This window comes from Homo sapiens, chromosome 4, assembly GCF_000001405.40.
Source record: "Homo sapiens chromosome 4, GRCh38.p14 Primary Assembly".
Classification (NCBI taxonomy): Eukaryota; Metazoa; Chordata; class Mammalia; order Primates; family Hominidae; genus Homo; species Homo sapiens.
Genome location: NC_000004.12, coordinates 88,003,833 through 88,291,402, shown reverse-complemented (window position 1 = coordinate 88,291,402; position 287,570 = coordinate 88,003,833). Strand labels below are relative to the sequence as shown.

The window sequence follows — 287,570 nt, the reverse complement described above, 5'->3', positions numbered from 1 at the left end:
TTTGAATTTTTAAACTTTTTCTGGAGTATTTTTGCATATAAAATCTAGATTGCCCAAAGCCACAATAACTTATAAAACTGGCCCTGGTTTAAAGTCTATATCTAACACTGCTAGGGAAAGAAACATAGCTGGTTCCTTTCCCAGAGTATGTCAATTAGCTGGAAAAATAATACTTTCTTTTCTGCCATTGGAAGAGAAACTGACCAATAGAAAAGCAGTTCAGCACCTACACCCACTCGGTACAAAATAAGGCGGTGTGTTTGTACGTGCATTTGGTTGCTTGACAACCAGTGACAAACAGGCTTTTCATCATCTCTTACAATGTTACCTTGATATTCCAAACTCTAATATAAAGGAGACTCAGAAGAGAGCGATGAGTTTAGAAAACTGGACATCATTTCCAATAGGATATAAGCATACACACTTCCAGTGTTACAGATTTCAAAGACAAAGGCAGTTTCTCTTAATACTGCGTGCATTTTTCTGTTGTTCAGCTTGGACAAAACTAATTATTTATACATTCACTTCATTCCACTGACAAGAAAAATATTTATTGAATATTCTTTATAGGGATTACAAGGGAATTTTTGGCCTGTTTCAGCCATATTCTAATAGCGCATTAGCAGATATTACTTGGCAATAAACATTGACTTTTAGATTATCCAAGGTATAATTTTCACTGTGTTATTATGCACCATTTCCCACAGCTAGAAAGATACAACATTAATTTAAATGTGTTTGTATGTTGCTTTATAGGGTTTTCAATTTTTTAAACTACATATTTATAGGCTTCTTCAATGCACTGTAAAAGCTTCAAAGAATAATAACACTGCTTATTTTTATGGGACACTTATGTTCTCTACCTAATTGATTTCTGGAAGTGATTATATAGGTTAGCCAGGGCAGGTTATATTTAGTGCTGTTTTACAGATAATGAAACAGAGGCACAGGAAATTGGGTATTTGCTTGAGGACCCACATGGGTCAAAAGCAATGTTAGCCCTGAAGGGCTTCGGATTCAAATATAAGGAATGTTTTCTATCTTTTCAAGATACTTCTTGAATTAGAAACTTGTTTTCTCTTTCTCCATTGTTTCTTGGTAGCTTTGTATAATATTCAACCACACTGAATAACACTATACTTTTTCACTTGTAGCATTCATCATACATAGTTGCCTACCTTCAAATTTTCCTTCCAATTTTCATGAAAGCAGAGACCAGGTTTATATTGTTCATTTATTGCCATGAGTCCACAGCCTAACATAGTTTCTGATAGATAGTATGATCTTCATGAATATTTATTGAATAAATGTATGAAAATTTCCCTTAGGCTAAAATTACCCCAAGAACAATTCAAGTAAATAATTTTAAGTTAATTTTAAGTTAGGGTTAATATTTCTATCAGTTGAGATAGGATACATGAAGTTAGGTTAAGATCCAGTAACAAACTACATCAAAGGTTTGTTTCTTGTTCATGTTCCATGGCTATCATAGGCTTGCAGTGGAATTCTCTTCCTTGGAGTCATTCAGGGAGCAGCCATTCTCTGGAACATTGCTGGTTGCAATGGCAGAGGTGAGTGAACCTTGGAGGGTCTTGCACAGGGATACGAAATGCTCACTCAAAAATTACCCCATCACCTCCACTCACAATTCATTGACCAGGACAAGTCACAGATGCCTGCCTTCGCCTGGCACTACTGGCTTGGGTGATGAAGAACAGTAAACATTTAGCAAACAATGCTAATAATGACTATCATATTTCGCTTCCTTGATTTTGAGCATTTTGTGATTTAAATAAAACACAATTTTGTATAACCTTTCTTACAAAATACATTTACAAAATATGATTGTTCTCACAACAGCTCTGATGGGAAACATGCAATTAAAGGCTTGAATAAGGGTCAAATAGAATGAATAATAGTCAAATAATCGGAGGTGGAAATGGAAAGACATTTCAAATCTCTGTAGCATTGGTACTGGTCGAAGTTTTTTTTTTTTTTTTTTGAGGCAGAATCTTGCTCTTTTGTTCAGGCTGGAGCGCAGTGGCATGATCTTGGCTCGCTGCAACCTCTGCCTCCCAGGTTCAAGTGATTCTCCTGCCTCATCCTCCCGAGTAGCTGGGATTACAGGTGCACGCCACCACACCCAGCTAATTTTTGTATTTTTAGTAGAGACGGCATTTTGCCATGTTGGTCAGGCTGGTCTCGAACTCCTGACCTCAAATGATCCACCCTTCTCGGCCTCCCAGAGTGCTGGGATTACAGACATGAGCCACTGCGCCTGGCCTGAAGCTTATTTATTCCAAATTTTTAGAGGTAAATTATACAGGGTGGGGGAAGCAACAATCATATTTTAAAATAAAATCATTGCTGCAAGTTTAATTGCATCCAAGGACAAGATTTCAAATTCTCTCTCTCTCTTTTCTTTTCTTTTTTTTTTTTAAAGAGACAAGGTCTTGCTTTGTTGCCCAGGCTGGAGTGCAGTGGCATGTTCATAGCTCACTGCAACCCCAAACGCCTGGGATCAAGTAATCCTTCCACCTCAGCCTCTCAAGTAGTTGGGACTACAGGCATACATCACCATGTCTGGCTAATCTTTTTTTTTTTTTTTGTAGAACAGGGGTCTCACTATCTTGCCCAGGCTGGTCTCGAATTCCTGGCCTCAAGCTGTCTTCCTGCCTTGGCCTCCAAAAGTGGTGGGATTACAGGGATGAGCCACTGCAACAGACCTAAAAATTCTCTATGTCAGTGTTTTGGCAATTATCTTGGTAACACAGAGAAGGGACATCTGGGCTAGCAATTCAGGACAGAGCAGCCTGAACTGTGGAAAAAATACATCCTAGTATCCCAGGCCCATGTTTTAGGCATGAGGCCAAGAGTAGCCTACAGATACTTTTCTAGAAAACTGCTGATTCTGAGTATACAAAAATGTCCATATCTAATTTTAACAACAAATGATTCATTAGTGAATATTAATAATTCTGCAATTATACATACCACCCACCCACCCAAAGCCCTGTGAATTGTTTTGGGTGTAATTTTCTGATAGCCAGTGGTTTTCAGCAGATGGTCCAATTCTTTAAAATATAAACTGAGCTGGGCACAATGGTGCATGCCTGTAGTCCTAGCTACTCCAGTGAGGCGGGAGAATCATTTGAGCCCAGGAATTCAAGGCTATAGTGCACTATTATCACATTTGTGAATAGTCCCTGCAATCCAGCCTGGGAAACACAGGGAGACCCTGTCTCTAAAAAAAAATAAGTAAATAAAATAAAATATAAACTGAATAAAGAAGTAGCTCAACTTAATGAATGTACGGAGTGCCATATCCCCTTGATTATTTTGTACATTGTGCAGTGATCTGTCATGCCAAGTCAGCCTCTGTGGTGAATTCTTTTCCATTTTTTAATTTTTTGTCAAATACCAAATAATGATTTCCTTTACACATTATTCACATTTTAAAAGCTTTTATTTTAGGTTCTGGGGTACATGAACAGGTTTCTTATACAGATAAACTGCATTTCATGGGGGTTTGGTGTACCAATAATTGTGCATTTTATTTTATTTTTTTGAGACGGAGTCTTGCTCTGTCGCCCAGGCTGGAGTGCAGTGGCGCGATCTCGGCTCACTGCAAGCTCCGCCTCCCGGGTTCACGCCATTCTCCTGCCTCAGCCTCCCAAGTAGCTGGGACTACAGGCGCCCGCCACCACGCCGGCTAATTTTTTGTATTTTTAGTGGAGACGGGGTTTCACCGTGTTAGCCAGGATGGTCTTGATCTCCTAACCTTGTGATCCACCCGCCTCGGCCTCCCAAAGTGCTGTCACCTAGGCTAGAGTACAGTGGTGAGATCATGGTTCACTGCAGCCTGGACCTCCTGGGCTCAGGTGATCCTCCCACCTCAGCCTCCCGAGTAGCTGGGATCACAGGTATGCGCCACCATGCCTGGCTCATTTTTGTATTTTTTTGTAGAGACCATGGTTTTGACATGTTGCTCAGGCTAGTCTTGAACTCCCAGCTCAAGTGATTGGCAGCCTTGGCCTCTCAAAGTGCTGGGATTACAGGCATGAACCACTGTGCTGGCCATGAATTATTTTTGTGGTGTATTTAGCTATGCTTCAGAGATTCAAAACCCAGAAGCATATAATTCAAAAGAAGTAAACTGCTGGCTTTAATTTTAATGAGCTGTGGTAGAGTGTGAAATGGTGTGATTTTCAAAGGCAATTTCAAGGACTGTTTTAGTATCAAAGATATTCTTCAGAACAGCCTAAGTGGCTTTGCTTATCATGTGACTCTGGATTCCAGTCTGTTTTGGTACAAGGATTTAGCAAAGTCATGATGTTCTCAGATGCTGGGCATGCAAGTGGTTATAAAAAAGGTCAAAACTCCAGGACAATTCAAAATATTTTACACTTCCAAGCTTAAAATTTCCCACATCTTTCTTGTTACCAAAATTTTTCACATTTGTGAAAGCAAAGTCCTCATTATCTGCACCAAATTTTGATCCAAATGATTGAGATATTGCAACACATGATACTACATTATTGATGAGCAGATTTTTAAAAACTTAATAGTAACTTAGCTACCAAAATACTCCATCAAATGAAAGCCATCACCAACAGATATGTAGTAGAATGCTCATAGTAGCACTATCTATAATGGCTCTAAATGGCAAACTGCCCTAATGTCCATCAGAAGAATGAATTCATAAATTACAGTATATCCACAGAATGGAAAACAAAATGAATGATCTACAACTGCATACAACAATATGGAAGAATCTCACAAGTGTAATGTTGAGTCCAAGTAGCCAGAAACAAAAGAACACATACTTTATGGCTTTATATATAACAAGTATAAAGATAGGCAAAACTACCTATGCTGTTGAAAGTCAGCATAGAAACTCCCCTTGGAAGAAGGCAGTGCCTGGAAGGCAGGTTGATGGGGTTCCCAGGTATTAATAATGTTTTGTTCCTTGATCTGGGTGCTGGATACAAAGGTGTCTGCAGACTGTGAAAATTCATTGAGCTGTCTACACTTAGGATATGTGCACTTTTTAAGACACATGTTTCAATAAAATTATTATTTTTTTAAATTCCACGCCAGGTACAGTGGCTCATGCCTGTAATCCCAGCACTTTGGGAGGCTGAGGTGGGTGGATTGCTTGAGTTCAGGAGTTCAAGACCAGCCTGGGCAACATGGGGAAGCCCCATCTCTACAAAAAATATAAACATTAGCTGTGTATGGTTGAGCGTGCCTGTAGTCACAGCTACTTGGGAGGCTGAAGTGGGAGGATCACTTGAGCCTGGGAAGCAGAGGTTTCAGTGAGCTCAGATAGCGCCACTGCACTCCAGCCTGGGCAGGAGTAAAACCCTGTCTCAAAAAAAAAAAAAAAAAAAAAAAAAAAAGAAAGAAAGACAAAAGAAAAAAAAATCCAGGAAGTCTATGAAAAGACATCAACTCAACATAATATTACTCAAGGTTATTACTATAATTTGTGAGCCGTCAATATGAGAGTCACTCTCTAACCTGGTTATTAAATGCACTGGATTCAAAACAGTTGTCCCTGGCCTAGAATAACTAAAATGCCAAATCAAGTTAATTATTTATCTTTAAAATCTCTAATCTCTCTGCTCTTCTCTCCCTTCAGTGATATTGTCATAGTTTAATCAAAGTCATCTTCCACCTTAAATTTCATCTGTCATCATCTCCTAATCAGTTTCCCAATAGCTTATTTTAACTGTTCTTTGCACACTAACCAAAGTGATGTAAAGTCTAAACCCAGACCCTTTCACTTCTTTTTTTCGAATGCCTCAATAGAAGCCCATTAAATTTAAAATGTAATGCCAACTCCAAGCCCCTGTCTGCCTCATCTCTCTCACATCATGCTGTTCTTTCCCTCCCTCAATATGCTGGAGACACTTTGGCTTTCTTTCTGTTCTTCCAAAACGCCGGGCTGTCTCACCGAGAGACCTTTGTCTGCTGTCCCCTCTGCCCAAAACAATTCATCATTTTATTGGTTCCATGGCTGAATGACTGATGGTTTAAATGCCATCTTATAAAGTTCTCATATAACAATCTTATCTGAAGTTATCCTCCAGTGTCCACACCATGCCTATTTCTTTCCTTGACATGATTAATTACTATTCTATGTGCTTGCTTACTTGTTGGTTTTCTCCCTCTTCTTTGTTAGACTGAAAATTCTATGAGGGCAGCTATCGTGTCTAGCTGTGTTAGGGGCGTATCCCCAGTGCCTAGCAAATGTATAGCATACAAGACGTCCTTCAATAAACACAGAAATACTTGTTTAATGAATTAATAGACATTCCCTAAAGATCACAAGATACCTGTTCAGCCACGAAGAAGACTGCACTGTGCACTGCTGTTCAAAGACATGGCAGTGAAATCAGATGCCTTTCAAACTCTAAGCCTAAGCAGTATTGGCATTCCGTTCTCGGTTTCCTGGCTGTCACAACTACAGTCCCTTAGCCCGAAGCGAAACCCCCTCCGCGCTCCGCCCGCTGGCTAGGTACCAAGTCTCGCGGCCCCACCCACCGCGCAAGCGCGCCCCCTCTTTGGCTGGGGAGCTAACCTCGGGAGGGCGGGGCGCCGCCGCGAGCCACCACTGGCACAGGGTGACGTCGCTCCGCCGCGCAGCTGGAAGCCTGCGAAGTCAAATAGCAGCCGCGGGGAGGCTCGTTCCCATCGGCATCTGTGACTGGCTGCGATCGAGGGCCCGGGCGGCCGGCCAGCCGTCTCGCCGAGTGCGGACTGGCCGGATCTGCTGTCAGTCAGCGGGAACAGACTTCTCCCTCTCCATCTGGTCAACTGCGGGAGAAAAATTTTCGAGAATTTCCAGCAGGCAAGGCAGTGGCCGCTTTGACTGCTTGCTTCGGAGATCCGAGACGACGGAGAAGGCACTCTTATTTACCGACCAAGAAAGCTCCTCCCCCGTCCTCCGTTAGCTAATTAAAACATTTTTCAGGGACGTAGCCATCCAGAGGTAAGAGCCTAGAGAGTGCAATTCATTTATTTCTGCTAACCATGTATGCTGTTCTTTATTGGCGGTCGCGGAATGGAGAGTAAACGGAGAAGGGTTTCCCGGGAGGTCGAAGGGGAGACGTCGGTTTCCGTTCCCCCGCCCCCCGAGTCGGCGCTTGGCCGGCGGCCTCTCGGAGTTCTCAGAGCGTCGCTTTCTTCCCTTTGGAGGTCGTGAGCAGCTCGTCGGGGTGAGGCGGGGCCCAGCTGGGCTGCCTGCGCCCCGGGCGGCGGGTTTCCAGCCCAGACTGCGCTCGGCCTTGAATGTGGCCGCAGGCTGGAGGGCCAGCGCGGCGCGAGGCGGGCAGGGTGGGTGGGCTGGGACTGGAGACCCTTGCCCGAGGCCCCGGAAGCGAGGATGCTGCGGGGTGGGTGCCGCGTTGCCTCCCGGGCGAGGGAAACGTGGCGACAACGGGCTCGGTACGCCCAGAGGGAGGTTGGGAGGCGGAGACCTGGCGGCAGAAGGTGCCGAGGGAGCCCAGCTATTTGCGAGGCTTCGCAGGCAGGCGGGCGTGTGTTCTTCCCACCGTGTGTCACCCTGACCACCCGCCTGTCAGGGCCAGCGAGCCGAGGCCAGGATCCTGAGCTGTACCCAGGTGAGCTTTTCAGGAGGTCCGGCATCGTGAAGGATGCACAGCCCCGGCTGGTTTTGATCCGAAGACTTGGGTTTTACTTTGCGCAGGGAGCGCTGTAGTACTCAAGGCGTTGTAGCTGGTGATGTCTTTTTCAGCAGCCGCTTTCTGTAGATGAGGGAATTCACCGGATGTGACAAAGAGGCTCCAGGTGGAAATAGCCAGGGAATTTGCAGTCTCAAAAGCTCCACGGGCTTTTCTGAGCCTCCCACTGCTAACGTGCAGCAAGGCCTCATCGGTTCTTTCCGTCAGGGCGGAGGAATGAGGCTGTCCTTCGGTTTCAGAATGAGCGACTAAAGTGACAGATTACAATGACGATGAAAAAGAGCAATGAGACCGGTAGCAATGGCTCACGCCTGTGATCACAGCACTTTGGAAGGCCAAAGCGGGCTTGAGCCCAGGAGTTCGAGACCAGCCTGGGCAACACATCGAAACCTCGGCTCTACAAAACATACAAAAATTACCCGGGCGTGGTGGCATGTGCCTGTGGTCCCAGCCCCGGAGGCTGAGGTGGGAGGATCTCTTGATCCTGAGTGGTCGAGGCTGCAGTGAGCCGAGATCGCACCACTGCACTCCAGCCTGGGCGACAGAGCAAGACCCTGTCTCAGAAAGAAAAAGAAAAACAGCCATGGTTTGTGGTGTTCTGGTTAGGCAGCTGTGGCAGGAAGAAGAGCAGCACGTGCGTGTGTGTGTGTCTGATAAAATACCTTAGTTACAATATTTGAGTAGTGAGTTCTCGCTAATAATTTTTTCTTGCAACCTTAGTCATTACTACTGATCACCCAGGCAAATTCCTTGACTGCAATCCTTAGAGACGAGGAAAGAAGAGAGGAGAGTGGCTGGTGACATAATAGACTGTGAAGGAAAGTTCTTAAAGGCATTATAAAGTTACAGGTTTGGGATATAGTCTGTGGCTTGTATGCATATTTACTAACGTGTCTTAAAAGATATCTATGGGAATAGAATACTGAGTACTTTTCACTGCTCACATTTCACACTTTTCTCCAGTCACACATCTGAACATAGACATATTCACATTAAACCTAAGGGGAGTCCTTTGGAGTTTTTATTGTTGTTTTCTTTTTTCCCCTCAGGTAAAGCAGTAAATTTTCTTTCCCTTCCTCCTAGCAGGGTATTGAGAAAGAAGGTATTGGGGTCCCAATTAGCTGAAATACATTCTGGAAATTTCCATACTATTTGAATTTACTGGGATGCCTTAATTGATTTTCTAAAAAGGTCGATAGGTAAATATTTGGTTTAAGAATATTTAAAAGGGCTGTGTTCTCATTGTGGAAGTTGTAGATACCTAAATGCCACTTCATAATGGGCAGATAGGAATGCTTTCTTAAAATATTTTTTCTAGAGGGATAAAATCTAAGCAGGTTTCAGAACTTTAGAACTCCTGAATAATTTTGGCATGTGCTTAAACTGCCCTTTTGACCTGCTTTTAACATACAAGAACAGTTTAACTCAAATCCAGTGCACCTTCCTGCCAGAGAAAGTGCTTTCCTTTTGGATGACTTGACTTCCAAAGATTGAATATAATGTTAAAATGGTTTATAAAAATAAACTAGCCATGTTTTCCGATCAAAAAATTGACCTAAATCTCCCCTGCTTACTTAAAAAGATTCCTTCTCTCTCTTAGTTTGTGGAATAATGAACTCATCCCAATTTTTAATTGCTGAACTGACAAAAGACAATCCTTAGGTGTTTGCTAGTTTGTTCTCCACTCTTTTTGTTTAGAGAACACTGATTGCTTTTTTTTTTTCCTTAAGGTTTTTGTTTTTCACATCACAAGTTCTACTCCCCTTGCCTTGCTGGTCAAAGCATAGTCATTCCCATGGGCATCGGCAGAGCTGTGGGGTCTATGATGGCAGATCCCAATTGTGGAGTTCTGGAGGAGGAAACTTTTCTTAATGTGCAGGTTTAATTCAAAGTTGTTATTTACTTTGGGAACTCCAGCTGCCTTTGAATTGTTTCTTAGGGAATATGGAGGGGATTGATATGATTTAGTTACATTGCAGATGGAAAAGGACATGGAGCCAGTTCGTAACATCTCGTTTACCTAAGCGATGCCGACCTGTTTGTTTGTTTTTTATAAACTAGCTATATATCTGGGTCACATTTCATCTCTGCCAATAATATGCCTTAAAGTAGGTGGTTTCCTATGACTGCCTGCTTTCTGAGATGATTATAGAAACAATACACGAGGAAGGATGCCAGGTTGATGATTGATTTTAAAATACGCAGGTTTTTAGCCTTACAGAAACTGCTCAATTTGCATTTTATCTCATTTCTTAAAAATGTTTCCAGTGGATATTTGTTCTCTGTGAGAATGCAGTTCTATTTTATTATTTAAAAAAAAATTGGGGGGAGGATAAAGAGGAGATAAAACGGCAAGAATATACTAGAACAGTTGCAGAAAAACTTCAATATTTATTTATTTGTAATTCCAGAACTCTGATTTAAAGTAGGTGCATGACTGCAAAGTAGCTCAAGGCTGAATATGGCATATATACTTTCAGACCGAAGCCAAAAGAATAGTATTTTGCTAATCTCAAGTTAACTCTTCAAATACAAATATTTTCTAATAATTGTATTTCTTTAAAGTTCTTTTTTTTTTCTATATGATATAAAGCTGCTTTGGGAATTATCTCCAAATAATTAGTACTTCCATTACCTGGTAGATTGTATTGTAGTTTGAAGTCTCAATTCATCACCTATAATTAACATAATTGGGTTTTTAAATTTTTTTTAACACACCATTGCTGGCTTGAATCCATAATTGTTGCTGAATAAAATCTAACTCTCAATTAGAAGCAAAAGAACAAACATCTCTTGCAATGGAATGTGTTATTTCTCTCTCTCGCTCTCTCTCTCTTTTTTTAAATAGACAATGTCTTGCTCCATTGCTCAGGCTGGAGTGCAGTGGTGTGATCTTAGCTCACTGCAGCCTCTGCCTCCCAGGCTCAAGCAATCTGTCCACCTCATTTTTGTACTTTTTGTAGAGACAGGGTTTCACCATGTTGCCCAGGGTAGTCTCAAACTCCTGGGCTCAAGCAGTCCTCCCACCTCAGCCCCCTTAGTAGCTGGAACTACAGGCATGCGGAACCACGCCTGACTAATTTTTGTATTTTTAGTGGAGACAGGGTTTTGCAAAGTTGCCCACTGGTCTCCAACTCTTGGCCTCAAGTGATTTGCCTACCTCGGCCTCTCAAAGTGCTGGGATTACAAGTGTGAGCCACCGGGTCCGGCCATGTTAATTCTCTTTGATAACCAGAGATGCTGTGTCTCTGCCACTCTCCAACCCCCCAACAATGTTGTCTTACGAAGAAATGAATTTCAGCCTTCTATGCAGGATCTTGGCCAAAAGGCCAAGAAGGGATGACTTCCTAAGTCTTTGATGATACATTACTTGTTTTGGTGGCCATCTTTATTCTAAATTCTGTGACAGCAGAGCTCATATTTTTTTTAATTGCTTAAATATCTAAAGATTGAGGCCAGTCTCTGTGGCGCATGCCTGTAATTCCAATACTTTGGGAGGCTGAGGTGGGAGGATCACTTGAAGCCAGGAGTTCAAGAGCAGACTGGGCAACAAAGTGAGAACCCATATCTACAAGAAATTAAAACAAATAAACACCTAAGGATGTTCTTTGGAACCTCATTCTTTCTTTTGACTGTTTTACCCACCGAAAGAAGTAATGGCCTTCCCTATACATAGCTAGACTGATTTCCAAAAATTCATTGGAAAGTAATTGTTTGAAATCTGTAGTGCATTTTCTCATAACTGCACTCAAGCTGGGTTTCATTTGTGTATGTTTATACCTTTTGGAAAGATACATTTTTTCAAGTTCATTTTTTATTGTGAAATAATTTAAACATAAGATTGAGAATAATATACTATCTGTAGACCATCCACCAACATCATCAAACCTTAGTATTCTGCCATCTTTTCAAGTTGATTTTAAAAGAATAAAGTAATAGAACAAAATCCTATGGAGACAAATTTTTTATTTGTGTGGAAAATTCCCAGAAACAGCTCTACCTGCAGTGGGGTAGGAGTTCCCCTGGGTAACACCCTGTAATGCCAAGAGAGGTTTTAGGATTGAGTTTCAGGGTGGAGTCCAGAAATGGGGGTGTAAAGTAATCGTTTCAAAGAAGTGTAGTCTCAAGTGTCGTTGGGTTGTTAGGGTTGGGGAAAGGAGAGCTGCAGCTGTGAATGTAAATATATAGATCACTCGTTCAGAAATCAGGGCTGCTTGTCACAAATGCAGTGCTGCCAGGTTCCTGAGATCATACCCACATACCCTCCTAGTGAGAGAGTCTGCTAGGATGGGGAGCATCAAAACTGGCTTATCTTTGTGCCTCTGGGGTGTTTGCACACCAATTTATATTTACCATAGTAATATAGTATGTAAAGCTTAGTAGGTTAAGAAATGTTAAAATAAAACTTAGATTTATCCTAGATTATGTTTTTGTTAAAACTTGGCCATTCTTTGGAAACAGAACTATTTTAAGTATTCTATTAGCCTGTTATTTTTTCCTGAAGAGACTTTGTTGCTATTGTTAATATTTATCCCTACCTTTTCTTTAAAGCAATAGAGTTAATGAAGGGAAGTATATTTATTTATACCTGTATTCTGTGTTCTTGCTACTAGAAGTGTAACTTGGGGACCAGCAGCTTCTGTATCACCAGGGTGTTGGTTAGAAATGCAGAGTGACTCCACCCCATAGCCACTGGGTCAGAACATGCATTTTAACAAGTGATTGCAGGTTCAAGTTTAAGAGATACATGTTCTGTGTATGTGCACACTGTTAAATTTTTATAGAATTTAAATGCTGTGAATGCGGTAGGAAAATCGATTCATTTTTGATCCACTGTTCTTAGAAGCAGGCTACTGGATGCCTACCCAATATATAACATAAATATATGTATTTTCTGTCAAATCCTTTATGAGCTTCATTTTTGGTAATATTTGATGACATATCAGTTATATTCAAAATTTCTGATGGTCTCTCTCTCTCTGTCTCTCTCCCTCTCCTCCTCTGCCCCTCTCTCCCTCTGTCCCCTGTGACTTGCATCATTTTTCTTGAAGACATTCCATTATTGTTCCATTGACCTTTCCCTCATCACTGAGTCCTTTGGAGCTGAGTTATGTCAACAGCTGCCTTAATTACTTTGGTCAGAAGTGGTGGGAACCAGGTGAGAAGGAGAGTGCTGCTAAGCTCCCGCCTGCTGCAGGACGACAGGCGGGTGACACCCACGTGCCACAGCTCCACTTCAGAGCCTAGGTGTTCTCGGTTTGACCCAGATGGTAGTGGGAGTCCAGCTACCTGGGACAATTTTGGGATCTGGGATAACCGCATTGATGAGCCAATTCTGCTGCCACCCAGCATTAAGTATGGCAAGCCAATTCCCAAAATCAGCTTGGAAAATGTGGGGTGCGCCTCACAGATTGGCAAACGGAAAGAGAATGAAGATCGGTTTGACTTCGCTCAGCTGACAGATGAGGTCCTGTACTTTGCAGTGTATGATGGACACGGTGGACCTGCAGCAGCTGATTTCTGTCATACCCACATGGAGAAATGTATTATGTATGTACAATGACTTTCACTCCTGACTTTGCAGTTCCTATACTTCCTACTTAAACTTTCACCCTTTGGCTGAGGCTTCCAGCGTAAACATAGTTACTTGAGTGGTTGCATGCTGCTGCTTCACGAATGAGCAGTAGTTTAAGTGTGCCATTTATTACTTATGGTTATCACAATTTCAGAAATGCATGTTTTAACAACTCCCCTGGGGAAAGCATTAACCAAAATCTATAGCACTTAATTTGTGATCATTTTAAGTGAAGTGGCATAATGTACATGAGATAACCTATGAGAAGCATTTACTCCCATCAGTGTAGGACAGATAAGTGCTTCAGTAAATGGTAATTACTCTTTCAAGTGGTGTGAATAGCTTTGAATACCTGACTTGTTGAAAATAGCTTTGGATGATTGGCATTAGTGTGGAAAAATGCATTTAATGCAGGCATTTTGGAGCTCTTCCGTTTATTTACTTCAACTAGTATTAATGCATTTTTGAGGATCACATTACTGCTAAAATTGAAAGAGGGAGAACATGTGATGGAGTTACGACCATGTGACTATTTTTGACTTCCCAGTGACCATTTCTTGACTTCCTGTGTATACCGCATTCCACGAAAGAACTCACAATGGGAAGGAACTCTCGACCTCTCAGGGTTGTGGTAGTGAGGATCAATTCTTCAAGGACAAGGACTTGGACTTTCATTGTTGTGCCCTTAAAAGCTTATCACAGTGCCTGATACTTTGTGGATTCTCAATAGGTATTCCTTAGCCAGTAGGTCTTCAGCATTTGACAGGAAAATCCTGAGGCCCGTTGTGTGGAATGACTGCTAGCTAGAGTAACAGTGAGGAGAAAAACCTATTGTAAAATGATTGTTTAAGGCTCTTTTTTTCCTCCCCACAAAGGGATTTGCTTCCTAAGGAGAAGAACTTGGAAACTCTGTTGACCTTGGCTTTTCTAGAAATAGATAAAGCCTTTTCGAGTCATGCCCGCCTGTCTGCTGATGGTATGTAAAACTATCACATTCCTTGGATCCTAGGGAGTACATGGGGTGGGGGAGGAGTAAAAAGGAAACACTTTAAGTCCTTTGGGGGAGGGGATTTTAATGGACAATTGTTTGTAAGGATTTATGTAGAAATGAGTTTATATGAAGAATCACATTAAATGCTGTTGGGAACTCCAATTAATGTTAATACCTCACTTTTAAATGAAATATATTGGAGAATTTTTCAGAAAGAGAAGCCCCGAAACAGTTCTGATGTTGTACTTTAGTTTTTAAAAGATTTTAAAAATGTTTAATCTGTTTGCTTATTTTATGGACAAAATGTCCATACTATGAGTTTTGTTTTGGGTTTTTGGTTTTTTTTTTAGATGGATCTGGTGACCAAGTGCTGAAATACACTACAGGGTAATCACATCTAGCGAGGACAGTCATTGTCCAACAAGAAAAAAATTGCAAATAGGTCCTAAATAGAAAAAGACAATGGTTAATATGCACTAATTTGTATAACTAGAAGGAAAATATTTTTCTGTCACTTCTTAAAAAGCTCAATCTTGCAGCTTTTCTCTGGTAACTAGTGATATTTTCAGCATAAGGTCATGCTAGCTGAATTTAAAATTTTGTGTACTGTATGTCCTTAAATTTTGAAAGTGAAATGTTTCTGGTTTTGACTAAATTTATCAAAACCATTTCACGAAAATTCAGCAAACGTTTTCTAGTTAGCTAGTCCCAAATCTTTTGCTGTTAAAGTTAACCCTGAAAATTTCTGTACCAGCCAAATGAATGTGTGCATGTAACCTTGTAAATGATTTGAAAATGAATCATGCAATAATCTTGATCTGTATTTGGTTCATCCTTTTCTTAAAAAAAAGAAAGAAACCAAGTGCACCACAGAAATGTCATTTGCACAGTCTTCAGTTGGAATACATAAGGATAGAGATTGTTTGCATTTCACAGCGAAGGAACTGAAGATTAGAGTGGTAAAGGTCAGTTCAGAGTTAGGGCTGGGATTTTCCTGACCACCAGCATTATCTCTCTTCTCTCATGAGGAGAGGAGAAGGTAACTCTGCGATGGCTCTATTTACCATCTTGAGATTTTTTCCTGAGCTTTTTTTGAGAACCTTACTATCACACTCCTCAGGAAAGCATTACAGTCCACTCTCTTCAGGGATATGTTTTCCAGTTTGTAGATCATTTAGGCCCATTTTCTTTTCTTTCATTCCTTTGGAATTTTTCTTTTTCCTTTCAACTGGACCCTTACCTTTAAGAAGACAGAAGCTGAAAGAGGTAAACTTTATGCATAAGACTTAGCTCTTGTTCCAAATAGTTAAAACACATGAAGGAAAAGAGGAAATGAAATATTTTCTTATGGTTTTATTTTTATTACTTCCTGAATTTTGGTATGCTCTTATTTCATAGTAACTGAGTTGGCTGTGCATCTGGCTATGTCTCACACCACAATGTTTGTTGACTGTAGTGTCGGTGGTGTGCCCCAGCTGTTCTGTAAATAGCTGCAGCTTACTGGGCAAGGTTTTTGGATGAGAATGTCCAAATTTATCCCAGGCATGTGACCACCAACCAAAAACATTGGCCTTCTCAATGCCATCAGCCTCTTTTAAAAGTATCTAGTCAATGTAGATGCTTAAACCAATCGGTGATTGACTTGATGTAAAATATGACAGGACTCCTTTTATTATTGAATGAAGTATAACTCAACAGAATTTTGAACTTAAAGAATTTAATTAACTTGCCTATCTTAAAAGAAACTTTCTAAAGATACCTTTGTCACAAAAACATTAAACAGTTGTATAAAGAAATTAATCACAAAAATGTAATTCATATGCTAACTTCAGCAGCACATACACTAAAATTGGAATGATACAGAGATCAGCATGGTCCTTGTGCAAGGATGGCACACAAATGCATGAAGAGTTCCATATTTTTTATTCTTACTAAAATCAATTCATTTGTAATAAAGAAATTAAAATGCATTATTTAATTTAATTCCTCTATCATATGCTTTGAAGTAATGATCCCAGAACATTCTTAAGATATTTTAAAATGTATTTTTCATATAATGGTAATTTGTTTGAAAGTATAATGGAGCAAGACAAGATGATGCTCTTAGTGTGTACTAAAAGAAAAGGTCTATTATAATATTGTTATTAAATCTTATTTTGTTATTAAATTTGTTATTTGTTATTAAAATCTTATTTTGTATATATTCTTATCGGTCTGTGTTTTTTAAAAATTAGTGTTTTGAGAACATTTAAAAATTTTATTCTTGATAAGTTGCCAGAGCCTTCAAAGATGGCAAAAATTGTCTTGATATTTAGGGCCTATTTTATCAAATACATTAAAGCCACTAAAGATAGAATGCCATATGTTGTGTAACTGTTCAGTTTATGGATTTTTTAAAATGTCATTTTAAATTTCAAAGTTATTATTTAAGTTTAAAACTTTAGTTTTTAGCAAGAACTGAAGCAGTATCAGTATTATAAGAGTGGATAATATTCTTTTCGGCCTATGTATATAGATAGGACCAGTGCCAGTGAAACAAAATTTTGTAGTAAGTGCAGTTTACCCTCTCCAGTTTCTTTCATCTTTTCTCTTTTAGTATTAACCCCTTTCCCCTCTTCTTGAACCCTTCCTGTGAGGTGAAGGACTGTGGCTTATTCATTTTTGAATCTCCAGTGTGCAGCACCCTGCATAGAACCTGGCAGGTACTCAATAATTATTTGGATTGAACTGAGATCTCCACGCTGACTCTTTCTCACTGAAGTTACTGTAATTTTTTCTTTGATTATCATATAGCTGATTTAATCAAATTATTATAAAATGTTTGCATTTTAATGAGCTGTCACTCCTGGGTGGATTTGAATTTTAGTTAGCAGACACCTGAAAAAGGCTTAAACCATAGAAGTGAATTACTAATGGTGAGATTTTAGGTATAAAAGAGAGGCGTGCCGCTCAGTCCTACTGAAGCAGCATTGCTCGTCTGGCGTAATACTTGAGTTTCATTGTCTCATACCAAGGAAATCAAGGACGAGGACACACAAGGAGTGAGGTTAGGAGTGGAGACTTAATAGGTGAAAGAAAGAGAAAAGCTCTCTCCTGCAAAAAGAGGGGTCCCAAACAGCTTTCTAGTCCATGGTGAAGTGCAGGAGGCTTTATGGATGAACTTGAGGAGGCAGTGTCTGATTTACATAGGGCATGAAAGATTGGTTGGACCAGATGTGCCATTTGCATAGCACACGAAAAACTGATTAGGCCTAGGTGTGCAATTTGCAGAGCATTCAAGAATCTGGCCACCCCCACCCTAATCTTTTATTATGCAGATGGGTTCTCTACCTGGCCAGCGCCATGTTGCCCATTTCTTTACACATGGTGACAAAGAAAAGGGAAGATGGAACATATTGAACATGCTTGGCCCCAGGTAGCCCTTTTCTTTTTCTTTTTTTTTTTTTTTGAGACAGTTTTGCTCTAGTCTCCCAGGCTAGAGTGCAATGGTGCAATTTCAGCTCACTGCAACCTCCACCTCCCAGGTTCAAGTGATTCCCCTGCCTCAGCCTCCCAAGTACCTGGGATTATAGGCGCCTGCCACCATGCCTACCTAATTTTTGTATTTTTAGTAGAGGCGGGGTTTTGCCATGTTGGTCAGGCTGGTCTCTAACTCCCGACCTTGGGTGATCTGTCCGCCTTGGCCTCCCAAAGTGCTGGGATTACAGGCGTGAGCCATTGTGCCCAGCCCAGGTAGTACTTTTCTATTGGCACAGCTGCTGGCATTCACCTGTGCAAGCTTCCAGCTTGCTTATTTATGTTTGCAGCTCAATTTTTCAGGTTGCTCTTTGTTAGAAAAGAAATGGTTTGGAGGCTGCTTTTTGTTAAAAGGGAAGCCTTGCCACGGACTCCTTTACCCTCACTATGTGCCTACATAATTTATTTCTAGCTCCTGTATCAATACCATATTAACTTTCTTAAGTGAAATTAAAACATTCTTATCTCCTCTCAACTTCAGTTCCAAAGCTGTTACAGCTACATAAAGAACTTCAAATTATCTTACTAACATTTAAAATATTTACTGTTGAATGGCATTGCTGTTGCCTGAGCAAGTTCACACTCAAGTTACACTTAGTGAGAGCTCTTTTCTGCCCGGCATGTGTGAGTTCAGCGTGGGCAAGAGACTTTTATGTGCATTCAGTCCTTTCAGAAATGAGACGATGCCAACCACAGACGCAGCATGTCCTGGATGACTGATCTGTAAAATATAATAAAAGCTTATTGTTTGAGTAGAAAATAAAATAAAATAATTTACTGTTGTAGCTGGGGATATTTTGAAAAGAATAAAATCAAAATGCCACTTATCAAGAAATGGCAAGAACAAGATTCCCTTGCCCTTAAGAAATTGTCAGCTATTTTTATTGCTTTTTTGTTAATGCATTTTCAACCTGTCCTTAGTTATCAGTAGCAAATTTCATCACCATCTTTTAATTTTTTTATTCAATTTATACCAGTAATGTCTACTTTTACAATTAATAAAAGCAGCCAGTAAATCCGGATGATATCCCACCAGTCCGTTGTTTATAAAGAGATAGCCACTTAGAACAAACTAGATGGTAGAAAATTAGGTTATAATTCTATATTTCCTATAAGCTCTTCAGAGTGTTTCCAGATTGCTTAAACTTTGAAAGCAACAAAGCTCCGAAAGGGACAAATGGAACAAAAAGAGAAGACTTGCTCAGACATTCAGAGTGGGGGACATTGATGGCATTATGAGTCTCACCAGAAACTTTTATGTTCTTCATATCCTGTGACCTCTTTATGGAAGAATTAAACTACAAAAGAACCAGGGCTGTAAACACAGCATTTTTGAATCCCCTATGCCGGGACAGCCAAAAGAAAAAAAAAGAGAGCATTGATGAGATGTTCTTACCGTGCTGCTACTGCTTCAGCTCATTACTTTGATTTTGGTGTTCATGAGTCATGAGTCTAGAACACCCATTTTTAATAAATATTGAAACTGTATTGGTTTATACATAGTATTATTTACACAATTGAGTAATTACTAGGGGTCATTATACTTTGAAAAGTATAGCTTTTGCTCTTTATGTTGGCATTCACAATCTTGATCATTTTTCTTTTGATGTGTCGGCCTGCAACACTGGGGGAAAGAGAGAGCTGCAGAAATACCCATTTTGTGAATTATACAAAATTATAAACATGCGTCTCGCTAGCCTTTATTTAAGCAATGAATTTAAATTAATCATTCTACTCAAAAATGCCTTATAGGTACTAAGTCTCTGCATTAAGCACCATTAACAAATGCATTACTCTATGTATCTTGTATAGCGGGTGCTTTGATTCCTTCTTGATATATATTTAAGTCCCAGTAATTTGGTGGTATACTGTAGTTTACATCCTGCTTGTCAGATACAAATTCTTCCATGCTGTAACTGTAGATTTACCTTTCTATTCTTGAGACAATTCTGATATTGCTACCAAACAAATTTACAGTGCATTTTTTGTAACTCAGTAAAGGTAGTGATTTACTGTGTTTAAGACCAATTATTTCAGTGAATGTGTATATGCGTGAGTGTTTTTGTGAGTGTGTTAAATGTAGGTCTGTGTCACCATTTATGTGTCTTGGTACAGATACTTTTTTATATAGTTTTTTCAACCTTAGAAACCACAAAATTAAGAAAGAAGTGTTACCCTGTGATGAAAAAATAGGCTCAACTACAAAATACCATCAACTGGAACAAACTGAGTTTTGGAATAATTGATTTGGCATCTCCTGGAATATTATATAATTTGCTAGTTAAATTTTCACCAAAATAAAAAACCCTTCCCTTATTTTGCAGCTCTTTCTCTGCTCTCCCCTGTGTTGCAGGTTTGTAATGTTTGAGCACAATTCCTGGGTGAAATTCGTATTTGCCTCTGTGCGTGTTATTTGTGGCAGAGAACTGTGCCTGGTCAGCAGCTCTAGACCTGGAGCCCGTGGACACTATATGCGGGGCTTCAGTGGAAAGAGAGATCTGCTTAATTTTGTCCCAGGTGAAGGAGTCCAGCGGTTCCTATCCTGGACTACGGGAAGGTTCCCACATCTCTTTGTCCCATTAGTTGAGATGACTTGCAGTAGAAATTGTCCAGTGAGTGTTAAGAACTTATTGAAAGATGTCTTAGTTTTCTAGTTTTGTTGTTAGGCAAAAAGTGAGAATTTTTACTTCCATGTTAAATGTTAAATGAAAATGAATGCTGATTTAATATTTACATTCTTAAATGCTTAGCAAATCAGAATTGACAGTTAGTTTTGAAGCCTTTCCTATAAATCCTGGGATTTTGGAACTGTGAAGTTGGGTTGGTAAAAACTCAAAGTCTTAAAATTCCTAGGTGACAGAGCCATAAATTACAAGCCTAAATAACTAAACTTCTACTTATGAAATTTTAACTCTTTTACTGTGGCCAATAATAAACCATTTTTAAGAAAACTATTGTAGATGGTTTAAACAAATGGAAGGAATATTAAATTCCCGGGACAGGTAGCATCTGAATAAATGCCGTGTTCCCTTATCTGGCTCTTTAAATCGTTTGAAATATCATAGTTAGTCAAACTGTAAAGATTCCACTGTTTCATAGTCGTTTGGGTAATTTAAAGTTACGAGTTAACATTTGTAATATAAATATCACTGATACTTATGCTAAAACATTTATGTTATATGGTGGACAAATGTATCTTTCAACATTGCAGAAATATTACATTGGCACGACAGTTCCAAAATCAAGAGAAAAATGGAAAGATAGTGCAACTATAAATGTTATTTCTCAAGAAAGTTCAGCATGACTATAAAAGATTAAGTAGAGTTTGTTCATGCTTTTCCATCTTACTTTTCTGATTAAAGCAGGCATTTTAATATACTGATTGGAAAAATCTATTTATGTATATATCTCCTTCCAATGCATTACTGATGAAGTTTTCAAAATTATCTTTTTGGGGAGAAAAAAAAAGCTTGGAAAGATTGAGTCTTAATCAGTCAAATTAGTAGCACTTCGTTTTTCCTAAATGTACCTTTAAAATCGAAGTCATCTTTGGAATGTTTTAAAGAGTTAACAGTGTTACTAAAGACAATACCTGCTTTAAATAAGTTATCTTTTCCGATTTCTTCCACTTTGTTTTATTTTTTAGCCCATAATTTCACAATATTCTCACTTTTGACAAGGCTCAATGCAAATTAACAATTTTTAACAAGTGGTAAAGAACTTAGGGCAGACACTGTTAGAGGAAATCAAAGGAAGATGCAGAAATGCAGTCTGAGTTGGATGGAGGAAACGGTGACCTCAAGCCCAGTAACAATGAATTTTATTTGTTATTAGAGAAAATTCATATTTGTGGGATGCTCTGGGCCCAAACAGGACCCCAGGAGTTGCAGCTGGCAGTACTGCCCTGCGTTTGAAGACTACCTCTTTGTATTACAACCTTCTGGAGTTAGGAGTGTTAACTACACCAAGTTTATGAGAAGCTAGAATGAACTTCATTCTCCACCTCCCCTCCCCCAGATTTTCTGCTCCTGTAATGATGGTTGTAACTTTGTTTCACGTCTAGGGAGGACAAAGATAAACAGAAAAGAATGTGAGCCTGTAACCATTTTAGGATTTTTTTGGTGAACATTTATAAAATTAAAACAGTTTTAGAAGCATACAGGGGTAGAATATGCAAATGGTATACCCTTGGCATGTCTCACTTAGCCTACTAACTGATAATATGTTCACAGCATAGGAGTGAAAAATGGAAGAGAAAACCTTCTAAATCCATAGACTATAGAAAAGTCAGCTTGCCTCCATGGGCTCAAGTAGACCTAAGTCATCCCACCATCATAGCCAACCTAATTAAATTTTAATACTTTCAGTCTGGACACCAGATATCCATGAAGGTGTTGTTATAAGTTCAAGTCAGCTCTACTTGATATGAATAGAGGCCATTTGTAGATAGTGATGCAGTGTTTGCCAAATAAGGTTAGCAACCTTTCCGTTTGCATGGAGACTTGTTACTGAATTAAATACTTGTTTCTCTGCATGCTGTTACTTACATAGTTCATTTGCATTTTATTTGCTTAGCTCTAGTTAAATTAGAATGATATATTCCAGCATTAGTTTATCATGCTTGTGTTTTATTTTGTAATAAAAATTCCATATCCAATCATTTGACTGTCACTAACTTGTACTCTTTTTTTCATAATACTTGTAGCAACTCTTCTGACCTCTGGGACTACTGCAACAGTAGCCCTATTGCGAGATGGTATTGAACTGGTTGTAGCCAGTGTTGGGGACAGCCGGGCTATTTTGTGTAGAAAAGGAAAACCCATGAAGCTGACCATTGACCATACTCCAGAAAGAAAAGATGAAAAAGAAAGGTACTACCACCACTGATCCATCATATCATTCTATGTGGATGATGTTTTTAGTTCATAATAGTTTTTAAACTGATGTCATGGTTAAGTTTAACAGTGACTTGGTTTTCTTTTTGTTTTTTTGAGACAGAGTCTCACTCTGTCGCCCAGGCTGGAGTGCAGTGGCGCAATCTTGGCTCACTGCAAGCTCCACCTCCCGGGTTCACACCATTCTCCTGCTTCAGCCTCCTGAGTAGCTGGGACTACAGGCGCCTGCCAACACGCTCGGCTAATTTTTTGTTTTTTAGTAGAGACGGGGTTTCACCGTGTTAGCCAGGATGGTCTCGATCTCCTGACCTCGTGATCTGCCCTCCTTGGCCTCCCAAAGGGTTTTCTACATATCACACCATTGTCATTTAACTTTTAACAGGATCAAGAAATGTGGTGGTTTTGTAGCTTGGAATAGTTTGGGGCAGCCTCACGTAAATGGCAGGCTTGCAATGACAAGAAGTATTGGAGATTTGGACCTTAAGACCAGTGGTGTCATAGCAGAACCTGAAACTAAGAGGATTAAGGTAAGAAAGGACCTGCAAACACTTGATAAACCTGCGGAGAGTGAATGTAGGATTGTCTCTGCTGCACCTTTCTTGGAAGCCTTAACTGAAGCCAAAATGATTTTTAAAAGGGAGTAATTTATGGAAGGATAAAAAAACTTTTCAGGTAAAATAAGATGCTACTATTCTGGCCTAATTTATTGTAGAGGACAAAACAATTCTCTTTTTCCCCCTTTTTAGGTTCTTAGTTGAGACACTTTCTTGAAAATAAAAGTCAGATTAACTACAACAACAACAAACAAACAAGCAGACATTTGCACGTGCTGAACCCATTGTACGGGAAAGGCCTCAGTTAAAAGTATTTCTCTTCCAAGGCAGTGGCTTAGGGGCTTTGCTTAAATTGTATTTAAATAGCCATAGATCCTGCATAGTGACAAGATAAAGAAGAGAACAGTTTCAGTCTTTTAAAAGTCAGGAAAATGTGGAGAGATAGTAAAACCTGTTCCCAGATTTCTCTGGTGCCTGCTGGTTCCTTCTCTGGGCCAATAAACAAGTGCTGTCTCCAGTAAAGAAGGACTGATGTCCTGCCACCAGGCAAGTAGAGGCTGAGGAAGTGTACCCCTGCCTTTTCAGTGACTTGACTTTAGCAATCCTCAATATTTCGGGGAGAAATATTTTGGCTTCCCTCAGTTTGAAGTGTTAGGTTTTTGTTTCACCCCAGCTATGGAATTCTCCTGGTGAAATGGTCCTGCTGTTCTTCCTCACCTGCACCCAATCAGCCAGCATCACCTGCACTCAATCATGCAGCATCACCTGCACCCAGTCATCCAGCATCACCTGCACACAATCAGCATCACCTGCATCCAATCAGCCAGCATCACCTGCACCCAAGCAATCAGCATCACCTGCACCCAGTCAGCCAGCATCACCTGCACCCAATCAGCCAGCATCACCCACACCCAATCAGCCAGCATCATCTGCACCCAATCAGCCAGCATCACCTGCACCCAATCAATCAGCATCACTTGCACCCAATCAGCCAGCATCATCTGCACCCAATCAGCCAGCATCACCCGCACCCAATCAGCCAGCATCACCTGCACCCAATCAGCATCACCTGCATCCAATCAGCATCACCTGCACCCAATCAGCATCACCTGCATCCAGTCAGCCAGCATCACCTGCACCCAATCAACCAGCATCACCTGCACCCAATCAGCATCACCTGCATCCAATCAGCATCACCTGCACCCAATCAGCAGCACCTGCACCCAGTCAACCAGCACCACCTGCACCCAATCAGCATCACCTGCACACAGCCAGCATCACCTGCACCCAATCAGCCAACATCACCTGCACCCAATCAGCCAACATCGCCTGCACCCAGTCATCTAGCATCACCTGCACCCAGTCATCCAGCATCACCTGCACCCAATCGGCCAGCATCACTTGCATCCAGTCAGCCAGCATCACCTGCACCCAATCAGCATCACCTGCACCCAATCAGCTAACACCTGCACCCAATCAGCCAGCATCACCTGCACCCAATCAGCCAGCATCACCTGCACCCAATCAGCATCACCTGCACCCAATCAGCCAACATCACCTGCACCCAGTCAGCCAGCATCACCTGCACCCAATCAGCTAGCATCACCTGCACGCAGTCAATCAGCATCACCTGCACCCAATCAGCATCACCTGCACCCATTCAGCCAGCATCACCTGCACCCAATCAGCATCACCTGCACCCAATCAGCCAGCAACACCTGCACCCAGCCAGCATCACCTGCACCCAATCAATCAGCATCACCTGCACCCAATCAGCCAGCATCACCTCCACTTGGAAGCTGCCCCAACTTCCCTTTTCCACCAAGCCAAATAATCGCCCACCTCTACTTCTGTGGCATCCTTTGCATGCTACTAATCAGTGTCTTCATTGTCCTGAACTGCCCCCCAACACACACCCAGTCCATGAGCTGACAGTTCTCTAAAACTCCTGAGCCACTATAGTCTCTAGCACAGTATAGTGTAGGCTTCCAAAACTGGCAGCAAACACTTGTTAATTAATTGCATGAAGGGTTTCAAGTCTATAGATATCCCACATCGTGTGTTATAGATATCCCACTTCATTTTATCTAACAGATACTTAGGCAGAGTTTACTATGTGCTGGGCTCTGTTCAAAATAAGTACTACTATCCCCATTTTTCAAGGAAAATCTAAAGCATACAGAGGTCAATGCACCTCTGCTCACCCAGCCAGATAATAGAGGCAGGATTCAAATCCTAGAAGCCTGCTCTTAGAGACAGCACTCATAACCATTACATTGAGCTACCTCTCACCATTGGGCTATCTGGATTCTCCCTTTGTGATGTTAAATTATGGAATTAAATCAAGATATCTTGAAGGGTGTTTGCTAAATTGTTAGGCGTGATTACCTCTGGTGATGGGATTTCAGAGGATTGCAACTTCTTTACTCTTTACTTTTAACTACTATTTATATTTTACTAACTAAATATTAGCTTTATCCTTGCTGGTTAATTCTAAATGTTACTACTTTTGCCCAACAGGTAGGCTTTACATTTTCACTGTTTGCCTATGTATTGGTCTGTTCTCACACTGCTAATAAAGATATACTTGAGACTGGGTAATTTATAAAGGAAAGAGGTTTAATGGGCTCACAGTTCCACATGGCTGGAGAGGCCACACAATCATGGTGGAAGGTGAAAGAGGAGCAAAGTCATGTCTTATATGGTGGCAGGCAAGAGAGCATGTGCAGGGGAACTACCCTTTATAAAACCATCAGATCTTGTGAGACTTCACTATTATGAAAACGGCATGGGAAAGACCCACCGCCATGATTCAGTTACCTCCTACCAGGTCCCTCCCACAACACATGGGAATTATGGTAGCTATAATTCAATATGAGATTTGGGTGGGGACACAGCCAAACCATATCAGCTTACAAGCTGTTACACAGATGACCGCTTAGCAAAACAGGTAAAATCTTTGAATTAGCGAGATTGTGCTAAGGCAGAGTCTAGCTTATAATCATAGGCATTTGGTTCTGATTGCAGTTACATCATGCTGATGACAGCTTCCTGGTCCTCACCACAGATGGAATTAACTTCATGGTGAATAGTCAAGAGATTTGTGACTTTGTCAATCAGTGCCATGATCCCAACGAAGCAGCCCATGCGGTGACTGAACAGGTGACCCAGAGCTTCTGCCTGAAAAGTCCCAAGGAGAAGGAAGGAAAGGACAGTCCAGGCATTGTGTTTTAGCTTTTGAGTGTTGCAGTGAATTTTACACTTGATTCCATAATATTTCCAATTATAAAATTTTTATTTCCCCAAGTTAAAATTTTAATATGCCAAGGAAATGTGCTTTGTTTATTCTTTGGCTTTGTATATACCTTGAAATGATAGTAACAGCAATAGTAAATTATAATAGTAAACTAATATTCACTTGCTATGTGTCAGACAATATTCATATGTATTAGCTCATTACTGTATGTATTGTACAGTATGTACAGTTACATATATTGTAATCATCACAATAACCCTATTAGGTTGGAGCTATTATTGTCCTTTTTCACAGATGAGGAAAACAGGTACAGAGGCTACAGAGTTAATCACTGAAGGTCATAAAACTATTAAATTGCAGAACTGGACTTCAAACCCAGACAACTAGGTTCCCAAGTCCAACCACTTGACCGTTAAACTAGAGTGCTCCAAGCAAATATCCAATTTGAAGATATAGCATAGTCACCTTCTGGTTATTCAGAATGGGTGTGTGGAGAAGATAAACCAAAATACCAAAAGGCATAGGGATGAGGTTGTGTGTCAGTCAGAACTAAAATTAAAAGAAAGCTGGGTAATATCCAGTAAAGAAAACATAAACTATGCTTCGTATTATTTAAAATATTAGAGGCATGTTTTAATTCAACAGCTATTTTTGCATTTCCCAAATTAAGATAATAGACCTTACTTTAAAAGTATTATTTGCTTAGATGGGCAAACATGATTATAATATATGAATTATTCATTTGGTTACTGCCTTCACCCGTGCTAAACAGGGTATTCATGAAATTGAGGAAATAGGCCCAATTTCATGGATGAACACTTCTTTCCTAATTTCAGCTGCCTGTCTTGCAGATATTTGCATTCTAATTCACAAAGGTAATGAAATTTGTAATGAATGCATAGTGTTCCATTTTATTCTTATACATAATTCATTTAACAGTTCCTCTGGTCAAGAAATTTAGTTTATGTTTATTTTTTCCATTCTATAGAGGAAGCCCAGTAATAAACATTCTGATGTCTATTTGTGCATATCTGTTTCCTTCAGGAAATAGGTTTCATTCTTAGGAATAGTATCCAGGTGTGGTGGCATGCATGTATAGTCCCAGCTATGAGGGAGGATGAGGTGGGAGGATTGCTTGAGCCCTTAGAAATACAATCTTTAGGCCAGGTTTGGTGGCTTAGACCTGTAATGCCAGCACTTTGGGAGGCTGAGATGGGAAGATTGCCTGAGCCCAGGAGTTCAAGACCAGCTTGGGCAACATGGCGAGACCCAGTCTGTACAAAAAAAAATATTTTTTTTACTTAGCTGGGCATGGTGGTACATGCCTGTGGTGTCAGCTACTTAGAAGGCTAAGGTAGGAAGATCACCTGGGTCTGGGAGGTCAAGGCTGCAGTGAGCCGAGATCGTGCCACTGCACTCCAGCCTGGGTGACAGAATAAGACCCTGTCTCAATAAATAAATAAAATTTCTAGATGAAAGAATACACAATGTTCTAGAGCTTTTAATAAGTTTGCCAAATTATCCTCCAGAAATACTATACCAATTTACACTAGCATGTTCTACAGTTTGTTTTTCCAAATTCTTACCATATTTTTTTTTCTTACCAATTCGATAGATGGAAAAATCAAATTTTAGTGTAGAAATTTTTATCTTTTTTCTTTGTTGGTGGAGTTAGCTATTTGCATAGGCTTATTAGCCATTTGTATTTCTCTTACGATTATGGCTAGTTTTTTTGTCTTTCAATTTCCAAGGTTTTTATTCCATTAGGGTAAATTTCCCTAAAGGGAATTGAATTCCTGGTAAGAGCTAACAATTATCAAGTCCTCACCGTGTGTTACTCCCTACGCTGAATGCTTTACAGGTATCTTCATTTTCAGGAGCTGCATACCAATGCCCCTTAGTCCACTGGTGTTTCTGTTGCCAAAATTGCTACAGCAGAATATAGTTAATATGGTTGTTTTGGGTCATCTGTTATTCCGTGTGCAATTTAATAATCCTTGTGGGCATTAATACAGGGTGAAAATCACAAACCATTGTGAAATAAGTAGGTTAGTAACTGCACATAAGACCAGTTTGGCTTTCTAGGGGAAGCGTATTTCCAAGGGAAGGAAAGGCTGATTTCTCTTTGTATAGACTGTGATTTCCAATGTTTTTCTCTTTCTTCCTGCCAAACCTTGCAGGCAATACAGTACGGTACTGAGGATAACAGTACTGCAGTAGTAGTGCCTTTTGGTGCCTGGGGAAAATATAAGAACTCTGAAATCAACTTCTCATTCAGCAGAAGCTTTGCCTCCAGTGGACGATGGGCCTGATTACCAGCTGGGACTTAGAGTTTCTGTGCAACAGTTTTTCACTGAGCATGTCAAGAAACTGATAAGATCAAAAAGGTCTCCTAACTCACTAGATCAGCGCACAAGTCAGTGTAAACCACTTAGATAGTAGTTTTTTCATAAATGCTCATCATATTTATGTTCCGCTGTACATGTTCAGTATAAATATATGTGTAGTGAAGCTACTGTGAGTCTTTAAATGGAAAGAGCAAATGAGAAGTGGTTTGGATACACTTGATGAGAGATGAGAGTGTCACATTAATAATTTTTAAGACTCTTAGGCAGCTATGGGTTTCTTTTGATCATTTTTGTTCTTTATTCATTTGAACACGTTTTTGAAGTTCTTCAAAACTAGTCAGTTTGAATTTTGACAGCTATTCAATATGTGATCTCCAAGTTTAAAAAAATTTTTTTCCAGACTTCCCTAATCCTAAAATGCGAGTTTTTATTTTTAATAACTGTACCAAGGAATAAGTATGAAAACAGTTCTCTGTTACCATATTTTGTATTCTGGACCACTTACTGGTGAAAGCAACCATGCAAAAGAAATTAATTTGGCCAGGCACAGTGGCTCATGCCTGTAATCCCAGCACTTTGAGAGGCCAAGGTGGGTAGATCATCTGAGGTCAGGAATTCAAGACCAGCCTGGCCAACATGGTGAAACCCTGTCTCTAGTAAAAATCCAAAAAAAAAAAAAAAAAAAAAAAAAAAATTGGCTGGGCGTGGTGGCAGACACCTGTAATCCCAGCTACTCGGGAGGCTGAGGAAAGAGGAATCACTTGAACCCAGGAGATGGGGGTTGCAGTGAGCTGAGATCATGCCATTGCACTCCAGCCTGGGCAGCAAGAGCGAAAAACTCCATCTCAAAAAAAAAAAAAAAAAGAAAGAAAAGAAATTAATTCAGATGATGTGACATTACTAAATTGTATACATATTTATAAATGTGTATTTCAGCTGTCTCATCAGCCCTCCCCTCCATTTATTCCTATTTTTCTGTAGTTAAGAATACTGTAAAAATGTGACTATTCCTTAATATCAGAAAAGAATGCACAGGCTGAGTCTTCCGGTCAAAAGTTAAATACTGATGGAATCAAGTATTTTGTATGAAGTTCTCATTTGTTATCTCTAACGCTATTTTGTGTTTTGCATATAGTATTATAGTATGTGTATATCACTTTTTGTATAGAGTAAGCAATTGAATAATTTGTTAATAAAAATAATACCACATTGACTGATACTGCTATAGACATAGCTTGAGTTTTATGTCTCCTTTTTGCTCATTTTCTAAGACTTAGGAGAAAGAATAAATCTAAAATGACCATTAAAACATTCTCCATTTCAGCTTGCTGTGTAACTTAGGAAGTATAAAACTATACTTCTCTTTATCTGCATGTAAGTTTGCTGTTAAAATGTGAATTTCTAAATGTGTATTTGGAATTATTTCCGTAGTTTATTTCTGCAAACTATGTAAATTTGTTATATGTGTGAGTATGTGTACATATGTATATTTTAGAGTAATATAAAATTAAAGGGAACAATCTTGCATAGCTCTTTCACCAGTTTTAAATTATTGATACGTTATTTTTAAGGACTCTTGACAAACTAGGGGCAATTTTCTTATAGTGGAGACCCAGTGATTATCAGCAGATGAGGAAATAGGTTAAAAATTGCTATATGGCAATTTGTATATAAAGTAATAGGATGTGAGAAAAATACTGAATCTTAAGAATGACATGGAATTCTGTGGCAGAAACAAAAGAAAAAGTTGATGTAGTATATACCTTCAACTGTGTTTTGAGTTGACTTTTTTTTTTTTCTTTAAGCTTTGGGTAAAAATGTATGAGGAGGGAGAGGGCCCAATATAAATATTTACATCTTCTTACCTTTTTGGAAATGGAAGAAGATAAATCTTGAGTTTTTCTGCCTATATTAATCAGGAATTGCCCTTTGAAAAAAGTGCTAAATAAATATTTTGATTTTTTTTTTCAAGGGAAGTTAGGTGAAAGAAGGAAAAACATCACAGGAAAGACTGTTAACATTCTGTTTGTTGTCTGAGAGGTGAGGAACCAAAGGGAGGCAACTAAAGCGGGAAACCATCTTGCTTTTTCTAATCAGTTCTTGGAACAGAAATGTGGAAGCTACCTTTAGGAACATGGAGAATTTCCAAACCAACAGGCAAAGGAAAACTAACGCACAAAAATGACATTCTGAAGATGCAGGTTTCAGCCAGGCGCGGTGGCTCAAGCCTGTAATCCTAGCACTTTGGGAGGCCAAGGCAGGTGGATCACCTGAGGTCAAGAGTTAGAGACCAGCCTGGCCAACATGGTGAAACCTCATCTTGACCAAAAAATGCAAAAATTAGCCAGGCGTGGTGGTGGGTGCCTGTAATCCCAGCTACTGGGGAGGCTGAGGAAGGAGAATTGCTTGAACCTGGGAGGCGGAGGTTGCAGTGAGTCGAGATCGCGCCATTGCACTCCAGCCTGGACAGCAGAGCAAAAACTCCATCTCAGATAAATAAATAAACAAATATGCAGGTTTCATTTTTGTTTTGAATGCTTTACATTACTATTCCTATCTTTTACTTTAAAAACTAAGATGAGGAGTGATGTTGTCAAGTTCAAAGGCATGAGGGTGATTGATGGATTGAGGTAGATAGCCAAGTTTGTCTGTTTTTGTTTTTTATAGTTACAGAGTCTCACTTTGTTGTCCAGGCTGAAGTGCAGTGGTGCAATCATAGCTCACTGAGATTGCCAGGTTCGACAAAGAGGAATTTATAGGATGGGGATATAGGGTAGACTTGACTCTGCTTTATCCGGGAAAGCTTTTAAAACTCTGAGCCAGTTAACTTTGAGTAAGCATAAAACATACTGTATTGGTGTTTGTATTTTTCATGCCACAATATTAAAATGGAATTTTAAATGTAGATTATTATAATCTATAAAAGATAAGTATGCATGTATTAGGATACTGGAAAATATGCAAATCATAGTAAAAAAAAAGGGACTGCTCTAGTTTTTCAGTTATAACTGAATTTGCCATGTGGGTATAGGCATAGTGTAAATTACATTAATGTAGTAAAACATCAATTGTGGTTCGGTTTGTCTTTCATTTATGTGTAGTATAGAAATCACCTTTCTAATATGTGTTGCCAAACTATTTGCCACCATCTATTTGGTGAAATATTCATTGTCATTGTGATTTTCCACAAGTATAAGTTCTTAAGTACTTTATAGATTCAGAAGTAAATGCTGTCCTGTTCTCCATCAGCTGTTCGTTTGTTACAGATTTTGTATTTCTTTTTTTTTTTTTTTGAGATGGAGTCTCACTCTGTCACACAGGCTGGAGTACAGTGGTGCGGTCTCGGCTCCCTGCAACCTCTGCCTCCCGGGTTCAAACGATTCTTCTGCCTCAGCCTCCTGAGTAGCTGGGACTACAGGCGCGTGCCACCACCCCTGGCTAATTTTTGTATTTTTTTTTCTTTTTTTTTTTTGAGAAGGAGTCTCTCTCTGTCACCCAGGCTGGAGTGCAGTGGCACGATCTCGGCTCACTGCAAGCTGCGCCTCCTGGGTTCACGCCATTCTCCTGCCTCAGCCTCCCGAGTAGCTGGAATTACAGGCGTCCGCCACCGTGCCCGGCTAATTTTTTTGTATTTTTAGTAGAGATGGGGTTTTGCCATATTGGCCAGGCTGGTCTCGAACTCCTGACCTCAAGTGATCCACCCACCTCGGCCTCCCAAAGTGCTGGGATTACAGGCATGAGCCACCGCACCTGGCCAGATCTTTGTATGTCTTAAGTGTTTCAAAGTTATAAGCATTTTTCTGGGGGGATGTCCATTTTGGAGGGATCCATTTTGATCCTTTGTACTCTATAATGTGAACTTTCCCCTGTTCCAACACTTAAAAGAGAATTATTAGCACATAATCTAAAAGATGGAATTTTTTTTTTTTCTTGAGACAGAGTCTCGCTCTGTCGCCAGGCTGGAGTGCAGTGGCGCGATCTTGGCTCACTGCAACCTCTGCCTCCTGGGTTTAAGCGATTCTCCTGCCTCAGCCTCTGGAGTAGCTGGGACTACTCGTGCATGCCACCACGCCCGGCTAATTTTTGTATTTTTAGTAGAGACAGGGTTTCACCATATTGGCCAGGATGGTCTCGATCTCTTGACCTCGTGATCCACCTGCCTCGGCCTCCCAAATTGCTGGGATTACAGCACTGTGCCCTCCTAGGAAATTATTTTTTAAGTGAAATTTTATTTTTATTTTTTTTAGGATTTTGGTAGAGAATGAGTAGGCCTACTCATCAATATCAAACAGGACATTTAGTTTCTTTCCTTAGAACAGACATAAATTTAATTTCATGGTAATATGATAATAAGAAAATGCTTCTATTTTTCTTTAGCACCTCCATGGTTCTCATATACCCATGTCTGTAAAAAGTGACATGAGAATTTTGTTGGGTTACATTTTATTGTATTTATTAGATTCGCTTATATAGATGACTTAGGCAGAAATAAAGTCATGTCTTTAGAAGGTGAACAAGCCAACTTGTGATGGCCTGCCTTTTGCTTTTGGCAGTTGGGATGAGAACAATTGACTCTCCCATTGGTTGTTAGATAGTTGAAATGGTGCGTTGGTGGTCATACTTAGTGTTCTAGGCTGTGAAATCATGGAGTTCTTCCACTTCCAAGAATGACTCATTTGCTGTTGGATTCTAGTACAGAATTTAGCAGCCTGATGTGTCCCCAAACTGATTTAATTTCTACTGAAGTGCCCTTGTGTACATTTGTTTTGTAATTTACCAAAGTACTACCTGAGTGTATAATGACTCCTGCAGTGAGTTAATGTAATTGCTGCTTTGACCATTGTTTTAAATCTGTGTACTAGAGTAACTGTGAGCAGAATGAAATCACATTATCTCAGTGTTCAAAATATCATTCTAATAAAGTACATGCATTAAACAATTTTAAAAATCCAACTGTGTTTATTTGGCATCCAGACTGCAACATTGTGTATGTGATCCTGTGAACTCCATAAAAGAGTGATATAAAAGAGCTAATGGGCCGGGTGCAGTGGCTCATGCCTGTAATCTCAGCACTTTGGGAGGCCAAGGCGGGTGGATCACTTGAGGCCAGGAGTTTGAGACCAGCCTGGCCAACATGGCAAAACCCCGTCTCTACTAAAAATACAAAAATTAGCCGGGTGTGGTGGTGCGCACCTGTTATTCCAGTTACTCGGGAGACTGAGGCCTGAGAATCACTTGAACCTGGGAGGCAGAGGTTGCAGTGAGCCAAGATCATGCCACTGCACTTCAACCTGGGTGACAGAGTGAGACTGTCTCTCAAAAAAAAAAAAAAAAAAAAGATAGTCCAGAAACTCTAACCTAATAGATGAATGAACATTAGAGATGGTAATTGAGAATATGTCACATAAATGTACAAGCCAAATGAATATAACTGGGGAGCAAGTATGAAGGAGTGGATAGAATGACCAAACAGTACAGGACTTAGAAATGACCATGTAGGGAAGCCTAATAAAGTCAGTCTACCAGTGGTAAGTATTGAGAACCTATGACCTATGTACATTTCTGTAAAAGACACCAGGGTGGATGTAGCAGGGCTTGGGGACAATGGTGGTCGATTATCTTCCCAGAGAGATTTTGTCAGGAGATGGAAAAGTGAGGAAAGTGAATTATACCAGAAAGATAGCAGTGTGTATCTGAACAAGTGAAGCGAATGTGGAGGCAACAGAGATCTAATCAGTGAAGTCACTGAGCCTTTGGTAACACACCAAGGGTAGGTTCTAGCCCGGATCAGGAGATCTATCTCACATCTTAGGAGGCAGGGAGCCAAAAGCAAGACTAGTAACATGGCTTTTTTTTTTTTTTTTTTTTGCTGAGCCCAGTGCAAAATAAAAATGCAGAGCCATTATTAAAAAATTATTAAGAATTTAATAAAGAGTCCAGTGTGGTGGCTTATGCCTGTAATCCCAGCACTTTGGTAGGCCGAGATGGGTGGATCGTTTGAGCCCAGGAGTTTGAGACCAGCCTGGACAATGTAGTGAAACCCTGTGTCTATAAAAAATAGAAAAATTAGCCAGATGCGGTGCACGCTTGTAGTCCCAGCTATTAAGGAGGCTGAGATGGGAGGATTGCTGGAGCCCAGAAAGTTGAGGCTGCAGTGAGCTGTGATCCTGACACTGCACTCCAGCCCGGGCAACAGGGAGCAAGACTTCAGACTCCATCTCAAAAAAAGGGAAAAGGAATTTCAAGATTGCAAGAATAGAGCATTAAATCAAGTGTGGGACCCTTCCAAGTGCTGGGCCCTGTGTAGCTACACAGGATTGACACTCATGAAGTTGACCCTAGCCAAAGGGAAATACTATGTGGGAGCAAATCTTAAGTTACTGCAGAGCACACAAAAAAGAAGGGAGCATAATGTAAAGAAGCCAATAGTGCTCTACAACACACATACGTAGAGGCTAGGAGAACAGAAGGCGTCAATAAAAGTAGCAGTAGAAGGCCAGGTGCCGTGGCTCATTCCTGTAATCCCAGCACTTTGGGAGGCTGAGGCGGGCAGATCTTTTGAGGCCAGGAGTTCGAGACCAGCCTGGCTAACATGGTGAAACCCCATCTCTACTAAAAATAAAAACATTAGCCAGGTTTGGTGGTGCAGGCCTGTAGTCCCAGCTACTCTGCAGGCTGAGGCACGAGAATCGCTTGAGCCTGGGCGGTGGAGGTTGCAGTCAGCCAAGATCGCACCAACAGAGTTAGACTCTTTCTCAAAACAAAAAAGAAAAAGAAAAAGTTTAGTAGCAGAACACTTCATGGTAAGAGCTCAGAGAAAGAGCTTTCAATTAAGGTGTCCCAGGAGTTGTCCTATTTCATTTATTTCTTCCCAAAATATTGTAAGATGGAGGTACGGTATTGTCACAGGTTGCGTTCCCTAGGAAGCAGACTCAGACTGAGATTAGTGTGCAGGAAGTTTATTAGGTAATGCTCTTGGAAACAACACATATGACAGGGAAAGGACAGAAGCAGGAATGGGCAGAGGGAGACTTTGGTCTGTCATGTCATGACAGAGGCCCACTGTCCTCTGCAGGGAGCTCTGGAATTGCAATGTCCCCTAGAGTTGTGCCCACTTGATGGGGGTCTGAGGAACAGATTTTTATTACCCTGACATTGAGCATTAATTGGATGCAGACAGTCCTTGGAAAGAGGACGTGACTGAACAAGGAGACTGTCTTCTGCCATCTGCCATCAGGAAATACCTGGAGAGGATGACAGATGAGAGCTGTCCCCTGGCAGTGCTCCTAGCAGCTAGAGAAAGAGTTCTCGCACAACACAGCATCCACTAAGATTTTTATTTTTTTGTTTTTTTAGAGATACAGTCTTGCTCTGTCACCCAGGCTGGAGTGCAGTGGCACTGTCACAGCTCACTGCAGCCTTGAACTCCTGGGCTCAAGGAATCTTCCCACATCAGCCTCCTGAGTAGCTAAGACTATATTATAGGTGTAATTTTTTTGTAGAGATGGGGTCTTGTTATGTTGCCCAGGCTGGTCTCAAATGCCTGGCCTCAAGTGATGCCCCTGCCTGAGTCTCCCAAAGTGCTGGGATTACAGGTGTGCGCTACCGTGCCCTGGCCTGCATCCACTAAGTTTTAACTTCACTCTGCATTTAAGACTGAAAAGACTGAGGGATTTGTCCAAAATCCCACACCAGTTTCTGTGCAGTTCAAACCTTCATTTCTGGGAACTGCCCCTTACTCATAGCTCTTACTTAAATGTTTGGTCTGGGGGCCATGTTTGTACCAACTGACACTTATTGCTATTTTTTTTTTTTTTTTTTTTGAGACAGAGTCTTGCTCTGTCGCCCAGGCTAAAGTGTAGTGGCACAATCTCGGCCCACTGCAACCTCCGCTTCCTAGGCTCAAGCGATTCTCCTGCCTCAGCCTCCCGAGTAGCTGGGATTACTGGTGTGCACCACCACGCCTGGCTAATTTTTGTATTTTTGGTAGCGATGGGGTTTCTCCATGTTGGACAGGCTGATCTCAAACTCCTGACCTCAAGTTATCATCCTGCCTCCACCTCCCAAAGTGCTGGGATTACAGATGTGAGCCACTGCGCCTGGCCACTTCTTGCTATTTGGACTACATGATCCTAAAGTCAATCCTTGGCCAGTCAACAACCATATTCTCTTAAAAATTTATGCTGAGAGAAGGTTGGGCTCCTGAGCTGTGTAATGGAAGGAGCTAAGATTGAAAGATTTGTCAAACTGGCCTACTGGTTTCTAGAAAACGTGCACACTGTTAAGTGCAGAGAAAAGCAGAGATGAGAGCAGACATTTCCCAGAGAGAGACAGAAGTGGAGGAAAGAGCTGCCTCAGGCCCAGCAGTCTCAGCTCCCAGCCCCTGGCTGGTTTGAGAAGATTTCTGTATAGATTCAAACTCCTGTAGATAACAAAAAAAGCAGCCCCTGAGGACTCTAGCAAGGGATTCAAACCCAGCCCTATTTCATCCCAAAGTCAGTTATTTTCCACTGCAAAAGTCAGATAAGGTTAATAAGTACTTATACATTAATAAGTAAATGAAAAAATACCAGAAGGAACATGAGAACGCTGCAGCCATTAATTGGAAACCAGGAGGAAGAGAGTAAGTAGAAAATGTGTCAGGGCAAGAAGGAGAAAACACAGTAAAAGTAAACAAGACCAAGACTAAAGTTAACCAAACTCTTAGATTTTAGACTTCCCTGACCACAATTATGGCTTCACTTTCCCATTTCTCATTCACTTCTCAATTCCCTGCATTCTACCCTCTGACTCCACCACACCAGTGAAACATTGGTCTCAAAGGTCCACACTGACCTCTTATTGGCTAGATACAGTGGTTCTTTTTAGTTTTAACTTACTTGAGCTCTTTAGCATTTAACCCTCTTGGCCACTCCCTTCTCATTAAGCAGTCTTATCTTTCCCATCCCTACTTTTCTGGTTTTCCTTCTAAATATCCAGCAGTTGCTTCTCAGTCCCCTGCCCACTCATTGTCTACCATCAACCATCTTCTCATGGTGTGTACTGTCCTTGTGAAAGGCAATACTGCGTTATGACTGCACCTGTCACCTGTATGCTGGTGACTTGCCACTTTATTCCCAGCCAAGATTTCTCTCCTAAGCTCCCAACTAAAATATCCAGACAGGGACTGAAAATGGCCATTGAGGGCCTCTAGACACCTCAACATATCCAAAATGGAATTCCCACCCAAGCTTATTCCTTCTAATTTGCCTCTCGTGGTGAATGGCAATGCCTCCCACTCAGACTCCCAAAGCAAAACCCAGGAACCAACCTTTGCTGCTTCATGTCTATAATTTGTCTCCTCTGCTCCATCCTCACTACAACACGGGAGTTTTCCAACTGGTTTCCCTTGCCTTTGGGGTCACCCTTTGTCCATTCTTCACACACTAATCAAAGCATGCTTATGTTTACATTCTTCCAATTGCAACTTCTAGGTAAAATTAAAGCTCTTTAGCATTGCATGAAAGACACTTTCTTCGTAATCTATTCCCTGCCACTGCTCCAGCGTCATTTCTTCCACTTACAAGTTTCCTTCTTGATATGGTTTGGCTGTATCCCCACCCAAATCTCATCTTGAATTGTAGCTCCCATAATTCCCACGTGTTGTGGTAGGGACCTGTTGGGAGATAATTGAATCATGGGGGCAGTTTCCCCCATACTGTTCTCATGGTAGTGAATAAGTCTCACAAGATCTGATAGTTTTATAAGGGGAAACCCCTTTCTCTTGGCTCTCATTCTCTCTTGCCTGCTGCCATGTAAAGACATGCCTTTCGCCTTCTGCGATGATTGTGAGGCCTCCTTGGCAACTTGGAACTGTGAGCTCATTCAACCTCTTTTTCTTTATAAATTACCCACTCTCAGGTATGTCTTTTTTTTTTTTTTTTTTTTTTTTTTTTTTGAGACGGAGTCTCATTCTGTCGCCAGGCTGGAGTGCAGTGGCACGATCTCAGCTCACTGCAACCTCTGCCTCCCGGGCTCAAGCAATTCTCCTGCCTCAGCCTCCCGAGTAGCTGGGATTACAGGCACAGGTCATTCCTGGCTAATTTTTGCATTTTTAGTAGAGACGGGGTTTCACCATGTTGGCCAGGATGGTCTCGATCTCTTGACCTCATGATCTGCCCACCTTGGCCTCCTGGAGTGCTGGAATTACAGGCATGAGCCACCACACCTGGCCTCAGGTATGTCTTTATCAACAGCATGAGAATGGACAAATACACTTCTTAAGCTTGATCCCATTCATTGCACTTGTTTCTCTCTCCCTTTAACTCATCTCCCTGCTTCTTTCCTTGGCAAACTTCAAAATTCAGATGTCATTTCCTCCAAAATGTTTGTTCTAAGACTCCCAGTCTAAGTTCCCCTTTTGTGTATGCCTACATCCAATGCTTACTTCTATTCGAACACTCACTACCCTGAATTATGACGCTTTGTTTCCTTCCCTTGCTTCTCCTTTAGACTGTGAATTCCTTAAGGGCAGGGACTAGGTCTTCTTTCTTTTTTTTTTTTTCTGAGATGGAGTCTTGCTCTGTCACCCAGAGCTGGAGTGCAATGGTCCAATCTCAGCTCACTGCAACCTCTGCCTCCCGGGTTCAAGCAATTCTCCAGCCTCAGCCTCCTGAGTAGCTGGGATTACAGGTGCACACCACCACGCCCAGCTAATTTTTGTATTTTTGGTAGAGACGGGGCTTCACCATGTCAGCCGGGCTGGTCTCAAACTCCTGACCTTGTGATCTGCCTGCCTCAGCCTCCCAAAGTGCTGGGATTACAGGCATGATCCACTGCGCCCAGCCTAGGTCTTCTTTCTATATAATCCTAACAATTACCACAGGGTCTGACACATAGTAGGCATTCAATGGATCTGAGTGATAAACTTAGAATAGAGAAGAGTTATGTAATTCCTGAGCCTTTTTTGAAACTTGAGAAGGCAGCCTTCCAAAAAAATGAATCACGGAAAAAGTTAAAATCACTGTGTTGCTAAGAAGAATGAGGTCCTCAGATTTCTCCAATTAGAACTAAATGGAGTAGGTGGGCCCAGCATTGTTTGAAGCTCTCGTTCAATCAGTTCTAGAAAGTTTTGCAGCACAGCTGACAAAATATGACATTGATGCTTGAAGTAAGAAATGATGATAACGTAAGAAGATACAAATCTAAGAGTCTTCTTAGGTCCTGCCAAGAAGATCTTCACACTGTGATATTTCCCTGACACCATGCCTGCTCTTAAGGATCAAAGAAATGTGAGCAGCCTGTCTAACCCAAAGCCCAAACCCAAGCTCATTAGAGAGAATCCCTGTCCCAACATCCACATTTTAAAAGTCAGATAATATTAATGTTGGGTTTTCTAATCTAGCCCCTTGTTTTCAAAATTACACAGTTTATTAGATGCTAAACCAGTGAACATCTTCCAAATTAACCCCTAAAAGTCACTGAGTAAGTTCTTGGAGAATGGGAGCCAGGTGTCCAGGTGTGTTTTATTCTGTCATATACACAGGGTACCGATCACAGTTCTGCACATAGGCACGCAATTTATGAATGAAGAAGTGAACGAATACGCTCTACCATTCTCTTTGGTGTAGGTGAAAGAGCACACTGCCATTTTTCCAAAGATGAAAACCTTTAGAATTTCTTTGGGGAAAAAAAAATTACTTAAAAATTAAAGTCTAGCCTGGGTGTGGTGGCTCATGCCTATAATCCCAGCACTCCGGGAGGCTGAGGCAGATGGATCATTTGAGGCCAGGAGTTAGAGACTAGTTTGGCCAATATAGTGAAACCCAGTCTTTACTAAAAATACAAGGCTGGGCACGGCGGCTCACGCCTGTAATCCCAGCACTTTGGGAGGCTGAGGTGGGTGGATCACGAGGTCAACAGATTGAGACAATCCTGGCTAACACGGTGAAACCCCGTCTCTACTAAAAATACAAAAATTAGCCAGGCATGGTGGCATGCACCTGTAGTCCCAGCTACTTGGGAGGCTGAGGCAGGAGAATCACTTGAACCTGGGAGGCAGAGGTTGCAGTGAGCCGAGATTGCTCCACTACACTCCAGCCTGGGCGACAGAGCGAGACTCCATCTCAAAAAAAATAGCTGGGCATGGTGGCACATGCCTATAATCTTAGTTACTTGGGAGGCTGAGGCATAAGAATCACTTGAACCTGAGAGTGGAGGTTGCCGTGAGCCGAGACTATGCCACTGCACTTCAGCCTGGGCGATGACACAGCAGGACTCTGTCTCAAAAATAAACAAACAAACAAATAAGTGATTATTTTTAAAAAATTAAAGTATATTAGAACAAAGGCAAATAGATTTATGTTAAATTGCTGAATCAGTTGTCACTATTTGAAAGGATGATGGAAACTTATCTTTTGGAATGTTTACATGTTTGCATAAGAGGTGGTGAAAAAAATGCTTTAGAGCATGAAATCAGGCCAGGCACAGTGGCTTATACCTGTAATCCCAGTGCTTTGGGAGGCCAAGGTGGGAGGATCATTTGAGCCCACTAGATTGGGGGTGCAGTGAGCTATGATGGAGCCACTGATTCCAGCCTGGGCAACAAAGCAAGACCCTGTCTCTAAGAACCCAACAACAACAACAACAAAACAACAACAACAACAACAAAGAGTGATGTTGCCTCAATCTCATCTCCCTCCACTGGCCCCTAGAATAACTGAGCAATTTATTTAATCCATGCTGTCACTTGGTTTTGTCATTTTAAAATGAGGATGATTATAATACCATGTAGGGTTGTTGTGAGACATTTGAGATTCATTCAAGTTAATAAACAACCCACACAGTAACATATCCCTCTTTCTGTCATTGCTTCCTGTCTCTCTAGGTTTTGCTTTTTTAGCAAATGTTTCTATGCTTTTCCCTCTTCTCTTATATGCTTTTTTCCTCTTAGTATCTTTCTACTGCTTTCCTTTTTTAAACTATCTCTTTCCCTGACTGATCGAATTTCTTCTAATATTCTTTTGCCTCTTTCTCACTCAAAAATACTGACAGTGATGAAATTTAGAAAACTGATAGAGGACGAAACAGTAATAACTATCAAAACCGTATTTCTGGCCAGGTGAGGTGGCTCACACCTGTAATCCCAGCACTTTGGGAGGCCGAGGCGGGCCGATCACTTGAGGTCAGGAGTTGGAGACCAGCCTGGCCAACACTGTGAAACCCATCTCTACTAAAAATACAAAAATTAGCTGAGCATGGTGGTGCATGCTTGCTAAGCTACTCAGCTACTCAGGTGGCTGAGGCAGGAGAATCGCTTGAACCAGGAGGCAGAGTTTGCAGTGAGCATAGATCACGCCACTGCACTCCAGCCTCGGGCACAGAATAAGACCCCATCTTGAAAACAAAAAAACAACAAAAGAAAACACTATTTCTAAGCCAGGTGTGCTGGCATGTGCCTGCTGTCCCAGCCACTCAGAGGCTTTTTCAGGAGGATCCCTTGAGTCCAGGAGTTGGAGGCCAACCTGGGCAACACAGTAAGACCCTGTCTTTAAAAAAAAAACAAAAAAAACACCCTGGCCGGGCACGGTGGCACATGTCTGTAATCCCAGCGCTTTGGGAGGCCGAGGCAGGTGGATCACCTGAGTTCAGGAGTTTGAGACCAGCCTGACCAACATGGAGAAACCGTGTCTCTACTAAAAATACAAAATTAGCAGGGTGTGGTGGCACATACCTGTAATCCCAGCTACTTGGGAGGCTGAGGCAGGAGAATCGCTTGAACTCGGGGGCAGAGGTTGCAGTGAGCTGAGATTGTACCATTGCACTCCAGCCTGGGCAACAACAGTGAAACTCCGTCTCAAAAAAAAAAAAAAAAAGCACCCTATTTTCTTTCTCTCAAGTTAATTTCTGATAGCTGCCAGTTCATGCATATTTTTTCTTACATTTCAAAATCAGTGAATGTGTTCATATTAAGTTATGATTTTCTTTTTTTTTTTTTTTTTGAGATGGAGTCTTGCTCTGTCTCCCGGGCTGGAGTGTAGTGGCGCGATGTCTCGGCTCACTGCAAGCTCCGCCTCCCGGGTTCACGCCATTCTCCTGCCTCAGCCTCCCAAGTAGCTGGGACTACAGGCGCCCGCCACCACGCCGGCTAATTTTTTATATATTTAGTAGAGACGGGGTTTCACCGTGTTAGCCATGATGGTCTCGATCTCCTGACTTTGTGATCCGCCCACCTCGGCCTCCCAAAGTGCTGGGATTACAGGTGTGAGCCACCGCGCCCAGCCTAAGTTCTGATTTTCTTCACCTAAGATAACCTTATATGTATGCTATGTGTCAAATACTTGTTAATATTTATGATTATGATATTGTATGCCAGTTTATGTCATATTGTCTAATAGTGGGGCACAATGATTGTTCATAATTTTTACTATTTAAAAATCTCTCCTGGGCCAGGCTCGGTGGCTCAAGCCTGTAATCCCAGCACTTTGGGAGGCCGAGACGGGCAGATCACGAGGTCAAGAGATCGAGAGCATCCCAGCCAAAATGGTGAAACTCCGTCTTTACTAAAAATACAAAAATTAGCTGGGCATGGTGGCACGTGCCTGTAGTGCCAGCTACTTGGGAGGCTGATGCAGGAGAATCGTTTGAACCCAGGAGGCGGAGGTTGCAGTGAGCCAAGATCGCGCCACTGCACGCCAGCCTGGTGACAGAGCAAGACTTCGTCTCAAAAAAAAAAAAAACAACAAAAAACCTCTCCTTACTTTATGCCATTTTCTTTGGTCTCCTCTGCCACAAAAGGTATATACAAACATACAAGTGCTTCATTATGTAAATACATAAAGTTTGCTGTATTTGTTGTGTAGATCTTCAGCCTTTTGAAAACGAACCAACCAACCAGGCAGCGCTGTGCTCTTGGAAGTCTTTCTTCTCTGTCAAGCTGATCTAGGTACCAATCATTAACTTTCTTATACCTAGATTCTCAGACCCCAAACATTTATGAACAGCCATACGCATATGCCAGGTAATAACAGAGGTGGGGTTGGTCTGTCTAGTAAAAATATTAGCTTTGATTCGAGCTTCCCTAGATGTTTGTACCACCTTTCAGTACACAAATCTGGAGTTAACAAGGAAAACTTGTCAGTTGCCAATGTTCTGTTCCGGTGCTTCGCTTTTAAAATTCAGAAAAGAATCACTGAAATAGATTTAGTATTTCAAAGTTCAAAGTTCTGTGTGACTTGGGGTAATGTTTATAGGCTCATTTATATTCTCACTTGGTTTACAATGCTGATTACAAAGCCTTGATTAAATACTTACTATGTGGACAGAATCTCACTATTGGACTATAGAAGCATAAGATCTGGCCAGTAACTCTGAGAAATTTATAATATAATTGGCAAAACAAGAAGTCAAATCTACAAGTGCTGAGGAGCTTGTAAATAATAATTATGAATCTTGATAATAAATAAAGAGATAGGTGGGAGGATCGCTTGAGCCCAGGAGTTTGAGACCAGCCTGAGCAACACTGGGAGACTGCCTCTACGAGAGAGAGAGAGAGAGAAGTAGATGAGAGGCTGGGTGTGGTGGCTCACAGCAGTAATCCCAGTGCTTTGGGAGGTTGAGGCAGGAGGATTGCTTGAGGCCAGGTGTTCAAGAACAACCTGGGAAATTCCATCTCTACAAAAATTTTTGTAAAAAATTAGCTGGTTATGGTGACATGTGCCCATAGTCCTAGCTACCCAGGGGGCTGAGGTGGAAGGATTGCTTGAGCTCAGGAGTTCAAGGCTGCAGTGAACTATGATTGCACCACTACACTATAGCCTGGTGAACAGAGCAAGACCCGGTCTCAAACAAAAACAAAACAAAAAGCAATCCCTGGGGATTTCACAGAGACTCCTAGGAATGGTTGGTTTATTCCCAGTGTTTTGAAAAAATAGATGTTCCAGGGTAAAATAGTTTGCATTGCAAGTCGTGTGCCTAAATCAATGTGAGCTCTGTCTGATTTTGCTTTAAGCCAGAGGTCTTCAAACTTTGTTCCACAGAACCCAGGAACTTCTCAAACATTTTATTCTAACTTTTTGTTTGTATGATTGGTGATTATATTTGATTCATAGTCTTTGATTTTTAAAAACATGCAAAACACATGAATATATTCTTGTGAAGATTTGTAAGTTAGCACATGTTATCGAGCACTGACTGGTATACTGGGCACAATTCTAAGAACTAAGGATACACTGATGAACAAAGGAAGTAAAAATCCATGCCCTCATAGAGCTTACATTCCAGTGAAAGGAGAAAAACAAACATAGTAAGTAACAAATTATATAATGTGTTAGAAGGTGAGTAATGCTATAAACAAGCATAAGATGAGGCAGACTGGGAACGCTAGTAGGGGGAATTATAATTAAGTCAGGGTAGGCCTCACAGAGAAGTTACCACTTGAAAAACTTGAAGGAAGTGAATTAATGAGCAACATAGGTAAACAGAGGCAGAGCATTCTTCGCAAAGGGAGCTGCCTTTTCAAAAGCCCTAAGGTGCATCAATGCATGTATATTTGAGGTTTAGCAAGGAGATTACAATTAGTAAAAAGAAAAATGAGATCTGAGAAGTATGGGTAGGGAATCAGTAAAAGGGAAAATAAAATCAATCAGTAAAAGGGAAAATGAGATCAGAGAAGTAGGGGGTAGAGAATACAGATTGTGCAGATCTTTTGATTCTTTTTTTTTTTTTTTTTTTGGAGAACGGTCTGTCAGGCTTGAGTATGGTGGCGTGAACATGGCTTACTGCAGCCTCAACTCCTGGCTCGAGCAATCCTCCTGCCTCAGCCTCCTGAGTAGCTGGGAATACAGGCGACATCCAGCTAATTTTTGTATTTTTGGTAGAGACTGGGTTTTGCCATGTTGTCTCAGGATCCTTAGGGTGTGGCTTCACCAGCCAGAAGCGTCTGTGGCTGGTGGCACTTATGCTTGAGTTTTGCTTATGCTCACTGGGATCGCCCACTTGGCCTGGCAGGCTGATCTTGGCTGGTGCTACCAGCCTGGATCCCATGCATGCCAAGAGCAAGCCAGGCATGAAGTGGCAGGGGTGTGGGTTGTGTCAGCGAGCGAGCGTGGAGTCTGGCCACTGTGCATAGCCAGGCAGGCTGGCTGCTGTGGCAGGGCAGGAAGCTCCAGGCATCAACACAAGCACTGGCTCTGTGCGAGGATGCGGCTAGACCAGATGTATTGCAATGGGCTTCCACTGCAGGCACCAGTGTCTGGACGAGGGGAACAGGTGGCGCCCAAAAGCTCAGAGATGCCAGGAACCGCAGAGTCCCAAAAAGAGTATTACAGCATGTCGAGCTCTGACTCAGGGAGCCCTGAGGTCTGGGCTCCCAGAAGGAGAGCCCTCTCTTCTTTCCTCCTCGTCCCAGTAAGGTGAGGTGGGGTGACGGGGGTTGGGGGCGGGGGAAGGTGGGGAGGGTGTTTCAGCCCGTTTGTGTTGCGGCTCTTTCAGTCCCACTGCCCTGCTTCAGCTCGGGGCTCCTGGGCTGGCCCCACCCCACCACTGCTTCCTGTCACATGGGACAGCTGCCTGGTGCCCATGGAGGGCAGAAGGGCTATAGTGTTACAGCCCCTTTAGCTCCTGCCACAGCTCGGGAGCCAGCTAGGAAAGTGTTACAGCTCCTTTTGCTCCTGCCATTCAGCGGGTCCTGGGTTCTTGTCCTGCTTCCAGGAAAAATGGAGTTATGCAGACAGCTAGAGGGTGAGCAAGGCAGAGGAGCTTTATTGAGCAGCGGTACAGCTCTCAGGAGAGAGGAGACCAGAAGTGGGTAGCTCCTATTCAGAGGCAGGTCGTCCTGAGTGTCTTGAGTCTGGCTGACTCCAGGGATTTTACAGGCTCAGAATGGAGGAAATGCTCAAAATGGAGGAAGTGTGTGCTGATTGGTCCATGGGCATGCCTGGAAAAAGCACCACTTGATTTGCCAAAAGGTATCAAGGAAGTTCTCACTGTGGGTGGGAGACTTTGTCCAGAACTGATAGCCCAGCCCCCAGGCTCCAGGGGACCCGCCCCTTCCCACGGAAGGAACCTGCCTGTCGCCCACCACCAACAACATGCTATCCATGGCACCCAGGCTGTCTGCGCAAGGGGCATCCTTAGGCCCGCCCCAAGCCACCCTCAGCCCCCCAGGCCTCCCTCCCGTACTCGTTGGCACCCAAAGTTTCAGCCTCAGAACCAGTTTCTGGAGGGGGCTGAGGTGGCGGTGGCAGGGCGGTGGTGTGTCAGTGCTGCCCCAAGTGTGTGCACACCTGGCCGGGTCACAACAGCACCTGGGCTCAGTTAACAGGATACGTCCGCAGCTTTGCTCTGCCATGGGGGCGGGTGCTGAGAGCGGGAAGAGGACAGGGAGTGAGAGCCTGCAGGGCTTCCCAGGGCCCTGAGAGTACAGGCATGCCTGGGTCCAGAGCCATGGCTGGGCGGCTGCAGCTGCACCCGGGAGCATGGGCTCCCACCCAACCACCCAACCAACTCCGTAGGGCATGGGGCTTTTGCTGGGATCAGCTGTTCCCGGCCCCGCCGGTTCCGTGGTGCATGCAGCCCTGGCTATGCCTCCCTCCCTGCAGCTGGTATCCTCACAGTGGCTACTCCAGGCAGGCCACCGCCACCATCAGTGTTGCCCAGGCTGGTCTTGAACTCCTGAGCTCAAGTGATCTGCCCACCTTGGCCTCCCAAAGTGCTGGGATTAGTGGCATGAGCCACTGTACCCAGCCCTCTTTGATTTTGACCCTAAGAAAGACAGGGAAATACATGAATATCTATTGGGAAATCTTTTTTGTTATTTATTTGTTATTATTTTTACCTTGCAGCTCCAGCTCAAAGGATGGGAAGTCTTTAAATAATAGAGATGTATATTTGCATCCTGCCTCCCAATGCCATACTTCCCAGAGATTGTTGCCATTTGGGGGCATGTCTTTCAGAGTTTCTTCTAGGTGATTTTGTAAATAAATGAATACTAGATACATACAGAAATATATATTTTTGTTCTGTGAGGTGTGTGTATGTGTGTCTGTCTGTGTGTGTCTTTTAATATCAATGAATTTATATGCCCTGTGTTAATTAGCAGCTTGCTGTTTTCAATTAATATGTATTGGAGGTCTTTGTCAATATAGCACATGTATTTCTATCTCAAACTGTTGCATAACATTCTATTGTATGCATTTGCTGCATTTTATTTACTCGTACCCTTGGAGATAAGCATTTAGGTTCTAGTTTTTCCTTCTTTCCTTTCTTTTCTACCTTTCTATATTGAATTACAATGGTCTTAATAGTATATTTAATAACATAAAATAACGTGTTACATCTGTTGAGGAGGAAACACATTATCCTCTACCTTCTCAGATTCTCTGGTTGGGACTAAGAATTAAACAGACATAAGATGGATAAACAGGAGAAAAGTAGACAAGCTTTATTAAATTTTTACATGTACATGGGCTTTCACATGACGCTCTAAAGAAGTGACTAGAGCAGAAATCTTTCTAAACATTTTTGACAAAGAAATTATACATTTATGAAGAAATAACAAGATAAAGGGGTTTGGACTGGAGGTAATAAATTGTGGGGAAATGACTGGGAGATATATGAATGGGGGTAAAACTAGTAAGATATAAGGATTATTTATTAAGTTTGTTTATGCAGATCCATTTCAATGTCGATTCCCAGTCTCTGGTGATAAGGATTTCTTGTCTTTCTGGTATAAGGAGGGCACCTTCCTCATGGGAAGTTTTATGGCCTATTCTTAAATAGAAAAGGGGAGGTCAGAGAGCCCTTCCTGCGTCAGCTCTTTCTCAAGTGCCTTCAGCTCAAAATAGTTAACATGCCAAAGCAGCATATTTTGGGGCAGCATGACCTTAACTCCTTCACATGAAACATGGGAGGAAATTTGAAAATTAAAGCTTGTGTTATCTTCTGTCAGAAAAAAAAGTATGTGTTTTCTAAATTGGAATCATTTAGATTTGCCCCAAAGGAAAAAAAGTCTTTGGTTACTTCTTAACGAAGGATTTATCTAACATTTATTATTCTGGAATAGATGGAAATCATGAGAGCTGGAGCCCAGTTTCTCTCAGCTTTGCTGAGTTCACTTGGTCATCTTGGCCAAGTTGGCATGAAGTCTACATCAGTAGAAAGTGAGGATCTAATATCACAACTTGCCTCATCCCACACTGCGCTCCCTTCTCCAATTACCTACAGCCTGAACCAATATGGCATTCAGCCAACACTTTTCAGGTCATGTGTGTTAGTCTTGTCAACTCAACCTTGACACCAACCCTGGAGGGCAGAAATCACCCCTTTTTCTCCTGAACAGTGCCTAGCTGATCCTTAGAAACATAGTTATTTACTTTCAATATGTGTTAATTATCTTTAAAACTGTATTTGCAGGTTAGCTTTATTTTGTTTAGAAAAAATCTTAGAATAAAAGTCTTACCACCTCTATAGCTGTATCAGAACTTCTTTTAAGTGTATCACTAGGCCGGGTGCAGTGGCTCACGCCTGTAATCCCAGCACTTTGGGAGACCAAGGCAGGTGGATCACCTGAGGTCAGGAATTCGAGACTAGCCTGGTAAACATGGTGAAACCCCGTCTCGACTAAAAATATAAAAATTAGCTAGGTGTGGTGGTGCATGTCTGTAATCCCAGCTATTTTGGAGGCTAAGGCAGGAGAATCGCTTGAACCCAGGAAGTGGAGGTTGCAGTGACCCAAGATCATGCCACTGCATTCTAGCCTGGGCAACAGAGCTAGACTCTCTCTCAAAAAATGAATAAATAAATAAATAAATAAACAAATAAATAATAAAAGAAGTTTAGATATATCCACAGAAATGGCAGAAATTTCATACCAAGGTTTGTCTAAACTTGGTTTCTACCTGGAATAAAGAATAATCTGCCAGGTATAGTGGGGCATGCCTGTAATCCCAGCTACTAGGGAAGCTGAGGTGGGAGGATTGCTTGAGGCTAGGAGTTTGAGACCAGCCTGAGCAACATAGCAAAACCCCATTTCTGGGGGGAAAAAGAATAATCTCACACATATTTCAAATGTATGTAGATTTATGTTGTGTGATTAAAATATGTTTATTTTAAAGAGTTATCTATGTTGTTATTGGCATTTTGTACTTTCTCTTCCGGGATACTTAAAGTGCAAATACTACCATGAGGAAAGAGGGAGTCTTACCAAATGAAAAAATGATCCTCATATTTACAAAACCCTGGCCAGGTGCATTGGCTCATGCCTGTAATATCAGCACTTTGGGAAGCTGAGGTGGAAAGATTGCTTTAGCCCAGGAGTTTGGGACCAGCCTGGCCAACATGAGACCCCATCTGTATAAAAAATGTCAAACATTTAAAAAACTAGCCAGGCATGGTGGTGCAAACCTGTGGTCCCTGCTACTTGGGAGGCTGAGGTGTGCTTGAGCTCCGGAGGTTGAAGCTGCAGTGAGCTGTGATAATGCCACAGCACTTTAGCATGGACAACAGAGTGAAACCCCATTTTTTAAAAAACAAAAAAAAAAATCAGAGAGAGAGGGCAGAGCAATATGGGTGAATAGAAGGCTCCACTGATTGTCCCCAGAGAGGAACACCAAATTTAATAACTATCTATACATAAAAAGCATCTTTCTTCAGGCAAGGCAGTCATGAAAGAAATAATATAAAATAAAGCACCTTCCTAAGAATGAAAAATCAGGTGAGCACTCACAGTGCCTGGTTTTAACTTCATATTGCTGACAGAGGCACTGAAGAGGGCAAGAAAGACAGTCTTGAATTGCTGATGGCACCCCACCCCTATCCTCTGGCGATGGCCGTAGGTGCAGAGAGAGAATCTGTGCACTTGGGAGAGGGACAGTGCAGTGATTGTGAGAGGCATTGAACTCAAAGCTGCCCTGTCACAACAGAAAGCAAAACTGGGCTGAACTCAAATGATGCCTGCCCATTGAGGGAGCACTGAGACTAGCCCTAGCCAGAGGGGAATGGCCCATCCCAACAGTCAGAACTTGAGTTCCAGCAAGTCTCATCATTATGACCTAAAATGCTCTGGGGCCCTAAATAAACTTGAAAGGCAGTTTAGGCAATAAGGACTGCAACTCCTACACAAGTCTTAGTGCTGAGTTGGGCGTGTAGCCAGTGGACATGAGGGACATGTGACCTACTGAGACACCAGCCAGGGCAACTACAGGAGTGCTTGCACTACCCCTCCCAAAACACCAGGCAGCACAGCCCTCAGCTGCAAAGGAGAAGCCTTACTTCTGCTTGAGGAGAGGAGAGGAAAGAGTAAAGAGGAATTTGTCTTGCAACTTGGATACCAACTCAGCCGCAGTAGGATAGGGCACTAGTCAGGGTCATTAGGCCCCCATTCCAGGCCCTAGTTCCCAGACAGTATTTCTAGACATACCTTAGGCCAGAAGGGAATCCACTGCCTTGAAAGGAAGGACCTATCCTGGGAGGAATCATCACCTGCTGATTAAAGAGACCTTGGGCCCTGAATAATCAGCAGCAGCACCCAGGCAGTACTTGCCATGGGCCTTGGGTAAGACTCAGAGATATGCTGGCTTTAGATGTGAACCAGCACAGTCCCAGCTATGGTGGCTATGGTGAGAGACTCCTTTTGCTTGAAAAAAGCTGAGGGAAAAGTAAAGAGGACTTGATCTTGCACCTTAGGTACCAGCTCAGCAACAGTGGGGTAGAGTAACAAGTGGGCTCTTGGGGCCCCTAATTAGAGGCCTTGGCTCTTAGATGGAATTTCTAAGCCTTCCCTGGGCCAGAAGGTGGACCATTTCCCTGAAGAGTGAGTCCCAGACCTGGCAGCCTTCAGCATAAGCTGACTGAAGAGCCCTTGGGCCTTAGTGAACCTCGGTGGTAGCCCGGCAGCACTCCCCTTGGGCCTGTGGAGGTGATGGCCATGGGTGAGTTTCCTCTGCCTGTAGAAAGGTGAGGAAAGCGTAGAAATAACTGTGTCACATAACTTGTGTGCTAGCTCAGCTGTGGTAGAATAGAGCACCAGGTAGATTACTAAGATTTTTGACTCTAGTCCCTAGTTCATGGATGGCATCTCTGGAAAAGAATAGGGTCTAGGGGAACTTGCTGCCCTGAAGAGAAGGACACAAATCTCGCTGGCTTTACCACCTGCTGATTGCAGAGCCCTAGGGCCTCGAGTGAACATAGGCAGTAGCCAGGTACTGGTTACAACAGGCCTTGGGTGAGACTCAGTGCTGTGCCAGCTTCAGGTCTGTCCCAACTCAGTCCCAGTGGTGGTGGCCACAGGGGTGCTTGTGTCACCCCACCCCCAGCTCCAGACAGCTCATCACAGAAAGACAGACTCCATTTGCTTGGAAGAAAGTAAGGAAAGAAACAAGAATCTGCCTGGTAATCCAGAGAATTATTCCAAATATTATTCAAGATTATCAAGGCAGTACCTCTATGAGTCTGGAAGAACCATAGTGTTACTGGGCTTGAGATGCCCCCTAATGTAGATATGTCTTAGATCTCAACACCCAAGTCTTTTTAAATGCCTGGAAAGAGTGCAGAGACTACCATAGATATCTGACTCTTCAATGCCCAAACGCCAATGAACATCCACAAGCATCAAGACCTTCCAGGAAAACATGACCTCACCAAATGAACTAAATAAGGGAACAGGGAACAATCCTGGAGAAGCAGAGATATATGACCTTTCAGACAGATAATTCAAAATAGCTGTTTGGGGGAATGCAAAGAAATTCAAGATAACACAGAAAAGGAATTTAGAATTCTGTCAGATAAGTTTAACAAAGAAATTGAAATAATTAGAAAGAATCTAGCAGAAATTTTGGAGTTGAAAAATGGAATTGACATGGTGAAGAATGCATCAGTCTTTCACCAGCAGAATAAATCAAAACAGAAGAAAGCATCAGTGAGCTTGAAGACAGGCTACTTGAAAATATACAGTCAGAGGAAACAAAAGAATAAAAAAATATAAAGTATGCCTAGAAGATCTAGAAATTAGCCTTAAAGGGGCAAACCTAAGAGTTATTGGCCTTAAAAAGGAGCTAGAGAAAGAGATAGGGATAGAAAGTTTATCCAAAGGAATAACACAGAACTTCCAAAACCCACAGAAAGTTATTGATAACCAAATATAAGATTATATAACACCAATCAGATTTAACCCAAAGAAGAACATCTCAAGGCATTTAATAATCAAACTCCCAAAGATCAAAAATAAAGGAAAGATTCAAAAAGCAGCAAGAGAAAAGAAACAAGTAACATACAATGAAGTGCCAATAAGTCTGGCAGCAGACTTTTCAGTGGAAACTGTACAGGCCAGGAGAGAGTGGCATAACATATTTGAAGTGCTTATGTAAAAAAACTCTTACACTAGAATAGTATATCTGGCAAAAATGTCCTTCAAGTATGAAAAAGAAATACTTTTCCAGACAAACAAAAGCTGAGGGATTTCATTAACATTAGACCTGTACTACAAGAAATGCTAAAGACAGTACTTCAATCAGAAAGAAAAGAACAGTAATGAGCAAGAAGAAATCATCTGAAGGTACAAAACTTACTGGTAATATTATAGTAACGCCACAGAAAAACACAGAATATTATAACACTGTAAGTGTAGACTTAACTACTCCAATCTTAAGTAGAAATACTAAAAAGATGAACCAATAAAAAAATAACTACAACAAGCTTTCAAGACATAGACGGTAAAATGAGATATAAACAGAAACAACAAAAAGTTTAAAAGTTGGCAGATGAAATTAAGGAGTAGACTATTGGTCTTTATTATTCTCTTTGCTTGTTTGTTTAAACAAGCAGTGTTGTTATCCGCTTAAAATCGTGGGTTATAAGATAGTATTTGCAAGCTGCACAGTAACTTCAAATCAAAAAACATACAACAGATACATAAAAAATAAAAAGCAACAAATTAAATCATACCACCAGAGAAAATTATCTTGGTTGAAAGGAAGACAGGCAGGAATGAAAGGAGGAAAAAGCAACCAGAAAACAAATGACAAAATGGTGGGAGTTAGTCCTTACTCATCAATAATAACACTGAATATAAATGAACTAAACCCTCTAATAAAAACACATGGAGTGGCAGAATGGATGAAAACACAAGATCTCATGATCTGTTGCTTTACAAGAAACACACTTCACTTAAAAAGACACACATAGAATGAAAAGAAAGGGATGGAAAAAGATATTCCATGCCAATGGAAACCAAAAAAGAGTAGACAAAATAGATTTCAAGACAAAAACTCTAAGAAGAGACAAAGAAGTCATTATATAATGATATAGGGGTCAATTCAGCAAGAGTATATAACAATTGAAATATATCTGCACCAACATTAGAGCACCCAGATATATAAAGCAAATATTAGAACTAAAGAGATAGAATCCAATACAATAAGAGCTGGAGACTTCAACCCCCCACTTTCATCATTGAACAGATCTTCCAGACAGAAAATCAACAAAGAAAGATCAGACTTAATCTCCACTATAGACCAAATGAACCTAATAGATATTTACATAACATTTCATCCAGTGGCTGCAGAATACATATTCTTCTCCTCACCACATGGATCTTTCTCAAGGATAGATTATGTTAGGCCTCAAAACAAGTCTTAAAACATTCAAAAAAATGAAATAATATGGACCATCTTCTCTGACCACAATGCAATAAAACTAGAAATCAATAACAAGAGGAATGTTTAGAAACTACACAAAACACAAGAAAATTTAAAAATATGCTCCTGAGTCAATGAAGAAATTAAAAGAAAATTTAAAACTTCCTTGAAACAAATGATAATGGAAACACAACATACCAAAACCTATGGGATACAGCTAAAGCAGTACTAAAAGGAAGGTTTACAGCTGTAAGTGCCTACATCAAAAAAGAAGAAAAACTTCAAATAAACAACCTAAGGATTCATCTTAAAGAACTAGAAAAGCAAGAACAAACCAAACCCAAAAGTAGTAGAAGAAAAGAAATAATAAAGATCAGAGCAGAAATAAATGAAATGAAGAAAACAATACAAAAGATCAAAATAAAATGCCGATTTTTTGAAAATATAAACAAAATTGACAAACCTTTAGCCACACAAATGAAAAAAAAATAGGAGAGAAGACCCAAATAAATAAAATCAGAGATGAAAAAGGAGACATTTCAGCCAATCCTGCAGAAATTCAAAGGATCATTAATGGTTACTATGAACAGCTATATGCCAATAAATTGGAAAAGCTAGAAGAAATGAAAAAATTCCTAGACACATATAACCTACCAAGAATGAACCATGAAGAAATCTAAAACCTGAACAGACCAATAGCAAGTAATGAGATTAAAGCTGTAATGAAAAATCTCCCAGCAAGAAAAACCCTGGGATTCAATGGCTATATTGCTAAATTCTACCAAATACTTGCTAGAAAAACAAATACTATCCTATTCAAACTATTCCAAAAAGGAAAGGAAAAGGGAACATTTCCAAACTCATTCTACAAGGCCAGCATTACCTTGATACCAAAACATGTCAAAACATATCAAAAACACAATGATACCAGCCTGGGAAACATGGTGAAACCCCAACTTTACAAAAAATACAAAAATAAGCCAAGCATGATGGTTCATGCCTATAGTCCCAGCTACTCAGGAGGCTGAGGTGGGAGTATCACTTGAGCCTGGGAAGTCAAGGCTGCAAGGAGCTGTGATCATGCAACCACACTCCAGCCTGGGCATCAGAGTCAGACCCCGTTTCAAAACAAAACAAAACAACACCAAAAACCAAAAAACCCCACAAAGACAAGGACATATTTTTTAAAAAAGGGACAGGCTATTATCAGTGATGAATATTGATGCAAAAATCCTCATCAAAATACTAACAAATTGAATACAAAAACAAATTAAAATATCATTCATCATGACCAATTGAGATTTATCCCAAGGATGCAAGAATGGTTCAACATATGCAAATCAATTAATGTGATAAGTCATATCAACAGAATGAAGGGCAAAAAACATAAGATCATTTCAATTGATGCTGAAAGAGCATTTGATAAAATTTAACATTCCTTCATGATAAACTCCCCCAAAAAAATGGGTATAGAAGAAACATATCTCAACATAATATAAGCCATATATGACAGACCCAGAGCTAGCATCGCACTGAATGGGAAAAATACTGAAAGCTTTTCCTCTAAGATCTGAAACATGACAAGAATGTCCAATTTCACCACTGTTATTCAATGAAGTACTGGAAGTCCTAGCTGGAACAATCAGATGAGAGAAAGAAAGAAAGGGCATCCATATTGGAAAGGAAGGAGTTAAATTATCCTTGTTTGCAGATGATATGATCTTACATTTGGAAAAACTAAAAACTCCAGCAAAAACCTGTTAGAACTGATAAACAAATTCAGTAATGTTGCAGGATACAAAATCAACATACAAAAATCATTAGCATGTCTATATGCCAACAGCAAACAACCTAAAAATGAAATTTAAAAAGTATTACCATTCACAATAGCTACAGATACAATAAAATACCTAGGAATTAACCAAAGAAATCAAAGATCTCTACAGCGAAAACCATAAAATATTGATGCAAGAAATTGAAAAGGATACAAAAAAGGGAAAGATATTCCATGTTCATGGATTCAAAGAATCATTATGGTTAAAATGTCCATACTACCCAAAGCAATCTACAGATTCAATGCAATCCCTATCAAAATACCAAGACATTCTTCATAGAAATAGAAAAAAAAAGAATCCTAAAATTTATATAGACCCACAAAAGACCCAGAATATCCAAAGCTATCCTAAGCAAAAAGAACAAAACTGGAGGAATCACACTGACTTCAAATTATACTACAGAGCTATAGTAACCAAAACATCATGATACTGGCATAAAAACAGAAAAACAGACACATAGACCAGTGGAACAGAATAGAGAACCCAGAAACAAATCCATACACCTATGGTGCACTCATTTTTGATAAAGGTGCCAAGAAGATACAGAGGGTAATGGACAGTCTCTTCAATAAATGGTGTGGGGAAAACTGGATATCTGTATGCAGAAGAATGAAACTAGACCCCTATCTCTTACCATATACAAAAATCAAATCAAAATGGATTAAAGACCTCAAACTATGAATCTATCTAAAGAAAACTTTGAGGAAACTCTCCAGGACATTGGACTGGGCAAAGATTTCTTGAATAATACCCCAGAAGCACAGGCAACCAAAGCAAAAATGGACAGATGGGACCATATCAAATTTAAAAGCTTCTGTACAGCAAAGGAAACAATCCACAAAGTGAAGAGACGACCCACAGAATGGGAGAAAATATCTGTAAACTCTCCATTTGACATGGAATAAATAACCAGAATATACAAGGAGCTCAAACAACTCTATAGGAAAAATATCTAATAGCCTAAGTATAAAATGGGTGAAAGATTTGAATAGACATTTCTCAAAAGAAGATGTACAAATGGCAAACAGGTATATGAAAAGGCTCTCAATATCACTGATCATCAGAGAAATGCAAATCAAAACTACAATGAGATATCATCTCACCCCAGTTAAACTGGCTTTTATCTAAAAGACAGTCAATAATAAATGCTGGTGAGGATAGAGAAAAGAAAGCCCTCATACACTGTTGGTGGGAACATAAATTAGTACATCCACTATGGAGAACAGTTTGGAGGTTTTTCAAAAAACTAAAAGTAGAGATACCATATGATCCAGCAATCCCACTCCTAGGTATAAATCTAAAAGAAAAGAAATCCGTATATTGAAGAGATATCTGCATTGCTATGTTTGTTGCAGCTGTATTCACAATAGCCAATATTTGGAAGCAACCCAAGTATCCATCAACAGACAAATGGATAAAGAAAATGTGGTACATATACACAGTGGAGTGCTATTTAGCCATGAAAAAGAATGGGATCTGGCCAGGTGCAGTGGCTCATGCCTGTAATCCCAGCACTTTGGGGGCCGATGTGGGCAGATCACGAATTCAGGAGATTGAGACCATCCTGGCTAACGCAGTGAAACCCCGTCTCTACTAAAAATACCCACATGGTGGCGGGTGCCTGTAGTCCCAGCTACTTGGGAGGCTGAGGCAGGAGAATGGCATGAACTCGGAAGGTGGAGCTTGCAGTGAGCTGAGCTTGCACCACTGCACTCCAGCCTGGGTGACAGAGCGAGACTGTCTCAAAAAAAAGAAGAATGAGATCCTATCATTTGCAACAATACAGATGGAACTGAAGGTAATTATGTTAAGTGAAACAAGCCAAGCACAGAGACACAAACGTAACATGTTCTTACTTATTTGTGGGAGCTAAAAATTAAAACAATTGAACTCATAGAGATAGAGAGTGGAAGAATGGTTACCAGAGGCTGGGAAAAGTATTGGGGAGGTGGGGGGAAGTGGGATGGTTCATGGGTACAAAAAATAATTAGAAAAAATAATTAAGACCTAGTATTTGCTAGCACGACAATGTGACTGTAGTCAAAAATAATTTAATTGTCCACTTAAAAATAACAAAAACACATTAGTCACATGTGGTGGCACACACCTGTAATCCCAGCTACTTGGGAGGCTGAGGCAGGAGGATTGCTTGAACCCTGGAGGTGGAGGTTGCAGTGAGCTGAGATCATACTGCTGCACTCCAGCCTGGGCATTAGAGTGAGACCCCATCTCAAAAAAAATAAATAAATAAATAAATAAAATGAAAAAAGTATAATTGGATTGCTTATAATACAAAGGATAAATGTTTGAGGTGGTGGATACCCCATTTACCCTGATGAGATTACCACACATTGTGTGCCTGTATGAAAATATCTCATGTACCCCATAAATATATACACCTACTATGTACCTACAAGAAATAAAAATTTAAAATTAAACAGAAAAAAAAAATCCCTGACGGAGTTATTGCTTAATGATTACAGAGTATCTGTTTGGGGTGACAAAAAAGTCTTAGAAACAGTGACGGTGACACAACATTGTGAATGTAATTAATGCTACTGACTTGAACTCTTAAAATGTTTCAAATGGCTAATTTTATGTTATACATATTTTACCATATTAAAATAAATTTATAAAAATAGATAAATGGAATTTCTTAACAACTTCAAGATTTTTTAAACGTTCATTTCATTTCAATAAATATTTACAAAATGCCTAATTTGTCCTAGGTACTGCACAACACAGTGAATAATCAGGATAGTGACTTAAATATAAACAGAACTTAACAGCAAGACAAATTCAGTAATCGGTATTTTGTGAATCTCATGAAATTTATCATGACAACTCTGTAAGGAAGGTATTATTGTTATCACTATTTTATTGTTGGGGAAGGCTTGGCTTAAGAAGCTTTTCAAGGCCAGTAAACAGTGGAATTAGAAGCACTTAGTAAATGTCATATTTTTTCTTTTGACATCTATCATGTTTTCAGAATATGAAATGCCTATTTAACTCCAGCCTGGGTGACAAAGTGAGATCTTGCCTAAGAAAAAAAAAAAAAAAAGCCAGGTTTGGTGGTTCATGCCTGTGATCCCAACACTTTGGGAGGCTGAGGTGGGAGGATTGCTGGAGGCCAGGAGTTCGAGACCACCCTGGCCAATATAACAAGACCCCGTCTCTATTTAAAATACACACACACACACACACACACACACACACACAGAGAGAGAGAGAGAGAGAGAGAAATGCCTATTTAGCACAGTCTTGACTTCCTATTTTACTTTTGGTTTAGGAAAGAATAACATGAAAAGTATAGCATGCTCCAAGTATACAGCTTCTCGGTCCTCTTTAGATTTCTGGTGGGCCTTTGCATTGAAACCTAACTCTTTGTTTTGGTTTAATTCGCTTCCTTTTCAAATTATGTCATAGTCCTGCTTGGTTGTTTTTTTGTGTGTGCTAGAAGGCAGGGCCTGTGAGAGGAGACCCTCAGTTACATCAGGGTTAAAAAAGCACAGGAAGTTTACGCACAGAGCAAAGCCATTTGCTAGAATTGGTTTTTATCCTTCCATTTCGAAAATAAAGTTGCTGTTTGTGTTGGAGATGCTGTCATCAGAATTCCGCGGCACAAAGAGAAAGATACAAAAATATCTCTCTGACATGTAACTTTCCCCCTTCTTCTAGCCCCTTGCTAGGAATGCCAGAAGAGGATCCCACGCTGACTGGAACCATTAGGTCTTTTGTTTGAATCCCAGTGATCGAGAAAGAAATGTGGTTCATAATCAGCTAGTAGTGGAGAAAAAAGGAACCCAAGGAGATAGGAGAGCTGTTAATTTCACTCGGGACATTTCCTCGAGGCTAGTTTACTCGGAAAGCCTCAATGTTCCCTGGTAGCTGCAGGATCTACTTTGGGGGCTGCCAAGTTTCCTCTCTCATTCTTTCTCCTGCCCCAAGAGCAGGCAGGAAGGAAAGTTCCTGGACTGATACTCGTCTGTTTAGTAGGCGTGGGTCCTGGTTGAAGTCTGTCTAGGAAAACTCCTAAGTGTAGAAATCTTCTTCGTATTACCACTGTCTCTGCACTGAGATTTGGGCTGCTTTGCTTCCAGCGTCACACATCATAACTGAGGTGAGTTGTTTGTTTTTGTTTTTTCCAATCTTCATACTTCGTAGAAAATCTTGATTCTTTTTTGATATGTGCTTTAACAAATGTGTCACTTAAATTGGTACTTCTCATACACTAACTTGCATATGTATCACCTGGAGATCTTGCTGAAACGCAGGCTCTGCAGAACTCAGGGGGCCTGGGGTGGGCCTCTGATTCTGCACATCTCAGCTGACCTCTATGGACCACACTTTGAGTAAAAAGGGCTCAAACTCTGTCAGTTTTTTGCATTTTTGGAAGGGGTTGGGCATTGTAGGCAGGATAAGGGTATTTGGCTGAACACATGATTTATGTTGAGCACCTGAGAAGACAATCAGACAACATCCTTTTCCTGGCTGTACCTACTTTGATGGCTATCTCTGTGCTTTGGGGTTTCTGTTAAGCAGATCCTAGGTGTGGTAAGCCAGATTACCCCTAAGTGAGAGAGGATGTTGGGCTTCTCCTTAGATTATATAGGCCACTTGGAGCAGAGCCAGAAATCCTTTTGTAATTTTTGTATTAACTGCCTATATCATGCCTCATCTGGTGTGGCTGGTGGTCACTTTGAACATTTCAGCTTAAATTGAAAATATGGCCGGGTGCGGCGACAGTGCGAGACTCCGTCTCAAAAAATATATATATATATATATATATGTGGCCAAAAAAAAAAATATATATATATATATAACAGGTGCGGTGTAATCATGCCTGTAATCCCAGCATTTTGGGAGACCGAGGCAAGTGGATCATCTGAGGTCAGGAGTTCGAGACAAGCCTGGCCAACATGGTGAAACCCTGTCTTTACTAAAAATACAACAATTAGCTGGGCGTGGTGTCACACGCCTGTAATCCCAGCTACTTGGAAGGCTGAGGCAGGAGAATCGCTTAAACCCAGGAGGCAGCATTTGCAGTGAGCTAAGACCGCGCCATTGTACTCCAGCCTGGGTGACAAGAGCGAAACTCTGTCTCTAATAATAATAATAATAATAATAATAATAATGCATGCCAGAAAAAATAGCTGATTTCTTTCTCCTATCATTCAGAATTGAAGATTATAAGGCATATGAATCTATTACATTGTTGAAAATCAGTTTGCATAGGGAATAGAATGTATTTTATCCTCCTGTAACAGGCCTGGTAGTGTTCTTTAAATGCAGTATGTTCCTTGTCCCAAACAATTTACAGTTATCTGAAAGTTGCATTTAACCCAAAAGAAACAAGCCAAGAGGAAAAAAGAGAATGGCGAGGAAATATACCTATTGTGTCCCCAGTTGAGGGGAGAAGAAAGCAATGGGAAAAAAGTGGGGAGAAAAGGAGAATGGTGGCCAGGAGTTGACAGGAGACACAGCTTCACAAAATGAATAAAAGGAACCCTATCCTGGAAATAGAATCTTTCCCACACATGCATGGGCGTTCTCCTAGAGTAGAAGCTTGTATCTTTCTTAGTTGGAAAAATGTGACAGAGACAGAGTAGGTAGGTTGTAAATTTTGTTCTATTTTTTTATAGAAACGGGATCTCATTATGTTGCCCAGGCTGGTCTCGAATTCCTGGGCTCATGCGATCCTCCCATCTCGGCCTCCTAAAGTGCTGGGATTACAGGTGTGAGCCACTGTGTCCAGCCAATTTTGTTGTTCTAGTGAAGATGCTGAAGCCATTTGTCATAAATCAAGGAAGGGCTATACAAGTGATAGTCAGAGGAGTGTGCAGGCCTGGTGAGGCCTGGTATGAACACATGGAACTGTGTCCAGAGTTGGTTCTTTCCGGTGGGTTCTTGGTCTCGCTGACTTCAAGAATGAAGCTGCAAACCTTCGCAGCAAGTGTTATGGCTCACAAAGGTAGTGCGGACCCAAAGAGTGAGCAGCAGCAAGATTTATTATGAAGAGCGAAAGAACAAAGCTTTCACAGTGTGGAAGGGGACCCAAGCGGTTGCCACTGCTTGCTTGGGTGGCCAGCTTTTATTCCCTTATTTGGCCCTGCCCATGTCCTGCTGATTGGTCCCTTTTACAGAGTGCTGATTGGTCCATTTTTACAGAATGCTGATTGGTGCATTTACAATCCTTTAGCTAGACAGAGTGCTGATTGGTGCATTTTACAGAGTGCTGATTGGTGCATTTACAATCCTTTAGCTAGACACAGAGCGCTGATTGGTGCGTTTACAATCCTTTAGCTAGACACAGAGTGCTGATTGGTGTGTTTTTACAGAGTGCTGATTGGTGCATTTACAATCCTTTAGCTAGACACAGAGTGCTGATTGGTGCGTTTACAATCCTCTAGCTAGACAGAAAAGTTCTCCAAGTCCCCACTTGACCCAGGAAGTCCAGCTGGCTTCACCTTTCAGAACCACTGCCAGACAGACAGGAATCGCTTCTGTTTGAACTAAGTTTCAAATAACATTCCCTTCTACTATGGTCTGTAATCAGAGGTTATGAAAAACCATAACCCTTGTAGCATAAGCACTGACTGATCAGAATACAACACAGTTGTAATCAGCCCACCCAACAGCGGATGGCAGGTAGGCAGTAAGCATGTGTGGGGCTGAGTATCAGCCTAAGCTATCCCGGGTCTGAATTAGACTTTTTGGGGGTAGATTGTAAGGCTGCAGATGACTTTAGAGACATACATTCTGGTTTCTACCATCATCTGCCAACTCTCTGGACCCATTTTCTCGGATGAGGCCATTTCCCTCTCTCTCAAGCCTGGAGTAATCCCTCAGTCCGGCTGTCTACTCCTGCAGCTGATACTGTAGAAAATAGAGTTCCCCTAGGGAACTACAAGACTCAAAATCCCATCTGCTTCCTGAACAGGAGAAGGGAAAGTGCATATATCATTTTGTGAAGTGTTACAGCAGAAAATGAAACCTGATTACCACATTATCCAACTGTACAAAGCACTGTCCCATACATTATCCCCTTGATTTTTCACAACCTTCCTGGAGTATATGGGTCAAGGAGATTGTAATTTCAACCTCTGAATGGAGAAATGAAGGTCCCAGTGAAGCAATTTGCCAAAGGCACACAGCTGGTCTGTGGGTGTGCTGGGATTCAAACTCAACGCTGGTTTGCTCTTAGTTCAGGTGCATCCTGTGCTTTTCTGGCCTCGGCATCTTCTCAAGACTTCTGATGACCTCTTGGTCTGTACAAAGGTTTGTTAACCTTTATGTCATAATTTGCAATCTTTGCATTAAAAATAATCCTATTTCTACTTTGTTTTGGTCAAAATTACTCATGTGTTTGTCTTAAGCTTTGTCTCCATTAAGGTCTTTACGCCCCAGGAAAAAAATATTTGACAGTAATGCTTCTCAAACTTTCTCAGGCTTAGATGTCACCTAGGGAGCTTGCTAAAACGCAAATCCTTGGGCTCCAACTCCAGAGATTCTGCTTCCCTAGGTCAGGCCCCAGGCGTGGGAATTGGCATTCTAATAAGCTCCCAGGTGATTTTAGTGCCACCACTCAGAGATCACACCTTCAAACAAAAGTCACAGCTCCAGTCAATATTTTAAAAGAATACATTTATGGTTTAGCGAGGGGGTATTAGTGTACTTTTGTATATGTATATTATTTATTTATTTTATTTATTTATTTTGAGACAGAGTTTCGCTCTTGTTGGCCAGCTGGAGTACAATGGCGCGATCTCGGCTCACTGCAGCCTCCATCTCCTGGGTTCAAGCAGTTCTCCTGTCTTAGCCTCCCTAGTACTGGAATTACAGGTGCCTGCCACCAGGCCTGGATTATTTTTGTATTTTTAGTAGAGACAGGGTTTCACCATGTTGGTCAGGCAGGCTGGTCTCGAACTGCTGACCTCAGGTGATCCATCTGCCTCATCCTCCCAAAGTGCTGAGATTACAGAAGTGATATTTGTTTTTATTTTTTAGTTTTTTTTAGACAGGGTATTGCTGTATCACCCAGGCGGGAGTGCAGTGGCATGAACAAGGCTCACTACAGCCTCTACCTCAAGGCTTCCATATCAACCTCCCGAGTAGCTGGGACCACAGGCACGCACCACCACACACAGCGAATTTTTAAATTTTTTGTGGAGGCTGGGTCTTGGTACGTTGCCCAAGCTGGCCTCAAACTCCTGGGCTCAAATGATTCTCCCACCTCAGTCTCCCAGAGTGCTGGGATTACAGGCTTGAGCCATGGCTTTTCTTTTTAAATATAAAATGCTTCACGAATTTGCGTGTCATCCTTGCCCAGGGGCCAAGCTAATCTTTGTATCATTCCAATTTTAGTATATTTGCTGCTAAAAGGAACATGTCAGGGTACTGAATAATAGATTATCATGCCAGAATTCCTTGGTTTGAATATTAATGCTATCACATGTGCAAGCTATGAGATCCTGGGAAAGTTAGTCTTCTTATGCCTCAGTTGCCTAATCTATAAAATGAGAATAATAATACTACCTACCTCATAGTGTAGTTGTGAGGATTAAATGAGTTAGCAGTGCAGGACACAGAGTATCTCTGTGAGTTTGCTATGATTATCACTAAGTCTTGCTCAATAATTATACTTTACAATAGAAACACCAACAACAAGATTCACACCAATAGCAAATGTTCTTTTCGGTTGTAGGTGTTGCCCCAGGTTTAGTCATGGTCAAACATGTTCTTGTGTGTGTGAATGTGAGGGACTAATTGTCCTGGGCTGTCAGCTAGCATGGTTATGTAGGGCTTTCCACATCATTATGACAGATTTGGACTTGACTCTGACAGTGATGAAAAGCCATCAACACAGCTTCAAGCTGGGAAGTGCAATCAGAATTGCATTTTAGAAATGTCTCTTGCTGTAGCATAGATGCCAGGTAGGAAGAAAGTGAGGCTGGAGGCAGAAACCTGTTTGAATAGACTGTTGCAATAGTCCCAGAGAGAAATAATAAGACTTAAACTAAGTGATATGGTTTGGCTGTGTCCCCACCCAGATCTCTTTTTGAATTGTAGCTCCCATAATCCCATGTGTTGTGGGAGGGACCCGGTGGGAGATAATTGAATCATGGGGGCAGTTTCCCCTATACTGTTCTCCTGGTAGTGAACAAGTCTCACAAGATCTGATGGTTTTATAAGGGGAAACCCCTTTCACTTGCCTCTCATTTTCTGTCTTCCCTGTCACCATGTAAGATGTGCCTTTTGCCCTCCACCATCATTGTGAAAGGCATGTGGATTCCCCAGCCATGTGGAACTGTGAGTCCATTAAACCTCTTTTTCTTGATAAATTACCCAGTCTTGGGTATGTCTTTATCAGCAGTGTGGGAATGGACTAATACACTAAGGCAGTAGGGAAAAGCACTGAGCAGAGATCCCATCAGGAGCCTGTCATGACTCATATGATACCATATTAAAATGCTCAGCTTATGCTTCCTGTCTACATCAAAGCCCTGTGAGAACTAAGATACAGTCTACCTCCTATGGAGCCCCAGCCCCAGCTCATAGTAGGTCCTTGATAGCTATTTGGTGAATAAATGGGTAAAGAATAGATGAAATCCTGCTGTGGTCTCCAAGGCTCTGTGATCTGGCCCTTGCCCCTTTCTCCAACCTCATCATGCTTCACTCTCACCATTGTTCTTATCACATTGCCTTCCTCCAAGCCTTTGAAAATGCCAAACTGTGACTTCTAGTGTAGGGGTTGGCAAACTACTGCCTTTGTGACAAATCCTTCCTGCTTATTTTTATAAATAAGTTTTATTGGAACACAGCCATACCCTCTTGTTTATGCATTGTCGACAACTGCTTTAGTGCTATAACGGCAGAGTAGAGGAGTCATGACACAGCCCATACAATACAGCCTGTGAAGCCCAAAATATTCACTATCTGGCCCTTTACAAAAAAAAGTTTACCAACCCCTGCTGTAACTCTTTGAACTTGCTGTGACCTCTGATTTAAAACTCTACCCTCAATGAAGTTACAGTAATCAAAACAGTGTGGTCCTAACATAAAGACAGACATCCAGATCAATGGAATAGAATAGAAAGCCCTGAAATAAACCCTCACACACGGCCAAGTGGTTTTTGACAAAGGTGCCAAGACCATTCAATGGGAAAAGGACAGTCTTTTCAATAAATGGTGCTGGGGAAACTGGATAGCCACATGCAAAAGAATAACATTGGACCCTTACCTTACACCCTATACAAAAATTATCAAAGACACAAAGAGCTAAAACTGCAAAACTCTTAGAAGATAACGTAGGGGAACGCTTCATGACGTTGGCTGTGGCAGTGATTTCTTGGGTATGACACCAAAAGCACAGGCAACAAAATAAAAATTAGATAAATTGGACTTCATCAAAATTAAAAAAAATTTAAAACTTTTATGCATCAAAGGAGGACACTTTTGGCCCAGTGTGGTGGTGCGCACCTATAGTCCCAGCTATTCTAGAGGCTGAAGCAGGAGGATTGCTTGAGCCCAGGAAGTCGAGGTTGCAGTGAGTCATGATCACGCCACTGCATTCCAGCCTGGGCAACAGAGAGAGACCCTGTTTCAAAAAAAAACAAACAAAAAAGAGGACACTTTTTACTTGTCTTTTATCTTCTGCTTTTTGTTTTTTGTTTTTGAGACAGGGTCTTACTCCCATTGCCCAGGCTGGGGTGCAGTGACACCATCTCGGCTCATTTCAGCCTCAACTTCCCCAGCTCAGGTGATCCTCCCACTTTAGCCTCCCTAGGAGCTGGGACTACAGGCACCCACCACCACACCCAGATAATTTTTTGTATTTTTTAGTAGAGAAGGGGTTTTGCTCTGTTGCCCAGGCTGAGCTCAAGTGATCCACCTGCCTTGGCTTCCCAAAGTGCTAGGATTACAGGCGTGAGCCACTGTGCCCAGTCTAGACACTTTCAAGAGAGTTAAAAGACAACCCACAGAATGGGAGAAAATTACATATTTGATAATGGCTTCATATCCAGAATATATAAAGAACTCCTACAGCTTAACAACAAAAAAATGATTAAAAAGTAGGCAAATAATTTGAATAGACATTTCTTCAAAGAAAATATATAAATGGCTAATAAGCACATGAAAAGATGCTCACCATCACTAGTCACTAGGGAAATACAGGTCAACCCATAATGAGATACCACTTTACCCCAATAAGGATGGCCATTATTTGAAAAAAAAAAAAAATGCCTTTCTGGTAGTTCTGACCTCCCCATGTGAACATACCTCCTACAAAAAAATCTCCTTCATCCCTCTCCAGATGAGGAAAAGAGGAAATACAAGAAGTGCCTGGTACAGAGCTCCAGTTCCTACTTCAGGGATGTGAAATGCCCAGGATGCTGTAATCATCATGATCATTAATCATGCACACACAGTAGTGGTGTGTGTTCGCTGCTTGTATTAGTCCATTCTCACACTGCTATGAAGAAATACCTGAGACTGGGTAATTTATAAAAGAAAGAGGTTTAATTGACTCACAGTTCCACAGGGCTGGGGAGCCCTCAGTAAACTTACAATCATGGCAGAAGGGGAAGCAAACACATCCTTCTTCACATGGCAGCAGCAAGAAGTGCAGAGTGAGGGGGTGGAAAGGCCCTTATAAAACCATCAGATCTCATGAGAACTCACTGTCACGAGAACAGCATGAAGGTAACTGCCCTCATGATTCAATTACCTCCCACTGGGTCCCTCCTGTGACATGTGGGGATTATGGGAACTATAATTCAAGATAAGATTTAGGTGGGGATACAGCCAAACCATATGATTCCTCACCTGACCCTCCCAAATCTCATGTCCTCACATTTTAAAACACAATCATGCCCTTCCAACAGTCCCCCAAAGTCTTAACTCATTCCAGCATTAACCCAAAAGTCCAAGTCCTAAGTCTTATCTGAGAAAAGGCAAGTCCCTTCCACCTATGAGCCTGTAAAATCAAAAGCAAATTAGCTGCTTCCTATATACAATGGGGGTAATGGCATTGGGCAAATACACCCATTCCAAATGGGACAAATTGGCCACAATGAAGGGGCTATAGGCCCATGCAAGTCTGAAATCCAACTGGGCAGTCATTAAACCTTAACATTCCAAAATGATCTCCTTTGACTTCATGTCTCATATCCAAGTCACCCTGATGGAAGAGGTAGGTTCCCATGGCCTTGGGCAGCTCTTCCTCTGTGGCCTTTCAAGGTATAGCCCCCTCTTCCAGCTGCTTTCGTGGCTGGTGTTGAGTGTCTGCAGCTTTTCCGGGTGCATGGGGCAAGCTGTTGGTGGATCTACCATTCTGGGGTCTGGAGGATGGTGGCCTACTTCTCATAGCTCCACTAGGCGGTGCCCCACTGGGGACTCTGTGTGGGGGCTCCAACCCCACATTTCCCTTCCATGCTGCCTGTATTAGTCCATTTTCACACTGCTGATAAAGACATACCCGAAACTGGGCAATTTACAAAGGCAAGAGGTTCAATGGCAAACTCACAGTTCCACATGGGTGGGGGAGCCTCAATCATGGCAGAAGGCCAGGAGTAGCAAGTCACATCTTATGTGGATGGTGGCAGGCAAAGAGAGAGCTTGTGCAGGGAAACTTCTATTTTTTTTAAACCCTCAAATCTCATGAGACTCATTCACTATCACGAGAACAGCGGCCCACGATTCAGTGACCTCCCACCAGGTCCCTCCCACAACATGTGGGAATTCAAGATGAGATTTGGGTGGGGACACAGCCAAACCATATCACTGCCCTAGCAGAGGTTCTCCATGAAGGCTCTGTCCCAGAAGCAGACTTCTGTCTGGACATCCAGGCATTTCCATACTTCCATACATTTCCTCCAAAATGTAGGCGGAGGTTCCCAGACTCAATTCTTGACTTCTGCACACCTGCAGGCCCAACACCATATGGAAGCTGCCAAGGCTTTGGGGCTTACACCCACTGAGGCAATGGCCTGAGCTATACGTTGGCCCCTTTAGCCACAGATGGAGTGGCTGGGATGCAGGGCACCAAGTCCCAAGGTTGCACATAGCAAGAGGGCCCTGGACCTAGCCCAGGAAACCACTTTTCCCTCCTAGTCTTCAGGGACTGTGATGGGTTGGGCTGCTGTGAAGGTCTCCGACATGTCCTAGAGACATTTTCTCCATTGTCTTGGTGATTAACATTCAGCTCCTTGTTACTTATGCAAATTTCTTCAGTGTGCTTGAATTTCTCCCCAGAATAAGGGTTTTCTTTTCTATTGCATCATCAGGCTGCAAGTTTTCCAAACTTTTATGCTCTGCTTCCTCTTGAATGCTTTGCTGCTTAAAAATTTCTTCCACCAGATACCCTAAATCATCCCTCTCAAGTTCAAAGTTCCACAGATCTCTAGGGCAGGGACAAAATGCCACCAGTCTTGTTGCATAGCAAGAGTGACCTTTACTCCAGTTCCCAAGAAGTTCCTCATCTCCATCTGAGACCACCTCAGCCTGCACTTTATTGTCCATATCACCATCAGCATTTTGGTCAAAACCATTTAAAAAGTCTCCAGGAAGTTCCAAACTTTCCCACATCCTCCTGTCTTCTAAGCCGTCCAAATCTCTAGGAAATTCCAAACTTTCCCACATTTTCCTGTCTTCTTCTGAGCCCTCCAAACTGTTCCAGTCTCTGCCTGTTACCCAGTTCCAAAGTCGTTTCTACATTTTTGGGTATCCTTATAGCAGCAACCCACTCTCTGCGGTACCAATTTACTGTATTAGTCCGTTCTCATGCTGCTATGAAAAAATACCCGAGACTGAGTAGTTTATTTTTATTTTATTTATGTATTTATTTTGAGACACAGTTTCATTCTTGCCTAGGCCGGAGTGCAGTGGCATGATCTCAGCTCACTACAACCTCTGCCTCCCAGGTTCAAGCGATTCTTGTACCTCAGCCTCCCTAGTAGCTGGGATTACAGGTCCACACTAACACACCTGTCTAATTTTTGTATTATTAGTAGAGATGGAGTTTCACCATGTTGGCCAATCTGATCTTGAACTCCTGACCTCAAGTGATCCGCCCACCTTGGCCTCCCAAAGTGCTTGGATTACAGGCTTGAGCCACTGTACCCAGCCAGAGACTGGGTAATTTATAAACGGAAGAGGTTTAATGGACTCACAGTTCTACAGGGCTGGAGAAGCCTCAGGAAGCTTACAATCATGGCAGAAGGGGAAGCAAACATGTCCTTCTTCACATGGTATCAGGAAGGAGAAGTGCTGAGCAAAGAGGGGTGGGAAAGTGCCTTATAAAACCATCAGATCTCATGAGAACTTACCATCACAAGAACAGCATGAGGGTAACCACCCGCATGATTCAATTACCTCCCACCAGGTCCTTCCCATGACACATGGGGATTATGGAAACTACAATTCAAGATGAGATTTGGGTAGGGACATAGCCAAACCATATCACTGGTCTACCGTTCTCTGTCAGTCTACAGGAGGCAAAGCAAGGCTGACAGAAGGATGCTCCTTCAGGAGGAAGCAGCAGTAAAAGCACTTTGAATCAAGATAAATGGGAAGCCACCCCAATAAACACATTTTAGATATTTTAGAAAAAGAAAGAAATACACACACAAATTGAAAATAACAATTGTTGGCAAGAATGTGGAGAGATTGGAACTCTTGTGCACTGTTGGTGGAATGTAAAATGGTGTAGCTACTGTGGAGAACAGTATGGTGCTTCCTCAAAAAACTAACCATAGAATTACCATACAATCCCACAATTCCACTTCTAGATATATACCCAAAAGAACTGAAAGCAGAGGCTCAGACAGATGTTTATACACAGCAGCATTATTTACAACAGCCAAAAGTGGAAGCAACCCTAATGTTCATCAACTGTTGAATGAATAAACAAAATGTGGTATACACAGAGAATGGAGGATTATGCAGCCTCAAAAGGGATGAAAATTCTGACTGCAGCATGAATGAACCTTGAAGACATTATGCTAAGAGAAATAAGGACAAATACTACATGATTCCACTTATATTAGGTAGTGAGGGTAGTCAAATTCATAGAGACAGAAAGTAGAATGGTTGCCACTGAGGACAGGGTGGAGTGAAGAGTTGTTTAATGGGCAAGAAGTTTCAGTTTGGAAGATGAAAGAAGTTCTAGAGATGGATGGTAGTGATGGTTGCACAGCAATGAATATACTTAATGCCATAAAACAGTACACTTAAAAACTATTTGAGCCTGTAATCCCAGCACTTTGGGAGGCCGAGGCGGGTGGATCACGAGGTCAGGAGATCGAGACCATCCTGGCTAACATGGTGAAACCCCATCTCTACTAAAAATACAAAAAAAAAAAAAAATAGCCAGGCGTGGCACTGTGCGCCTGTAGTCCCAGCTGCTGGGGAGGCTGAGACAGGAGAATGGCGTGAACCTGGGAGGCGGAGCTTGCAGTGAGCGGAGATCGCGCCATTGCACTCCAGCCTGGGTGACAGAGCAAGACTCGGTCTCAAAAAAAAAAAAAAAAAAAAAAATTTGAATGGTACATTTTTATATTATGAATATTTTACCACAGTAGAAGAAAATAAAACAACTCTACCCTCAGGTATTTGCATGTCTGCCTCCTACTTATTCTTCACTTTTCTGCTGAAATAGCATGTCCTCAGGGAAGCCTCTCCTATTGCTCTATGTAATTTCCTTGTAGAACATATCACTGTCTGAAATTACCTTTTTTATACGTGCTATCATCTGTCTTCTCCATTGGAATATAAGCTTTTCGAGCATAAGATCTTTGCTTTATTCAAAGCTGTATCCTAACACTTCGTTTTTGTCACATGGTAGCTATTCAGTGAATACTTGCGGAACAGTGTACTGAGAAAAAAGAAAGGGCTCCACCTGGAGGTTGTGTTAGTAAATGTACTTTGTGGGAATTTTAAATGTACAATACTCAAAAGTAAAAATCAAACTGAACATTTAACTTCAAAGCAGTATTAGCCGTGATAGTGGAGTGAGAAGTCATGAAGAAAAGTGTACAAGCACCTCTGTGTAAAATATTTCCCTTTTCACATCAACTCCCTGCTTAGGTTCCCAATTCCCAGGACCTCAGCAGTTCCCGTATTTCCTTTCTATGTATCGCCTGTTCATTTACCTACCGTCAATGGCTGCTTTGGTGCTACAATGCCAATATAGAGTGATTGGAAAAAGACTGCATGGCCCACAAGCCTAAAATATTCACTATCTGGCCTTTTACAGAAAAAGTTTACCAACCAACCAATGATGTAGGTAAAGATAATAGACTAGAGATATTGTCTACTCTTCTCTGAGAACTTTCATGATAGTCATTCAAGTCAATCAAGAAATGTTTATTGGGATTGGAGACTATTATTCTAAGTAACTCAGGAATGGAAAACTGAACATTGCATGTGCGTACGTTCTCACTCATAAGTAGGGGCTAAGCTATCAGTATGCAAAGGCTTAACAGTGGACTTTGGGGACTCAGGGGAAAGGGTGGGAAGGGGGTGAGGGATAAAAGATTGCAAATTGGGTTCAGTGTGTACTGCTTCGGTGATGGGTACACCAAAACTTCACAAATCACCACCAAAGTACTTACTCATGTAACCAAATACCACCTGTTCCCCAAATCTTAGGGAAATAAAAAATTAATTAAAAAACAAGAGAAATGTTTACTGAGTTCCTACTATGTTTCCAGCACTGCGTTAGTCACTAGGGATAGAACAGTGAATGAAATAGAAATACCTGCTGTTATGAAGCTCACTTTCTAGACGGAGGAGGACAAATAATAAACAATAAACAAATAAATAATGTATGTTAGACGGTGAGAAGGGTTACAGACAGATGCATAGTAAGAAGTAATCAGGAAGGCAAAGAAAGGTTTTGCAATTTTAAACAGAGTGGTTGGGGTAGGCCTTGTTAAGAGGTTGACATTTGAGCAAATATTTGAAGAAAGACTGAGAGGGAATGAAGATATCATCTGGGAGGAAAGTATTTCAGGTAGAGGGAACGGAGGCAGGAACATGTCTAGCGTGCTAGAGAAACACCTGGGAGACCAGTGAGGATAGCAGAAACATTCTACCTGGGTTCTCACACTCGTGTGTTCCTTTTTTTTTTTTTTTTTTTAATTTTTAGAAACATCGTCTTACTCTGTCAACCAGTCTGGAGTGCAGTGGCATGATCATAGCTCACTGCAGCCTCAAACACCGGGGCTCAAGCAGTCCTTCCACTTCAGTCTCCTAAGTAGTTGGGACTACAGGAACATGCTACTGTGCACTGCTAATATTTTATTTTTAGAGTCTGGGTCTATGTTGCCCAGGGTAGCCTTGAACTCCTGGCTTCAAGAGACCCCGCTGCCTCACCTTCCCAGAGTGCTGGGATTACAGGCATGAGCCACCATGTTTAGTCCCATGCATCCATGCATTCTTTTTTTTTTTTGAGGCAGGGTCTCATTCTGTTGCCCAGGCTGGAGTGCTGTGGCGTGATCTTGGCTCACTGCAACCTCCACCTACTGGGTTCAAGCAATTCTCCCTCCTGAGCCTCCTGAGTAGCTGGGACTATAGGCACACACCACCACACCTGGCTAATTTTTGTAATTTTTAGTAGAGACAGGGTTTCGCCATATTGGCCAGGCTGGTCTTGAACACCTGACCTCAAGTGATCTGCTCACCTCGGCCTCACAAAGTGCTGAGATTATAGACATGAGCCACCGCGCCTGGCCTCCATGCATTCTTGTTATGTGCAAATATTGACTGCTGGTTTAAGGTATCTTCCCCTTCCTGTAGGACAACATCCCAACCTTGCAGGGTATCCCTGCTCACACTATAATTAAGCCTTAGGCAGGCCAATTCACTGTTCTATCAAGCCAGCTGCTCTGTAAGATCTAGGTATATACTGAATTTTGAGAATATGAGACTTCTTTTACCATAATATATGCCCATGATCATGGACGATATTATATGGAATACTAAGGCAACAGATAAGGCATTCTGTAACTTCATAACAGTGGTATTAGTAGAAGCTCTGCAGGCAGGGAATAAAATGTAAAAAAAAAATTTTTTTTTTTTTTGAGACGGAGTCTTGCTCTGTCACCCAGGCTAGAGTGCAGTGGCATGATCTTGGCTCACTGCAACCTCCACCTCCCGGGTTCAAGTGATTCTCCTGCCTCAGCCTCCCGAGTAGCTGGGATTACAGGTGCCCACCACCACGCCCAGCTAATTTTTGTATTTTTAGTAGAGAGGGGGGTTTCGCCATTTTGGTCAGGCTGGTCTTGAACTCCTGACCTCAGGTGATCTGCCCTCCTCGGCCTCCCAAAGTGCTGGAATTACAGGTGTGAACCACTGCGCTTGGACACAGTGCAAAATTTTATCCAGAATATGTAGCTATTCCTGAGAAGATAAAAGGCTGTTCCTTTCATGTTGGGAAAAGTTCACACAATCAGCTACTACTAGGTGGCCATCTGGTCACCCCGGACAATAGTGCCTTATCAGCGGCTTAGTGTTGACTTTGGCTGTTGGTCAACGGGACATTCAGCAGTAGGTATAGTTACAGCAGCCTTGGTGAGGGAAAACCATGTTATTAGCTCACACGTAGCTTCCTTCCATGCTGGCACAGTTTGCACACGGAGCCACTGAACAAGCACTGGGATACCTGGAGAAAGAGGCTTACTGACATTCACAAAATAGATCATCTTGATCATTTGATTTTTGAGAACCTCCACCATCGTGATACAATCTACTGGATGTACACGCGGCACAAAAATATTCCCACCCTCTGTGTCCATTCCAAAAGGTCCATGCATAGTCCATCTAATCACCAATTTTTCAATTAGTTGTTTTCAAGTCTCCAGCCAGCCAGCCAATCCAGTAGCCACGGCTCATAAGTCACTAGAGATCTTTGTGCCTTAAGCATGAAGTAAACAGCCAGATATATCGCTCAAGGTTCTGTCCACTGGGAGGATTTCCCTTCAGCACAGTCTTTAACAGTCACACCTAAGTGGGTTTAACAGTCTCGCCTAAGTGTAGTCGTCCCCTTCTTGTCAGTGTCAGCATCATTTTGAGATCCATAATGTGCAAGCTAGCCCCCATAACAAAGAAATACCCTGCCCAAAATGTCAGTGGGGCCAAGGTTGAGAGAAACACTGGTTTGAAGGAAGATTCATGATATTCATCAGTGGATGGAAGAGCTTTCAGTCTCCTAACTGACATAGGTCTGGGAATTAGGTACAACGCACAATTTGGCAACTCGAGTTAGGTTTCTGCCTAACGGACCTAGATTTTTTTCTGCCTAGATGTCAAGCAGCATCTTAGGAAGCAGCGAATTAATGATTTTTCAGGACCCCATCATCCATTAGCCCTTGCCAGGGGGCACAGCAGATCAAAGCAGTTCGATTACTATTCCATCTCTGTGGTTTACTGTGGTAGTTGCACCATGTTGTCCCTAACAGTGAAGTTACTACTTGGCCTTTGACATGCCAGGACCCCATTATTCCCACTGAAATGAAAGCACACATTTTCACTGCAGCCTTGTCCAGCAACAGCTGTGACCTACAGTGCTCCTTGAGGATGCTAGTCCCTGACTCACTAGTGCATTTCCTTATGTCTTAGTGAAAGGAGAGTTTTTTGAATCCTCCCAAAAGAGTCAAGTTAGTAAATGGCTGAGAAGATTGAACATAATGGACCGAGTCCTATTTCCTTGAATTTTGTAACTCTTTGTCTATAATATGTTAGGAAATTTCTGGCATTTCAACCTCATTAACTCCAAACTATCATTGAGTCCAGGATTTCATTGGCTAACTTTTTCAGACTGTTAGGACCATCCCCAGTACTCCAGCCAACATGCTATATTCTAAATCCTGGGGGAGTACACTCAGGTCAATTAATTTGGCTTGAATATTATACTTTATCCCCATTGGTCTAACACCCTTATAATTTACACTCTCAGCTCTTCCCCAGTCTTCTTCTGATTCTGGCAAAGTCATGCAACTCTCTTTTTTTTCCAAAATTTTTTTAAGACTGTCTCATTCTGTCACCCAGGCTGGAGTGCAGTGACATAATTATGGCTCACTGAAACCTCAACGTCCTGGGCTCAAGTGATCCTCCTGCCTCAGCCTCCCATATAGCTGGGACTACAGGTGTGCACCATGTTGCATGGCTAATAATTTTTTAAATTTTTGTAGGCCAGACATTGTGGCTCTCGCCTATAATCCCAACACTTTGGGAGGCCAAGGCAGGAGAATCACTTGAGCCCAGGAGTTGAGTTCAGTCTAGGCAACATAGCAAGACCTAATCTCTACAAAAACAAACAAGCAAACAAACAAAAACAGATTTGAGTGCGGTGGCATGTACCTCTGGTCCAGCTACTTGGGAGGCTGAGATGGGAGAATCGTTACAAAAAAACTTTTTTTTGTAGAGATGGGATCTTTGTTGCCCAAGCTGGTCTTGAACTCCTGGGCTCAAGTGATCCTCCTGCCTCAGCCTACGGAAGTGCCAGGATTACAGGCAGGACCCACCACACCTGGCTCAACTCTCTTAGTATATAGATTCTGTCTTCTCCTAGAGAAGACCTGCACTGCTCTCTCTGGCATATTGTTCCAGTTATCTATCCCTACCTAACAAACCACTCTAAAACTTAAAGGCTTAAAACAATTTGTCATGTGTCTCATCGTTCTGATTGGAGTGGATTTGAGAGAGAATGGGGGAGGGATTGGAGAAGTGAGTATCTTTTGAAGAGTTTTGTTGTAAAAGAGAACAAAACGATAGAGCAGTAGTTGGAAGATGTGGAATCAAGAGGAATATTTTTGAGGATGGGGGAAATAGATAACAGTGGGCTAGTGGTGGTAATCCCAGCACTTTGGGAAGCTGAGGCGGGTACACTGCTGGAGCCCGAGTTTGAGACCAGCCTGGGCAACATAGCAAGACCTTGTCTCTACAAAAAATACAGAAATTAGCCAGGCATGGTTGTATGCGCCTGTAGTCCCACTTACTTAGGAGGCTGAGGTAGGAGGACCACTTGAGCCCAGGAGTTCAAGGCTTCAGTAAGCTATGATTGCACCACTGCACTCTAACCTGGGCGACAGAATGAGACTCTGTCTCAAAAAAAAAAAAAAAAAAAAAAAGGCCGGGCGTGGTGGCTCATGGCTGTAATCCCAGCACTTTGGGAGGCTGAAGTGGGCACAGATCACAAGGTCAGGAGATCAAGACCATCCTTGCCAACATGGTGAAACCCCATCTCTACTAAAATACAAAAAATTAGCTGGGCACGGTGGCAGGTGCCTATAGTCCCAGCTACTCCGGAGGCTGAGGCAGGGGAATCGCTTGAATCCGGGAGGCGGAGGTTGAAGTGAGCCAAGATCGCACCACTGCACTCTAGCCTGGAGACAGAGCAAGACTCTGTCTCAAAAACAAACAAAAAGAAATATAGCATGTTTATACTGTGGGGAAACAAATCAGTGGAGAGGAATATATATATATATTCACACACATATATATACATATATATACAATGATATAGAAGAGAAAGGGGAAAAGTGCTGTTATTGAGTTAGGAAAAAGGGGATGAGACTTCATGCAAAGTAGAGACATTGCCTTAGGCCTTAGTAACATGGGCAGTTCCTCTAGGGTAGGGTAATAGGAGAGAAGGCAGCAGATGCAGGTGGGTGGGCAGATACGGTGAACAGAATCTGAAGTTCTCTTTTACTTACTTCAGTTTTCTCAGTCAAGTAGGACATAAGGTTATCATCTGAGAATGACTATGGGAGGGGAAAGATGAAAATGTTTCGGTGTTGAAATAGGAAACAGAAGAGTGAATGGGCTAGGGAAGTACAGTATGAGTTGTCAGGCATTACTGAGGGTCCCGGCATTGAGATTCTTGATCAAGAATTTAAAATCAGATAATTACAGGTCTTTGTGGCTCAAGCCAGTAATCCCAACAGTTTGAAAGGCTAAAGTGGGAAGATTGCTTGAGCGCAGGAGTTTGAGACCAGCCTGGGCAATACAGTGAGACCCCGTCCCTACAAAGAATTTTTAAAAATTAGCTGGGTGCGGTGGCATTCATTGGTAGTCCCAGCTACTCAGGAGGCTGAGGTGGGAAGATCATTTGGGCCCCAGAGTTCAAAGGCTGAAGTGGGCTAAGATCTCGCCACTGCACTCTCCAGCCTGGGTAACAGGGCAAAACCCTGTCTCAAAAAAAATAAAAATTCAAACACAAAATCAAATAATTTATTATTCTTATGTGTTTTTCTCCACCCACGTTCAACTGCAGGGGTACAGGCACAGAGCAGGGGAGACAGGAATTTAAGTAGGGTTTGTGGTTTTGCCAAGCGAGTGACAAAGCAAAAGGGGAGCAGAGGAGCTGAGGGCATTTGCAAGGATGTAATTATAATGATCATGGAATTTCGGCAGGTATGGTGACTAAAGAAAGCAGTGAGGGGTGAGGCACAGTGAAATACTGGTGTAATTAATGGGTTTTAGGCCCTGGTGGAGCAAGGTCAAAGGTTTGCCGGAGTTGGGTTATTAGAGGGGTTTAGGTGGAAAGATAGACTATGCTTACAAGTTCTATGGCATGACCTGCAAGTACATAGGTAACGCAGGGTGGAGAACAAGATCACTGAAGGAGAGAAGTTCAAGGTAGTCAGAGGCCAGAGTGCTGGGGAGATCGTTTTCGGAGATACTGAATTCACCAAGAATTAAGACAGAAGTAGTGTCACAGAGAGTGACAGTACCAGGGGCTACAATTACTGATACAGGCGGGAGATGCTTCTGAAATCTGAAGATGGCAGCAACCATGCAGGGGTAGTCAGTGTTAAAGTGTAATGACATGAAATTCAAAGCTGAGATCTTCTGGGGAAAGTTATTAGATGATCCACTTTGGGATGTTCATATTTTTTGGTAGTCGCTCATCTCAGAATAAGCAATATCAGAAAGTGAAATTTTAATCACAAGAGGGCGCCAGAGTCCAGCAAATGATTACTTTTGGTTTTCACCTAAAGCTAGGGCAATCATACTTTTGAGAGAGGAAGAGGCCACTACTAATAATTATTTGGGGGCGGTATGTGTAAATTGGGACATAGACTCACACCTTCTCCTACACTATGTAAGCATGGGCAATTTAAGAATGAACTAGCTGTGCACCAAAAGCTCTAATTCCCATAAATCACTCGAAATGCTTTTGACTGCAATCAGGTAAGACAAAAATGGCCAAACTTGATTTTATCTGGAAGAGAGGCTTGAGAAAGACTTTCCCCTCTGGCCCACATCTCTAGTTCTATTTATTGCTTATCCCGTTTTTCCCTTTAGTGCAGTACCGGTTTGACTGTATCTTCAAGTTAAGAGAATTGCTGTATTCCCCAAAATATCTTGGTCATTTGAAAGTAAAGAGTTCTCGGCCGGGCACAGTGGCTCACGCCTGTAATCCCAGCACTTCAGAAGGCAAAGGTAAGCGGATCACGTGGTCAGGAGATCGAGCCCATCCTGGCTAACACAGTGAAACCCCGTCTCTACTTAAAATACAAAAAAATTACCCAGGTGTGGTGGTGTACTCCGGTAGTCCCAGCTACTCAGGTGTCTGAGGCAGAAGAATCACTTGAACCTGGGAGGCGGAGGTTGCAGTGAGCGGAGATCGCGCCATTGCACTCCAGCCTGGACAACAGAGTGAGACTCCATCTCAAAAAGAAAATTAAAACGAAAACATGATGATGGAAATAACAGACACTGGGGTCTCCAAAAGTGGGGGGGGGTGGGGCAGGGGTTGAACAATTACCTATCAGGTACAATGTTCACTATTTGGACATTGGGTACACTAGAAGCTCAGTCCCCACCAGTATGCAATCTGCTTATGTAACAAACAAGCACGTGCAACCCTGAATCTAAAATAAAATAATTTTTAAAATACACAATGAAAGTGGCTTTTGTTAAGTCCCCTGTTTAGCACATCCTCTCCTTAATTAGCCAAACTACTCTCTCTTCTTCTTTTACATATATATATATATTTTTTTTATTTTTTAATTTTTTTAGGGACCAAGCCTCTCTGTGTTGCCCAAGCTAGAGTGCAGTGGTTAATCCCTGGTGCAGTCACAGGGCACTACAGCCTCGAGTTCCTGGCCCCAAGAAATCCTCTCACCTCATTCTCCTGAGTAGCTGGGAATACAGGGGCAGAACATGGCATCTGCGCCTCTTCTTAACAAATGCAAATAAAATCAACTCTGGCTTCTGTTATTCCTTGAAAAAAATGTATGTATGGGTCAGGTGTGGTGGCTTATGCCTGTCATTCCAGCATTTTGGGAAGAAGCTAGGAGTTCGAGACCAGTGTGGGCAACAAAGCAAGACTGTCTCTATAAAATATTAGCCAGTTAATGGTGGCAAGTGCCTATATTCCCAGGTACTCAGGGGCTGAGGTGGGAGAATTGCTTGAACCTAGGAGTTTGAGGCTGCAGTGAGCTATGATTGTACCACTGCACTCCAGCCTGGGCAACAGAGCAAGATCCCATCTCTTAGAAAAAAAAAAAGAAAAGAAAAAGTATGTATTTATAGCTACCAGCACACTTTTAACTATATGGGGCTTATTTCTACCATTCTTTTTGTTTTAGAACAACATCCTTCATCCTCACTGAATGGGATGAATGTAAATAGGACCTCAAGAAAATAAGGCAAAGGTAAGGCTGCTGGGGAGAGCATTTCAAAATAAACTACAAATAGATTTTACAATTTATTTTACTCTCCTTCAACGAACACAAAAATATTGCATTACTAGCCAGGCACAATGGTGCCTGCCTCCAGTCCCAGCCACTGGAGGCTGAGGTGGGAAGGTTGCTTGAGCTCAGGAGTTCCAGTCCAGCTTAGGCAACATAGAGAGGCACTGTCTTAAACGTATATATGTATATGTGTGTGTGTGTGTGTGTGTGTGTGTGTGTGTGTGTAGGATTACTTACATTACTGACATCTTTAACCTAATTATATCTAATTCAATCAAAACATTTTATTACCAACTTATATGTGCATGAGCATTCTACACCTGTAGGAATACCCACAAGGTAATAGTCTTATACAGGATGCTTAGGGTGTTTTGTTTTGTTTTGTTTTATAGGACACATCTTTAAGATGCATTCAAAGAGTGATCTACCACTAGGGTACAAAAGCAAAAAACGTATTCAGTCAAAAATAACTGACAACTGGGGAAAATGGTGAATAGCAGAGAAGATTCTGTTTATTAGTTTTATCTTTAGGTTATCTTTGGCAAAGGAAAAGCACAGTATATTGCTACTACCACGTAGCTTGAATCTAAAACTTATCATTACTTATTATTTTATATAACATTGCCAACACCAACACAACCCCTGCTAATCAAACTGAAAAATTTTCTTTCACTTAAAATTTTTATTTTTTACTTATAGAAAGAGGTATGAACTTTGTTTTTTGTTTTTGTTTTGTTTTTTGTTTTTTTTTGAGACAGAGTCTTGCTCTCACCCAGCCAGGCTGGAGTGCAGTGGCATGACATCAGCTCACTGCAACCTCCGGCTCCCAGGTTCAAGCGATTCTTCTGCCTCCTGAGTAGCTGGGATTACAGGCGCTCACCACCACGCCTGGATAATTTTTGTATTTTAGTAGAGATGGGATTTCACCATGTTGGCCAGGCTGGTCTCAAACTCCTGACCTCAGGTGATCCATCTGCCTCAGCCTCTGAAAGTGCTGGGATTATAAGTGTGAGCCACCGCATCCGGTCTGAATTTTGTTTTTATTTATTTTGTTTTTTTTGGTGTTTCTTGTTTGCTTTTTTGTTTTTTTTTTTTTTTTTGAGATGGAGTCTCGCTCTGTCGCCCAGGCTGGAGTGCAGTGGTGCCATCTCTGCTCACTGCAAGCTCTGCCTCCCTGGTTCAAGTGATTCTTGTGCCTCAGTCTCCTGAGTAGCTAGAATTGTAGGTGTGTGCGACCACACTTAGCTAATTTTTGTATTTTTAGTAGAGACAGGGTTTCGCCATGTTGGCCAGGCTGGTATTGAACTGACCTCAGGTGATCCGACTGCCTCGGCCTCCCAAGGTGCTGAGATTATAGGCTTAAACCACTGCACCTGGCCAAGGTATGAACTGTTTTGTTTTGTTTTTTTTGAGACAGTCTCGCTCTGTCACCCAGGCTGGAGTGCAGTGGTGTGATCTCGCCTCACTGTAACCTCCGCCTCCCAGGTTAATTGGTTAAGACCAATTTTGTCAGTCCAATTTCAAATGTTATAATTAAATAAGTAATTTAGGCTTTTGATTTAAAGTTGCAATACCACAAGTTTGGAGAAAATAGTGGGACACTTGAAATAAGTTAGGTTGGCCATATTTATGGATTCAATTTATTTGCTTTGTCTGGGTTGATTGAGCACTTGGGAAAGTTCAGTTTTTTAAATTAAAAAATGGAAGTACCTTGGTATGCAGAAAAAAGTTAACAGAGCAGATCTGTTTGAGGCTGCTATCCCTAGAAAGCCCTGCTTTTGAGCTTGATTCTTAGGGAGCATCTGGAAGTTGCTTCACAGTGTCCCCAGTTATCAGTTAACTGATAAGGGTGGGTCACACACTTGCTTTCTTTCCTTCTGAGACTCTGTAATTTTGGTTTCAGAGTGTATCTACCCGACCAGCCCTCCTAAAAACCTTGGGCCCTAAGTCTCTAGTAGAGTTCCCTGGGCCAAAGTATTGCACAAATGTTGCATTTTCATTGCTAGGGGAAGTGTGTGCTCTGTGTGGCCCTTCATGGGAAGGCGAGAGCTTGAGGAAGCTTGCCCATGGATTTCTCCGACTCTCCCTATAGCTTACCCTTATCATCCAGCTATGTATCCTTGCAACATTGTTGTAATAGTAATAAATCTTAGCTATGAGTAGAATGATTATATATACTGAATTATGTAAATTGTTTCGGTGAATCTCTGAACATGGAGGTGGTCTAGGGCAATCCCAATGACACTCTAAAGAACTGGATGTTTTAAACTTCCAAGTACAGTTTAAAGTATTTGGAAATGTTTAATGAACTAAGATTGTAAATTGGACCAAACCATTATTGAGAGATTCCTTGGAAGTGAATACTGAAATTTGCTACACCTACTGATAGAGCAACAGTATTTGTAAACTGAATTTACAGCCCTAAGAAAAAGCAGAGTCTTAAATTTACAACTTTAGTTATCTTATATTGATTTCTAAAATTCACATGAACATTTGAATAGACTTTTCAGCCAACAAAAATATCCTTCATTGTGCCCTGACAGGGATATTGAAAAAAACAAAATGAGGTTGGGTGCGGTGGCTATGCCTGTAATTCCAGCACTTTGGGAGGCTCAGGTGGGAGGACTGTTTGAGCTCAGGAGTTCGAGACTAGCCTGCATAACATAGTGGGACCTCGTCTCTACTAAAAATAAAAAAATTAGCCAGGTATACTGGGGCATGCCTATAGTCTCACCTACTAGAGAGGCTGAGGCAGGAGGACTGCTTGAATGCAGGAGTTCGAGGCTGCAGTGAGCTGAGATTATGCCACTGCACTCCAGCTCTGGGTGACACAGCAAGACTCTGTCTGAAGAGAAGAAAAAGAAAAATATCCCTCGAGGAGATCAAAAAAGCTCAAATTTAATATATCTCAGCACCCAATAGCAGATTTCTTGTCCTCGAACAGAAAGACTTCTTTTCCAGTTGTCCACAGTTTCATATCACTAAGATTTCAGTTAAAAAGGAGACTAGGATGTAGACCTGTTTATGCCACGTCACAGGAAACCATATTATACCACTTTACAGAGTCTGCCTCTGATGATAATGTTAAAATGTTATTTAAAAAAAATCAGTAAGTAGGAAGTCCAATTGAACTCATGTAATAGCTGGTAACTCTGTAGTGTTAAAAGCCCAGAAAAAGTTAATAAAAGCTCGTCTTTCTAGTCTTTTAATATTCTTTAATGTTCTAGAGATTTCTCCATTGGATTATGAAGAGTGTGGCAGGGGTCTCAAGTAAAGCAGTAAATACTTGTTATGCATAAAAATGCACTGCTTTGAGACTGGGCACATTGGTTCACGCTTGTAATCCTAGCACTTCGGGAGGCCAAGGCGGGTGGATCACCTGAGGTCAGGAGTTGGAAAGCAGCCTGGCCAACATGGTGAAACCCCGTCTCTACTGAAAATACGCAAATTACCTGGGCTGTGGTGGTGAGAGATGAAGCTGGCTGGGCTTCTGGGTCGGGTGGGGACTTGGGGAACTTTTCTGTTAGCTAAAGGATTGTAAATGCACCAATCAGCGCTCTGTGTCTAGCTAAAGTTTTGTAAATGCACCAATCTATGGGACTATTGGGTTTGTTGTTTCAAGAATAAATGTTAAGAGCTCAAAGGAAGACGAGACCACTGTGGGCTAGAGTGGTAGTGAAGAAACACTTCATGGAGAAGGTGGGCCTGGATCTAGGTATTAAAATTAATACATTGGATTTAAAAATATGACAACGGGGAACGGCATGAGTAGCAAGTGTGTGAACGAAGGATGGAAGTGAGAAAATAAGAGGCATGATTATGAGATGCCTAGCTGTCTTAGAAAAGAAGAGTGGGGAGTGTTGTATGAAAGGACAGAAGGTTAACACTTCTCTTGACAAGGATGGAAGAGGCCCTCGGGCCTGACAACAAGCACACAGTTAAGGCATTGCCACCTACTTCATGGCATCCAACTATCATTTTTATTTTATTTTTTTCAATGAAACAACTACAAAAAAATTTTTAAAAAAAGAAGAAAAAGAGTGGAAAAAGGCTGTGTAGTATCAGGATGTGGTGGCCGTGCTTCTAAGGGTCAGGAGTTTGGACTTGATTCATTTATTTTTTTAAGACAGGGTCTTTCTGTATTGCCCAGGCTGGTGTTGAACTCCTGGCTTCAAGCAAAGCTCCCACCTTGGCCTCCCAAAATGCTGGGATTACAGGACACCGCGCCTGGCCAGGACTTGATTCTTTCAGTTGGGAGAAGAACTAGCAGATTTTCAACAGGCAACAATATGAAGAAAGAGTTTGATAGTTCTAGAATAAAGATTATACTGGAGACAGGGTACAGGACAGTTTAGATTGGATTAGAGAACGAAGTATTGTCGGCAGAGACTAGCTTGGAAGACAGCCCAGATATAAAATGATAAATGGTGGCTGGGCGTGGTGGCTCACGCCTGTAATTCCAGCACTTTGGGAGGCCGAGGCAGGCGGATCATGAGGTCAAGAGATCGAGACCATCCTGGCCAACATGGGGAAACCCCATCTCTACTAAAAATACAAAAATTAGTCGGGTGTGGTGGCGTGCACCTGTGGTCCCAGCTACTCTGGGGGTTGATGCAGGAGAATTGCTTGAGCCCGGGAGGCAGAGGTTGCAGTGAGCTGAGATCGCGCCACTGCACTCCAGCCTGGGCGACAGAGCAAGACTCCGTCTCAAAAATAAATAAATAAATAAATAAATAAAAGATAAAATGATAAAGGGCTAAGATAAAGTAAGGTTAGAGGTTATGGAGAGAGACAGATTCCTCAAACATTGTAAAGGAAGAACTGATGGGACTGGTGACCACATGCAAAGGATAAGAGTAACTTTATGAAAGTGGAACAGAATGGTAAGTTTTCAGAATAAAGTGTACATCTATGGGTCATTTATATTATAGTTTTTATTTTTAATGCCAAGTTAGTTGGAGTCTGTGTGTATATAGAAAGGTAGTGTGAAAAGAAAAGTTTAGATCCCTACTTTTTCAGAGAAAACAACTTTCAAAACATAATTCAAAACATAATTGGAACACATATCTTAGAGGTTTAATGCTATGCATTTTAAGATTAAGATTAAGACTGTCCTGAGACTTGGAAGAGCAATCTGCTGGAGTGTTTGGAAGACTTTTCAATGATTTTGTAGGGAAAAGCCCAAGTACTAACATCTTTAGTGATTTCACCACACTGTGAAGTTCTCTGCCAGTGGAATTTGAAGGAAATAAAACTACAGGAATTCATTAGACATTTCCTAGTGTGCCCCTGTTGGTAGACGTACTTCAGGAAAAGGTGAACAGCTCCTAGCCAAAGAGGAAGCAGCTTTCAGAAAACAAAGCCAAGAGTAAGAATTGGCAGTACTCTCAAGACACTGAGCAAGTTGTTCAAGACAGTCTGGTCTTCCTGTTTTGTGGGATTTGCAAACATATTTTGCACTTAAATGGCAAATCTTTTGACAGCATAGGACTTTAGTTTCAAGTATATTTTTATACAAGTATATTTTATACACCTACTCTAATAATGAAATTCAAATATTCCCATCCTAATCCCCACTGCCTCCAAAACAATACAATTAATCCTTCTCTGATGGAGAGAATGACAAATTCCCTTCTGCCAAAAGCAACCAGTCTTCTTATTCCTTTAAAACACTGCCAACTATTTCCCTTTATTTTAAGGCAAAAGAACAAATAAAATAAAATGAAGCTTTCTTGCATTACCAAGTAAGGCTAACTGATCTAGGATCTAAAATATACTGAAGATGTGCAAAACTTGTGCATACACTTGGAATTATTGGCAACTGTGAGTGAGTATTTTATGCCTATGCTCTTGGTTATATTGAATATCTATAGCAAAGTTATTCTCCATGTCCAAATGGGACCCTAAACATATATCATCAATATTATATGCTCTGCAGCAGACAACTGCCTGGCTTGAATTCTTTTGTTTGTTTGTTTGTTTGTTTGTTTGAGATGGAGTCTTGCTCTGTCACCAGGCTGGAGTGCAGTGGCACGATCTCGGCTCACTGCAACCTGTACCTCCCAGGTTCAAGCGACTCTCCTGCCTCAGCCTCCCGAGTAGCTGGGACTACAGGCGCCTGTCACCACGCCCGGCTAATTTTTTGTATTTTTACTAGAGACGGGGTTTCACCATGTTGGCCGGGATATTCTCGATCTTTTGACCCCGTGATCTGCCCGCCTCAGCCTCCCAAAGAGCTGGGATTACAGGCATGAGCCACCAAGCCCGGCCGGCTTGAATTCTTTACAGCTGAGGTGTGTTAGGTCTTTGCAAAGCAAACAAAATCATTTCCTACTTGAAGAAAAGAAAACTAGAGAAATGGAAGAGGAAAGAGAAAATTTGCAAAGTGATCAAAAAGGAATAATTATATTTAAAGAGTTACCTTTTCTTTTAAAGTTTGGAGCTGGCATACCTTTGGTCCAGCTGTGGCTTTAAGATTTTCTGGTACAAAAGTAGAGAGTAAGTATTTCAGGGTAATCTGTAAAAAAAAAATATTGTGCCACTGGAATAATTTTATTCCGATAATATCAGAAAAATGTAGTTGCCTTTTGCCTTCTCATGTTTAAGGAAAGTCTTAAACATGAGTTTAAGTTTCTTTCTTTTTTTTTTTTTTTTTGAAACTGAGTTTCGCTGTTGTCACCCAGGCTGGAGTGCAATGGCACGATCTCAGCTCACTGCAACCTCTGCCTCCTGGGTTCAAGCGATTCTCCTGCCTCAGCCTCCCAAGTAGCTGGGATTACAGGCGCCCACCACCACGCCCAGCTAATTTTTGTATTTTTAGTAGGGACAGGGTTTCCCCATGTTGGCCAGGCTAGTCTCGAACTCGTGGCCTCAGGTGACCCAAACTGCGGGGATTAAAGGCATGAGCCACCGCGCCTGGCCTGAGTTTAAGTTTCTTAGGCAAAGCTCTCCAGTTATATTTAAGCTCCAATATTCGAACATTCTAATTAAACCTCTTTGAAGAAATAGTTCTACATGTTGTTAACTATGGAAACCAGCCATGACTGTCAGTTTGCTGGGGCCCTGGATCATTGAATTCAGCTACTAGAATCCACTTGTCATTAACAGTTTACAAAAGCAAAAAGAACAGGAGAGTATTCCTTTCTCTGGTCTTTCCCTCAGTTCTTTCATCTTTTCGCCTCATCCTCAATTCCATCCCCCACTCTCTTCTCACCTCTCCAGTTCTTAGTAATTTGCAATACAATGTTTTGAATTACCCTCAATGCTTTATTGGTTTTAAGTTGGAACCCCATTAAACTGGCATTGTGCTGAACACTAGTTTCATTAAATTAAAGTATAATTTGTGGCATAATAGCAGGCTAATAAAACATTTTTAATTAATTAATTTACATCTATTTAAATGGAAACCTACCCTATTAGTGTAAAGAATTTGGGTGGAAGGGAAAGAGAAAAGGTAAAGTACAGAAAGTTCTGTGCTACTAAACTACTGAAACAAATATTTCTAAAAATATAATCTCTCGAATTTATTTTCTTATTTATTTACTATTTTTAGAGACAGGGTCCCTCTCTGTTGACCTGGCTGGAGTGCAGTGGTGTGATCAAGGCTCACCGTAACCTCCAACTCCTGGGCTCCAGTGATCCTCCTGCTTTAGCCTCCTGAGTAGCTAGGATTACAGGTGTGTACTACTGAGACAGCCAAGTATAAAGGGGTCCCCGGAGAACCTCTGACCAGCCTGTACACTGGGAGAACGGGGTGGAGCCATGGGAAGTTTGAGCCCTTTGCAGTGGGGAGGAGCCTGGACGCTCCTGTTCCCGGGTGGTAACCTGTGATTCAATCTGTGAGGTGAGAGACCAGCTAGCAGAACTCTCACTTTGCTTAGAGTCTCTGTTTCCCCTTTCTCCTTTTCACGCAATAAATTCCATTTTTCTCACCTTTCAAAGTGTCTGCAAGCCTAATCTTTCCTGGTTGTGTGACAAGGACCTTAAGGAGAAAGTCCTACAACACTACCATGCCCAGCTAATTAAAATATACATATATATATATATATATATATAAATAATTGTAGAGATGGGGTCCTCCTATGTTGCACTGGTTGGTCTTGAGCTCCTGGCCTCAAGCAGTCCCCCTGCCTCGACCTCCCAAGGTGATGGGATTACAGATGTGAGTCATCACATAACGCCTAGACTCTCAAATTTCTTGGCCGAAAGTTGACATGGGGCATTATGGGACTTTATCCATTAGTAGCAGGTTGGATGGCAGCCCATGGAATAGTGCCATTGATAAGGCCCTTTGAGGTAAGCAAAATGATACTTCACCGATATTCATTTTGTGATCTTGGCTTCTAAGACCTCTCTTTAGATATTGCTGAATTTTAAATTGCTTGGGGAGCTTTAAAAAATCCCAAAGCCCTGCCACACTCATACCAATTAAATCAGAATTTCTTCCAGGAGACTCCAGTATGCAGATAGGTTGAGGACCAGTGCTTCTTAACACTTAATGTACATATGAATGACTTGTGGATCTTGATGAACTTGCAGGTTTTGAGTGTAGGCTTATGCTGAGGCACAAGATTCTGCATTTTTAAAAAATATGTTTTTATTAAATAGGGAACACTTCACAAATTTGTGTATTATCTTTGTGTAGGGCGCCGTGCTAATCTTCTCTGAATTGTTCCAATTTTAGTATATGTGCTCTCAAAGCAAGCACAGATATTGCATTTCTAACCAGCTCCCAGGTGAAGCCCACAATAGTCCTCCCTGGTCCTTGAGTAGCTAGGGAGTTAGGAAGTATTCCCTCTATTTCTGTCTCCTAAAAGAGATTACAAAGAACTGTACAGCTGCTTCTTTCAATGTTTGATATAATTTGCCAGTGAATCTATCTGGGGCTAGGGACTTTCTGTTTTGGAAGTTTATTAATTATTGATTCAATTTTTAAAATAATCCTGGGTCTTTACAGATTGTCTAATTTGTGTGTGTGAATTTTGGCAGATTGCATCTTTCAAGGAATTGGTCCATTTCATCTAGGTTATCAAATTCGTGAGAATAGTTTTGTTACTATCCTTTCAATGTCTGTGGGGTCTTTAAGTGATGTCCACTCTTTTTTTAAAAAAACTTTTACTGACAGGGCCAACCAGGTAATGTCTACTTTTTTTATTTCTGATATTAGTGATTATGTCCTCTCTCTTTTTTTTTTTTTTTTTGCAGTTAGTGCAACTGGAGACTTATAAATTTTATTGATCTTTTCAAATAACCGGCTTTTGTTTTTTTGTTAATTTTCTCTATTGATTTTCAGTTTCATGTTTTTTCTGATTTTTATTATTTCTTTTCTTCTGCTTAATTTGTCTTTAATTTACTCTTCTATTTCTAGTTTTCCAAGGTGGTAGTACACATTATTGATTTTGGATTTGTCTTTTTTTTCTAATATATGTTTCCAATGACATAAATTTCCCTTTTATTGCAATTGCTGCATCCCACAAATTTTGTTAATTATATTTTCATTTTTATTTAGTTCAAAATTTCTACATATACAATTGAGTATATTGTTGCTATTATTATTTTAACCAGTTATCTGTTAGATCAATTAAGAATAAGAAAAATAGGCTGGGCACGGTGGCTCACACCTGTAATCCTAGCACTTTGGGAGGCTGAGGCAGGTGGATCACCAGGTCAGGAGATTGAGACCACCCTGGCTAACATGGTAAAACCCTGTCTCTACTAAAAACACAAAAAATTAGCCAGGCGTGGTGACAGGCACCTGTAGTCCAAGCTACTTTGGAGGCTGAGGCATAGGAATGGCATGAACCCAGAAGGCAGACCTTGCAGTGAGCCAAGATCCCACCACTGCACATTAATGTTCTCCTTTCTTTATGTAGATTTCATTTTCTGACCTTTATTGATTTTCTGATCTTTAACAATTTTCTTCTCTTTGAAGAACATCTTTTGGCTACACATGGTGGCCAATGCCTGTAATCCCAGCACTTTGGGAGGCTGAGGTGGGAGGATCACTTGAGGCCAAGATTTCCAAACCAGGCTGGCCAACATAGTGAGACCCTGTCTCCAATTTTTTTGTTTGTTTGTTTTTTGAGACAGAGTCTCAGTCTGTTGCCCAGGTTGGAGTGCACAGGCATGATCAGGGCTCACTGCAGACTTGACCTCCCAGGCTCAAGTGATCCTCCCATCTCAGCCCCCCAAGTAGCTGGGACTACCAGTGTGTGCGTCACCACACCTGGCTGATTTTTTGTATTTTTAGTAGAGATGGGGTTTTGCCATGTTGCCCAGGCTGGTTTTGAATTCCTGAGCTCAAGTGATCTGCCCACTTCAGCCTCCCAAATTGCTGGGATTACAGGCATGAGCCACCATGCCGGGCCTTCTATTTAAAAAATAAAATAAAGTAAAATAACTTTTTTTTTGAGACGGAGTCTCGCTCTGTCGCCCAGGCTGGAGTGCAGTGGCGCGATCTTGCTCACTGCAAGCTCTGCCTGCCGGGTTCACGCCATTCTCCCGCCTCAGCCTCCCGGAGTAGTTGGGACCACAGGCACCCACGACCACGCCCGGCTAATCTTTTTTGTATTTTTAGTAGAGACGGGGTTTCACTGTGTTCGCCAGGATAGTCTCGATTTCCTGACCTTGTGATCCGCCCGCCTCAGCCTCCCAAAGTGCTGGGACCACAGGCGTAAGCCACTGCGCCCGGCCTAAATAAAGTAAAATAACTTTTAAAAAACATTTCTGCAAGACAAATGTACTGACAACAAATTCCTCTGACGTTTATTTGTCTGAGAAAGTCTATTTCTTCTTTAAATCTGAAGGGAAATTTCACAGTATACAGAATTCTAAGTTGGTGGTATTTTTCTACCAACATGTTAAATATACTGCATTCTCTTCCTGCTTGCATGGTTTCTAATAAGTCAGATGTAATTCTTATCTTTGTTTCTCTATAGTTAAGAATATTTTTCCCCTCTGACTTCATTGAAGATTTTTTCTTTATCTTTGATATTCTGTAGTTTGAATATGATATACCTATGTGTAATTTACTTAGGATTTATTCTTCCTGGTATTCTTCGAGTTTCCTGAATCTGTAGTTTGGTATCTAACATTAATTTGGGAGAAACTGTCAGTTCATAATTGCTTCAAATATTGTTTTTGGCCAGGCGCAGTGGCTCACGCCTGTAATTCCAGCACTTTGGGAGGCTGAGGTGGGTGGATCACCTGAGGTCAGGAGTTTGAGACCAGCCTGGCCAACATGGTGAAACCCCGTCTTTACTAAAAATGCAAAAATTAGTTGGGTGTGGTGGCAGGAGCCTGTAATCCCAGCTACTAGGGTGGCTGAGGCAGGAGAATCACTTGAATTCAGGAGGCAGAGCTTGCAGTGAGCTGAGATTGCGCCACTGCACTCCAGCCTGGGTGACACAGCGAGATTCTGTCTCAAAAATAAAATATATATATATATACACACACACATATATATACATATACATATATAGTTTTTGTTCCTTTCTCTCTTTCTGTATTTTTTATAATTGCCCCACAGTTCTTGAATATTTTGCTCCCCCTTTTTTGGGTCTTTTTTCTCTTTGCTTTTCAGTTTCTACTGGACATCCTCAAGCTCAGAGTATCTTTCTTCAGCTATGTTTAGTCAACCCGTAAGCTCATGAATGGCAATCTTCATAGTGTTTTTAATCTCTAGCATTTTTTTGACTCTTTCTCAGAATTTCCATCTGTCTTATTACATGCCATCTACTTTATCCATTGGAGCTTTCATTTATTTATTTTTCTTTTTTAGAGGCATAGTCTCCTTTGTCACCCAGGCTGGAATGCAGTGACATGATCATAGCTCACTGCAGCCTCAAACTCCTGGGCTCAAGTGATCCTCCTGCCTCAGCTTTCTGAGCACTTGGGACTACAGACATGCACCACTGTGTCTGGGTATTTTTTGTAGTTTTTGTAGTGATTGGATCTCGCTATGTTCTGCAGGGTGGTCTTGAACTCCTAGCTTCAACTGATTTTCCTGCCTGGGTCCCCCAAAGTGCTGGGATTATAGGTGTGAGCCATCATGCCCAGCTTATTTATTTTTATTTTTGGAGATGGAGTCTTGCTCTGTCACCCAGGCTGAAGTGCAGTGGCACAATCTCAACTCACTGCAACCTCTGCCTCCTGGGTTCAAGCTATTCTCCTGTCTCAGCCTCCCGAGTAGCTGGGATTACAGGCACGCGCCACCATGCCCAGCTAGTTTTTTGTATTTTTAGTAGAGACGGGGTTTCACCATGTTGGCCAGGTTGGTCTTGAACTCCTAACCTCAGGTTATCCACCCACCTCGGCCTCCCAAAGTGCAGGCATGAGCCACCATGCCCAGCTGGAAACAAACGATTTTTTTTTTTTTTTTTTGGAGACAGTCTTGCTCCGTCACTCAGGCTGGAGTGCAGTGGTGCGATTTCGGCTCACTGCAACCTGTGCCTCCCATGTTCAAGCAATTATCATGCCTCATCCTGCCAAGTAGCTGGGATTATAGGCATATGCCACCACGCCAGGCTAATTTTTGTATTCTTAGTAGAGACGGTTTCACCATGCTGGCCAGGCTGGTCTTGAACTCCTGGCCTCTTATTTATTTTTTGAGACAGGGTCTTACTGTATCACCCAGGCTGGAGTGCGGTAATGTAATTATAGCTCACTAGCCTCAAACCCCAGGTCCCGACTGATCCACCTGCCTCAGTCTCCCAAGTAGCTAGGACTACAGCCACATGCCAGCCCACCCAGCTCATTTAAAAATTTTTTTTAGTTTTTAATTTAATTTAATTTTGAGACAGGGTCTTACTTTGTTGCTCAGGCTGGAGTGCAGTCGCGTGATCACTGCTCACTGCAGCCTTGACTTCTCCAGGCTCAGGGGATCCTCCTACCTCAGCCTCCTGAGTAGCTAGCACTACAGGTATATGCCACCATGCCCAGGTAATTTATGTATTTTTTGTAGAGACAGGGTTTTGCCATGTTGCCCAGGCTGGTCTTGAACTCCTGCACTCAAGCAGTCCTTCCACCTCACTCTCCCAATATGGTGGGAGCTACTATGCCTGGCCCCATTAGAGCTTTTATCATATTAATCATAGTTATTTTTAATTCCCACTCTGATAATTCTACCCTTCCTAAAATATCTGTGTCTGGTTCTAATGCTTTTTCTGGTCAAACTATTTTTTGCCTTTTAGTATGCCTTGTTTTTTTTTTTTTGTTGTTGAAAGCCAGACATGATGTACTGGGTAAAAAGAACTCTAGTAGGTAGGCCTTTCCTGATGTGGTGGTGAGGTGGGGTGGGTAGGGGGTAATATTCTACAGTCCTATGATTAGGTCTTGGTTTTTTTAGTAAGCCTGTGCCCCTAGGCTGTGAATTTCACAGTGCCTCTCAGTCTCCTCAAACTTTCACCTTAAATAGGACAGGATGGCTGGAGGGGTTTGGGGTTGGGTATTTCCCTTCACCAAGGTCATTTAAGTGCCCATAAAACCTCAATAGGTTAGCCTCTGATAAGATAGTTTATCTTAAAGGCAGGTCTTGTTAAGGAGAACAGAATGTTCTGGTGTATTTAAAAATGGTTTAAATTTCCCTGCGCAGTCCGATGCTAAAGGGGATTTTTTTTTTTTTTTGGTAATCTTCAGTGTAAGAGCATCATAAAGTTCCAGGAGGTAAAACGTGGGCCCAGAAATGATCTTTTCGGTATGCTAGTGCTGATGAGGTTCATAGTTGCTGATTCATAATAATTTATGAATCAGAAGAAATTGAAGTATGAATCAGAATGGTAATTAATTGGTTTTCTTATGGGCATTCCTATGACTGAGATACTCAAGTTTCTTCCACAAGCAAACTTACCAGATTTTAAAAAAACAGGAGATGCACTTGACAGCTTTTGCATCAAATAATGGAAAATCCTTGTGTGAAGCTGTCTCCACTCATAACAGAAAAACTTCCTTATGCCTGCAAATTTTATATTGCCCTGATTCAGTGTTAAAAGTGTAGTTAAGTGTTCTCAGATTCTGGTAATTGTGGTTAAAGATAATTAAGACACCACTTATGGGATGATTATTCTGTGCTAGGAACAATGAACAATGCTAAGCACTTAATCCTCACAAAATCTTTGCAGGTAAAGATGACTACATTTTGGTAGATTAGGAAGGTTAAATGACTGATTTAGTCAAAGTCACCCTCCAAGTTAGTAAAACCCAGAGGCAAGCTCCAATGCAGAGCTCTCTAGTCTGTTACAGTAGTTAGTCAGAAATGTGCGGGGCAGGAGTGTCCCCGACCCCCAACCCAGGAATGTCAGGCCACCATCAGGTGATGGTCAGGCAGTTGTTACACTGGCTCTGCAAAATAGTAATTGGTTGCAGCTGGCGCCAGGGAAAGGTCGTCTCCCAATAGATAGAAACACCTGAAACTAGTGATCAGCAACTTCCTGATAAGATCTCAGGAGCTGGGCGAATGGGCTCAATCAAGCACATGCACTAAGAGGCAAAATGCCGAGTTTAACTGGTATATGGCCTCCTGAGAACATTTGACTAGTAAGAGAAAAACACCTCAGTTGAGCATGCATACAACTTCAGTAAACACACTGTGCATGTGGCCCCACCCAAGTGCTGACAGGCCACTGTGCATGCAGACAGCCCAGCCCAAGGGAAGAATCAGGGGAGAAGGGACATAAGACCCCGGAAGTATGCCAGTGTATAAAACCACAAGTCAAAGGTCAAACTGTGCATGGGATTTCTCAAGTTGCCCACTTACCCTCTTCCAAGTGTACTTTATTTCCTTTCATTACTGCCCTAAAGCTTTTTGATAAACTTTTACTCCTGCTCTAAAAGTTGTCTTGCTCTCTCACTCTGCCTTATGCTGCTCTGTCGAATTCTTTCTTCTGAAAAGGCAAGAACTGAGGTTGCTGCAGACCTGTGTGGATTGGCCGCTACTAACATATTTTGGTGCCACGTGACTAGGATACCTTCTGCTGCTAACAAGCCGACCACATATTATATGGACCCTATCTGTTTTCTGGATAGCCCGGAACAAACCCTTCTAAGTTAACACATTCTTTATTCTGATATGTTACAGTAAAATTAGTTATAAATGATACAGTTTTAGCTTTGGCCAGTTAATAAATGTGACTGTGATCAGTTTTCCATGAAATTTTATAATCTGGAATATTTTATTTTTAGAGACAGGGTCTCACTCTGTTTCCCATGCTGGAGTGCAGTGGTGCCATCACAGCTCACTGCAGCCTTGAACTCCTGGCCTCAAGCGATCCTCCCACCTTAGCCTCCTAAGGCACTGGGATTATAGGTGTGAGCCCCCAGGCCTGGCGGTAAAATATTTTAAATGTGTAAAAGAAGTATAGAGAATATTGTAATAAATACTCATTTTATTCATATGATGACTTCTAAGCATTGGCATAAGTCTATTCTCCACAAAGAGATTCCTTTAAAACATAGACCAGTTGGGTCATTTTTCTTCTCAAAATTCTCTGATGGCTTCCCACATCTAAATTAAAGCTCAAAGTCCCAGTGAGCCACCAGGCCTTACACCATCGGGCTCCCCATTAACTCCTGCCCTGTCTCCTACCATTTTCCCTCCCATTACTGGTACTCCAGCTACATTTACCTTGCTATCTTTTCAAGATGCCAAGCGCTTTCCTGTGTCAGCCTTCGTGCCTACAGCTCTGTCTGAACCACTCCTATCTCAGGATCAAGTTTAGCTGTAAGACAGTGGAAGAAAAAAATAGACATTTATTTATTTCATGTTCAAGAAATATAGAAGCAGTCACTCCAAAGACAGTATAGCAATTTCATTGTTTCAAGCACCCACACTTTTTTTTTTTTTTTTTTTTTTTTTTTTTTTTTTTGAGACGGAGTCTGGCTCTGTCGCCCAGGCTGGAGTGCAGTGGCCAGATCTCGGCTCACTGCAAGCTCCGCCTCCCAGGTTCACGCCATTCTCCTGCCTCAGCCTCCCGAGTAGCTGGGACTACAGGCGCCTGCCACCATGCCCTGCTAATTTTTTGTATTTTTAGTAGAGACGGGGTTTAACCGTGTTAGCCAGGATGGTCTTTATCTCCTGACCTCGTGATCCGCCCGCCTCGGCCTCCCAAAGTGCTGAGATTACAGGCGTGAGCCACAGTGCCCGGCCGCACCCACACTCCTTCTGTCTTGTTGCTTTGCCATATGCGACTTCCATTCTCAAAGTCATTTCACAGTCCAGGGTAGCTACAGGAACTCCAGTCCCTGGGCTTCAATTCCAGCCAACAGGAAAGAGGAAAAGGCAAAGAGCACTCTGTTTCTATGAAATGTCAGGTGAAAAAGGAAGTGGAACATCTGATTTCTTGAAAATGTTTTTTTAAAATTCAAACCTTTGGCCGAGCATGGTGGCTTACGCCTGTAATCCCATTAGGTTGGGAGGCCGAGGTGGGCAGATCATGTGAGGTCAGGAGTTCAAGGCCAGTCTGGCCAACATGGTGAAACCCCATCTCTATTAAAAATACAAAAATTAGCCAGGTGTGGTGGCAGATGCCTGTAGTCCCAGCTACTCGGGAGGCTGAGGCATGAGAATCGCTTGAATCCAGGAAGTGGAGGTTGCAGTGAGCCAAGATCATGCCATGGCACTCCAGCCTGGGCAACAGAGCAAGACTCTGTCTCAAAATAAAATAAAATAAAATAAAAAATTCAAACCTTTGCTATATGAAGTAAAATCCCATCTACATTCATGGCAGCCTTCCAGGATATTAAGGTATTCTTTTCAACTAAATTTGTTTCTAATCAGCCTACTAGCAAAAATGTAGTTGAGCTTGATATCATTGTATTGCCTATGATCCAGGATAATTCAGATACTTTTTGTTTTAGCAACAGAAACCTCTTAAAAATTAATTACATAACCATAATATATAAAAATAATAATATAGTTATTGATGCAAGTACTTTAGGTGCTAAAATTATAACATTTGCTTATCAGGAAATTATACAGTGAAAACAGTATTTTTAGCACAAAAACCTTGTGAGAAAGGTTCACTGATTTCAGCTGTAGTAAGCCTCTGAAATTTATTTCTGTATTTGTTTTGATCGTACAATATTGAGAAAAAATCTCACTCATGTACTAGCAGTCAGAAATGATTTTAGGTTTTTGTGTTGTGTTGTTTTGTTCATCTTATAATTTTATAGTTCTGATTAAACAGACATGGCAAAGGAAGATTTATTCTGAGATACCAATAAAAATAGCACAAGTTAACATATATGTTCCCAATATGTTAAACTTCAGTATATAGTACGTGAGAAGGCATGGTAAATATGTTTTTATACAAATTGTTAAATGTTTTAAATAAATAATTATATATTTTTAATATATTTTGAAAGGGCACATTGTCACTTATTGGCTTTTAAAAAAATAGCTTTGGCTGGGCACGGTGGCTCACGCCTGTAATCCCAGCACTTTGGGAGGCTGAGGCGGGTGGATCACCTGAGGTCAGGAGTTTGAGACCAGCCTGGCCAACATGGCAAAACCCCGTCTTTACTAAAAATACAAAAAATTAGCTGGGCAAGGTGGTGGGTGCTTGTAATCCCAGCTACTTGGGAGGCTGAGACAGGAGAATCACTTGAACCCAGGAGGCAGAGGTTGCAGTGAGCCGAGATTGCGCCACTGCACTCCAACCTGGGCAACAGAGCAAGACTCCGTTTAAAAAAAAAAAAGGCCAGGCATAGTGGCTCATGCCTGTAATCCCAGCACATTGGGAGACAGAGGTAGGTGGATCACCTGAGGTCAGGAGTTTGAGACCAGCCTAGCCAACCTGGTAAACTCCGTCTCTTCTAAAAATACAAAAATTAGCTGGGCTTGGTGGTGGGCGCCTATAATTCCAGCTACTCGGGAGGCTGAGGCAGGAGAATCACTTGAACCTGGAAGGTGGAGCTTGTAGTGAGCCGAGATTGCGCCACTGCACTCCAGCCTGGGCCTGGGCGATGGAGCGAGACTCCATCTCAAAAAAAGGAAAAGAAAGGGAAAAGGAAAGGGAAGGGAAAATAGCTTCATTGAAATTAGGTCTCAAAATTTTCACCTCTTGTAAGTATACAATCCAGTGAATTTAAATAAACATATAGAATAGTATAGTCATTACGAACCCCATTTAAGGACATTTCTATCACCCCCAAAAGATTCCTCAGGCCCATTTGTAGTCATTTTTCTTTCCCATCCAAACCCCAAACAAATTTCTTTCTTTTTTTTTTTTTTCTTGACACAGAGTTTTGCTCTGTCGCCCAGGCTGGAGTGCAGTGACACGATCTTGGCTCACCGCAACCTCCACCTCCCGAGTTCAAGTGATTCTCATGTCTCAGTCTCCTCAGCTTCCTGGGTAGCTGGGGCTACAGGCATGCGCCACCATGCCTAGCTAATTTTTTGTATTTTTAATAGAGACGGGATTTTGCCACGTTGCCCAGGCTGGTCTCGAATGCCAGAGCTCAGGTAATCTGCCTACCTCGGCCTCCCAAAGCCCCAGACAACTTTCTAGCTATAAAGATTTGCCTTTCTGCGTGTTTCATTAAATGGAATCCTATAATTGCTTTGTACTTTTATTATACTTAGCATGTTTTTGAGGTTTATCCATCTTGTAGCATGAATTAGTACTTCATTAATTTTGATTGCTGAACGATTTTTTATTGTATAAGTATACCACATTTTCTTTATTCACTTATCAGTTGATGGGTATATTCAGGTTTCCAATTTTTAGCTGCCATGGATAATGCTACTGTAAAACATTTGCTTACAGCCCTTTGTGTAAACATAGGCTGTCATTTGTCTTGGACAGATTCTGAGAAATGAATTGCTGATTCATATGTTAAACATACGTTTAGCTTTTAAAGAAACTGCCAAACTGTTTTCCAAAGTGATTTTATCATTTTTAAATTCCTACCAGCAATGTATGAAGATTTCAATTTCTCCACATCATCTCGCCAACACCTGTTATTGTAGGTCTTTTTGATTATAGCTATTTTAGTGGGTATGAAGTGGTATCTCATTATGGTTTGAATTTGTATTTACCTAATGGCTAATGATGCCAAGCATCTTTTCATGTACTTGTTGGCCATTCATATATCTTAGGTGAAATGTCTTTGTAAATTTTTGCCCTTTTTGTTTTTTTTTTTTGAGACGGAGTCTCACTCTGTCGCCCAGGCTGGAGTGCACTGGCGCGATCTTGGAGCACTGCACGCAGTGAGCCAAAATCGCGCCAGTGCACTCCAGCCTCCTGGGTTCACGCCATTCTCCTGCCTCAGCCTCCCGAATAGCTGGGACTACAGGCACCCTCCACAATGCCTGGCTAATTTTTTTTTGTGTGTGTATTTTTAGTACAGATGGGGTTTCACTGTGTTAGCCAGGATGGTCTTGATCTCCTGACCTAGTGATTCGCCTGCCTCAGCCTCCCAAAGTGCTGGGATTACAGGCGTGAGCCACAGTGCCTGGCCAATTTTTGCCCCTTTTTAAACTGAGTTATTTGTTTTGGTATTGAGTTGTAATGGTTCTTTATATAATCTGGATAAAAATTGGTCCTCTATCCTGAACGTTTAGAAAAGGGCACGTGCAATATTTATATTTTAAATTTAGTTTACAGATGGAACTAAAAATGTGTACATGTTGTATATATTTTTACTTGTGGGAAAAAAGTCTATACTATGGATATAAGTTATCTGATATTTGATTTGTAAATATTTTCTCTCAGTCTGTGGCTCGTCTTTTCATTTTCTTAATGGTTAAAATATATTTTAGAAACAATATTTCCACAAAAGTCTTGGAGTCCCTAAATCCTCTACTTAGTAACCTTGGCTTATCAGAACACAGTTTGAAATCTACTGCAAGTGTTTAGCAACCTTTAAATTCAGCAAGCTGAGTAACTCATCTTCAAGGGAATTGTGCACTGGTGGAATTGGAAGGGACTTTGCAATTAACCAGATGCCCTCCTAATTTTGTAAATAGACTCCTGGATAGTTGAATGACTTAATTACAATTCCTGTACAACAGGTTTTATAGAGCATTTCTGAAGGCCCACGGCTTGGATTTGAGGTCAAACGGAGATTAGGGACTGATGAGTTCAGATAGAACAGGGATATAAAGTGAGAAAATCAGTATTTCCTGATAGCACTAGAGATTTATTTGCTGGCTGAAGATAAAGGAGATTAGGCATCAAAGAGAAGGAAGGAAGAACTCTGAACTCTATAAAAACAGGCTTTAATAATAGAAATCTACCTCAAAGACTGTTTTAAAAAGAAAAAAGAAACCCAACAAACAACAACTCTTGTAGTTAAAGGAATTGTGTTCAGTATATAAGGGGTGACTTTGCATATTTACCTCAAATCACCCCATGCCTTCTTTGCATTTATGACTCATGTACATTTCTTTTTGTATATTCCTTTAAACTAACCTCATTCATTCATACCACTTTAAACTAACTTCATTCATTTGTTCATTAACAATGTACTGTTCTTTTTAATGATAAAAACCCTAAATAGGAATAGAAGGAAACGTCTTCAGCATGATAAAGACCATGTATGAAAAACCCACAGCTAACTTCATATCAATGGTGCCATCAAACTGAAAGTTTTTCGCTTAAGATTATTAACAAGTGCCTGATTTTGCCACTTACATTCAACATGGTATTAGCAATTGTAGCCAGAGAAATTAGGCAACAAAAAGAAAGGCATTTAAATTGGAAAGGAGAAAGTAAAATTATTTCTGTTCACAGATGTTGTAATCTTCTATGTTGAAAACCTTAAAGATTCCACACACGAAAATTAGAGCCACTAAATAAATTCAGCAAAATAGAGGCATACAAAATCAACACAGAAAAATCAGTTGCATTTTATTTCTTATTTATTTATTTATTTATTTATTTATTTATTTATATTTTTAGATGCAGGGTCTCACTCTGTTGCCCAGGCTAGAGTACAGTGGCATGATCATAACTCACTGCAGCCTTGAACTCCTTGGCTCAAGTGATTCTCCTGCCTCAGCCTCCTGAGTGGCTAGGAATAGAAGCATGTGCCACCATGCTCAGCTCATTTTTTAATTTTTTGTGGAGAAGGTGTGTTACTATTTTGCCCAGACTGGTCTCAAGCTCTTGATCCTCCCTTCTTGGCCTGGGCATGAGTCATTGCACCTGGCCTAGTTGCATTTTATACTCTAGCAATGAATAATCAATCCAAAAAGGAAACTAAGAGAACAACTCAAGTCATAATATCATCAAAAAGAGTAAAATACTTATAAATAAATTTAACCAAGGAGCTGCAAGATTTGTGTACTGCAAACTTCAAAACATTGCGGAAAGAGACTGAAGAAAATGTAAACGAATATGCAGACATCCTGTGTTCATGAACTGGAAGATCTAATATTGTGTTTTTTTTGTTGTTGTTTAAACATGGTCTTGCTTCTGTCACCCAGGCTGGAGTCCAGTGGCGCAATCTTGGCTCGTTGCAGCCTCTGCTTCCCAGGTTCAGGTGATTCTCCTACCTCAGCCTCCTGAGTAGCTGGGATTACAGGCGTGCACCACCAAGACCAGCTAATTTTTGTATATTTTGTAGAGACTGGTTTTGCCATGTTGCCCAGGCTGGTCTTGAACTCCTGAGCTCAAGTAATCTGCCTGCCTTGGCCTTCCAAAGTGCTGGGATTACAGGCATGAGCCACTGCGCAGCCTGGAAGATCTAAAATTGTTAGGATGGCAATACTACCCAACACAGTCTACAGATTCAACGCAATCCTATCTAGCTCCTAAGGCCATTTTTTTGTAGAAATAGAAAAACCCATTCTAAAATTCAAATGAATTGTAAGGGACTCTGAATAGCCAAAATCATCTTGAAAAAGAATAAACTTGGAAGTCTCACACTTCCTGATTTTAAATCTTATTACAAAGTTCTGGCTGGGTGTGGTGGCTCATGCTTCTAATCTCAGTTCTTTGGGAGGCCAAAGTGGAAGGATCAGGAGTTTGTAACCAGTTTGGGCAACACAGTGAGACCTCATCTCTATTAAATTAAAAAAAAAAACAAAGTTAATTGTAATTAAAATAGTGTCGTATGGGCATAGAGACAGACGTTTAGACCAATGCAATAGAATAAAGAGACCAGAAATAAACCTTTGCATATGCGGGCAATTGATTTTCAACAAATGTGCCAAGACTAATTCAGTCGGGAAAGGATAGATGTTTCAACATATGAGGCTGGGAAAACTGGATAGCCGCATATGAAAGAATAAAGTTGGACCCTTACCTTATATAGTACTATATACAAAAATGATCAAAAACCTAAATCTAAGACTTAAACTTATGAAACTCTTACAAGAAAACATAAGAGAAAATCATTATGACATTGGATTTAGCAGTGCTTTTTAGGCTATGACACTGTTGCTTATTTTACAGGATGCTTTCCCTCCCCAACCCATGACCACACATGCCAATAGCAATCCCAGATATTACGATGACTAAAAATGCTACTGGACATTTCCAAACATCCTGCCTGTAGTTGAAACCACTATAAGATACAAAAGATATTTGTGTGTGTTGTTAATAGCATATTTTCAGAGATTGGTAAGAAACTGCCCCATTTGGTAGGGTGTCTTCTCTATTCACTCTTCTTAGTACAAATTGTTAAATTAGCTCATCCCTTTAATATAATTTTTAATGTTTGTGGGTACATTGTAGGTGTATATATTTATGGGTTACATGAGATATTTTGACATAGGCATACAATATGTAATAATCACATCAGGATAAATGAGATATCCATCACCTCAAGCATTTATCCTTTATTTATTTATTTTTTGAGAGGGAGTCTTGCTCTATTGCCCAGGCTGGAGTGCAATGGCATGATCTTGGCTTGCCGCAACCTCTGACTCCTGGGTTCAAGCAATTCTCCTGCCTCAGCCTCCCGAGTAGCTGGGATTAGAGGCACCCACCACCATGCCTGGCTAATTTTTGTATTTTTAGTAGAGATGGGGTTTCACCATGTTGGCCAGGCTAGTCTTGAACTCCTGACCTCAAGAGATCCGCCCACCTCGGCCTCCCAAAGTGCTGGGATTATAGGCATGAGCCACCGCACCTGGTCAACATTTATCCTTTCTTTGTGTCACAGACAACCCAATTATATTTTTTTAGTTATTTTAAGATGTACAATAAATTTCTGTTGCCTGTAATCACCCAGTTGTGCTATCAAATACTAGATCTTATTCATTCCATCTAATTATATTTTTGTACCCATTAACCAACCCCACTTCTCCCCTGCCACACTACCTTCCCAGTCTCTGGTAACCACCTTTTTTTTTTTTTTTTTTTTTTTTTTTTTGAGACAGAATCTTGCTCTATCTCCCAGGCTGGAGTGCAGTGGCGCAGTCTCAGTTCACTGCAACCTCTGCCTCTTGGGTTCAAGCAATTCTCCCTGCCTCAGCATCCCGAGGAGTTGGGATTACAGGCACCTGCCACCATGCCCGGCTAAATTTTTTTTTTTTTTTTTTTTTTTTGAGACGGAGTCTCGCTCTGTCGCCCAGGCTGGAGTGCAGTGGCGGGATCTCGGCTCACTGCAAGCTCTGCCTCCCGGGTTCACGCCATTCTCCTGCCTCAGCCTCCCAAGTAGCTGGGACTACAGGCGCCCGCCACTACGCCCGGCTAATTTTTTGTATTTTTAGTAGAGACGGGGTTTCACCGTTTTAGCCGGGATGGTCTCGATCTCCTGACCTCGTGATCCGCCCGCCTCGGCCTCCCAAAGTGCTGGGATTACAGGCGTGAGCCACCGCGCCCGGCCGCCCGGCTAAATTTTTGTATTTTTAGTAGAGACAGGATTTCACCATGTTAGCCAGGCTTGTCTCAAACTCCTGATCTCAAGTGATCTGCCTGCCTCAGCTTCCCATATTGCTGGCATTACAGGCATGAGCCACCGACCATGCTTATAACCACCATTTTAAAAAATGTAATAGAGATGGGGTCTCACTATGTTGCCCAGGCTGGTGTCAGACAGACTCAAGAGATTCTCCCACATCAACTTCCCAAAGTGTTGGGAGTTACAGACATAAGCCACTGCGCCTGGCCCCTAACCACCGTTCTGCTCTATCTCCATGAGTTCGCTTGTTTTGATTTTTTAGCTCATGCAAACAAGTGAGAACATGAGAAGTTTGTCTTTCTGTGCCTGGCTTATTTCACTTGACATAATGACCTTCAATTCCATTTATATTGTTGCAGATGCCAGGATCTAATTTTTTTGTGGCTGAATAGTATTCTGTTGTGTATAAGTAGCATATTTTCTTTATCCATTCATCTGCTGATGGACACTTAGGCTGTTTCTAAATCTTGGTTATTCTGAATAGTGCTGTAATATAAACATAGGAGTGCAGATATCTCTGTGTCATACTGATTTCCTTTTTTGGGGGTATATACCAAGCAGTGGGATTCCTGGTACTTACATATGTAAGTTCTATTTTTAGTTTTTTGAGAAACCTCCAAACTATTCTCCATAGTGGTTGGACTAATATGTATTCCTGCCAACAGTGCACAGGGGTTCCCTTTTCTCCCTCCACATTCTTGACAGCATTTGTTATTACCTGTCTTTTGCATAAAAACTGTTTTAACTGGGATGAGATGATATCTCATGATAGTTTTGATTTGCATTTCTCTGATTAATGATAATGAGTACCTTTTCATTTACTTGTTTGCCATTCGTGCGTCTTCTTTTGAGAAATGTCTGTTCAGATATTTTGGCCATTTTTAAATTGGATTATTAGTTTTTTATAGAGTTTTTTTCAGTTCCTTATACATTCTGGTTATTAATCCCTTGTCAGATGGGTAGTTTACAAATATTTTCTCCCATTAATATGGTTCTGTGGTTTGTCCCCTCACTTTGTTGATTATTTTCTTAGCTGTGCAGAAGTTTTTAACTTGATGTGATCCCATTTATCCATTTTTGCTTTAGTTGCCTGTGCTCATGGGGTATTACTCAAAAAAACTGTTGTCCAGTTCCATATCCTGGAGATCTTCCTCAATGTGTTCTTTTAGTAGATTCATAGTTTGAGTTTTGTTTTGTTTTGACAGAGTTTCACTCTTGTTGTCCAGGCTGGAGTGCAGTGGCACAATATCAGCTCACTGCAACCTCTGCCTCCTGAGTTCAAGCAATTCTCCTCCCTCAGCCTCACGAGTAGCTGGGATTACAGGTGCCCACAACCACGCCCAGCTAATGTTTTGTATTTTTAGCAGAGATAGGGTTTCATCATGTTGGCCAGGCTGGTATCAAATTCCCGACCTCAGGTGATCCACCTGCCTTGACCTCCCAAAGTGTAGGGATTACAGGTGTGAGCCACCTCGCCCATCCATGAGGTCTTATATTTAAGTTTTTAATCCATTTTGATTTGATATTTGTATATGGTAAGAGATAGGGGTCTAGATTCATTCTTCTGAATATGGATACCCAGTTTTCCCAGCATCATTTATTGAAGAGATATTCTTTTCCCACTGTATGTTCTTGAGACCTTTGTCAAAAATGAATTCACTGTAGATGTATGGAATTGTTTCTGGTTTCTCTATTCTGTTCCATTGGTCTATGTGTTTTTATGTCAGTACCTTGCCATTTTGGTTATTATAGCTCTGTACTATAATTTGATGTCAGGTAATGTGTTTTTTCTAGTTTTGTTCTTTTTGTTCAGGATGGCTTTGCCTATTGTGGGTCTTTTGAGGTTCCATATAAAGTTTAGAATTTGTTTTTCTATTCTTATGATGAATGCCATTGGTATTTTGATGGGGATTGCATTGAATCTGTAGATTTCTTTGGGTAATGTGACATTTTAACAACAATGATTCTTCCTATCTATGAACATGGAATATCTTTCCATTTTTGGTGTCCTCTTCAATTTCTTTCATTGCTATTTTATCACTTTCATTGTAAAGATATTTTACTCCTTTGATTAAGTTAATTCCTAGGTATTTTATTTTATTTGTAGCTATTGTAAATGGGATTACTTTCTTGATTTTTTAGATTGTTTGCTACTGACATATAGAAATGCTACTGATTTTTTGTATGTTGATTTTGTATCCTGCAACTTTACTGAATTTGTCAGTTCTAGTAGGTTTTTGCTGGAGTCTTTAGTTTTTCCAAATATGGGATCATATCATCTGCCAACAAAGATAATTTGACTTCCTTCTTTTCAGTTTGGATGCCCTTTATTTTTTTCTCTTATCTGATTGCTCTAAATAGGACTTCCAGTACTATGTTGAATAACAGTGGTGAAAGTGGGCATCCTTGTTTTGTTCCAGATCTTAGAGAAAAGGCTTCCAATTTCTCCCCATTCAGTATGATACTAGCTGTGGGTCTGTTGTATATGGCTTTTATTATGTTGAGGAATATTCTTTCTATACCCAGTTTTTTGGAGGTTTTTATCATGAAGGGATGTTGAATGTTAGCAAATGCTTTTTCAGCATCTGTTTTAATAATCATGTCTTTGTCCTTCATTCTATTGATATGACGTATGACATTGATGGATTTGTATATGTTGAACCATCTTTGCATCACTGGGATAAACCCTATTTGGTCATGATAAATGATGTTTTCAATGTATTGTTGAATTTGATTTGCTAGTATTTTGTTAAGGATTTTTTCATCAATATTCATCAAGGATATTGGCTTGTAGTTTTTTTTTTTTGATGTGTCTTTGTCTGGTTTTGGCATCAAGGTAACACTGGCCTCATAGGATGAGTTTGGAATTATTCCCTCTTCCTCTATTTTTTGGAATAGTTTTGGTAGAATTGGCATTTTTCCTTAAATGTTTGCTAGAATTCAGCAGTGAAGTCATTGGGTTCTGAGCTTTTCTTTGCTAGGAGACTTTTTATTATGGCTTCAATCTTGTTACTTGTTATTAGTCTGTTCACATTTTGGATTTCATTATGGTTCATTCTTAGTTGGTTGTGTGTATTCAAGAATTTATTTCTTCTAGGTTTTCCAATTTATTATCCTATGGTTGCTTATAGTGACTCTAACGATCCTTTGAATTTCTGCAGTATCAGTTGTTGTGTCTCCTTTCTCATCTCTGATTTTATTTATTTGTTTCTTTTCTCTTTTTTTCTTCATTAGTCTGGCTAAAGGTTTGTCAATTTTGTTTAACTTTTCAAAAAACCAACTTTCAGTTTCATTGATTTTGTCTATTGTTTTCTTTGTTTCAGTTTCATTTATTTTGCTCTGATCTTCATAATTTCTCTTCTTCTACCAGTTTTGGGTTTGGCTTGCCCTTCCTCTCCTAGTTCTTTAAGATGCATAGTTTGGTTGTTTATTTGAAGTTTTTCCACTTTTTTTTTTTTTTTTTTTTTTTTTTTTTTATGAGACGGAGTCTCACTCTGTCGCCCAGGCTGGAGTGCAGTGGTGCGATCTCGGCTCACTGCAACCTCCACCTCCTGGGTTCAAGTGATTCTCCTACCTCAGCCTCTTGAGTAGCTGGGACTACAGGTGCCCGCCGCCATGCCCAGCTAATTTTTTGTATTTTTAGTAGAGACGGGGTTTCACTGTGTTAGCCAGGATGATCTCAATCTCCTGACCTCGTGATCTGCCTGCTTTGGCCTCCCAAAGTGCTAGGATTACAGGCGTGAGCCACCACGCCTGGCTGTTTTTCTACCTTTTTATGTAGGTGCATATATAAACTTCCCTGTTAGTACTCCTTTTGCTGTATCCCATAGGTTTTGCTATGTTGTATTTCCATTATCATTTGTTTCAAGAAAATTTTTAATTTTCTTACTAGTTTCTTCATTGACCCACTAGTCATTCAGGAGCATGTTGTTTAATTTCCATGTGTTTGTATAGTTTCCAAAATTCCTCTTGTTGTTGATTTCTAGTTTTATTCCATTGTGGTCAGAGAAGATACTTGAGGTAATTGTGATTTTTTTTTGAATTTTTAAAGACTTGCTTTGTGGCCTAACATATGGTCTATCCTTGAGAAAGATCCATGGCTGAGGAGAAGAATGTGTATTCTGTAGCTGTTGGATAAATGTTCTGTAAATATCTATTAGTTTCATTTGGTGTATTGTGCAGATTAAGTTCAATTTTTCTTTGTTGATTTTCTGTCTGGAAGATCTGTCCAATGCTGAGAGTGGGGTGTTGAAGTCTCCAGCTGTTATCATATTGGAGTGTATTTCTCTCTTTAGCTCTAATAATATTTGCTTTATATATTTGGGTGCTGCAGTGTTGGGTACATACATGTTTACAATTGTTATATTTTCTTGCTGAATTGACCCCTTTATCATTATATAATGGTCTTTTCAAATTTTTTGTCTTACATATATATAGCTACATCTTCTCTTTTTAGGTTTCTATTGGTATGGAGTGTCTTTTTCCATTTCTTTATTTTCAGTTTATGTGTGTCTTTATAGGTGAAGTGTTTCTTGCAGTCAATAGATCATTGAGTTTTGTTTTTTTAATCCATTTGACGACTCTATATCTTTTTATTGGAGAATTTGGTCCATTTACATTCAATGTTATTATTGATACGTAAGGACTTAGTCCTGCCATTTTGTTATTTGTTTTATGGTGGTGGTTGTTTTTTTTCTTATCTTCCTTCCTTTCTTTTAGTGAAAGTGATTTTCTCTGGCAGTATGTTTTAATTTCTTTTTAGTTTTTGTGTATCTGTTTTATCTTTTTTGATCTGAGGTTACTATGAGGCTTGCAAATAATATATACATTTTGACACAGGGTCTCACTCTGTCATCCAGGCTGTAGTGTAGTGGTGTAATCACAGCTACCTGCAACCCCAACCTCCTGGGCTGAAGTGACCTTCTTACCTCAGCCTTCTGATTAGCTGGGAGCACAGATGTGCACCACCACGCCAGGCTATTTCTTTTATTTTTTGTAGGTGTGGGGTCTCCCTCTGTTGCCTAGGCTGATCTTGAACTCTTGGGCTCAAGCAATCCTTCTGCCTCAGCCTCCCAAAGTGCTGGAATTACATACATGAGTCACCATGCCTGGCTTCAAATAATATCTTACAGCCCATTCTTTTTTTTTTTTTTTTTTTTTTTTTGAGATGGAGTCTTGCTCTGTCACCAGGCTGGAGTGCAGTGGCACGGTCTTGGCTCACTGCAACCTCTGCCTCCTGGGTTCAAGCAATTCTCCTGCCTCAGCCTCCCAAGTAGCTAGGATTACAGGCACGCACCACCATGCTCGTCTAGTTTTTGTATTTTTAGTAGAGATGGGGTTTCACCATGTTGGCCAGGCTGGTCTTGAACTCCTGACTTCATGATCCGTCCACCTCAGCCTCCCAAAGTGCTGGGATTACAGGCGTGAGCCACCGCACCGGCTAGCCCATTCTTTTAAACTGATGACAACCTAACACTGATTGCATAAACAAACTAACAAGCAAAGAGAAAACTAATAAAAATGCTACACTTAACTTTATCCCCTCACTTTTTAGCTTTTTGTTTTTTTCTATTTATATCTTATTGCACTTTTTATGTCTTGAAAAGTTGTTGTAGTTATTTTCATTGGTTTATCTTTTAGTCATTCTACTCAAAATATGAGTAGTTTACACTTTGGAATTACGGTGTTATAATATTCCGTGGTTTTCTGTGTACTTATTATTACCAGTAAGTTTTGTACCTTCAGGTGATTCCTTATTGCTCATTAACATTCTTTTCTTCTTTTTCCTTATTTATTATACCTTTTATTTTGAGACAGGGTCTCACTCTGTTAGCTAGGTTAGGGTGCAGTGGCATGATCTCAGCTCACTGCAACCTATACTTTCTGGGCTAAAGTGAGCCCCCCCACCTCAGCCTCCTGAGTAGCTAGCTGCTACTACAGGTGCACACCACCATTTCCATAAAAAAATTTAAAAATTTAAAATTTTTTTTTGTAGAGGCAAGGTCTCATTATATTTTCCAGGCTGGTCTTGAACTCCTGGGCTCACACAATTCTCCTGCCTTGGCCTCCCATGTGCTGGGATTATAGGCATGAGCCACTGTACCTGGCCAACGTTTTTTTCTTTCAGATTGCAGTACTCCCTTTATCATTTCTTGTAAGATAGGCCTGGTGTTGATAAAATTCCTCAGTTTTTGTTTATCTGGGGAAGTCTTTATTTTTCCATATTTGAAGGGTATTTTCTCCAGACATACCATCCTAGGATCCAAGTTTTTTTCCTTTAGCACTTTAAATATGTCATGTCACTCTCTCCTGGCCTGTAGATTTCCACTGAAAAGTCTGCTGCCAGGAATATTAGAGCTCCATTATATGTTACTTATTTCCTTTCTCTTGCTGCTTTTAGGATCCTTTATCTTTGGAAGTTTGATTATTAAATATCTTGAGGTAATCTTATTTGGGTTAAATCTGCTTGGTGTTCTGTAACCCCCTTTTACTTGAATATTGATATTTTTCTCTAGTTTTGGAAAGTTCTTTGTTATTGTCCTTTGAATAAATTTCTACCCCCCTCTCTCTACCTCCTCTTTAAGGCCAATAACTCTTAGCTTTGTCCCTTTCAGGCTATGTTCTAGATTTTGTTGGCATGCTTCATTCTTTTTTTATTCTTGATGTGTGCATGTGTTCTCTGCCTGTGTATTTTCAAATAGCCTGTCTTCAAGCTCACTCGTTATTTCCCTGCTTGATCAATTCTGCTATTAAAATCCTCTGATGCATTATTCAGTATGTCAATTGCATTTTTCAACTCTATAATTTCTGTTTGATTCCTTTTAGTTATTTCAATTGTTTTGTTACATTTTTAGGACTCTGATTCCCATAAATAGGATTGTAAATTCCTTCTTTGTGTTATCTTGAATTTCATTGAATTTCCTGAAAACAGCTATTTTGAATTTTCTGTTTGAAAGAAAGGTCATATCTCTCTGTCTCTCCATGATTTGTCCTTGGTGACTTATTTAGTTCATTTAGTGAGGTCATGTTTTCCTGGATGGTTTTGATGCTTGAGGATGTTCATCAGCATCTGAGCATTGAAGATAAGTATTTATTGTAGTCTGGGCCTGTTTGTACCTGTCCTTCTTGGGAAGGCTTTCCAGGTGTACGGTGGGAGTTGGGTGTTGTAATCTAAGTTTTTTGTCACTGTAGTCACATCTTCATTAGGAGGCACCCCAAGCCCTGTCGCGCTGTGGCTCTTGCAGACTCACAGAGGTAAAATCTGGTGGTCTTGGATAAGATGCGGAAGAATTCTCTGAATTACCAGGCAGAGACTCTTGTTCTCTTCCTTTACTTTCTCCCAAACAAATGGAGTCTCTCCCTCTCTCTGTGCTCAGCCGCCTGGAGCTAGGAGAGGGGTAACACAAGCACCCCTGTGGCCACCAACACAGGGACTGCACTAGGTCAGACCTAAAGCCAGCATAGCACTGGGTGTTGCCTAAGGCCCATGGTAACCACTGCCTGTCTACCACCTATGTTGACTCAAGGTGTTAGGGTTCAACAATCAGCAGGTGGTGAAGTCAGCCAGGTTGTGTCCTTCCCTTCAGGGCAGCAAGTTCTCCCTGTCCTGGGCAGGTCCACAGATGTCATCTGGGAGCCAGGGACTGCAGTTGGAAACCTCAGGAATCTACCAGGTTCTGTATTCCACTGAGGCTGTGCTGGAGCCCAAGCAATAAGACAAAGTCCTTTGCACTTCCCTCTCATTTCCACAAGCAGAGGAGTCTCTCCCTACTGCCCAGTACTGTCTCAGGCCTGTGGCAAGTACTGCCTGCCCCAGGGTTCTTCAGTCAGCTTGTATTGAATGCTGCTAGGTTTGGGACTCTCCCTTCAGGCAGTGGGCTCCCCTCTGGCTTAGGGCAGGTCCCGAAATATTGTTTAAGAACCAAGGCCTGGAATCAGGGACCCCAAGAGCCCATTTGGTGCTCTACCTCACTGTGCTGAGCTGGTACCTACGCTGCAAGACAAAGTCTTCATTACACTTGAGAGTACTCCTTTTCTTAAGCAGAAGTAGCCCCTCCCCATAGCCACCACAGCTAGGAATGTGCTGAGTCACAGCTTAAGCCAGCAAGTCTCTGAGTCTCACCCCGTGCCTACAACAAGTACTGCCTGGGTACCGCTACTGATTGTTGAGGGCCCAAGGGCTCTTTGGTCAGCAGGTGATAAATCCTGCCAGGACTGTGTTTTTCCCTTCAAGGCAGCAATTTCCCTTCTGGCTCAGGGTGTTTCTAGAAATGCTATCCAAGAGCTAGGGCCTCACAACTCTGACTGGTTCCCTATTCTACTGTGGTTGAGCTGGTATTGAAGTTGCAAGACAAAGTCATCTTTACTCTTCCCTTGCCCCTGCTCAAGTGGAAGGGAGGAGTTTCTCCCAGAGCTGTGAGCTGCACTGCCTGAGCTTGGGTAAGGGTTGGTGCAAGCACTCCCTTAGCTGCCCCAGCTGGTGTCTCACTAGGTCATGTTGCCCTTCAAGTCCACTGGTTTTGAGCCCAGCATAGCACCAAAACTTTTCCAGGAATTGCTGTTTTCGTGGCCTATTCTGCCTTTCCAGTTTATTTAGAACCCCAGAGCACTTTAGTTCACGGTGATAAGGCTTGCTGGAACTCTGGTCCTGACCACTGGGATAGGCAAATTCCCTCTGGTTACCTCTGGTCTAAATGCTGTCTTCATCAGCATTGATTCTGCCCTGTGTTCTTTCCACTGAGACAGGGCAGCACTGAGTTCCAATGCGAAGTCCCATAATCGCTGTGCTCTCCCTCCCCCAACACACAGATTTCTCTCTCCATGGTATGTGGCCACTGCCGAGAGAGATTGGGGAGGGGTGGTGTCCGCAATTCAAGACTGTCTTTCCTACCTTCTTCAGTGTTGCTTTCAATGATATGAAGTTAAAACCCATACTATGATCGTTCATCTGATTTTTGGTGCTTGTGAAGGTGCTTTTTGGGGTAGATAGTGGTTCAATTTGGTGTTCCCGTGGGGAGGACAATTGATGGAGGCTCCAATTCAGTGATCTTGTTCCACCTCCTGTCTCTCCCGCTTAGTTTTTATTACATAAAAATATTTATGTTTATAATATTTCAATTATGTTCTACAATATAATCATAATTTCCACAAGGGTAATATTCTTCTTTTTTTTTTAATTTTTTTTTATTTTGAGACGGAGTCTCGCTCTGTCGCCCAGGCTGGAGTGCCGTGGCCAATCTCGGCTCACTGTAAGCTCCGCCTCCTGGGTTCCCGCCATTCTCCTGCCTCACCCTCCCGAGTAGCTGGGACCACAGGCGCCTGCCACCATGCTGGCTAATTTTTTTTTGTATTTTTAGTAGAGACAGGGTTTCACCGTATTAGCCAGAATGGTCTCGATCTCCTGACCTTGCGATCCGCCCACCTCGGCCTCCCAAAGTGCTGGGATTACAGGCGTGAGCCACTGCGCCCGGCCATTCATTTTTATATAAATGTATTTAATGTGTTACCAGTCTTTTTGCTTCTCTTTTCCATAGCTCTTTTTATCTCTTTTGATTAGCTGGGTTTTGATGTTAAGTAGTATTTTTCAACTAATGTTCGTGGACATTATCTAACCTGACTTCTTTAATGGTGGAGAATACTTGCTATAACTTGACACCATATATGGCTCATAGAGAAATACTATCACTTCAGGAAATTAAGTATAGAATAAGCATATTTCATTATTAGGGAAGATGTGACATTTAAAATTAGATTTACTTTAAAATTTGTAGAGGGTGGGTACAGTGGCTTATACCTATAATCCCAGAAGTAGGAGGCCAAGGCGAGAGGACTGCTTGAGTCCAGGAGCTCAAGACCAGTCTGGGGAACATATTGAGACCCTGTATTTACAAAAAAAAAAAAAAAAAAAAAAAAAAATTAGCCAGGTGTGCTGGCATGTGCCTATGGTCCCAGCTATGTGAGAGGCTGAGGTGAGAGGATCACCTGAGTCCAGGAGGTTGGGGCTGTAGTGTGCTGTAACTGGGCCATCACACTCCAACCTGAGTGAAACAGTGAGACCCTGTCACAAAAAAAAAAAAAAAAAAAAAGCATTCTCTTTGGTTTCATTACTGTATTTATTATCTGCCTATTGAAAGTTAGTTAATAGCTTTCATTAAAGGAGTTGATAAAAGATGACATGAGATAAATAAAAAGATTAATTATAAAGAGAACAGGAGAGGAGGAAATGATATCAGTAAATGCAGGGTTAAGAATAATCAATAATCATATCAGGCTGGGTACAGTGGCTCACACCTGTAATCCCAGCATTTTGTGAGGCCAAGGCAGGTAGATTGCTTGATTCCAGGAGTTCAAGACAAGCCTGGGCAACATGGCAAGACCCTGTCTCCACAAAAAAAGAAAAAAAAAACAAGAATAATCATAATAATTAAACACAAAAATTAGATCTGTAGACAGAGCATTTACAGACTAATTTTCTAATCATTACTATCAATACATCAGGAGAAACAACATTTTTCTGTAGAGAACTCTGTGAGGAATTTTTCACAAGGGTTGTTATATATGGAGGATTGGAAACATGGCATACACAAAGGATGAATAACATAGCAAATGTCTGTAGTATCCCCACAACCATTATCCATTCATAACCTAATGCCGTGCTTGCTTCAGATATTTTTGTTTCAGAAATAAAATAGAAGAATACAAATTATGCTTCCTAAATGCTATTTCTCACTCAAAGGCATCAGAGCTTCTTAGATAAATGGTTGGTTTCAGATCTGAGGCAGGAAATGAAAAATGAGCCTGGAACATGTTGTTATGCTAGAAAGCAAGAATGCACGCGGAGACTACTAACTTGAAGGCAATTTGAAGGGCCTTTCACTGGCCAAGATATTTTGGGAATCAATAAGAGTAACTGCAATGTAGTAAATACATTATGTGTTTAAATCCATGAGTCTATGAAGATTAACAATTCATTGGCCAGTCACCTTTGGATTGTGATATAGAATCACACTTGTTATTTTGAAAACAAAGGAAAAGAATCTAGCAGTTACTCTGCCTGTTTTGAACATACTGGACCTTGAGGTGAACAAATTCTTAATGAAGTGTTCTCTTTAAATAAAATTTCCAGCTAATAAATTAAGAAGGAATTATAAATTTAGCCTACTACACATTTGTAACCCCTAATGAAATACTTAATGGGTCTAGTAATAATCATCAAAAGAAGAGAGAAAATCAGGTATTTGGAGCTTCCTAACGGAAGTATACAACACCTAGGATGTACTCTTGTCAAATGATTGGACTTGAATCTACTCAAGTTTTTAGATTTATAATTTTGCATTAAACAATGGAAGGCAAAAGGATGTGGTTAACGAAACTATTAAGACGCAATCATGTAGAACATAACAATCTGTTTCTTAAGTAAATCAATTGTGTAGTAGTTTGCTGGGCTGCCATAATAAAGTATAATACTTGATTTAAACAACAGAAATTTATTTTCTCACTGTGTCTCTTTGTGTTTCCGAATTTCCTCTTCATATAAGAACACCACAAACCTGACAAAAACAAGCAATGGGGAGGGATTCCCTATTTAATAAATGGTGCTGGGAAAACTGGCTAGCCATATGCAGAAAACTGAAACTGGACTCCTTCCTTACACCTTATACAAAAATTAACTCAAGATAGATTAAAGACTTAAATGTAAAACCCAAAACCATAAAAACCCTAGGAGAAAACCTAGGCAATACCATTCAGGACACAGGCATGAGCAAAGACTTCATGACAAAAACACCAAAAGCAATTGCAACAAAAGCCAAAATTGACAAATGGGATCTAAGTAAACTAAAGAGCTTCTGCACAGCAAAAGAAACTATCATCAGCTGGGCATGGTGGCTCACGCCTGTAATCCCAGCACTTTGGGAGGCTGAGGCGGGTGGATCACCTGAGGTCAGGAGTTCCAGACCAGCCTGACCAACATGGAGAAACCCTGTCTGTCTCTACTAAAATTACAAAATTACCTGGGCGTGGTGGCGCATGTCTGTAATACTATGTGGCCATAAAAAAGAATGAGTTCATGTCCTTTGGAGGGACATGGATGAAGCTGGAAGCCGTCATTCTCAGCAAAGTAACACAGGAACAGAAAACCAAACACTGCATGTTTTCACTCATAGGTGAGAGTTGAACAGTGAGAACACATGGACACAGGGAGGGAACATCACACACCAGGGCCTGTTGGGGAGTAGGGAGCAAGGAGAGGGAAAGCATTAGGACAAATACCTAATGCATGCGGGGCTTAAAACCTAGATGACAGGTTGATAGGAACCGCAAACCACCATGGCATGTGTATACCTATGTAACAAACCTGCACATTCTGCACAGATACCCCAGAACTTAAAGTAAAATAAAAAGAAAAAAAAAAAACACCAGTCAGGTTGGATTAAGGCCCACCCTAAAGACCTCATTTAATGTAATCACTTCTTCAAAAACCCTGTCTACAAATACAGTCACATTCTGAGGTATTGAAGATAGCACTTCAACATGAATTTCTCAAGGACACACTGCTGTCCATAACAAACTGTAAGGGGGAAATAAGAGAGTGTGAGTGGGATCCTTTAACTAAACAAGTCTGAGACACATCGGCCAAAAGTAATACGGACATTATTTGGATTTTGATTTGAAAATTTAAACATTAAAAATTATGAGACAATCAGTGATATTTGTTTTCTTTTTTCTTGTAGCGACAGGGTCTCGCTACATTTCCCGGGCTGTTCTCAAACTCCTGGGCTCAAGTGATCTTCCCATCTCAGCCTCCCAAAGTGTTGGGATTACAGGTATGAGCCACCATGCCTGGCCAAAAATTAGAGATATTTGAACAATGACTGGATATTTCATGCTATTGAGAAAATTTCAATCCCTGGCACTTCCACTAAAATAAAATAAATGTAAAAATAAATTGTCCATTGTTTAGATGTGATAATAGTGTTGGGGTTTGCTTGAAAAATAGAATCCATATCTTTTATAGAGATCTGAAAATAGTTACGAATAAAATTAGGCATTCGGAGCTTCCTAATGGAAGTATACAACACCTAGAATGCATTATTGTCAAGTGATTGGACCTGAATCTACTCAAGTTTTTAGATTCATAATTTTACAGTAAACAATGGAAGGCAAAAGGATGTGGTTAATGAAGCTATTTAGATGCAATCACACAGAACATAATTCCATTTCCTAAGTAAATCAATTGTGTAGTAGTTTGCTTTCTGAAATTTGTTTCAAAATAATCTGTGGGAAAGAGGGAAAAAAGGCAGGTATCAATGAAACAAAGATTGGCCACTAGTTGAAGATTGATACATAGGGGTTTGTCATACTATGCTTTCTACTTTGGAGATGTTTCAAAATTTCCATAATAACAAGAAAAAGTGAATATGATGACCAATACAATTGAGGACTTCCATTTTTAGCAATATTGCAGTGTTAGAAATTCTGAAACCACTTGACCTACATAATAATGAAAAATACTTAATGTGTTAAAAACTGCTTTTCAATGTTTAGATGAGTCCACTAAGATCACTAATGGAACAGGAGCAGAGACCAGGCAATTAAGCTACCCTTCAAAGTCCCTGTGTGCCTTGAGCCCTACAATGCTATTTATGACCTAAAAAGTTCACTACACAGAGAAGACAGGGAACAAAGCCCTGAATCCACACAGAATGGAAGCTTATCTTCATGCATACTGTCTGGAGCTCAGAATGGGCAAGCCAGAAAAAAACCCCTCCTGCAAAATAGAGAATACATTTCCATCTTGGGCTGGGCTATGAATGGAAGTTTAAAAAAAGAAGAAATAAAGCCTCCTCTAAGAATTTGTAGCCACTGACCAGATCTTAAGTGGTTTGGGATCTGAATCTACATTCTTTGTATGATTGAAAAACCACAAGTCTATACTTTATTTACTTATTAATTTAATTAATTAATTAATTTTTTTTTTTTTCCCTGAGACAGAGTCTTGCTCTGTCTCCCAGGCTGGAGTGCAGTGGCGTGACTCGGCTCACTGCAACCTCTGCCTCCTTGGTTCAAGTGATTCTCCTTCTTCAGCCTCCTGAGTAAGCTGGGATTACAGGCGGGTGCCACTGTGCCTGGTTCATTTTTGTATTTTTAGTAGAGACGGGGTTTCACCAGGTTGGCCAGGCTGGTCTCAGGTGATCCGCCCAGCTCCGCCTCCCAAAGTGCTGGGATTATAGGCATGAGCCACTAGGCCCAGCAATTTTTTTTTTTTTTGTGACGGAGCTTTGCTCTTGTTGCCCAGGCTGGAGTGCAGTGGTGTGATCTTGGCTCACTGCAACCTCTGCTTCCCAGGTTCAAGGATTCTCCTGCCTCAGCCTCCCGAGTAGCTGGGATTACAGGCACCTGCCACCATGCCCAGCTCATTTTTGTATTTTTAGTAGACACGGAGTTTCACCATGTTGGCCAGGCTGGTCTCGAACTCCTGACCTCAGGTGATCCATGTGCCTTGGCCTCCCAAGTGCTGGGATTACAGGCATGAGCCAACGCACCCAGCCTTATTTATTTTATTTTAGAGATGGGGTCTTGCCATGTTGCCCAGGCTGGAGTGCAGAATCCACTTGCAGGCACAATCATAGCACACTGTGGCCTGGAACTCCTTTGGCCTCAAGTGATCCTCCTGCTTCGACCTTCTGAGTAGCTGGGATTACAGGCACATGCCATCATGCTGGGCCCCACAGGTCTGTAATTCAAAGGCTGTCAGGATGGGTAATATTCCCAGGTGTCTTAAAGCAAACACAAACTTTCCCAGATAAATGTATCCTCCTCAATCCTCAAAGAATTCCTACAGAGAGGCAGCCAACAAAAAATTCATAATAATAAAAAAAGAGATCAAGCAAGCCATAGATAATACAACCAGAAACACAAAGACTTTGGATATTATAATTATCAGAATTAAAGTAAATAACTCTGCTTGAAATGTTTTAAAATGTGAAGATGGCATTGAAAACATGAGGAAGAACAGGAGACAATCAAATAATTAGCCAATTTGAAAAAGAACGAATCAGACCTTGAAGTCATCTCTAGCTTCTTTGTCTTTCACCTTCAGTGTTCTCAGTCACCAGCTTCTGTAAATTCTTCATTTACAATGTTTCTTTGATGCCTCTTTTCTCAGTTTAAGTCATCTCTTTAGTTCAATCATTTTTTTTTTAAATTTCCAGACTGATCTCTGCCTTCCCACATCCCCCCATCCATTCTATACATGAACAGAATAACCTTTCTTTTTTTTTTTTTTTTAACTTTTACTTTAGGTTCAGGGGTATATGTGAAGGTTTGTTGTATAGGTAAACTCGTGTCATGAGGGTTTGTTGTGCAGGTGATTTCATCAACCAGGTATTAAGCCCAGTACCCAAGTTATTTTTTCTGCATCTCTCCCTCCTCTCAACCTCCACCCTCAAGTAGACCCGTGTCTGTTGTTTCCTTCTTTGTGTTCATGAGTTCTCATCCTTTAGCTCCCATTTATAAGTGAGAACATGTGATATTTGGTTTTCTGTTCCTGCGTTAGTTTACTAAGGATAATAGTCTCCGGCTCCATCCGTGTTCCTGTAAGACATGATCTCATTCCTTTTTATGGCTGCATAGTACTTCATGGTGTATATGTCTTACACCCTCATGGTATATACATATATACCAGTGCATTTTCTTTATCCCATCTGCTAATTATGGGCATTTAGGTTGATAAGATTAACCTTTCTAAAACGTTAGGTTTATAACTGAAAGAGGAGCCGGTCGCTCGCTGCCTGTGGAATGAAGACAAAATAACAAGAGTGAGGTATGATAAAGAGTGAATTTTATTATCCATTGACAGCAAGGAGGAAAGTGGTCAGAATACTTTACAAAAATTTCCACTTTCCAATTTCTGGAGAGAGGGCAGGGGTTTCAGAAGAGGGGCTTTGAATGCCGGAGAGGCAAGGGGGCTAGTAGGTGCCAGGTGGCGTGGGCTTGCCCTAGTAGCTTATCTTGAATTATTGTTCCATCTGGTGAAGGGGCCAGCACCTTCGTGGGCTCATCCAAGTTACAAATCAATCCCAGTCAGTCTTGCAGTCAATATCTATCTGGGAGTGAACCCTGGCCTAGAAGTCATCTCCGGCTGGGAAGAGAATCCCAGAAGTGCCTGTTTTTGTGTCAGGATTAGGCCCCTGAAGCTTCTAAAGAAATATATGACCAGATAAGTGAGTATGATGTGAGCTTAACAAGCATCCAGGTAAATAAATGTGCATAAGGCATGAGAGCATAAGGTGGGAAAGGGAAGGGAATAGAGTGTTAAAACACATTCAAAGGCATATTTCAAGACAACAGAAAACACATCTGTGGTTTGTCTCAAAGCTGTGTCTTGAGACTGGCAAGAAAGGAGGAAAGAAAAAAAGGTTTAAAAATGCAGCTTTTTTTTTTTTTTTTTTTGAGACGGAGTCTCACTCTGCTACTCAGGCTGGAGTGCAGTGGCACAATCTCGGCTCACCGCAACCTCCGCCTCCCGGGTTCAAGCAATTCTTCTGCCTCAGCCTCCCGAGTAGCTGGGACTACAGGCGCATGCCACCATGCCTGGCTAATTTTTGTATTTTTAGTAGAGACGGGGTTTCACCATGTTGGCCAGGCTGGTCTCGAACTCCTGACCTCAGGTGATCCACCCACCTCGGCCTCTCAAAGTGCTGGGAATACAGGTGTGAGCCACTGTGCCTGGACCTGTGTCTTGTTTCTCTTCTTTAGTGCCAAACATGGGACCTAATGTAAGGGAGCCCTCAAAAAAACATTGCTTAATGAGGGGTTAGATGACATCTGCTTGAGGAAGAAACGGAATCATCGTTTACTTACTTTCTTCTACAATATTGATCTTCTTGCTATTTTTCTGGTTTGTTTGTGCCGTTTGGAGCATAATCAAAGGGAGAAAATAGTTTCACATTTTGGGCCTCCATTTAGCCATACTTGTGGATGATGGGTTTAACTGACCATTAGAACTCTTTTCTAATCTAACACTTTAGGGTGTATTGCCAAACTGGAAAGGACCCAAAGGCCCATCAAAAGTAGATAAATAAATTACACTGTACTCATAAAGTGGAATCCTCATAAAGATAAGAATGAATAAGCCTTTATGACCTGCAAAATATATGAATTTCATGCCGATAATATTCAACAAAAGAAGACAGTCTCAAAATGGTAACTACTTGCTTGGTTGGGCATGATGGCTCATGCCTGTAATGCCAGCACTTTGGGAGGCTGAGACGGGTGGATCATGAGGTCAGGAGTTCCAGACCAGCCTGGCCAACATGGTGAAACCCCATCTCTACTAAAAATACAAAAATTAGCCGGGCATGGTGGTGCATGCCTGTAATCTCAGCTACTCAGGAGGCTGAGGCAGGAGAATTGCTTGAACCCAGGAGGCCATGGCTGCAGTAACCTGAGACTGTGCCACTGCACTCTAGTCTGCGTGACAGAGTGAGACCTTGTCTCAAAAAAAAAAAAAAAAAGATAACTACTTCATTTATATACAGTTTTAAACAGACACAACTAATATATAATGATAGAAGTCAGAATGGATGGGATGACCTTTGGGAGTGATGACCTTTAATGGTAATAGATGTTACCTTTGGAAGGGATGGAGCTTGAGGGAGGCTTCTGTGGCATTGCTAATACAATTTTTTTTTTTTTAATCTGAGTGACAGGTATACAGGTGTGTTCACTTTGTAAATATATATCAAGCTGTCCACTTAGATTTCCTGTACTTTTTTGGTATGTTGTACTTCCCTACAAAATTTAGTTAAACAAAAGACTTATGTATGTTATACTTCCCTACAAAATTTAGTTAAACAAAAGACTTTTATAGGTACTGAAATGTAGTTTGGTGAATTCTTAACATTTAACCTTTTAGCTTAATCTGCAGAGACAAATGTTATATACTCTACTGTACTATCTGACTCTGCAGGTTAATTATCAATACGTAGTTTTTTTTTTTTCACTGCAGTCTAATTTTTAGAAGTGAACTTTATAACCAAATAAACTTTATAACCAAATGAACTTTTTTTTTTTTTGAGAGGAAGCCTAGCTCTGTCACCAGGGTGGAGTGCAGTGGCGAGATCCCAGCTCACTGCAACCTCTGCCTCCTGGGTTCAAGCGATTCTCCTGCCTCAGCCTCCTGAGTAGCTGGGACTACAGGCGCATGCCACCATGCTCAGCTAATTTTTGTATTTTTAGTACAGATGGGGTTTCACCATGTTGGCCAGGATGGTCTCAATCTCCTAACCTCATGATCCACCCGCTTCAGCCTCCCAAAGCGCTGGGATTACAGGTGTGAACCACTGCACCTGGCCCTAAATAAACTTTATAACCAAATGAATTACTTCTTAATTGGTCTCTTGTCTGCTGTATAAAGCAAATTACATGAACCAAGGTGTTCTGGCTCCAGCATCTGGGCTCTTACTACCCCCACAATCCCCTGCCCCCTCCCCGATGCTGTCTCTCTCTGTGTAAAACCCACCTTCTCTTCACTTTCCATGTCTAAAAGACTTTGACGCCTGCTTTTTGACATTTCTCGTCTCTCCAAGATTATTGCTATCTTGGTAACTTCTCTGTTTATTTTGATGATCATCCCATCACCCTAGCTTCTGTGCTCTCTGATCTCAACTCCATCTCCAGGATAGGCAGAATTCTAAAGATCTCCCTCTCCCCTAACCCCTACAATTCCAGTTCATTCCCTGGTTATTTCATCAAGCACTAATCTAGGTACTGATCTGAAGGATTTTGAAGTTATAACTAAAGTCCTAAGTCAGATGACTCTAACATATCAAGATTGTAAAGGTGGGCCTGATTTAATCACATAAGCCCTTTAAAAGGCAGAAAGAGCCTGGGCGCAGTGGCTCATGCCTATAATCCCAGCACTTTTGGGAGGCCAAGGTGGGTGGATCACCTGAGGTCAGGAGTTCGAAACCAGCCTGGCCAATATGGTGAAACCCCCGTCTCTACTAAAAATAACAAAAATTAGCTGGGCATGGTGACGCATGCCTGTAGTCCAGCTACTCGGGAGGTTGAGGCAGGATAATTGCTTGAGCCTGGGAGGCGAAGGTTGCAGTGAGCCGAGATTGTGCCACTGTACTCCAGCCTGGGCAACAGGGCGAGACTCCATCTCAAAAAAAAAAAAAAAAAAAAAGGCAGAAGGGACAGTTGGGTTCAAAGTTTGAGAAGGACTCAAACTGTTTTGAAAGTGGAGGGGCCACATGGGAAGAAATGCAGGCAGCCAAGAGGAGCTGAGGGTGCCCCTGGTTGACATTCAGCAAGGACACAGGAAACTCAGTCTTGGAACCAAAAAGAAATGGATTCTGCCAACAACCTTACTCTGCTTGGTTCTTTAGAGAAGAGTGTCCAGCTAAGAGTTCATTTCAGCTGGCTGACACTTTGACTTGGCCTGTTGATACCCTGAGCAAAGCCTAACCTAGCCTAGACTTCTGACCTCCACAATTGGGAGATAATAAATGGGTATTGTTTTAAGACATTAACTTGATGGTAATTTGTTACTCAAGCAATAGAAAACAAATACACTTCCCTTCCATTTCCATAACCTCACTCTCGTGTTCAAACCGTGGGACCTTATCAAAACCTGGAATGTGAATATTAAATGCCAGTATCCCACTCAGTGACCTGATCCTCCTGTTTCAACTTTTGCCATCTGCATGTGACCCCTCCATGTACTTTCTTTCTCTCTGTCTATTCCTGGCTTCGCTTTCCTATGATGATGAATCACTTCACTCACATGACTCCTTTGCTTCATCTTTCTATTGCCTTACCCACCCAACAAAACTGTACCCTAGAATTTATCTAACCCTTTACCTTCACATCTTTGTGAATGAGAAAGCCATGCCCATTTGCAGCTTTCAAACCACTGTTTACAGAGTCCCATCCCAAGTAGTAGGGGCCTTGGTGTTGCTGTGCGAGCTCTATGTCTCATATTAGTGTTGGGAGGAAAAACTTCCTCTGCCAACTTAGGTCCAGTGCTTGGGGGCCTGTAAATTAATTGGCAATAGATGGATTAACAGGAGAATAGACAAGGTTTATTTACACTTACTCAGGTGAAGAGGCTCTCTGTACAGTTAGGGATGAGAATTTATATGCCAATAATATGGGAAAAGGGAGGAGGAGAGAAAGGGTTCTATGGGAAAGCAAATATACTTTTGTGGAAAGACAAATGGGCTTTTAGGGAAACAAATGATGGTACGACAATTTGTGATTATGTTCGGTTATGCAATTCGTCATTCAGGTGCAAGTGGTCTCCTTCCTGGCAGTAAAGTCTCCTTACTGGCAGTGAAGCTCCCCAAGAGGGAATTTATGGCAGCTTCACTCTCTGAAAGCTCTGGCTTTAGTCAAATAAGGGAAGCTCCAGAAAGGCTTCTTTCTGTATCTGCTGTGTCTTAAATGTTTCAGTTTAAAATACTCTTCATACCAACTCAGTGGGTGCCAGTGGGTCCCTCCATTAGCATCCTCTTCCATTTCCTTGGGGCCTTGTGGTGAGCAGAAAAATGGCCTCTCAAAGGTGTCCATGTCTTATTCCCTAGAATGTGAATGATAGGTTACTTTAGCAAAGGAGAATTAAGGTTCCAGATGAAATGAAGATTGTTAATCTAATGATTTTCTCTCTCTCTTTTTTTTTTTTGAGATGGAGTCTCACTCTGTTGCCCAGGCTGGAGTGCAGTGGCACAATCTTGGCTCACCACAACCTCCGCCTCCCGGGTTCAAGCGATTCTCCTGCCTCAGCCTCCCGAGTAGCTGGGACTACAGGCGCATGCCACCATGCCCGCTTAATTTTTGTATTTTTAGTAGAGACAGTGTTTCACTATGTTGGCCAGGCTGGTCTTGAACTCCTGACCTCGTAATCCACCCGCCTCGGCCTCCCAAAGTGCTGAGATTACAGGCGTGAGCCTGCCCAGATGAATGTACCTGGCCCAAATAACTTTAAAATAGGGAGATTATCCTGGCTTACCCAGTGGGCCTATTGTAATAACAATACTTAAAGGTGGAAGAGGGAGGCAGAAGAAAATCAAAGATGTGATGACAGAAGCAGGGTCACAGGGCTGCTATGCTGCTGGCTTTGAAGATGGAGAAAGAGGCCAAGAGCCAAGGAATGCAGGTGGCCTCTACAAGATTGAAAAGGTTCCAGAAAGGAACACAGACCTGCTGACATTTTGATTTTAGACCACTAGACCCATTTTAGACTTCTGACCCATAGAAATGTAATATACTTGTGTTGTCTTAAACCACTAAGTTTGTGGCTATTTGTTATGGCAGCAATAGAAAACGAATAGAAGTCTATTCAAATATTCATCATTTTTCCAAATCCCAAATCAGCCATTCACACCCATACCCTCAGCACATCCATCAACTTCAGAGAGAAAGTATAGTTATGGGCCAGATATTTATTTCAATTTTCTCTAATTAAAACATTTACCTCGGCCAGATGTGGTGGCTCACACCTATAATCCCAGCACTTTGGGAGTCCAAGGCAGGCAGATCCCTTCGAGGCCAGGAGTTCAAGACCAGCTGAGGCAACATGGTGAGACCCCATCTCTACTAAAAATACAAAAGTTAGCCAGGCATGGTGATGCATGCCTGTAATCCCAGCTACTTGGGAGGCTGAGGCAGGAGAATTGCTTGAACCCAGGAGGTGGAGGTTGTGGCGAGCTGAGATTGTGCCACTGCACTCCAGCCTGGGCAACAGAGTGAGACTCTGTCTCAAAAACAAACAACAACAACAACAAAAAATCCATTTACCTCCATGAGGATACATCCAACTTCCTTCCCTTTTGTTACAATTTTTTAAAAAGTTTCTGTATTAGTCTGTTCTCATGCTGCTAATAAAGACATACCCGAGACTGGGTAATTTATAAAGGAAAGAGGTTAATTGACTCACAGTTCAGCCTGGCTAGGGAGGCCTCAGGAAACTTACAATCATGGCAGAAGGGGAAGCAAACACATCCTTCTTCACATGGCGGCAGGAAGGAGAAGTGCCGAGCAAAAGGGGAAAAGCCCCTTATGAAACCATCAGAGCGCGTGAGAACTCACTATCAGAACAGCAGCATAGGAATAATTACCCCTGTGATTCGATTACCTCCCACCAGGTCCCTCCCGCAACACGTGGGGATTATGGGAAGTACAATTCAAGATGGGCTGGGAGCCGTAGCTCACGCCTGTAATCCTAGTACTTTGGGAGGCCGAGGTGGTGGATCACCTGAGGTCAAGAGTTCGAGACCAGCCTGGCCAACATGGCAAAACCCTGTCTCTACTAAAAATACAAAAATTACCAGGCATGGTGGCAAGTGCTTGTAATCCCAGCTACTCAGGAGGCTGAGGCAGTAGAATCGCTTGAACCCGCAAGGCAGAGGTTGCAGTGAGCTGAGATCACACCATTGCACTCTAGCCTGGGTGACAGAGCAAGACTCCGTCTCAAAAAAAAAAAAGGTGAGATTTGGGTAGGGACACAGCAAAACCATATCAATTTCCTTTTTAAAAAAAATATATAAAGGCAATTTTATAACTTATTTGATGTATTTGATGCTCAGTGGTTAGTTCTCATCCACATTGACTATCTGCAGATTTTTGAAAATGGTAACAAGTATATAGGTAACCAGGAATGTAACAAAATATAGAGCTTGTTTGGTGATTCTTTACCCTCATTACATTTTCTGAACAACTGCACACAGATGCGGTATGGAACATTCCTTATTCCTTTGGCCCAGACAGCTTTGTTGAACCTGGTATTAACACACACATCTGGAGTTCCCATCTCCTTCATGGCAAATTTCCGGATCTCTCTGAGTGCCCCAGGGACACACTTCTTGAAGCCCACTCTATGAATGCGCTTGTGAATGCTGATGGCTTATTCTTGGGTCACTACCTCGTTTATGGCAGAATAGCCCTTCTTCTTCTCGCCGCTTTTCTTTGCAGGAGCCATTCTGCCTGGCCCAATTTGGAAAAGAAGAGCGTGAGGGATTCTTAAGTTTCCTTTTCTTTTCTAATTCTAATTCCTCTGGATCCCATTTCATTATGCTTCCTAAGGGACCTGACACTACCAATAACCCTTTCTTTCTTTATGGCTTGTCCTCTTGGCATGCACACATGTTCTAGTCTGTCTAATTCAAACCAAATGAATATTTTCTCTGAACCCTAAGATAGCCTCTAGCTATATTCCTTTCTCTCACCTTCCTTTTATACTGAAATCTTTAGGAAGAGTTTTAAACTGTTTCCATTATTTTATTTACAATAACTGTTTGCACCATTATAGACTGAACTTTCTCTTGCCATATTAGTCAAAGGCCCTGATAGCTGTGAGCTGGGCTGTGGGGGAATACTGTGCACATAGCCTCTCTTCCACTGTTATTTTCTTAACTTGGAGTGGTAATGAAAATAGATATACTCGGACTGAATACATCTGTTATATATGTAACCCAAATGTCCCCAGGCCCATGGTGAATCCTGTCTGAAACCTGACCTTGCCAGGGAAAATTGACAATTCTGGAGTTCACCTTTGGAGTAAGCACTAAGAAATGTAGCATACTGGGGCCTTACCAGCTCTTTGCAACTGGTGCACAGGCATTCAGCAGGAGTCTCAATATGGGGCCTTATAAATACTGGGCAGTGACTCTTGCCTGGTAAAATAAAAGAAAGGTCCTGTGGTGGAGGGCAGAGGGCAATGGCTTGGAAGGCTGTGAGTCACTTAACCTTTAACCTTGTGCAAATCAGTCTCCTTTGCACTGGTGACTTATCTGTAAAATGAGGAAAGTCATCTAACATCTGACCTAATGAGGAAGGTCCTTTTTCTCTAAAATTCTATGGCTAGCTCCAAAAACAATGCTAACTTACAAGTTAAAATGACTCATTTCTATACAGTGCAATACATTTATAAAATGCTGGCTTTAATCTGAACTTATCAAATAGAATTTGATAAAATATTAGGATGAGGTTAGGAACTAATAAAACTTTATTTTGAATTTTTATTTGATTTACCACTGCCTCCCAATGTAACTTTAGTTAGCAAATAAACCGACCTATAAATATGAAACATCACAATCTAAAATATTTTTAAAATTAGACTAAAATTAAGGAAACTTTTTTTTAGTTTTAGTCCTATTTCAAGTGAGGACTCTATTGTCATGTGTCTTTATATGTATATTTTATCAGTTTATTTTACTTTTAAAATCCATTTTTCATTATAAAATTTATAATTTTCTAAATTTGTTACATAAAATTTAGAAAATTACACTAAAATACAAGATAAAAGACATTCCATGTTACTACCCAGAACAAATGAACACTTTCCTGCTATTTTCTTTCTTTCTCTTTTTCTTTAGAGTGGGGTCTCACTCTGATCATGGCTCGCTGCAGCCTTGAACCCCGGGGCTCAAGCAATCCTTCCACCTCAGCCCCCCAAATAGCTAGGTCCACAGGCATGTGCCATCACATCCAGCTAATTTTTAAAAAATTGTTTGTACAAATTTACAAGAAAAAAACAAACAACCCCATCAAAAAGTGGGCGAAGGACATGAACAGACACTTCTCAAAAGAAGACATTTATGCAGCCAAAAAACACATGAAGAAATGCTCATCATCACTGGCCATCAGAGAAATGCAAATCAAAACCACTATGAGATATCATCTCACACCAGTTAGAATGGCAATCATTAAAAAGTCAGGAAACAACAGGTGCTGGAGAGGATGTGGAGAAATAGGAACACTTTTACACTGTTGGTGGGACTGTAAACTAGTTCAACCATTGTGGAAGTCGGTGTGGCGATTCCTCAGGGATCTAGAACTAGAAATACCATTTGACCCAGCCATCCCATTACTGGGTATATACCCAAAGGACTATAAATCATGCTGCTATAAAGACACATGCACACGTATGTTTATTGCGGCACTATTCACAATAGCAAAGACTTGGAACCAACCCAAATGTCCAACAATGATAGACTGGATTAAGAAAATGTGGCACATATACACCATGGAATACTATGCAGCCATAAAAAATGATGAGTTCATGTCCTTTGTAGGGACATGGATGAAATTGGAAACCATCATTCTCAGTAAACTATCGCAAGAACAAAAAACCAAACACCGCATATTCTCACTCATAGGTGGGAATTGAACAATGAGATCACTTGGACACAGGAAGGGGAATATCACACTCTGGGGACTGTGGTGGGGTCGGGGGAGGGGGGAGGGATAGCATTGGGAGATATACCTAATGCTAGATGACACGTTAGTGGGTGCAGCGCACCAGCATGGCACATGTATACATATGTAACTAACCTGCACAATGTGCACATGTACCCTAAAACTTAGAGTATAATAAAAAAAAAAAAAATTAAAAAAAAAAATTGTTTGTAGAGACAGGGGCTCCCTGTGTTGCCTAGGCTTGTCTCGAATTCTTGGGCTCAAGCAATCCTCTGGCCTCCTCCCAAAGTGCTGGGATTACAGGTGTAAGCCACCACACCCAGTGTAATTTAAAATATTTTTTTTTTGTAGAGATAGGGTCTCAGTATGTTGCCCAGGCTGGTCTTGAACTCCTGGGCTCAAGCAATTCTTTGGCCTCTGCCTCCCAAAGTGTTGGGATTACAGGAGTGAGCTGTCACTCCTTGCCCAGCAATTTTCTATGTATAGGTTTTTTTTTTTTTTTTTTTTTTTTGAGATGGAGTCTCACGTTGTCACCCAGGCTAGAGTGCAGTGACATGATCTTGGCTCACTGCAGCCTCTGCCTCCCTGGCTCCAGCAATTCTCCTGCCTCAGCCTCCTGGGTAGCTGGGATTACAGGCATGAGCCACCATGCCCGGCTAATTTTTGTATTTTTAGTAGAGAAGGGTTTCACCATGTTGGCCAGGCTGCTCTTGAAGTCCTGATATCAGGTGATCCACCTGCCTCGGCCTCCCAAAGTACTAGGATTACAGGCGTGAGCCACCGTGCCTGGCCTCTATGTATAGGGTTTTGATTTGTTTTTACTTTGCATAATTACAGAATGCTATATTCAACTAAGTATCCATTTTTAAAAATGTGCTTCATATCAGTTTCGTGTGTGTTTTCTCCATTTTTGTTCAGTCTCCTCCTGTAGTGCCTTCAGATCTTGCTGGAAATGTTTTCATTTTTTCTGGTATCATAAAATTTTATTCTTTTCACTTATCTGGGTGAGCTAAAAAGAAAATTAAAATAAAATTTATTTTTCGGAGATTTTTCAGTTTTTGCAAACAGTCGTTAACGGCCAGGTCTGAAAACTTTATCTTAATTTTTTTTTTTTTCTTGAGACAGAGTCTCACTCTGTGGCCCAGGCTGGAGTGCAGTGGTGGGATCTCGGGTCATTTGCAACCTCTGCCTCCTGTGTTCAAGCGCTTCTTGTTCCTTAGCCTCGCGAGTAGCTGGGATTACAGCCTCGCCACCACACCCAGCTAACTTTTGTATTTTTAGTAGAGGCAGGGTTTCACCATGTTGGCCAGGCTGGTCTCGAACTCCTGGCCTCAAGTGATCTGCCTGCGTCAGCCTCCCAAAGTGCTGGGATTACAGGCATGAGCCACCGTGCTGGCCTTAATTTTGTCTTAAAATGAAGTATGACTAACATGTATTTCTATATGGGCCTTTAAGGGTCTTGAAACTGACAGAAATTAATTCAAAAGAATAATTTTACCCAAATGTTTGGGCGCATCATGAATATATACCTTAAAATTCTTTTAAAAAGCATGCGGTATGGTATATTTAAAATTCTTTTTAAAAAATTATGTATAGTCAATTTTCTTATCTAGGCTTCCTAGCTAAAACTTTCCTGCATTGGGTGAACCATTAATAGTTATTCCTAGTGTTGATTTAAACAACTTAAATGATACTATGATTTTTGTTTGTAAATGCAAACCAGAAAATATCTGCATGCAGGTACTAATTTCCTAGGGTAGATGCAGCAGGTAGATGTTGGGATGGCTACACTCACAAAGCCTGATGGCCCGTTTCCTGAACATGCGCAATCACTTTCTAGCCTTTCCACACCATCGGAATATTGCACAGAAGTATGTCAGTCACAGGAGTGTAAAGAATAACATTTAAACTATGGTAATATTTTCATTCAGTAAGTTTCTCCCCTTTCCTTCCTTGGGTTAGATTCAGTGCCTGATTTTTTTAGGCCCTGGGGCGCAAGCATCCACTTTCTCAGAATCCCATTCACCAGAAACCACCCATTTAACTTGCTCTGGGTGCGAGCAGCGCTTGTGACTGGGCAACCTGTGCGTCAGCGTCCCCGGTGCTTCGGCGCTCCGGCCAGTGACGGCGACCAAACCCAGCTAGGTCAGACGAGGTACTGATCAGCCCAATGAGCGCCTGGTGATTCTCGTAGTTAATCACTCTGGTTCATTCCGTTCGATCCCGGAGGCGGGAGTGTTTGGCTTGTCCCTGCGTGTCACGGCAGGGTGACCCTAGCCCCGAGGGAGGGCGGTGGTACCAGTCCTGCTGGCGGCTCAGCGCGGCAGGACACGTGTGCGCTTTCAGCCGGGTCGCAGGGCGCTTATCGCGGCCCGGCAGTCGGGGCCACGCCTCACCCCCGCCCGCGAACCCCGACCTGGGGAAACCCGGGGCGCTGGGGAGGGGCCACTGCGTTCAGCTCTGGCGGTCCACAGCCCGAAGCGCGGCTTAGGAAGTTCGTGTCAGCGCTGCCTGAGCTCGTCCCCTGGATGTCCGGGTCTCCCCAGGCGGCCACCCGCCGGCTCCCATCGTGACCTCCAGCCGCAGCGCCTCCCACGCCGGCCGCCGCGCGAGGGGAGCGCTCGGGCGCGCCGGGTGTGGTTGGGGGAAGGGGTTGTGCCGCGCGCGGGCTGCGTGCTGTGCCCACTCAAAAGGTTCCGGGCGCGCAGGAGGGAAGAGGCAGTGCCCGCCACTCCCACTGAGATTGAGAGACGCGGCAAGGAGGCAGCCTGTGGAGGAACTGGGTAGGATTTAGGAACGCACCGTGCACATGCTTGGTGGTCTTGTTAAGTGGAAACTGCTGCTTTAGAGTTTGTTTGGAAGGTCCGGGTGACTCATCCCAACATTTACATCCTTAATTGTTAAAGCGCTGCCTCCGAGCGCACGCATCCTGAGATCCTGAGCCTTTGGTTAAGACCGAGCTCTATTAAGCTGAGTGAGTAAATTGTAAAACCAGTTTCGCTGAGAGTGTGTGTCTGGAAAGGTTGGTGGGCGTTGTGTATATATTTGTTAGAAAATCGGTAACCGTTCAAACGAGACGACTGAGTTTTTTAGCCTTTCGCAGTTTCATTTGAAAGTGGGTATGCAGTTTAAAACTGACAGTTCAAAGTGGTTTTTCAGAAAATGATGCCCTGGTGCAAACTGATTCTGGGTCCCATAGTGTGTTAAGTGTGGGTTGGTAAAAACTCTTGGCCTTTCTCCAAATGTATGAAATTAAAGTTGATATTGGAAGGATAAAAACCCACTGAGCACAGAAGTTACTATAGGTGGAGGAAACATTTGTTGATGTTAATATTTTAAAGGGGTTGACCAATATAGGAATTGGTCAATGACAATTGGGAATAGGTAAATGACAAATTATTGGTCAATCCCTTTAAAGCTTTGGATGGTTTGCTAAAGAATTATTGAACTCCCTTTTGTAATTTTCTGTGGATAGTTGAGTGCTCTTACTCCCTTCTCAGTCCTAGAGATATCCCCTAAAGCTTGGTTTTTAGGAGGATCTTACAGCTCTCTTATCATTTGAATGTCAGCTAGTCATAAATAAATACACCAGAGTAGTAAGGAAGAGATGTTTTTTATTGATATTCTTTACAAAACAGTGCTTTCAGAGTACAGCTTTGACTGGATTGTATAGATCTTGATGAGATCTTGATGAGAAAGGTTTCAACGACAAAGATGGCATGTTAAGTCTAACATTACCCTTCCATTATAAACATTGAAAGATGTTGGTTATTTTATTATTTATTTTATAATAACTTTTAATTGTGAAATAATTTGAGAGTTACTGAAAATTTGCAAAAAATAGTACAGAGAGTTCCCATAATATCATGCATAACAAGGGCCAAAACTAATAACATGGGCATGCTACTATAATACAATGAACTAAACTACAGACTTTATTTGGATTTCACTTGTCTTTCCACTGTCCTTTTTCTGCCCAGGATCCAATCGATGATCTCACTTTGCATTTAACTGCTAAATATCCTTAATTTTCTCTGATCTGTGACAGTTCCTCAGCCTTTCATTGTTTTTTCATGGACCTTGACACTAGTGAAGAAGACCCGGTCAGTTAATTTGTAGAATGCCCCTCAATTTGTGTTTGCTTGATGTTTAGTGTCATGATTAGATGAATGTTCTGCATTTTGGGGAAAAATGTCACAGAAGTAAAGTTTCCATCTCAGTATGTCATATTGGGTACATGATGTCAATACTTTTTTTTGAGACTGAGTCTTGCTTTATTGCCCAGACTGGAGTGCAGTGGCACGATCTCAGCTCATTGCAACCTTTGCCTCCCAGGTTCTAGCGATTCTCCTGCCTCAGCCTCCTGAGTAGCTGGGATTATAGGCGCCTGCCACCATGCCCAGATAATTTTTTGTATTTTTAGTAGAGACAGGTTTCATGTTGGCCAGGCTGGTCTCGAACTCCTGACCTCTAGTGATCCTCCTGCCTTGGCCTCCCAAAGTGCTGGGATTACAGGCGTGAGCCACTGTGCCCTAGCCGATACTTCTTATTACCTATGATGTTAATCTGTTTGCCAGATTCCCTTTGTATTTGAGATCTTGGGAGAGAAACCTGCACTGCCATTTTTCCTTAAACTTTTATTCATTAATTTAAGCATCCATTTGTGGAACATGTTGTTTAGCGGGTTTTTTTTCCTAATGGTTAAACAAAACCCCTATTTTCTTCCTTCTACATTTTTTAATTAAAATTCCCTTCTGTAGGGAAGAGTTGACCCTTCTCTCCTGTTCATTGATTCAGTTATTTGTATCAGTATGGGCTCATGGATATTTGTTTTGTTATATGGGTTATAATCCAATATTATCAGTATTTAATTTGCTGCTCAAATTGTTCTGGCTTTCACCACTGGGACCTTTTTCAGGTTGGCGCCTGTGCCACTTTGACATACACTTGCTTTTTCTTTTTCCTTCTTTTTTTTTTTTTTTTTTTTTTGAGACGGAGTCTTTGTCGCCCAGGCTGGAGTGCAGTGGCACGATCTCGGCTCACTGCACCCTCCGCCTCCCAGGCTCAAGCGATTCTTGTGCCTCAGCCTACCAAGTAGCTGGGATTACAGGTACGTAGCACCACACTTGGCTACTTTTTGTATTTTTTAGTAGAGACGGGGTTTTCCATGTTGGCCAGGCTGGTCTCAAACTCCTGGCCTCAAGTGATCTGCCCGCCTCGGCCTCCCAAAGTGCTGGGATTACAGGTGTGAGCTATCATGCCCGGACTCTTTTTCTTTTTTAATGCATTTCTTGATTTCTGGCATCAGAGAATGCTCAGGCTTATTTTGTATTTTCCATGTCCCAACCTTGGAATGATCCATTTCTCCAAGGCACTGTGATTATTTTGCTTTAGAATGGTATTAGAAGCTAATATCTGGACACTGGATGTTCTATTAGAGTTACTTCTTTTTTTTTTTGAGATGGAGTCTTGCTCCAGGCCAGAGTGCAATGGTGGGATCTCAGCTGACTGCAACCTCCTCCGCTTCCTGGGTTCAAGCAATTCTCCTGCCTCAGCCTCCTGAGTAGCAGGGATTACAGGCATGTGCCACCACGCCCAGCTAATTTTTAATGTTTTTAGTAAAGACGAGGTTTTGCCATGTTGGCCAGGCTGGTCTCGAACTCCTGACTTTGGGTGATCCACCCGCCTCGGCCTCCCCAAGTGCTGGGAATACAGGCATGAGCCACCGTGCCCGGCCTAGAGTTACTTTTGAACTTTTTATGTATAATAAAAAGTTTGTGACTTAGCAAATGCTAAGTCTGAAAAGATTGGTGTCAGGCCTCTGAGCCCAAGCTAAGCCATCATATCCTCTGTGACCTACACTTACACATCCAGATGGCTGGTTCCTGCCTTAACTGATGACATTACCTTGTGAAATTCCTCCTTCTGGCTCATCCTGGCTCTGTACTGCCTCAAGGCTTCACAGACAGCCCCCATTACTTCAGTCAAACCCAAATTTCTTCCTCATCTGTTACCTATCTTGTCATAATTCTTCATAAAAACACACGTGCTCTCCCTGCCAATCGTGTCTGACTGATCTCTCAAACCCCAACACCTTCTACAAAACAACTCCTTTCCTTCCTAGGCATGGTTGGATACTTTCGACTTTGGATACCTGGTTTCGCCATCCTAACAAAGCCATTATATAAACTCACAAAAGGAAACCTAGCTGACCCCATAGATCCTAAATCCTTTCCCCACTCCTCTTTCCATTCCTTCAAGACAGCTTTAGAGACTGCCCCCCACCCTAGCTCTCCCTGACTCATCCCAACCCTTTTCATTACACACAGCCGAAGTGCAGGGCTGTGCAGTCAGAATTCTTACACAAGGACCAGGATCGCGTCCTGTAGCCTTTTTGTCCAAACAACTTGACCTTACTGTTTTAGCCTAGCCATCATGTCTCCGTGCAGTGGCTGCCGCCGCCCTAATACTTTTAGAGGCCCTCAAAATCACAAACTATGCTCAACTCACTCTCTACAGCTCTCATAACTTCCAAAATCTATTTTCTTCCTCACACCTGACACATATACTTTCTGCTCCCCGGCTCCTCCAGCTATACTCACTCTTTGTTGCGTCTCCCACAATTACCATTGTTCCTGGCCCAGACTTCAATCCGGCCTCCCACATTATTCCTGATACCACACCTGACCCCCATGACTATCTCTCTGATCCACCGGGCATTCACCCCATTTCCGCATATTTCCTTCTTTCCTGTTCCTCACCCTGAACACTTGGTTTACTGATGGCAGTTCCACCAGTCCTAATTGCCACTCACCAGCAAAGGCAGGCTATGCTATAGTATCTTCCACATCTATCATTGAGGCTACCACTCTGCCCCCCTCCACTACCGCTCAGCAAGCCGAACTCATTGCCTGAAGTCAAGCCCTTGCTCTTGCAAAGGGACTACACATCAATATTTATACTGACTCTAAATATGCCTTCCATATCCTGCACCACTATGCAAGAGGTTTCCTCACTACACAAGGGTCCTCTATCATTAATGCTTCTTTAATAAAAACGCTTCTCAAAGCCGCTTTACTTCCAAAGGAAGCTGGAGTCATTCACTGCAAGGGCCATCAAAAAGGTATCATATCCCATCGCTCAGGACAATGCTTATGCTGATAAGTTAGCTAAAAAAGCAACTAGTGTTCCAACTTCTGTCCCTCAGGGTCAGTTTTTCTTCTTCGCATTGGTCACTCCCACCTACTCCCCCACTGAAACTTCCACCTATCAATCTCTTCCCACACAAAGCAAATGGTTCTTAGACCAAGGAAAATATCTCCTTCCAGCCTCACAGGCCCATTCTATTCTGTCATCATTTCATAACCTCTTCCATGTAGGTTACAAGCCGCTAGCCTGCCTCTTAGAACATTTCCTTTCCATCGTGGAAATCTGTCCTCAAGGAAATCACTTCTCAGTGTTCCATCTGCTATTCTACTACTCCTCAGGAATTTCTCATGCCCCCTCCCTTCCCTACACATCAAGCTCGGGGTTTTGCTCCTGCCCAGGACTGGCAAATTAGCTTTACTCACATGCCCCGAGTCAGGAAACTAAAATACTTCTTGGTCTGGGTAGACACTTTCACTGGATAGGTAGAGGCCTTTCCCACAGGGTCTGAGAAGGCCACGACGGTCATATCTTCCCTTCTGTCAGACATAATTCCTTGGTTTGGCCTTCCCACCTCTATACGGTTCAATAGAGGACCGGCCTTTATTAGTCAAATCAGCCAAGCAGTTTTTCGGGCTCTTGGTATTCAGTGAAACATTTATATCCCTTACCATCCTCAATCTTCAGGAAAGGTAGAACGGACTACTGGTCTTTTAAAAACACACCTCACCAAGCTCAGCCACCAACTTAAAAAGGACTGGATAATACTTTTACCACTTGCCCTTCTCAGAATTCGGGCCTGTCTTCGGAATGCGACAAAATACAGCCCATTTGAGCTCCTGTATAGATGCTCCTTTTTATTAGGCCCCAGTCTCATTCCAGACACCAGACCAACTTGGACTGCGCCCCCAAAAACTTGTCATCCCTACTATCTTCTGTCTAGTCATACTCCTATTCACCATTCTCAACTACTCATACATGCCCGCTCTTGTTTACACTGCCGGTTTACACTGTTTCTCCAAGCCACCACAGCTGATATCTCCTGGTGCTATCCCCAAACCGCCACTCTCAACTCTTAAAGTAAATAAATCATCTTTGCTGGCAGGGCTATGCTGAACCTCCTTAGGCACTCTCTAATTGGATGTCCTGGGTCCTCCCAATTCTTAGTCCTTTAATACCTGTTTTTCTCCTTGTCTTATTCCGTTCTTTTTTCAATTCATACAAAATTGTATCCAGGCCATCACCAATACTTATATAGGACAATTGTTTCTTCTAACAACCCCACAATATCACCCCTTACCACAAAATCTTCCTTCAGCTTAATCTCTCCCACTTTAGGTTCCCACGCCGCCCCTAATCCCACTTGAAGCAGCCCTGAGAAACATCACCCATTCTCTCTCCATACCACCCCCCAAAAATTTTCACCACCCCAACACTTTACCACTATTTTGTTTTATTTTTCTTATTAATATAAGAAGACAGGAATGTCAGGCCTCTGAGCCCAAGCTAAGCCATCATATCCCCTGTGACCTGCACATATACATCCAGATGGTTGGTTCCTGCCTTAACTGATGACATTCCACCACAAAAGAACTGAAAATGGCCTGTTCCTGCCTTAACTGATGACATTACCTTGTGAAATTCCTTCTCCTGGCTCATTCTGGCTCAAAAGCTCCCCCGCTGAGCACCCTGTGACGCCCCACCCCTGCCCACCAGAGAACAAACCCCCTTTACCCTTTACCTACCCAAATCTTATGAAATGGCCCCATCCCTATCTCCCTTTGCTGACTTTCTTTTCGGACTCAGCCCGCCTGCATCCAGGTGATTAAAAAGCTTTATTGCTCACACGAAGCCTGTTTGGTGGTCTCTTCACACGGACGCGAGTGAAAATTCATATTGCCTTAAAGTTTAAACATTATAGAGGACCTGACTGTATTTGCCAACTTGGATTCAGTCTCTTATGGGAAAGAAGTAAAATTGGTAGTATTTAGTAATTTTTTAAAGCTCCCATTTTTTTCTCAAATGAAACCCTGCCAGTGCTTCCAAAACAAATAATGCATATGTGAGCTTCTATCTATTAGGCTCTGGTAAGAAACCAGGATCATTTTATTAGCTGAGTAGCTTAAACTACATCCTAATATTATAATTTTGGTATCTGTTGATTGAATTCACAGTGAGAAAAGGATTTGAGACCCATATTTATGTTAGTCATACTAGCAATGAAGAAGTACTGTGTTTATGATGAGACATTATTTGGTCTGAGATGGTAACTGTACCCGTGGATTAGAGAGAGGATCCCTTGCAATAATTAATGAGCCCTTCTATGATTTTGGAGTACACACACATTACATGCTCCTTCTTTTATATCTTTGTATACTGGATCATGATGTTTTTTATTGTAGGTCTCAGAATTTTGAGAAGTAATGCCGCTGCTCACATTTAATTTTCTGTTAATAATTCTTTTTTTTTTTTTTTGAGATGGAGTCTCACTCTGTCGCCCAGGCTGGAGTGCAGTGGCGCCATCTCGGCTCACTGCAAGCTCCACCTCCCGGGTTCACGCCATTCTCCTGCCTCAGCCTCCCCAGCAGCTGGGACTACCGGCGCCCCTCCACCACGCCCAGCTACTTTTTTGTATTTTTAGTAGAGATGGGGTTTCACCGTGTTAGCCAGGATGGTCTTGATCTCCTGACCTCGTGATCCACCTGCCTCGGCCTCCCAAAGTGCTGGGATTACAGGCATGAGCCACTGCACCCAGCCTCTGTTCATAATTTTTACTGCAATTCCGATGATTGAATTATAAACTGGAAGGGAGCAGGGATATTGATCTTCATGTAGTTGACATGTACTAGACTCACGGAGAACAAGGACTGGGTTGTAGGCACAATGCTGTGTGGTTTTGGGTAAATCTAACTCACACTCAACTTGATTTTGTTTCCCCCTGGGGACTTAGGATCCCAAAATGTTCTAATGACCCACCTCACTGCTGCTAATCTTCCCACAGTGCCAATTTGGTGGAGTCAACCTTGCAAAGGGAGAAGAGAAAGGGTGATGACTTTCCCAGAGCTTCTGCCGCTGTCCTCCCTATGTCTTCTAGCCCCAGTCACTACTCCTTTTATTTAAATTCATAGGGGCTTCTCAGTCAGTCCCCTCTTAAATGTAAATGAGTTATTCACTTCCTGTGGGCCTGAAGCTGAACCACTGTCATTTATTTTTGACCTTGTTTTCCCAGTTTGGGCAGTGTAAGAGGAGGTCAGGAAATGGAATTGTTTGGGGCAGGCGATTTTGCAGAACATGCACAGATAATAGGTTTCAGGGAGCTCTCATAGGCTATGGAGGGAGGGGTGCAGGACAGTGTCCTCATCTTGGCTCTTGATATTATTATGGTGGACTCTTATGTGGTCTCCCTGCATTGTCCCTACCCATGACCAAAGTCAGAGTGATCCTTTAAACCAAGCTTGTCCAACGTGCATGTGGCCCAAGATGGCTTTGAATGAAGCCCAACACAAATTAGTAAACTTTCTTAAAACATTATGTGATTTTTGTTTTTAATTTAGCTCATCAGCTGTTGTTAATGTTAGTGTGTTTTATATGTGGCCCAAGACAATTCTTCTTCCAGTGTGGCCCAGGGAAGCCAAAAGATTGGACACTCCTGCTTTAAATATAGATATCATTTCTTCACTCAGAACTTTCCTGTGCCTTCCAGTGCCATTCAGATCAAAGCCAAAGTCCTTCCTGTGGTCAGTGGTAGATACAACCCGAGTTCCTGCTCTCTTATCCTCCCTCACTCTGCTTCAGCCTCACTGGCCTCTTTGCTGTTCCTTCGACCAGCACTTGGACATATACTGCTCCTCCAGAAGGCCACCCTCAGAGCTCTGCTTGAGGGCCTCACTGGAAAGGCCTTCCGTGACCACCTCTGTTGCCCAGGTTGGAGTGCATTGGTGTGACCTTGGCTCACTGCAATCTCTGCCTCCCGGGTTCAAGCAATTCTTGTGCCTCAGTCTCCCAAGTAGCAGGAATTACAGGTATGCGCCACCACACCCGGATAATTTTTGTATGTTTAATAGAGATAAGGATTTCACCATATTGTCCAGGCTGGTCTCCAAATTCCGGGCCTCAAGCAATCCACCCACCTCGGCCTCCCAAAGTGCTGGGATTACAGGCGTGAGCCACCATTTCTGGCCCACCCTTCCTCTTTTGCTTTAATTTTTTTTCTCCGTAGCACTGTTGACTGATATTTTTCATATGTAACCTCACTGAGGGCCGGGATGTTTATCTGTTGTTTTGTTTTGTTCACTCCTGTAAGTCCAGTGCCTGCCAGATAATAGAAGTCTAGTAAATATCGAATTATTATTATTATTTTTTGAGACAGAGTTTCGCTCTTGTTGCCCAGAATGGAGTGCAATGGTGCGAGCTCAGCTCACCGCAACCTCTGCCTCCCAGGTTCAAGCAGTTCTCCTGCCTCAGCCTCCCGAGTGGCTGGGGTTACAGGCATGCGCTACCATGCCCAACTAATTTTGTATTTTTAGTAGAGACAGGGTTTCTCCATGTTGGTCAGGCTGGTCTCGAACTCCCGACCTCATGTGATCCGCCTGCCTCGGCCTCCCAAAGTGCTGGCATTACAGGCATGAACCACCATGCCCGGCCGAATTAATTTTATAGGTGAGAAACAGGCTTGGAGAGGCTAAGCAGTTTCTCCAGGGTTCTGTGGCTAGGAAGTTTAAGGGGAGAAGGAGCTGAAACCCCACACATTCTGTGATGGATTGGATAGCATTTTATGGGCAGCCTTAGGATTTGAACATCTCCGTTCCCTCTGGGAAACTGCTGGCCAAATTGCAGATTAGATTAAGAAAATTTGGGATGTAACACGCATGTAAATTGCACTTGGTCTAATTTCATTTATGATTTGACGATTTTCTAGACTGAAGTTTTGGCTTTCTAATCACAGATTAAAACCAATTTGGACAGAATTCTTTTATTTATTTATTTATTTTTATATTTTAGAGAAAGGATCTTGCTCTCACCCAGACGGGAGTATAGTGGCGTGATCTTGACTCACTGCAGCCTGGAACTCCCTGGGCTCAAGGGATCCCCCTTCCTCAGCCTCACAAGTAGCTAGGTCTACAGGCATGTGCCACCACACCCGGCTAATTTTTCAATTTTATTTTTTGTACAGACGAGCAGAATTCCTGCAGATTTTTGTGGGAATGTAAATGAAAAAACAGTAGCCTTGTAGGGTCTTATGTTCATTTGTTTCTATTCAAAGAGAGGATTTAGATTAAGCTGAAAAATTAAGGGGACAGAAAACTGATTAGTGGTTGTCAGGGGCTCTGGTAAGGAGAGGGGATTTCTTTGGGTTAACATGAATGATCTGTCTTGATTGTAGTGGTTACAGGACTGTGTACACTTTACAATGTCAGAAAACTGTGCTCTTAAAAAGGATGAATTTTACTGTTTACAATACTGTTTCCTGTTGACGGGTTTCCAATAAACATGATTAAAAAAACCAAAGATTAGGCAGAACCGTGTGTACAGTTGGCATAGGATCCCTTCCAAAACAGTTTTTCCTTAGTAATAAGTATTAATTTCTGTAAGTTATTAATTTCCTATAGATACCTTGCTGGCTTTACTGAAAATCTTGTAGGATCAGGATATATAGGAGTGAGGAGAGGGTAGAGCTGGGACCTTGCAGTCAGGGACCCTCCAGAATTCCAGGGTCAAGTCTTAGCTCCTGATCAGGCACGCTGCACCCTTTTGATGGTCTTTGCTTACCTTTTTAGCCTCATTTTGTTACTGCCCCCCTCTGAAAACTAAACTCCAGCCTCATGAATGGTATACATGACCCAACATATCTCTTTCGATTAAGGATTTTGCATTCCTTTACTAGAACAGCTTTTTCTCTTCTCCTTTCTTCTTTTCCATCTACAGGGGTCCCTTGGGGTACAGTGGTCCCTTTGGGTGCATATACCCAAATCCCTGCATACTCAAGTCCCACAAGCAGCCCTGTGGAACCAGTGTATAGGCAGAGTCAGCCCTCTGTATACATGGGTTTGGCATTCTTCCATCTGCGTATAAGTGGACCATGTACTTCAAACCTGTGCTGTTCAAGATTCAGCTGTACTTGGTCTGTCTTCTCTAGGAACTTGCTTCTAAACCCTCCCACCTCGCAGGTCTTGTGCTCCCTCAGGGATGGAACTGTCTTAATCTCTCAGTTATCAAAGGAATGTGAGGTTGTAGAAATTCAGGTGGGGAAGGACATTCCTGGCTGGAAGTATGTCCTGCATTGAAACAGGATAATTGTAGTTTTTGTGAACTACAGCTGTGTTAATCATACTGCGTTCTTAGATAGGTTTGCTTCGGATTTGTGCTTACCTTTCACAAATTTCATGCTCAGTCTATTCTGTATGTGTGTTTTTGCTCTCTAAATTTTATAGGCAGTTCAGTAATCTTACCAGAATCTAAATTCTGTAGAAGAGTTGTCAAAATCTACTCCTTAACATGGTTAGTGACTTTATCTTGCTAGTGCTAACATCTTTATTAAGCTACCTTGCAACAGAGTGTGACACATTGATTTAATCTTTCACTTAATAGGAATAATTGAGAACAGAGTCTGAAGAACTCTGCAGGAAACAAAAATAGTTCCCTGCTTTTATGATAGCCAGCCTCTGTAGAGAAATTCAGTTTTCAAATCCAAATATGACTTTTAGAAATTGCAGATTTGCAAGGAATTCTAAAGGAAATACTTTCATAAATATCATTTTTCTGTGTACTTAGTGTAGGATAGACACAAGGGCAAAGAGCATGAAGAAGAAGAAAGTTCATGCTCTGTGACCCAAGCTTGCAGAACGTTTTAATGCTGAATTGTTAAAGCTGTTATCTAAATACTGGTATATATTGCTAGAGAGTTTAGGTACGTTTTTTTGAGACAGGGTCTTGTCATGTTGCCCAAGCTGATCTCCTGTGCTCAAGAGATCCTCCTGCCTCAGCCTCACAGCTGGAATTTCAGGCACAATAGTGCCAGGCTCTTTGGGACTTTCATAGGGAAGCCTGTGAGGGTGCCTGGAAGAGTTCAATGGATTCTTTTAGTTTTCTTTTTTACTTTCTTTCCTTCCTTTTCTCTCTTCTTTTTTCTTTTCTTTTCTTTTCCTTTCCTTTCCTTTACCTTTCTTTTCTTTCTTTCTTTCTTTCTTTCTTTCTTTCCTTTTCTTTCTCTTTCTTCTTTCTTTCTTTTTCCTTCCTTTCTTTCTCCTGTTCCCTCCCTCCCTCCCTTCCTCCCTCCCTTCCTTCCTTCTTCCTTCCTTCCTTCCTTCCTTCCTTCTTTCTCCTTTTTCTTTGCTTTTCTTTCTTTTTGACAGGGTTACGCTGTTGCTTAGGCTGGATTCCAGTGGCACAATCACGATTCACTGCAGCCTCCGTCTCATGGACCCTCAAGGGATCCTCCCACCTCAGCCTCCCCAGTAGGTGGGATCACAGGTGTGGACCACCACGCCTGGCTAAATTTGCTATAAAAATTAACAGGTTTTAGCCAAGCACGGTGACTCATGCCTGTAATCCCAGCACTTTGGGAGGCTGAGGCAGGTGGATCACCTGAGGTTGGGAGTTCAAGACCAGCCTGGCCAACATGGTGAAACCCCATCTCTACTAAAAATACAAAAATCGCCAAGTGTGGTGGTGGGCGCCTGTAGTCCCAGCTACTTGGGAGGCTGATGCAGGAGAATTGCTTGAACCTGGGAGGCAGAGCTTGCAGTGAGCCAAGATCCACACCACTGCACTACGTCCTCGGCAACAGAGTGAGACTCTGTCTTGAAAAAAGAAAAAAAAAAGCCTCAGTCATATGGATTTGTCCTAGACTCTGATTTGTTTATGAAACTCCCACCTTACTTATGTAAGGAAACTTTTTTTTTTTGGTCATATTAACCTGTCTATTGCCAGTTTAATTTCTAGGAACCCAGCTAGGGAACCCACAGGGGAGATGGAAAAGGATTTTTTCTTCTCTAAAGTAACATTTAAGAAAACCTAACAGCGATACGTTGTTGCAAACTGAAGACCCAAGGAGGGTGGGCAGGTTTGTCATCCATGAGTCTTGGTTGGTTCTGATTTAACAAAAGTTCATCCCTCTCAAAGCCTTAACCTTTGATGTCCCCACTGTCATTGCCTCTGTTATCCAAGCATGGCTCCCCTGGATTTTTGCAGTTACCTCCCCGCTAGTCCTTGCTTCCACACTTGCCTCTCCCTCCTCCTGTTGTTCTCCACACAGCAGAGTGTTCCTTTATTTATTTATTGAGACAGGGTCTTGCTCTGTTGCCCAAGCTGGAGTGCAGCAGCACAATCTTAGCACACTGCAATCTCTGCCTTCTGAATTCAAGCGATTCTCCTGCCGTCCCGAGTAGCTGGGATCAAAAATGCACACCACCACGCCCGGCTAATTTTTGTATTTTTAGTAGAGACGGGGTTTCACCATGTTGGCCAGGGTGGTCTTGAACTCCTGACCTCAAGTAATCTGCTCACCTCAGCCTTCCAAAGTGCTGAGATTACAGGCAAGAGCCACCGCACCTGGCCTGGCCCAGAGTGTTCCTTTATAAACATCATTAGGGTTGTGAGCCTTTCCTGATTAAAAGGCCTCAGTGGCTTCTCACTGACCATACAGCCCTTTGGTGATGGGGTCTCTTCCTGTCTGTCGGGAATTAGGCCGCGTTCTCCAGATCACTGTGCTGCCATGATGTGGGGTCCTAGAGCACCTAGCCAGTTTAACTCTGAAACCACCATACAAGCAGGCTTTGGGCCTGAATATAATCAACACTGGACCTCTCAGGACAAATCTGTCAAATCGGATATAACATGAAAGCCCATGGATCAACCTTTTAAAGGCAATAAAATACCATGATACCTTTTAAAGACAAGGGACAATTTATGTAAGTTAAACTTCAGATTTTGTGTTCCTTTTCCTTTCCACTGCTAAGTTTGTAGCAATCGCCTGACAGTGATTTGATTGCTCAGGATTGTTATCTTTTGAGATTAACCTCAGTAAACACTTTAAAGAGGTATGTAATTTATGCAGCATGCCCTATGGCTATGAGGTAGAGTGCAACTCCATATACTAGCGTCATCCTAGGAAAAAAAAAAGGAAGAGTAGAGTCTGGAATTCTCAACTTGAGGCTATCTTGGCTTCTACCAACAAATGCAGTAGTTCCAGCTGGGCAGGTGGCAGGCTGAAGACTTTAGGCTCTACCTGTGCACTTTTTTTTTTTTCCTCTTCTCAGTTTTCATTGTATGAAAATGTTGTTTTGAGTTGCGCAATTTGAGCTTTCCAATTGTAAAGAGTGTTCTATACAATTAAGAGTTTGATAAAGAGTAAAAAAATTGAGAAATACGGTATCTGTAATGCAGATTATCATTTTTATAATAGAGTACCAGCATATATTGAAGACAAATGGTTAAACTTCTCAAAAAAGTAAAAATGTGCTGGGCGCAGTGGCTCACACCTATAATCCCAGCACTTTTGGAGGCCGACGTGGGCGGATCACCTGAGGTCAGGAGTTTGAAACCAGCCTTGACCACCATGGTGAAACTTCGTCTCTACTAAAAATACAAAAATTAGTTGGGCGTTGTGGCATCGGCCTGTAATCCCAGCTACTAGGGAGACTGAGGCAGGAGAATCACTTGAACCCGGGAGGCGGAGGTTGCAGTGAGCCTAGATCATGCCATTGCACTCCAGCCTGGGCAACAAGAGTGAAACTCCATCTCAAAAAAAAAAAAAAAAAAAAAAAGTAAAAATGTGGCCTTGCTAGTTAGGAAGCAACAAGAAAGGCGAGGTATGAATGACATAGGTAGACCAGCACGAAAGAGGCAGCAGAGCTGGGGAAAGAATCTCCATATGCAAATCCCTTCTGTCTTATTTGAAAGGGCTTTTTGAGTTGGCTAAGATACATAATCAGGCCAAATAACATGAATCGGCTGGGATCAGGTAAAGTGTAAAGCCATTTGAAGGCTTCCTTTCACTTAAGGCTTTGCAGGGGGTCTAGGACACAGAAAGAGAAAAAGAAATGGATTAGCCTTAGCAGGTAATCTGCAAATAAGGAAACGGCAACAGGTGGGAGGTTGATTTTTGTTGTAGGGACATCTCGTTGTGTGATGGGTATTTTCCTTGATATAAAAAGATGATGCTAATCCAATGAGATCAGCACACATGTCCAGAAAGCTTCTGACCATGGGGAAAGACTGGTGTTTGCTTAAAGGTAGTTGTTACTTTTAGAGAGTTCCCTAAACCCAGAATACTATATTCATTAGAGATCGGGCACTTTGAGATGAGTCTGGTGCTGAGTTGGTATATTTTATTTATTTAATCCTTACTATGTTTTTTTTCTTAGAGTAAGTGTATTGCTCCATATTGGTGTTAGAATTAAAGTTTGTTTTTTTTCCTTTCTTTTTGATGTAACGTGCTTCAGCTTGATGGTGTGCCTTGGTTATACCTGTCTAATCACTTGGTTTGTGACTCATGAATGACTAAGGCCCTGTATCTCCCGAGGAAGATTGTTAGAATCCTAGCCAGGAATGAAACAGCTCCTGAGTAATGTGAATTACACATTTAATCCTATCACAGGAAAGGCAAACTCTTTCTCTGCAGGCACTTCTAAGATTGTGATTGTATTTATAAGTGTTACCCTCTGTCTTGTATGGGCATGGGTGATCACTCTTTCTTGGGTACTTTAGCTCTAGTTGTTGCCTTTTATTTGTGGAAACCTCACAAAAGTGTCTTTAAAATTTCCGTCTTGAGTCAGTGAGCTATTTAAATTCAAGCAATAAGTTATTTGATACTCTTAAGAAGTCTTTTCCTCAGTGGCTGAAGGAACATCAAATGGGGATGGCAGTAGAAGAAGTGATTGCTAGTGTTGGAATTGGTGTATTTTGGTTTCTGAATACATGGGGAGATGGTTTAAAACCTTTTTGAAGTAAAGGTGTGAAGTCCATACATTACAGTTATCTCTAGAGATCCCTGGGGAATTGGTTCCAAGACTCCCCTCAGACACCCAAATCCACATATGCTCAAGTTCCTGATATAACATGGCATAGTATTTGCATATAATGTACACGCATTGTTCCATATACTTTAAATCATCTCTAGATTACTTGTAATACCTAATACAATGTAAATGTTATGGTAATAGTTGTGATACTATATTGTATAGGAAATAATGATGAAAAAATTCTGTATATGTTGTGTACAGGCACAGCCATCCATTTATATTTATTTTTAAATATTAATTTTTTTGAGATGGGGTATTACTCTGTTACCCAGGCTAGAGTGCAGTGGCATGATCTCGGCTCACTGCAATCTCTGCCTCCTGGGCTCAAGTGATCCTCCTGCCTCAGCCTCCCGAGTAGCCGAAACCATGGGTGTGCACCAGCATACTCGGCTACTTTTTTGTATTTTTGATAGAGATGGGGTTTCACCATGTTGTGCAGGCTGGCCTCGAATTCCTGCGTTCAAGTGATCTGCCTGCCTTGACCTCCCAAAGTGCTGGGACTACAGGTGTGAACCACCACGCCTGTCCTATTTTTTAATATTTTCGATTTGCGACTGGTTGAATCTTCAGATGCAGAACTCAAGGACAGGGCTGCTGACTGTACTTGTGCCTTCTCTTTCACTGCTTCAAGAGAACAGAATTTTGGCTAATTATTACCATTCATTGTGTTCACAGATTAAAACCCAGCCATGTACCTTGAATTTGCTGGGTGTCAGTCTTTAAATGGTTTCTACTTTTCCAGACTCCAAATGAATAGACTTGTAAATATGATTATGTTTCTGGATTACAGAAACAGTTATTAGGAGATAACTTTGGTTTTTGGCAGTTTTATTATGATATGCCTAGATTTGTCTTTTTTTGTATTCATCCTCTTTGGTGTTCCTAGAGTTTCTTCAATCTGTGGCTTGATACCTTTGTCAGTTTTGGAAAATACTGGCCAGTATTTCTTCAAATACTGATTCTGTCTAAGTACCCATTTTGCTGCATTTTCCCTTCTCTCTCAGGTTGCCTGTTATGCGTATGACAGACCTTTTTCATCTTATCCCATATGTTTGTTATGCTCTTTTATGTAGTTCTCATTCTTTTTAATTAGGAGATTTTTTCCCCCTTTCATGGTAATAATTTTCATCATTCATAATTTTCATCCTGGATGTTTTCTGTGTACTAGTCTTCCAGTTCACTAAATTCTCTTTCCTAATTTGTGTCTAAACTAGGAAAGCTGCTGTTAAACTCATCGATTGAATTCTTAATTTTTGTTTGTTTTTGTAGATCTTTGTTCCTTGGTGAGAGTCTGTCTTTTAATTTTCTTAAACACATCAATCTTTTGTTTTAATGTCAATGTCTGTTAACTCCAGTCTAGATTACTTGTGGGTCTGTTTCCATTTTCTCATTTCCGGAACATCAGGTTCTGTTTTTTGGCATGCCTGGCAATTTTAAAAATTTTTTTCATTATTTTTAAACTTATGATTCGTGAATCAGGCAGCCTTCAGAATCACAGCAGATTCAGAGAGATTCCTGATGCCTGGCAATTTTTTATTGAAAATTTGGATGATATCTTCATAGAGAGTGGATTTAACCTTCTTCTAGCAGTCTGAGCAGATCGCCATGATTGAGTAGACTGGTTTTTTGGTTTGTCCACATTCCCAGAGCATAATGCTTTTGGGATCTCTTTCCAGGGCTCCTCCTCTGTTAGGCACTCAACACCAACAAAATTTTGTCTCCCTAGTGCTGACAGACTGCTGAAATATCTGCTCAGAAATAGTAGAGGCTTCAGTAAGCCGACTCATTTCTTCTAGCAGCTTCTTCCTGCTTGGTTTGTCTGAGCTGTGCCCCAGGTGTGTACAATTTTTGTGTGCAAATACCCACCTTAAGAGGAAAGGGCACGCGGAATGCAGAGTTTGTTTCAGTGCTTCAGTCCCGCCATTCCGTGATTTTGGTTCCTCATGTCCTGGCCGCTTTGGTTGCTTTTATCAGACAGAACTCTTCAACAGTTTCTTCTTACTTTTTTTGGTCTACTTTTGTCGTTGTGCTTAGGAGGACTGTTTGGGAACAGCAACTCAATCATAGGCAGAGAGAAAGTTCGTCATGGATTACTTTGACTTTTAAAAATTAAAACTACATTTATTGAAGTTAACATTTCAAACCTGTTTCACAAGTTGTTAAGCTCATCTTAAGGTCTTACTCAAATAAATCTTTTTTGAGGCCTTTTGTAATTTGTTTAATGAAATAGTTCACATTTTATTGATACATTTAATATTCTTTTTTGTTTTAAATTTTTGCTCAACTTTTGGTTTGATTTACTTAATGATTTTCGTACCTAACTTTAAATCTCCCTAGAATTTAAATATACTTATTAATTAAGGAAATTATTATGTAATTGCAAACAATTTTGGAGTTTACCTTCTTTGCTGATTGAAGGTGCATAACAACTTCCGACATAAAGTCTGGAGCTATAAATTCAGAGAAATGTCTCCTGTTCCTGACTGCTTGGCTAAGCCCCTTTTGATAATAATGATGCTATAAACTCCGCAATTAAAAAAAATAGAGTTTCTTTTTTTTCCCTTTGTTTTTGAGATGGAGTCTCGCTCTATCGCTCAGGCTGGAGTACAGTGGCACGATCTCTGCTCACCGCAACCTCTGCCTCCCTGGTTCAAGCCATTCTCCTGCCTCAGCCTCCCAAGTAGCTGGGATTACAGGCACACGCCACCACACCTGGCTAACTTTTGTATTATTAGTAGAGACAGGGTTTCACCATGTTGGCCAGGCTGGTCTTGAAAAAAAATACAGAGATTCTGATGATGAGCATGTAGTCTGTCCCTGCACTTGACTTATATCATAATATGCTTTTCAAGCCAGACAAGTCTAACCCTCATCCATCCTTTTCCTGCTTTATCAGTTTTTTGTAATTTTCATACTCTTCCTATTTACTTATTAGGACCCATTTACTTATTAGGGATGTATTTGACATCTAATTGGAGTTTATGCATTCCAAGTTGTGCCTGTCTTCCCATTTAGGTTTTTAGGATGTTCTTATCACAATGGTATGGGCCATTCATTGGAAATGAAGCTGCTCATTGCCGCACATTTAAAAATGGACTTGTTTTAAATGTATTGTCACCTAGTGTTTGCAATCTCATTTATCTGGACTATCAACTTACTATTGCTTTTCTGTCTGCAGAAAGATAAAAACTCTCCAGATGTCTTCCAGTAATGTCGAAGTTTTTATCCCAGTGTCACAAGGAAACACCAATGGCTTCCCCGCGACAGCTTCCAATGACCTGAAGGCATTTACTGAAGGAGCTGTGTTAAGTTTTCATAACATCTGCTATCGAGTAAAACTGAAGAGTGGCTTTCTACCTTGTCGAAAACCAGTTGAGAAAGAAATATTATCGAATATCAAGTATGTACATGAACTTGTAAAAAGACAGCTTTTTAATTTACCTACAGTGAACCTCACAGGTTTTGGCTATTTCCAAGAAACTGGCTATGAACATTTTTGTACAAGTCTTTGCACAGATATACAGACACATGCTTTCATTTGTTTTAGCTAAACTAGGAGTGAAATAACTGGGCCACATTTTAGGTATATGTTTGACTCTCAAAGTAACTGCCAGACTTTTTTAAAAAATGCACCACATGTGGCTGGATATGGTGGCTCATGCCTGTAATCCCAGCACTTTGGGAGGCCGAGGCAGGCAGATCATGAAGTCAAGAGATCGAGAACATCCTGGCCGACATAGTGAAACCCTGTCTCTACTGAAAATACAAAAAATTAGCTGGGCGTGGTGGTGTGTACCTGTGATCCCAGCTACTTGGGAGGCTGAGGCAGGAGTATGGCTTGAATCTGGGATATCAAGTCTGCAGTGGGCGATGATTGTCCCACTGTACAAATAGGTGGCAAAGTGAGAGCCTATCTTAAAAGAAAAAGAAAAAGCGTACTTTGTGAGGGTGCATTTATTTTGCTTATTTTATCTTTTAAAGTTAGTAGATGAGTAACTTGATGCACTAGAAGTCTCGTCTGCTCAAGGCTTCACACTTTTTTTTTTTTTTTTGAGAGGGAGTCTCGCTCTATCACCCAGGCTGGAGTGCAGCAGCACAATCTCGGCTCACTGCAACCTCCACCTCCCGGGTTCAAGTGATTCTCCTGCCTCAGCCTCCCGAGTAGCTGGGATTACAGGTGTGTGCCACCATGCCTGGCTAATTTTTGTATTTTTAGTCAAGATGGGGTTTCACCATGTTGGCCAGGCTGGTCTTGAACTCCTGACCTCATGATCCACCCGCCTCAGCCTCCCAAAGCACTGGGGTGTGAGCCACTGTGCCAGGCCACGCATTTTTTTTTATGGTCAAATGGCATGCATTTCAGCAATAGATGAGTTCATCTTTACTGCATGAATAGAACTGTGTTCCTTACTAGGCTCATAAAAATGCAGTCAGATCTTGCAATTCTTTCACATTTTAGTGGAAAGGTCATCAGGGGTTGGTGTTTTTGCTGCTGGCATTTCCTGTTTAAGTATCCATGAGAAAGGCCTTTTTGGCTGTAGTATTTCCAGTCTTTCTCCTATCTGCTGGCTCCAACTCTAAATACAGTTTCTGGAGGTAGAGGAAGGGCTGCTGTCATTTATCTTACTTTTGATTTGTGTTTGATAGCAGCATCACCATTCAGATAGTCATCTACATTCCAAAAAAGCTGATGAGAATTTTGATTTTGGTTTTTCCTCTGGACATTTTGTAATTTCACTTCTAGAACTAAGTCACTATAACCTGATTTCCTCTGCAGGGGGAAGAAGATAAAAACAGTCTGACCATGAGAATTTAAAAAGTTGTGATTCTTCTGACTTAGGACAAATCTTTCTCTTATGCTTGTTTGTCTCCATACCCAGCATTTGAGCTTTCCCTCACCAACGCTGAAGATCTTATGGAAAAAAAAATTCATTCCCATAGATATGTGGATGTCCTGTTATTTTAAGAGAAATTCATTATACTCTTGGAACATTTTTAATTAATAACTTACTTTGAAATGATTTCAAATTTATTTATTTATTTTTTAGAGATGGAGTCCTGCTGCATCACCTAAGCTGGAGTGTGGTGCTGCAATCATAGCTCACTCTAAGCTCCAACTCCTGGGCTCAAGTGATTCTCCCGCCTCAGCCTCTGGAGTAGCTAGATGCCACAATGCCTGGCTAATTAAAAATTTTCTGTGTGTGGAGATGGGGTCTTCCTACGTTGCCCAGGCTGGCCTTGAACTCCTGGGCTTAAGTGATCCTCCCACCTTGGCCTCCCAAAGCACTGGGGTTATAAGCATGAGCCACTGCACCTGGCCTGATGTTAAATTTAAACGTTTCAGGAACATAACCCTTTTCATTCAGGTTCTCAGCCAACATTTCACTGCATTTGTTCTCATCACTTTGTCTCTTCATGTTCCCATGGTCATTACTGTTTTTTCTGAACCGTGTGAGTGCAGGCTGTCCACATGGTGCTTCCTTCTCCTTAACTCCTTTGTGTGTGTTCTTGAAAAAACGACCCTCTCCTATATAACCACTCAGACATTGTCCAGGAGGAGCCAAGGGGAAATGTAGCCTTGTAATGAAGGTCGTGGTAGGTCCTCAGGGCCTTGGGTCAACCATGCCCCTCACATATTTGACTGCCACCATATCCTGTCTCTTCAGTCTCATTCAACGTGGTATTTTCTTATCTCATCCCACCCCTGGTGATGTTAAAATTGATCACTTGGTCATGTTGATGTCTGCCAAACTTGGCTATAATGTCACCCTTTCCCCTTGGTAATTGATTAGTGTTATGAGGAGAGATAAACTGACATTATTCCAGAACTCCATTCTACATTAAACTTCACCAACTTCAGTCCCCACTGGATGACTCCTGCCTGAGTCAGCCACCACTATCATAGTCGCCAAACAGTGATTTTCTATTATCATTATCTCTTAGTTTGTTTTACTAAAAGGAAAAACCTTCATCTATCACCAGTATAGAGTCAGGGATTTGTATTTTATTCAATTAACGCATTATTATGTTTTACCTTCATACTCTTATTGTTCCTGATTTGGTGGGAGATCTTTCAAGGTGGGTTCTTCCCTCTCTCCGTCTCTCATTCTTTGGATATATCTCCTCATTCTTATTTTATTTTATTTTATTTTATTTTATTTTATTTTATTTTATTTTATTGAGATGGAGGTTTGCTCTTGTTGCCCAGGCTGGAGTGCAGTGGCATGATCTTGGCTCACTGCAACTTCCGGCTCCTGGGTTCAAGAGATTCTCCTGCCTCAGCCTCCTAGCTGGGACTACAGGTGCCCACCACCATGCCCAGCTAATTTTTTGTATCTTAGTAAAGACGGGGTTTCATCATATTGGCCAGGCTGGTCTCAAACTCCTGACCTCAGGTGATCCACCTGCCTTGGCCTCCCAAAATGTAGGGATTACAGGCATAAGCCACCGTGCCCAGCCTCTTTTTGTAATTAAACAAATTTTATTAGAGACAAGGTCTTACGTTGTTGCCCAGGCTGGAGTGCAGTGGCATGATCATAGCTCACTGCAGCCTCAATCTCTTGGGCTCAAGTGATCCTATCACCTCAGCCTCCTGAGTAGCTGGGACCACCGGCACATGCCACCACTTCCAGCTAACTTTTAAGTTTTTTGTAGAGATAGGGTTTCACTATGTTTCCCAGGCACATCTCAAACTCCTGGGCTCAAGTGTTTCTCCCACCTTGCCTCATTCTTTGAATATTTGCTTGGCACAGCGAGCAGTTCCAGACTCACTGTGTACTTACCCTGCCTCAGACCTAGAATCAGCTGTTGATTTTTATGGAGGAGATATTTACAAAACCAAAATCTAGGTGTTTAAAATGCTCATTGCTATTGGGATGTCATTGTTTCTAGGCTTTCTCAGTGGAGTGAGACCTAGAGAAGATATGTATGTGTATACGTCTACACACATACGCATACACATACATGCATAACTTTTTAAAAAACTACCTCCCACGTGCAGGTGCATACAGATCTGGCCAAAGCGGGCGGGAGAAGAGCTGGGGGAGCAGTGGTGACCATTCCCGCAGCACCCTGGGAGTTTCCATCTTTATGTTTCTATAGCTGTCTTTGTATATGGATTAAAACCTATGGCTTCTCATTAATTTCTCCAATTCTCATCTGAACCCTCAAGATTCTGTCTATATTTCCATGTTAGTAAAATTTCAAAAAGTGACAAATCTAGCTCTAATTGGCTAGAGAGGGTGGGAGATTGTTTATATTATGGAATAAGAAAATCAGCAAGTACATTAAGGATGTACGTTAAGGATATACTTCCTAATTTTCCTATTCCATAATATAAACAATCTCCCCACCCTCCAGCTATCTCTTCTCAACGTTTTTTAAAAGGTGAAAACATTTTTCCTTGTCTTTTTAGAAGTAATCCCATTTATAAAAATGCAGAAATTTATTTATTCAACAAATTTTGAATGCCTGCTAGTGCAGGACATTGTGCAAGATGCTAGTGACACAGGTAAATCCTCAGTTCAGGGAAGCCTTAAAGCCTAGTGGGGGATTCAGAACACACTTTCACGCTGATAAAAGGATTGATTAGAAGACCCAATGGGAGCCCCAACCCTAAATTGGAGGGCCCGGGCGTGGTGATTGAGAAAGTGAAGATTTTGTGTGTGTAGGGATGGGAGGGTGGGAGGGAGGTGAGCATTGACCTCTCTTGTCCATAAACAAAACAAGACCAAGGGATTAATCATTATCCACTAAAATGTAATAGAGGTGACAGGAAATTTTGGGGTAAATTTTATTCCCTGTGTTCCAGGTTCATGTTCAGTGGTTTACAACAACTGTGCTGTATGTCATGGGCAGGAGGGTGTGAGAGGTGGTAGCAATGTGGCATGCTGTTCTTGTTGACAGACTTTTATAGTGAGGGACACTGACCTGCATGCAAATGCTGTAAAGCAATAAATAAGGGTGGGGAATGCAGTTTCAGGGATGATAGAAGGGTGGAGGGTGGGGTGGGCAGGCCAGTGAATTGTAGACCATAGACTAGAACAGAGGTCAGCAGGCTGTTTCCATAAAGGGCAGATAGTATTAATAAACATTTTCAGCTTTGTGGGCCATGCGTCTGTGTTGCAGCTACTCAGCTGTGGTGTAGCATGAAAGCAGCCCTAGGTAATATGTAAGGGAATGAGCACGGCCCTGTTCCAACAACCCTTTGTCTAAGAAAACTGCTGATCCCTGGACTAGAATGTAAACTCCACAAGGGCTCAGACTTTGTTTTTCGTTTGTTTGTTTGTTTTGTTCTCAACTCTCCCATGCCCTAGAAGAATATCTTGTATGTACACAGTAAATACTTGATCATTGTGTTGAGTGGATGGAGTTGGAATTAGCCACTGCTCCAAATGGAAACTCTTGGCATTTATGACTGGACATTGTTGTTGTTTTCTGTAATGCCAGGGTTTCATCCCAAAGTAGTAAGCCAAGCTCTTTGTCTTAGAACATTCATGTTGAGGTTTGGGTTAATCATTTAGGATTGCTTGGTCTTTATTTGAGTAGGTATTTTAGAAACCTGGAAAGCTTTTCTGACAGTGGAGCCTTAGTGAATAACAAGCTTATGGTGATTTTAGAGGCAGTTATTAGGGACCTGTTTATAAAGAAGATGCATCAAGAGCTATAGATAAATGCACCTTGAAAATTTGCCCAATCATTAGTATGTTGTTTTACACATTTAGAGGGAAGAGTCCACTGAAAGAGTAAGAGATTTTTCTGTTAGATCTTGCTCCTGGTTTACCTAACTCCCATTGTCTTTGTGCAGCGTTTCACTGAGAGATACCCCAGTTAATGAGCAAAGTGAAAGCTACATTTCACTCTTGTACCCACCAGCCATTGTACAATTGTGATAGTTCAAGTACAACAGGCAGTAAATGCTCAGGGAGTCTTGGGTTTAAGCACTGTGGTGCAGTTGCTTATCACTCATAATTGTATAGGATCATAGGATTGGCCTCTGTGCTAATCATTATTTGAGAATGAAATAGTCTTTGGCTTTGACCTTCCATTTGGAATAGATATTACTTTCTCTGTGGAATATATTGTAACTTACTTATCAATTCTAAGGAGAGAATGGGCATAGATACCTGTGTTTTGAAAGGAACAAGCCAGGCCCCACCCTGAAGTCTCCTTTCTTCTTCTTCTTTTTTTTTTTCTGAGACGGAGTCTTGCTCTGTTGCCCAGGCTGGAGTACAATGACGTGATCTCGGCTCACTGCAACCTCCACCTCCTGGGTTCAAGTGATTCTCCTGCCTCAGCCTCCCGAGTAGCTGGGATTGCAGGCACCCACCACCGTGTCTGGCTAATTTTTGTATTTTTAGTAGAGACGGGGTTTTGCCATGTTGGCCAGGCTGGTCTAGAACTCCTGACCTCAAGTGATCCACCCGCCTCGGCTTCCCGAAGTGCTGGGATTACAGGCATGAGCCACCACACCCGGCCAAATTCTCCTTTCTCCAGTTCCTTCACTTATCATTCTACTTGCTATCTTTAGGAGAAAATCAAACTATTTGCTGTCTTCTTGGGTCTCAGCACAGTCAACACTGCCATAATTTTTTCCACCTTCCTTCTCTATCTGAATATTCACTACCCTCAGACATCCACTTTGTTTGAAACGTGCTTATGTATGTACCACGTCTTCATATTCTTAAAGGATGACCCTACCAAAGTGATGTCTTCTCCTTCTAAACTTGGAATTTTCCAGTGTATTTATCTGACTCTTAACAAGGAAGAAAATGATATATCTTGAGGATATATCTTTTACTTTTCTAAATGGATTAAGGCTTTTTTTTTCTTTCGGTCATGTTTTCTTTTTATCCTGAAGTGCTTTATCCCAGCCTCGATTTCTACTTAGATGTTTCTTGGGCTGATTAGATTTTAGCAGTGAGAATACTTCTACCGGTATTCCACAAATTAGCGACTTATTAATTGTGTAGAATTTGACTAGGTAGCAAATGTGACCACTTGAAGATACAGTACTGATCATCAAACAGTACTCAGAACACGCCATGTATTTCGTTTCACACTGTGTTAAGAGCAGTAAGTGTAACGGAGATGTTTCACAAGAATCTGTTAGTTATTTCAAGGAACGTTAAATGTTGAATGTCATTTTCCAGAAAATATAAATGGGTTAGAGAATAAGTGAAAGGAATTTAGAGGAATCTATGCCATTTTTCTTGTAGGACTTGACCAGTGATTAACATCCATTATATATTACACATCAAATCAACAATCTTTTTTTTTTTTCTTTAAGTAGAGACAGTGTCTCCCTATGTTGCCCAGGCTGGTCTCAAACTCCTGGCCTCAGGCAATCCTGCTTTGGTCTCCCAGAGTGCTGGGATTACAGGCCTGAGCCACCATGCATGACCTGTTTTGTTTGTTTGTTTTCTTTAAGAGTTGGTTTGTGCTTGTGTTCTATTTGTAATTTCATCAACCTTCATTGAGTATATTCAGTGCCTACCCTAAATTAATAGAACCTGACTTAAAATGGAATAGTAAATCAGTCTGTTTTTGTGTTTACAGTGGGATCATGAAACCTGGTCTCAACGCCATCCTGGGACCCACAGGTGGAGGCAAATCTTCGTGAGTATAAGAGAGTATAAGTAAGCGTTTTCTGTGCACTTTTAATGTGCTTTTAAAAGCCACTTTTTTTTGTGTGCGAGCAGGTATTTATTGAGCATTTGCAACGCATGTCAGGTCTGGTTCTAGGTGCTGTGGATAACTGTAGTTGCGTGGTTTTTTCCCAAAGACCAGGTAGTCTTATTAGGTTAGCTTTACTAATAGGATTTGATAAGGTGATTGACATGTAGCAGTTGACCATGTTATCAGCTAATAGGGAGGAAAAAGAATGGGAGAATATTAAAAGTAGGGAAAGGAAGCAGAAGATGTAAGTAAAGGCATGAGTCTTAGATAAAAGAGCACATTGCCTGTGTTAGTACCTCCAAGGTCAGACAGCTGGAAGGGCCATTTGGGAGATCTGTACTTGATCAGCCAATGGTGTCTTGCTTTATGTTTTGGGGCTTTATTGTAATGTACAATGAAAAGAGAAAGGTGAGAATTTTTAAAAGCATAATTTTAGTTAAACCATAGAATTTCTTGACCAGTTAATTTTCTAACTAAAGTAGAATTTGGATTCAAAGTAGCCATGAGATATATAGCATGTGTTGGAGGGAAAAAAACCCCACAACATATATATTCTCTTATAGGTTATTAGACCCACAACATATATGTCCTCTTATAGGTTATTAGATGTCTTAGCTGCAAGGAAAGATCCAAGTGGATTATCTGGAGATGTTCTGATAAATGGAGCACCGCGACCTGCCAATTTCAAATGTAATTCAGGTTACGTGGTACAAGTAAGTATTAGTGGGTTTGCATTTTCTGTTTCCTCTGTTTCTATATGGGTAAGTGCTTTGGCTGATAGTTCAATGTGCTTCCAGTTGATTATGTGACATGGTCCTAGAACTGACGTTCTTTACAGCAGCTTTTCTTAATTTCTCATAGACACTTATGTGAAAAGGCAGGGAGAATCTGGAATATGGCCCTTGTAAGGACAGTGATACCAATTCTAGTTTTTGTATCATTTCTAAAATGATACATACTACTGTTATCCTTTTTTGCCTTTCCTTCACCTTTCTTTTCCCCTAGCTTAGAAAGATATTTTGGCAAATCCTTGTATGAAGCAGTTTGGAAATGTCTGCTGGTAGTTAACATAATTACTTGCATTCTATTTGGGTGTACAGATAGGGGGTGAAAAATGATTATAGCAGGCTTTGCAGACATCTATGGAGTTAACTGTCATTTGCAGAACTGCAGGTTCATCATTAGCTAGAACTTTACCTTAGTTATGTTATCTTTGTGGATTATGTTATGTATACTAAACAGTCATGGTCTTAGAAAAGACTCATTATCATTATGTCTCATTAAAATGCTATTTGCCTTAAGGATGATGTTGTGATGGGCACTCTGACGGTGAGAGAAAACTTACAGTTCTCAGCAGCTCTTCGGCTTGCAACAACTATGACGAATCATGAAAAAAACGAACGGATTAACAGGGTCATTCAAGAGTTAGGTCTGGATAAAGTGGCAGACTCCAAGGTAATGTGGAAAAACTGAAAGCATCATGATCAGCATAAGTAGGACTTTCCCTGTGTGGATAAAATGACTCTGATTCAGAAGTTTCCTGTAATGTGTATGGTCAAAAATGGTTGCTTTCCATAACAATGAGAAAAGTGGCTTGTTACATAATATGAACGTGGAAATTAACCTGGAAAAAAAATCTTCACATTGGTTGAATTCTGCACCTGAAGTGAGGCAATGTGGTGTTGTACGTGAAAGTGTTCATCACCTGGCCTTTCCTTATGCTCCTCCCCCACCTCATGGTTTAAGTCACGTCTCATTCCGTGTCTGCACTAACTTTTCTTCTTCCTCTTTTTCTCTTCCTCCTTTTAGTCACTCTTCCTCCAAGGGACTTTGTTCCATTGCTATTGAGGTATATTTCTGGGATTGATAAGTGATGAGAGTCCAAGGATTCTTGCTCTGTATCAGCAGTCCCCAACTTTTGCCACCAGGGACCAGTTTTATGGAAGACAGTTTTTCTATGGACCAGGGTAGGGGGGATGGTTTTGGGATAATTCAAGTGCATTACATTTATTGTACACTTTATTTCTATTATTATTTCATTGTAATATATAATGAAATAATTATACAACTCATCATAATATAGAATCAGTGGGAGCCCTAAGCTTGTTTTCCTGCAACTAGATGGTCCCATTTGGGGGTGATGGGAAACGGTGACACATCATCAGGCATTAGATTCTCATAAGGAACACACAATTTAGATCCTCGTACATGCAGTTCACAATAGGGTTCATGCTCCTATGAGAATCTAATGCCGCCACTGACCTGACAGGTGGAGCTCAGGTGGTAATGCAAGCATTGGGGAGCGGCTGTAAATACCGATGAAGCTTTGCTCACTTGCCTGCTGTGCATCCTGGTTCCCCAGAAGTTGGGGACCCCTGCTCTATATGTTTCAGTTTCCTATAATTTGGCTTCCAAAATTATATTTGGTCAAATTAGGATTTATTTCTCATTTATGTAGTGTCTGTTTTTTTTAATAGCCTTTCTTTTAATAGTTTTGTCTCTCATTCCCTCCCTTCTCTGCCTCTTTTTCTTCTGCCAAATGTTTACAGACTTTTGTATGCTAAGCTGTCTTTTAGGTTCTAGAGATACAATTGTGGGCAAGAGAGACAAAGTAACTCCTCCTCTTGTGGGTTGGAGAGGATCGTGAAGAAAAAAATGACATGAATGAATGAACTTTACAATTGATTAATATGTTTGGAAGATTTGCTGAGAAGATATTTGAAGCTTTGGGTGAAAATGAGCTTTTTGCATTGTAATGGCTATAGTGTAATCCCCTGTGATATCCCTTACTTAGAAGCAATGAAGAATGAGATGTTCTAATGGTGTATACTTCATATTATGCTTTCTGACAGTCCTTTCTGTTCAGGGTGTTTTACTGTATTTTGTTTGGAAGAGTAACTCTGAGATGCCACCATTCACTACTTATTTCCGCTTTATGAGTGATTGGGTTTTCTTTGCTTTGGTTCTGTTTGATTTTATCTTACCAGTAAGGTGTTTTGTTCCACTCTATTCTTTACCTTCAGGCAGCCATTGCCCTATGTTGCTTGTTAGGATATCTAGGGAAAATAGACTGTGAAGGCACAGCTATTGACTTCCTAGTTTATTTATCTAAATAATTGAAGCAATACATTTAAAATATGTTACTTTTTGTGAAATTTTAAACATAACAGAAATGTAGAGTGAATTGTCTGATTACTATAGTAATGATATGGCTATAGTATAATTAATATAATAATGAGACAATTAATATCATTTACATAGATTTCCCAGTTATTAACCTTAGGTATATATGGGGTCAATTTGGGGAGCCTCATGGTAATTGAAAAGGTGTTAATATCATATGAGAGAAAGTGAACTCTCCTAGCTGCAGAGCCCATGCTCTTATTGTAAGTCCACCTGGAGGCTGGGAGGGGAGAGAGTGTTAGAAGACTAATAATTATAGTTGCATTCACATTTTCTTCTCCTGACTTTATCTCCCTTTTTAGACTGTGATTTCACCATGTCACCTATCTTTTAGTGTTCTGAACTTCAAACTACATATTTGACTTGGTGAAGAACAAACTGTTAAAAGCAGGTGCTTTTTTTAAAAAATTTTATCTTTCACTAAAGTTCTGGGATACATGTGCAGAACGTGCAGGTTTGTTACATAGTATACATGTGCTATGGTGGTTTGCTGCACCCTTCAACCCATCATCTACATTCGGTATTTCTCCTAATGCTATCCCATCCCTAGCCCCTGACACCCTGACAGGCCCCAGTGTGTGATGTTCCACTCCCTGTGTCCATGTGTTCTCATTGTTCAACTCCCACTTATGAGTGAGAACATGCAGTGTTTCGTTTTCTGTTCCTGTGTTAGTTTGCTGAGAATGATGGTTTCCAGCTTCATCCATGTCCCTGCAAAGGACATGAACTCATTCTTTTTTATGGCTGCATAGTATTCCATGGTGTATATATGCCACATTTTCTTTATTCAGTCTATCATTATGGGCATTTGGGTTGGTTCCAAGTCTTTGCTATTGTGAATAGTGCTGCAATAAATACATGTGTGCATGTGTCTTTATAGTAGAATGATTTATAATCCTTTGCGTATATACCCAGTAATGGGATTGCTGGGTCAAATGGTATTTCTGGTTCTAGATCCTTGAGGAATCACCACACTGTCTTGCACAATGGTTGAACTAATTTACACTCCCATCAACAGTGTAAAAGCATTCTTATTTCTCCACATCCTCTCCAGCATCTGTTGTTTCCTGACTTTTTAATCATCGCTATTCTAACTGGCATGAGATGGTATCTTATTGTGGTTTTGATTTGCATTTCTCTAATGACCAGTGATGATGAAGTTTTTTTCATATGTTTGCTGGCTACATAAATGTCTTCTTTTGAGAAGTGTCTGTTCATATCCTTTGCCCAATTTTTGATGGGGTTGTGTTTTTCTCATAAATTTGTTTAAGGTCTTTGTAGTTTCTGGATATTAGCCCTTTGTCAGATAGATTGCAAAATTTTTCTCCCATTCTGTAGGTTGCCTGTTCACTCTGAAGATAGTTTTTTTTTTTCTTTCTTTTTTTTTGCTGTGCAGAAGCTCTTTAGTGTAATTAGATCCCATTTGTCAATTTTGGCTTTTGTTGCAATTGCCTTCAGTGTTTTAGTCATGAAGTCTTTGCCCATGCCTATGTCCTGAAGGGTATTGCCTAGGTTTTCTTCTGGGGTTTTTACAGTTTTAGGTCTTACATTTAAGTCTTTAATCCATCTTGAGTAGAGGTGTAAGGAAGTGGTCCAGTTTCAGTTTTCTGCATATGGCTAGCCAGTTTTCCCAGCACCATTTATTAAATACAGAATCCTTTCCCCGTTGCTTGTTTTTGTCAGGTATGTCAAAGATCAGATGGTTGTAGATGTGTGGCATTATTTCTGAGGCCTCTGTTCTGTTCCATTGGTCTATATATCTGTTTTGGTACCAGTACCATGCTGTTTTGGCTACTGTAGCCTTGTAGTATAGTTTAAAGTCAGGTCACGTGATGCCTCCAGCTTTGTTCTTTTTGCATAGGATTGTCTTGGCTATACAGGCTTTTTTTTGGGTTCCATATGAAATTTAAAGTAGTTTTTTTTCTAATTCTGTGAAGAAAGTCAATGGTAGCTTGATGGAGATAGCATTGAATCTCTATATTACTTTGGGCAGTATGGCCATTCTCATGATATTGATTCTTCCTATCCATGAGCATGAAATGTTTTTCCATTTGTTTGTGTACTCTCTTATTTCCTTTGTGGTTTGTAGTTCTCCTTGAGGAGGTTTTTCACATCTTTTGTAAGTTGTATTCCTAGGTATTTTATTCTCTTTGTACCAATTGTGAATGGAAGTTCATGATTTGGCTCTCTGTTTGTCTATTATTGGTGTATAGGAATGCTTGTGATTTTTGCACATTGATTTTGTATCCTGAGACTTTGCTGAAGTTGCTTATCAGCCTTCAGAGATTTTGGGCTGAGACAAGGGGCTTATCTAAATATACAATCATGTCATCTGCAAACAGAGACAATTTGACTTCCTCTCTTCCTATTTGAATACACTTTATTTCTTTCTCTTGCCTGATTGCCCTGGCCAGAACTTCCAATATTATGTTGAATAGGAGTGGTGAGAGAGTGCGTCCTTGTCTTGTGCCGGTTTTCAAAGGGAATGCTTCCAGCTTTTGCCCATTCAGTATGATATTGGCTGTGGGTTTGTCATAAATAGCTCTTATTATTTTGAGATACATTCCATCAATACCTAGTTTATTGAGAGTTTTTAGCATGAAGGGGTGTTGAATTTTATCGAAGGCCTTACTGCATCTATTGAGTTAATCATGTGGTTTTCGTCATTTGTTCTATTTATGTGATGGATTACATTTATTGATTTCTATATGTTGAAGCAGCCTTGCATCCCAGGGATGAAGCTGACTTGATCATGGTGGATAAGGTTTTTGATATGCTGCTGGATTCAGTTTGCCAGTAGTTTATTGAGGATATTCACATTGATGTTGATCAGGGATATTGGCCTGAAATTTTCTTTTTTTGTTGTGTCTCTGCCAGGTTTTGGTATTAGAATGATGCTGGCCTCATAAAATGAGTTAGGGAGAAGTTCCTCTTTTTCTATTGTTTGGAATAGTTTCAGAAGGAATGGTACCAGCTCCTCTTTGTACCTCTGGTAGAATTCGGCTGTGAATCTGTCTGGTCCTGGACCTTTTTTGGTTGGTAGGCTATTAATTATTGCCTCAATTTCAGAACTTGCTATTGGTCCACTCAGTGATTCGACTTCTTCCTGGATTAGTCTTGGGAGGGTGTGTGTGTACAGGAAAATCCATTTCTTCTAGATTTTCTAGTTTATTTGCGTAGAGGTGTTTATAGTATTCTTTGATGGTAGTTTGTATTTCTGTGGGATCAGTGATTATATCCCCTTTATCATTATTTATTGTGTCTATTTGATTCTTCTCTCTTCTTTATTAGTCTAGCTTGAGGTCTATGTATTCTATTAAACTTTTCAAAAAACCAGCCCTGGATTCGTTGATTTGTTTGAAGGGTTTTTTCCTGTCTCTATCTCCTTCAGTTCTGCTCTGATATTAGTTATTTCTTGTCTTCTGCTAGCTTTTTGAACTTGTTTGCTATTGCTTCTCTAGTTCTTTTAATTGTGATGTTAGGGTGTCGATTTTACATCTTTCCCACTTTCTCCTGTGGGCATTTAGTGCTATAAATTTCCCTCTAAACACTGCTTTAGTTATGTCCCAGAGATTCTAGTACGTTGTGTCTTTGTTCTCATTGGTTTCAAAGAATTTATTTATTTCTGCCTTCATTTCATTATTTATCCAATAGTCATTCAGGAGCAGGTTGTTCAGTTTCCGTGTAGTTCTACAGTTTTTTTTTTTTTTTTTTTTTTTTTTTTTGAGACAGAGTCTTGCTCTGTTGCCCAGGCTGGAGTGCAGTGGTGCAGTCTCAGCTCACTGCAAGCTCCACCTCCTGGGTTCACGCCATTCTTCTGCCTCAGCCTCCCAAGTAGCTGGGACTACAGGCTTCCACCACTTAGCCCGGCTAATTTTTTGTATTTTTATTAGAGATGGCATTTCACCACGTTAGCCAGGATGGTCTTGATCTCCTGACCTCATGATCCGCCTGCCTCGGCCTCCCAAAGTGCTGGGATTACAGGCATGAGCCACCACGCCCAGTCATAGTTGTGCAGTTTTGAGTGAGTTTTTTTTTTTTGAGACAGAGTCTCGCTCTGTTGCCCAGGCTTGAATGCAGTGGCGCGATCTTGGCTCACTGCAAGTTCAGCCTCCCAGGTTCACACCATTCTCCTGCCTCAGTCTCCTGAGTAGCTGGGACTACAGGTGCCCGCCACCACGCCCAGCTAATTTTTTGTATTTTTAGTAGAGACGGGGTTTCACCGTGTTAGCCAGGATGGTCTTGATCTCCTGACTTCAAGATCCACCTGCCTCAGCCTTCCGAAGTGCTGGGATTACAGGCATGAGCCACCACGCCTGGCCTTGAGTGAGTTTCTTAATCCTGAGTTCTAATTTGATTGCAATGTGGTCTGACAGACTGTTGGTTATGATTTCCGTTCTTTTGCATGTGATGAGGAGTGTTTTACTTCCAATTATGTGATAAATTTTAGAATAAGTGCTGTGTGGTGCTGAGAAGAATGTATATTCTATTGCTTTGGGGTAGAGAGTTCTGTAGGTGTCTGTTAGGTTCACTTGGTCCAGAGCTGAGTTCAAGTCCTGAATATCCTTGTTGATGTCGATGATCTGTCTAATATTGACAGTGGGGTGTTAAAAGTTTCCCACTATTATTGTGTGGGAGTCTGAAGTCTCCTTGTAGGTCTCTAAGGACTTGCTTTATGAGTCTGCATGCTCCTGTATTGGGTGCATATAGATTTTAGATAGTTAGCTCTTCTTGTTGAATTGATCTCTTTACCATTATGTAATACTCTTCTTTCTCTTTTTTGATCTTTGTTGGTTTTAAGTCTGTTTTATCAGAGACTGGGATTGCAACCCCTGCTTTTTTTGCTTTCCATTTGCTTGACAGATCTTCCTCCATCTCTTTATTTTGAGCCTATGTGTATCTTTCATGTGAGATGGGTCTCCTGAATACAGCACACCGATGGGTCTTGACTCTTTATCCAATTTGCTAGTCTGTGTCTTTTAACTGGGGCATTTAGCCCATTTACATTTCAGGTTAATATTGTTATGTGTGAATTTGATCCTGTCATTATGATGTTAGCTGGTTATTTTGCCCATTAATTGATGCAGTTTCTTCATAGTGTTGATGGTCTTTACAATTTGGTATGTTTTTGCAGTCACTGGTACCAGTTTTTCTGTTCTATATTTAGTGCTTCCTTGAGGAACTCTTGAAAGGCAGGCCTGGTGGTGACAAAATCCCTCAGCACTTGCTTGTCTGTAAAGGAATTTATTTCTCCTTCACTTATGAAGCTTAGTTTGGCTGGATATGAAATTCTGGGTGAAAAATTCTTTTCTTTAAGAATTTTGAATATTGGTCCCCACTCTCTTCTGACTTATAGGGTTTCTGCAGAGAGATCTGCTGTTAGTCTGATAGGCTTCCCTTTGTTGGTAACACAACCTTTCTCTCTGGCTGCCCTTAACATTTTTTCCTTCATTTCAACCTTCATGAATCTGATGATTATGTGTCTTGGGGTTGCTCTTGAGGAGTATCTTTGTGCTGTTCTCTTTATTTCCTGAATTAGAATGTTGGCCTGTCTTGCTAGGTTGGGGAAGTTCTTCTGGATAATATCCTGAAGAATGTTTTCCAACTTGGTTCCATTCTCCCTGTCACTTTCAGGTACACCAATAAAACGTAGGTTTTGTCCTTTCACATAGTCCCATATTTCTTGAAGGCTTTGTTTGTTCCTTTTCATTCTTTTTTCTCTAATCTTGTCTTCACGCTTTATTTCATTAAGTTTATTTCATTAATCTCTTATATCCTTTCTTCCGCTTGATTGATTCAGCTATTGATACTTGTGTTTGCTTCACGAAGTTCTTGTGCTGTGTTTTTCAGCTTCATCAGGTCATTTATGTTCTTCTATAAACTGGTTATTCTAATTAGCAATTCCTCTATCCTTTTTTCAGTGTTCTTAGCTTCCTTGCATTGGGTTAGAATATGCACCTTTAGCTTGGAGGAGTTTGTTATTACCCACCTTCTGAAGCCTACTTCTGTCTATTCATCAAACTCATTCTCCATCCAGTTTTGTTCCCTTGCTGGCGAGGAGCTGTGATCCTTTGGAGGAGAAGAGGCATTCTGCCTTTTTGCACAGGTTTTTCCTCATCTTCATAGATTTATCTACCTTTGGTCTTTGATGCTGGTGACCTTTGGATGGGGTTTTGGTGTGGATTTCCTTTTTGTTGATGTTGATGCTATTCCTTTCTGTTTGTTAGTTTTCCTTCTAACAGTCAGGCCTCTCTGCTGCAGGTCTGCTGGAGTTTGCTGCAGGTCCACTCCAGACCCTGTTTGCCTGGGTATCACCAGCAGAGGCTATAGAACAGCAAAGATACCCCAAAGATTGCTGCCTGTTTTTTTTCTCTGGAAGCTTTGTTCCCAGAGGGGCACCCGCCAGATGCCAGCTGGAGCTCTCCTGTATGAAGTGTCTGTCGACCCCTGCTGGGAGGTGTCTCCCAATCAGGAGGCACAGGGGTCAAGGACCCATTTGAGGAGGCAATCTGTCCCTTAGCAGAGCTCTAGCGCTGTGCTGGGAGATTCACTGCTGTCTTCAAAGCCAGCAGGCAGGAACGTTTAAGTCTGCTGAAGCTGTGCCCACAGCCTCCCCTTACCTCAGCTGCTCTGTCCCAGGGAGGTGGGAGTTTTATCTATATACCCCTGACTGGGGCTGCTGCCTTTCTTTCAGAGATGCCCTGCATAGAGAGGAGGAATCTAGAGAGGCAGTCTGGCTACAGTGGCTTTGCCAAGCTGTGGTCGGCTCTACCCAGTTCGAATTTCCCAGAGGCTTTGTTTACACTGTGAGGGCCTACTCAAGCCTCAGTAATGGTGGATGCCCCTCCCCCCACCAAGCTCAAGCTTCCCAGGTTGACTTTAGACTGCTGTGCTGGCAGTAAGAATTTCAAGCCAGTGGATCTTAGCTTGCTGGGCTCTGTGGGGCTGGGATCCGCTGAGCTAGGCTAGACCACTTGGTTCCCTGGCTTCAGCCCCTTTTCCAGGGGAGTGAACAGTTTTGTCGCGCTGGCATTCCAGGCACCACTGGGGTATGAAAAAAAAACTCCTGCAGCTGTCTCAGTGTCTGCCCAAATGGCCACCCAGTTTTGTGTTTGAAACCCAGGGCCCTGGTGATGTAGGCACCTGCGGGAATCTCCTGGTCTGCGGGTTGTGAATACCATGGGAAAAGTACAGTATGTGGGCCGGAATACACCATCCCTCGTGGCACAGTCCCTCACGGCTTCTCTTGGCTAGGGGAGGGACTTCCCCCACCCCTTGTGCTTCCTGGGTGAGGCATAGCCTCACCCAAGGAGGTGCTTTGTATCAGGCTTAGTTACTGACCAGCTGTGACCTGAACCTAAGTTTACTCATCTGATAAAAGAGATACCTACTTTTTCTACCAGGTATCCACTTATTTGCTGTTCAGAATAAATGAACTTAATGAGATAAAGTGTCTCTTACAGGACTGGCACACGTTAGGAGCTCACCAAATGATAATGACTGGTTGTTATCATTGACAATTATAATATTTGTGATTTAGGTTGGAACTCAGTTTATCCGTGGTGTGTCTGGAGGAGAAAGAAAAAGGACTAGTATAGGAATGGAGCTTATCACTGATCCTTCCATCTTGTTCTTGGATGAGCCTACAACTGGCTTAGACTCAAGCACAGCAAATGCTGTCCTTTTGCTCCTGAAAAGGTAAATGCTCTGGAAACATTATTCTTTAGTTAATATCTTATCACTACTATGTCCCAGATATTCTTGGGGCAGGGGGTTCAGAAATGATCAAAGTAATTTCTTCCTCTTCTGTTGGAGTGAAAGTCAGTTAACAAATGAAAAGCATTATCAAGAAAAACAAAGCAGGTAAGAATGTAGGGAAGGATGTCTGTGATGAGGGTGTAGGGGGGTTGGGCCTGTTTTGCTGCTGTCTCTTTAGCTTCTTTACTCAACACCAACAGACACACACATACACATTTTTTCTCCCTCTCTCTGCTCTATAACACTGAACATTTTGTAGTTTTCTGAGTAGACCTTTTTATTTCACACCTTTTTCATCTTATTCTTCCACCTTCAGTACTTTTTCTTTTTCTTCTTAGCTTCCTCCTGTTGGGCCTTTTTTACTCTACTTATATCATCTTCAGACTGGGTTGTGAGTCTCCCATTTTGCTTATGAGGAATCCTTAGCATCTTCTATTTCATATTGTACTGAAATTGTTGACCTACTGGCCTGATCCTCTTTGAGGCAGAATGTTTTTGTGTACACTGCTAGCATACAGTAAGTTCTTAGAAAATGTTAAAATTGAAGTGACTCTTCACATAAAATATTTTGAATAGTAACAGTTTTGAACAGTGATTTTGGCCCTTCTTCCACCTGTGTATTGTTATTATAATTATTACAAATGTTATTACAATTCAAGGTGAGATTTGGGTGGGGACACATATCATTCTGCCCCTGGCCCCTCCCTCCCAAATCTCATGTCCTCACATTTTAAAACCAATCATGCCTTCCCAACAGTCTCCCAGAGTCTTAACTCATTTCATCATTAACTCAAAAGTTCACATTCTAAAGTCTCATCTGAGACAGGGCAAGTTCCATCCACCTATGGGCCTGTAAAATCAAAAGCAAGTTAGTAACTTCCTAGATACAATAGGAGTACAGGCATTGGGTAAATACACCTGTTCCAAATGGGAGAAATTGGCCAAAACGAAGGGGCTACAGGTCCCACGCAAGTCCGAAATCCAAAGGGGCAGTCAAATCTTAAAGCTCTGAAATTATCTTCTTTGATTCCATATCTCACGTCCAAGTCACACTGATGCAAGAGGTGGGCTCCCAGGGCCTTGGGAGGCTCTGGCCTTGTGGATTTGCAGGGCACAGCCCCTTTTGTGGCTGATTTCACAGGCTGGTATTGAGTGTCTGTGGCTTTTCCAGATGCACAATTCAAGCTGTTGGTGGATCTACCATTCTGGGGTCTTAAGGATGATGGCCCTCTTCTCACTACTGCACTAAGCAGTGCCTCAGTGGGGGCCCTGTGTAGGGGCTCCCACCCAACATTTCCCATCTGCAGTGCCCTAGCAGAGGTTCTCCATGAGGGCTCCACCCCTAAAGTTGACTTTTGCCTGGACATCCAGGTATTTCCATACATCCTCTGAAATCTAGGTGAAGGGCAGGCCTAACACCACATGGAAGCTGCCAACTCTCTGTTGGTCCCCTTTAACCATGGCTGAAACATAGGGTACCAAGTCTCGAGACTGTACAAAGCAGCAAGGCCCTGGGCCTGGCCTAGGAAACCATTTTTTCCTCCTAGGCCTCTGGGCCTGTGATGGGAGGAGCTGCTGTAAAGACGTCTGACATTCCCTGGAGACATTTTCCCCATTGTCTTGGTGATTAACATTTGGTTCCCTATTACTTATGCAAATTTCTGTAGCAGGCTTGAATTTCTCTTCAGAAAATGGGTTTTTCTTTTTTATCGCATCATCAGGCTGCAAATTTTCTGAGCTTGTATGCTCCGCTTCCCTTTTAAACATAAGTTCCAATTTCAAACCATATCTTTGTGAATGAATAAAACTGAATGCTTTTAACAGCACCCGAGTCACCTCTTGAATGCTTTGTTGCTTAGAAATTTCTTCTACCAGATGCTCTAAATCATCTCTCTCAAGTTCATAGTTCCACAGATCTCTAGGGCAGGGGCAAAATGCCACCAGTCTCTTTGCTAAAACATAGCAAGAGTCACTTTTATTCCAGTTCCCAACAAGTTCCTCATCTCCATCTGAGACCACCTCAACCTGGACTTCATTGTCCATATCACTGTCAGCATTTCAGCCAAAGCCAATCAACAAGTCTCTAGGAGGTTCCAAACTTTCCCACATCTTCCTGTCTTCTTCTTAGCCCTCCAAACTGTTCCAGCCTCTGCCTGTTACCCAGTTCCAAAGTGGCTTCCAGATTTTTGGGTATCTTACAGCAGCATCCTGCTCTACCAGTACCAATTTACTGTATTAGTTTGTTCTCACACTGCTAATAAAGACATACCTGAGGCTGGGTAATTTATAAGGGAAAGAAGTTTCATGGACTTACAGTTGCACATGGCTGGGGAGATCTCACAATTTTCGTGGAAGGCAAAGAAGAAAAGGCATGTTGTACATGGCAGCAGGCAAGAGAGCTTGTGCAGGGGAACTCCCATTTATAAAACCATCAGATCTCGTGAGAGTTTTTCAGTACCACGAGAACAGTATGGGGGAACTTCCCCCATGATTCAATTATCTCCACCTGGCCCCATCCTTGATATGTGGGGATTGTTACAATTGAAGGTGAGATTTGGGTGGGCACACAGCCAAACCTTATCAACCTGTAAGTCATAACTCCTGTGAAAAGGTACTTTAGCACTATTTTGGTCATGGACTTAGACCAGAGATTAAATCCCAGCCTTGCCTCTTACTAACTGTGATCCCTTGGCCAGTTGCTTGATCCTTTAAGACATATTTATAAAATGAGGGTAATAATAATAATATTGGAACTGCCTCATGACAATATTGTGAAAATTGAAATGAAGTTATCTCTAAATTATTTAGCAAAGACATAGTAAGTACTCAGTTATGTTAATTGCATTATTAGGGCAGAAGAGTGAAAACCAATTTTTAAAGAGCCAGAAGACCTAAATGATAAGTCAGAATGAGATATATGACCATTGTTTTAATATGCAGTCCATAGTTAGTTCTCAAACTTGTAAATACTTGCAGATTACCTGGGTTGCTTCTTAAAATATGGATTCCCTAGACCTACTGCCAGAGATTCTAATTCAATGTCTGGGAAGACTGTCCTAGAATCTGCATTTTTAATAACTATTCTAGTTGATTCTAGATTGTCAATACAACACACTGAAAATTCCTATTCTGTTTTAATAAAAGCATTGAATTTAGGTTTGCTAACTATAGCTAAATAATATGAGATGAAAAGTTAGTAAGACAAAGTCAGGCTGAACTAGAGCAAACAATCTAAAGGCAAGAATAGAGTATTTTACTGAGAAATACAAGTTTCAGATATTTAATGACTTAGTATTGTCTCACTTTTAACTTAGGATGTCTAAGCAGGGACGAACAATCATCTTCTCCATTCATCAGCCTCGATATTCCATCTTCAAGTTGTTTGATAGCCTCACCTTATTGGCCTCAGGAAGACTTATGTTCCACGGGCCTGCTCAGGAGGCCTTGGGATACTTTGAATCAGCTGGTATGGTTGACTTTTTTATGCTGTAAAATGCTTCATTAATAGAATCCTGAAGGAGAGCAAAGGGGGTCTGCAGGAGTGCTGTTTGGTCTTTGGGTAGACATACCATGAGAATCTATCACTTCAAAATGTGTTTGTTCCATTTGGTGCTAGTATTTTTCTTCATTTTTGTAGCACCAGCTTGTTATTTAGGTATCTTTCTTGTCTTATTTCAATGTGCATGCATGTGTGTATTTCTACTGGGCCTATATTCTGCTTCCTAGTTACAGTGACCATTTCTTAAAAGCTCAGTAATTAATATGTTGGCCTTATAGCCATTTATTCTGTCACTTGAACATTTTTGGGAAGGCCTAATATGATTGTCTTCTTGACCATATAACAGATGAGGCCTTAAAATTTTTTCCCCTTGCACATGTTGGTCTGCCTTGATGAGCACTCATGGAAATGCTACTTAATTTTGTTTATTTTTATTTTTGAGATGGAGTCTTGCTCTATTGCCCAGGCTGGAGTGCAGTGACGTGATCTTGGCTCACTGCAAGCTCTGCCTCTCGGGTTCACACCATTCTCCTGCCTCAGCCTCCTGAGTAGCTGGGACTGCAGGCGCCCACAACCATGCCCGGCTAATTTTTTTGTATTTTTTTAGTAGAGACAGGGTTTCACCCTGTTAGCCAGGAGGATGGTCTTGATCTCCTGACCTTGTGATCTGCCACCTCGGCCTCCCAACGTGCTGGGATTATAGGTGTGAGCCACTGCACCCAGCAAATTTTATTTAAGGTTTTTTTTTTTTCTTTTGAGATAGGATCTCACTGTGTCACCCAGGCTGGAGTGCAGTGGCACAATCTTGACTCACTGCAGCCTCAACCCCCCGCGCTCAAGCCATCCTCCCACCTCACCCAAGCAGCTGGGACTATAGACACATGCCACCATGGCTATCTAATTTTTGTATTTTTTGTAGAGTCGGGGTCTTGCCATGTTGCCCAGGATGGTCTCAAACTCCTGAGCTAAAGCAATCTGCTGTGGCCTCCCAAAGTGTTGGGATTACAGGTGTGAGCCACTGTGACCGGCAGACACTACTTAATTTTCTGGTAACTATAGATTGCAGCTTTAGCCCTTGAGTGGGTATCGGTCAATAGAGTGGTTAGTCCTAAACCTGACTTAGATGGGCCAAAATTTCTAACAATCTTGGACAGCATGGTTCTTTTTATTTCAAATTGAAATGTGTGATTTTTAAAATTTTAGATAGAAATGTGTGATTTTTTGGCCGGGCGCGGTGGCTCACGCCTGTAATCCCAGCACTTTGGGAGGCCGAGGCGGGCGGATCACGAGGTCAGGAGATCGAGACCATCCTGGCTAACACGGTGAAACCCCGTCTCTACTAAAAATACAAAAAATTAGCCGGGCGTGGTGGCGGGCGCCTGTAGTCCCAGCTACTCGGGAGGCTGAGGCAGGTGAATGGCGTGAACCCGGGAGGCGGAGCTTGCAGTGAGCCGAGATCGCGCCACTGCACTCCAGCCTGGGTGACAGAGCGAGACTCCGTCTCAAAAAAAAAAAAAAAAAAAAAAAAAAAAAAAAAAAAAAGAAATGTGTGATTTTTTTTAATGGCTTGTGCGGTCTGCATCATTTTAGATATATTTGGATATGATTACAAATGATTCCCTATGATCCTAAATATAATTTTAGATATTCATTGGCCATGTTTCTTAATTAGGTTTTAATAAAGGGGATGAACTAAGAGTCAGACTTCAGGCCACGCTGAGTTCAGATGATCTCATCATCCAAAGCTGAATGGTTCAGGTGTGCTGTGCTGGCCATGTTCTATCGAGAATACTGCTCAGGGGATTTGTTCTCTATTTGGAATTACAGCAGCACAGCAGTTGATTTGGATTTCTGAATTAATTAATTAATTAATTTACCTTTGAGACAGAGTCTCACTCTGTCGCCCAGGCTAGAGTGCAGTGGTGCTTTCAGAGCTCACTGCAACCTCCACCTCCCAGGTTCAAGCAATTCTTGTGCCTCAGCCTCCTTAGTAGCTGGGATTATAGTCATAAGCCAATGCACCTGGCTAATTTTTGTGTTTTTAGTAGAGATGGGGTTTTGCCATGTTGGCTAGGTTGGTCTGGAAGTCCTGGGCTCAAGTGGTTTGCTGGTCTCGGCCTCCCGAAGTGCTAGTATTACAGATGTGAGCCATTGCACCCAGCGCTGGACCTCTGAATTTAGTATGTGGGGAAGTAGTCATTGCTAATGTGGGTTCTATCATTCTGGCATTCTGTCGGTGAACTCAGAGAGCAGAACACACCTGGGCTTTTGGATTTTTTTCTTGGGTCTATATTTAGATTTTTGAGGAAGTACTGTTAAGCACCAGAGCATACTGATAGCTATTTCAGGTCTCATGAATTATGATAGGTAAGGACCAAGCACTAATGCAAAATGCCCTGCAAATCCAAGGTTGGCTTGGAGTGTTTTCTTTTCTTTCTTTTTTTTTTTTTTTTTGGCCCAGAGACAAAGAATTGCCGAAATATTGTGTGATAGGCTGGGAACAGTAGCTCATGCCTGTAATCCCAGCACTTTGGGAGGCCGAGGCGGGTGGATCACTTGAGGCCAGGAGTTCGAGACCAGCCTGGCCGACATGGCAAAGCTGTGTCTCTACTGAAAATACAAAAATTAGCTGGACGTGGTCATGCGTGCTTCTAATCCCAGCTACTTGGGAGGCTGAGGCAGGAGAATCACTTGAACTCGGGAGGCAGAGGTTTCAGTGAACCAAGATTGCCCCACCACATTCCAGCCTGGGTGACAGAGGGAGACCCTGTCTCAAAATAAATAAATAAATTATATATATATATATATATATATATATAGAGAGAGAGAGAGAGAGAGAGAGACTGAATATATAAAAAGAAAGGGTAAAATTACGTGGGAAGAAGAGAGAAAGAAAGTTAAGGAAAAGTCATTAGATTCTGTCTTCTCTAGCCTTACCTCCCTCACCCTCTGAAAGTGAGTTCTCTTTGTTTTCCAAGACCATCAAGTTTGTGTTTTTGAGCTGCCTTCTTTCATAGGTTATCACTGTGAGGCCTATAATAACCCTGCAGACTTCTTCTTGGACATCATTAATGGAGATTCCACTGCTGTGGCATTAAACAGAGAAGAAGACTTTAAAGGTATATGAATCTGTTACAGTCCCAGATTTTTGCCTAATTGAATTGGCTGAAGTTTAGCAATGTGGTGGCTAATTAAAATGTGGCTTTGTGAATTTCTGTTGATGCAGTCTTCTGATACCAGTCAACACAAATATTTTGTTGTCTGTGAGTGCTGTTGGTGTTTTTGATTAATTTATAAATGAGAATTTATATGGTGTTGTCAGTTCCAAGAGGAGTTAACATTTTAAAAAATGCTCAGTGTTTATATAGTGTTTTTAAAATAAGAAACTTGGCAATATATGCATTTGCATATAGTAGGAAGCAACAACCAGATTTTTTTTTTTTTTTTTGAGAAGGAATCTAGCTCTTGTCACCCAGGCTGGAGTGCAATGGTGCTATTTCGGCTCACTGACCCCTCCGCCTCCCAGGTTCAAGCCACTCTCCTGCCTCAGCTTACTGAGCAACTAGAATTACAAGCCTGTGCCACCAGGCCCGGCTAATTTTCGTATATTTAGTAGAGATGGAGTTTCACCATGTTGGCCAGGCTGGTTTCAAACTCCTGACCTCAAGTGATCCTCCCGCCTTGGCCTCCCAAAGTGTTGGGATTACAGGTGTGAGCCACCGCCCCTGGCCACGACCAGAATTTTATATTAAGAATTAGAACTATATGGTAAGAAGTCTATTTTAAAAGAATTAAGGTCAAATAGAAAACGTCAGTTTGTTTGCTATATTCATAAGACTATGGCAATAGACAGGCTATTTCTCTGTAGTTTTCTTTTTCTTTCTTTTTCTCTTTTTAAATATACATTTTAATTTATTACTTACTTTATTTATTTTTATAGAGACAGGGTCTCGTTTCGTTGCTCAGGCTGGTCTTGAATTCCTGGCCTCGCATGATCCTCCTGCCTCTGCCCTGCAAAATACTGGGATTACAGGAGTGAGCCACTGTGCCTGGCCTGTTATACTTTTCTAATGACAGAGCTAATAATTTTTTATTTCTATTTTTTCTTTTTTGAGATGGAGTCTTGCTCTCTTGCACAGGCTGGAGTGCAGTGGTGTGATCTCAGCTCACTGCAACCTCCACCTCCCTGGTTCAAGCGATTCTCTTGCCTCAGCCTCCTGAGTGGCTGGGATTACAGGCACGCACCACCACGCCAGGCTAATTTTTTTTGTATTTTCAGTAGAGACAGGGTTTCACCATGTTGGTCAGGCTGGTCTCGAACTCCTGACCTCGTAATCCACCCGCCTCAGCCTCCCAAAGTGCTGAGATTACAGTCATGAGCCGCCGTGCCTGGCCTATTTTTTCTTTCTAAAGCTTTAGAATGAAGGTGTTAGGGAAGCATCCAAGAAAGGGTTCACAGAAAAAATGGGCTAAATTTGTTGTTATCTTGTTTGTGTTTCCTTTTTATCCACTGATTGCAAAGCCACAGAGATCATAGAGCCTTCCAAGCAGGATAAGCCACTCATAGAAAAATTAGCGGAGATTTATGTCAACTCCTCCTTCTACAAAGAGACAAAAGCTGAATTACATCAACTTTCCGGGGGTGAGAAGAAGAAGAAGATCACAGTCTTCAAGGAGATCAGCTACACCACCTCCTTCTGTCATCAACTCAGATGGGTTTCCAAGCGTTCATTCAAAAACTTGCTGGGTAATCCCCAGGCCTCTATAGCTCAGGTAACCAGCAGATTCTTTTGAAATACTCAAATGGGAACAATGTGGTTCTGTTATCATCTGCTTCAGGATATGTTTATCTTCTACCCACCCTTCCAATTATTTGTTATCTTCACTCCACCTGGGATATAGAACCAGTCAGCAGAACAAATAAAGGACAATTAAGTTTTACTTTTGGAAAGCTTCCCTTTTTTTGAGACAGAGTCTCACTCTGTTGCCCAGGCTGGAGTGTGGTGGCATGAACTCAGCTCACTGCAGCCCTGACCTCCCTGGGCTCAAGTGATCCTCACACCTCAGCCTCTTGAATAGCTGAGACTACAGGCGTGTCCCACCACGTCCAGCTAATTTTTGTGTTTTGTGTAGAGATGGGGTTTCGCTGTGTTGCCCAGGCTGGTCTTGAACTCGTGGGTTCAAGCGATTCTCCTGCCTCAGTCTCCCAGAGTGCTAGGATTACAGGTGTGAGCCACCACATCTGGCCAGGTTCTTTTTTTTAGTGGTTTCTTAGACTACCTAACTCAGAATTTTTGTTGATTTAGACAAGCTGTAATGAATAATCTGAGTAGAAAAATTTTTTTTTTGGGAAATTGTGAAAGAAGTGTCAGCCAGTTTTGGGGTTTTCTGGTAGCTGTTCACTTTTGTTCACTGATTCATTCAACTTGTTCTTATAGGGCCTGTGCTGTGCTTTAGGGATGTGAATTCAGTAGTGAACAAAATGGGCAAAAATAAAACTCTGCTCATGGAGCTAATTTTTTGAGGAAGACAGTTATGATAAATAATAAAGAAATTAAATAGATAGCATGTTAGATGGTAGAAGAAACTATGGGGAAAGTTTAAGCAGAGAAGGGGTGGAGAAAGGGGAGGAAGAGAGAGAAGTAGGGAGAAGAAGGTTGATTTGCAGTTGGAATCAGGTGATCAGGGAAACCTTCACCTACTGTCACTGAATACACCTGAAAGGGAGTATGTGCTGGCCACTCCAAGGGAAGAGCCTGTGTGCAAAGTGCTGTTCCTTGTCATTTACCTTCCTTAGACAGTTTACAGGTGAAACAAATGTAGTAAGCAAATTTGAGTTCACAGAACAAGGCTATTCATTGTTAGATTAACTTTCTGTTAATCAAAATGAGATAATGTTTCTTTGTTCCTTGGTTGGCTCTGTGATAGTTGGTGATTATTACTCCTTGTGGTTTTTGTTATTCTTTTCTTTACACATTTTTTTTTTTTTAGAGACTGGGTCTCACTCTGTCACTCATACTGGAGTGCAGTGGTGCAATCATAGCTCACTGCAACCCCAAACTCTTGGCTCAAGCGATCCTCACACTTCAGCCTCCCGAGTAGCTGTGACTACAGCCGTGCACCACAACACCTGGCTGATTTTTTAATTTTTTGTAGAAACAGGGTCTCACTATGTTGTCCTGGTCTGGATCTCCTGGGCTCAAGCGATCCTCCTGCCTTGGCCTCCCAAAGTGCTGGGATCACAGGTGTGAGCCACCATGCCTGGCCTTTTCTGTTATTCTTAACCCCTCTGTCACCCAAAACATTAGTACTCCCAGTTCATTGGTCCATTCTTCAAAGAAGTCAATTTAGCTGGTTATTTTGGGGCTGTTATTTTTATTAACAATATTGAGTTTCTGTTGAGTACTAAAAGATGGCACATTGTTGGCTCTAGTAAAATATTACTGACGTTTAAACTTGTGCATCATAATTTCTATACTTAAGTATATATAAAATATATCTAAGAGCTTGTATCCCTAGTTAAGCCATACTGCTAATTATGTATATATATGTATATATGTATAGCCACATATATGTATGTATAGCCATACTGCTAGTTAAGTATATATATAAATTTATCTAAGAGCTTGTATCCCTAGTTGAACCATATTGCTAATTTCTCCAAATGTTTTTGGTACGTATAATTTGGTGTTTCTGTCAGAACACTGGCACTTTTATATACTATCAATTAAAGGCAAAATTTTATTCTTTGAGCATAGATTTGATATCATTTGGAAATCAGTCTGGTAGGATCAACCTGGGTTACTTATTGTCAACAGTGAAATAATGTAATGAATTGCTTTTTTAGTGTGATGTATGCATTAGATTTTTCTTACTTGGAAAATAACTTGAATTATCTTGCTTCAAAAAATGGTTTATAAATGTCTTGTCCAAATCGCCTATGTGGCAATACTGGAGAGGGCATAATTAGAACACAGAGCTGTTTTTCACACACTGAGATTCTGCATGTTTTGATACTGGGCTTCCTTCCAATGCTAACACCTGGCCTAGTGCCTCTAGGTTTAGCTTCCCTGCCTCATCAGTGAACTCACTTTCACAAAAGGAATTCCAGCCATGTTCAGAGCAGTGGCAGTCTCTTAGATTAAGAATAGGACCTTGTATCTCCCTGAGCATCTGCTTAGCAGGACAAGTTTTGTTTCGATTTGTGAAAAACTGGAATATTAGCTTAGGGCAGGAGTAGGCAATATATATTTTTTTTTTTTGTAAAGGATCAGGTAGTAAATATTTTAGGCTTTGCAGATCAGGTGGTGTTTGTCTCAGGTAGTCAGCTCTACCGTTTTAGTGTGAAAGCAGCCAAGCTCATAACATGAATAAATGAACATGGCAGTATTCCAATAATAAACGAAAGGCTGGCTAGATGCAGTGGTTCCTGCCTATAACCCCAGCACTTTGGGAGACCAAGGCAGAAGGATGCTTGAGGCCAAGAGTGTGAGAACAGCTTGGGCAATAAAGCAAGACCCCCTTTTTTTTTCTGAGACAGAGTCATGCTCTGTCGCCCAGGCTGGAGTGCAGTGGTGCTGTGTCGGCTCACTGTAACCTCCGCCTCCCGGGTTCAAGCAATTCTCCTGCCTCAGCCTCCCGAGTAGCTGGGACTACGGGTGCCCGCCACCATGCCCAGCTAATTTTTGTATTTTTAGTATAGACAGGGTCGCACCATGTTGGCCAGGCTGGCTTCGAACTCCTGACCTCAGGTGGGTCCACCCGCTTCAGTCCCCCACAGTGCTGGGATTACAGATGTGAGCCACTGTGCCTGGCCAAGACCCTATCTTAAAAAAAAAGGTAACTTTCATTTTATTCCAATGAAACATTATACATTGGCACTGAAATTTGAATTTTATATAAATTTTATATTGTGAGAAATATTATTATTCTTGACTTTTTATTCAATGATAAATAAAATGAGCTAAGTGTGGTGGTGCATGTCTGTAGTCCTAACTACTCAAAAGGCTGAGGTGGGAGGATTGCTTGAGACCAGAAGTTTGAGGCTGCAGTGAACTATGATTACACCACTGCACTCCAGCCTGAGTGACAGAGTGAGACTTTGTCTCTAAAAAATAATAAAAAATAAAGTAAAAAACCATTCTTAGCTCATAGGTGAACAAAGATAGGTGGCTGGCCCTATTTGACCTGTGGGCTATAGCTTAATGATTCCTGATTCAGGGTTTATGATTTTGTATGTTGTTTTAATTCTGAGTTCTTGAAAATTGAGTTGTTAAAATGTTTTATGACTCTCTACTGATAAATCTTGAATCTGTTGCTTTACAGCTGCACTTTGGCTTGAACTAGTTATTTCTTTACATGATTCAAACTTGGCCTCTGATAATGCATCTTCCAAAGGTTGTATTTGGAAAATCTTAGAATGAATGGATTATCTGTATGAGAAGATTGCATGTTCATTTAAGGTGCCAAGGGTTTTCTGAACAGCTCAACTTGGAAGCAGATGGGGTCTGTGCACTCCATTGTGCACTGTTTAGTTTGCCTGTTTGTTTTCCTTTCTTTAATGCCAGAAAGAATAACACAGACACACCTTATAAAAGCATGCCAAGGTTACGGGATTGATTATTTTGTCAATATGTTTGAAAGCTGACTTTGAAAACATTTTTAGAACTTTGAAACTTTTAGGAAACATCTTAATCATAATACTCAGTGTTAGTATAAGATAACAAGTTTGAATGAAAACTTGACAAAGCATTTGGAATGTTTAGTTTGAAAAGTCTGGGCCGGGCATGGTGGCTCATGCATGTAATCCCAGTGCTTTGGGAGGCCAAGGCGGGCAGATCATGAGGTCAGGAGTTCGAGACCAGCCTGGCCAACATAGTGAAACCCTGTGTCTACTAAAAGTACAAAAAATTAGCTGGGCTTGGTGGTGGGCGCATGTAATCCCAGTTGCTTGGGAGGCTGAGGCAGGAGAGTTGCTTGAACCTGGGAGCTGGAGGTTACAGTGAGCCGAGATCGCGCCATTGCACTCCAGCCAGGGCAACAGTGCGAGACTGTCTCAAAAAAAAAAAAAAAAATCCTGAATTGAATATTCTTAAAAGTTTTACTGTGTGAAAACGTAGACTCTTGTATGCACATTCATGCATGCCTGTTGATACAGTCATCTGCATTTATTTTGGAAGCTTGGTCTGTTGAAGTATATTCTGAGGGTAATGAAAATATGCCAGCATAATGGATTTCCCCCCAAAATTTCTAAGTGAATTTTAAAAGACAGCTCATAAGTAGAAACATTGGAATAATGTTCTTTCCAGACTAGGTTCTTCACAAACTAGTTATCACAGATGATGGTACTGTTTTTGCAGTTCGGTTTGCTTCATGCCAAAAGTGTCCTTGATCAGTTACTTTAAATCTTGATACCATTAGACTGTTGCAGTATTGAGATTTTGTTTTTTTAACTTTGAAGATTCCAAGATATGGTAGGATATTTTGTCTTCTTTAGATTACCATTTCTTATTTTTTTATTCTTATTTATTTATCAATTTATTTTTTGAGACAGTATCGCTCTGTCGCCCAGGCTGGAGTGCAGTGGTATGATCTTGGCTCGCTGCAACCTCCACCTCTAGGGTTCAAGTGATTCTTGTGCCTCAGCCTCCCGAGTAGCTGGGACTACAGGCGTACACCACCATGCCTGGCTAATTTTTTTGTGTGTGTTTTTTTTTAGTAGAGACGGAGTCTCACCATGTTGCCCAGGCTGGTCTCAAACTCCTGAGTTCAGGCAATCTGCCCCCTCGGCCTCCCAAATTGCTGATATTACAGGCATGAGCCACCACGCCCAGCCCATTTCTTGTTTTTTAATATTTAACTCACGAGTAAATATAAATAGGATTTTCTCAGATAAATTATATCATAACGTAACCCTTAAATTAACCCTTTGCTTATTGAAGTGTCCTTAAGAGACCCTTTATCCTAGAAACAAGATTGGTGTTTGTCCAGTCTCCTTAGGAGCTATAGAAATCAATTGAGTGGTGAAGATAGGTGAGAACAGCAAAGAATTGGCAGCTTAGGTCTGCAGCATTGGCTATAGGCCTCACTGGCTGAAGCGATGAGGAAGCAGTGACAGGAGATGGGTAGTGGAAGCATGCAGTGTGTGCACAGAGAAAGCCGGCCAAATGCTTTGGTGACAGTGACAATGCACTTTTCCAGTGCAGGCATGGACTCCCTAGAGGTTGGATAGGCAGGCTCCATCTCACCCCTATTTCCTCACTGTGCAAAATTCCATTGTTAGAATTTTTTTAATGTGTGCTTTAAAATTTTTATTTATTTTTAATGTTAAGAATAAAGATATCCTGTTTTCACTTTAACCTCTTGAAATATAAAATGACTCATGTTCATTGGCACAAAGGTTGAGAGTTCAGTTCAGGGTCAAAACTCTTAGGCACTTGGACTTTGCTTTGCTACATACTTGCATTGCTCTGCTATCCTGTGTGGTATTCACAAGCTCAGTAACCTGAAGCAGACCCTGAACTGACTGCTGGGTGGTGCAATGGGAGGAAGTCCAGCTTTTCCAGCAGTGTGCTTTGTGTCCTACCACTCTCCCCAAAGCACAGATAACTTAATTTTTAACTTAGGAAGCAGTCTAAATAATGTATGCTGTTTTATTTTCTCCCAGGGACGTTGGCCAAGCCATTGAGTGTTTATCTTAATGGAGAGATCTGATTATGTAACCATATATTATACTAATAAATGGTGTGTATAAGTTTTTATCTCTAATTGAAACTCTTCCCCTTTTTTTGCATTTTTCTTTTTGAAAAGATCATTGTCACAGTCGTACTGGGACTGGTTATAGGTGCCATTTACTTTGGGCTAAAAAATGATTCTACTGGAATCCAGAACAGGTAAGTAAATTTGGATCTTGATTTTCAGAAAATGCTGTTACTTTCTTCAAGCTTATTGAAATCCATTAAGAATTTGAATTTAAGACAAGTATAGTGTAAATGTCATTCTTTTATTGAGGGTAGGATGAGTCAGTTTATTTTTGAGACAGAGTCATGCTCTGTTGCCCAGGCTGGAGTGCAGTGACGCGATCTCAGCTCACTGCAATCTCCGCCTCCCGGGTTCAAGCAATTCTCCTGCCTCAGCTTCCCAAGTAGCCTCGACTACAGACATCCACCACCACGCCCAGCTAATTTTTGTATTTTTAGTAGAGACGGGGTCGCACCATGTTGGCTAGACTGGCTTCGAACTCCTGACCTCAGGTGGGTCCACCCACCTTGGCCTCCCAAAGTGCTGGGATTACAGGCGTGAGCCACTCCACCTGGCCCAATTATTTTTAAATGTACAGTTCAGTGGCATTAAGTACATTTACATTGTTATGCAACTATCACCACCATCCAACTCTAGAATTCTTTTTGTCTTCTCAAGTGGAATATCTGTACCCATTAAGCAATAACTTCCCATCTCATATCTGCCTCTCCTAACCCCTGGCAGCAATCATTCTACTTTCTGTCTCTGAACTTGACTACTCTAAGACCCTCATATAAGTGGAATCATACAGTAGATATTCTTTGGTAACTGACTCATTTCCTTTAGCATGTTGTCTTTATGGCTCATTCATGTAGCATGTGTCAGATTTCTTTCCGTTGTAAGGTTGAATAATATTCCATTGTATGTACATACCACATTTCGTTTTTCCATTCATCTATAGATGGAAACTTGGGTTGCTTTCACCTTTTGGCTGTTGTAAACAGTGCTCCCTAGGTGTACAAATATCTCTTTCAGCCAGGTGTGGTGGCATGTGTCTGTAGTCCCAGCTACTCGGGAGGCTGAGGTGGGAGGATTGCTTGAGCCCAGGAGTTCTAGGTTGCAGTGAGCTATGATTGCACTACTGCAGTCCAGCCTGGGTGACAGAGTTCGACCCTGTCTCTTAAAAAAACAAACAAAAAAAACCCTATTTTAGTTCCTGCTTTCAATTCTTCGGATATATACCCAGAATTAGAATTTCTGGGTCATATAGTAATTCTGTTAATTTTTTTGAGGAACTACTATACCGTCTTCCACAGTGGCCGTACCATTTTACATTCTTACCAGCAGTGCACAAGGGTTCCAGTTTCTCCATATCCTTACCAACACTTTTCTTTTTCTCCCTTTTAAATAGTAGAGATCCATTGGATCTTTGGAGAAATGTCTATTCAAGTCCTTTGCCCATTTTAAAATTGAATTGTTTGTTTTTTTGTTGTTGAGTTGTAGGAGTGCTTTATATTTTTGAGGAGATATTAATCCCTTATCAGATACATAATTTGCAAATATTTTTCCCCACTCTGTGGGTTGTCTTTTCAGTATTGATAGTGTCCTTTGATGCATAAACATTTTTAACTTTGATGTAGTCCAATTGATCAATTTCTTCTTTTGTTGCCTGTGAGCTAATTTCTGTCACTTTTTAAATATATATGTTTGACTTAGGGGTGTGATGGGGGTGGGACTCAGCTTTTCCTGTTATATGGTTAGCACTTTTGTTAGTGTTGTGATCCTTACCTAGTTTCAGTCACAGTGGACCCTTAAAAACCTCATTTTATGAGGGGACTTTTTATCGACTGTATTGTGTTCTGAACATAAGCACTCAGGAATTTCACAGCCCTCAGAGTTCTGGTTATTTCATGTATGGAGAACACTTGTGGCAGATACTGTGCTCCGTAGTGCTTGCTGTCCATAGTCTCAGGTTACCACCCAGTGATTTAGAGGGGGTAGATGGTAGTATCCCCATTTTACTATTGAGGAAAGTTGAAGACGCTTATGTGCAGCCTATTTTGATGTCTGGAAAGGCTGATTATTTTTTAAAGAATAAGCATAAAAGTTGGTTCCTCACTCAAGTAAAATAAATTCTTTTGTATGGAATCAGATAGTGTTACTCTACGATGAGAGTGTTATTAAACAGCAGTTTACCAGAGTGATGTCATTGTTGTTTTTACTTTCCCTGAGGGCTGAGGTATCTGGATTATTTCCAGACTTGCTAGTAATTGATGGTTTGTGTGCTGTGTAGATGCCATGTCTTAACCCAGCACAGAATATATCACAGGATCTAAAGGCAGTGGGCCTTTTATATTGTGCAGCAGGAAGCATTTGGAGAGGACATGGAGTAACCTGGTCCTCAACTGGAACTTTGAAGAGGACTGGAAATCTGGCCATTAAAGCTCTTGGTAGAAAAATCCAGAGAAATAAAGAAGAACTTTAGGTGTTTCTTCAGATGTTTTCTGGAGAAATAGGGCATTAATCTTATTTTAATTTGTTTGTTTTTGAAACAGAATCTCACAATATTGCCCAGGCTGGTGTGCAGTAGTGCAGTCATAGCTCACTGCAGCTTTGAACTCCTGGGCTCATAATTTGTATTTGTGACTTAAGCTTGCTATCTTTTTTTTTTCCCCCAAAGCTCTAGGGTACATGTGCAGGATGTGCAGGTTTGCTACATAGTTAAACGTGTGCCATGGTGGTTTGCTACACCTATCAATCCATCACTTTGGTGTTAAGCCCAGTATGCATTAGCTATTTTTCCTGATGTTCTTCCTCCCACTGCTTCTCGTTGACCCCAGTATCATTTTTTAAATAAGCATTTGGACTATGTTAAAGTGGCCTGTGTATATGATTTAATCCCTCCTGGGATGATTAGTGATTTATTGATGAGGAAAAAATGTTTCAGCATCATCTCTGGAAACAGGTTCTCAAAGTTTTGTTCAGGGGTGAATATTAGTACTTCATAATTTAAAACTGCTCGAGGCCAGTGGTTTAGTTCTCTTCTTTGGGGATGAATTCTCTGAGAGAGGAAAGCACTCTCTGCTCTTTCTCTAACCCGTGTAACTGAGAAACTGGGTTTTAATCATATGTAGAGTATAAGCATCTTTGAATTAATAGCTACCTCTGGAATAACTGCTTTACAGAGTTGTGGTGATAGCTAAACAAATTAGTGTGTATTAAGGGAAAAGGTATACTTTAAAAACAGTATTCAGATCCAGTCATCTCACTTCTAGATATTTACCCCAAAGATGTGAAATCAGTTTATTGAAGAAATTTCTGCACCCTCATATTTATTGCAGCATTGTTCACAATAGCCAAGATACGGAATCACCCGAAGGGTCTGATTTGATAAAGAAAATGTGGTATATATACACAGTGGAAAAACAAAAGAAATTTTGTCATTTGCAACAACATGGATGTAATTGGAGAATATTATGCCAAGTGAAATAAGCCAAACGCAGAAAGCTAAGCACAGAAATGTCACATAATCTCACTTAATGTGGAATCTGAAACAATGGAACTGAAAGAGACAGTAGAATGGTGGTTGCCAGAGGCTAGAGGTGTGTGGGGAATGGAGAGATGATGGTCAAAGGGTACAAAACCTCAGTTACACAGGAGGAATAAGGATTTTTCTTTGGAGATACATTGCACAATGTGGTGAACACAGTAAATAATAATGTAAATTTCAGAATTGCTAAAATTTAAGATACTTTTACCACAAAAAATAAATGTTTGAGACGATGGATGTGTTAATTAGCTTGATTTAATTATTTCACACTTATGATTCATGAATTATATAACTTGGTACCCCACAAATATATACAACCATAATATGCCAATTTATAATTTAAAAAATCAAAATAAAAAATATTCAGACCAATAAGTAGATATAACAGATGTGGATTACCACCTTGAAAGAATTAGAATGAATTAACTTCCTTAATAAGAAAAAACTGTGTTTAAAATAAATCATCTTAGTATTTAGAAGGAACGTTTCCATTGTCTACTTTTTCAGAATCATTATGGACATTACTGTACTGATAGATTTAAGACAACAAATTGAATTGAATCTTTGCTATGTTCCATGTTCTGAAATTAGCTTTTTACTTGATATTAGGTTTATTTGTGTACAGAAAGTGAGATAACTGCATGTCTACCAGGCCTGGCTATTTTTCACTCATTTTAATTATATGTACATACTTTTAAAACTGCTCTGGCTGGGCACCGTGGCTTACATTTGTAACTGCAGCACTTTGGGAGGCCAAGCTGGGAGGATTGCTTGAGGCCAGGAGTTCAACTCAGTTGCAGTGAGTTTATGATCATGCCACTATACTCTAGCCTGGGTGACCGAGGGCAGCTCTGTCTCTAAAAATAAAATAAAACAAAAAAGACCCTAGCCTGTTCCCTTAGATCTTTGTTCTTTAGGTATCTATGGACTCTTTTTTTTCTTTTAATGTAATTGTGTTGTTCACTTGGGTTTGCATTTTTTAAAATGTTCTCTTGTTTTTACGCCATTTAAATGATGTGTCACTTACCTCTTTTTCAGTTTCAACTCACACCCTTACTGTCAATTATATTGTTTTGTTATGGTGTTTCAGGGATGTTGGCATGCTTTCATAAAATGCATATTTGTATCAAAGTGTAGATTAACTTAGCATTTTCCTTTTTATTTATTTATTTTTTAATTTTTTTTTTTTTGAGACAGTGTCTCGCTCTGTCACCCAGGCTGGAGTGCAGTGGCGCGATCTCAGCTCACTGCAACCTCCACGTCCCAGGTTCAAGCGATTCTCCTGCCTCAGCCTCCTGAGTAGCTGGGACTACAGGCACCTGCCACCACGCCCAGCTAATTTTTGTATTTTTAGTAGAGACAGGGTTTCACCATGTTGGTTAGGCTGGTCTTGAACTCCTGACCTCATGATCCTCCCGACCCGGCCTCCCATAGTGCCGAGATTACAGGCATGAGCCACTGCACCCGGCCAACATTTTCCTTTTTAAATCTAGTTACTTCACTGAGAAACAAGCACTAATAGTGTTCCTTTTCATTACGATACACAAATTAGATTTTTCTTTATCAGTAAGTGTCACTTGGTTTCCTCTGAGCACTCTGGAAACCTCATAGAGGGCTGGCTGTCTTAGCGTGGTCAAGGATAATGTCACGGCCCTGCTGATGGTAGTGTGGTGCATGTAGATTATGCATATAATAAGGGGTTGATTGAAGGTTCCCTTCACTGTCTTTCATTTTGCTTCCACATGACTTACATTCTTTGTTCAACTTTAAAATCAAAGTGGCTAATTGAATTTCTTAATCTTTACAGACTTTATTTAGCTTACCACTTTTCTGTTTGTACATTAGGAATGGTACTTGGCATTTTTGTTAGTTAAAATTATGTATTGGCCTGGCTGCCATACCAAAATACCATAGAGCAAGTGGCTTAAACAACAGAAATGTATTTTCTCTCAGTTCTAGTCTGAAAGTCTGAGATCAGGATGCCAGCATTGCTGGGTTCTGGTGAGGGCCCTCTACCTGGCTTGCAGACTTGCCTCCTTGCTGTTCCTTGTGTGGCAGAGCAAGAGCTCTGGTGTCTCTTCCTATTAGGACGCTCTTCCCATTACACTCTCCCCACCTCCCTATCCTGTAACCTCATCTGAACCTAATTACCTTCCAAAGGGCCCATCTTCAAATACCATCACATTGGGGGTTGGGGCTTCAACATATGAATTTTGGTGGGGGGAGACGCAATTCATTCCACAACAATCCAAGACTGTGAGTTTCAAAATGAGTACCACTGTGGAGACATAAGAGATGGGGAGAGGCTTGATGGGGTTCACGCTTCCCTGTTCCAACCAGAACAGTTTCCCTTTTTTTCCTGCTTAACTTTATACACTGTCATTTGTGGAAAGAGTTTTGTGGGTAGAAAATCTGTCTAAGAATGCTGAGTTGACTGCGGTGATTTGGTTCCCCTTTTCATGGCAGAGCTGGGGTTCTCTTCTTCCTGACGACCAACCAGTGTTTCAGCAGTGTTTCAGCCGTGGAACTCTTTGTGGTAGAGAAGAAGCTCTTCATGTGAGTAGGTCTTTGTTCTGGGAACGGGGCTGTCCAGCAGCAGGGGCTATTGGTTAGACTGATTACATCTGGGGTTGGGGCCAAGGATGGGATCCGGAGGATTACCAGTACTTTTTAAAATTTATTTTTAAATTGATGAATAAAAATTGTATATATTGATCATATACAACATGATGTTTTGAAAATATGTATAGGGGTTACCAATATTCATTGAGAAAAAGCAGCCAGAGGTAGGGAAGAAAATCCTGAGCCTTTGGGACCTGATATCCAGAGAAAAGAGTTTTTCTAGATTTGAGTACAGTCAGAAAATCCAAATGTTGGAGAGAGCAAGCAATAAAGGGACTGAAAAGTATATTTTGTTTTTAGTAAATACTGATGACCTTCACAAGAAAAGTTTGAGGGGCTTGGTAGAGATTAAGCAGCAACTTGGAAGTGGGGAGATTAAGTCGACAAAGAACGTGACCATGCTTAGCCCTCGGTGGACCAGGGAAGTGGCACGAGCCGGAAGGCATTCTTACAGTAAAGAGCAGCCTGGTTTAATTTATTGTATTTTCCTATTTATTTATTTATTTATTTTTTGGAGACAGGGTCTTGCTTTGTCGCCCAGGCTGGAGTCCAGAGACATGATCATGGCTCATTGCTGCCTTGACCTGCGGGGCTTACGCAGTCCTCCCATCTCGGCCTCCTGAGTAACTGGCATGCCTAGCTTTTTTTTTTTTTTTTGACATAGAGTCTCGCTCGCTCTGTCTCCCAGGCTGGAGTGCAATGGTGCAATCTTGGCTCACTGCAATCTCTACCTCCCGGGTTCAAGCGATTCTCCTCCCTCAGCCTCCCAAGTAGCTGGGATTACAGGTGCCCGCCACCACACCCAGCTAATTTTTTTGGTATTTTTAGTAGAGATGGGGTTTCGCCATGTTGGCCAGGCTGGTCTCAAACTCCTGACCTCAGGTGATCCACCCCCTTTGGCCGCCCAAAGCACTGGGATTACAGGCGTGAGCCACTGCACCGGGGCGCCTGGCTGTTTTTTTTTTTTTTTTTAATTTTTTTGTAGAGAGAAGGTCTCACTATGTTTCCCAGGCTGGGTATTTTTCAAGGATGGATCACATTTTCCCAAATGTACATGTCACATATAGGAATTATTAGAAAGGGAAATAATGAAGGAAGTGGAAGAGTTTGGAATTGTGGGAGAAAGATGTCAGGAAGAGGAAAGATTACAATTTGGTAGTTGACAGGGATGTATGGCTGGAAGACATGATCATTGAAAGAAGAAGTCTTTTTCTTTTTTTAACTTGGGAGTAGAAGAAGTAAGAAGAGCTTAGTCATCTGAAGCTGCACTAGGGGGCTTGGAGAATAACAGGCCACCTTCCTCATCAGAAATAGGGAAAAAGAAAAGCTTCTATTCCTGCCAAAATCGGCTACTGAAGTGCTGTTCTTCAAGGAAAGCCCCCGTCAAAGAAGGAAAAGAAGCATTCTTTGAAGAGAGGGAGGATGTGTGGAATCTGTTTCCCTGGACTGAGTGTTCAGGAGCTAGAAAGAGCAGCAATAGGAGGGAACAGTGTCATGAGAAGAGGGGCTGTGCGCAGAGCTTCATGGGATGCTTTCTCAGGGAGGCTGGCACCCAAGGTATTCATGGGCATGCATAGTGGGTCTAGCCCTGAGGATGTGGGAAGCTGGCTTGTTCAACCCCTGCTGTCAGCAGAGGTCTGTAACAGACAAGTCTAGCCTGCCCTGTGGCTTCTTAAACTAATCTTGGATGTATGATACGTATTTTTGTTCTATAGACATGAATACATCAGCGGATACTACAGAGTGTCATCTTATTTCCTTGGAAAACTGTTATCTGATTTATTACCCATGAGGATGTTACCAAGTATTATATTTACCTGTATAGTGTACTTCATGTTAGGTAAGTATGTAACAAAACAAAAAAGGACATGTCTTTAGTCTTGCCTATGGGTGAAGTCAGTTGCACCTTGCAAGCATATTTTTGGTTCTCAAAACTATAAACCAAACCATGAGATAAGGAAACACCTGTCCATTTTGCACTCTCTGAAACAGTTGTTCACTGTCAGCTATTTTTGTCAAGACTGTTTCCCAACTGAACTTTTTTGTTTGTTTGCTTTGTTTCGCTTTTTTGAGACAGGGTCTTGCTCTGTCACCCAGGCTGGAGTGCAGTGGTGATCATATCTCACTGCAGCCTCAACCTCCTGGGCTCCAGTGATCCTCCTACCTCAGCCTCTGGGTAGCTAGGACTACCGGCACACAGAAAGATGGAGTTTTTGGTAAAGATTGGGTCTCACTGTGTTGCCCATGCTGGTCTTATACTCCTGGCCTCAAGTAGTCCTCCTACCTCAGCCTCCCAAAGTGCTGGGATTATAGGAATGAGCGGATGTGCCCAGCCTGAACTTTTAAAACCACTTATAAAACTACACTTTACTGAGAGATGCTTGTGTTATACACAAACATGGAAAGAATTTATAAAACTTTGAGACTATGCTGGAGAAGCTGGGATATTTATAGCCTATCTATGTTTTCTATCTGTCTATCTATCTATCTATCTATCTATCTATCTATCTATCTATCTCTCCCTGTCTCTCTCTATATATGTATATATATATACACACACACACTTAGAGATATATAGAATGATTAAATATATTTAATCTCTTAGAGATACATAAAATGATTAAATATATATATATGTATTTATTTAATATATATTACCCATCCCTGCTTCTTTAATGAGAGAAAGACGGTGCCTTTTGGGGCTTGTTAATTAAAAAAAAAATACTTGTTTGGTAGATGTGGAGACTCATTTGTGCATTATGCTCAGGCTTCACTCCAGGCTCCTTGCATCTGATTTCCATATATTTCACTGATAAACACATGCACACACACAAAACCCCCGGAAATATCTATTTTGACACTACAAGATAAGAACTACCGATTGAGTTTAAACCTTCCATTTGACAAATAATAGGTGTGTCCTAAACAATCAGGGTTAGGATCTAGATCTCCAGACTCCTGATTGTTGTTCTTGTGGCTGTTTCAAATCTTCAGATTGTATTACCTGTAGTATTAGCTCACTACAGTTTAGAAAGCAGTTTATGAAACGTAATTTAGTCTCATTTCAATCCAGAGTGATGTGGTGATCTGTCTGGGGAGGCTTGGGTTATGGAGGCCCCCTCCCCCTCCCCCAGATACTACAACCACTGTGAGGTCATGGCATCCCGATCGTCCCAGTCCCTTCACTCACAAAGTTACAGCACACAATGAGTAATGTGAGGATGTATGGGCAAATGAATGTGCTATTGATGAGTTTCCTGTGAAAAGAGAAGGCAGTTGAATTTTGGTTAGTTGTACTGCCTGTAGCTCTTCATCTCAGGAACTCAGAAATTGTCTGTAATTATACATAATGGCACATAAGTGTTATAAGAGAACTTTATGCAGTTACATGGACAGACACAACATTGGAGACCGAGGGTGGTTGGAGAGTGGATGACTTTTTTTCATTCTAATATTAGTTTCTCAAAATATTAGTGTTAAATTTGCACAATAAGCAATCCCAAACATACGGTGACCTAGGCAGTTGGGTTAACTACTTCTTCTCTTTCTGACTAAGGATTGAAGCCAAAGGCAGATGCCTTCTTCGTTATGATGTTTACCCTTATGATGGTGGCTTATTCAGCCAGTTCCATGGCACTGGCCATAGCAGCAGGTCAGAGTGTGGTTTCTGTAGCAACACTTCTCATGACCATCTGTTTTGTGTTTATGATGGTGAGTCTGAACTGTGTTTGCTCTGATAAGGAATTGTTTTTTTCCTTCATTTCTTCCTGCACATTCACTTGTCATGTAAAACCTGTTTTGAGGATTCTGTAAATGGGGCTCTGCTTTACTTAAGGCCATCTACTGGAATAGATTATGTTAGAGAATATACTAACTTTCCTCTTTGCCCTTATCCAACCTTTTTTGCTACTGTTCTAATGAAGTTCCAATAATTTTAGTTAATATTGTTACTAATGAGCTTTTAAAAGGCGTTTCTTTGTGACCTATTATGAAACCTTAATAAATTGGAATTTCAAAAATCAGAAGACATTTGATCGGCAGATTCTCTTGAGAATTACAGATTATTTGCCCGACTTTCATGCTGGCATTAGAGAACTGCTAGTTTATTTTTTTTTTAACATTTTTAATTTATGTTTTAAAGTTCCCACATACAGCATTGAACTGCTAGCTTGTTTACCCACCAGCAGAGATAGTTTGGTTGGATTTATAATACTGTTTTCCAAGACACATATTAAGCCTCATAAGAAGCAGAACAGAGTATGGTTTGAGTAGTCTATTTTGGTTCCCTCTCGTATTTTGAAAAAGAGTGTTTTAAAAATATTGGAAAATTGCAGAGTTCACACACTACTAAGTACCTCCTTTCTGGGTTTCGTTCCTGACATTCAATATGTTTCTGCTTATCTTTTTTTTTTTAATGGTTACTTAATCCTAATCTTACATGCCCCTAAATTTTGCACATAGAGGAATCAACAGGTGAATGAAACCAGTTACATTTTTTTCCCCTTCAACATCATACTTGACAGGAACATGTCCTGTCTGCTAGAGTAGGAGTAGATGCCTTTAAATAAAAATAATTAGCACAAACTCTTGCCATAGTTTAATTCTTCCATTTCTGGATTTGAAAACTACCAATGCAAACATTAATGAGGAAGTGATAGGCTTGTTTATATTTCCCATACTGTCATCCAGCAAATACAAATGTTTTGTTTGATTTATTATTATTTAAAGATTTCTACACAGAACATTAAAAACTAGTCATAAAACTGTATTTTACTCAGAGATGCTGTGTTATATGCTAAGCACTTGGTCAGGTCAAGTCTGAATATATATTGTCATACCAGCAACATCATCATTGTTATGCATATACCAGTATGCTTGTGGTGGCAATTAGTTCTCTTGTCAATCTTCAGCAGGTCTTCCTGGCATCTCCATTGCGCTATTGCTTTTTGGCAGCTTTAAATGATAGCACTGATCCTGCTTATGCTCTACCTCTCACTACATTATACTCTGTATCAGTTCTAGACTTTGGGTTATGTTAAGCCTGCATTCAGAACCTCATATCCTTGCTAAAGTCATATGGATATAGACTGCAAACCTTTGTAAATAACAAATCTTATGTGAGGTGCAGTGGGCATGTGACGCTCAGGATTTATCTGGTATAGATTCTTCCAATGCCAGGTGTATTGGTGAGCACACATAGTGGTTGTGTCATTAGAATAGTCAGTGCTTCTTGACCTTCCATTATTTGCAGTTACAAATAAAGTTGAGTACATAGTCTTGACAATTGAGGATCTTACGATTAAATGGAATATCTAATATGTATTAGATATTTTGTTCTTCCTTTAAAACCGTAAATGACTTCAGCTATATAGAGATGTGCACATGCAGAGGAGAAGAGTTTAGTGAGTGTCTTGAGTAAGTGGAGAGAACTTCAAGAAAGAGTTGGTTTTAAAAGAAATACTTACAAAGTGGTAGGGACTTGAAGAGGGTATTCTCTAGAATTCTGCATGAAATTACTCAAGCAGGCCTGACTTTTAGTATTTGCTTTTTGTAGATTTTTTCAGGTCTGTTGGTCAATCTCACAACCATTGCATCTTGGCTGTCATGGCTTCAGTACTTCAGCATTCCACGATATGGATTTACGGTATGTCTTCCTTGTCTGTCACTGTGACTGCATTCCCAAGCTAGGAACAATGGAAATCAAGTGTCCTCATCTCATTTCCCTGACCATGAGCTGTGAAAGTCTCCCATCCAGAAACTCCCTTTTAGGAGCAAGGAATGAGAATTTCCTGTTAGCCTTGGTTAACACAAGGCTGGGGAGTCATTTGCTATTTTCCTCAGTCATCCTTTAAAGGGCTAGGGGAGATACCTCCTAGTAAAGGAGAAAGATTGGCTAATTGATGAAAAACACATTGTTGCATTTCAGTTCAATAAGGAAGTAAATGAGAGGATGGGACACTAGAATACATATGTTTATAATGAAAGGAAAATTAGAAGAGCAAAGACCATATAATAAGCATAGTCATATTGGCTTTTGCAAGCTCATTAACTCCAAAGTAAACTATCTGTGTCTTAATATAGTATAACCAAGCTTCTAACATCCAAGAATTACAACTGGTTCTAATGAAAACAAACAAGAACGAAAGATTGTCACTGTAAATTAACAATACTCATTGAGCACCACTGTATCATTTTAATTAGAATGTTTATGGAGTTACAAAATTGGGGAGAGAAGGAGGAAGGAGCTATGGTGTAGTATAGCCAGAGGTCTCCCGCTTTGGCAAAATACTTTACTTCTTTTGTATTGGAAGCCAAAATCCCAACCCTAGGTTTCTTGATTGCCAGGGAAAATAACATTAGTTGGTTTGGTGAGACAAAGACTGTGAATATGTTTTTAGAAATAACAATAAAGATTAAACTCAGAGGGCATGATTGTGATAACTCTTTGGAAACTTCTTGAAATTTAAAACTGTTTACCTTGCCCTGCTCCCACTTGTGTTATAGGCTTTGCAGCATAATGAATTTTTGGGACAAAACTTCTGCCCAGGACTCAATGCAACAGGAAACAATCCTTGTAACTATGCAACGTAAGTTTTTGTTCAGTGTCAAAATGGGTTTTGTTACTACCATGGTGTGATGTATAAAGGCTACTGGGCTTAGATCTGTATGAGTCCTTCCAGGGGCACTGAATTTTTCCGAGCCTACGTTTTCTCATCCATAAAGTGAGTTGTGCGCGAATGCATGTGAACATGTGGCACAACCCCTCAGTATTCTGCTGCAGTAAAAATTGTCTTTAACATGCAGCAATGTTTCTTACGTTTGTTTCTTATTGTTTTGGGCCTTTTAAAAGATCCTTTTGATATTTTGATTGTGGGTTTGAATTCTTGGTTTTCAGAGCATTTGAGATTGAAGTGAGGTGCTTTGATATTTTATCAAGGGCTTATGGTTCCTGAACTGTATGGATTATATGAAATCTATGGGTCCCTGAACTCACGGATACTTCTGAGCCCAACCCACGGACAGTAGTAAGAATGAAATAGGCAGCAATAGCACAAAGAAAGTAAACATTTCCCTGCCAAGATCCTGGCACTTCCACTGCCTCATGCATTTGGAAGACATCATGAAATCAAAGGCCGCATAGTCATGTGTTGTTGTTTTTAAATTAACTTGGAATACTCCCTATCAATCGATTTATCCTCTAAAAAAACAAGAAACACTTGAATAAGTTGAGAAAAAAACCCCGTTTTCACATAATGTTAAAACAGATTCTAATAACACTGGATAATATTGTTTTAAGAATTTAGTAACACGTGCCTTTTCTATGATTGCTAATGGTTTGATTTTGATACATAAATTAATGAGAGAAAAGAGAATGTTGATATTATCCTCAATCTCCTGAATGTTCAAGTAGAATATAAATAATTCTGAATAACAGGACAAATTACTCTTTTGAATTGTCCACAGGAAATCCTCTGTACAGAGAGGTTTTCTTTATTCTGTCCCTCTCTTTTGGCTTGATCAGGGTGGTCAGGATGAAGTGGATGGGAAAAATGGGACCAGATAAGGAGGAACCACCATGGGCTTCATGGTAACGGAAGATGAGGCTTCATCCTCAGTAGACAAAGGAGGAAGATATTCCTTTTTTTTTTTTTTTTTTTTTGAAATGGAGTCTCGCTCTGTCACCGAGGCTGGAGTGCAGTGGCACGATGTCCGCTCACTGCAAGCTCCACCTCCCGGGTTGACGCCATTCTCCTGCCTCAGCCTCCTGAGTAGCTGGGATTACAGGTGCCCACCACCACACCTGGCTAATTTTTTGTATTTTTAGTAGAGATGGAGTTTCACCATGTTAGCCAGGATGGTCTCGTCTCCTGACCTCGTGATCCACCTGCCTTGGCCTCCCAAAGTGCTGGGATTACAGGCATGAGCCACTGCAGCCGGCCAGGAGGAAGCTATTCTTATAGTAAAAGAGAGGCTATGTATGTTTTTGGAATTGCTGAATTCCCAAGAGTTGCACAAAAATGGTATCAGGCAGTAACTGTGGCTGTCCAAGGTCTTTTTAGTACAAGATGATTTCCTAACCTGTGGCAAGGAGTTCATCCTACTCTACTCTAGCTGCCACTTAAGGCTTAAACCTGATAGCTGAGTCTGCTGGGAATGTCTTGTACCTGAGTATCTGTGATGCTCCTCACAGTCTTGGTGCAAGAGCTGACAGAACATGACTTTGGCAGGAAACCCATGCACACCTCTTTTCCTGGTTTTGGAATTCTTAACCTGTGTTGTTTTTTATGGCTATTTGTAAGCGTAAAGAGTACTGTAAGAGCTTTGATCATCTTAGTAAGGGTCACAGGTGTCATCTGTTTAAGCAGATATTTTCTTTATCAGGGATAAGGGAACTATTACTTGATAAATATTTCTGCCCTTTGGAGAGAGCAGCATTACAGATTTGGAAACCAATAAATTTGAGTAGGCTAAAAACTTGGTGATTCAAAGTATGACTCTGTAAACCTGGTCAAGTTCCTTAAACGTTAGTCCCCTCATCTTTTAAGTGTGTACAATGTCTATCACATTGGATTGTTTTAGGAATTAACTAAGTTAGGTCCATGTTGTTTGTTAGTGTCTAGCAAAATTGTAAACACACAATGACTGTTAGCTATGATATCTGAAGGGGTAATTATTAAAGGCTTGGTTCAATTTTAGGCTCCTTTAAGGAACAGTGGATATACTGAGTAACATTTGACGGATGCTAGGAATGAAGTTATATTCTTTTTCTGTTTAATTTCAGATGTACTGGCGAAGAATATTTGGTAAAGCAGGGCATCGATCTCTCACCCTGGGGCTTGTGGAAGAATCACGTGGCCTTGGCTTGTATGATTGTTATTTTCCTCACAATTGCCTACCTGAAATTGTTATTTCTTAAAAAATATTCTTAAATTTCCCCTTAATTCAGTATGATTTATCCTCACATAAAAAAGAAGCACTTTGATTGAAGTATTCAATCAAGTTTTTTTGTTGTTTTCTGTTCCCTTGCCATCACACTGTTGCACAGCAGCAATTGTTTTAAAGAGATACATTTTTAGAAATCACAACAAACTGAATTAAACATGAAAGAACCCAAGACATCATGTATCGCATATTAGTTAATCTCCTCAGACAGTAACCATGGGGAAGAAATCTGGTCTAATTTATTAATCTAAAAAAGGAGAATTGAATTCTGGAAACTCCTGACAAGTTATTACTGTCTCTGGCATTTGTTTCCTCATCTTTAAAATGAATAGGTAGGTTAGTAGCCCTTCAGTCTTAATACTTTATGATGCTATGGTTTGCCATTATTTAATAAATGACAAATGTATTAATGCTATACTGGAAATGTAAAATTGAAAATATGTTGGAAAAAAGATTCTGTCTTATAGGGTAAAAAAAGCCACCGTGATAGAAAAAAAATCTTTTTGATAAGCACATTAAAGTTAATAGAACTTACTGATATTCCTGTCTAGTGGTATAATATCTCAGGAATCTTGGCTGAGGGTTTGGAACTGTGGGTAGAGTAGAGGGCCAGGAGTCCAGTAATAGAATTCTTGCACCATTTCTGGAACATTCTAGCTCTGGGAGGTCACGTAACCTTCTTGGGGTAGTTCAGTGGTTTAGTGGTTTATAATCCAGGTGTGCGTCAGAATCATCTGAGGAACTTTGCTAAAATACAAAAATCTGGCCTAAGTAGCTCCAGATCTACCTTCATAAAGGAATCTGACCACTCCTGGATTTGGTAATTTCCAAGTTCTGAAAATTTTACTTAGGATTTAATAACTATTAACATCTGTCCCTACATAGGTTTTCTTTCCTACTTATATACCTTATGTTCTCTTCATTCTAACCTTCATCAGTAATAGGGAAATGTTTTAATTTTATTTTTTTAGTTGAAGGGTAATGTACCAAAAAATATAGTTCAGTGAATTAAAATGAACACACATGTGCAACCATCAATTCAGGTCAAGAAATAGAAGATTGTAGCACACAAAAGCCTACTCAGCCATTCTCCCAGTCACTACTTCCTTCCTTACCCCTGGGTTATTTTTGAAATGACACTTGATGTATTTCCCTCTGTTGCTGTTATGAGAACATTGCTACAGCCAAGTGTTGTGTTTCTGTGTGCATAGGTTGATACTTAATTATCTCCCCACTTTTTAATAAACTTTTAATTTGGAAATAATTTTAGATTGACAGAAAAGTTGCAAAGATAGTGAGGAAAGTTCCTGTCTACTCTTTGCTCAGCTTCCCTTAATGTTAACATTTTATATAGCAAGATGCATTTGTCAAAGCTAACAAGTTAACATTGGTACAATCACTGTTAATTAAACTGCACACAATATTCAGATTTCACCACTTTTCCACTAATATTCTTTCATTGTTCTAGGATTCAATTCAGGAGACCACATTTCATCTAGCCCTCTTTTTTAAAAGTAAATACTTTTCAGCACTTACAGGAGTTAACTGAGCTGGGGCATCATGGTGTATAGACGCCCTGACACTGGTCATCTTGGAATTCATTTAGTTTGTCAGTGGGTGCCCTGACATTCTGTCACAACATCAATTTGGGAACATGGCATTATATTTTTATCTTTGAACTTTTTTCTTTTTGGATGACATTTGATTAATGCGTCATCTTGGAACACATTATCTTTTTTCTTGGTTATGTGATCAGGAAGATTAATCAGTTTTTCCTGTTCTTGGTATAATTCCTGCTTTTCACATACCTGTCCCTTACAGTTCTCTATATATACCCTTCCCTTATTACACAGAGAGAAATATCTATCTATACTTTTTACACAAAATATACTTCAAAAGAAACAAAACAGCCACAATTATTAACTTTTTAAATAAATGAGAATTTAATTATATCCTATTTTATGTATTCTTTTTTTATATTAAAATTACCTTTATATGCTTTTGTTGTGGTAGGAACCAGATAACATAAAATTTACCATCTTAACCATTTTAAAATTAAGGACTTTTTTTTTTTTTTTTTTTTTGAGATAGAGTCTCGCTTTGTCGCCCAGGCTGTGGTGCAGTGGCGCGATCTCGGCTCACTGCAAGCTCCGCCTCCCGGGTTCATGCCATTCTCCTGCCTCAGCCTGTAATGGCTGGGACTACAGGCTCCCGCTACCACGCCCGGCTAATTTTTTTTTTTTTGTATTTTTAGTAGAGACAGGGTTTCACTGTGTTAGTCAGGATGGTCTCCATCTCCTGACCTCGTGATCCACCCGCTTCGGCCTCCCAAAGTGCTGGGATTACAGGCCTGAGCCAGCGCGCCTGGCCAGGAACTTTTTTTAAAGTATGGTTTATTTTCTTATAAAGTAGAAATGTACTTAAGGATATAGATATCCATATATATTATATGTACCCTATATATTATATATATTCTCTGTATTTTTATATCCTCTCTATATATTATATCCTATATATAATTTCTATCTATATAATTATATATATAATGTATATATAATTTATATCTTATATATGGGTATGTATATCCTTAAGTAAATTTCTACTTTATAAGAAAATAAACCACACTTTAAAAAAGTTCCTTAATTTTAAAATGGTTAAGATGGTAAATTTTATGTGCTCATTTTATGTTTTTTATATATATATATTCTTTTGATTTTATTTTCCTGGATGTCAGAACTAATCTATAATGGAGACGAATTAATGTGGTTTAACATAAAAGAAATCTCAGTTAAATGAATATAAGTTGCTATTTATACTGTTTATACTATAAATGTATACTATCTATATTGCTTTGCATTCTTTAGTGGCAATATATACTGTTTTATGATACCTCACTGTACTGTGTCTAAAGAACTTTTCTTTTGGATGTAGCAGTAGGATTATAACAGGTCATTGGCTTGACAACACCTGCAGGTCATTACAGTGTTTTAAAAACTTTTGTCTGGTATTCATAGTAAAAAAAAAAATACTTCATATTGCAGCCCTTTTTTTGTGCATGCACAAAAATATAATCCAAACAAGTTTCTTATGGTGCATTCTGAAAGATATTTAAAAAATAAGGTTTGAGTAAATACATCTTCTATGTCTATCAATATAGACATAAAGCAAATATGCAATCAAGAAATACATGTTTTCAAAGTTATGTAATTATATCCATCTCTTTAATTATTTTTAGTGTCCTGGCTTGATGATTTTTGTGCTTATGCTGGGAATATTGCTCTCCCTACCTCACATGGATATCAAAAGGACTAAGTAATTCTTAATACTTTTTTTTTCATTTCATGTTCTTTGTTTTCATAGAACCTTACATTCCCCAAATTCCTTTATGCATCTGTAAAATGAGAGTTTCTTCTACCTTTAAAGTTCTGTGCATGCATGGATATTTACATTAAATTGTTTTTTTTTCAACTACCTTCAAGAAGAGCAGCCAGCCAATTTGACTTTTTCAATGTCCACTAAATTTCTCAGTGCAACCCTATAATTTATTTATTTTGATTTATTACAAAAATTTGAATTTTCTGTCATGCAAATTCAGACTAAAGTTGCTAAGATCAAGGAGGGGAGGGTAGTCTTTTGTTCAAAAAGTCATCTTTCCACCTGTGCTTCTGGTTGGTCTTGTGTATTTTTTTTTTTAAGACTTTGTTTTGGTTGGTGGAGGCAGGACGGAGGAGAGTTCATTATTCCTGTAAACCAGGGGTTGACAAACTTTCTGAGAAGGGCCTGATACTTTCTCTCTCAGGGTCTTTTTTTTGCTATTTGCCTCTTTTAAAAAACAACTTTATAAAAAAAGTTAAAAACCATTTCTCAGCAATGTAAAAACTCTACTTAGCAGGGGGGCTGTACATCACAGCCAAGGAACACCAGATCTGGCCCAGAGGCCATCATTTGCAGAGATACCTCCTGTAGACAGTTGTTCCTGCTTCATGTGAGACTGTGTCAATATGCTAATATGCTGATAAACCAAAGTTCTAAGAAATTTGTTGTAATTTTAATTTTCAAGATATTATATTGAAATCCTGTTTCTCCTTAATAGAACAAACACAGTGCTTCCTGATACTTCATTCTCTCCCCTACCTCTCTGCCCTGCTTTGACAAAAGGCGAAAAGTGGGTTTCTGCATCTGGCATTAGTTTCAAGGTTGTTCTGAGTACACTCAGTCCTGTGTGGTGGCAGTTAGTGTGGTAAGAGGGGTAAGAGAGGCTGATATCAGTTGAGATGGAACCTTCTGGCCTCAGGGCTTGTGGGGGAGACTGTCTTTTTTTTTTTTTTTTTTTTTTTCATGTTCAGGAATTGTTTGTTTTTGAGACGGAGTCTCACTCTGTCTCAGGCTGGAGTGCAGTGGTGCGATCTTGGCTTACCGCAACCTCAGCCTCCCAGGTTCAGGTGATTCCCCTGCCTCAGCCTCCTGAGTAGCTGGGACTACAGGTGTGTGCCACCACGCCTAGCTAATTTTTGTATTTTTAGTAAAGACGAGGTTACACCATGTTGGCCAGGCTGGTCTCAAACTCCTGGCCTCAGGTGATCCACCCACCTCAGCCTCCCAAAGTGCTGGGATTACAGGTGTTAAGACCACACTTGGCCTGGAATTTTTCTTTTTAGTGCATCCAAAAGCGTGGCTATTCTCTGAGTAATCAATTCACACCAGTGATCCCACCAAGGATCTGTAACCCAGAGCACCAAATTGCTCATTAAAATAGTAAAGTGTTAATGTGGACATTATCTTGTTACATTATTGTCTCAGGTGTGAAACTGAGATCAGAGGGTTCCTTGGTAAACACAGAATTGGGATTTAAGACCAACGCAACAATGTCTATGACATCCATAGGGATTTGTGTGTCAAGCTAACCTGAATAGTTGCTCCAGCTCACCTTCACCAAGACAATGCAGGAGATAGCAGTGTCCCACCCTTGTGGGCTTGTGTTTATCTTCTGTGGACTAAAGATCCTGGCCTTGAACCCCACCAGACATAGCTACCATGTGGCTTGCAGCCTGTTTGTATACATACTTTAAATAAATGGTTGACTTGCATGTTGACTTGTAGACTACTTTTTTCCCTCCACTTAGCAATATGAACAAAATGATACTCTAAATCAAAGTAACTCTTGTTTTCTAAACTATAAACCTTCAAATTTCTTTCTTTCCCTCCCTTCCTTCCTTCCTTTCTTTTTTTCAGCGTCTCACTCTGTTCTTTAGTGCAGTGGCTCAGTCGCAGCTCACTGCAGCTTCGATCTCCCAGGCTCCAGTGATCCTCCCACCTCAGCCTCCCGAGTAGCTGGGACTATAGGTGCACGCCACCACACCTGGCTAATTTTTTTGTAGAGACAAGGTCTCACTTGGTTGCCCAGGCTGGCACATTTCTTTGTGATTACATAGGGTGGAATTTCCAGAGCTTGCCTGATAAGAATCAGTGGTCATCTAGAATGCCTATAATAGGAAGGAAAGTATTACCTTTTTTCTCCCTTGTGTCAGAGGTAAGCTGGAAATTCTAGGTAATTCTTTGGGAAATATAGCACCTACTTAGGATTGCAATAAGAAGTTAAGGCTCACTAACTTCCATTGTTATAATTTGATCTTCATTCAATCACTGGGTAACTGTTGCGTTCAAAGCCATGCGTTGTATTTTGTATCCACCTAAATATCAGAAGCACAAGTAGAACTAAGTGAGCCCATTAACATCACCTGATCTTCAGATCATTTTTTAGCTGCAGAGTCATCCTTCCACCCCTGAGCCCCATAGAACAGCGTACAGATGGTCCTCGACTTACGATGGCGTTACCTTCCGGTAAACCCATATTGTAAGTCAAAAATACACTTAATGCATCGAACCTACAGAATATGATAGCTTAGCCTAGCCTAAAAATGCGCTCAGGACACTGACATACCCTGCAGTTCAAAATCCCCTAACACAAAGCCGATTTTATATTAAAGTGTTGAATATCTCTGTAATCTATTGAATACTGAAAGTGAAAAACAGAATGTTGGTATGATACTCAAAGTCTAGTTCTACTGAATGTGCATGGCTTTTGTACCATTGCAAAGTTAAAAAGCCCTAAGTCAAGCCCTCGCAATTCGGAGACCATTTGTATATGGGCCTCTGCTAAATGACACTTGGAAGTGGTGCTGCTTTGATCAAAGTGAGGATGCGGGCTCTCACTTGGCTCCCTTTGTCAGGCACCAAATTCTGAAGCATCAGCTCAATGATGAGAGGCTTGGCGGTGTGCTGTTTGGAAAACCTCAAGCTGTTTCATCTTTTTCATTTTCCAAATGGGGAAACCTGTATTTAGACTGCAACCGGCCAGAGGTCACACAGATTATTTCCTTGATAAGATTTGGAAAATACTGCAGTATTATCAGGGGCATCTTGACCAATCCTGAGGTGGGTTACTTTGGAAAATGCCCTATGCATAAGCCAGAATGGGTGCAGTGGGTGTCAGTGGAAGCTAAGGAGTTGTAAGAGCTGTGAGGCAAAAATGGGGCCTTTTTATCTCTACAGCTAATCTCTAATTCATTGAATACTGAATGTGAAAAAGAGAATGGTGGTATGGTACTCAAAGTATGGTACTACTGAATGCGTGTGGCTTTCATACCATTGCAAAGTTGAAAAGTCCTAAGTCAAGCCCAGGCAAGATTCCCCAGTTCTCCTCCTCTTGTCATCCTTTACTTACCAGGTCTGTAACCCTGATGGACTAGAGAGGGTAATCTATAATGTTCTTACCCACAAAATAGGGATTCTAATAGTATCTACCACGATCGGGGTATGGAAATTACATAAGATGCTACATGTAAAGTGCCTAGAAGTACCTGGTCATAGGACCTGCTCAATACATTTTTAGCTATTACTGTTATATTCCACAGGACATGACTGGTCATAAGCATCATGCTAGTGGCAGTTCATGGGTGATGCCCTCAGTGGAAACTGAGGCACCATCCTCCAGCATGTGTTGTATGGATTGAGCCAGAGTTCAACAAACTGGCTTGCCAGCCAAATCTAGCCCACTGTCTGCTTTTGAAAATGCAGCTTTATTGGAACACGGCCATGCTCATTCACCTTTGTAGTGTTTGTGGCTGTTTTTGCCCTATGATGGCAAAGTGGTTGCACCAAAGACCATTATGACCTACAAAGCCTAAAATAGTTATTATCGGTCCTGTGTGTAAAGTTTGCAGATCCCTACATTAAACGAGTAGTTCCTGCCTGCTTCCAACAGTTAGAATACACAGGTCCATCAATCAAGCAATATTCGCTTCTCTCAATATCATTCCCATTAACCCCTCTTTAGAATTTACACTCCTGTTTCTGCAGCTTTAGACTCTGCCCGTTTAGATGCCCTGGACTTAAAAAGTAGGAGGACGTGTCCAACCTGGAAGTACAGTGAGGGTTCCACTGAGTCTGATACTGCCTGCCACGTGGTCTCTGGGATTTCCACACCTGTGGAAGAGCAGGCAGAGAAAGGAGATGTGTTTGTCATCCTGAGAGGCTGGGGTTACTGCTACATAATTGGGCAGAGATTTCACAGAGATAACTCAGTGTTTCCATGCTCCACGGCTCTGTAAGGGCAAGGTAACCAAGGGCTCTGAGCCCTCGAGATTGAAGGTTCAGATCAGCGCACCAGGCAAGCAGCTTAGTACAGTTGAAGTACCAGCCGACAGCGAGGGAGCTCCTGGAAGGACATTAGAGGGTGAAGTTATTACTACAGCTGTGTGACCAGTGGCAACAATGGGGACTAGGTAGTTCCATTCCTATATTGTGTTACCTAGAGATTACAGCTGGCCTCTCCCTCAAAAAGTCCAGGGTGTGCATGAGTGGATCTGAATGGTGCAAGGGGTGGACTGAAGTAGACACTTTCATTGCTGTCTCCTATCTGATTTTGGTTGCAGCTCTGGTGGACAGTTCATGTGAGCTCAGATCTTAGCATCCCACCCCTGCACCACACATCTCTTCACTTTCTGCTCCTGGGCTTTCTCCAAAGCTGAAAGAAGCTCACCTTGTGTGCAGGTGTAGCCTGGTAACATCCCAGGAGCACCCCTCAACCAGTAGGGATTGGGGCCAGTGGGCAAATGACCCAGCCTTAGTTCTTCAGACGGGGGCATTCTGTCATGTTCCCAGAGGAGGAGCTGAGGCCCTGCTGCTTAGGAAACACACCGGCGTCCTGGCATTTCCTCCTTTTTTGTGTTACTTTGTTCCCTACTCCAGTTTTTGAATATCACCTCCCAAATAAACTATGAAATACTTGAACCCAAAGTGCTTGTCTTATCTCTTCTTTCAGAGAAACACAAACTAAAACACATTCTCATTAAGACGAGAAATAAACATGTCTACTTTGGCTGCCTCTCTCTAGCATGGTACTGTCCTTATTTACAGATGAGATGGTCTTCTACATAGAAAACCTAAAGAAGGCCAGGTGCGGTGGCTCACGCCTGCTAATCCAGCACTGTGAGATGCTGAGGCAGGAGGATCACTTGAGACCCGGAGTTTGAGGCTGCAGTGAGCTGTGATCACCACTGCACTCCAGCTTGGGCAACAGAGTGAGACCCTGTCTCTACAAAAAAAGAAAGAAAAAGAAAAGAAAACCTAAAGAAACACAGAACCAGAGCTAGTAAAAAACTTCAACAAGTGTGCTGAATATAAGATTAATTTATTTAAAAATTAGTAAATTAATTTCCTTTATAATAGCAATAACCAACTAGAAACAATAATGAAAGAGAAGATTCTGTTCATCATAGCAATAAAACCATAAAACAGTAAAGCTATAGTAGCAATAAGACCATTCATATTAAACAATGCATAAGATCTTTAAGGAATTTTAAAGGTCTTGACGGACCTTTTAAAGGACATGATGGAAGATCTGAATAAAGGGTGCATTATCATGTTTCTGATATTGTAAAGATGTCAATTCTCCTCAAACCAATATATTCAACGCAATTCAAATTAAATTTCAATGAGACTTTTCCCTCTTTTTCCTCTAAGGAACCCATCAAACTTATTTTAACATTTATATGGAAAAAAATGATTCACAAAAATAGCTTAGTCCGATTTTGCAAAACAAAAAATAAACCCAGAGAGGCATCACCTCACCACATCTGAAGACATACTACAAAGATATAGTCATAGAAGTCATTGTACAGGAACAATCCTAGATCAGCAGAACGGGATAAAGTGTTCAAAAACAGGCACATATATGCATGAATCTGAAATATATTGACATCATGAGCTACTAAGGTAAAACGACTTTTTTAATAGAGTGTTGATAAAACTGGCTCATTATGTGGACAAAAATACCTACAGACCTTTTATACAAATTTAAAACATTAAATGTGAAAGATAAAACCATAAGTTTAATAAATAAAAATTGTGTGACCTCATGGTCTCTTGAAGACCCCCAAAACAATGCGGCAAAAACATTGATGAATTTTTCTATGTAAAAATGAGGGAAACATTGGCAAGTTATCAGGTGGATAAGAGATATTAACAGGGTCCAAACTGATAAGGGATTAATATTTAAACAATACAAGAAACTTGTAACAAACGATAAAAAGACCTTGACCAGCAGAGAAATAGGCAATAAACAGAAACATACTTGTTTCCCATTAGATCGAATTGCAAGATTTTAAAGGTTTGATAGGTAATTTACAAAGAGAAACCCTAATGACTAATGACTAGTTGAGGGGATGGATATTCAACTTTATTAGGAATCTAAGATATGCAAAATGAGGTCTCACTTTTAAAACATTCCATCTAGCACAGATGAAGAAGCTAGGTGGTGCCAGTGCTGGTGAAAGTATGGCTAAATCCAGTTTTCTCATGTATGTAGTGGAATCGTAGGCTGGTGCAGTCATTCTGGAGGGCAACCTGATGGTTCTGGGTGAGTATATGCCTGGGATTCAGCACTCCAACTTCTGTTATATACCCACCGAGAAACTTATGAAAAGTCAGTAAGAGAATTTACAAAGATTCTTTTTTTTTTTTTTTGAGACAGAGTCTCACTCTGACACCCAGGCTGGAGTGTAGTGCAGTGGTGCAATCTTGGCTCACTCCAACCTCTGCCTCCTGGGTTCAAGCAATCCTCCTGCCTCAGCCTCCCGAGCAGCTGGAACTACAGGCATGCACCACCACGCCTGGCTACTTTTTTGTATTTTTAGTAGAGATGGGTTTTCGCCATGTTGGCCAGGCTGGTCATTAATTCCTGGCCTCAAATGATCCACCCACCTCAGCCTCCCAAAGTGCTAGGATTACAGGCTTGAGCCACCGTGACCAGCCCAAAGATTCTGAAATAGAATTAGGGCCAACCATTCGCTATAGTAATAGATACTATGTCAAATGTGGCTGCATGCTAGGAAGTGCTACACAATCAACAGGGTAACTTACTAGAGCTGCACACTGCAGAAGAAATACACCTTAATAAAAGCATTGTAAGAAAAAGAAAGGTCTATAGTATACATCTATTTATTTAAACACATAAACAGGATTTATTTTTCTACATATCCAGAATTATCAGAATGGGCCCCTATGAGGGCAATGGCAGAAATGGGTAGTCTGGAGATGGAGAGCATGTAATAGTGGTAGATAATATAAAACGCCTAAAGCATTTATTGGGGCTGATGTGAGAAGCATATGGCACAATACACATAAAAGGACCTTCAAAAATATAAATTGTGTTGGGAGGCCGAGGTGGGCGGATCACGAGGTCAGGAGATCAAGACCATCCTGGCTAACACGGTGAAACCCTGTCTCTACTAAAAATACAAAAACAAAATTAGCCGGGTGTGGTGTCAGGCGTCTGTAGTCCCAGCTACTCAGGAGGCTGAGGTGGGAGAATGGCATGAACCTGGGAGGCGGAGTTGCAGTGAGCGGAGATCGCGCCACTGCACTCCAGCCTGGGTGACAGCACGAGACTACGCCTCAAAAAAACAAACAAACAAAACAAACAAATATGTATAGATATATAAATTGTTATGTACTCAGAATGTATTGTATTGGCAATCTTAATGGTAAAAAAGAATTATTGACCAAGAAACGGCTTTGGTTTATACAAAGACTGAACAGATTTTGCTTGGTCTTATTCAAAGGAAGGGATTTCAAGATGAATCAGGCAACATATAATGGCCTGAACATGAAAACATTTTTATTTTGAACTCAGCATGAAACTTGGAGGACTGCTTTTCAAACCTTTAAAATCTTATACTTTGATCCAATGAAAAAAAATGTGTATTCTTCATTTAAAGAACAGACTAGGATAAAATAAATAAGGCATTAGAAAATTTCATCATGTGTTTCTAGTTTGTTTTTTCTTAAGTTCAAAGACTGGACTCAGATTAAACAGACAACAGTGAACAACTTTTGAACCTGCAACTGCACATTCAACTTAATGGTATGTTCAGATTTGTTTGATAAGCTAATAGACTGATCAGGATAAATAAAACAATTTGTGTTGACAGCAGTAGCTCTATGACCATTCAATACATCTCTTTAGAGTTGAAATTCATAGGCGTTTGGATTTTCTGGGAGCACTGGCTGTCTCCATTGCTTAAGGAATATTGCATTTCTCAAAGCCGTTTTGTTTTCCAAGCTACTGATGTCTTTTAACTATTACTTATAAATAGAAAATAACTTATAATTTTCAACATAGCTCTTACTTGGGTGACCAAATATTCCCAATGCTTCCTCCATTTGGCAGGGTCATGGTGAAAGGTGCAGCATATTCAATTTTTTCATCCCTCTGGATGCAGTAGAGCTCAAGTGGCTTATAATAATACTGCCATTTCAAGGGCATGCCCTTACCTTCTTACGATTTACATGATGTGATAAGGGACCACTGGTCGTTTTAAGTACATCTTTGAGTTGACCCTTTCCCCAATAGTATTAGATGTTTCTTTCTTTTCAAAATGCAAACACCAACTTGAACCAGACAAATATTTCTTTTAATCAGTAAAAGAACCAGCACAGTTCGTAAGAGAAAAAACACAAATGATCCATATGAAAAAATCAAACCCTTATGGAACTGTAAGATTGATGCCACTTTCACTTACTGACAAATATTAATCTTCTCCATCAAAGGTTGTTTTTTCCTTTAAGAGATGAGTGGTGGTCTGTGATTTTTCTAAAAATGTTGGCCATGTTCTACTGTCTTGAAACTTAAATTTACATCCACTAAAACATCTCTACCTCTTAAAGTTTTTGTTTATTGGTTTTTGTGTGTATGTTTTTTGTTTTTTGTTTTGAGACAGGGTCTCACTCTGTCACCAAGGCTGGAGGTGCAGTGGCGAGCACCACCATGCCCGGCTGATTTTTCTATTTTTTGTAGAGATGGGGTTTTTGCCATGTTGCCCAGGCTGGTGTTTACTGCTTTTTAAAGTCTAGAAGAAACTCTAAGAAATCTTGTTTTTTGTGAAGCAGTATCTGAGATTCAGCAATTTCTTCATTTTTGTGCATAATTTTCTTCTGTTTAAATTTAAATAAAAATAAACACTTTTTACAAAAAAGTTCTCTGTGTTTGCAGGTGGACAAATGGGTACTCATAAATTTGGTTATAATATGACTTGGTATAAATGTTCTGAAAAATTGGTAATATGTGTCAAAACCATGTGTTCATATAGATTAACCTAATTATTACATTTCCAGATATTTCTCCATACAGAATTCCATGAAGAAATAACCAGATATGTGAAAAAATTTATGTCGACATATGTTAGTCATGGCATTAGAGGTAATAATAAAAAACGGGAACAATCTAAATGTCCAACAACAGGGCAGATGTATTTTGGGTAATTCATATGAATTAAAAATGTATAACAACTTATGAATTAATTGACATGTATCACATATTCATATATTATATATATTTTTTTAATTTTAGTGACAGGGTGTCACTCAGTTCAGGCTGAAATGCAGTGGTAGTGTGATCATAGCTCACTGTAACCTTAAATTCCTGGGCTCCAGCAATCCTTCTGCTTCAGCTGCATAGCTGGGAATGCCGGCATGTACCACTATGCCCAGATTATTTTTATAGAGACAGGGTCTCGCTATGTTGCCCAGGCTGGTCTTGAACTCTTGGCCTCAAGCAGTTTTCCTGCCTCAGTCTCCCAAAGGTCTGGGATTACAGATGTGAACCACTGTGTCCGGCCTTCATAAATAATATTAATTTATATTGATTCACTCTGTAGTTATTAATAGAAATCAGGGTTTCATGGAATGTTTATGATACAGTATGAAGTGAAAAAGCCGTACACAAAACTGTACAAATAATAGCCCAATTTTGAAATACAAACACAGAAGACTTTTAAGTAAGTATTGAGTTATCATTTGGCAACATCATTCTCCTTTATTTACCTTTCAAATTTGCAGTTGTCAAGAATTCCTTTCCTTTTTGCTGATTCAACAGATTGTAACTTGCTGAGCAAGTCACTGGGCTAGGTACTGTAGTACCGCCTTCCATTTGTAATGGAAATTTCAGCTTTAAAGTGCTTTCATACATATATATTCTTACTGCACAAGCAAAATCCTATGAGGGAGACAAGTATTGATTTTCCCATTTGACAAATGAAGAAATAAGAGTCTTCAGAGAAACTGGACCAGTTGTCTTGGCATAATCACATGACTAGGAAGTATAGAGTGGGGACCAGAGTCTTAGCCTAGTGCTTGTTTCTTTATGCTTTTAAACTTATCTGTTTTATGGGTGGTCTGCATAGAGAGTCACCATGTGGCACAACTCCATGGAGCCCCATTTGTAGTATTCTAAGGGGATGGAATCCCTTAGGATTGAACAATGCGTGATCATACATAGTGTATAACGTGGGCACCTTGACCATGTGGCACTTCAGTGTATGCCTGCTGGTTTTCATCTACCAGTGTCTGCATTTCTTTGCCTACAGGCTTGCTCAGAAGCCAGCAAAGGCTGCTTTGTCTACTGGACGTGCTAGGGAATTGCTATCATTCTCCCAGAGTGGTCTTTCAACCAAAGTCCTGGCCCTTCAGCTGGGATAAGTCTGAATTGTTTGTTCTCATTTGTCCTAAACTGTTTCTCAGCATTTTACCACAGGAATTAGGCTTTGGCAGCCTATGCTGTTATGCAGCTAGACGACACGCCCTTTACTGGCACCCTCTCTTCTCCCCGTCCTTCCCACTCCACTATCCCTATTGCCTACACCTCTCAAATAAACCACCTGCCCTGGAATCTTCGTTTCAGGAAAATAAAAACAAAAATGCCATAAATGACAGCCCTGTGCTTAAAGGCTAACTGGGTACCTGAATTGTGTAGCTCGTGTAATAAACAGAGAAATGTACCAATTAATGTTTTCGGACATAGAGAAGGTGCCTTTTTCAAAGTCAAAGTCTCATGATAAAAGGCACATTACCTGTGACTACTTAGAAAACAGACAACTCTCACATCTGCTACTATATCAAGTTTTTATTAAGAAGTAAAGTGCTCAGTATTACACATTAATAACATTCTTGATTGTCGAGAAAGACTTGCGTATGTAATGTCTTTTTAATAATACCAGTACACAGGGAAAGATAATAGGGAAGAGATGAGGGGGGGAGTTCTCCATGACTAAAGAAGAAAAATATATGTAATTTATGGGTAGAAAGGAGGAATTCTGCAAAATTTTGCAAGTGAAATGAAAAACAGTACAATAAAAAGTATCATAAAGAGACTTTCTAGTGACCATAATTGATATATGGCACATGGTCGATACACATGGATACCACATAATAGCTGCACTTCAAATTGAAGTTTGTTTACATGTAACAACATGGTACATATACATAAATATGTACAGTCAATATCCCTGGAATGCAAACTTTAGTATGTAGTAATAAAGAACTTTGTGTAGCATATTCAAGAGAAAGTAAAGATAGAGATGAAGCCATGAGGAAAAACTTACAGAAACCCAGTATGTTTCACTTTCAACCTGGAAAGGTCTATTTGCTCATGTTCTCATTGGAGATTGGACTGACATTCTACCAGTTAAATGAACAACTTGTGAAATTAAAATATAGCATTAAACGACAGGATTCTCTTGGTTCTCCAAGTGAGGGTTATTCAACAGCACTGCATGCTCTTTTGCTTATTAGCGCTCAAAATGTCACCTTACTCAACATTTCTGTAAAAGAAGATTTTTTTTTTTGAGAAATAGATTTCTCCCCATAAATTTGGGTGAGACCCTCTCGTAAAGAAAACAGTGTTGCTAACTCAAATTTTGGCTGATACTGTCTAATGTATGAACTTTTAATACCAAAACCTCTTTTTTATTAGACTGAGCTCCATTTGCATTACAAATTCTAGTTTTGAAACACAGGATCAAGAATACTTGAGTACTATATTTTTTATTTTTGCATTTTTTGTAGAGATGGAGTTTCGCCACATTGCCCATGTTGGTCTTGAACTCCTGGGCTCAAGTGATTCGCCTGTTTCGGCCTCCCAAAGTGCTGGGATTACAGGCGTGAGCCGTCATACCTGACCGAGTACTATATTCTTAAAATAGTTTAAAACCAAATGCTTTATGAATTTCAAAACTTTCTTAAAATTTTGCTTAAAATGAACATAATTGTTGGATAAAAACTTTCAGTGCATACTAAAAATTTAGTAAGTTGGTCTCACTAGATGAGTTATAACATTAAATTCAGTTGCAAATGAGTAGAGCCACATGGGAAAAAGAATATGCAGATAAATCTTTAGGCTAAACTAACCATTAAAAGAAATTAAACTGAGTGACAACTTAGGGCTCCTTCCAATTCTCCTGTGTTATGGTTAGAGATGCCATTTTATCCTATAACTGATCTTTGGTGGTTTTACTCAGCTTATTCAAATTAGAGCCAAAATAAGGTAAAAATTAAGTGATACAGTTAGTCCCACAGACATCAGATACGATCAACTTACAAAAAAGCATAGTATTTAACATTCATCTTAACCATTCACACAGATTCTATCATAGTTTGGAGTTCCTTTCCATTTTATCTTTTAGAAAAGTTTACCCCAGGAAGCTAGTTGAAAAAAAAGGCTCCTTTCTTAAAAGAAAGCTATGTATTAAGCTCATGAACTATGCCAGAGTGGAAAGGAATGCCCCATTTTCCTTCACACTCTTGGAAAAAAATAACAATACTGATTTTTGTGACTGGAAATGAAACTCAGAAGCCCTTTGACAGTTTTCTAGCTTTAAAAGGCTACTTCATTGTCAACTGAGAAGACTCAGTCATGGTGGCAACTGGGCGTACCGCTCAATACACATCATGAAGATTTTTTTTCTGTACTCAATATTTACACCTAGATTTCTTATATGAGAAAAAGAAAAAAAAATCTTTGAACCATGGGTAAAGTTTATATAAAATAAATTAAAGTGCAGAAGATTAGCAATCGGTCACAAAGACTAGCATCCTATGGTGGTCAGGGCATATAAATAGTGTGCTTGTTACAGCAATTCAGGACAGCCACTTCCTCACTTATTAGAAACACACATACTGAAACACACATATCATACGTGGACATTAGAACTCCCATTTCCACCTGCACCTTCCATGCCTTCTGTAGATTGGGAGGAAGATGGGCGGGAGCTTCTGGGGCGAGGTTGACCATTTAGTCCCACTGGCGTGCCTAAACCATGACTGATCTGGGAAGCTGCATCATCGGATTCCCAGCGTTCCAACTCTTCACGTACTAGCCGTTCCATCTGTTCCCTATGGATTTCACTGTCACGACCCAGCCTTTCATCCTAAAAAGGGAAAAAGAAACTGGTGTTGGGGGCAGTAGAAGGAAATGCCTTAGGAAGTCCAGGGACCAAATAATCTGTAGTTTGGTAAGGCTGGAGATTTACAGCATATAATAGCAAATCTCAGAGTTGCTGGAGTAATTTTTCACTTAATTCTACCCTGCAGTGAAGGCAGGACCATTAGCATATGGAGTATTAAGAAAGTAACACCTCCAGATTATAATTTTATCTGTAGTTATGGAGAAAGATAAACATCTCAGCCTAAGGGTTAGACAATATGACTACATTGATGTTTTATAGCAAGAGATTTTATAGAAAGAGTGTTTCTGTTTCAGAGAAAAAAATCTGAAAATGAGAGTAAATGGAAACATCATTGTGAATTTCTATAAACGTAAATTTTTTTTACTCTTCTTCAATACTTCAAATACAACTGTCAGCAACATATATTTTCATTAATAACACCATGCTCAGCAGCGGTGTTTTCAGCTCATGACTACTGACCTCGGCCACCCCATCCAACAGCCTTCCCAGCACCTCCCTCCTCTTCAGTTTGGCTCGCTCCATAATCTCTAGCTTCACGATCACGGCGTCAATCTTGGACACTATGCTGCCGATGGAATGCTCCATCCGGTCCACTCGTCTCACCAGGCTGCAAGGAAAACACAGTACAGAGGGACAAAGTGCTTGTCATTGTCTTTTCAGCCCCACTGGCTTTTCAAAAGGAAGTGCTAAGATTTTTTTCTTAAGCAACACAATCATTTGAAACACTTTCTAAGTTGTCTCAAGCTTTACAGATTAACTCTCGGATGCCGCTGGTAGGAGTGTTAACTGAAACAACTTTCCTGCAAGTCAGCGCGTATCAGAAGTCTTAAGAATGTATGCCTAACCCTTTAGTTAGACATTCCATTTTTAGAACATTTTCTAAAGGAAAATTTTATATATGTGTAATTTTTGGCTATAAAAGAGTGCTGCTTCTTAATCGCGGATCATTGAAAAATGGCTACATCAAACAATTGATGGGGGGGTAGGGCATGATGGCTCACGCCTGTAATCCTGGCATTTTGGGAGGCGGAAGTGTGCAGATCGCTTGAGGCCAGGAGTTCGAGCCAGCCTGGGCAGGATGGCAAAACTTCATCTCTAAAAAATAGGTGGGCATGGTGGCATGTGCCTGTACTCCCAGCTACTTGCGAGGCTGAGGTGGAAGGATCACCTGAGCCTTGGGATGTTGAGGCTGCAGTGAGCCGTGATCATTCCACCGCACTCCTGCACTCCAGCCTGGGTGACAGAGTGAGACCCAGTCTCAAAAACAAACAAACAAACAAAAAACACCCAACAATTGGTAGGAAATTAAATAATCATTGTTCATCCATACAATAAAATTCTAAGGAGACATCAGACATTATACTGTGGCAGACTATTTAATAAAATAGAATTAGATTTACAATATATTAAATAAAGCTTGAAAAACAGTATGAAAACAGCATGTTCACTTACAATTCTATTATTTTGAACTTAAAAAATGTATACAAATACTTTAAAAACTCGTAAGCCAAAGACAACCTCTGCAATGGTGGCAAGAGGGTTCTGTAGACTCTCTCTTTAGTGAAATAACTGTAACTGTTGAAAATTATTTTTTAAAACTCAAATATTAAAAATTTCTAGAAACTTTTAAGGGTGTACAGCAAATGAAAAAGCATTTATTCAAGAAAATCTACTAAATTTTAGTATGAAGAGATTCTGTGGCACTGAAGCCATAATCTGAGCCTTCTCTCCTGTCCCCAGCTCATGTGATAGAAGCACAACTTCACATGGGTGCAGCTAAGAGCACAGGGCTCCCTCCTCCCCCAACTTCCAGTCTAGGGCTACAGTATCTCCCAGGGAGGGGCAGGCTGCCAGCATTTCTCATCCTAACATTTCCACTCTTTTTTTTTTTTTGAGACAGAGTCTTGCTCTGTCGCCCAGGCTGGAGTGCAGTGGCGTGATCTTGGCTTACTGCAACTTCTGCCTCGTAGGTTCAAGTGATTCTCCTGCCTCAGCCTCCCGAGTAGCTGGGACTACAGGTGTGCACCACCATGCCCAGATAATTTTTCTATTTTTTAGTAGAGATGGGGTTTCACCACGTTGGCCAGGCTGGTCTCAAACTCCTGACCTCAGGTGATCCGCCTGCCTGCCTTGGCCTTCCAAAGTGCTGGGATTACAGGTGTGAGCCACTGTGCCCGGCTTTCCCACTCTTGTTACAAAAGTTTTTTACACCTTTTTTTTTTTTTTTTTTAATAGAGACAAAGTCTCGCTATGTTACCCAGGTTGGTCTTGAACTCCTAGCGTCAAGTGATACTCCTGCCTTGGCCTCCCATAGTGCTAGGATTACAGGCATGAGCCACCATGCCCAGCCTCAATGTTCCTACTCTTTTTTTTTTTTTTTTTTTGAGACAGAGTCTCACTCTGTTGCCCAGGCTGGCGTGCAATGGTGTAATCTTGACTCACTGCAACCTCTGCCTCCAGGTTCAAGCAATCCTCCCACTTCAGGCTCCCGAGTAGCTGGGATTACAGGTATACACAACCCACCAGTTAATTTTTCTATTTCTTGTAGAGATGAGGGTCTCACCATGTTGCACAGGCTGGTCCTGAACTCCTGGCTCAAGCAATCCTCCTGCCTTGACCTCCCAAAGTGCTAGGATTACAGGCGTGAGCCACTGTGCCCAGCCTGTTCCCATTCTTAAATGCATGTTGCAGAGGTTCTAATCCTGTTAAGAGTGGCTAAGGGGAATGGGGCTCTCTTCTTCCACTCAGTTCCCACTTGTAGGGTGGAGTTTCCATGCCAGAAGAAGCAAGGTGAGAAAATCAGAGACTGCCATCTGAGCCCAGTGACTTGTTCATAAAGCAGGATGCCACAGAGAGGTGGGCCACTGTCCCTGGCTCTGTAAAGCAGTAGCAGTTTTGCTCATGGGGAGACACAGGTCATAGGAATATAGAACTCTTCTCAAGTGAATGGACTTTATTTGGAATGAAGCGTGAGGAAATTAAAGACTAACGATGCTCTTGAAAACAATGGAGATTGTGGGGATAAGCATTTACAAGGAATCTGGTAGCCTTATGAGATAAACAAATTACCAGCTAGTTCACCAGAGAGAACCAGGGAAAGAGACAGCTAAGAAGACAGTTAAAGACTGGCCTCAGGGGCCAGGCGTGGTGGTGCATATCTGTAATCCCGGCCTTTTGTGAGGCTGAGGTGGGTGGATTGCTTGAACTCAGGAGTTTGAGACCAGCCGGGGCAACATGGTAAAACCCCATCTCTATAAAAAATGCAAAAATTAACCAGGCATGGTGGCGTGCACCTGTAGTCCTAGCTACTTGAGAAGCTGAGGTGGGAAGATTGCTTGAGCCTGAGAGATTGAGGCTGCAGTGAGCTGAGACTGCACCACTACATTCCGGCCTGGGCAACAGAGTGAGACTCTGTCTCAAAAAAAAAAAAAAAAAAAAAAAAAGACTGGCCTCTAAAACTAGCCCTGCAAAGAGGCCTGAATTTAAGTGGATCAGACTGTGGAGCAAATTACATCCCAAGGCATTCTGGAAAACAATAGACCAATCAGTAAACAATGAAATGTAATAACTGGGTCTAATATCCACAGAGGCAGGAGGTATAACAAAGAGGTCAGAGAAAGTTAATGAGCACGCTGCTAAAACCACTGTCTTCCCAGAGTGACTACGTACATGGCCACAGCTGCGCCCTCTAAGGAATAAAGTCAGAGGCAGACACTGTGGGGAAACAGACTGTATGAAAAAGTAAACAAGCAAAGAGAAATAAAAACAAGTCCTGGGGAGGAAAGGGAATCACTAGCCAGAGTTCCTACAATATATTATCTAACATGTCCAATCTTTAACAACAACAACAACAACAAAACAAAACAACAAAAAACAAAACAAAAAAACAGGAAAATGTTCCCATACACAAGAAGAAAAAAAAAAAGACAACTGAAACTGTCTTTGAGAGGGCCCAGATGTCAGACTTAGCAGACAAAGACCTGAAGGTACCTATTATAAATATATTCAAACAGGTTAAAACAAACAAACAAATAATAAAAAACCCCACCATGGTTAAAGAAATAAAGGAGGCTGGGTCCAGTGGTTCATGCCTGTAATCCCAGCACTTTGGGAGCCTGAGCAGGGAGGATCACTTGAGCCCAGGAGTTTGAGACCAGCCTGGGCAACTTAGACCCCATCTCTACAAAAAATAAAAATTAGCTGGGTACAGTGGCTCATGCCTGTAGTGTCAGGTACTTAGGAGGCTGAGGTGGGAGGATTGCTTGAGTTCAGGAGTTCGAGGCTGCAGTGAGCTAGGATCATGCCACTGCACTCTAGCCTGGGTGACAGAGAGAGACCCTATCTCTTAAAAAAAAAAGGAAGTTATGATGACATTGTCTCATCAAATACAGGATATCATCAAATACAGAATAAAGAGACAGAGATTGCTAAAAAGAACCAAATAGAAATTCTGGAGTTGAAAAGTATAATAAATAAAAAATTCAGGCTAAGTGCGGTGGCTCATACCTGTGACCCCAGCACTTTGGGAGGCCGAGGCGGAAGGATCACTTGAGGCCGGGAGTTTGAGACCAACCTGGGCAACATAACAAGATGCCATCTCTACAAATTTTTTTTTAAAAATTAGCCAGGCATGGCAGCATGTGCCCATAGTCCTAGCTACTTGGGAGGTTGAGGCAGGAGGATCATTTGAGCCCAGGTGTTCAGGCTGTAGAGAGCCATGATTACACCACTGTACTCCAGCCTGGGTGATGGAGTGAGACCCTGTCTCCCTGTCTCTCTCTCTCTCTCTTTCTCTCTCTCTCTCTCTCTCTCTCTCTATATATATATATATATATATATATATAAAATAAATAAATAAATAAATAAATAACTAGAGGAGCTCAACAGAGATTTAAGCAAGCTGACAGAAGAACAAGTCAGTGAACTTGAAGATACATCAATACAGACTATGCACTCTGAGGAACAGAGAGGGAAAAAAAATGACGACGAACAGAGCCTAAGAGAAATATGTGATACCCCTAAGCATATGCATAATGCGGGTCCCAAAGGAGAAGAGAAAGTGAAAGAAGCAGAAAAAACACTTTCTAAGTAGGATGAACTCAGAGATTTATACCCAGACATATCACAGTAAAAATAATGAAAGACAAAAGCAAAAAAATCTTGAAAGTGGTGAGAGAAAATTGAGTCATCATGTACAAGGGGACCACAGTAAAATTAGCACCTGTCTTCTCATCAGAAACAATACAAGCCAGAGGAAATGAAGGAGAAAGAAAAACATTCTCAGATAAACAAAAAATGAAAGAATTCATTGCTAGCAAACCTGCTTTACAAAAAATACTAAAGGAAATTCTTTATGCTGAAAGCAAGTGACTCCAGATAGTAATCAGAATCCACATGAAAAGGCAAAGAACACTGGTAAAGATAACTGTGTAGGTATAAAATATAGTATATATGTACATTTCTCCTTTTGTTCCTTAACTGATTTAAAAAGCAGTTGTGTAAAAATATGTACATAATTGGATCTGAAGGTCTATAATAGAAATGTAATATATTTGACAATAATAGGAGGTAGGCAGTAGCAAAGCTGTATCGGAGAAAGAGAATGACGACAGATGATAACTTGAATCCAGAGGAGCAAAAGAAGAGAATTAGAAATGGTAAAAAAGTAGGTTAATATACACATTTATAAATATATACTTCCTCTTCTCTCAGCTTCATTAAGAGATATAAAATTATATACTATATATTACACAGTGTGTTATAAAAATGTAACATTGTTCTAACAATGTGATTTGCAACATATGTAGATGACTATATATACATATAGATAGATGAATATATAGCACAAAAAGAGGGAAGAGGAAAAAAGCTAAATAGAAATGATTTCTATATCTCACTGGATTCAGTTAATATATATCTGAAGTAATTTTTCATAACTTAATTGTATAAACTAAGTCTTAGAGCAACTCCTGACTAAAAAAAATGAAAAATCATTAAAAAAATTTAAATGTTATACTTGAAAATATTCACTTAATGTACAAGAAAGCAGTGAAAGAGGAACAAAAAAAAGTAAGCTAGAAAACAAAAAATAAAATAGCAGACAGAAATCAACTACATCAATGATAACATTAAATGAATGGATTAAGCAATCTAATCAAAAACAGAAATTGTCAAACTGGATAAAAAGATAAGATCCAATTATATGCTGTCTACAGGAGAGACATACTTCAGACTGAAAGATATAAATAAGTTTAAAGTAAAAGGATGGAAAAAGATTTATCATGCAAACAGCAACCAAAAGAAAGCTGGAGTGGTTACAGTAATATCAAACAAAAAATACTTAAAACAAAGAATTTTACTAGAGATAAAGTGGATAACATCTTGTAATGAAAACAGGGTCAATTCTTTTTTTTCTTTAGCCTCATTAAGTTGAGAGAGAAAATAGGGTCAATATATTAGGAAAATATACTAGTTATAAATATGTATGCACCCAACAACAGAGTTCCAAAATACACAAAGCAAAACCTTACAGAATTGAAGGGATGAACTCCAACTAATAATACTTGGAGACTTTAATACCCCACTTTCAAACGTGAATACCACATCTAGGCACATCTAAGATCAACCAGGAAATGGGAGACCTGAATAAAACTGTAAACAAACTAGACCTAACAAACATCTACAGAACACTTGAACAGCAGAATATTCATTCTTCTCAAATGCACAAGGAACATTCTTCAGGACGAACCATATGTTAGGCCATAAAAATATATAGAAACATTGATAAACACATGCAAATAGAGACACAAACACTGATATATTAATAAACATTTTTCATTGGTAGAAATATGTGAAATGTTAATGTTTTCTTTTGCTCTTATTTGCTAATTTTTATAGTAAACATATTATGTAAGAAACAAAACACCAATTGACAAGTTTTTTTTTTTTTGAGACAGAGTCTTGCACTGTCGCCCAGGCTGGTGTGCAGTGGAGCCATCTCGGCTCTCTGTAACCTCCGCCTCCCGGGTTCAAGCAATTCTCTTGCCTCAGCCTCCCAAGTAGCTAGGATTACAGGTGCCCACCACCATGCCCAGCTAATTTTTTGTATTTTTAATAGAGATGGGGTTTCACTATGTTGGCCAGGCTCGTCTCGAACTTCTGACCTCATGACCTGCCTGCTTTGGCCTCCCAAAGTGGTGGGATTACAGGCATGAGCCACTGCGTCTGGCCAGTATAAGTTATTTTTAAAAGCTGGATGATTAGTAATGGAAAGGAGTGAATTCAGAGAGATGAGGGAACTGCCTGGTCTCATGTGGACTCTTGTCAACGCAAATTCTGCCAATTCCTTTATACTTACACTTGAAACTCTTCGTAAGAAACGCCACTAGAAATGCTTCCCCTCCTTCTGGAGCTATGTCCGCTATCTTCATCGTCATCCTCCTCAGAGTCATCCAGGCTTCGAGGGAAACTTCGGCTGCTCATGGGACGTGGTAAAGAACTGTGATCCAAATCCAGGTCCTCCTGAAGAACAAGGGGTCACTGAGTGAGGAGCAGAACACTGAGACCCCACAGAAGCCTCACCAAGGACTTGGGCAAGCAGGAACTGGGTGCATGCCATTTACCTGGGATTTCTTTGTATTTAACACCAGGCTGGGACTCCTGCATTTTTCAGTTTCATAGATTGGCAAATTTAACTAACAGCAAGGAATAGCCAACTTTTTGTTTGAACAAGAAAGAACATTAAAAACACAGCAGGCAAAGAAAAAACTAAATGAAGAAATATGGGCCAGGCATAGTGGTCACACCTGTAATCCTAATACTTTGGGAGGCTGAGGCAGGAGTACTGCTTGAAGCCAGGAGTTTGAGACTGGCCTGGGCAGCAAGGTGAGACTCTGCCTCCACAAAAAATTTTTTAAAAAATTAGCCAGGCATGGTGATGCATGCCTGCAGTCCCAGCTACCTGAGCTACCTGGGAGGTTGAGGTCGGAAGATCACTTGAGCCTAGGAGTTTGAGGCTGCAGTGGGCCATGAGCCATCTTAAAATAATAATAAAATAAATAAAGAAATGAAGAAATATATTACAGGTTGAGTATCCCTTATTTGAAATACTTGGGATCAGAAGTGTTTTGGATTTGGGATTTTCAAAAATATTTTGGAATGTTTGCATTATACTTACTGGTTCAGCATCCCTAATCTGAAAACCCAAAATCCAAACTGCTCCAATGACAGCATTTCCTTTAAGCATGACCTTTGACTATCATGTTTGTGCTCAAGAAGTTTTAGGTTTTGGAGCATTTCAGACTCACATATTTGGGTTAGGGATGCTCAACCTGGATCGCCTTCTTTTCATAAAAGATAATACATTCAACAGCTCCAAAGTAGGAAAGATGTAATGTCAGAATAAGAACTTTGTCTAAATAGAGCCTTGTAAAAATTTTCCTCATTTTCTTTATGCTTAAATTTCACTGTGACTGGAGAAGTCTGTCACCTACTAGCACTGTCTGTGGAGTGGCATTTAGAAACCACTGTCCTAGACTTCTCATAGGAAAGTGGCTTTTGTAATAACATTCATCTGTGTTCTCTGTACCTCAGTTACCACAGATTTTTGTTGTTGCTGTCTAACCATTTATTTTTGAAAGTTAATGGTAAAGCTTTGAATTTTTTTTTCTGACTATAAAAGCCCACTTATGTTTATTTTTAACTATTTTGTAAAAAGTATTCAAATGGAAGGCGGCTGTTAATTTTATTATAAATGTTAATAATTTAGGAAAGGCACGGTGGCTACTGCCTGTAATCCCACCACTTTGGGAGGCCAAGGTGGGCAGATTGCTTGCAGTCAGGAGTTTGAGACCAACATGGTGAAACCCCATATCTACTACAAATACAAAAATTAGCCGGGCATGATGGCATGTGCCTGTAGTCCTAGCTACTTGGGAGGCTGAGGCAAGAGAATCGCTTGAACCCGGGAGGTGGAGGTTGCAGTGAGTCGCGATTGTGCCACTGCACTCCAGCCTGGGAGGCAGAGCAAGACTCCATCTCAAAAAAAAAAAAAAAAGAAAAAAAAGTTAACAATTTAAATAGCCACTAACTAACCAGAATAATTTCACATCTCTTGGTAAGTCATTTTTTGTTTTCTTCACTCTCACGGACATTGTGGACTCTGCAGCTAATCAGGCTTCTCTTTTCAAGCTGATTACCAGCAAGCTTAGGGCCCAATTTGTAGCCCAATCTTAATAAGCATATGTGTTTTTATGAATGCATTTTTAAGCTTCATTAATAATCCATTATTTTTACTTTTGTTTTGCTTGCTTTTCATTTTGACGTTTTTATATCATGCTAACCACCCATTTTTATACATAATTGTGTTATATATTCTTTCTGGAATAAACAGGGTACTAACACATAAACCGACTGAGAGAGAGAGAGAGTGTGGTGGGGAATGGGCAAGAGACTCAATAACCCACTACTTCTATAGTGTTTGATACATCTGTGGTGTTGTAGGTACCAAATCAAATCCGGTTCTCCTAAACCAGACCCACCCTCTCTTTCTCCAAGTCGTCTCTCATCTGCTGATGTTCATGTTCGGTCAGTTCTTGGTCTCCATCTTGGTCGTACTTTGTGAATATTGCCTCAATCTCTGCATCAGTATGGCCCTTCCTGAAATTAGAGAGAGGATACAGATAAAAATCATTCCTTGTACCCAGTTCACCCTCAACACAGAGACATCAAAATGCAGGAGGAAAGGAGAAATCACCAAATGGGGGCAAGTTTTCCTCTTATAACATGTTCCAGAAAGATACCTGCCTCTGGAAAAAAAAAAAAAAAGTATCTGTATGAGCCCTTGGGCTAGAAATACTCTTATCACCAGGAATTTATCTTTAGAAGCAGGAATTTTTCAGAACCTCAGGAAGCATGATTCTCACCCTTTGAGATCTTGTCGAAGTTCGTCAAAGTTTAACTTGCCTCCTCCTTGCCGCAGACTCTCTGAAATGTCATCCACGGTATTTTTTTTCAGTTTTAGTTTGACCAAAGCTTTATGGTAGCCCTATCAGAGAGAGAAAAAATAAAAGACTTGGTTTAGTGTATTCTCCTTTTGCATCTGTTTTACTTTCCATTCACAGTAGTAACTACTACAAACCTGGTGTACATTGGCCATTCAACAAGTACGTGCTGGATGAATGAAGAATTAATGTATCCAGTTTTCCATAAAACACTTGTGGAACAGTTACATGGAAAAAGTCAGGGTCTTTCAGTAAGTCATGAAGAACTAAAGGTCTTTTACTCATATGTGTATTCAAGTTTATGTGATAGAAACAAAAATTACTATATATGCTATAGCTGTCTGCCTCAGAGCATAAAGTACTGTGCAACAGTTCTTAGGAATACCAAGAAACCCGAATCATGAATTGCATTTTTATTTTTTATATTATCTATCTTCTAGACAGTAATTTCCTTAAGTGTGTATAAACAAACAAACAAACAAACAAAAAACCCAGTGAAATGTAGATGAGGATTTTCCCTTTTTTTGAGACAGGATCTTACTCTGTCACCCAGGCAGAAGGGCAGTGGCGTGATTCTGGCTCACTGCAGCCTCGACCTCCTGAGCTCAAGTGATTTTCCCAACTCAGCCCCCAACAAGTAGCTGGGACTACAGGTGTGAGTCACCACGCCTTGCTATTTTTTTTTTTTTGTAGAGACAGGGTCTCACCATGTTGCCCAGGCTGGTGTTGAACTCCTGAGCTCAAGCGATCTGCCTGCCTCGCCTTCCAAAGTGCTAGGATTACAGGGGTGAGCCACTGCCCCTGGCCGAGGATTTTTCATTAGCGAACTTTAGACCTGACCTTGCTTTGCACATAGTGCGGCACTGTAAGTGACCATGCAAGCTGAAATTGTGCAAAATGATCTGAATAATCAGTGGGAAGAATTACAATTGTTCTGTGATCTTTACAACTTTTAATCAAAACATTAAACACTCCCTTAGTGTCAGTTATAAATGTATAGGGAGCTTAAAAAAGAAGAAAACTAATATTGATTTAATACACTAAAATGTAAAACATTAGAAACATTAAAAACTAAAGTGTTTTATTTCTTTGTAAAAAATGTATCCAGAGTAGTTTAAACAGCACTTGCCTTGTTTTCATTGTATAATATTACACTGTACACTTTACAATGTGGAGTGAACTTCTTTTCTATGCATTAGTGAATTGTCATATTCCTTCTTAAATGTGGATGAGCTTCCAACATATTTTTCTTTTATTTATTTTTGAGACACAGTCTTACCCTGTCACCTGGCTGGATTGCAGTGGTGCAATCTCAGCTTACTGCAACCTCCGCCTCCCTGGTTCAAGCAATTCTCGTGCCTCAGCCACTTGAGTAGCTGGAATTACAGGTGTGCACCATCATGTCTGGCTAATTTTTGTATTTTTAATAGAGACGGGGTTTCATCATGTTGATCAGGCTTGTCTCGACTTCCTGGCCTCAAGTGATCCACCCACCTTGGCCTCTCAAAGTGCTGGGATTACAGGAGTAAGCCACCATGTCCAGCCCCAACATTTTTTCTTTTGTACTTTCATTATTGTGAAATATCTCTAATAAGACTTCCCTTAATGTGAAGTTTTTTGCAGGCATCATTTCCTCAAGACATCTTCATCTGTTTTATCACAGCTATTTTCCTCATTTAAGTTGATAGACCTGCCCTAAGTTCTTCTGGCTCCATATCTGGATCTCTTGAATGATCGCAGTGTCAACACTCCTATTTCTTCTTCACTCAGCTATTTCTTCTATAAATCCATTACTCTGTTTTGATTTTCACTTCCAGTGTTACCATTTTTCATTTCTTTGCTAGCCCATTCTCTTTTTCTTTTCTTTTCTTTTCTTTTTTTTTTTTGAGACGGAGTTTCGCTCTTGTTACCCAGGCTGGAGTGCAATGGCACGATCTCGGCTCACTGCAACCTCCGCCTCCTAGGTGCAAGCGATTCTCCTGCCTCAGCCTCCCCAGTAGCTGGGATTACAGGCATCTGTCGCCACACTCAGCTAATTTTGTATTTTTAGTAGAGATGGGGTTTCACCATGTTGGCCAGGCTGGTTTCGAACTCCTGACCTCAGGTGATCCATCCGCCTTGGCCTCCCAACATGCGTGAGCCACTGCACCCATTCTCTTTTTCAATTATCCATTTTTGTAAAATGTCACATGGGCTTATTACTGGAACACAAGGAAGCAACACTACATGCTTTCTTTGTTTGTGAATTGGATAGCAGATGCTCAGTGACCAATTAGTAACAGACTGAAAATAGTGTCATGACTGACCAGTGAGCCTGCTCAGCCTGCACATCTGTTACTCAGGTAACTGATCTATACACTGAAGAGCTAGCAGTGGAGTTTGTACTTTGTGCTGTTACTCAGAGTTAATATACTATGATAACTGAAATTTGAACTGTGTTGTTGAAGGTGGTGTTACATAACAAAACTGGGGTAACCAAAGTTTGTGTGTATCAGAATTGTGCCAAGTGAGGAGTGCTTGCATACACACTGGAGATTTGCTAAAATGTAAGCAACTGTTATGCGGAATCAAGATAATGTGAATCTTAGGTCCCATCCCAAGGACTTTGTTTTAAGAGGCTTAAGTTTTCTATTATAACATATATCACAGATAACATAATCCTAAGGCTTGGACTAATAAAAAAAAAAATTACAGTTAAGGAGCCACTATGACTTAGCAAAATGATGTTGGGAAACAAACTGTGTATTTTAAATGTGGTTATTTGTTGTTGTATACATTTTATACTTTAAACCAAATAAAGAAGTTACATTGAGAAGAACAAAGAGGCCCAACTTTCCTGTCCTGCCCTTCTATTTAACAATGAAACCCTTCCTGAGAAGGTGCATAAGTAAAAGTTCTCAGGCCCCAGGCTATGGCCTGAATTCATGAATCTTTTCCTTTGCTTATTTTAAAACTGCCGTGGAAGGTCAAGGGTAAAGGGTGAACTACTAAGTGTTTTCCTCTAAAACTTTTTATTTTTTTAAAATGGTAATTGAGACAGAAGAGGTGGAAATCCCTTTATATAATCTTCCCTTCTAGTTTATTCTCAACTCAGGATCCTGAAGTGAGAGCCAGCTACAGGAGATGTCAAAATAATGAAGGTGATGAACCTTCAGCTCAGCTCTTAAAGTGTCAAAAGATTGTTGAGAATTTAATTCCAGGGCATAAAAGGATTCCCAGAATTAAAATTCAAGATAGCAGTATATCCATCAAGACTCCAAGATAGGGAACATTTAAATTATTCCTGAAATATAGCAATGTATTCTTTATTTCAAACAATTTCAATGGATCAATGTTGATTTGAAAATCTGGGTGAAACAATGCTCATTTTATGTCAGAAACAGAAGAATTCTGAGAATTAAGGTTTTTCCTACCTTTCTGATAAGATCTGAGAGTTCCATTTCAGCTTTCTGCTGTGCCAAGTCAGATTTCACTTCAGAGTAAGTATCATTGATGATAGCCAAAAACATATTCTGTTTGTAAATGAAAGGAGGGCAAAAATTAAAGGAAGAAACATAATTTGGAATTATCAATCAAAAAAATGACACATGCCTTTTTGTTTATCCTTTTTTTCCTAATCTGAGTGCTTTATGAAGACATAAATTTATTATTTATTTATTTAAAAAAAAATTTTTTTTTTTGAGACAGAGTCTCACTGTGTTGCCCAGGCTGGAGTGCAGGGGCGCGACCTCAGCTTACTGCAACCTCTGCCTCCTGGGTTCAAGCAATTCTTGAGTCTCAGCCTCCTGAGTAGCTGGGATTACAGGCATGTGCCACTACACCTGGCTAACTGTTGTATTTTTAGTAGAGACAGTGTTTCACCACGTTGGCCAGGCTGGTCTCGAACTCCTGGCCTCAAGTGATCTGCCCGCCTCGGCTTCCCAAAGTGCTGGGATTGCAAGCGTGAGCCACTGTGCCCAGCCTGATGTAATAAATTAACAGTTTTGCTGCCACATGTTTTGGGAAGATTATTTTCTCCGTTAAGTCATGCCACAGGAAAAATTTTATGATATACTTTGTGAAAACATACAAGAATAAAATACAACAAAATATTAGTATATTTACCTACTAATGGTGCGATTATTTTATTTAATATTATTTTTGCTTATCTATGTTCTCTATATTTAGAAACTTTTACATACACTACTGAAGGGTATAGAATTCCAAAAAGCTCTTCAAATTTCAACAGTTAACACAGATAAGTAGAATTGTATGCTTATTCCAAGTTTTTTTGTATAATCATATATGAAATTTACAGGACACATTTTTAAAGAGTTTAAAAGGCTGTTGCAAATAGGAATACAGCAGGCCTACTAGGCAGATAGTAAAGAAAAAGTTTCTGGAAGAGAGATAGACTTTGGAGTCAAGCAAACTTGGATTTCAGTCCTAGCACTGCTAAGATTGTTGCTCCACTTTTCTAAGTCTAATTTTAAAGAATTATTTAATTGTTTTACATTAATAAAATGGGAAAAATAATAGTATCTCCCTTACATATTTGTTGGGCTGGTTAGTGAGACAATCTATGTAAAGTGCTCAGGACAGGTCCTGATGCAGGTAAGTGCCACCTAATTGATAGCTACTATTACTATTCAGTAATGGTGAGTTCATTTTTCTGACCTTTCCCTTCCACAGTAGTAATGGTTTGCATTTCCAACAACAAACTTTCTCGAAGCACTGTATCCAGGAGATCAGGTTCCCCCCCACCAACTTTTTTTTTACTTTGTTTTTCCTTTTTAACACATAACTGTGGTTTGCAAGTATTTCTATTTGATAATGTCTGTTTTCCCCACAAGTCTGAGGAATCTTCGTAAGGGCCTAATCAGGCTGTTTTCCTTACCCCAGTACTGGCAGTATCTAACATACTACCTCATAGTACACAATCCACAAAAAACACTACAGTGTGTATTATACAGTATATATGATATATATATATATATGGATATAGTGGCTTAGTAAATACTTATTAAATGATTGAGAAATGAACAAATGAGAACGCTCTTATTTTAGTGGGCTATGAATTTCTGTATTAAGGAAGAATATTGTTTACAATTCTGTAGCAGAAATGAGAATAGAATATAGAATACATATAAGTTTTTGACTAAATGCTCAATTCCAAGTGCAGATAATTGCAGTCCAAGTAACACCTTCTACCTTCTCTCTTCCAACTCAGGGATCTAATGTTCTATTTTTGCTTCCAAGTGGCTGTTAACTAATGCCTGCCAATACCTTAATTGAAACAGATCAAAGTCTGGGACCTCTAAAGAGATTTCAAAAAATAGAAAGTGCTTGAGAAAGGCTCTTGAAGGTGTGGGAAGAGGAAGCTAGCTCACCCTCCTCTCCATCCTGTCTCCCGAGGTTCCCTGAATTATCAGATGGACATCTGCACCAGGATGTCTTTCCTGTTGATGTGGGGGAAGAGTGGGGTTATCCTGGTTCAGCTGAGCCACTTCTTAACACTGTGCCTTCTTGCTAAACAGGGGCAATAAACTAATACCAGGCAATCGGCTCAGAAAGGTGGCCAACCCTATGCTCAGCTTGTCATTTCCTTAAAAGACAGGTTTGTATTGAAAGTAGACTTCTATCTATGTATGTGTCTATGTATGTATGTATGTATGTATGTATGTATGTATGTACGTATGTATGTATCTATCCACCTATATCTCTGGGAGGTGCAAGGAGAGCAATTCTTTTTTGTGCAGTCGTACAAAAAAACAATTTTAGTATAAAGATAGAAACTAAGAGCTTCTTTTCATGTTCTGGTGACTGATCTGGTAAGATGACTGAATACTCTAGATCTGGTAAGATGGCTGCCTACTAAAGGACCACATTCAAACAATTCCACATTTGAGCCTTTCCAGTTGCCACGACTCTATCCATCCTTGTTTGGCAGATTGATAAACGGAGAAAACTAGGTGGCCTGAGATCAACTGAAGGGTCAGGTGCAGGACTCTCAATTCCTGGTTTTTGCCTTCTTAGTAGAGATTCAGGTACTCTAGAATCCGAAGTACTATCAATGGTAGAGTAACAGAGGCTTATTCTTCTCTCCATTGTTTTAATATATGATAGGAAGAAGAAGCTTAAGAGGTGTAAGTTTAAAAATGAGCCATAAACCATGCATACAGCAAGATACATATGAACTTGAATGATATTCCTGACCTTTTCAGTCCTGTTAAAGTACAGCTAGGGAACACACCTTTGTTTTACACCAGAGGCTGTGTCTCCCCGGAAAAAAAATTTTTTTTAAACAGGAAATTAATACAGTACATCTAATACCCAATCAATAAATACCATATACTTAACCAGTAATACCTGGACTGACTTTAGAGTTATTACACTGAATTACTGAAAATGTGATCACTTAACCTTCCTCAAGGGATCTTTACACAATTTACTGAAATGGAAAAAATGTTATTTTCTTAAGAAAATTGTTCTTAAGATGACTGTTAGTGTTTAGATGAAAAATATTGCCTAAATTAAGCTGGCTTAACACCTTCTCAGTAGACAATTGAATATATAAATGTTAAGAAAAAGAACAAAACACCTTAAAAAAACTTAATTGACTTAGGGCAAAAACATTAAAAATGTTCATTTGTACCAAATCAAGAGAATAAAAAAATTATTTTTGAAAATAATTTTAATGCAATTTCCATTCATTGTTACATTTAGTTTTAAACTTAATTATTTGAATATTCTCTGTAGGCAGTCTCTAGATGAATGGGATATAAATAATTTAAAACAGAATATCCTAATTTTGACATGCAATGATTCACTCAACTATTACTCGACATCTTAGATCTAGCTTGCTTTTCCGTTCTTATTTTTTAAAAAGAAAAGAAGAAAGAGAGAAAAGTCATGCTAGCAAGTGACTACGAAAGTGCTGACATATGAGTTTAAAAAGCATGTAAGCATATTCTACTTTTTAGGCAAAGCACTATTTTAGGTATCTTTATAAATTTGTACTTGATCTAATTTCTTTTTTGCATGGAATAGATACATATATAGAGAGAGAAATGAAAGACCATGGAAGAGATCTAATTTTTTTTGCATTGAATAGACACATATACATGGATCAATGAAAGACCACAGAAAAGACATTTGATATGAGTCTCAAAACTGTGAATTAATAAAAGGAAAATAAGTTTTCCAACATCCACACTTTTTTCTACTTCCTGGGTCTTTATTTAAAATTGATAGGACATAAAGTGTGAGAGAAAAGAGAAGACAAGGATTTACGAAGTTTAAATTGAACCTCACTATAAATAAAAATGTACATACCAAAAGAATGAAGAACATAAAGAACACAAATGTAGTGAAATAAATTGGTCCCAAAACTCGATTAGCTTCCTCAATCTCTGCAAAGTTGATATCGCCCAAAATGATACGGAATTGAGTGAAGCTATAAAAATAAAACAAAACACCACAATACAAAAACAAAGAATGTCCACTAGTTGATGCAACATTTCTTAAAGATGATTTCATTATTTTTGGACCTTTTAGCAGTATAGGTAGCTGCCGAATAACAGAAAATTGTCAATCCCATTTACAAAGTCTTGCTACTTGTATCAGCAATTAAAGCCTTCTGCAATAATAATAAAATGCTTTCATGCTACAGAGGTTATTTCCATTTGGTTAAAAAGAAAACACAAGCTGGGCACGGTGGATCACGTCTGTAATCCCAGCACTTTGGGAGGCCGAGGCGGGCGGATCACGAGGTCAGGAGTTCGAGAACAGCCTGGCCAATATAGTGAAACCCCGTCTCTACTAAAAATACAAAAATTAGCTGGGCTTGGTGGCGTGCGCCCATAATCTCAGCTATTCGGGAGGCTGAGGCAGGAGAATCGCTTGAACCCGGGAGGCAGAGGTTGCAGTGAGCTGAGATTACACCGCTGCACTCTAGCTTGGGCGATGGAACGAGACTCCATCTCAAAAAAAAAAAAAAAAAGAAAATACAATTATTATTCAATAACTTATAAAGCAATTGGCTATAACATTTCAACACATAATCTAGGTAAAACATCTTAACCCTAAACCTTGACAACAGTCACCCTCGGTCTAAAGTTAAAAATTTCTTTAAAAAAAAAACAACAGGGCCTGGTGTGGTGGCTCATGCCTGTAATCCCAGTACTTTTGGAAGCTGAGGTGAGAGGACAGTGTGAGGCCCTGGAGTTCAATACCACCCTGGGCTACACAGTGAGATCCCTTCTCATAAAAAAAGTTAAAAATTGGCCAGGCATGGTGGCATACACTTGTAGTCCCAGCTACTCAGCAGGCTGAGGCAGCAGGATTGCTTGAGCCTAGGAGTTCAAGGCTGCAGTGAGCTATGATTGCACCACTGCACTCCAGCCTGGGCAACAGAGCAAGACCGTGCCTCAAAAACAAAACAAAACAAAAAAAAACAAAACAAAAAAACCCCAAAAACCCAAAATGGTTTGAGTTCAAAGATCCAATATTCTGACAAGTACTTAAAATGGGATCAAAGTGGCCAAGTGTTGTCAGTGCTGGGTCTTAGCAAAATCACTTTTATCAACAGCAATATTAATTCGAGATATCTATGCACAAAACCCTATTACTTCCATTCCTTTTTAAACTAACTCCTTTCTAAATGGCATAGAAATCTGACACTGGCTGCTTTTTGTTGTTTTATTTCACATTTGGGATCTTTGGAAAAAAAAACTGAAAATTCTTGTACTGGTCTGAGTTTACCTTAGAATATTAGAAATATCTTGTTTTTTTCCTTAGAAAATAACTTGAAGTTCTAAATATATGGCAACAATATTCAACAGGAGTAAGAATATAGGCAAACAGCCTTCTAGAAGCTACCATCTGCATTTGGTGCAAAGAAAAACTCAGTCTTCAGAACAGTGTTGGTTTCCTATGTCTGTTAACTGTATTTTACTACTTTGGGCTGCTATCTTAAGCATCAGCATTTCAGGATGCATTGTCTTCTTTGCATGGGTAGATCAATGTTTTGGGAAAAGGTAATTAATTCTTACTTAAAATAACTGGTTTTAAATAATTGGTGGTCATATAGCAACCTCATATGAAGATTTATTCTTGAGAAGCAGTGACAACTCTGATTAAATTTTTCTTCTTAATTTCATATATACTTACATACACTCTTGGAAAGTACTGAAGTCATCGACCTGAGTGCCAAAGACAAGGTATGCCAACTGAGCATACGCTAGGAAAATAATGAAGAACATAATAGCAAAGCCAAACAGGTCTTTGGCACATCGAGACATGGTTGTCGAGAGCTGGCTCATGGTCCTGTTAAAATTGATGAATTTGAAGAGCTGTAAGAGAGAGAAGACATCAATAGATGAATGGATAAACAAAATGGTGTGACTGTATATAATAAAACATTATTTCATCCTGAAAAGAAATTAAATTCTGACAGGTTACAACATGGATGAACCTTGAAAACATCATGCAAAGTGAAATAAGCCTGACACAAAAGGACAAATACTGTATGATTCCACTTAAATTAGGTACTTAGAATAGTCAAACTCACAGTGACAGAAAGTAGAATGGAGGTTACCAGGGACTGGGGGAATTGGGAGTTAGTGTTCAATGGATACAAAGTTTCAGTTTAGAATAATGAAAAAGTTCTGAAAATAATGCAGCATAATGGCGATGGCTGCACAACACTGTGAATGTACTTAATGCCACTGAATTGTACACTTAAGCATGGTTAAAACAGTAGGTTTTATGCTATCTACAATTAAAAAAAAAAAAAAAAAGGCTGAGTGCAGTGGCTCACATCTATAATCCCGGCACTTTGGAAGACTGAGGCAGGAGGATCGCTTGAGCCCATGAGTTTAAGATCAGCCTGGGCAATATGGCAAGATTCTGTTTCATTAGAAAATAAAAATAAATTAGTCAGGTGTGGTGGCACACACCTGTGGTTTCAGCTACTCAGGAGGCTGAGGTGGGAGGGTTGCTTGAGCCTGGGAGGTCGAGGCTGCCGTGAACTGTGACTAGTGATGCTTTCCCCCCAAAAAGGATTAAAGTAAAAGGGAGGGAAAAAACTTCACACAAATAAAAATTAATTATAAAACCCCCCAGGAAATTCTTGTTGCATAATATTAACTGTCATTTATTGTGCATCAGTTATATGTGGAGGGCTTTATGTACATTGCCTCAAATCTCTGCAATGTCTGAAATATTGGCATTCTATCCCCAGGAGTCAGCTGGGGCCTGCAGCCAGCTGCCCTGCCTGAACTGCAAAGCCTGCTCTGCCTGACTGCAAAGAAATATTGAGCATGTTGGTAGATAGTGAACCCTGCTGGTAGACAGTGAACCCTGCAAAGCCATATTGAGCATGTTGGTAGATAAGGCACTGAGGATGGCTGCCCAGATTGTGTAGCTCTAAGTAGAAGCCTCAGTGGAAGAGCACATGATGAGATATTAGAAGTAGAGTCATGAGGCCGGGCGTGGTGGCTCAAGCCTGTAATCCCAGCACTTTGGGAGGCCGAGGTGGGTGGATCACGAGGTCAGGAGATCGAGACCATCCTGGCTAACACGGTGAAACCCCGTCTCTACTAAAAATATAAAAAATTAGCCGGGCGTGGTGGCAGCCGCCTGTAGTCCCAGCTACTCGGGAGGCTGAGGCAGGAGAATGGCGTGAACCCAGGAGACGGAGGTTGCAGTGAGCTAAGATTGTGCCACTGCACTCCAGCCTGGGCGACAGAGCAAGACTCCGTCCCAAAAAAAAAAAAAAAAAAAAAAGTAGAGTCATGATCCCTGCCTTAAAGACCTTAATGATAAAGTATCGAGGGGCAAGACATTTCCAAGAGAAGCACTAAATAAAACACATCAGCCTGAGACACATGTTGTAGGAAAATCTCTAGAAGTTTAAAGGTCTGTTACACATTGTTACTGGCCACAGTGAAATATTTCTTGAGGATTGCTGTAATCACATTACTTAATCATTACTTAATACAATCCCAATTCATTTGAGATCTTTTTTTTTTTTTTTTGAGACGAAGTGCTGCTCTGTTGCCCAGGCTGGAGTGCAGTGGCATGATTCAGCTCACCGCAACCTCTGCTTCCTGGGTTCAAGCAATTCTCCTGCCTCAGATTCCCAAGTAGCTGGGATCATAGGCACGTGCCACCACACCCAGCTAATTTTTTTTTTTTGTATTTTTAGTAGGGACAGGGTTTCACCATGTTGGCCAGGCTGGTCTCAAACCCGACGTCAGGTGATCTGCCCGCCTCAGCCTCCCAAAGTGCGTGAGCCACTGTGCCCAGCTGAGATCTTGATTATTATTACTATCTTGATTATTATTACTATCTTGATTATTATTATTAAACTAATAATAATCAAGGAAACTTCAGTAATTCTCAGGCAGCACCTGCCATCCTTTCACCAGCACAGGCTCTGACTGTGCTATCCAAACATGTGTGGATATCTAAATTCAAATTTAAATTAAGTAAGATTAAATACAATTAAAAATTCAGTCCCTTGGTCCTACTAGCCACATGTTAAGTGTTCCATGCCTATACATGGTTAGTGGCTACTGTCTAGGACAATGAAAATATAGAACATTTCCATCACCACAGAACATTCTTATTACTATTATTATTTTTGCTGTTTGATTATTATTACTATGTTATGATCAAGGTTTTGTGCTTTAGTGATGGTTTCTCTTGAACAAGCATGTCAATAAATAAATAGCATGAGAAATACAGGATAAAGTCTATGCATTTTTTTTTTTTTTTTGAGACAGGGTCTCACTCTGTTGCCCAGGCTGGAGTGCAGCGGTGCGATCTTGGCTCACTGCACCCTCCGCCTTCTGGATTCAAGCAATCCTCCCGCCTAAGCCTCCTAAGTAGCTAGGACTACAGGCACGTGCCACCACCCCCAGCTAATTTTTGTATTTTTAGTAGAGATGAGGTTTTGCCATGTTGCCCAGGCTGGTATCAGACTCCTGGGCTCAGGGGACCTATCTCGGCCTCCCAAAATGCTGGAATTACAGGCATGAGCCACTGCGCCTGGTCCAAGTCTATGTCTTGTGATAAACCTCAGGTCTTCTAGGTATGAATACCAACTCAGAAAAGTACATAACGGGTAAGTACCTTCCAGAACAGTGCTTTTCAAGAGAACGTTCTGTGATGATGGAAATGTTCTACATTTCCACTGTCCTAGACAGTAGCCATTGAACACTTAATGTGTGGCCAGTAGGACCAAGGAACTGCGTTTTTAATTGTATTTAAGCTTAACTAATTTAAATTTGAATTTAAATAGGCACATGTGGCTAGTACTTACTGTCTGGACAGCACAATCAGAGCCTGTGCTGGTGACCGAATGGCAGCTGCTGCCTGAGAATTATTGAAATTTCCTGCATCTCCAGAATTGAGGCTTGTTGTATATGAAATGTCATAACCTTTCACACACATGGAAATGCACATTATATCTTGGGACAATAAGGAAAATAGTGAGCAAGGAACTATTTGGAAGCAGTGTCTGTTCCAACCTTAATTCTAGGTAAAGCTTCCCTTACAGCCTCTACCTGGAAAAGAGGCGATCCCTTCTAGCAAGCATTTCCAAGTGCAGCAACTCTCCCCTTCCCTCCACCTGCTCCTTCCCTCTCTTTCTCTAAGTTCCTTTTCCTTCACCTGTTCATCTCATCTGTTAGCAGCCTGGGGCCCCAGGCCCAGCTAACACACTGAAAGGCCTCTTACTGCATTTGTTAAACAAAACCTATAGGGACTGATCTTGCACTAATTCAGATAGCAGAAGTATGTCATTGACAGTGAGAGGAATGATCACATGAGTCTCAATAGTTTACTTTATATGTAAAATATGAGGCCTGGCACGGTGGCTCATGCCTGTAATCCCAGCACTTTGGGAGGCTGAGGTGGGAGGATTGCTTGAACCCAGGAGTTCAAAACCAGCCTGGGCAACATAATGAGACCTTGTCTCTACGAAAAAATTTAAAAATTAGCCGGGTATGGTGGCACATGCCTGTAGTCCCAGTGACTTCGGAGGATAAGGTGGGAGGATCGCTTGGGCCTGGGAAGTCGAGGCTGCAATGAGCTGTAATCATACCACTGCACTCCAGCCTGGGTGACAGAGTGAGACCCTGTCTCAAAGTAAATATTGAGCAGCTTTGGCTGGTCACTTGAATTTCAAATTCAAGTATTCCATGATTTTGTGGAACTCATTTTTTTTAAAGAAAATATTATTTAAAATGTAGAACATGAAATTTATAAATTACCTTAATCCAGACAAAAAATACTGTGACAGCAGCTATATTGTTGAACTGTATCTGCCAATATGCCAGATGCTCAAAGTTGGGGAAAGTATTTTGATCTTCCAGAAACTGTAGTAGCACCTCCACATTTGATGTTCTGTATATGTTAATTCCTATAGCTACCACTGACAGCTGAAAAGCAAAATATTTATATTTTATTACAGTGTTTTAGAAATATGAAACTTACCTTAATATGACTAGTATATTTTTCTTCACCAATGTATTAATTATAAGGGCTCACCATTATACTTACCCGATGTCATTCTTAAAAGTCACTCACTCAAATGGAAAGTGTTAAGCCCTGCCATAAAATAAGTAAAACAGTATATTGCTTGCATTTCCTTAGTTCGGAATAGAAACTCAACGAAGGCATGCATGCATGTGTGTGCACATATACATTACACACACATACATGCATACACAGAAGAGATCACACTATAACAGACTCAAACTCAAAGAGGAATGCTTTCTGTTTTTTCTGCCACCTTCATTTTAATCACTTTCCACCCTTTTGCTTTCTTGCCTTCATCCTGCTGTTTTTATTTGTGATTTTTAAATTTAAAATTTTTCGGTTTCTCTGCATTCTCCAATTGCCAGCCATTCTTTGCTCTGTTTAACAAAAATATAGTAGATGTCTATGTATACAGCACTGTGCAAGGGCTAAGAGGAATAAACAGAAGTAAACTGCATAAATCCTGCCCTCGAGACTCAAGAGCAGATAAACACATGAAGTTAAATAATACAAAAAACTACTAAAGAGTTGGTATCACACAACATAAAGTCAAGAGGGACAAAAGATATCCTAAAAATGAGTGCCCATGAGAACAAAGCATGAGCTTGGGCTTGAAAGACAGTGGGAATGATGAATACAGAGGGCTCAAGAAGGCCTGCAGTGGGAATATATGAGCCAAGGGCTTCTCTCTTGCTCATTTCTGTCCCTTAACTCATGACCCTACAACTTTCCACATATGCTTTGGTTCTAAGCTTTACAATCAGATCCAAGGGGACACTGCCCCCTCCTTGGCATCCATCACCACTAAATGTAGACAGTGCTAGGGGTTAGTCATAACAACCTGGCCCCACCAGGGGGTCTGAATCTGCAGCAGGTGGGCTGTGGCAGGTGCTGCGATCTTTGCTGTCCATTCTCTCTTCTTAGGAATCATGGCCAGAGACCACTTCATTAGCCCTCCCTTCCTGAGATGACCATAGAGATCATGGTCCCACTGATTCTCATAGCAAAGACCAGCTTGGTTGCTGATCACAGCTAAAAAGCCAACCTCACCATCTTCCTTTCCTTCCTTCTCTGTGAAGGATTTCCAGAGCCAATCTTGTATTTTTGTGTTGGTGGTGGGAATGATGAACACAGCAGACTCAAGAAGGCCTGCAGTGGGAATAGGCTTCTCCTGAGATGAGGAGCTCATCTCAGCTAATACATGTAGAAAAACATTTGGGTTGGTGGACTGGATCCAATGGTAACTCTTTACCCAACTCTCAATAGGTATAATTTGTTATGCAGTCCAGTTGTTTTTACTCTGCACAGGACAAATGTTTATAAAATAATGAAGAAGATGGTCATTTATACAACATCAATGTCTTTGAAACCTTTCCTTCCAAATAGGGAATGAAAGATGAGGAAAGAGATTTTGTGAGCATTTGCATTGTTACATCACTCCTGAGTTTTCTGTGGGATTCTCATCCCTATCTACAAAAGAACTTTCTCTCCATACCAGAAAATTGGGAGGGCAGAGATTTGGGTGATTTTGTTCATTCCTGTATCCCCAGTGCCTAGAACAGTGGCAAGTACATAGTAGGTGCTCAGAAAACACTCGCTGAATAAATGAATTAGTCGGGCCAGGCGCGGTGGTTCACGCCTGTAATCCCAGCACTTTGGGAGGCTGAGGTGGGCGGATCACGAGGTCAGGAGATCGAGACCATCCTGGCTAACTCGGTGAAACCCTGTCTCTACTAAAAATACAAAAAATTAGCTGGGCATGGTGGCAGGCACCTGTAGTCCCAGCTACTCAGGAGGCTGAGGAGGGAGAATGGCGTGAACCCGGGAGGCAGAGCTTGCAGTGAGCCGAGATGGTGCCACTGTACTCCAGTCTGGGTGACAGAGCAAGACTCCATCTCAAAAAAAAAAAAAAAAAAAAAAATTTACCCTGTACAACCTAGCAAGTGGTCAATAAATTATTTGAGTTTAAATTCCTTAATAGTCTTCTTTTTTTCAAGTAATTCTTCTAGTTTTGAAAGACTATTGCTCAGGACAAATGGCTGACTGATGCAGCCTGTGTACTTCAGAACATATGTTGGGGAAAGAAAAAAGGAAAATAAAGAAAATTTCAAAGTGATTTCAAGATGTGATTGTATTTATATTAAGAATATAATTTCTTTTCAGGTTTTGGGTAAGCATAAGCAAATTTTGGCTAGATAAAACAAAAAGCGTTGGGTCTTTCCACTGGTTTGAAGGTCCAGTGGAGCACAGGGTGTGTTTTGTGGGTGAGCAGAAGGCATGCCCTCACTTCTACACTTGGTCAGCAAAAGTTTCAAAGGACAAGTGAGATTCCAGTAGCCCTTCCTTGTTCTTTATAAACAAAAAGCACACTGTCTGAATTGTTGTCTGGCAGTATTAAGTGTTGTTTAAAAAAAAAATTGAAAAACACAGTGAAGCAAGTTTTCAAAGAAACACTTGCAAAATGCTGTGGCTGTTGAGCCAAAGAGACAATTTCCATGATATCATTGCCTTTCTTCCTATTGGTCGCCAAAGCAGGTGCAAGGCAATTCACTGGGCTATGGGAAGAAAATGTTACAACTTCTAGGTAGGTGGTAAGAAAGTTTTGGAATTCTATTTGTATTAACTTTTATTCCAATCTTTAAAATTCTATGTATGTGTATGTTTTACGGATGTACCTGTTACACCAAAGTAGGCACACAATTTACAAATAAAGATAATAAATTAGGGTGTGTAGTAGTCAAAGCTTTCACTGATAGGTGTGTATGATCAAAAAGGGTGAATACCACTGACTAGTCTTTTGTTGATATTGAGTTCTTTGGTTAAAATATAAAAAGGAAGTCTGTTCTTAATTAGCATATCATACTTACCTTTCTACCATTATTTCAATGGCCTAAACATAAATAAATCCATATAAGCCAAGAGGCAGGGTTTGCATCCTTTTAGCTCCAAACAATAATTGTGTTCTGGAATAATTGTCAATGTATATGGCCTGCACTCTGCCATCAATCCGAACAGAAATATTCTGAAAAATTATTTCCAGTATTATCGTCTCTCCTGTTTCCTTAAATGCTAAAATTCTTGTGTAACTCTGTTCATTATTAATACATTGAGAATTTGGGGATCAAGGGTTTACCTTGATTTGTGTGATGTTGTATGGCCATCGTAAAAGACGGGATGCACTTCTAACTGCATCACGGTCTGATGGGGTCAACACCATCTATTCTACAGGAATTTTTACTTTAAGTAAAAACTCTAAAGTGCACATATCCATGGCTTGAGAGGCAGTGGCAGAGTAGTGAAGAGGGTTAGTATGAGGAACAAATGAGCTTCTGTACCATGAAAAGCACCCGGAAATGCCTAACACAGAAGCTTCTAAAGTGTTAGCCATTATTATTATTACTATTACAATTATTATTGCTGCTAATATAGTTATTGCCATGCAATATATGGCCATGTAGTTCTTTTTTATGCTTTAAGTGTTCTTTCACTCACATATGAATAATATATTTTCCATATTTTATCAACTATTAATAATTCTAGTGGGGAATAGTTTAATAATGACTTGATCTAAATACTCCACAAAGGCCAAATGAATTTTTAGGAGTGGGATGAGGGAAAGAATAACTCTCATAAGGAGGGCTAACAGAAGAGAGAATGCTAATAGGGTAGTGCATCATTTACTGAGATTTCAGAAGGTAATGGCTATCATAGGACAGTGGGAAGGAAAGACATAGAATAATACATGGTACACCTATGCCAAGCAAAGCTTGTAAGCATCTAATAATTAAGCATGTTGTTATATGCTTAAATGTACAACTGGACTTAGCGAAATGTTACCTGTTATTGCTGAAGGGAGAAAAGCTTGTAAAAATTCTTTTATACACTGAAACCACAGGAAGGAAGTGACGGATGCTTAATTAAGTGATAAGGATGAAGGGAAAACATCTTGAAAAAAATCTTAGAAGTTATAATAGAGTCAAGAGCAGACACAGAATTTACATGGTGTCATGGTCTTGATTATGACTCTGCCTTTGATTTATTTTTTATTTTTATTTTTTAGAGATGGGGTCTCACTATGTTGCCCAGGCTGGTATCAAACTCCTGATCTCAAGTGATCCTCCCACCTCAGTTCCCTAAAGTGCAGGGATTATAGGTATGAGCCACTGTGCATGGCCTGCCTTTGATTTCTTATACCTCATACAGAAAACTTTGATGAATATAACTTACATTTGTACTCTGCAGACTATTTGCAGAAAATTTTAAACTGCAGAAAGTTTTCTCTGCCGCACAAAATATTTTCAGGATGATTTTTCTTTTTTCTTTTCTTTTTGAGGCAAGGTCTCACTCTGTCACCCAGGCTGCAGTGCAGTGGTGCATTTATAGCTCACTGCAGCCTCAGCCTCCTGGGCTCAAATGATCCTCCCACTTCGGCCTCTGGAATAGCTGAGACTACAGGTGTGTGCCACCATGCCTGACTAATTAAATTTTTTTTTTTTTGTAAAGACAGGGTCTCACTATGTTACCCTGGCTGGGCTTGAACTCTGGGGCTTAAGTGATCCTCCTGCCTTGGCCTCCCCAAGTGCTGGGATTACAGGCATGAGCTACCACACCTGGCCGACAAGTTTTTTTATTGCTGTAACTTCACACATGTGCAGGAAAATATAAATTGATTTTTACCAGCAGTTGAAGAAAAATATCATTAGTGGAAAAAAAAACAAAGAAAAAAAACTGTTTTCTCCTCCACATCTCATACGGCATACTAAAGCCAAATATGAATTACTGAGATACTCTTGTTATTAGCGTGGCTGAGAGCATACTGTAAATACCTCTCCACTTCATACTCAGCAAAGTTACTCATGCAAAATGAGAAAATAATTAGTAACAGAAGTTGATATAATTGAGGGGGACTTTTAGATTCTTTTTTGGGAATATCAAGATCCACAATGCTGAGGAGATCAAAGACTCTAGTTAACATGCTTGTAGAATAGAATAGGAAATTTGGTGTTGTTCTCAAACCTACCACAACGATCACAACATCCAGACAATTCCAGAAACTCCTGAAATAGTGTAGTTTGTGAATGCGAATTTCCAATATCTCTTCCACCACATAGTAAAAGATAAAGAAACAAAAGATAATCTCACAGGCTGCCAGGAAGAAATCAAAAGTTGTGACATATCGGATCAGCTTTAAAGGCTGAAATTGCCAAGATGGAATCACACCACCTGTTGCTGGGAATTCAACCAATAACCTGCATGTAAATAAGAACAATTAAAACAATAACAACAACAACACATGAATACAGCCAGGAATGGATGTCCATCTGTTCTGTTCATGCATTACAAGGTAATGAAACTGCTACCATGAGTCCCCCCAAACTAGCGGCAAAACATTTTTATCATAGCTAATAATTCCATACTTGGAGAATTTTGTGCCATCAAAGGAATAAGACTTCCTGAGGTCTTTCAGTCCCAAAGGAGTACTTCCTGCTCAGTCTTCCCTACACTTTTCTATATTTACGCTGCTCAACATGCCATATACTTTTAATGTAAAAGTAAATCAACACACAAACTTTTCTAGGACTTCTGTTATTATTTTTTTAAGAGACAGGGACTCGCTTTGTTGCCCAGGCTGGAGTGCAGTGTTGCAATCATAGCTCACTGCTGCCTCAAATTCCAGGGCTCAAGGGATTCTCCTGCCTTAGCCTCCTGAGTAGCTGGGAATGTAAGTGTGCAGCACCATGCCCAACTAATTTTTTTTTTTTTGGCAGAGACTGAGTCTTGCCCTTTTGCCCAGGTTGGTCTCAAACTCCTGGGCTCAAATGATCCTCCTGCCTGGGCCTTTCAGAGTGCTGGAATTACAGGAAGGAGCCACCATGCCTGGCCCTAGGACTTCTATTAAATTCAAGTCCTTCTACTAGGCAACATGAAGAATATAAAGAAATATAAACCATCCACTCAAAACATGTGTAATCTGGTTGAGAAGTAGGATATATTTTGTACATATATAAAGATAGGAACTGAGTCATTCATTCATTATGTAACACCTAAATAGCATCAAATAGTTTGTCCTCCAGGGTAGTTTTCTCTCTTCTTCCCAGAGCCTTATAGTTAATAGGTGGGTACTCAATAGATGTCTGATTGTCTAAAACATACACTATTTTACATCCATACTGATGGCTCTGATCTTTACTGCTTTACCATAACTGGACTGAGGGTTTTTTTCTTGTCAAATGCCCATTTTGTAGGTGTCACACTGAGAAAGCTGGGTGATTCAGTTAATGATACAGACTTCTTTTCTAACTAGAAATAGAATCTCTAGCTGCTTCATTTTGAGACATTTAAAAGCCCTTTAGTCAGCTACTAGCCATCACTATCTCTGCCATTACAGGACAGGTAGCCGCACCTGGAACCTGAGCATACAGGACACATGCATGAGCAATAATCAAGTAAAAACAGGACTATGGTAAATTAGAACTGGTCAGAGAAGTGTGAAAATTTTCCTTCCTTTTCATTGTCAGTTCTCCTGTTCTTTCTTTCCTATTTGATGTGTTAGAGAGTAGGGGTGAGAATCAAAAACTCAGGAGAGCAACTCTGAAGCCAAGAGCCTTGTATGTGACAGCTTCATTGGGAACTCAAAAGGGAAGGAAGTGGCCTTCAAGTGTCAAGTCATTTCTCTGGCCCATTCTGGCCCTGCAGTAGTCAACCACTTCCAGAAACTTAGAAAAACAGTATAGAGAAATGAAGCAGTTGTCTTAACAATGTTCATCCTTAAAGTAAGGGAGGAAGCAGAAGAAATACTCAAGACCTTCTATAAATAGAATTTACTAAAATATCAGAGTTGCCTCTCTGTTTTTATTCTCTTCCTTTTTATTCTTTTCTTTTTATCTGCACTGGAATAATTAGGAAAAACTCAATAATACTGCAATAGATTTTCATTCATTTCTAGTGATAACTACTACTGGACTACTGGTTGAGTATTTCTTTTCTTTCTTTCTTTTTTTTTGGCCACTGTGAGCAAGGACAGCTTGAGTATTTCTAATGTGAAAATCTGAAATATAAAATGCTTCAAAATCCCAAACTTTCTGAGCACCGCCATGAACGCACAAGTGGAAAATTCCACACCCGACTTCATGTGACAGGTCATTGTCAACATGCTGGCACACAACAGTTGATTCAACATCCCTAAGGGAAAAATAAAATTTCCTTCAGGCTATGTGCATTAAGTTTCATTTATGAAACATAAATGAATTTTGTGTTTAGACTTGGGTCCCATCCCCAAGATATCTCATTATATATATGCAGACATTCCAAAACCTGAAAAATTTCTTAAATCTCAAACATTCTGGTCTTAAGCATTTTGGATAAGGGATAATCTATAATTGATTTAATGTGGTACTATTTTCTGCAAATGTTGTTAAATACAAGGACTGGGACAATCCAACAAGCCACATAAAGCAGAATTGAACTTAACCTCAAGAATGATGACAAAGACTATTATGAGAATAAACACTTCTTATCTTATGTGTAAATATACATGCAATAATCCATGTTAGTGATGTTTGGGTGTTGCTGACATGCTCACCAGGAAGATTAAAGTGGGTGAACTCTGACTTCCTCTTGCTCTGCTTTTTCTTTCTTTTTAATAGTACCTATTACCTTCTAATATACTATACTATTTATTTGTATTGTTTAATGTTTATTCTCTAGTCTCCTCCTGGTTGGATGCAAGCTCTGCCAAGGTGCGGATCTTTATTTTGTTTGCTGACATGTCCCAAGAGCCGAGAACAATGCCTAGCCCATATTAAGTGTCCAATGAATGTTTGCTGAATAAATGAATGAAGAAGAGTCCCAGACAAGCCAGTGGAATCTTTGTCATTTTTGTTACTATCTCACAGAGGGGTCATCATGGCAACATCCCAGGATCTGTGGAAGGAACTTTACGTGCCTTTGGTAGCCCTGAGCACGAGCAGGTAACCTGGGTATCCTACTGAGCATCCTACAAGCACTCCGGTTACTGTGCTTGTGTGCTAATAGCAGAGGCTCATCTGAGAGTGAGAAACTCCAGGAAATGAGTCAAGATTTGATGGCCGGGGGACTTGGTGATGGAACATGTGGCACTAACCATCCTTATAATGGGTAAAGACAGATGTTAGAAAAACACAATACTTTTTCTGGAAAGGTTCCAGCATTGAGATGAACTTGGACCAGAGTTATGGTTCTTTCCAACTCGTAATATTCTAGGATCCCAACTCCCTTCCTCAAATATCCTTTATTTCGGTAAGCCTTCAGTTTTTACCCCTCCCTTGCTATCCGTCTGGGTCCTTGGCATCCTCATGTAGCTAACTGCAGGCAAAGGTTTTTCTGGCTAACCCCAGAATAGGATGTATGTACAACCACACAGAAATAGGAGGGATGCATGTCCTCAGTACACACCTGACCACACAGAACAGGTTAATGTTGGCGTTGTACACTGAGAAGTCAATAAAAGTTGCCCTGGTTCCTCGGTCCAGCCAGACATTTTTCTTGAGGCTAGCAACTTGTGCAGCTGTTTCCTCTCTTGTTCTTGACAAATCCAGATAATAGCCAGCTCCACTATAAGTTGCAATGATTCCCCAGTGGCTACTACCATTCAAGTCTTTTTCACTTGTGTAGATCCAACTGATTAAAAACAAAACCAAAAAACAAACAGTTACAATCAGTGGAACACTTGAGGCAATTACAAGGACAGCTGGTTCCTTGTAAAATAAAGTATGTATTAAGGCCTATCAAGCTGGGTACTGTGCCTGACCTGGCAGTTCATGTTTTCTTGGTTAATTCTCATACTGTTATTAGCCTCTTTAGGAATGAGGGCCCTGAGGCTTAGTGAGGTCAATGTAGTCCCAAAGCTTTTGAGGGCAGACTCGGGAACCAATGCCAGGGCTGTTTGTCCCTAGAGCCTCTGCTCTGCTCTAGAGCCTCTGCTCAGTTTATACGGCTGCCTTCTCTGGGTAACTGTGCTCAGGGACTAGACGACTTGAGGTCCCCAGAGAAAATTACAGCCAAAAGAGGGACAAGTTCATCAAGTGGCATTGTCAGCATTTGGGAATTTCATCCACAAATATTCAGAGGATCTCTTAGAAAACAGATGCTTCTTCAGCACTAATGGGGATATAAAGGTCCTTTCCCTCCCAAATTTATAACAAGTAGGGAAATAAGAGTTATAATTAAACAAGTAAAATACAAGGTGGATAATAATAAGAAGCAAAAGAGAAAAGAAATAAGGCTGGCAGATCAGAGGAAAGCTGTCCTTATTTGGGGATCTGGCAGTGGAGGGATGGATTAGAAAAGGCTTTAGGAAGAAGCTGTGTTGGACCTGAACCATGAAAGGTGAGTAGGATCTGGACTTGCACAGGTGAATGGTCATATGGGTTGGCTGTGTCCCCAACCAAACTCATCTTGAATTGTAACTCCCACAATTCCCATGTTTTGTTGGAGAAACCCGGTAGGAGGTAATTGAATCATGGGGGCAGGTCTTTCCCATGCTGGTCTCATGATAGTGAGTAAGTCTCACGAGATCTGATGGTTTTATAAGTGGGATTTTCCCTGCACAAGCTCTCTCTCTTTGCCTGCTGCCATCCACGTAAGACGTGACTTGCTCCTCGCCTTCCACCATGATTGTGAGGCCTCCCCAGCCATGTGGAACTGTAAGTCCATTAAACCTCTTTCTTTGGTAAATTGCCCAGTCTCAGGTATGTCTTTATCAGCAGCATGAGACCAGACTAATACAAATGGGAAGGGCATTTTCAACCGTGAGCCATTGGTCAAGAGAAGAAGTAGTTCAGTTTGGCTCCCATAAGATAAAGAATGGCAGATTGAAAGGTGGTCTGTGGTCAGCTTGTGAAGGGCAAACATGAAGGAGTCTGTGAAGGGAAAGTTCTAAGAGGCACACAACAGGGCTGGTCTGGTGGCAGCAGGGAAGACTGGAGTGGGGAGGAACAGAGGGCTCATGTGCAGAAAAGAGTTAACACAGCAGGCCTGAGATGGCCTTTCTTTAGGAAGGCCTGTTTGCAAGGTTGGACTTTGGCTGGCATCTGGGAACTTGACTGATAAACAGCTCCCTGCACCAGTATTCAACTTTCCCTGACCGGTAAGAGAGGCTTGCTGTGCCTGTGCTATTTGTATAAGCAATGTGGCTTACACTCAACACCTGCTTTCCTTCTGAGAGTCGGGAATTTTGGCACATGCTAGTCATAAACCAGTACCAGTACCCAGTGAACACCCCAGGCACTGAGTCTCTAATTAATCTCTCTGATAGACATTTCACACATGTTGCTACAACTCGTTCCTGGAGAAATTCAGCACATCCTATGTGACCTCACTGGGAGAGGGCTCCTGGAAGCCTACACCAGGTTTTCCCCAGATATTGCCATGTGCCTTTTCTTTTGTATCCTTTCACCATAATAAACCTTAGCTGTAAGGATGCCTCTATGCTGAGTCCTTCTAGTGAATCACTGAACCTGGGGGTGGTCTTAGGGACCCCTGACACAGCTCCCTTAGCAAAGTCTGCAATAACCAAGAGGTAATGAGGCCTGAAGTCACTCAGTGAAGATGGGAAGGGAAAGGAAGGAGTGAGAGAGTGTCGTAACCACAGTGACTGCCAGCAGAACTTGGTAACTGATTTGGAAGTTGGGGCAAGGAGGAAACATGGCTCAAAAATGACTCTGGAGTCTCTTTCAGGGCAATAGGAAGACGGCAGTGCCATTAACAGAACAAAGAGCAGATCTCATAAGAAAACGATGAGTTTAGTTTGGGGCATATTAAATCACAAGAGGTGTGGGACATCCAGGTGGAATAGAGATGTGTCTTGTATCACTAGAATGCAAGCTCTGTGAAGAAAGGACGTTTCTTCTGTTTCCTGCTGCTTTGTTTCTCCAGCATCAAGGGCACTACTAGAAGAGGGGGGACTTCTAGCAATGGGAACATGCCTGGCACATTGTTGAAGAAATGATGAGTCACCAAATAAAGATGTCAGTGGAAGCCATCTGAATGTCATGGGAAAGAGAGAAAAGAAAGAAAAGACGGAGATATGAATATAGAACCTGGGAATAAGAGAAGTGAGAGAAAGGGGTTTCAGAGTTAAAAGAACCCAAAGTGTAGAGTTCTTCATGGAAGTCAAAAGAATGAGCGGTCAACACTGCCACTTTCTGCAGACAGTATGAAGGGGATAAAAACTGAGATTTGTTCAGTGGATTTGCTAACTAGAGGTCCCTAGTAGCTTCCTGGTGAGATGTCAAAAGCAAGAACCTAAGCTTTAAGACGTGAATTGATGGTAAGGAAATGGAAGTGGCAAATGAAGACTATTCTTCCAAGAAGTTTGGAGTTGAAGGGAAGAAGAAATGGGAGTGACTTGAGAATGTAGAAGAATAAAAGGATAGTTTAGATATGACAGGGAAGGTCCCCTTTGGCAATCCACCCTGGAGTAGAAATCACTCGAATGCATCCAGCACATATTTATTAGTATCTTTACATATGAGGCATTGTTCAAGGCTTTGAGAATACAGCAGTTAACAAAATAGAATCCCTGCCCTCAGGAAGCTTGAGTACTGATGGGGAGCTGAGAGCGTCGACAAGCCACCCTAACGACGCAATTAATATGGAGGAGGAATTAATATGGAAGAGGTTTAGTAGGCGAAACATGGGTTTTGGAGTCAGGCTGCTTAAATCTTGGTTCAGTCCAATTTGTTAGCTGTGACACTTTGGGCAAGTGAGCCTCAGTTTTTTCATCTATAAAATGGAGGTGATACCTATTTTAGAGTTGTTTTGTGAAGGCAGATGAGATAATGCGTGAAATAACTTCTTAAATAATGTCTGGCACAGAGCAGTGGCTGTATAAATTTATCTTATTAGTGATGTGAGATAAATAAAATATTGGAAAGGGTACCACAGATGAAGGCATGCTTATGCTTTGCAGGAACTACAAAAAGGCACATTAGAAAGCAAAATAAAGCTGGGCATGGTGGCATATTCTCATAGTCCCAGCTACTTGGGAGGCTGAGGCTGGAGGACTGCTTGAGCCCAGGAGTTTGAGGCCAGCCTGGGCAACATCAAGAAACTCTATCTGTAATAATTTTTTTTTTAAAGAAAGCGAAATCACTATCATAACTTGGATGATAATGTCCTTTGAGACTATTTAGTTCCTTTGTTCTAAAGCTCTGGATTTTCACTAAATTTGTTTTTTTTTTTTTTTGAGGGGGAGTCTTGCTCTGTTGCCCAGGCTGGAGTGCAATGATGAGACCTCAGCTCACTGCAACCCCCACCACTCGGGCTCAAGCAATTCTCCTGCCTCAGCCTCCCGAATAGCTGTGACTATAGGCACATGTCACCACACCCAGCTAATTTTTGTATTTTTAGTAGAGTCAGGGTTTCACCATGTTGGCTAGGCTGGTCTTGAACTCCTGACCTCAAGTGATCTGTCCGCCTTGGCTTTCCAAAGTGCTGGGATTACAGGCATGAGAAACTGTGCCCAACCTGGATTTTTACTAAATTTGTTTCTTATGGGTTCTGGTATTAAATAGAGTGTATACTGGAAGGTACAAGAAGAATATACTAATTGAAAAGGTGATTGCCCATTGTATAGTAACAAATGTGGATTCTGGGCAACTCAGTTTCCAAGAAAAGAACCTAGATGAACCGACAGAATTAGCTGAGCAAAGCTTAGAAGATGACTCCGACCAGTGACGTACCCAGGGACAGCAACCGCAAAGGCCCACCCTGAAACGGCCTTGGAGGTCTTCTTGTTTCTTTATAATAACTACAATACTTCTAAAATAGTAAGTGACCTCCCTTAATACACAAGATGTTTGAAGTAGGAGTACCAAAGTGTACAAAAAGCCCCTGTAAATATGCACGTGTACAAATATATACCTAAAATCTCAAACATTTGAACAAAATGGGCTTTAAACCTAACAAAAAATTGCCTCACAAGCTTACACATTAAATAACTCCATTCTGAACAAAAACCTGTTTGCAAGACCTATAAAAAGAGTTCCTGAACCAGAAAACTTGTGTTAAATAACTTAGTGGATGATGTTACTGCACCTGTAAAAACAGGGCCCAGGGCATCTTAAATGAAATTTTCAAACGCTCAGATAATTAATTTTTGAGGGGTTATATGGTCAACGATTTAGTCTTCTGAAAAATATGCATGTAGAAACTAAAAGAAGGCTAAGAAGTAGTGAAAACTTAAGAAGTCAAAGGTCAAGTTGGCCAAGGTTTAAATATAAGCACTGAAGAGTCACTGAACTTATTTTTGCCTTGGTGAAGGTGTCAGGGAATGAATGAATGAATGGTGGGAGTTCAGAGAATAAATGAATGAATATCACCGAGTGGCAATGAGTCACAGACACTTACGCGGTTCCATTTCGGGGCCCAAAGGGAGCCCTATCTTCACTACTGACAGAGTAGACATCATAGCACTCTTTAATTTCATCTCTCAAGTCCTGGGGGATAGAGCAGGATCCATTTCTGACTCGGAGTTGCCGTATTCGTGGAACCCCTAACAGCAGGTTCTCATAGAAGATGAAACTTCGGTTGTCAGCTTCAGTCTGGTTGCTGGGCTGCATCTTCCAGTACAGCCCATCCAATAAGGAGCCTTCTGTGAACTAAAAGCAAAGGAAACATCTCTGAAAAAGTTCCAAGCTCAGCCGCTGTCTTGCCCCTGCCTGCATCGTTTGCATAACCAAGCATTTGGCAACTCTATGAAAATAGTAGAGTGATAAGAATGAGTTTTGTTGTCAGAGAGATTTGGGATAGCATCTTGCCCCATCATTTGTTAGCTATGAGGCCTTGAGCAGGGTCCTCTGAACCAAGGTTCTTGCATCTGGAAAACCCATCTTTTGCATAGTTACTGCACCTGGCACAGAGTGGGTACTTAATACGTGGCAGCTCTGATTTTTGTTCTTGGACTAAAGGTGGGGTCATGATTAACTGCACTTTCCCTTATTAAAATAATGTCCCACACAATCATGGTTCTAAACTTTGTTTAGAGAAAAGGCTACAGTTTTGATTACCAGCCTGGCATTTGATAGACCTTTCACCTGTCTGGACTATTTTGCTGTATGGTGAACTCTCCAATCCCTCCTCGTCCCTTTAGTGATTGGCATTTATCATCATGGAATGTGTATACAAAAGTCTCTTGTTAGTTTGTACAACTAGCTATGCCTGTAGGGAAGACAGATCTATTTCTCAGTGTGCTATCCTTGTCAGATGATCAACAGAGATAGACTGATTTGCCCTACTCAGATGGTGAAAGATTCATATTATACAAGTGTGGTTTTGGATGCCAGGTACTTTTATATATGAATAGTTTCCTGTGACTCAGTTGTCTCTATCCTTAAAATCAACAGCTCTGACCCCAGGGTGTAGTAAGAATTTTAGAAACTATCTCCCCAAGGAGAAATAATAATTTCCTTTTCAATTTCCCTTCCAATTTTCTTAGATTCCAAGCCCCATATCCCTCAGATCAGTTTAATATTTTTCCTGTGGTATCACTCATTGGTATACTGTTAACTACGTTGGAATTTGTGACAACTTGGGAAGGGGCTGGATTGGGTTGAACTTCACAACAGCAGACCTTTTTTGTTTGTTTTTGGGTTTTTTTTTGGGGGGGATTTTTTTTGAGAAAGGGTCTCACTCTGTTGCCCCAGCTGGAATGCAGTAGCATGGCCATGGCTCACTGCAGCCTTGACCTCAAGCAATCGCTCAAGTGATTCTCCCACCTCAGCCTCCTGAGTAGCTGGGACTGCAGGTGTGTACCACCACACCCTGCTAATTCTTTAACTTTTTTGGAGAGACAAAGTCATACTATGTTGTGCCCAGCTGGTTTCAAAATCCTGGGCTAAAGCAATCCTCCTGCCTTGGCCTCCCAAAGTGCTGGGATTACAGGCGTGAGCCACCAAGCCCCACCAACAGCAGACCTTTGAAAGAATGTGCTTACTTTGAATCAAGCACTGTTCTAAGAGCTGGGGATACATGCCATCATCAACAAAGAGACAAAACACAAAAGGCGAAGCAAGACAGAAGAACCACACTGCCCTTCATTGGCCTTACATTCTAGGAGATTCTCAATAAATATTTATTGAATCTTGACTCATGGAATGAATTACAAACTAGGATGAAGTAGCTGTCAGGCTAGAAAAAAATCAATTTTTCTTGTTCCCTAGCCATGTGACCATACGCATTTAAACATCCTGAATCTCATTTTCCTCATTAACAAACTAGGGCATAGTCTTAGTACTTACCTTATAGAGTTAGACTATAGAAATTAAATAAGGTAAGATATGAAACACTCAGCACAGTGCAAGGCACAGGCAAAGTTCTCAATGTTAGTTTACCCCCTTTGAGAGTAGGAACAGTAACTTCTAACAACTCACCATAACTTACGTCTCACACAGTGTTAAATGCAAAGCAGGTCCTGTCGATACTCATGCATTGAAATGATGAAGCCAAATGAACAATTTTCTGTGATAGAGAGGTACTTTCAAAGTTATTTGCAAATACCTTCCAGAAGTCTTCCATGGAAGACAGAGTTTTAAAGTTAGTTTTCTCCGTTTTGGACACGGGGGTGTCTAGGAAGAGCTGTGACATCATCCGGGTGTAGTAGTACACATTGGAGCTCATCATGCCGTAGGTCACTGGAACACAGAAAGATCCAAATGAACGCCCCAAGGGAACCGGCACACATTCACATACCAGCAGCCTTCACAAAGGGATTGTTCCTGTGGATAAACATTTTGGACAAATTCACACAAGGTCTTCTCTCACCCTTGCCTTCCTTTCCCCTATCATTCTTCTAGGGTATCTCTCTATATCTCTGGCTTATAAAAGAAATACGTAATATTAATATTGGCTTATGGGAAACAAAATTGGCTTACTATTGAGTATCAATGTAAGATCAGGAACGTTTACTTGATATTTAGGACTACCAACATGCCTACTCGATTTCATCTTCCACCACCTCTCGGCTCAGATCCTCCCTGCCAGTGAGGCTGATCTGCACAGGCCCCAACACAGCTATATGCTGGGCTCCCCACCCTCCTGCTGTGCACACCAGCCTACTCTCCCTGCAATAACATGGGCAAGCCATTGTTTGTTTCCTCCAGATCAATTCTCCATTCTTCTCTGCCCTGTTCTGTGCCCTGAGGCTAATCTTTACGAACTGTACCACCTGGAATCCTTTGCCCTTTGGGGATACCGAGGTCAGAGTTTGTTACCCCACCCCTATTCTCCATTCCCTCACCACCTGGATGCAGTTTGGCAGTGGAGACTCTAACCTTGGCCATGGCTGCTGAGGGAATCCCTTTTCTCACAACCACACTGGGTTCACACTGTGCCACTCCCTCCCCCAATCCCCTAAAGCCTGGAGGTAGTAACTTTTTGAGTGCATCACTTCCCCTTGTTGGTTCTCTTAACCCCACCACATCTCTGTAAATAGTCCCTTCATTAAACTTCCCTTAATCACCACTTGAGTTCATCATCTCCTTCTTCCAGGATACTGATTGACACAGACATATCTGCTTCCCACCTACCAATCATATCTTGAATGGAACCCTATAACTCGAACTACATCCTTGCCATGGACATTTACTGATAATATTGAATGGTCTTGGAAGGAGGCGGGAAGATCCTTTGCAAGCTTAGTAGACCAAAGGAGATCAGGGTCTGATTCCTGGCCATGCTCCTTACTTGCTATGTGACCTGTGCAAGTTGCTTAAACTTTCTGAGCTTCAGTTTCCTCTTCAGTAAGATGGGGATAACCAACTATCCCATGGATTTTTTGGTGCCTAAATAAAAATAATAACTAAAATTTATCTAGTACAATGGCTGACACTTAACAAATGTTCAATAATGGTGGCTCTTCCTCCTTAACTGGATTGCTATAATGCATTTATTATAAATTTCAGCACTTTACCAAGTACTGTCTCATTCTGGACTTTAATGATTGCAGGTATAATATAATTCCTATAATTAGCTGATAAAAAGTTTCAAGGGGAAGGAAACATGTTCTATACATTTTTTAAACCACAGTTCTGAATACCCGTGATTAATACTTACCTGAACCTATAATAAATTTCAGGGATCATATTCAAACCTATAGAAATTATTTTGGGATTAAGTACTATTTAGTAAATCTCTCCTTCATGCAGCTCTCTTCCCCACTCTGCCTTTTTTTTTTTTTTTTTTTTGAGACGGAGTTTCACTGTTGTTGCCCAGTCTGGAGTGCAATGGAGTGATCTCGGCTCACTGCAACCTCCCCCTCCCAGGTTCAAGCGATTCTCCCACTTCAGCCTCCCAAGTAGCTGGGATTACAGGCATGTGCTACCATGCCCAGCTGATTTTTTATTTTTAGTAGAGACAGGGTTTCACCATGTTGGTCAGGTTGGTCTTGAACTCCAGACCTCAGGTGATGCTCCCACCTCAGCCTCCCAAAGTGCTGGGATTACAGGTGTGAACCACCACACCTGGCCCCTCTTTCCCTTTCAAGCATCATAGGAAATTAAGATTATTTAAGGAGAAGGGTAGATAATAATGATCCAAACACGAGTGTGTTTGGGGGTTCATCTCAAGCAATCAATTACAGAGTAAATACACATAATACACACAACTTGTATACTGTATCTAGAGATGTATGAATAATTTCCAGGCCCCCTGGTTTGGCTCCCTCACCTGTCATCTTATAACCTAATGTAATTAGGACAAGAACAGTCCTCTTCAGGTGTTATATGACTTACTACCTCTCAGAACTGTCTTGGGGCAGAGTTAAGAGTTTAGAATTCTAATCCATTCATATTTATGGAACAAGGTATTGGGCATGAAGATGAACAAGACGTGATCTCTGCACTCAAGAAGAGGAGTTCATAGTGTCCCCAGGGAGAGTGCTGCCTAGCCAACTCCCACAAAGGATGCAAAGGATGGACATGAGTACACTGTCCTCTGCAAAAGCCGTCTGTAAGTCTATAGCCAATCGAGGACAGAAAGAAACATGACACAAGAGCAAGCAGTGAAGGCTGCTCAGAGCCAACCAAATGATTAAGTTGATTATTTTCAGTTAACTTGGAATTGGAATGTACTTTGCATTGACTGATTAATATAGACTGTTGTGGAGTTTTTAACCTGTGGGTTTACTGTGGTTGTTGCTGTTAAAAAGGAATTTTGATAAATTATTTATATATTTTTATTTACAAATATGGTATAACTATATATAAGTATGTAAATTGAAAATTTATCTCTTTATTTTCCTAGAGCACTCATAATCCAGTATTGATTTTTGCTTTTGAAATTCTCAAGATCTGTATTGGCTTTAATAGCTTCACCAAGGGCAAGCAACAGATTCCCTTGGTTATGTAGCACCATCTGCTGGACAGACAGGTAAATAATGCCTTCCAGCTTTGAAGGGAAGATTATTGTAACTTTTTTTTTTTTTTTTTGAGATAAGGTCTGGCTCTATGGCCAAGGCTGGAGTGCAGTGGCACCATCTCAGCTCACTGCAGCTTCAATCTCATGGGCTCATGTGATCCTCCCACCTCAGCTTCCTGAGTACCTGGGACTACAGGCATGCATCACCATGGCCAGCTAATTTTCAAATTTTTTGTAGAGACGGGGTTTCGCCATGCTGCCCAGGCTGGTCTCAAACTTGTGAGCTCAAGTGATCCTCCCTGCTCGGCCTCCCAAAGTGCTGGGATTACGGTCGTGAGCCACCGCGCCCAGCCTGTAACAGATATTTAATCAGCAAACATTAACTCAGTCCTTCTCCTGTGCCAGGTCCCAGGAAAGTCCATGGCACACCTGAATGACAGCTCTACAAACTCTGGTGGTCAGCTACACCAAGAGCCCATGCAGGTGGCAGCTAAAAGACTCCTGAATTTGGAGTCATAATGATTTGGTTTTGAGTTTCAGCTTGCCTCCATCCTGAACATCTGCCTCTGTTCATGATTGTGGGTCTTGCATCTTGAGATCCTGGACAACTATTTAACTCCTCTAAGCCTGATTTTGGAATCTAGACAATGAGAATAATACTAAGGGCTTTTGTAAAGCTCAAATGGGGAAATATATGTGAAGACATCTGCACACTGTAAAATGCAATGGAAATATAAAACTGTTAACATCACTTCTCCTTTAAGTCCCTGAAAGGAAAACTGGAGAAAGCCCACTTGGAAGGTAGCATTCACTCTCTAAATGAAATGAATTGTGAAGAAAAATTTACTGCATGAAATAGATAACCTTAAATGAGGACCAGAAAGGAGACAAGAGTACTAAAAAACATATAAAGGACACATACATCTGTACATATGTACACATCTTTCTTCTGCTATTTAATCCTTGTCTTAACCACTGAATTCCCATTTTCCATAAAATAAACTAGAACAAAATACAGTAAACCACAGTATCGGCCAAAGTGCTGGGCTCAAACGATCTGCCCACCTCGGCCTCCGAAAGTGCTGAGATTACAGGTGTGAGCCATCGTGCCTGGCCGATACTGGTGCCTTAACAACCACCAACCTGCCTTAAAAACATGGTCTATCATTTCAAAATAGCAACAAATACTATTTTATTCTTAATAATGTTGAAAAATATAGGTTCAAATATTGAAAACAAATAAAGGGTATTGTAGAATAGTATATATTACATAAATTTCAAATCACTAGGATAAAAGAAAGCAAAGAAAAAATTTCCAGTCTAACAAAAGAATAGAAATGGAAAATAACAGGAAAATATAAAAGAGAGGAAAATACTAAATAATAGAAATTTGACAAAAAAGCATGAACTGTGAATGGTTTAGACTCTTACTAAATCACAAAGCTTTAAATCTTGGTTAAAAAATAAAAACGCATCTCTAGAATTGTTATAAGAAAACCACTCAAAGCTAAAATTATCAGGAACAAAATATTTTTTAAAAGGTTTTAAGTGGTATTATAATCCTCTGACAGAGGACATTATAAGGTGAATACTCAGTTTGATAAAAAGGTTATTTTACATTGGTAAATTATACTATACATGATGATTCAACTGTAATGAATTCTTATGTATTGAATAACAGAACATCAAAATATACAGAGCAATACCTGTTAGTAATAAAACAATTACCAAAACTACAATTACAGTTGGAAACTTAAAACCCTGTATCTTTCAATCTTTGACAGAGAAAGTAGACAAAAATTACCTAGGAATATTAAGGGTTTGAATTAAATATATGACTTGACATAGATATATATATCTGTTAAGAAATTAAATTTTTTCCCTCTCTTAATAACCCTTGGGCCAAAGAAGAAATCAGAGCTGCCATAAAAATATAACTGTACTAGATATATAAAGACAGTAGAACTAAGATGCCTTGGCCACAGTATTCCAGGTAATCTGCCACAAGATGAAGCCATCACTTTGCACAGGAAAACTAACTGTTTTGTTAGCTGTATAACTTATGGTATCCTCACAGGGATGCAGTGGAAATAAAATACAAACAAACATTTGAAGGGACTCTATAAATTAAAAGTGCTATACAAGATGATCCTTGACTTATAGTAGAGTTACATCCTGATAAACTCATTGTAAATTGAAAATATCATAAGTTGAAAATGCATTTAATATACCTAACCTACTGAATGAGCAACACAGCTTAGCCTGGCCTACCTTAAACATGTTTAGAATACTTACATTAGGCTAGTTGGGCAAAACCATCTGGCAATACAATACACTGTAGAGTATTGGTCGCTTACCCTCATAATCACATGGCTGACTGGGATCTGTGGCTCTATCTTTAGAGTATGGTAGCCTGGAAAAAGACCAAAATTCAAAATTGAAAGTGTGGTTTCTATAGAATGTGTATCACTTTCACATCACCATGAAGTTGAAAAATCATAAATCGAACCATCGTAAGTTGGGGACCATCAGTATATAAATGCAAAGCACTATACCCAAATCAAGGAATTATTAGGCTTGAACTGATTAAGTGGACATACTACAGGAAATTCTGTGTGTTAGTAAATGAGAAGTCCTAGTGAACAAGAAATGGAAACAGGCCATGTTGTCAACATTTCGTGAGACTCTCCAGGTGTCGGCACTGAGAGGTGCACAGCTGCATCCCATCCCTGCAAGGGCGGTGAACGCATGAGCTGGTCTGGTCTGACAACCCTGTGTGAAGAGGTGGGCCCGAATGGCAGCACAACTCGAAGGAGGGGGCCGGTTCGGGTGGGCACCACTAAGCTTCTCCCTGGATCTGGTCCTTGAGTTGATTTTGAAGGATGAGGAGGAATTAGAATGACAGAAAGGACAGTGTACGCTGAGGCTTTTTGAGATCACAAGTGGTTTGATGTGGTTGAAGAACCAGATATTTATAGGGAATGGCAGTTCTGAAGAAGTAAAGATCGTTTAAGTAAAATGCCAGCCTATTATCTAAAGATTTTAAAGTTTATCTTGACGTTGAGATAGCATGTTAAATGGAAGAGTGATCCCAGCACTTTGGGAAGATGTTGCAGGAGGATCGCTTGAGCCCAAGAGTTCAAGAACAGCCTGGGCAGCAAAATGAGACCTCATTTCTACAACAAATAAAATTAGCTGGGTGGTAGGTGCCTGTGGTCCCAACTACATGGGAGGCTGAGGCAGGAGGATCTCTTGAGCCCCCAAGCTGCAGTGAGCTGTGTTCATGCCACTGCACCCCAGCCTGGGTGACAGAGTGAGACCCTGTCTCAAATAAATACATAAATAAATAAATGGAAGACTGACTTGTATTAATCTGGTTCCAGAAACAGCAGCTCTTGGAAATTCTAAAAAGTCCAGACACAGGGAGAGTAGCTTCCATCTAATCTGTGGTTCATATTTCGAGGCCTCTTAAAACTTAAAGGAATCTTGTCACTTTCATACTTAAACCATGGGGTGTCCTACTGTAAATCCCTCACCAAGGCCCACCAAAACTACAGGTCTGGCCCCTGGTCACCTTTCCATCTTCATTTGATGATCTGCTCTCCAGGAACTGGCTTCACTTGGCTTCTAAGTGATTCTGGAATGATCTGAGTGTTTTCCTGCCTCAGAGCCTTCATTCATACAATTCTCTCTTCGTCTGACTCGTTTTCATTCTTGCTTCAGGCTTCACAGAGGCCTTCCTTGAGGGAAATCCTTTTCCCCAGTCATCTCCTTTCATATCACTTATCACATTTAAGGTCAGGGCCTAAATCTGTTTTTAATTAAATTACTGACCAACTTAAGGAATGAATAAGTCAGGAAATAGATGATTAGGATTAAAATAGGGACAAGAGCGATATAGGAAAGAAGACAGATTAGAGAGCCTCTGATGAGGCAGAATGATCACAGAAGACTGGGAAGGGAAAGCATCTAGGATGACACCCAAGTGTTCAGGTGAACTAGAGAGCATGGCTGGATAGATGGGTGGGAGATGAGTTCAGGCTGGGGCATGTTACCAATGAGAGAGGCCTGTGAGAGATCCCATTGTAGATGTCCAGCAGAAGCTGGTACTAGGTTCAGAGCTCATGAGTGGGACGTGGAGTCACTGGCACGCAAGTACTAGTTGAAGCATTATTTGTGGAAAAGATGACCTAAAGAACGTCACAGGCCCAATCAGAGAAAACACTGTGTAAACATGCTTCAGAAAGAAGAAAGCGAAGCAAGTGAACACAGCAAGGAGGAACACAGGAAGAGAGGGAGTTATCAAAGACAAAGAGGGAAGTCCTAGAATGCCAAATGCCACTGGACCAAATGCCAGGAAGAGGCTGAAAAGAGCCATCCCCCGTGACCTTGGTGAGGGCTTTTTAGGAGGCAGAAGTGAGGCTGCAGAATCAATAAGAGAGTTTGTGAAATACAGTCACTAAAACCCCCAAATCTTTTAATCCAGGTTTGGTCAACATTTCAAAGAAAATAGTAAGTAACAATTTTAAAATTGTGAGGAAAATCTTTAAGGGGTAAAGGCTGTTGACACAAGTGCTTTTGAGAATGGTAGTATTGGCTAGTATTATTTTGTTTTAAAAGTGAGAGAAAGATGTATAATATTTATATACAGACAATCTTGGATATATGATGGTTCAACTTACTGATTTTTTTACTTTAAAATGGTGCAAAAGTGATAAGCATTCAGTAGAAACTGTACTTAGAATTTTGAATTTTGATCTTTTCCTAGGCTAGTGATAGGCAGTTTGATGCCCTTGCAATGCTGGGCAGTGGCAGTAAGCTCAGCCACACAATAGCAAGGGTAAATAAACAACCAATACTCTACAGTGTACTGTGTTGCCAGCATTTTTGGATATTGTGTCTTGTGTTTTCACAACCCATTTTGGTCACATTTAAAGTACATTTATACATCTTCTATTTCTTGTCATTTTAAAATTGAGTTTTTGTCCAGTCAATTTATCAGAAAGGGCGAGGAGCCCTCCAGTCATAGTTGAAGGCTTAATAGTTACTTCTCATGGATTGCAACATGTGATCTTAAGACTGAAACTGTTTGTGGTGAAAAGATATGTGGTGAGCAATCAAGACGTTTTTCACTGGAAATGGAATTAGCCTGCAGCTGCTGTGAGATTAACTCACTGACCTTTACTTCACTGATCTTGTTATCAACTCGATCTTCATGGATTCTCTGGCAAATTAGGAAAACTATATTTAGACTAGCATCCTTGTAAGATTTTTACAAGTAAAATAAAATATTCCTTTCTTTTTCAGAATACAAGGCAAAGTTGCTTTCTTTCAGAGATAAACAAATGGAAATACATAGATCTCTTCTTAAAAGGGCTCTTCCTGTCCTAGTACATACACCATATTGTACTATGATTTTGTTGTTCGTTTCTCCATTTTCATTACTTCTTTGGATACTACTGAGTTTAAAGTTACACACTTTCTGTAGTAGTCCATTTTCATACTGCTATAAAGAACTGCCTGAGAATAGGCAGGAAGAGGTTTAATTGACTCACAGTTCTGAATGGCTGGGGAGACCTCAGGAAACTTACAATCATGGCAGAAGGCAAAGGAGAAGCAAGTACCTTCTTCACAAGGCAGTAGGAGAGAGAGGGAAAAGGGGGAAGCCCAGACACTTACCAAAAAACCAGATCTCATGAGAACTCCCTCACTATCATGCAAACAGCATGGGGGAAACTGCCCCTATGATTCAGTCACCTCCCATCAGGTCCCTCCCTTGACACATGGGGATTACAATTGGAGATGAGATTTGGGTGGAGACACAGAGTCAAACCATATCATTCTACCCCTGGCCCCTCCAAAATCTCATGTCCTTCTCACATTTCAAAACCAAATACGCCTTCCCAACAGAACCCCAATGTCTTAATTCGTTCCAACATTAACTCAAAAGTTCAAGTCCAAAGTCTCATCTGAGACAAGGCAAGTCCCTTCTGCCTGAGTCTGTAAAATCAAAAGCAAGTTAGTTACTTCCAAGATACAATGGGGGTACAGGCATTGGGTATATGTTCCCATTCCAAATAGGAGAAATTGGCCAAAACAAAGGGGTCACAGGCCCCATTCAAGTCTGAAACTCGACAGGGCATTCATTAAATCTTAGATCTCCAAAATCTCCTTTGATCCCCTGTCTCCATGCTAATGCAAGGGGTGGGCTCCCATGGCCTTGGACAGCTCCACCTCTGTGGCTCTGCAGGGTACAGCCCCTGCAGCTGCTTTCACAGGCTGGCATTGAGTGCCTGCAGCTTTTCTAAGCGCAGAGTGCAATCTGTTGGTGGATCTACCATTCTGGAGTCTGGAGGATGGTGGTCCTTTTCTCACAGCTCCATGAGGCAGTGCCCCAGTGGGGACTCTGTGTGGGAGCTCCAACCCCACATTTCCCCCCTGCATTGCCCTAGCAGAGGTTCTCCATAAGGCTCTGCCCCTGCAGCAGACTTCTGCCTGGACATCGAGGTGTTTCCATACATCCTCTGAAATCTAGGCAGCGGCTTCCAAAGCTCAACTTTTGTCTTCTGTGCACCCAAAGACCCAACACCACATGGAAGCTGCTAATGCTTGGGATTTGTACCCTCTGAAGCAATGGTCCAGCTGTACCTTGGCTCCTTTTAACCACAGCTGGAGCTGGAGTGGCTGGAACACAGGGTGCCATGTCCCAAGGCTGCACAGAACAGCTGGGGCCTGGGCCTGGGCCTGGCTCACACCATTTTTCCCTTCTAGGCCTCCAGGCTTGTGTTGTGAGGGTCTGCCCTGAAGATTTTCTGAAACGCCCTGGAGACATTTACCCCATTGTCTTGGCAACTCACATTCAGCTCCTCGTTACTTATGCAAATTTCTCCAGCCAGCTTGAATTTCTCCCCAGAAAATGGGTTTTTCTTTTCTACCACATGGTCAGGCTGCAAACTCCCTAAACTTTTGTTGCACTCTGCTTCCCCTTTAAACATAAGTTCCAATTTCAAACCATCTCTTTGTGAGCACATATAACTGTATGCTTTCAGGAAAAGCCAGGTCACCTCTCGAATGCTTTGGTGCTTAGAAATATCTTCTGCCAGATACTCTAAATCATGTCTCTCAAGTTCAAAGTTCCACAGATCTCTAGGGCAGGGGAAAAATGCTGCCAGTCTCTTCGCTAAAACATGTAAGAGTGACGTTTACTCCAGTTCCCAATAAGTTCCTCATCTCCACCTGAGACCATCTCAGCCTGGACTTCATTGTCCATATCACTATCAGTGTATTGGTCAAAGCCATTCAACAAGTCTCTAGGAAATTCCAAACTTTCCCACATCTTCCTGTCTTCTTCTGAGCCCTCCAAACTGTTCCAATTGCTGCCTGTTACCCAGTTCCAGAGTCGCTTCCATATCTTCAGGTTATTTTTTATAGCAGTACCCCACTCCTGGTACCAAGTCTCTGTATTAGACCATTTTCACACTTCTATAAAAAACTGCCTGAGACTCGGTAATTTATAAAGGAAAGAGGTTTAATTGACTTACAGTTCCAAATGGCTGGGAAGGCCTCAGGAAACTTATAATCATGGTGGAAGGCAAAGGAGAAGGAAGTACCTTCTTCACAAGGCAGCAGGAGAGAGAAAAAGAAGGGGTAAGTGACAGACACCTACCAAACAACCAGATTTCATGAGAACTCACTCACTATCATGAGAACAGCAGAGGGGAAACCATCCCCATGATCCAATCATCTCCTACCAGGAACCTCCGTCAATACACGGGGATTACAATTGGAGATGAGATCTGGGTGGCAACACAGAGTCAAACCACATCACTTTTGTATTTGAATAAATTTTATTTATTTTTCTTTTCTTTTCTTTTTTTTTTTTTTGAGACAGGGTCTTGCTCTGTCACCCAGGCTGGAGTGCAGTGGCATGACCACAGCTCACTGCAGTCTCCATCTTCCAGACTCAAGTCATCCTCTTGCCTCAGCCTCCTGAGTAGCTGGGACTACAGGCATGTGCCACCATGCCTGGCTAATTTTTATTTTTTTACTTTTTTGACACAAGGTCTCACTGTGTAGCTCAGGCTGGAGTGCAGTGGTCTAATCATAGCTCACTGCAGCCTCAAGCAGTTCTCCTGCCTCAGGCTCCCAAGTAATTGGGACTACAGGTGTGCGTCACCATGCCTGGCTAATTTTAAAATTTTTAATAGAGACAAAGTCTTGCTATGTTGCCCAGGCTGGCCTTGAACTCCTGGCCTCAATTGATCCTCTCACCTTGGCTTCCTAGAGTACTGGGATTATAAGCATGAGCCACTGTGCCTGCCCATGGATTCTTTTTCTATTCTTTTCTTTTCTTTTTCTGAGACAGAGTCTCGTTCTGTCGCCCAGGCTGGAATGCAGTGGTGCGAACTTGGCTCACTGCAACCTCCACCTCCCGGGTTTAAGGGTTTAAGCAATTCCCTGCCTCAGCCTCCCAAGTAGCTGGGATTACAGGCACCTGCCACCACGCCTGGCTAGTTTTTGTATTTTTAGTAGAGATGGGGTTTCACCATCTTGGCCGGGCTGGTCTTGAACTCCTGACCTCGTGATCCACCCTCCTCGGCCTCCCAAAGTGCTGGAATTACAGGCATGAGCCACTGTGCTTGGCCTATTTTTTCTACTCTATAAAATATTTATGGAAGTCTACTGCTTTTCTCAGTGATTTTTGAGTTTCAAATGTGTTAAAATATTAACCCTTTGTGATGTTTCTTATAATCATTCTTTGTAATTGCTTTCTGCTTTTTAATGTTGTCTATTTCTTTGACATACAGAAATATTATGTTTCTACAATGTTGACTCAGCTAACTTTTGTGATTTCTATTAATGTGTTTAAACTATATATAGATTTTTTACTCAATTTTATAGAATGAGAGCACAGAAAAAGGAAATGACAAATACATTTTTATTATTATAGATTCACCAAATACCTTCCTTGCATTTTTTCCTTTTTTTTTCTTTCCTTCCTTCCTTCTTTCTTTCTTTTTTTTTTTTTTTTTTTTTTTTTCGAGACAGAGTGTTGCTCTATTGCCCAGGCTGGAGTGCAGTGGTACAATCTTGGCTCACTGCAACCTCTGCTTCCCAGGTTCAAGTGATTCTTGTGCTTCAGCCTCCTAAGTAGCTGGGATTACAGGTGCATGCCAACATACCCGGCTAATTTTTGTATATCTTGTAGAGACGAGGTCTCGCCAAGTTGCCCAGGCTGGTCTTGAACTCGTGACCTCAAGTGATCTGCCTGCCTCGGCCTCCCAAAGTGCTGAGATTACAGGCATGAGCCACCGTACCCAGACACTGTTTTCAAAGATCTTCTAAATATTCTTTATTCCTTTCTTGAACTTCAACACCTAACTCACACAATAGCAATACTATTGCTATTTATAACAGTAACCCATGTATATTAATAAGTGCTTTAATGGTGAATTCATAGCAACTCTCAGGTTTTGAGTAGGAATAAATCCTAAATAACAGAGAAAGTGAGATTACTTAATTCTCATGTCATTTCTGTTCTCTTGGTTAAGTAGACTGATTTTAAAAACACAGGGCACATAACCTCATTGGTAAGATGGAAAATAAGCTCTTGGTGAGCAGTTAGCTGCTCCAAATGAATCTGAGTCTAGGCTCAAATAATTAGAAACTATAGCTCTTAGAACTGAGATAATTCTGCCATTCTCAACAATCTTTGGCAAGAATAACTTCTTACTACTACTACTGTATGACAGACAGCATCCTAGGATCTTTTCATGTATTATTTCTAATCTTCACAATGATATTTCCAAATACTTGTTTTACCAGTGAGGAAACAAAGGCTTAGAAATGTTAATTAACTTGCCCACATTTACCTAGCATGTTAGCAGTGAAGCTGGGATTTTAACTCAGGTCTGTCTGATGCAAAAAAAATCTGTACTTTTCTTACTGTGCCAAACTGCTTTTTAAAACCCTACCTACTATGCAAGGTGATATAGTTTGGATGTTGTCCCCATCCAAATCTCATGTTGAAACATAATCCCCAATGCTGAAGGCGGGGCCTGGTACGAGGTGATCAGATCATGGGGGTGGATTTCTCAGGAATTTAGTACCATCCTCTTGGTACTGTCCTTGAGGTAACGAGTGATTTCTCATGCGATCTGGTCATTTAAAAGTGTGGGGCTTCTTCCCTGCCCCATTCTCTCTCTCTTGCTCCTGCTTTTGCCACATGATGTGCAAGCTCCTGCTTCACCTTCTGCCATGAGTAACAGCTTCCTGAGGCCTCCCCAGAAGCAGATGCTGGAGCTATGCTTCCCTTACAGCCTGCAGAACCATGAGGCAAATAAATCTCTTTTCTTTCTTTTTCTTTTCTATTTATTTATTTATTTTATTTATTTATTCATTTATTTATTTTTTGAGACAGGGTCTTGCTCTGTCGCCCAGGCTGGATGGAGTGCAGTGTTGCAATCATGGCTCACTGCAATCACTGACTCCCAGCTTCAAACAATTTTCCCACCTCAGCCTCCTGGGTGGCTGGGACTACAGGTGCATGCCACCATGCCCAGATAATTTTTGTATTTTTTGCAGAGAGGGGGTTTCACCTTGTTGTCCAGGCTAAGTTTGAACTCTTGGCTCACCATTACACCTGCTTCAGCCTGACAAAGTGCTGAGATTACAGGCCTGATCCACAGTGCCTGGCCAAACCTCTTTTTTTATAAATTACCCAGTCTCAGGTATTTAGGGCAATGCAAGAACAGCCTAATACTTAAGCCATAGGGGTAAGTACACTATCTCATTTACATACAGAGTAATGAGTTTGATATTCTTGGTCATTTGATATTGACATTGCTGGCAAGATTTTAAAACTAGTAATTAAAAAGATAGCTGGTAAGCAATAGGGAAAGGACTCAGTCACTAGAAGCCAGTAAGGTTTTGCTAGGAGTAAATCTTGCCTGGTTATTCTCACTTCCTTTTTAATCTGGTCAACAGCTCACAGATCACAGGAATGGGGGAATTACTCAGACAGGCATTTGGAAAAGTCTTTCCTATCATCTTGTTTATGAACACTCTGAGCTGGATGATAATATAATGAAGTGAACTCCAACCAAAGAGCCTTGATTAATGGACTGATGTTCTTAGACCAATCTTTTTTAGTTTAATAATTTACAAGGATATGGATAGAGATAATAACTCTGCTGATACTGTGAGGCTTCGGGGAGTAGCTGATGTGAGATGAATGAATCCAGTTCCAAGATAATTTCAACAGAATGGAAAAATGGGCAGATCCTAACAAGATGAAATTTAACAGGGTTGAAAGAGGAGTCCTCCACTATGGTCCCAGGCTAGCTCACATACAGCTGGGGGACACAGTGCTTCACAGTTTTTGGTGAAGAGACTAAGGAATTATTTATATGATGAAACAGCCTCATGAGTCTGGCCATGGTAGGTTGCACAAGCCACAGTGTAGTGTCTGGTTTAGGAATCTCATGGCCCCACTCACCATGGTGAGGCTCATGTGCTTTCTTAGGGACTCTGATGAACAGAACATTCACCAGAGGGACTTTCCATCATGGGAGTTACTCAAACTTGTGTCTCCAATCACATAATCAACAGCTGGATGAACTGGAAAGGCTTAACCTGGAGAAGGCTTAGAGGAGATTAGGTATTTGTCTCCAAACTTGCGAAGAGCTGAATTGGAAAAGCAACGTGGAAAAAAGATACTTGGTATAGGTAGGCTTGGAGGGTGCAACTGGGTAGAAGTTATAAGAGATAGACTCTGGCTTCACTGCTAAGGACGAACTTTCTAACATAGCTGTAGAAAAATGAAATGAACGATTTCAAAGAAGTAAGTCCCTTAACCTGGGACTCTTGTTCAATCAGAGGCAGTATGAGTAACCATCTGAGACGGATGTTTTAAAGAGAATTTAGCATTCAGTGAGGTCAGACCATATGACTGCTAAGATACTTTCTTAAGTAGAGATTCTACAATATTCCAAAAACAAAATTTTTAAATATATAGCTACTCACATAAGAAATAAAATGTGATTTGCATGAAAAAGAACAAAAAGCGACAATATTCTCAAATAAACAAGAAAACCAATTCATTATGTGACTTTAGGCATATTTCCTAAAACTCTGTCTTCAGCTTACTTCTCTGACTTACCTTCCAAATTTATCACTACATCTGAAAACTCGTTTCTCTAGGCTACATTATGGAGGCTCTGTTAGTAGATCTCGGAAAACCACATATGTATTTTAAAATCAGAGTGATTCTAATGCTCAGTCAGTTTTGGGGACTGCTGAAATTCTAGACTTACGTACAGGGGTTACCTTCTATTTTGCATAAGAAATTTGTCTGTATATGTAAAGCTTGAAAAGAACTTAGTAATTCTAATCAACTTGTTAATATTTAAGGCCACTGCAGTTTAATGTTTAAGCATCATTTTAATGCAGGCAGCAAACTCAATCTCAAGTTTCTAAACTCTAACAATTTAAAACATAAAAATATCACATCCAGGCTGGGTGCAGTGGCTCATGCCTATAATCCCAGAACTTCCAAGGCAGGAGGATCACTTGAAGCTAGGAGCTGGAGACCAGTATAGGCAGCAAAGTGAGACCCCACCTCTACAAAAATGTTTTAAAAGTTAGCTGGGCATGGTGGTGTGCAGCTGTAGTCCCAGCTACGTGGGTGACTGAGGTGGGAGGATCACTGAAGCCTAGGAGCTCGAGGCTGCAGTGAGCTATGATTGTGCCACTGCACTCCGGCCTGTGAAACAGATCAAGACTCTGTCTCTAATTTAAAAAAAAAAAAAAAAAAGGAAACCTTTTCTCAGAGGAGTTTGGTAGGAGGCTCTGGGGTCATAAAACTGCTTCCTCATCTGTTCTCGTGAAGACTTTAGATGAGACATGACAGAAATCCATCATCGAACGCCCTTTGATTCAGAGGACAAATCCATCACCTGTGGCTTTCTGGACTTTGAGACAAATGGTTCCTACAGCTAGTCTCTCGCTCAGGCATCCCTCCCCTCCCCCTACCAGAGGATGGGAAGACGAACTGAAAGAAGGAAAGAAGACGAAAGAGATGGGCCTATAGCAAGTTTCTTGTGGAGTAAAAGTCCAGCAATTATTAAAGATTGAGAAGAAATAATGAATTAAAATGAGGCAATGACACAACATATCCAAATCCAAAAGAAGGGGATATTACATGTATACGCCAATAAAAGCAATATTAGTAGCATTATTTGTATTTCCTGAAAGTTAAATTTGGAAAGTCATTTTTCTGGAAACAATTCTTATGCAGACTTTATGTTAACTGATATAATAATAGTATGACAATAATGATGATACTGTAATAATGGTGATACTGTATTCATTGTTAAGGAATCTAATACAAAAATCCTCTAACTTGGTTTCTTGGTGTCTGGCAAGTTGCCACGCGTATCTCATAGTGAAAATCACCACCACTGACGATGAACTGGCTGGTCAGATAATGCTGATTTTTAATTAATGTTTACCAGAGTGCAGAAGAGAACTTGACCAAATTCTAAATTGGAATTGAACTCTTTGCCTCTCCCGTCCTGTGTTAAACGCAAGTCCACAGTCACTTAGCATTTGGTCACAATTTAGTCACAATTAGAAAAATTCTTTCTTATATATTTTTCAGAGCCTTCTGTTGCCATCTGCAGTTTTGGGAAATGGGGGTACAGCAGAGAACAAATCACGTCCCTTCTCTTATAAAGCTTGCATTCTACCATAGGAAGATAGTCAATAAACAAATGCCCAAATAAAAATATTAGAATTAAAAACAAAGGTAAGAAGGTAACTTCCCAGTTGCCCCTCTGGTGCATACACACTTCCTTTTAATTATGATTTGGATAGGTCAAATCTTTTCAAAACTTTCCCATTAGTGCAAGGAAATATTCTACTTACAGATGCACAAGACTATGAGAAAAAGGAGGTATGTGACCAGTTCCCGTAAAACACTTTTAAGGTATTTCTCTCGGTTAGTGCTGCTTTCCTCCATGAGTCTTGTTCCCCAGAGACCTTTAAAATAATAATGAAGAAAAGAAAAGATATCATTTTATTTAAGAAATCTCATGAATGGCAAAAGGGAAAATAAAGCACAAATTAAAAAGTTCACCTATAAGGGAGATTCTCCTTTTTTTTTTTTTAATCACATTTTGAATGCAACTGAGAAACTGGTTTTGTAGGCCTACCTTTTATTTAAGAGTACATCTGGCTCCAATGTTACCCCAAACATGCAAAACATAAGGCAACAATTCTGATCATTTTATAGGCTCCCAAGCCCATTAGCAATATCTTAGTCAAATTTTAAAAAGAGAACAGGAAATAAGGAAGGCCTAACAGAGGAGTTAAATAATTGTGCAAAACTTATCAGTTCTTCCTATTTGAGGTGGATACAACCTTGTAATTATCCTACTACTAAACCCAGTTAAGAACATGATGTAATTATATTTCAAGTAATAACTTTTAGGTCACCCCTGATGAAAAGAAGTCCTTGTTGGAGAATCACTTCAATATAGAAACATGTTATGCTTCTAACCTACTGGCATAAAAACTCTGCTCTGTAAGAGCAGAAGCTGTCCTATTAAAAAACTCCATGGTGACTGATTACACTAAGCGTGCTTAGCTGAGCAGATTTTTAAAACAGCAATTAACATATAATCTTTAAAAGCAGCAACTCATCCATGTTCCCTCTCTTTCTTTGTAGAAAGAGTAGAATCAACAACCATGTTCTACATTTTAGCAGATGGAAAAAGCGTTGGGCTGGCTGAGTGAAGATGACGTAACCCTCCATGAGCTTGCTGGAGAGAGTGACCGCAGTTTTGGACTCAGCCAGCAGCAGACATGGTGGCCATCCAAAGCCCCGTTAATGAACAGTGTGGTAAAGTCACATTGCTGGTTACTTGGAAGAACCTTAACACTTTCCAAAAAAGACAAACCTCTCAATCCTTTCAGTTAGATTAGGTTGGCTGTTAAATGGAAACCAACCTGGTCCTTGCATGTTGTCTCATGCTTTGATTCCACAGACCTTAACTCCTTCAATAATGGAAACTCACACAGCCACTTTCGCCACAATCAAGCCACATAGGGAAATGGGAAAAAATAGCATAAGGCCTTTTACTTCGAAGAAATGAGTTCATCATTAGTGTTCATGTATTTTTTAAGTCTTATAATAATATGTAAGTTCTATTCCTGAATTTGGGTATTTCCTTTCCTTTTCTTTTTTCCTTCCAAATGTCCTTTAGGAAAATCAGCACTGAATTCAAAAACACTGTGTTACGCATCATACGTTTCACCAGCACTGAGAGTGGAGCATAACTTATGACCAACTTTGCTTCTGCCAAGATCTGGTAGTTGTCAGGGAATTACTCACTCAGAAGAAATGCAGCAAGCAGAATGTTTGTTCACTGAAACACTATCATATTAAAGAATTATTACAAATTTAGATGACATGGAAAATTACAACTTAGAATAACACAGAGGCAGCCAAAGATTAGGCTCGGTAGCCCTGGACACAAATACATCACTTCTTTGGGTAAATTTATTTTGGAGGCCAGGCCTAAAATATATGTCAATAGAGACTGCTAGTCTCTTTACTCCCAGGGAAGACTGTTACCCTGTCTCATTTGGTCAATGATTTCATTCTTTCCCATGGTTTATAAACAACTAGGCACTAAGGAACAGCCATGATTCTTAATATTTATACGTGGTATTGCTTGGCCTATAAATAGAAAAAAACAAACTCCTATCAAATTTTCTTCAAGCTAGGCTGGGTGCAGTGGCTCAAGCCTATAATCCCAGCACTTTGGGAGGGTGAGGCGGGTAGATCACTTGAGGTCAGGAGTTCAAGACCAGTCTGGCCAACATGGTGAAACCCTGTCTCTACTAAAAATACAAAACTTAGCCAGGTGTGGTGGCGGGCGCCTGTAATCCCAGCTACATGGGAGGCTGAGGCAGAAGAATCGGTTGAACCCGGGAGACAGAGGTTGCAGTGAGCCAAAATCACACCACTGCACTCCAGCCTGGGTGACAGAGTGAGACTCCATCTTGAAAAAATAATAATATTCAAGCTAAACTTGTGATGGCCTACGGCAATTTAATTCTAGCCTTTGAATGAAACATTGCAAATGGAAAGAAACAAGTCTTCTTATGTATGTATGTATGTACGTATGTATGTATGTATGTATGAATTTATTTATCTTGAGGCAGGGTCTCTCTCTGTTACCCAGCCTGGAGTGTAGTGGTACGATCACAGCTCACTGAAGGCTTGATCTCCTGGGCTCAAGCCATCCTTCCGCCTCATTTTTTGATTTTTTGCAGAGATGAGGTCTCAATACGTTGCCCAGGCTGGTCTCGAATTCTCGGCCTCAAGTGATCCTCCTGCTTCAGCCTCCCAAAGTGCTGGGATTACAGGCATGCCACTGCACTTGGCCTCCCTTATTTATATTTTTATATGATATACATCCATATATTTTCTTTCTTTTTTTCTGTCTCTGTTTTTTTTTTTGTTTGAGACAGAGTCTCACTCTATCACCCAGGCTGGAGTACTCTGGCACAATCATGGCCCACTGCAGCCTTGACCACCCGGGCTCAAACAATCCTCCTGCCTCAGCTCAGCCTCCCAAGTTTCTTAAACTACAGGTACATACTACCAAGCCCAACTAAGTTTTTAATTTTTTGTAGAGGTGGGGTCTCACTACATTGCCTAGGCTGGCCTCAAACTCCTGAGCTCAAGCAATCCTCTCACCTTGGCCTCTCAAAGTGCTGGGATTACAGATGTGAGCCACTGTGCTTGGCCCTGTGTATTTTCTTTTTCTAAATTACTCTATCTACTTCCTCAAATATTTACTGCTTTAAATTTTTCATCTCATTTTCCCATTGGGTGTGTATGTAGGACCAATCTTAGGGTACAGGGACCTTTTACATCCTGGTGGGTGAGAAATAGTTGCATCTACAAGTAGGAAAAATAGCTGTCCTGCAGCCAACTATTCTCCATGTTTGGCAGAGCTGATAGGATAAGAATGGTTAAGGATGGAATCATGTGCAAATTGGTGACACTCTTCAAAATCAACTGTTGTCTTTCCCATAGCTGTTCTAGTTGTGGTGGGAGTTAACTTCCCAGCATTGAAGGTATTCAATGTTTCCAGGTGTTAGGGAGAACACGGACTGAGAGTATAGACCCAATTTCCTTTAAGAGGGTGCTTAGCTAATGCCAGAATGCAAAGCCAGAGTACATCATCTAAAGCAGGGTCCCCAGTCCCCAGGCTGCAGACGGGTACTGGTCCATGGCCTGTTAGGAACCGGGCCCCACAGCAGGAGGTGAGCCGCAGGCAAGTGAGCATTACCGCCCGAGCTCCGCCTCCTGTCAGATCAGGGGTGGCATTAGATTCTCACAGGAGTGAGAACCCTATTGTGAACTGCGCATGTGAAGAATCTAGATTGCCTGCTCCTTATGAGAATCTCACTAATGCCTGATGATCTGAGGTGGAACAGTTTCATCCCCAAACACTTCCTACCCCAGGTCTGTGGAAAAATTGTCTTCCATGAAGCCGGTCCCTGGTGCCAAAAAGGTTGGGGACTGCTGATCTAAACAGTGCATTCCTCTGCTCAATGTTACTTATTAATAGGAACACTGGGGAACTCTGTAATGGAGAACTCCAAGCACAAAAGATATTCCAAACATAAATAATTGGCTTTGAACAAAAATGCCATTTCCCCAACTATTTTATCTAAATCCTTTCAAAAACTTTTTATTGGCTGGGCACACTGGCTCACGCCTGTAATCCCAGCACTCTGGGAGGCCGAGGTGGGTGGATCACCTGAGGTCAGGAGTTTGAGACCAGCCTATCTAACATGGTGAAACCTCCTCTCTACTAAAAATACAAAAGTTAGCTGGGTGTGGTGGTGAGCTACTCGGGAGGCTGTAGTCCCAGCTACTCGGGAGGCTGAGGCAGGAGAATCGCTTGAACCCGGGAGGCGGAGGCTACAGTGAGCCGAGATCACACCACTGCACTCCAACCTGGGCAAAAGAGTGAAACTCCGTCTAAATAAATAAATAACTACAACTTTTTATTTTAGAAAATATCAGAAATATCACAAAGAGAGAATATTATAATGATAAATCTATCACCTAGATCCAACAATATCAACTCAATGCCAATCCTAGTTCATTTACATCCTCACCCATCTGATGCCACTGCTGATATGATAGGGGGTAGCAATGCTCACTAGCCTGCTGCTCACCTCCTGCTCTGCGGCCCAGTTCCTAACAGGCCATGGACCAGTACCACCCCAATTATTTTGGAATTAATTCCAGCTATTGTATCACTTCATCTGTAAATATTTCAGTTCCATGGTTAAAAGGTTAATTGTGTATCTTTCACCTCACACTAACCTTCCCCATCTGAAATACATGAAACCCATATGGCCTATTATCAAGGCATGGTGCAACATAGGGCTCTGGAGTCAAATGACATTAAACTGAGGGCTTAACCACTTGGGAGCTGAGAAAGCTTACCTGACATCATGAGCCTCCACTTCCTCATCTAAAAATGGAGTAAGAGTACCTTTTTGTGGGGTTGTTCTGGGAAACAGAAATATTATTTGTGGAGCACTTAGAGTGCTTGGAAGAGGCCTGTCTGTAGCTTCAGAAACAAGCCCAGATCTGCAAAATGGCCTTAGGAGGCCCAGTTGGTCCAGATTCCAGAGTGGTATAAAGACTCAAATCCATCTGAACTATCAGTTCATTGTGATAGCCTGACCAAATTCTCAGTGCATTTGTATCATAAAAGAATCCTCTTTTTGTGCTAAGATACATGTGAGTCTTGTTTAGAAGAATGAACACAATCCTTCCTAGTATTCACTTGAATTGCAGGGACACTTTTAGAAAGGGAAGTGGCTTTTTATCTATATTTGTCCATTTTCTATAGAATAGACAGTTGCTACCTTAAGTAATATTGACTCCAGAATCTTGAATTTTTTTTTTTTTTTAGAGACAGTGTCTTGCTATGTTGCCCAGGCTGATCTCGGATTCCCAGGCTCAAGCAATCCTCCCGCCCCAGTCTCTTAAGCAGCTGGGATTAAAGGCGTGTGCCACCGTGCCTGGCCTGAATCCTGAATTCTTAATCAGCCATCTCCTGAGGTGCAGACAAGTATATGTTACAGTTAACATGTAGTTCTACCTGCATATTCTCTAGACAGCTCACACTCACCTCCCGCAAAATTTGCTTTTCTTTCTCTGGAAATCTCCTCTTTCTGTTTGGGTTAATGGTACCATGCCAGAAATTTGGGTTTCACCCTAGAATAGGCCCTCTTCTTATCCCTCCCATGGAGTTGGTTCCACAGTTCTGATGGTTTTTGTTTCCTTTCTATCTAGCTTCTTTCCATCCCAGCTCATATGCCTTAGTTCCAGCCCTCGTCACCCCTCCTCCTCTTGGTCAGCCCTCTCCTGACCTAGTCTGTCAGCCACCAGCCTACCCACCTCACCCTATCCTCTACGTTGTTCCAAGAGTCATCTTCAGATTGACAAATGATCATATCAGCCCCCTAGGCTTGAAGCCCACACTGGCTCCAAATGTCTACAGGAAAACGTGCCCATTCCATGGTGGGAGTTACAGGTTTGCTGTAACAGGAACAGGTCTTGTTCCTATTATTTTTCCCTCCTTGTATTCCCCTCTCATTCTTCAAAATGAAGCTCAAGTTTTACTCCCTCTGGAAACCTTCTCTGACCTCTCCAGGTAAATCTGATCCTCTCTTTTTTTTTTTTTTAGATACAGGCTCTCACCTCTCACTGTGTCACCCAGGCTGGAGTGCAGTGGCGTGATCACAGCTCACTGCAGCCTCAATCTCCCAGGCTCAGGTGATTCTCCCACCTCAAACTCCCAAATAACTGGGACCACAGGCATGTGCCACCCTGCCTGGCTAATTTTTGTATTTTTTGCCACTCACTATGTTGCCCAGGGTAGCCTTGAACTGCTGGGCTTAAGTGATCCTCCCATCTCAGCTTCCCAAAGTGTTGGGACTATAGGCATGAGCGGCTGTGCCTGGCCTTATCCTCTCTTTGCTGGAATCCTCCCATATCTGGGACCTGGCATTGCAATGACTTACTTATACCTCTGTTTTCCCTACTAAACCCTGAGCTCCTTGAAGGTCGAGACCTTGTATTATTCATCTCTGCATCCCTAGTACCTATCACAAAAGAAAGTCCCATGAATGTTTTTTACTGCATGAATTCTGTTACTGGCACAACCTTACCACAACCCCAAAGGGTAGCAAGCCTCCCTCAAAAAAATCCCCAGAGTAATGAAAATACAAAGTCTGCTTGTTCAAAATTATGGTGCGAATAAAAAAGGAAAGGGAGGAAGTGATGGAGTAAAGTTCAGATTAAAAATAAACGGAAAGTCACAACAGTCGAAAGGTGGAAAAAAACCGCAAATGCCCATGAACTGATGAATGGATAAACAAAATTTGGTGTGTGTGTATATATGTGTACAAACTTCCTTTTTATGATGAAATAGTATTTCATTGTGTGTGCACATGTACACACACAATTAAATAGTATTTCGTCATAAAAAAGAAGGGAATTTGCACGCATGGATAAACCTTGAAAATACTATGCTAAGTGAATAAGCCAGACACAAAAGATCAAACATGGTCTGATTTCACTTACATCAGGTAGCTACAACAGGGAGACTCACAGAAAGGGGAAGTAGAATGGAGGTTACTAGCGTCTGGGGCAAGGGGGAGTGGGGAAACAGGGAGTTACTGTTTAATGAGTACAGAGTTTCTGTTTGGGATGATAAAAAAGTTCTGGAAATAAATTGTGTTAAGTCCATTTACATAATATAATAAATCTACCTAATGTCACTCAATTATATACTTAAAATGGTTAAAATGGCCAATTTTATGTTATGTATATTTCACACCAATTTAAAAAAAATAGAGAGGCAGGCTCTCCCACTCCCTAGATCAATTAGAATTCTGGATACACGGACTGTGTTGGTATGATTATCCTGCATGTCCTAATAAATAAATGTTCATAAACTGAAGAGATGCAGACAATTGCTGGCTAAAGTTAGGTTTGGGCACTACTGGCATATAGCACAGTGGATGAGAAACACTTTGAACACAAAGTGCCTGGAATTAAATCCTGACTGCAACATCTAATAGTTGCGGCCCTGGGCAAGTCATTTAACCTTTAGAAGGCTTAGTGCCCTCAACAGTAAAGTGGTGACGGATGAGAGTTCTTTCTTCACAGGTTGTTGTGAGGATAAAAACAAAACTATGAATATAAGGAGTTTAACACAGTGCCTGGCACACTGTGAGCAATAAACCATTATTTCCTTTTGAATTTAACAGTCTAGGGCAGGGTTTCTCAAAGTCCTCACTCCTGGCAATTTGGGTGGGAGAATGCTTTGTAGTGTGTGTGTGTGGGGTGGCTGTACTGTGCATTGTAGATTAGCAGCATCCTTAACCTCAACCCAGGAGATGCCAGGGGCATCCCCCCAGGTATGACAATCAAAAATGTCTCCAGAGATTGCCAAATGTCCCCTGAGGGGCAAAACTGCCCCTCCCCCCCCCCCCCATTGAAAACCTGTAATTTAGGATAAAGCTCTGCTCGTGATGACATAAGACTAAGTTCTGAAGCCTCAAGACAGGCTAAATTCATCAGTCACTGTGCATAGACTATCATGAACAGCAACTAAGAGCGGTGAGTTGGATGTTTGCAGTTTCTGTGTGGTAGCATCAACCAAAGCCATGTTCAAATCTTTTTTTAAGTCTCAATAACCTTTCCAATAACTAATTATGCTTCCCTTTAGACATCGAAAGGGAAGGCAGAAAAAATAAAAATTACATAAAGTATGGCAAAATGAAATAACTGCATTGGAGGTCACTTATTAAATACAATCAGCACACCAATTTCAATGTCAAGATCCAATTATTTTAGGAGAAATAAGAGTCGACTTATTATTTCATTCATTATTCCAGGTATTCAACCTGGAATACCCTCTCTAAAATGTTACACGAGCAAAAAATTAACTTCTTGTTCTTCAGGGTATTGAAGGGGAGGGAGGTATCTGTTTTAGCAGCTTAGCCCACCCTGACTTGCACAGCTAGTACTTCATAGTTTCTCTAGGAAAAAAAAAAAAAAGCCCAAGAATATACGCCTAAAATAACAAACAGGAACTGACTTTAACAGGTTGATACATTCAGAAAAACATTCAACTTCTGAAATTCAGAAAATTTTATGACTCAGAGTGCCATATTTTATCTTTGTACTAAAAAGAATTTGCTAAGAAAAGAATAAACAAATACTTGAGGATACTTTTAAATCTGGGCTTCATCTTTAAATCTTTCGGTCATCCTTGGCTTCCTTTGGTCCAGGCCCTCTTCACCTCCTTACTGGCTGCCTCCCACAGGTCTTCTTGCCTCCTTTCTCTCTGCCAAGCTCTCCTGTACACCATGCTGCTGACACAATTTCCTTTCAGCATGTTCTGTTCCTGCTCAGAAACTTTCAACTCCTTCCTAATATTTAGGGCTACATTCTCAATTCCTTGATTAGATACAATGCATACAGCAAACAGGCCTCAACAGGCCTCAAACATGTCTTCTTTCTTTACTATTTTACTTCTGCTAAGAAGATAGATCTATTTACTGTAGAAGGAGCAAAATCGACCATTTGTTGTCCATCTTGGATTCATGTCATTAAACAACAGACCAGAGCATGGTGAAGCTAGAAAGGACCTTGGAAGCTAGGTTCAATTCTTCCATTTTATAAATGAGGAGCTCAGGCTCAGGTAGTTTGAGGGAGCTATACAAAGTCACAAAGGCAAGAGACTTCCAGGGAAACTCCTGACCACTCCAAACTTCAGTCATTTCTCCCACCTTTAAAAATTGCAAGTTACTTTCTGTTCTGATCCTAGGGCACTGCTTACATAGTGCATATAAGATTTCTGTCATCAGTATCCAAAGGGGGCAGGGGGAATCTCAACCCATTCATGGCTATTTATTTTACATTTCTGGGTTTTTGTCCATAGGAAAACAGTGATATGCTATTCTAGTTTATTCATAGCAGCTAGCACAGTGCTATCTTCACAGTAGGTGCTAAACATTTTAAAATGTTGCTTATTTAATAAGTGACAAGAATATCAATTATATTTCTTCATAAAAGAAAGGAATAACAATTTATTTAAACATTTTATATAATTAAAACTTTTCAGCTAGGAGCAGCAGCTTGCACCTGTAATCCCAACTACTTGGGAAGCTGAGGTGGGAGGGCAGCTTGAGCCCAGGAGTTTGAGGCCGCAGTGAGCTACGTTTGCTTCCCCGCACTCCAGCCTCAGTGACAGAGTGAAACCCCGACTCTTAAAAAAAAAAAAAAAATTCCCGATTCCTGAGTCTGCTCTCCTACAAATCAGACCATTGACACACTTTGGCTAGAGGTTTTATGACTATGAGCTTATTCATTTTGTTTCCTGAAATTTTCCTTTAAAAGAAATAAATTTACATACATACTCATATGAAATATATATTTTATTTCTCTATATTCTGTTATTGAGTTTATTCAAACAAGGTTAGGGGTGTTATCAAATGCTTAAACTGAGTTAAAAGGATCATGCAACTTACCATTATTTATTAACTTAAAAGGAACTTCTCTCTCACTTCAGTGAATATTTTTTAAATGCACATTTTAAATGGTGTAAAATAACATAATTAATCCAGTTTTGAATCTTAAAAAGTGTTAGTGTTTTATTAATTTACTCACACAGGTTATCCGAAAAGGATCTTCTGTTCCCCATCATGCTTTTAATAAAATTAACTAGTATAAGAATCTCCATAAACGAAGTACCAAAATGTTTACATTTATATTTCTGAAGCGCTAATAACATGACAAATACATGCTGCACATTTTATGTCTTAACTCACTTAATTCTCCCAAAGAGTCAAGTCCTAAGCGTTATGATCATCTCTTTAAAAAAAAAAAAAATCCAAAAATTGGGTATCAGAGAGGATAAGTAACTTGCTCAAGGTCGTACAGCTAATGAGTGGTGGAACTGGGATTTCAGTGTAGGCCTGACCTGGTTTTAATCACACTGCTGTAACAACACCTGGATTGTTTTTGTGCAAGACTTTCAAAACTGACAGAAGGAGAAGAACAAGAAAAACTCAACTGAGAATGGAAACTCTTAAAAATATAGATTAAAATAATTTGGAGGGTAAAAGCAAATGAAATACTTTCCCAAGGATACCTCTGACAAAATTTGTAAAAAGAGAATTTCCTCTGGTACTAGAAAATTCATGTCCTCTTACTGGGCACTGGCAAATTTGAAAATTCCTCTTCTGCCTTTTGTAGAGCTGGGCGCACTGGGCTCAGACACATTTATCAGCTGCTATCTGGTGACTTCATCATTTTGGTGGAATTTCAAAGAACATTAATTTAGTTATTTAAAAACATACTTCAAATTTTTTTAAAACAATGTAATCTTTCCTTTGCAACTGTTTTTAGAAAAATGTCTAGAATTAGAAACGGCCAAATAACTTCACGATATTATTTTATTCTATTTGTGGTGTTCTTAACAGCTCCCACTCCTCAAAACAACCACACACATCACCAAAAAAATGCACCAATGACAATCTGCCACACTCCTCCCACAACTTGACATTATATGCACTGTACTGCTACCCTTTTCAGCCCGGGACAATGGAGTGTCCAGGCAAGAAGGAAACCACGGGTGACTATAACATTTTCCTTTAGATTTTGTGACATTGGCAAATATGCAGTTGCAACTACCATCAGTTACACAAGTAATGTTCATTTTTTCCTCTACAAGAAAAAAAAAAACAAAACCCAGATGTACTCTTTCACTCTAATTAGGCTTTCACTAATTTTCAGTAAAAAAGACTATGGTGACATATCCTGAAGAAGGAGGTATCCAATAAATATGCACCAACAAAAGAGCAGTGGAATTCCGCGCTGGGTACCGGAAATAGGGCAGCACTAGCGGAGGTGGGGAATGCGCTTCCAAGGGAGGCGGAACGCAGAGGGGATGCGAGATGGAGCCCGGGGAGCTGCCGCAGCGGGCGATGGCCCCGGCCGGCGCCGGCCGTTCTGGTTCGTGCATCTGCCGCTGCGGGTCGCGCGCTCTTACCTCGCAGCCCGCGAACCAGCCTCTCCGCCCAGGCCACTCGGGGCGGCTGCCCTTCCAGGGGGAGGTGGCGATGCAGCGGGTCCCCGCCGCCGACTGGGCTGGGGCACGGCGGGCCCTGGTCCTCTCGCCGGCGCCGCCTCCCGCTCGGGTGGCCCGCGCCGTGGTAGCCCCCAAGCCCCCGGCTCCGCGCGCCCACGGAGCTCACGGCCGAGGAGGCGGCCGACCTCCGGCTGCCCGGGCGCCACTCTACGTCCATCTCCACCACCATTCCGCCTTCTTCCCCTTCCACCTCCTCCTCCTCCTCCTCGGCCTCGAAGCCGGGGTTATCGCGGCTCCACGCCTGCCGGGAGCACGACGAGAGCGGAGGAGAAGGGGAGGCCGCGGCTCCGGCCGGGGGGTCCCGCGCGGCCGCCTGCCGGATGCGCTGCATCTCGATCTCCAGGCCCCGCTGCTCGCAGAGGCCGCCCGGGGCGGCGAGGCTGGCGCCCACGGCCGCGCAGCCAGCCATCAGCCGGCCCGGGTCCGGCGCGCGGGGCGCGGGCGGCCGCTTGGCGTCCCCGGGCTGCTGAGGCTGCACGCGACTGGAGTTCACCATCGCGGTCACTGGCGTCCGGCGCGCGGGTGCGCGGCGCCGCGCTCGGCGCTGTGCGCCTCAGGAGCCATGTTCCTTTCTTCCCGGCGCCCGCCGCCGCCTGCTCCCCGCCCCCGACCTCCCCGCGGTCCCGCGTCCTCTCGCCCGCCCCTTTGGCCCGCCTCCCTCTGGCCTCGCCCCGCCTCGCCCATCCGCCGCGGCGCGCTGAGCGGGGAGGTGCGAGGGAGCCGCCCCCGCGGTCTGCGCGCTCGCCCGGCGGCTCCCGAGTCCGCGTTCCAAGTGGAACCGGAGCCCGGGCGCGGGCGCCCACGTTCCATTCCCGGGAAGGCCTGGGAAGGGAGGGAATCGCTCACCCGCCAGCCCGCCTGCAGGGAAAGGGCTCCTGGAGCTGTCGATGCCTGCCCGACGCTGAGATAACTCTTGGGTCCCAGTTATCCACCAGCCACTTCTGCCTCGATTCACCAAAGGGCAGGGAAAGAACCTTTTGGTGAGATGGTGTGAATTAGCGACATCCAGCCTGAGCTGAAGTCTCCAGCGGGTCAAAGAAATCTTTCCATTTGCAAACTACCAAGGCTGACTTGCTGTGCATTTGGCGGGCCTCCTGCCCCTGATTCTGCTGGTTTGGAGATGCTTTCTCGCTCTTTGGTTGGCTTCTGTCTCCACACATTGTGGGGATCCCAGGGATTCGTCATAGGACTCTCGGATCGCTGGTGCCTCCACTGTGATCTCCGGTCTCCCTGCGGCCAGCACTGACTTCTAGCAACAGAATCCTGCATGAGGGCCTAGGCACAGAACTTTATTTCCACTCTTCTGAACACATCTAATGTGATGCTCTGCAATTGTCTGAAATTTATCCTACCCTAAGTCATTATCTTGTCCCCTTCTCTGGAACCTGCTTCACTTCCCGTATCCCAAGGTGAGGTTTGGGGCTTCGCTGTCCTCCTCACTTCCCAGGCCACTCTTCTTCATGGAAGCCTCGCGGTTTACCCTCCACCGCCTACACCTTATCTTCTTGTTACTTTTGCCCCACAGATATCACCCTGATATGATCTCTGTTTCTCACTCCTGCTGGCTTGATCTTATGTCTTGCATTATTCCGCATTAGAACAATTGATCCCTGTCAACTCCCATCTCTATTCTCCACGTCGGTGTCCTCACTATTTCCAGGTTATATTGCAGAACCAAAGCTGCTTATTTGTCACGTTGATGCTTAGACACCTCTGTGGGCTTCTGGCAGCTGAAAGGATAAAATTTAATTTCTGTGGTTTGGTTTAGTAAATTCTCATAATCTGCTCCTGTATTTGTTTGTTAGGGCTGCCATAACAAAGTACCAGAGACTGGGTGGCTTAACAGAAATTTATTTGCTCACCTTGTCTCTACAAAAAATACAAAAATTAGCCAGGCTTTGCGGTGTGTGCCTTTGGTCCCAGCTATTAGGGACGCTGAGGTGGGAGGATCGCTTGAGCCCGGGAGGCAGAGGATGTAGTGAGCCAAGATCGGGCCACTGCACTCCAAGTGACAGAGTGAGACTCTGTCTCATAAAGAAAGAAAGAGAGAGAGAGAAGAAAGAAAAAAAGAAGGAAGGAAGGAAAAAGAAAAGAAAAATTGTATTTTCTCACGAGGTGTTGGCAGAGTTGGTTTCTTCTGAGGCCTCTCTCCTTGGCTTGCAGATGGCCCCGCTTTTGTGTCCTCACGCCGTCTTCCCTCTTCCCTCTGTATGCGTCTGTGTCCTAATTGTCTATTCTTATACATCATATTGGATTAGGGCCTACCCTCATGACCTTGTTTTCACTTCATTACTTCTGTAAAGACCCTGTCTCCAAGTATGGTCATGTTCTGAGGTAATGGGGGTTAGGACTTCAACACAGAAATTTTTGGGGGGACACAATTTAGCTTTAACAGCTCTTAATGTACTCCTCTAGCATGGCATCCCATGCCATCCATCCACCTTAATGAATTATTCATTTGTTCTCTAGGCACATATAACATGCTGCTAATATTTAGGTAATTATGGCTACCTATTACCTGATCCTGCAGTTTATTAATTTAGATATTCATGTTCTTCTCTTAACTGTGAGCTTCTCAAAGGCAAGACTGGTGGGTCTGGAGCACAGCCCTAGCTCATGCTATTCATCAGTTCATTCTGAAGACATTTCCTGTGCCCTGAATTAAGGTCTGGGCATGTAGAGAGGAGTATGATACAGCCTTGGCCCTCAAGAGGAGACAGACCAAAAATGAGAGATTACCAAGTGGGTTAAGGGTTATGGTGCCTGTCATCCAAGGAACTTCTGAAGCTGAAGATGTCCTGAATAGCACCAGCAGCACTGCAGAGTCGAAGGATTCTTACAGACACATTCCAACAGAGGAGAGCCAGGCCTGGAAAGAGAATGCAGAATCTGAGCCAAAGGGTCCTCTGGAGAATAGGCCTAGTACAATGTTTTCAAATTGTGATCAGAAGATCTCCAGCATCACTTGCAGCTCTTGCTAAAAATATAGATACTGGGTCCACATTCCAACCTTATTGACTCAAAATCTTCCGGATTCCAGTCCTGAAATTCTGAATCTTCACAGGGGATTCTCAGGCATCCAAAGTTTGAGAAGCACCAATGTGTTCCAAATGGAAGAGGTTTCATAAATATTTCCCCCACATTTCTATACTTCACTGTTAGCACTAGTGAGACAATCATCTGGAATCCCAGACTTAGAAGAAAATTCAGTGGTCTTTGAGTCAGGTTACTCTATGCTTGTGCCTGCAGTCACTAATTCGTTGTAAGGACCCTGGAGCCAGACTGCCTGGATTCTGATTTACTCACTACTTCCTAGCTGTGTGACCTTGGGAAAGTCACTTTATCTCCTTGTACCACCAAAGATGAGGATAATGATAATGCCTACCTCATAGGGTTGTTGTGAGGATTAGGTGAATTAATACATGTGTTTTAGTCCATTCGGGCTGCTATAAAAAATATCATGTAGTGGGTGGCTTATAAACGATGAACCTTTATTTCTTACAGTTCTGGAAGCTGGACGGTCCAAGATCATGCTGCCAGCAGATTTGTGGTCTGGTGAGGGTCTACTTTCTGGTTCATAGACTGCACCTCCTAGCTGTGTCTTATGGTAGAAGGGGCAAAAGAGCTCCCTTGAGCTGCTTCTCTAAGGGCACTAATCCCATTTGTGAGGGCTCCAGCCCCATGATGTAATCACCTCTCAGAGGCCCCAGCTCCTTATACCATCACTTTGAAGGTTAGGATTTCAATGTATGAATTATGGGGGGGGAACACAAACACCCAGACCATAGCATGTGGAACACCGTCTGACATGTACGTGCTAATAGTGTTAGAAGTAGTCTTTGCTCTTATATCTTAATTATGATAACTGTTTTCATCTATGATAATTGCTTTTGTGGATGTCTTTGTTAGTGTTAGAAGTGGTCTTAGCTCTTATATCTTAATTATGATAACTATTTTCATCTATTATAATTGCTTTTGTGGATGTCTTTGTTCCAGCTAGGCTGTGAGTTTCTGGAGGGCTCCATGCCAATCCTAGAGGCTTCTATAACAAATACTTACTAAACACCTACTATATGCCAGGCACAATACTAGGAGAGACGGCAATTCATTAAATAGGGGAAAAGCCTAGCTCTCATAGAGGTGAGCTTATATTTTACAGGGTTTGAGGGGATTTAGAAGAGAGATTGCCCAGGCTGGCATGGGTAGGGAAGGTAGGTAGGGCCAGATCATAGGAAGCCTCAGATGTGTGTTAAGGAGTACAGACTCTCTATAGTTAATGATAACATAAATAGGCCTTTTTTTTTTCTTTCTAGAGTGTCAGTTCCTATTTAAAACAAAATCTGAAATCTTCCTGAAACTATATCCTCACCCTTAAAAGAATTCAAATTGATTGGAAA

The 287,570-nt window shown here is 41.1% G+C and overlaps 4 protein-coding genes, 1 long non-coding RNA gene and 5 pseudogenes across 33 annotated transcripts in view, besides 18 other annotated features; 5 read left to right on the top strand and 5 right to left on the bottom strand.

The window, feature by feature from the left end:
- Positions 1-6,473, bottom strand: part of PPM1K-DT (PPM1K divergent transcript) — a 56,728-nt gene extending 50,255 nt beyond the window's left edge. For all 3 annotated transcript variants that reach the window (NR_134238.1, NR_134236.1, NR_134237.1), the window contains exon 1: positions 6,342-6,473. This is a non-coding gene — a long non-coding RNA (PPM1K divergent transcript). The remainder of the gene's footprint in view (positions 1-6,341) is intronic.
- Positions 6,434-6,957: an enhancer, noted in NCBI's record as "OCT4-NANOG hESC enhancer chr4:89205598-89206121 (GRCh37/hg19 assembly coordinates)". NCBI's record gives its function as "activates a minimal SCP1, AML or CMV promoter by ChIP-STARR-seq in primed H9 embryonic stem cells {active_cell/tissue: H9 hESC(primed)}" and the evidence as "EXISTENCE:reporter gene assay evidence [ECO:0000049][PMID:30033119]".
- Positions 6,434-6,959: a biological region, named in NCBI's record as "OCT4-NANOG hESC enhancer GRCh37_chr4:89205598-89206121".
- Positions 6,480-6,699: a silencer, noted in NCBI's record as "silent region_15562". NCBI's record gives its function as "represses an Ori minimal core promoter by ATAC-STARR-seq in GM12878 lymphoblastoid cells {active_cell/tissue: GM12878}" and the evidence as "EXISTENCE:reporter gene assay evidence [ECO:0000049][PMID:35858748]".
- On the top strand, positions 6,842-33,783 carry PPM1K (protein phosphatase, Mg2+/Mn2+ dependent 1K). Of its 9 annotated transcripts, none has more exons than NM_152542.5 (7): positions 6,842-6,997; positions 12,761-13,259; positions 14,160-14,260; positions 22,497-22,662; positions 23,069-23,213; positions 26,268-26,402; positions 28,677-33,783. In NM_152542.5, the coding sequence occupies exons 2-7, from the start codon at positions 12,820-12,822 to the stop codon at positions 28,806-28,808; spliced, it is 1,119 nt and encodes a 372-aa protein (NP_689755.3). In that variant the 5' UTR covers positions 6,842-6,997; positions 12,761-12,819; the 3' UTR covers positions 28,809-33,783. The 9 variants fall into 9 exon arrangements, with proteins under 9 accessions (NP_689755.3, XP_047305631.1, XP_047305630.1 ...); XM_017007803.3 differs by lacking the exon at positions 6,842-6,997 and adding an exon at positions 7,178-7,223; XM_006714111.5 differs by lacking the exon at positions 6,842-6,997 and adding an exon at positions 7,178-7,628.
- Positions 6,870-6,959: an enhancer, noted in NCBI's record as "active region_21711". NCBI's record gives its function as "activates an Ori minimal core promoter by ATAC-STARR-seq in GM12878 lymphoblastoid cells {active_cell/tissue: GM12878}" and the evidence as "EXISTENCE:reporter gene assay evidence [ECO:0000049][PMID:35858748]".
- Positions 7,000-7,059: an enhancer, noted in NCBI's record as "active region_21710". NCBI's record gives its function as "activates an Ori minimal core promoter by ATAC-STARR-seq in GM12878 lymphoblastoid cells {active_cell/tissue: GM12878}" and the evidence as "EXISTENCE:reporter gene assay evidence [ECO:0000049][PMID:35858748]".
- On the top strand, positions 16,096-16,197 carry RNU6-112P (RNA, U6 small nuclear 112, pseudogene; annotated as a pseudogene).
- Positions 24,027-24,526: an enhancer, noted in NCBI's record as "H3K4me1 hESC enhancer chr4:89188029-89188528 (GRCh37/hg19 assembly coordinates)". NCBI's record gives its function as "activates a minimal SCP1, AML or CMV promoter by ChIP-STARR-seq in primed H9 embryonic stem cells {active_cell/tissue: H9 hESC(primed)}" and the evidence as "EXISTENCE:reporter gene assay evidence [ECO:0000049][PMID:30033119]".
- Positions 46,740-47,272: an enhancer, noted in NCBI's record as "H3K27ac-H3K4me1 hESC enhancer chr4:89165283-89165815 (GRCh37/hg19 assembly coordinates)". NCBI's record gives its function as "activates a minimal SCP1, AML or CMV promoter by ChIP-STARR-seq in naive H9 embryonic stem cells {active_cell/tissue: H9 hESC(naive)}" and the evidence as "EXISTENCE:reporter gene assay evidence [ECO:0000049][PMID:30033119]".
- Positions 59,777-201,139, top strand: ABCG2 (ATP binding cassette subfamily G member 2 (JR blood group)). 15 transcript variants are annotated; one of them, XM_011532420.4, is made up of 18 exons: positions 59,986-60,409; positions 79,600-79,737; positions 80,889-80,954; positions 151,389-151,610; positions 158,768-158,827; positions 159,486-159,600; positions 160,190-160,342; positions 169,611-169,768; positions 173,143-173,294; positions 176,345-176,446; positions 177,850-178,100; positions 184,137-184,219; positions 190,084-190,173; positions 191,955-192,079; positions 193,796-193,950; positions 195,794-195,883; positions 196,744-196,826; positions 199,022-201,139. In XM_011532420.4, the coding sequence occupies exons 4-18, from the start codon at positions 151,408-151,410 to the stop codon at positions 199,167-199,169; spliced, it is 1,968 nt and encodes a 655-aa protein (XP_011530722.1). In that variant the 5' UTR covers positions 59,986-60,409; positions 79,600-79,737; positions 80,889-80,954; positions 151,389-151,407; the 3' UTR covers positions 199,170-201,139. The 15 variants fall into 15 exon arrangements, with proteins under 15 accessions (NP_001335914.1, NP_001244315.1, XP_011530722.1 ...); NM_001348985.1 differs by lacking the exon at positions 80,889-80,954 and having other exon boundaries at positions 59,777-60,409; NM_001348988.1 differs by lacking the exons at positions 59,986-60,409; positions 79,600-79,737; positions 80,889-80,954 and adding exons at positions 132,544-133,017; positions 141,018-141,211.
- RNU6-1298P (RNA, U6 small nuclear 1298, pseudogene) lies at positions 64,576-64,676 on the bottom strand (annotated as a pseudogene).
- RNU6ATAC31P (RNA, U6atac small nuclear 31, pseudogene) lies at positions 84,851-84,975 on the top strand (annotated as a pseudogene).
- RNU6-818P (RNA, U6 small nuclear 818, pseudogene) lies at positions 89,593-89,700 on the bottom strand (annotated as a pseudogene).
- Positions 112,585-113,271: an enhancer, noted in NCBI's record as "H3K27ac-H3K4me1 hESC enhancer chr4:89099284-89099970 (GRCh37/hg19 assembly coordinates)". NCBI's record gives its function as "activates a minimal SCP1, AML or CMV promoter by ChIP-STARR-seq in primed H9 embryonic stem cells {active_cell/tissue: H9 hESC(primed)}" and the evidence as "EXISTENCE:reporter gene assay evidence [ECO:0000049][PMID:30033119]".
- Positions 112,995-113,084: an enhancer, noted in NCBI's record as "active region_21709". NCBI's record gives its function as "activates an Ori minimal core promoter by ATAC-STARR-seq in GM12878 lymphoblastoid cells {active_cell/tissue: GM12878}" and the evidence as "EXISTENCE:reporter gene assay evidence [ECO:0000049][PMID:35858748]".
- Positions 113,095-113,154: an enhancer, noted in NCBI's record as "active region_21708". NCBI's record gives its function as "activates an Ori minimal core promoter by ATAC-STARR-seq in GM12878 lymphoblastoid cells {active_cell/tissue: GM12878}" and the evidence as "EXISTENCE:reporter gene assay evidence [ECO:0000049][PMID:35858748]".
- Positions 113,959-114,646: an enhancer, noted in NCBI's record as "H3K4me1 hESC enhancer chr4:89097909-89098596 (GRCh37/hg19 assembly coordinates)". NCBI's record gives its function as "activates a minimal SCP1, AML or CMV promoter by ChIP-STARR-seq in naive H9 embryonic stem cells {active_cell/tissue: H9 hESC(naive)}" and the evidence as "EXISTENCE:reporter gene assay evidence [ECO:0000049][PMID:30033119]".
- RPL31P24 (ribosomal protein L31 pseudogene 24) lies at positions 127,468-127,864 on the bottom strand (annotated as a pseudogene).
- Positions 128,412-128,706: a silencer, noted in NCBI's record as "tiled region #2987; K562 Repressive non-DNase unmatched - State 22:ReprW". NCBI's record gives its function as "represses a minimal TATA promoter and a strong SV40 promoter by Sharpr-MPRA in K562 cells {active_cell/tissue: K562}" and the evidence as "EXISTENCE:reporter gene assay evidence [ECO:0000049][PMID:27701403]".
- LOC124900867 (uncharacterized) lies at positions 131,847-133,017 on the top strand. Its single transcript, XM_047416558.1, has 2 exons — positions 131,847-131,933; positions 132,321-133,017. The coding sequence occupies exons 1-2, from the start codon at positions 131,847-131,849 to the stop codon at positions 132,828-132,830; spliced, it is 597 nt and encodes a 198-aa protein (XP_047272514.1). The 3' UTR covers positions 132,831-133,017.
- Positions 132,478-132,697: a silencer, noted in NCBI's record as "silent region_15561". NCBI's record gives its function as "represses an Ori minimal core promoter by ATAC-STARR-seq in GM12878 lymphoblastoid cells {active_cell/tissue: GM12878}" and the evidence as "EXISTENCE:reporter gene assay evidence [ECO:0000049][PMID:35858748]".
- Positions 153,103-153,502: a transcriptional cis regulatory region, noted in NCBI's record as "silencer region targeted for CRISPR/Cas9 deletion". NCBI's record gives its function as "negatively regulates ABCG2 gene expression in K562 erythroleukemia and 293T embryonic kidney cells {active_cell/tissue: K562 | 293T}" and the evidence as "EXISTENCE:knockout evidence [ECO:0001091][PMID:32094911]".
- Positions 153,198-153,409: a silencer, noted in NCBI's record as "fragment chr4:89059146-89059357 (GRCh37/hg19 assembly coordinates)". NCBI's record gives its function as "represses an EF-1alpha promoter that drives an FKBP-Casp9 reporter gene in an ReSE screen, or a PGK promoter in conventional reporter assays, in K562 erythroleukemia cells {active_cell/tissue: K562}" and the evidence as "EXISTENCE:reporter gene assay evidence [ECO:0000049][PMID:32094911]".
- On the bottom strand, positions 213,626-283,768 carry PKD2 (polycystin 2, transient receptor potential cation channel). 5 transcript variants are annotated; one of them, NM_000297.4, is made up of 15 exons: positions 283,075-283,768; positions 271,832-271,945; positions 255,050-255,183; positions 252,902-253,152; positions 247,946-248,170; positions 244,533-244,761; positions 239,245-239,412; positions 235,136-235,317; positions 233,300-233,420; positions 229,399-229,497; positions 225,908-226,029; positions 225,524-225,641; positions 223,342-223,505; positions 216,444-216,591; positions 213,626-215,945 (listed from the first exon to the last, which is right to left on the bottom strand). In NM_000297.4, the coding sequence occupies exons 1-15, from the start codon at positions 283,667-283,669 to the stop codon at positions 215,709-215,711; spliced, it is 2,907 nt and encodes a 968-aa protein (NP_000288.1). In that variant the 5' UTR covers positions 283,670-283,768; the 3' UTR covers positions 213,626-215,708. The 5 variants fall into 5 exon arrangements, 4 of the variants coding, with proteins under 4 accessions (NP_000288.1, XP_011530331.1, NP_001427473.1 ...); XM_011532029.2 differs by lacking the exon at positions 283,075-283,768 and adding an exon at positions 260,263-260,318 and having other exon boundaries at positions 271,832-271,861; NR_156488.2 differs by lacking the exon at positions 233,300-233,420.
- Positions 257,792-258,086: a silencer, noted in NCBI's record as "tiled region #5607; HepG2 Repressive DNase unmatched - State 12:CtcfO". NCBI's record gives its function as "represses a minimal TATA promoter and a strong SV40 promoter by Sharpr-MPRA in HepG2 cells {active_cell/tissue: HepG2}" and the evidence as "EXISTENCE:reporter gene assay evidence [ECO:0000049][PMID:27701403]".
- Positions 282,886-283,025: a silencer, noted in NCBI's record as "silent region_15560". NCBI's record gives its function as "represses an Ori minimal core promoter by ATAC-STARR-seq in GM12878 lymphoblastoid cells {active_cell/tissue: GM12878}" and the evidence as "EXISTENCE:reporter gene assay evidence [ECO:0000049][PMID:35858748]".
- Positions 283,076-284,005: a silencer, noted in NCBI's record as "silent region_15559". NCBI's record gives its function as "represses an Ori minimal core promoter by ATAC-STARR-seq in GM12878 lymphoblastoid cells {active_cell/tissue: GM12878}" and the evidence as "EXISTENCE:reporter gene assay evidence [ECO:0000049][PMID:35858748]".

What these genes read in the sequence shown, in the direction of transcription:
- PPM1K (NM_152542.5), top strand. Translation starts at nt 12,820, where the DNA reads ATGTCAACAGCTGCCTTAATTACTTTGGTCAGAAGTGGTGGGAACCAG. An exon ending in AGAAAAGATGAAAAAGAAAG is followed by an intron (nt 22,663 to 23,068) that starts GTACTACCACCA and finishes AACTTTTAACAG; the next exon opens with GATCAAGAAATGTGGTGGTT. An exon ending in CTGAAACTAAGAGGATTAAG is followed by an intron (nt 23,214 to 26,267) that starts GTAAGAAAGGAC and finishes TTCTGATTGCAG; the next exon opens with TTACATCATGCTGATGACAG.
- LOC124900867 (XM_047416558.1), top strand. Translation starts at nt 131,847, where the DNA reads ATGGCCCGTTTCCTGAACATGCGCAATCACTTTCTAGCCTTTCCACAC. An exon ending in AGTATGTCAGTCACAGGAGT is followed by an intron (nt 131,934 to 132,320) that starts GTAAAGAATAAC and finishes GGGTGACCCTAG; the next exon opens with CCCCGAGGGAGGGCGGTGGT.
- ABCG2 (NM_001348985.1), top strand. Translation starts at nt 151,408, where the DNA reads ATGTCTTCCAGTAATGTCGAAGTTTTTATCCCAGTGTCACAAGGAAAC. An exon ending in ACAGGTGGAGGCAAATCTTC is followed by an intron (nt 158,828 to 159,485) that starts GTGAGTATAAGA and finishes GTCCTCTTATAG; the next exon opens with GTTATTAGATGTCTTAGCTG. An exon ending in GTAGAGAAGAAGCTCTTCAT is followed by an intron (nt 190,174 to 191,954) that starts GTGAGTAGGTCT and finishes TTTGTTCTATAG; the next exon opens with ACATGAATACATCAGCGGAT.
- PKD2 (NM_000297.4), bottom strand. Translation starts at nt 283,669, where the DNA reads ATGGTGAACTCCAGTCGCGTGCAGCCTCAGCAGCCCGGGGACGCCAAG. An exon ending in GGGCCCCGAAATGGAACCGC is followed by an intron (nt 248,171 to 252,901) that starts GTAAGTGTCTGT and finishes GTTTTTAATCAG; the next exon opens with TTGGATCTACACAAGTGAAA. An exon ending in CTTCGACAAGATCTCAAAGG is followed by an intron (nt 225,642 to 225,907) that starts GTGAGAATCATG and finishes CTCTAATTTCAG; the next exon opens with GAAGGGCCATACTGATGCAG.